This window comes from Salmo salar, chromosome 10 (genome assembly GCF_965601325.2).
Source record: "Salmo salar chromosome 10, fSalSal1, whole genome shotgun sequence".
In the NCBI taxonomy this organism is placed as follows: domain Eukaryota; kingdom Metazoa; phylum Chordata; class Actinopteri; order Salmoniformes; family Salmonidae; genus Salmo; species Salmo salar.
In genome coordinates this window covers 51,284,152-51,572,509 of record NC_138300.1, presented here as the reverse complement: position 1 = coordinate 51,572,509, position 288,358 = coordinate 51,284,152, and the positions used below count along the sequence as shown (strand labels likewise).

Here is a 288,358-nt window from a genome sequence, read left to right as displayed (position 1 = left end):
ATGGACCAGTTCTGTCACTGTGGGGAGAGAGAGAGTGTCATGGACCAGTTCTGTCACTGCCGGGGGAGTGAGAGTGTCATGAACCAGTTCTGTCACTGTGGGGAGAGAGAGAGTGTCATGGACCAGTTCTGTCACTGTGGGGAGAGAGAGTGTCATGGACCAGTTCTGTCACTGTGGGGAGAGAGAGTGTCATGGACCAGTTCTGTCACTGCCGGGGGAGAGAGAGTGTCATGGACCAGTTCTGTCACTGTGGGGAGAGAGAGTGTCATGGACCAGTTCTGTCACTGTGGGGAGAGAGAGTGTCATGGACCAGTTCTGTCACTGTAGGGAGAGAGAGTGTCATGGACCAGTTCTGTCACTGCCAGAGGAGAGAGAGAGTGTCATGGACCAGTTCTGTCACTGTGGGGAGAGAGAGTGTCATGGACCAGTTCTGTCACTGTGGGGGAGAGAGAGTGTCATGGACCAGTTCTGTCACTGCTGTGGGAGAGAGAGTGTCATGGACCAGTTCTGTCACTGTGGGGAGAGAGAGTATCATGGACCAGTTCTGTCACTGTGGGGAGAGAGAGTGTCATGGACCAGTTCTGTCACTGTGGGGAGAGAGAGTGTCATGGACCAGTTCTGTCACTGTGGGGAGAGAGAGTGTCATGGACCAGTTCTGTCACTGTGGGGAGAGAGAGTGTCATGGACCAGTTCTGTCACTGCCGGGGGAGAGAGAGTGTCATGGACCAGTTCTGTCACTGTGGGGAGAGAGAGTGTCATGGACCAGTTCTGTCACTGTGGGGAGAGAGAGTGTCATGGACCAGTTCTGTCACTGTAGGGAGAGAGAGTGTCATGGACCAGTTCTGTCACTGCCAGAGGAGAGAGAGAGTGTCATGGACCAGTTCTGTCACTGTGGGGAGAGAGAGTGTCATGGACCAGTTCTGTCACTGTGGGGGAGAGAGAGTGTCATGGACCAGTTCTGTCACTGCTGTGGGAGAGAGAGTGTCATGGACCAGTTCTGTCACTGTGGGGAGAGAGAGTGTCATGGACCAGTTCTGTCACTGCCGGGGGAGAGAGAGAGAGTCATGGACCAGTTCTGTCACTGCCGGGGGAGAGAGAGTGTCATGGACCAGTTCTGTCACTGTGGGGAGAGAGAGTGTCATGGACCAGTTCTGTCACTGCCAGGGAGAGAGAGTGTCATGGACCAGTTCTGTCACTGTGGGGAGAGAGAGTGTCATGGACCAGTTCTGTCACTGTGGGGAGAGAGAGTGTCATGGACCAGTTCTGTCACTGTGGGGAGAGAGAGTGTCGTAGACCAGTTCTGTCACTGTGGGGAGAGAGAGTGTCATGGACCAGTTCTGTCACTGTGGGGAGAGAGAGTGTCATGGACCAGTTCTGTCACTGTGGGGAGAGAGAGTGTCATGGACCAGTTCTGTCACTGCTGGGGGAGAGAGAGTGTCATGGACCAGTTCTGTCACTGTGGGGAGAGAGAGAGTGTCATGGACCAGTTCTGTCACTGCCGGGGGAGTGAGAGTGTCATGAACCAGTTCTGTCACTGTGGGGAGAGAGAGAGTGTCATGGACCAGTTCTGTCACTATGGGGAGAGAGAGTGTCATGGACCAGTTCTGTCACTGTGGGGAGAGAGAGTGTCATGGACCAGTTCTGTCACTGCCGGGGGAGAGAGAGTGTCATGGACCAGTTCTGTCACTGTGGGGAGAGAGAGTGTCATGGACCAGTTCTGTCACTGTGGGGAGAGAGAGTGTCATGGACCAGTTCTGTCACTGTGGGGAGAGAGAGTGTCATGGACCAGTTCTGTCACTGTGGGGAGAGAGAGAGTGTCATGGACCAGTTCTGTCACTGTGGGGAGAGAGAGAGTGTCATGGACCAGTTCTGTCACTGCCGGGGGAGTGAGAGTGTCATGAACCAGTTCTGTCACTGTGGGGAGAGAGAGAGTGTCATGGACCAGTTCTGTCACTGCCGGGGGAGAGAGAGTGTCATGGACCAGTTCTGTCACTGTGGGGAGAGAGAGTGTGTCATGGACCAGTTCTGTCACTGTGGGGAGAGAGAGAGTGTCATGGACCAGTTCTGTCACTGCCGGGGGAGAGAGAGTGTCATGGACCAGTTCTGTCACTGTGGGGAGAGAGAGAGTGTCATGGACCAGTTCTGTCACTGTGGGGAGAGAGAGAGTGTCATGGACCAGTTCTGTCACTGCCGGGGGAGTGAGAGTGTCATGAACCAGTTCTGTCACTGTGGGGAGAGAGAGAGTGTCATGGACCAGTTCTGTCACTGCCGGGGGAGAGAGAGTGTCATGGACCTGTTCTGTCACTGCCGGGGGAGAGAGAGTGTCATGGACCAGTTCTGTCACTGTGGGGAGAGAGAGAGTCATGGACCAGTTCTGTCACTGTGGGGAGAGAGAGTGTCGTAGAGCAGTTCTGTCACTGTGGGGAGAGAGAGTGTCATGGACCAGTTCTGTCACTGTGGGGAGAGAGAGTGTCATGGACCAGTTCTGTCACTGTGGGGAGAGAGAGTGTCATGGACCAGTTCTGTCACTGTGGGGAGAGAGAGTGTCATGGACCAGTTCTGTCACTGTGGGGAGAGAGAGTGTCATGGACCAGTTCTGTCACTGTGGGGAGAGAGAGTGTCGTAGACCAGTTCTGTCACTGTGGGGAGAGAGAGTGTCATGGACCAGTTCTGTCACTGTGGGGAGAGAGAGTGTCATGGACCAGTTCTGTCACTGCCGGGGGAGAGAGAGTGTCATGGACCAGTTCTGTCACTGTGGGGAGAGAGAGTGTCATGGACCAGTTCTGTCACTGTGGGGAGAGAGAGTGTCATGGACCAGTTCTGTCACTGTGGGGAGAGAGAGAGTGTCATGGACCAGTTCTGTCACTGTGGGGAGAGAGAGAGTGTCATGGACCAGTTCTGTCACTGTGGGGAGAGAGAGAGTGTCATGGACCAGTTCTGTCACTGCCGGGGGAGTGAGAGTGTCATGAACCAGTTCTGTCACTGTGGGGAGAGAGAGAGTGTCATGGACCAGTTCTGTCACTGCTGGGGGAGAGAGAGTGTCATGGACCAGTTCTGTCACTGTGGGGAGAGAGAGTGTCATGGACCAGTTCTGTCACTGCCGGGGGAGAGAGAGTGTCATGGACCAGTTCTGTCACTGTGGGGAGAGAGAGTGTCGTAGAGCAGTTCTGTCACTGTGGGGAGAGAGAGTGTCATGGACCAGTTCTGTCACTGTGGGGAGAGAGAGTGTCATGGACCAGTTCTGTCACTGTGGGGAGAGAGAGTGTCGTAGACCAGTTCTGTCACTGTGGGGAGAGAGAGTGTCATGGACCAGTTCTGTCACTGTGGGGAGAGAGAGTGTCATGGACCAGTTCTGTCACTGCTGGGGGAGAGAGAGTGTCATGGACCAGTTCTGTCACTGTGGGGAGAGAGAGTGTCATGGACCAGTTCTGTCACTGTGGGGAGAGAGAGTGTCATGGACCAGTTCTGTCACTGCTGGGGGAGAGAGAGAGTCATGGACCAGTTCTGTCACTGTTGGGAGAGAGAGTGTCATGGACCTGTTCTGTCAATGTGGGGAGAGAGAGTGTCATGGACCAGTTCTGTCACTGTGGGGAGAGAGAGTGTCATGGACCAGTTCTGTCACTGTGGGGAGAGAGAGTGTCATGGACCAGTTCTGTCACTGCCGGGGGAGAGAGAGTGTCATGGACCAGTTCTGTCACTGTGGGGAGAGAGAGAGTGTCATGGACCAGTTCTGTCACTGCCGGGGGAGTGAGAGTGTCATGAACCAGTTCTGTCACTGTGGGGAGAGAGAGAGTGTCATGGACCAGTTCTGTCACTGCCGGGGGAGAGAGAGTGTCATGGACCAGTTCTGTCACTGTGGGGAGAGAGAGTGTCATGGACCAGTTCTGTCACTGCCGGGGGAGAGAGAGTGTCATGGACCAGTTCTGTCACTGTGGGGAGAGAGAGTGTCATGGACCAGTTCTGTCACTGTGGGGAGAGAGAGTGTCATGGACCAGTTCTGTCACTGTGGGGAGAGAGAGAGTGTCATGGACCAGTTCTGTCACTGTGGGGAGAGAGAGTGTCATGGACCAGTTCTGTCACTGTGGGGAGAGAGAGTGTCATGGACCAGTTCTGTCACTGCCGGGGGAGAGAGAGTGTCATGGACCAGTTCTGTCACTGTGGGGAGAGAGAGTGTCGATGGGCAGTTCTGTCTCTGTGGGGAGAGAGAGTGTCATGGACCAGTTCTGTCACTGTGGGGAGAGAGAGTGTCATGGACCAGTTCTGTCACTGTGGGGAGAGAGAGTGTCGTAGACCAGTTCTGTCACTGTGGGGAGAGAGAGTGTCATGGACCAGTTCTGTCACTGCTGGGGGAGAGAGAGAGTCATGGACCAGTTCTGTCACTGTTGGGAGAGAGAGTGTCATGGACCAGTTCTGTCACTGTGGGGAGAGAGAGTGTCATGGACCAGTTCTGTCACTGCCGGGGGAGAGAGAGTGTCATGGACCAGTTCTGTCACTGTGGGGAGAGAGAGTGTCATGGACCAGTTCTGTCACTGCTGGGGGAGAGAGAGTGTCATGGACTAGTTCTGTCACTGTGGTGAGAGAGAGAGTGTTATGGACCAGTTCTGTCACTGTGGGGAGAGAGAGTGTCATGGACCAGTTCTGTCACTGTGGGGAGAGAGAGTGTCATGGACCAGTTCTGTCACTGTAGGGAGAGAGAGTGTCATGGACCAGTTCTGTCACTGTGGGGAGAGAGAGTGTCATGGACCAGTTCTGTCACTGTGGGGAGAGAGAGTGTCATGGACCAGTTCTGTCACTGTGGGGGAGAGAGAGAGTCATGGACCAGTTCTGTCACTGTTGGGAGAGAGAGTGTCATGGACCAGTTCTGTCACTGCCGGGGGAGAGAGAGAGAGTCATGGACCAGTTCTGTTACTGCCAGGGAGAGAGAGTGTCATGGACCAGTTCTGTCACTGCCGGGGGAGAGAGAGTGTCATGGACCAGTTCTGTCACTGTGGGGAGAGAGAGTGTCATGGACCAGTTCTGTCACTGCCAGGGAGAGAGAGTGTCATGGACCAGTTCTGTCACTGTGGGGAGAGAGAGTGTCATGGACCAATTCTGTCACTGTGGGGAGAGAGAGTGTCATGGACCAGTTCTGTCACTGTGGGGAGAGAGAGAGTGTCGTAGACCAGTTCTGTTACTGTGGGGAGAGAGAGTGTCATGGACCAGTTCTGTCACTGTGGGGAGAGAGAGTGTCATGGACCAGTTCTGTCACTGTGGGGAGAGAGAGTGTCATGGACCAGTTCTGTCACTGCTGGGGGAGAGAGAGTTTCATGGACCAGTTCTGTCACTGTGGGGAGAGAGAGAGTGTCATGGACCAGTTCTGTCACTGCCGGGGGAGTGAGAGTGTCATGAACCAGTTCTGTCACTGTGGTGAGAGAGAGAGTGTCATGGACCAGTTCTGTCACTGTGGGGAGAGAGAGTGTCATGGACCAGTTCTGTCACTGTGGGGAGAGAGAGTGTCATGGACCAGTTCTGTCACTGCTGGGGGAGAGAGAGTGTCATGGACCAGTTCTGTCACTGTGGGGAGAGAGAGTGTCATGGACCAGTTCTGTCACTGTGGGGAGAGAGAGAGTGTCATGGACCAGTTCTGTCACTGTGGGGAGAGAGAGTGTCATGGACCAGTTCTGTCACTGTGGGGAGAGAGAGTGTCATGGACCAGTTCTGTCACTGTGGGGAGAGAGAGAGTGTCATGGACCAGTTCTGTCACTGCTGGGGGAGAGAGAGTGTCATGGACCAGTTCTGTCACTGTGGGGAGAGAGAGAGTGTTATGGACCAGTTCTGTCACTGTGGGGAGAGAGAGTGTCATGGACCAGTTCTGTCACTGTGGGGAGAGAGAGTGTCATGGACCAGTTCTGTCACTGTGGGGAGAGAGAGTGTCGTAGACCAGTTCTGTCACTGTGGGGAGAGAGAGTGTCATGGACCAGTTCTGTCACTGCCGGTGGGAGAGAGAGAGTCATGGACCAGTTCTGTCACTGTTGGGAGAGAGAGTGTCATGGACCAGTTCTGTCACTGTGGGGAGAGAGAGTGTCATGGACCAGTTCTGTCACTGCCGGGGGAGAGAGAGTGTCATGGACCAGTTCTGTCATTGTTGGGAGAGAGAGTGTTATGGACCAGTTCTGTCACTGTGGGGAGAGAGAGTGTCATGGACCAGTTCTGTCACTGTGGGGAGAGAGAGAGTGTTATGGACCAGTTCTGTCACTGTGGGGAGAGAGAGTGTCATGGACCAGTTCTGTCACTGTGGGGAGAGAGAGAGTGTCATGGACCAGTTCTGTCACTGTGGGGAGAGAGAGTGTTATGGACCAGTTCTGTCACTGTGGGGAGAGAGAGTGTCATGGACCAGTTCTGTCACTGTGGGGAGAGAGAGAGTGTCATGGACCAGTTCTGTCAATGTGGGGAGAGAGAGTGTCATGGACCAGTTCTGTCACTGCCGGGGGAGAGAGAGTGTCATGAACCAGTTCTGTCACTGTGGGGAGAGAGAGAGTGTCATGGACCAGTTCTGTCACTGTGGGGAGAGAGAGAGTGTCATGGACCAGTTCTGTCACTGTGGGGAGAGAGAGTGTCATGGACCAGTTATGTCACTGTGGGGAGAGAGAGTGTCATGGACCAGTTCTGTCACTGCCGGGGGAGAGAGAGTGTCATGGACCAGTTCTGTCACTGTGGGGAGATAGAGTGTCATGGACCAGTTCTGTCACTGTGGGGAGAGAGAGTGTCATGGACCAGTTCTGTCACTGCCGGGGGAGAGAGAGTGTCATGGATCAGTTCTGTCACTGTGGGGAGAGAGAGTGTCATGGACCAGTTCTGTCACTGTGGGGAGAGAGAGTGTCATGGACCAGTTCTGTCACTGTGGGGAGAGAGAGAGTGTCGTAGACCAGTTCTGTCACTGTGGGGAGAGAGAGTGTCATGGACCAGTTCTGTCACTGTGGGGAGAGAGAGTGTCATGGACCAGTTCTGTCACTGCCGGGGGAGAGAGAGTGTCATGGACCAGTTCTGTCACTGTGGGGAGAGAGAGAGTGTCATGGACCAGTTCTGTCACTGCCAGGAGAGAGAGAGTCATGAACCAGTTCTGTCACTGTGGGGAGAGAGAGAGTGTCATGGACCAGTTCTGTCACTGTGGGGAGAGAGAGTGTCATGGACCAGTTCTGTCACTGCCGGGGGAGAGAGAGAGTGTCATGGACCAGTTCTGTCACTGTGGGGAGAGAGAGAGTGTCATGGACCAGTTCTGTCACTGTGGGGAGAGAGAGTGTCATGGACCAGTTCTGTCACTGTGGGGAGAGAGAGTGTCATGGACCAGTTCTGTCACTGTGGGGAGAGAGTGTGTCATGGACCAGTTCTGTCACTGTGGGGAGAGAGAGTATCATGGACCAGTTCTGTCACTGTGGGGAGAGAGAGAGTCATGGACCAGTTCTGTCACTGTGGGGAGAGAGAGTGTCATGGACCAGTTCTGTCACTGTGGGGGAGAGAGAGTGTCATGGACCAGTTTTGTCACTGTGGGGAGAGAGAGTGTCATGGACCAGTTCTGTCACTGTGGGGAGAGAGTGTGTCATGGACCAGTTCTGTCACTGTGGGGAGAGAGAGTATCATGGACCAGTTCTGTCACTGTGGGGAGAGAGAGTGTCATGGACCAGTTCTGTCACTGCCGGGGGAGAGAGAGAGTGTCATGGACCAGTTCTGTCACTGTGGGGAGAGAGAGTGTCATGGACCAGTTCTGTCACTGCCAGGGAGAGAGAGAGTGTCATGGACCAGTTCTGTCACTGTGGGGAGAGAGAGAGTGTCATGGACCAGTTCTGTCACTGTGGGGAGAGAGAGAGTGTCATGGACCAGTTCTGTCACTGTGGGGAGAGAGAGAGTGTCATGGACCAGTTCTGTCACTGTGGGGAGAGAGAGTGTCATGGACCAGTTCTGTCACTGTGGGGAGAGAGAGTGTCATGGACCAGTTCTGTCACTGCCGGGGGAGAGAGAGTGTCATGGACCAGTTCTGTCACTGTGGGGAGAGAGAGAGTGTCATGGACCAGTTCTGTCACTGTGGGGAGAGAGAGAGTGTCATGGACCAGTTCTGTCACTGTGGGGAGAGAGAGAGTGTCATGGACCAGTTCTGTCACTGTGGGGAGAGAGAGAGTGTCATGGACCAGTTCTGTCACTGTGGGGAGAGAGAGAGTGTCATGGACCAGTTCTGTCACTGCCAGGGAGAGAGAGAGTGTCATGGACCAGTTCTGTCACTGTGGGGAGAGAGAGTGTCATGGACCAGTTCTGTCACTGTGGGGAGAGAGAGTGTCATGGACCAGTTCTGTCACTGTGGGGAGAGAGAGAGTCATGGACCAGTTCTGTCACTGCCGGGGGAGAGAGAGTGTCATGGACCAGTTCTGTCACTGTGGGGAGAGAGAGTGTCGTAGACCAGTTCTGTCACTGTGGGGAGAGAGAGTGTCATGGACCAGTTCTGTCACTGTGGGGAGAGAGAGTGTCATGGACCAGTTCTGTCACTGTGGGGAGAGAGAGTGTCGTAGACCAGTTCTGTCACTGTGGGGAGAGAGAGTGTCATGGACCAGTTCTGTCACTGTGGGGAGAGAGAGTGTCATGGACCAGTTCTGTCACTGCTGGGGGAGAGAGAGTGTCATGGACCAGTTCTGTCACGGTGGGGAGAGAGAGTGTCATGGACCAGTTCTGTCACTGTGGGGAGAGAGAGAGTCATGGACCAGTTCTGTCACTGTGGGGTTAGAGAGTGTCATGGACCAGTTCTGTCACTGTGGGGAGAGAGAGTGTCGTAGACCAGTTCTGTCACTGTGGGGAGAGAGAGTGTCATGGACCAGTTCTGTCACTGTGGGGTTAGAGAGTGTCATGGACCAGTTCTGTCACTGTGGGGAGAGAGAGTGTCATGGACCAGTTCTGTCACTGCTGGGGGAGAGAGAGTGTCATGGACCAGTTCTGTCACGGTGGGGAGAGAGAGTGTCATGGACCAGTTCTGTCACTGTGGGGAGAGAGAGAGTCATGGACCAGTTCTGTCACTGTGGGGAGAGAGAGTGTCATGGACCAGTTCTGTCACTGCCGGGGGAGAGAGAGAGTGTCATGGACCAGTTCTGTCACTGCTGGGGGAGAGAGAGTGTCATGGACCAGTTCTGTCACTGTGGGGAGAGAGAGTGTCATGGACCAGTTCTGTCACTGTGGGGGAGAGAGAGAGTGTCATGGACCAGTTCTGTCACTGTGGGGAGAGAGTGTGTCATGGACCAGTTCTGTCACTGTGGGGAGAGAGAGTGTCATGGACCAGTTCTGTCACTGCCAGGGAGAGAGAGAGTCATGGACCAGTTCTGTCACTGTGGGGAGAGAGAGTGTCATGGACCAGTTCTGTCACTGTGGGGAGAGAGAGTGTCATGGACCAGTTCTGTCACTGTGGGGAGAGAGAGTGTCATGGACCAGTTCTGTCACTGCCAGGGAGAGAGAGAGTGTCATGGACCAGTTCTGTCACTGTGGGGAGAGAGAGTGTCATGGACCAGTTCTGTCACTGTGGGGAGAGAGAGTGTCATGGACCAGTTCTGTCACTGTGGGGAGAGAGAGTGTCATGGACCAGTTCTGTCACTGCCAGGGAGAGAGAGAGTGTCATGGACCAGTTCTGTCACTGTGGGGAGAGAGAGTGTCATGGACCAGTTCTGTCACTGTGGGGAGAGAGAGTGTCATGGACCAGTTCTGTCACTGTGGGGAGAGAGAGAGTCATGGACCAGTTCTGTCACTGTGGGGAGAGAGAGAGTGTCATGGACCAGTTCTGTCACTGTGGGGAGAGAGAGAGTGTCATGGACCAGTTCTGTCACTGTGGGGAGAGAGAGAGTGTCATGGACCAGTTCTGTCACTGTGGGGAGAGAGAGAGTGTCATGGACCAGTTCTGTCACTGTGGGGAGAGAGAGTGTCATGGACCAGTTCTGTCACTGTGGGGAGAGAGAGTGTCATGGACCAGTTCTGTCACTGTGGGGAGAGAGAGTGTCATGGACCAGTTCTGTCACTGTGGGGAGAGAGAGAGTCATGGACCAGTTCTGTCACTGTGGGGGAGAGAGAGAGTGTCGTAGACCAGTTCTGTCACTGTGGGGAGAGAGAGAGTGTCATGGACCAGTTCTGTCACTGTGGGGAGAGAGAGAGTGTCATGGACCAGTTCTGTCACTGTGGGGAGAGAGAGTGTCATGGACCAGTTCTGTCACTGTGGGGAGAGAGAGTGTCATGGACCAGTTCTGTCACTGTGGGGAGAGAGAGTGTCATGGACCAGTTCTGTCACTGTGGGGAGAGAGAGTGTCGTAGACCAGTTCTGTCACTGTGGGGAGAGAGAGAGTCATGGACCAGTTCTGTCACTGTGGGGAGAGAGAGTGTCATGGACCAGTTCTGTCACTGTGGGGAGAGAGAGTGTCATGGACCAGTTCTGTCACGGTGGGGAGAGAGAGTGTCATGGACCAGTTCTGTCACTGTGGGGAGAGAGAGAGAGTCATGGACCAGTTCTGTCACTGTGGGGAGAGAGAGTGTCATGGACCAGTTCTGTCACTGTGGGGAGAGAGAGTGTCATGGACCAGTTCTGTCACTGTGGGGAGAGAGAGTGTCATGGACCAGTTCTGTCACTGTGGGGAGAGAGAGAGTGTCATGGACCAGTTCTGTCACTGTGGGGAGAGAGAGAGTCATGGACCAGTTCTGTCACTGTTGGGAGAGAGAGTGTCATGGACCAGTTCTGTCACTGTGGGGAGAGAGAGTGTCATGGACCAGTTCTGTCACTGCCGGGGGAGAGAGAGTGTCATGGACCAATTCTGTCACTGTGGGGAGAGAGAGTGTCATGGACCAGTTCTGTCACTGCTGTGGGAGAGAGAGTGTCATGGACCAGTTCTGTCACTGTGGGGAGAGAGAGTGTCATGGACCAGTTCTGTCACTGTGGGGAGAGAGAGAGTGTTATGGACCAGTTCTGTCACTGTGGGGAGAGAGAGTGTCATGGACCAGTTCTGTCACTGTGGGGAGAGAGAGTGTCATGGACCAGTTCTGTCACTGTAGGGAGAGAGAGTGTCATGGACCAGTTCTGTCACTGCCAGAGGAGAGAGAGTGTCATGGACCAGTTCTGTCACTGTGGGGAGAGAGAGTGTCATGGACCAGTTCTGTCACTGTGGGGAGAGAGAGAGTCATGGACCAGTTCTGTCACTGTGGGGAGAGAGAGTGTCATGGACCAGTTCTGTCACTGTGGGGAGAGAGAGTGTCATGGACCAGTTCTGTCACTGTGGGGAGAGAGAGTGTCGTAGACCAGTTCTGTCACTGTGGGGAGAGAGAGTGTCATGGACCAGTTCTGTCACTGCTGGGGGAGAGAGAGAGTCATGGACCAGTTCTGTCACTGTTGGGAGAGAGAGTGTCATGGACCAGTTCTGTCACTGTGGGGAGAGAGAGTGTCATGGACCAGTTCTGTCACTGTGGGGAGAGAGAGTGTCATGGACCAGTTCTGTCACTGCTGGGGGAGAGAGAGTGTCATGGACCAGTTCTGTCACTGTGGGGAGAGAGAGAGTCATGGACCAGTTCTGTCACTGTGGGGAGAGAGAGTGTCATGGACCAGTTCTGTCACTGTGGGGAGAGAGAGTGTCATGGACCAGTTCTGTCACTGTGGGGGGAGAGAGTGTTATGGACCAGTTCTGTCACTGTGGGGAGAGAGAGTGTCATGGACCAGTTCTGTCACTGTGGGGAGAGAGAGTGTCATGGACCAGTTCTGTCACTGTGGGGGAGAGAGAGAGTCATGGACCAGTTCTGTCACTGCTGGGGGAGAGAGAGTGTCATGGACCAGTTCTGTCACTGTGGGGAGAGAGAGAGTGTCATGGACCAGTTCTGTCACTGTGGGGAGAGAGAGAGTGTCATGGACCAGTTCTGTCACTGTGGGGAGAGAGAGAGTGTTATGGACCAGTTCTGTCACTGTGGGGAGAGAGAGTGTCATGGACCAGTTCTGTCACTGTGGGGAGAGAGAGTGTCATGGACCAGTTCTGTCACTGTGGGGGAGAGAGAGAGTCATGGACCAGTTCTGTCACTGCTGGGGGAGAGAGAGTGTCATGGACCAGTTCTGTCACTGTGGGGAGAGAGAGAGTGTCATGGACCAGTTCTGTCACTGTGGGGAGAGAGAGAGTGTCATGGACCAGTTCTGTCACTGTGGGGAGAGAGAGTGTCATGGACCAGTTCTGTCACTGTGGGGAGAGAGAGAGTGTCGTAGACCAGTTCTGTCACTGTGGGGAGAGAGAGTGTCATGGACCAGTTCTGTCACTGTGGGGAGAGAGAGTGTCATGGACCAGTTCTGTCACTGCCGGGGGAGAGAGAGTGTCATGGACCAGTTCTGTCACTGTGGGGAGAGAGAGAGTGTCATGGACCAGTTCTGTCACTGTGGGGAGAGAGAGTGTCATGGACCAGTTCTGTCACTGTGGGGAGAGAGAGTGTCAGGGACCAGTTCTGTCACTGTGGGGAGAGAGAGTGTCATGGACCAGTTCTGTCACTGTGGGGAGAGAGAGAGTGTTATGGACCAGTTCTGTCACTGTGGGGAGAGAGAGTGTCATGGACCAGTTCTGTCACTGTGGGGAGAGAGAGTGTCATGGACCAGTTCTGTCACTGTGGGGAGAGAGAGTGTCATGGACCAGTTCTGTCACTGTGGGGAGAGAGAGAGTGTCATGGACCAGTTCTGTCACTGCTGGGGGAGAGAGAGTGTTATGGACCAGTTCTGTCACTGTGGGGAGAGAGAGTGTCATGGACCAGTTCTGTCACTGTGGGGAGAGAGAGTGTCATGGACCAGTTCTGTCACTGTGGGGAGAGAGAGTGTCATGGACCAGTTCTGTCACTGTGGGGAGAGAGAGTGTCATGGACCAGTTCTGTCACTGTGGGGAGAGAGAGAGTGTCGTAGACCAGTTCTGTCACTGTGGGGAGAGAGAGTGTCATGGACCAGTTCTGTCACTGTGGGGAGAGAGAGTGTCATGGACCAGTTCTGTCACTGTGGGGAGAGAGAGTGTCATGGACCAGTTCTGTCACTGCCGGGGGAGAGAGAGTGTCATGGACCAGTTCTGTCACTGTGGGGAGAGAGAGAGTGTCATGGACCAGTTCTGTCACTGCCGGGGGAGAGAGAGTGTCATGAACCAGTTCTGTCACTGTGGGGAGAGAGAGAGTGTCATGGACCAGTTCTGTCACTATGGGGAGAGAGAGTGTCATGGACCAGTTCTGTCACTGTGGGGAGAGAGAGTGTCATGGACCAGTTCTGTCACTGCCGGGGGAGAGAGAGTGTCATGGACCAGTTCTGTCACTGCCGGGGGAGAGAGAGTGTCATGGACCAGTTCTGTCACTGTGGGGAGAGAGAGAGTCATGGACCAGTTCTGTCACTGTGGGGAGAGAGAGAGTGTCATGGACCAGTTCTGTCACTGTGGGGAGAGAGAGTGTAATGGACCAGTTCTGTCACTGTGGGGAGAGAGAGTGTCATGGACCAGTTCTGTCACTGCCGGGGGAGAGAGAGTGTCATGGACCAGTTCTGTCACTGTGGGGAGAGAGAGTGTCGTAGAGCAGTTCTGTCACTGTGGGGAGAGAGAGTGTCATGGACCAGTTCTGTCACTGTGGGGAGAGAGAGTGTCATGGACCAGTTCTGTCACTGTGGGGAGAGAGAGTGTCGTAGACCAGTTCTGTAACTGTGGGGAGAGAGAGTGTCGTGGACCAGTTCTGTCACTGCTGGGGGAGAGAGAGAGTCATGGACCAGTTCTGTCACTGTTGGGAGAGAGAGTGTCATGGACCAGTTCTGTCACTGTGGGGAGAGAGAGTGTCATGGACCAGTTCTGTCACTGCCGGGGGAGAGAGAGTGTCATGGACCAGTTCTGTCACTGTGGGGAGAGAGAGTGTCATGGACCAGTTCTGTCACTGTGGGGAGAGAGAGTGTCATGGACCAGTTCTGTCACTGTGGGGAGAGAGAGAGTCATGGACCAGTTCTGTCACTGTGGGGAGAGAGAGTGTCATGGACCAGTTCTGTCACTGTGGGGAGAGACAGAGTGTTATGGACCAGTTCTGTCACTGTGGGGAGAGAGAGTGTCATGGACCAGTTCTGTCACTGTGGGGAGAGAGAGTGTCATGGACCAGTTCTGTCACTGTAGGGAGAGAGAGTGTCATGGACCAGTTCTGTCACTGCCAGAGGAGAGAGAGAGTGTCATGGACCAGTTCTGTCACTGTGGGGAGAGAGAGTGTCATGGACCAGTTCTGTCACTGTGGGGGAGAGAGAGAGTCATGGACCAGTTCTGTCGCTGTTGGGAGAGAGAGTGTCATGGACCAGTTCTGTCACTGTGGGGAGAGAGAGTGTCATGGACCAGTTCTGTCACTGCCGGGGGAGAGAGAGAGAGTCATGGACCAGTTCTGTCACTGCCAGGGAGAGAGAGTGTCATGGACCAGTTCTGTCACTGCCGGGGGAGAGAGAGAGTGTCATGGACCAGTTCTGTCACTGTGGGGAGAGAGAGTGTCATGGACCAGTTCTGTCACTGCCGGGGGAGAGAGAGAGTGTCGTAGACCAGTTCTGTCACTGCCGGGGGAGAGAGAGAGTGTCATTGACCAGTTCTGTCACTGTGGGGAGAGAGTGTCATGGACCAGTTCTGTCACTGCCGGGGGAGAGAGAGTGTCATGGACCAGTTCTGTCACTGTGGGGAGAGAGAGTGTCATGGACCAGTTCTGTCACTGCTGGGGGAGAGAGAGTGTCATGGACCAGTTCTGTCACTGTGGGGAGAGACAGAGTGTTATGGACCAGTTCTGTCACTGTGGGGAGAGAGAGTGTCATGGACCAATTCTGTCACTGTGGGGAGAGAGAGTGTCATGGACCAGTTCTGTCACTGTAGGGAGAGAGAGTGTCATGGACCAGTTCTGTCACTGCCAGAGGAGAGAGAGAGTGTCATGGACCAGTTCTGTCACTGTGGGGAGAGAGAGTGTCATGGACCAGTTCTGTCACTGTGGGGGAGAGAGAGAGTCATGGACCAGTTCTGTCGCTGTTGGGAGAGAGAGTGTCATGGACCAGTTCTGTCACTGTGGGGAGAGAGAGTGTCATGGACCAGTTCTGTCACTGCCGGGGGAGAGAGAGAGAGTCATGGACCAGTTCTGTCACTGCCGGGGGAGAGAGAGTGTCATGGACCAGTTCTGTCACTGTGGGGAGAGAGAGTGTCATGGACCAGTTCTGTCACTGCCGGGGGAGAGAGAGTGTCATGGACCAGTTCTGTCACTGTGGGGAGAGAGAGAGTGTCATGGACCAGTTCTGTCACTGTGGGGAGAGAGAGAGTGTCATGGACCAGTTCTGTCACTGCCGGGGGAGAGAGAGTGTCATGAACCAGTTCTGTCACTGTGGGGAGAGAGAGTGTCATGGACCAGTTCTGTCACTGTGGGGAGAGAGAGTGTCGTAGAGCAGTTCTGTCACTGTGGGGAGAGAGAGTGTCATGGACCAGTTCTGTCACTGTGGGGAGAGAGAGTGTCATGGACCAGTTCTGTCACTGTGGGGAGAGAGAGTGTCGTAGACCAGTTCTGTAACTGTGGGGAGAGAGAGTGTCGTGGACCAGTTCTGTAACTGTGGGGAGAGAGAGTGTCATGGACTAGTTCTGTCACTGTGGGGAGAGAGAGAGTGTCATGGACCAGTTCTGTCACTGTGGGGGAGAGAGAGAGTCATGGACCAGTTCTGTCGCTGTTGGGAGAGAGAGTGTCATGGACCAGTTCTGTCACTGCCGGGGGAGAGAGAGTGTCATGGACCAGTTCTGTCACTGTGGGGAGAGAGAGAGTGTCATGGACCAGTTCTGTCACTGCCGGGGGAGAGAGAGTGTCATGGACCAGTTCTGTCACTGTGGGGAGAGAGAGTGTCATGGACCAGTTCTGTCACTGCTGGGGGAGAGAGAGTGTCATGGACCAGTTCTGTCACTGTGGGGAGAGACAGAGTGTTATGGACCAGTTCTGTCACTGTGGGGAGAGAGAGTGTCATGGACCAGTTCTGTCACTGTGGGGAGAGAGAGTGTCATGGACCAGTTCTGTCACTGTGGGGAGAGAGAGTGTCATGGACCAGTTCTGTCACTGCCGGGGGAGAGAGAGTGTCATGGACCAGTTCTGTCACTGTGGGGAGAGAGAGTGTCATGGACCAGTTCTGTCACTGCTGGGGGAGAGAGAGTGTCATGGACCAGTTCTGTCACTGTGGGGAGAGAGAGAGTGTTATGGACCAGTTCTGTCACTGTGGGGAGAGAGAGTGTCATGGACCAGTTCTGTCACTGTGGGGAGAGAGAGTGTCATGGACCAGTTCTGTCACTGTGGGGAGAGAGTGTCATGGACCAGTTCTGTCTCTGTGGGGAGAGAGAGTGTCATGGACCAGTTCTGTCACTGCCAGAGGAGAGAGAGAGTGTCATGGACCAGTTCTGTCACTGTGGGGAGAGAGAGTGTCATGGACCAGTTCTGTCACTGTGGGGGAGAGAGAGTGTCATGGACCAGTTCTGTCACTGCTGTGGGAGAGAGAGTGTCATGGACCAGTTCTGTCACTGCCGGGGGAGAGAGAGAGAGTCATGGACCAGTTCTGTCACTGTTGGGAGAGAGAGTGTCATGGACCAGTTCTGTCACTGTGGGGAGAGAGAGTGTCATGGACCAGTTCTGTCACTGCCGGGGGAGAGAGAGTGTCATGGACCAATTCTGTCACTGTGGGGAGAGAGAGTGTCATGGACCAGTTCTGTCACTGCTGGGGGAGAGAGAGTGTCATGGACCAGTTCTGTCACTGTGTGGAGAGAGAGAGTGTTATGGACCAGTTCTGTCACTGTGGGGAGAGAGAGTGTCATGGACCAGTTCTGTCACTGTGGGGAGAGAGAGTGTCATGGACCAGTTCTGTCACTGTAGGGAGAGAGAGTGTCATGGACCAGTTCTGTCACTGCCAGAGGAGAGAGAGAGTGTCATGGACCAGTTCTGTCACTGTGGGGAGAGAGAGTGTCATGGACCAGTTCTGTCACTGTGGGGAGAGAGAGTGTCATGGACCAGTTCTGTCACTGTGGGGAGAGAGAGTGTCATGGACCAGTTCTGTCACTGCCGGGGGAGAGAGAGAGAGTCATGGACCAGTTCTTTCACTGCCAGGGAGAGAGAGTGTCATGGACCAGTTCTGTCACTGCCGGGGGAGAGAGAGTGTCATGGACCAGTTCTGTCACTGTGGGGAGAGAGAGTGTCATGGACCAGTTCTGTCACTGCCAGGGAGAGAGAGTGTCATGGACCAGTTCTGTCACTGTGGGGAGAGAGAGTGTCATGGACCAGTTCTGTCACTGTGGGGAGAGAGAGTGTCATGGACCAGTTCTGTCACTGTGGGGAGAGAGAGAGTGTCGTAGACCAGTTCTGTCACTGTGGGGAGAGAGAGTGTCATGGACCAGTTCTGTCACTGTGGGGAGAGAGAGTGTCGTAGACCAGTTCTGTCACTGTGGGGAGAGAGAGTGTCATGGACCAGTTCTGTCACTGCTGGGGGAGAGAGAGAGTCATGGACCAGTTCTGTCACTGTTGGGAGAGAGAGTGTCATGGACCAGTTCTGTCACTGTGGGGAGAGAGAGTGTCATGGACCAGTTCTGTCACTGCCGGGGGAGAGAGAGTGTCATAGACCAGTTCTGTCACTGTGGGGAGAGAGAGTGTCATGGACCAGTTCTGTCACTGTGGGGAGAGAGAGTGTCATGGACCAGTTCTGTCACTGTGGGGAGAGAGAGTGTCATGGACCAGTTCTGTCACTGTAGGGAGAGAGAGTGTCATGGACCAGTTCTGTCACTGTAGGGAGAGAGTGTGTCATGGACCAGTTCTGTCACTGTGGGGAGAGAGAGTGTCATGGACCAGTTCTGTCACTGCCAGGGAGAGAGAGAGAGTCATGGACCAGTTCTGTCACTGTGGGGAGAGAGAGTGTCATGGACCAGTTCTGTCACTGTGGGGAGAGAGAGAGTCATGGACCAGTTCTGTCACTGCCGGGGGAGAGAGAGTGTCATGGACCAGTTCTGTCACTGTGGGGAGAGAGAGTGTCGTAGACCAGTTCTGTCACTGTGGGGAGAGAGAGTGTCATGGACCAGTTCTGTCACTGTGGGGAGAGAGAGTGTCATGGACCAGTTCTGTCACTGTGGGGAGAGAGAGTGTCGTAGACCAGTTCTGTCACTGTGGGGAGAGAGAGTGTCATGGACCAGTTCTGTTACTGCTGGGGGAGAGAGAGAGTCATGGACCAGTTCTGTCACTGTTGGGAGAGAGAGTGTCATGGACCAGTTCTGTCACTGTGGGGAGAGAGAGTGTCATGGACCAGTTCTGTCACTGTGGGGAGAGAGAGTGTCATGGACCAGTTCTGTCACTGCTGGGGGAGAGAGAGTGTCATGGACCAGTTCTGTCACTGTGGGGAGAGAGAGAGTGTCATGGACCAGTTCTGTCACTGTGGGGAGAGAGAGTGTCATGGACCAGTTCTGTCACTGTGGGGAGAGAGAGTGTCATGGACCAGTTCTGTCACTGTGGGGAGAGAGAGTGTCATGGACCAGTTCTGTCACTGCTGGGGGAGAGAGAGTGTCATGGACCAGTTCTGTCACTGTGGGGAGAGAGAGAGTGTCATGGACCAGTTCTGTCACTGTGGGGAGAGAGAGTGTCATGGACCAGTTCTGTCACTGTGGGGAGAGAGAGTGTCATGGACCAGTTCTGTCACTGTGGGGAGAGAGAGAGTGTCATGGACCAGTTCTGTCACTGTGGGGAGAGAGAGTGTCATGGACCAGTTCTGTCACTGTGGGGAGAGAGAGTGTCATGGACCAGTTCTGTCACTGTGGGGAGAGAGAGTGTCATGGACCAGTTCTGTCACTGTGGGGAGAGAGAGTGTCATGGACCAGTTCTGTCACTGCCGGGGGAGAGAGAGTGTCATGGACCAGTTCTGTCACTGTGGGAGAGAGAGAGTGTCATGGACCAGTTCTGTCACTGCTGGGGGAGAGAGAGTGTCATGGACCAGTTCTGTCACTGTGGGGAGAGAGAGAGTGTCATGGACCAGTTCTGTCACTGTGGGGAGAGAGAGTGTCATGGACCAGTTCTGTCACTGTGGGGAGAGAGAGTGTCATGGACCAGTTCTGTCACTGCCGGGGGAGAGAGAGTGTCATGGACCAGTTCTGTCACTGCCGGGGGAGAGAGAGAGTGTCATGGACCAGTTCTGTCACTGCTGGGGGAGAGAGAGTGTCATGGACCAGTTCTGTCACTGTGGGGAGAGAGAGTGTCATGGACCAGTTCTGTCACTGTGGGGAGAGAGAGAGTGTCATGGACCAGTTCTGTCACTGTGGGGAGAGAGAGTGTCATGGACCAGTTCTGTCACTGTGGGGAGAGAGAGTGTCATGGACCAGTTCTGTCACTGCCGGGGGAGAGAGAGAGCGTCATGGACCAGTTCTGTCACTGCTGGGGGAGAGAGAGTGTCATGGACCAGTTCTGTCACTGCCGGGGGAGAGAGAGTGTCATGGACCAGTTCTGTCACTGCCGGGGGAGAGAGAGTGTCATGGACCAGTTCTGTCACTGTGGGGAGAGAGAGTGTCGTAGACCAGTTCTGTCACTGTGGGGAGAGAGAGTGTCATGGACCAGTTCTGTCACTGTGGGGAGAGAGAGTGTCATGGACCAGTTCTGTCACTGTGGGGAGAGAGAGTGTCGTAGACCAGTTCTGTCACTGTGGGGAGAGAGAGTGTCATGGACCAGTTCTGTCACTGCTGGGGGAGAGAGAGAGTCATGGACCAGTTCTGTCACTGTTGGGAGAGAGAGTGTCATGGACCAGTTCTGTCACTGTGGGGAGAGAGAGTGTCATGGACCAGTTCTGTCACTGCCGGGGGAGAGAGAGTGTCATGGACCAGTTCTGTCACTGTGGGGAGAGAGAGTGTCATGGACCAGTTCTGTCACTGTGGGGAGAGAGAGTGTCATGGACCAGTTCTGTCACTGTGGGGAGAGAGAGTGTCATGGACCAGTTCTGTCACTGTGGGGAGAGAGAGTGTCATGGACCAGTTCTGTCACTGTGGGGAGAGAGTGTGTCATGGACCAGTTCTGTCACTGTGGGGAGAGAGAGTGTCATGGACCAGTTCTGTCACTGCCAGGGAGAGAGAGAGTGTCATGGACCAGTTCTGTCACTGTGGGGAGAGAGAGTGTCATGGACCAGTTCTGTCACTGTGGGGAGAGAGAGTGTCATGGACCAGTTCTGTCACTGCCGGGGGAGAGAGAGTGTCATGGACCAGTTCTGTCACTGTGGGGAGAGAGAGTGTCGTGGACCAGTTCTGTCACTGTGGGGAGAGAGAGTGTCATGGACCAGTTCTGTCACTGTGGGGAGAGAGAGTGTCATGGACCAGTTCTGTCACTGTGGGGAGAGAGAGTGTCATGGACCAGTTCTGTCACTGTGGGGAGAGAGAGTGTCATGGACCAGTTCTGTCACTGCTGGGGGAGAGAGAGTGTCATGGACCAGTTCTGTCACTGTGGGGAGAGAGAGTGTCATGGACCAGTTCTGTCACTGTGGGGAGAGAGAGTGTCATGGACCAGTTCTGTCACTGTGGGGAGAGAGAGTGTCATGGACCAGTTCTGTCACTGCTGGGGGAGAGAGAGTGTCATGGACCAGTTCTGTCACTGTGGGGAGAGAGAGAGTGTCATGGACCAGTTCTGTCACTGTGGGGAGAGAGAGTGTCATGGACCAGTTCTGTCACTGTGGGGAGAGAGAGTGTCATGGACCAGTTCTGTCACTGTGGGGAGAGAGAGTGTCATGGACCAGTTCTGTCACTGCTGGGGGAGAGAGAGTGTCATGGACCAGTTCTGTCACTGTGGGGAGAGAGAGAGTGTCATGGACCAGTTCTGTCACTGTGGGGAGAGAGAGTGTCATGGACCAGTTCTGTCACTGTGGGGAGAGAGAGTGTCATGGACCAGTTCTGTCACTGTGGGGAGAGAGAGAGTGTCATGGACCAGTTCTGTCACTGTGGGGAGAGAGAGTGTCATGGACCAGTTCTGTCACTGTGGGGAGAGAGAGTGTCATGGACCAGTTCTGTCACTGTGGGGAGAGAGAGTGTCATGGACCAGTTCTGTCACTGTGGGGAGAGAGAGTGTCATGGACCAGTTCTGTCACTGCCGGGGGAGAGAGAGTGTCATGGACCAGTTCTGTCACTGTGGGGAGAGAGAGTGTCATGGACCAGTTCTGTCACTGCTGGGGAGAGAGAGTGTCATGGACCAGTTCTGTCACTGTGGGGAGAGAGAGAGTGTCATGGACCAGTTCTGTCACTGTGGGGAGAGAGAGTGTCATGGACCAGTTCTGTCACTGTGGGGAGAGAGAGTGTCATGGACCAGTTCTGTCACTGCTGGGGAGAGAGAGTGTCATGGACCAGTTCTGTCACTGCTGGGGAGAGAGAGAGTGTCATGGACCAGTTCTGTCACTGCTGGGGAGAGAGAGTGTCATGGACCAGTTCTGTCACTGTGGGGAGAGAGAGTGTCATGGACCAGTTCTGTCACTGTGGGGAGAGAGAGAGTGTCGTAGACCAGTTCTGTCACTGTGGGGAGAGAGAGTGTCATGGACCAGTTCTGTCACTGTGGGGAGAGAGAGTGTCATGGACCAGTTCTGTCACTGCCGGGGGAGAGAGAGAGTGTCATGGACCAGTTCTGTCACTGCTGGGGGAGAGAGAGTGTCATGGACCAGTTCTGTCACTGTGGGGAGAGAGAGTGTCATGGACCAGTTCTGTCACTGTGGGGAGAGAGAGTGTCATGGACCAGTTCTGTCACTGTGGGGGAGAGAGAGTGTCATGGACCAGTTCTGTCACTGTGGGGAGAGAGAGTGTCATGGACCAGTTCTGTCACTGTGGGGAGAGAGAGTGTCATGGACCAGTTCTGTCACTGTGGGGGAGAGAGAGAGTGTCATGGACCAGTTCTGTCACTGTGGGGAGAGAGTGTGTCATGGACCAGTTCTGTCACTGTGGGGAGAGAGAGTGTCATGGACCAGTTCTGTCACTGCCAGGGAGAGAGAGAGTGTCATGGACCAGTTCTGTCACTGTGGGGAGAGAGAGAGTGTCATGGACCAGTTCTGTCACTGTGGGGAGAGAGAGAGTGTCATGGACCAGTTCTGTCACTGTGGGGAGAGAGAGTGTCATGGACCAGTTCTGTCACTGCCAGGGAGAGAGAGAGTGTCATGGACCAGTTCTGTCACTGTGGGGAGAGAGAGTGTCATGGACCAGTTCTGTCACTGTGGGGAGAGAGAGTGTCATGGACCAGTTCTGTCACTGTGGGGAGAGAGAGTGTCATGGACCAGTTCTGTCACTGTGGGGAGAGAGAGTGTCATGGACCAGTTCTGTCACTGTGGGGAGAGAGAGTGTCATGGACCAGTTCTGTCACTGTGGGGAGAGAGAGTGTCATGGACCAGTTCTGTCACTGCTGGGGAGAGAGAGTGTCATGGACCAGTTCTGTCACTGCTGGGGGAGAGAGAGTGTCATGGACCAGTTCTGTCACTGTGGGGAGAGAGAGTGTCATGGACCAGTTCTGTCACTGTGGGGAGAGAGAGTGTCATGGACCAGTTCTGTCACTGCTGGGGGAGAGAGAGTGTCATGGACCAGTTCTGTCACTGTGGGGAGAGAGAGAGTGTCATGGACCAGTTCTGTCACTGTGGGGAGAGAGAGTGTCATGGACCAGTTCTGTCACTGTGGGGAGAGAGAGTGTCATGGACCAGTTCTGTCACTGTGGGGAGAGAGAGAGTGTCATGGACCAGTTCTGTCACTGTGGGGAGAGAGAGTGTCATGGACCAGTTCTGTCACTGTGGGGAGAGAGAGTGTCATGGACCAGTTCTGTCACTGTGGGGAGAGAGAGTGTCATGGACCAGTTCTGTCACTGCTGGGGGAGAGAGAGTGTCATGGACCAGTTCTGTCACTGTGGGGAGAGAGAGTGTCATGGACCAGTTCTGTCACTGTGGGGAGAGAGAGTGTCATGGACCAGTTCTGTCACTGTGGGGAGAGAGAGAGTGTCATGGACCAGTTCTGTCACTGTGGGGAGAGAGAGTGTCATGGACCAGTTCTGTCACTGTGGGGAGAGAGAGTGTCATGGACCAGTTCTGTCACTGCCGGGGAGAGAGAGAGTGTCATGGACCAGTTCTGTCACTGTGGGGAGAGAGAGTGTCATGGACCAGTTCTGTCACTGTGGGGAGAGAGAGAGTGTCATGGACCAGTTCTGTCACTGTGGGGAGAGAGAGTGTCATGGACCAGTTCTGTCACTGTGGGGAGAGAGAGAGTGTCATGGACCAGTTCTGTCACTGCTGGGGGAGAGAGAGTGTCATGGACCAGTTCTGTCACTGTGGGGAGAGAGAGTGTCATGGACCAGTTCTGTCACTGCTGGGGAGAGAGAGTGTCATGGACCAGTTCTGTCACTGTGGGGAGAGAGAGTGTCATGGACCAGTTCTGTCACTGTGGGGAGAGAGAGAGTGTCATGGACCAGTTCTGTCACTGTGGGGAGAGAGAGTGTCATGGACCAGTTCTGTCACTGTGGGGAGAGAGAGTGTCATGGACCAGTTCTGTCACTGTGGGGAGAGAGAGTGTCATGGACCAGTTCTGTCACTGCTGGGGGAGAGAGAGTGTCATGGACCAGTTCTGTCACTGTGGGGAGAGAGAGTGTCATGGACCAGTTCTGTCACTGTGGGGGAGAGAGAGTGTCATGGACCAGTTCTGTCACTGTGGGGAGAGAGAGAGTGTCATGGACCAGTTCTGTCACTGTGGGGAGAGAGAGTGTCATGGACCAGTTCTGTCACTGTGGGGAGAGAGAGTGTCATGGACCAGTTCTGTCACTGTGGGGAGAGAGAGAGTGTCATGGACCAGTTCTGTCACTGTGGGGAGAGAGAGTGTCATGGACCAGTTCTGTCACTGTGGGGGAGAGAGAGTGTCATGGACCAGTTCTGTCACTGTGGGGAGAGAGAGTGTCATGGACCAGTTCTGTCACTGTGGGGAGAGAGAGTGTCATGGACCAGTTCTGTCACTGTGGGGGAGAGAGAGTGTCATGGACCAGTTCTGTCACTGTGGGGAGAGAGAGTGTCATGGACCAGTTCTGTCACTGCCGGGGAGAGAGAGTGTCATGGACCAGTTCTGTCACTGTGGGGAGAGAGAGAGTGTCATGGACCAGTTCTGTCACTGCTGGGGAGAGAGAGTGTCATGGACCAGTTCTGTCACTGTGGGGAGAGAGAGAGTGTCATGGACCAGTTCTGTCACTGTGGGGAGAGAGAGTGTCATGGACCAGTTCTGTCACTGTGGGGAGAGAGAGTGTCATGGACCAGTTCTGTCACTGTGGGGAGAGAGAGTGTCATGGACCAGTTCTGTCACTGTGGGGAGAGAGAGTGTCATGGACCAGTTCTGTCACTGTGGGGAGAGAGAGAGTGTCATGGACCAGTTCTGTCACTGTGGGGAGAGAGAGTGTCATGGACCAGTTCTGTCACTGTGGGGAGAGAGAGTGTCATGGACCAGTTCTGTCACTGCCGGGGAGAGAGAGTGTCATGGACCAGTTCTGTCACTGTGGGGAGAGAGAGTGTCATGGACCAGTTCTGTCACTGTGGGGAGAGAGAGAGTGTCATGGACCAGTTCTGTCACTGTGGGGAGAGAGAGTGTCATGGACCAGTTCTGTCACTGTGGGGAGAGAGAGTGTCATGGACCAGTTCTGTCACTGCCGGGGGAGAGAGAGTGTCATGGACCAGTTCTGTCACTGTGGGGAGAGAGAGTGTCATGGACCAGTTCTGTCACTGTGGGGAGAGAGAGTGTCATGGACCAGTTCTGTCACTGTGGGGAGAGAGAGTGTCATGGACCAGTTCTGTCACTGTGGGGAGAGAGAGTGTCATGGACCAGTTCTGTCACTGTGGGGAGAGAGAGTGTCATGGACCAGTTCTGTCACTGCTGGGGGAGAGAGAGTGTCATGGACCAGTTCTGTCACTGTGGGGAGAGAGAGTGTCATGGACCAGTTCTGTCACTGTGGGGAGAGAGAGTGTCATGGACCAGTTCTGTCACTGCCGGGGGAGAGAGAGTGTCATGGACCAGTTCTGTCACTGTGGGGAGAGAGAGTGTCATGGACCAGTTCTGTCACTGCTGGGGGAGAGAGAGTGTCATGGACCAGTTCTGTCACTGTGGGGAGAGAGAGAGTGTCATGGACCAGTTCTGTCACTGTGGGGAGAGAGAGTGTCATGGACCAGTTCTGTCACTGTGGGGAGAGAGAGTGTCATGGACCAGTTCTGTCACTGTGGGGAGAGAGAGTGTCATGGACCAGTTCTGTCACTGCCGAGGAGAGAGAGAGTGTCATGGACCAGTTCTGTCACTGTGGGGAGAGAGAGTGTCATGGACCAGTTCTGTCACTGTGGGGAGAGAGAGAGTGTCATGGACCAGTTCTGTCACTGTGGGGAGAGAGAGTGTCATGGACCAGTTCTGTCACTGCGGGGAGAGAGAGAGGTCATGGACCAGTTCTGTCACTGCCGGGAGAGAGAGTGTCATGGACCAGTTCTGTCACTGCGGGGGAGAGAGAGTGTCATGGACCAGTTCTGTCACTGTGGGGAGAGAGAGTGTCATGGACCAGTTCTGTCACTGTGGGGAGAGAGAGTGTCATGGACCAGTTCTGTCACTGTGGGGAGAGAGAGTGTCATGGACCAGTTCTGTCACTGTGGGGAGAGAGAGTGTCATGGACCAGTTCTGTCACTGTGGGGAGAGAGAGTGTCATGGACCAGTTCTGTCACTGTGGGGAGAGAGAGTGTCATGGACCAGTTCTGTCACTGCTGGGGAGAGAGAGTGTCATGGACCAGTTCTGTCACTGTGGGGAGAGAGAGTGTCATGGACCAGTTCTGTCACTGTGGGGGAGAGAGAGTGTCATGGACCAGTTCTGTCACTGTGGGGAGAGAGAGTGTCATGGACCAGTTCTGTCACTGTGGGGAGAGAGAGTGTCATGGACCAGTTCTGTCACTGTGGGGAGAGAGAGTGTCATGGACCAGTTCTGTCACTGTGGGGAGAGAGAGTGTCATGGACCAGTTCTGTCACTGTGGGGAGAGAGAGAGTGTCATGGACCAGTTCTGTCACTGTGGGGAGAGAGAGTGTCATGGACCAGTTCTGTCACTGTGGGGAGAGAGAGTGTCATGGACCAGTTCTGTCACTGTGGGGAGAGAGAGTGTCATGGACCAGTTCTGTCACTGTGGGGAGAGAGAGTGTCATGGACCAGTTCTGTCACTGTGGGGAGAGAGAGTGTCATGGACCAGTTCTGTCACTGTGGGGAGAGAGAGAGTGTCATGGACCAGTTCTGTCACTGTGGGGAGAGAGAGTGTCATGGACCAGTTCTGTCACTGTGGGGAGAGAGAGTGTCATGGACCAGTTCTGTCACTGCCGGGGAGAGAGAGAGTGTCATGGACCAGTTCTGTCACTGTGGGGAGAGAGAGTGTCATGGACCAGTTCTGTCACTGCGGGGGAGAGAGAGTGTCATGGACCAGTTCTGTCACTGTGGGGAGAGAGAGTGTCATGGACCAGTTCTGTCACTGTGGGGAGAGAGAGTGTCATGGACCAGTTCTGTCACTGTGGGGAGAGAGAGAGTGTCATGGACCAGTTCTGTCACTGTGGGGAGAGAGAGTGTCATGGACCAGTTCTGTCACTGTGGGGAGAGAGAGTGTCATGGACCAGTTCTGTCACTGCCGGGGAGAGAGAGAGTGTCATGGACCAGTTCTGTCACTGTGGGGAGAGAGAGAGTGTCATGGACCAGTTCTGTCACTGTGGGGAGAGAGAGTGTCATGGACCAGTTCTGTCACTGCCGGGGAGAGAGAGAGTGTCATGGACCAGTTCTGTCACTGTGGGGAGAGAGAGTGTCATGGACCAGTTCTGTCACTGTGGGGAGAGAGAGTGTCATGGACCAGTTCTGTCACTGTCGGGGGAGAGAGAGTGTCATGGACCAGTTCTGTCACTGTGGGGAGAGAGAGTGTCATGGACCAGTTCTGTCACTGTGGGGAGAGAGAGTGTCATGGACCAGTTCTGTCACTGTGGGGAGAGAGAGAGTGTCATGGACCAGTTCTGTCACTGTGGGGAGAGAGAGTGTCATGGACCAGTTCTGTCACTGTGGGGAGAGAGAGTGTCATGGACCAGTTCTGTCACTGTGGGGAGAGAGAGTGTCATGGACCAGTTCTGTCACTGTGGGGAGAGAGAGTGTCATGGACCAGTTCTGTCACTGTGGGGAGAGAGAGTGTCATGGACCAGTTCTGTCACTGTGGGGAGAGAGAGTGTCATGGACCAGTTCTGTCACTGTGGGGAGAGAGAGAGTGTCATGGACCAGTTCTGTCACTGTGGGGAGAGAGAGTGTCATGGACCAGTTCTGTCACTGTGGGGAGAGAGAGTGTCATGGACCAGTTCTGTCACTGCTGCGGGAGAGAGAGAGTGTCATGGACCAGTTCTGTCACTGCTGGGGAGAGAGAGAGTGTCATGGACCAGTTCTGTCACTGTGGGGAGAGAGAGTGTCATGGACCAGTTCTGTCACTGCTGGGGGAGAGAGAGTGTCATGGACCAGTTCTGTCACTGTGGGGAGAGAGAGTGTCATGGACCAGTTCTGTCACTGTGGGGAGAGAGAGTGTCATGGACCAGTTCTGTCACTGTGGGGAGAGAGAGTGTCATGGACCAGTTCTGTCACTGTGGGGAGAGAGAGTGTCATGGACCAGTTCTGTCACTGTGGGGAGAGAGAGTGTCATGGACCAGTTCTGTCACTGTGGGGAGAGAGAGAGTGTCATGGACCAGTTCTGTCACTGTGGGGAGAGAGAGTGTCATGGACCAGTTCTGTCACTGTGGGGAGAGAGAGTGTCATGGACCAGTTCTGTCACTGCCGGGGAGAGAGAGAGTGTCATGGACCAGTTCTGTCACTGTGGGGAGAGAGAGTGTCATGGACCAGTTCTGTCACTGTGGGGAGAGAGAGTGTCATGGACCAGTTCTGTCACTGTGGGGAGAGAGAGTGTCATGGACCAGTTCTGTCACTGTGGGGAGAGAGAGTGTCATGGACCAGTTCTGTCACTGTGGGGAGAGAGAGAGTGTCATGGACCAGTTCTGTCACTGTGGGGAGAGAGAGTGTCATGGACCAGTTCTGTCACTGTGGGGGAGAGAGAGTGTCATGGACCAGTTCTGTCACTGTGGGGAGAGAGAGTGTCATGGACCAGTTCTGTCACTGTGGGGAGAGAGAGTGTCATGGACCAGTTCTGTCACTGCCAGGGAGAGAGAGAGTGTCATGGACCAGTTCTGTCACTGTGGGGAGAGAGAGAGTGTCATGGACCAGTTCTGTCACTGTGGGGAGAGAGAGAGTGTCATGGACCAGTTCTGTCACTGTGGGGAGAGAGAGTGTCATGGACCAGTTCTGTCACTGTGGGGAGAGAGAGTGTCATGGACCAGTTCTGTCACTGTGGGGAGAGAGAGAGTGTCATGGACCAGTTCTGTCACTGTGGGGAGAGAGAGTGTCATGGACCAGTTCTGTCACTGTGGGGAGAGAGAGTGTCATGGACCAGTTCTGTCACTGTGGGGAGAGAGAGAGTGTCGTGGACCAGTTCTGTCACTGTGGGGAGAGAGAGTGTCATGGACCAGTTCTGTCACTGTGGGGAGAGAGAGTGTCATGGACCAGTTCTGTCACTGCCGGGGGAGAGAGAGAGTGTCATGGACCAGTTCTGTCACTGCTGGGGGAGAGAGAGTGTCATGGACCAGTTCTGTCACTGTGGGGAGAGAGAGTGTCATGGACCAGTTCTGTCACTGTGGGGAGAGAGAGAGTGTCATGGACCAGTTCTGTCACTGTGGGGAGAGAGTGTGTCATGGACCAGTTCTGTCACTGTGGGGAGAGAGAGTGTCATGGACCAGTTCTGTCACTGCCAGGGAGAGAGAGAGTGTCATGGACCAGTTCTGTCACTGTGGGGAGAGAGAGAGTGTCATGGACCAGTTCTGTCACTGTGGGGAGAGAGAGAGTGTCATGGACCAGTTCTGTCACTGTGGGGAGAGAGAGTGTCATGGACCAGTTCTGTCACTGCTGGGGGAGAGAGAGTGTCATGGACCAGTTCTGTCACTGTGGGGAGAGAGAGTGTCATGGACCAGTTCTGTCACTGTGGGGAGAGAGAGTGTCATGGACCAGTTCTGTCACTGTGGGGAGAGAGAGAGTGTCGTAGACCAGTTCTGTCACTGTGGGGAGAGAGAGTGTCATGGACCAGTTCTGTCACTGTGGGGAGAGAGAGTGTCATGGACCAGTTCTGTCACTGCCGGGGGAGAGAGAGAGTGTCATGGACCAGTTCTGTCACTGCTGGGGGAGAGAGAGTGTCATGGACCAGTTCTGTCACTGTGGGGAGAGAGAGTGTCATGGACCAGTTCTGTCACTGTGGGGGAGAGAGAGAGTGTCATGGACCAGTTCTGTCACTGTGGGGAGAGAGTGTGTCATGGACCAGTTCTGTCACTGTGGGGAGAGAGAGTGTCATGGACCAGTTCTGTCACTGCCAGGGAGAGAGAGAGTGTCATGGACCAGTTCTGTCACTGTGGGGAGAGAGAGAGTGTCATGGACCAGTTCTGTCACTGTGGGGAGAGAGAGAGTGTCATGGACCAGTTCTGTCACTGTGGGGAGAGAGAGTGTCATGGACCAGTTCTGTCACTGCCAGGGGAAGAGAGAGTGTCATGGACCAGTTCTGTCACTGTGGGGAGAGAGAGAGTCATGGACCAGTTCTGTCACTGTGGGGAGAGAGAGTGTCATGGACCAGTTCTGTCACTGTGGGGAGAGAGAGTGTCATGGACCAGTTCTGTCACTGTGGGGAGAGAGAGAGTCATGGACCAGTTCTGTCACTGCCGGGGGAGAGAGAGTGTCATGGACCAGTTCTGTCACTGTGGGGAGAGAGAGAGTGTCATGGACCAGTTCTGTCACTGTGGGGTTAGAGAGTGTCATGGACCAGTTCTGTCACTGTGGGGAGAGAGAGTGTCATGGACCAGTTCTGTCACTGTGGGGAGAGAGAGTGTCGTGGACCAGTTCTGTCACTGTGGGGAGAGAGAGTGTCATGGACCAGTTCTGTCACTGCTGGGGGAGAGAGAGAGTCATGGACCAGTTCTGTCACTGTGGGGAGAGAGAGTGTCATGGACCAGTTCTGTCACTGTGGGGAGAGAGAGTGTCATGGACCAGTTCTGTCACTGCCGGGGGAGAGAGAGTGTCATGGACCAGTTCTGTCACTGTGGGGAGAGAGAGTGTCATGGACCAGTTCTGTCACTGCTGGGGGAGAGAGAGTGTCATGGACCAGTTCTGTCACTGTGGGGAGAGAGAGTGTCATGGACCAGTTCTGTCACTGTGGGGAGAGAGAGTGTCATGGACCAGTTCTGTCACTGTGGGGAGAGAGAGTGTCATGGACCAGTTCTGTCACTGTGGGGAGAGAGAGTGTCATGGACCAGTTCTGTCACTGCCGGGGAGAGAGAGAGTGTCATGGACCAGTTCTGTCACTGTGGGGAGAGAGAGAGTGTCATGGACCAGTTCTGTCACTGTGGGGAGAGAGAGTGTCATGGACCAGTTCTGTCACTGCCGGGGGAGAGAGAGAGTGTCATGGACCAGTTCTGTCACTGCTGGGGGAGAGAGAGTGTCATGGACCAGTTCTGTCACTGTGGGGAGAGAGAGTGTCATGGACCAGTTCTGTCACTGTGGGGGAGAGAGAGAGTGTCATGGACCAGTTCTGTCACTGTGGGGAGAGAGAGTGTCATGGACCAGTTCTGTCACTGTGGGGAGAGAGAGTGTCATGGACCAGTTCTGTCACTGCTGGGGAGAGAGAGAGTGTCATGGACCAGTTCTGTCACTGTGGGGAGAGAGAGAGTGTCATGGACCAGTTCTGTCACTGTGGGGAGAGAGAGAGTGTCATGGACCAGTTCTGTCACTGTGGGGAGAGAGAGAGTGTCATGGACCAGTTCTGTCACTGTGGGGAGAGAGAGTGTCATGGACCAGTTCTGTCACTGCCAGGGAAAGAGAGAGTGTCATGGACCAGTTCTGTCACTGTGGGGAGAGAGAGAGTCATGGACCAGTTCTGTCACTGTGGGGAGAGAGAGTGTCATGGACCAGTTCTGTCACTGTGGGGAGAGAGAGAGTGTCGTAGACCAGTTCTGTCACTGTGGGGAGAGAGAGTGTCATGGACCAGTTCTGTCACTGTGGGGAGAGAGAGTGTCATGGACCAGTTCTGTCACTGCCGGGGGAGAGAGAGAGTGTCATGGACCAGTTCTGTCACTGCTGGGGGAGAGAGAGTGTCATGGACCAGTTCTGTCACTGTGGGGAGAGAGAGAGTGTCATGGACCAGTTCTGTCACTGTGGGGAGAGAGAGTGTCATGGACCAGTTCTGTCACTGTGGGGAGAGAGAGTGTCATGGACCAGTTCTGTCACTGTGGGGAGAGAGAGTGTCATGGACCAGTTCTGTCACTGTGGGGAGAGAGAGTGTCATGGACCAGTTCTGTCACTGTGGGGAGAGAGAGTGTCATGGACCAGTTCTGTCACTGTGGGGAGAGAGAGTGTCATGGACCAGTTCTGTCACTGTGGGGAGAGAGAGTGTCATGGACCAGTTCTGTCACTGTGGGGAGAGAGAGAGTGTCATGGACCAGTTCTGTCACTGTGGGGAGAGAGAGTGTCATGGACCAGTTCTGTCACTGTGGGGAGAGAGAGTGTCATGGACCAGTTCTGTCACTGTGGGGAGAGAGAGAGTGTCATGGACCAGTTCTGTCACTGTGGGGAGAGAGAGTGTCATGGACCAGTTCTGTCACTGTGGGGAGAGAGAGTGTCATGGACCAGTTCTGTCACTGCCGGGGGAGAGAGAGTGTCATGGACCAGTTCTGTCACTGTGGGGAGAGAGAGTGTCATGGACCAGTTCTGTCACTGTGGGGGAGAGAGAGTGTCATGGACCAGTTCTGTCACTGTGGGGAGAGAGAGTGTCATGGACCAGTTCTGTCACTGTGGGGAGAGAGAGTGTCATGGACCAGTTCTGTCACTGCTGGGGAGAGAGAGAGTGTCATGGACCAGTTCTGTCACTGTGGGGAGAGAGAGTGTCATGGACCAGTTCTGTCACTGTGGGGAGAGAGAGAGTGTCATGGACCAGTTCTGTCACTGTGGGGAGAGAGAGTGTCATGGACCAGTTCTGTCACTGTGGGGAGAGAGAGTGTCATGGACCAGTTCTGTCACTGCTGGGGGAGAGAGAGTGTCATGGACCAGTTCTGTCACTGTGGGGAGAGAGAGTGTCATGGACCAGTTCTGTCACTGTGGGGAGAGAGAGTGTCATGGACCAGTTCTGTCACTGTGGGGAGAGAGAGTGTCATGGACCAGTTCTGTCACTGTGGGGAGAGAGAGTGTCATGGACCAGTTCTGTCACTGTGGGGAGAGAGAGTGTCATGGACCAGTTCTGTCACTGCTGGGGAGAGAGAGTGTCATGGACCAGTTCTGTCACTGTGGGGAGAGAGAGTGTCATGGACCAGTTCTGTCACTGTGGGGAGAGAGAGTGTCATGGACCAGTTCTGTCACTGTGGGGGAGAGAGAGTGTCATGGACCAGTTCTGTCACTGTGGGGAGAGAGAGTGTCATGGACCAGTTCTGTCACTGCTGGGGGAGAGAGAGTGTCATGGACCAGTTCTGTCACTGTGGGGGAGAGAGAGTGTCATGGACCAGTTCTGTCACTGTGGGGAGAGAGAGTGTCATGGACCAGTTCTGTCACTGTGGGGAGAGAGAGTGTCATGGACCAGTTCTGTCACTGCTGGGGGAGAGAGAGTGTCATGGACCAGTTCTGTCACTGTGGGGAGAGAGAGTGTCATGGACCAGTTCTGTCACTGTGGGGAGAGAGAGAGTGTCATGGACCAGTTCTGTCACTGTGGGGAGAGAGAGTGTCATGGACCAGTTCTGTCACTGTGGGGAGAGAGAGTGTCATGGACCAGTTCTGTCACTGCTGGGGAGAGAGAGTGTCATGGACCAGTTCTGTCACTGTGGGGAGAGAGAGTGTCATGGACCAGTTCTGTCACTGTGGGGGAGAGAGAGTGTCATGGACCAGTTCTGTCACTGTGGGGAGAGAGAGTGTCATGGACCAGTTCTGTCACTGTGGGGAGAGAGAGTGTCATGGACCAGTTCTGTCACTGTGGGGAGAGAGAGAGTGTCATGGACCAGTTCTGTCACTGTGGGGAGAGAGAGTGTCATGGACCAGTTCTGTCACTGCTGGGGGAGAGAGAGTGTCATGGACCAGTTCTGTCACTGTGGGGAGAGAGAGTGTCATGGACCAGTTCTGTCACTGTGGGGAGAGAGAGTGTCATGGACCAGTTCTGTCACTGTGGGGAGAGAGAGAGTGTCATGGACCAGTTCTGTCACTGTGGGGAGAGAGAGTGTCATGGACCAGTTCTGTCACTGTGGGGAGAGAGAGTGTCATGGACCAGTTCTGTCACTGTGGGGAGAGAGAGTGTCATGGACCAGTTCTGTCACTGCTGGGGAGAGAGAGTGTCATGGACCAGTTCTGTCACTGTGGGGAGAGAGAGTGTCATGGACCAGTTCTGTCACTGTGGGGAGAGAGAGTGTCATGGACCAGTTCTGTCACTGTGGGGAGAGAGAGTGTCATGGACCAGTTCTGTCACTGTGGGGAGAGAGAGTGTCATGGACCAGTTCTGTCACTGTGGGGAGAGAGAGTGTCATGGACCAGTTCTGTCACTGTGGGGAGAGAGAGTGTCATGGACCAGTTCTGTCACTGTGGGGAGAGAGAGAGTGTCATGGACCAGTTCTGTCACTGTGGGGAGAGAGAGTGTCATGGACCAGTTCTGTCACTGTGGGGAGAGAGAGTGTCATGGACCAGTTCTGTCACTGTGGGGAGAGAGAGTGTCATGGACCAGTTCTGTCACTGTGGGGAGAGAGAGTGTCATGGACCAGTTCTGTCACTGTGGGGAGAGAGAGTGTCATGGACCAGTTCTGTCACTGTGGGGAGAGAGAGAGTGTCATGGACCAGTTCTGTCACTGTGGGGAGAGAGAGTGTCATGGACCAGTTCTGTCACTGTGGGGAGAGAGAGTGTCATGGACCAGTTCTGTCACTGCCGGGGAGAGAGAGAGTGTCATGGACCAGTTCTGTCACTGTGGGGAGAGAGAGTGTCATGGACCAGTTCTGTCACTGTGGGGGAGAGAGAGTGTCATGGACCAGTTCTGTCACTGTGGGGAGAGAGAGTGTCATGGACCAGTTCTGTCACTGTGGGGAGAGAGAGTGTCATGGACCAGTTCTGTCACTGTGGGGAGAGAGAGAGTGTCATGGACCAGTTCTGTCACTGTGGGGAGAGAGAGTGTCATGGACCAGTTCTGTCACTGTGGGGAGAGAGAGTGTCATGGACCAGTTCTGTCACTGCCGGGGAGAGAGAGAGTGTCATGGACCAGTTCTGTCACTGTGGGGAGAGAGAGAGTGTCATGGACCAGTTCTGTCACTGTGGGGAGAGAGAGTGTCATGGACCAGTTCTGTCACTGTGGGGAGAGAGAGAGTCATGGACCAGTACTGTCACTGCCGGGGGAGAGAGAGTGTCATGGACCAGTTCTGTCACTGTGGGGAGAGAGAGTGTCATGGACCAGTTCTGTCACTGTGGGGAGAGAGAGTGTCATGGACCAGTTCTGTCACTGTGGGGAGAGAGAGAGTGTCATGGACCAGTTCTGTCACTGTGGGGAGAGAGAGTGTCATGGACCAGTTCTGTCACTGTGGGGAGAGAGAGTGTCATGGACCAGTTCTGTCACTGTGGGGAGAGAGAGTGTCATGGACCAGTTCTGTCACTGTGGGGAGAGAGAGTGTCATGGACCAGTTCTGTCACTGTGGGGAGAGAGAGTGTCATGGACCAGTTCTGTCACTGCTGGGGAGAGAGAGTGTCATGGACCAGTTCTGTCACTGTGGGGAGAGAGAGTGTCATGGACCAGTTCTGTCACTGTGGGGAGAGAGAGTGTCATGGACCAGTTCTGTCACTGTGGGGAGAGAGAGTGTCATGGACCAGTTCTGTCACTGTGGGGAGAGAGAGTGTCATGGACCAGTTCTGTCACTGTGGGGAGAGAGAGAGTGTCATGGACCAGTTCTGTCACTGTGGGGAGAGAGAGTGTCATGGACCAGTTCTGTCACTGTGGGGAGAGAGAGTGTCATGGACCAGTTCTGTCACTGCCAGGGAGAGAGAGAGTGTCATGGACCAGTTCTGTCACTGTGGGGAGAGAGAGAGTGTCATGGACCAGTTCTGTCACTGTGGGGAGAGAGAGAGTGTCATGGACCAGTTCTGTCACTGTGGGGAGAGAGAGTGTCATGGACCAGTTCTGTCACTGCCGGGGAGAGAGAGTGTCATGGACCAGTTCTGTCACTGTGGGGAGAGAGAGTGTCATGGACCAGTTCTGTCACTGTGGGGAGAGAGAGTGTCATGGACCAGTTCTGTCACTGTGGGGGAGAGAGAGTGTCATGGACCAGTTCTGTCACTGTGGGGAGAGAGAGTGTCATGGACCAGTTCTGTCACTGTGGGGAGAGAGAGTGTCATGGACCAGTTCTGTCACTGTGGGGGAGAGAGAGTGTCATGGACCAGTTCTGTCACTGTGGGGAGAGAGAGTGTCATGGACCAGTTCTGTCACTGTGGGGAGAGAGAGTGTCATGGACCAGTTCTGTCACTGTGGGGAGAGAGAGAGTGTCATGGACCAGTTCTGTCACTGTGGGGAGAGAGAGTGTCATGGACCAGTTCTGTCACTGTGGGGAGAGAGAGTGTCATGGACCAGTTCTGTCACTGCTGGGGGAGAGAGAGTGTCATGGACCAGTTCTGTCACTGTGGGGAGAGAGAGTGTCATGGACCAGTTCTGTCACTGTGGGGAGAGAGAGTGTCATGGACCAGTTCTGTCACTGTGGGGAGAGAGAGTGTCATGGACCAGTTCTGTCACTGTGGGGAGAGAGAGTGTCATGGACCAGTTCTGTCACTGTGGGGAGAGAGAGAGTGTCATGGACCAGTTCTGTCACTGTGGGGAGAGAGAGTGTCATGGACCAGTTCTGTCACTGTGGGGAGAGAGAGTGTCATGGACCAGTTCTGTCACTGTGGGGAGAGAGAGTGTCATGGACCAGTTCTGTCACTGTGGGGAGAGAGAGTGTCATGGACCAGTTCTGTCACTGCGGGGAGAGAGAGTGTCATGGACCAGTTCTGTCACTGTGGGGAGAGAGAGTGTCATGGACCAGTTCTGTCACTGTGGGGAGAGAGAGAGTGTCATGGACCAGTTCTGTCACTGTGGGGAGAGAGAGTGTCATGGACCAGTTCTGTCACTGTGGGGAGAGAGAGTGTCATGGACCAGTTCTGTCACTGTGGGGAGAGAGAGAGTGTCATGGACCAGTTCTGTCACTGTGGGGAGAGAGAGTGTCATGGACCAGTTCTGTCACTGTGGGGAGAGAGAGTGTCATGGACCAGTTCTGTCACTGTGGGGAGAGAGAGAGTGTCATGGACCAGTTCTGTCACTGTGGGGAGAGAGAGTGTCATGGACCAGTTCTGTCACTGTGGGGAGAGAGAGTGTCATGGACCAGTTCTGTCACTGCCGGGGGAGAGAGAGAGTGTCATGGACCAGTTCTGTCACTGCTGGGGAGAGAGAGTGTCATGGACCAGTTCTGTCACTGTGGGGAGAGAGAGTGTCATGGACCAGTTCTGTCACTGTGGGGGAGAGAGAGAGTGTCATGGACCAGTTCTGTCACTGTGGGGAGAGAGTGTGTCATGGACCAGTTCTGTCACTGTGGGGAGAGAGAGTGTCATGGACCAGTTCTGTCACTGCCAGGGAGAGAGAGAGTGTCATGGACCAGTTCTGTCACTGTGGGGAGAGAGAGAGTGTCATGGACCAGTTCTGTCACTGTGGGGAGAGAGAGAGTGTCATGGACCAGTTCTGTCACTGTGGGGAGAGAGAGTGTCATGGACCAGTTCTGTCACTGCCAGGGAAAGAGAGAGTGTCATGGACCAGTTCTGTCACTGTGGGGAGAGAGAGAGTCATGGACCAGTTCTGTCACTGTGGGGAGAGAGAGTGTCATGGACCAGTTCTGTCACTGTGGGGAGAGAGAGAGTGTCATGGACCAGTTCTGTCACTGTGGGGAGAGAGAGTGTCATGGACCAGTTCTGTCACTGTGGGGAGAGAGAGTGTCATGGACCAGTTCTGTCACTGCCGGGGAGAGAGAGAGTGTCATGGACCAGTTCTGTCACTGTGGGGAGAGAGAGTGTCATGGACCAGTTCTGTCACTGTGGGGAGAGAGAGTGTCATGGACCAGTTCTGTCACTGTGGGGGAGAGAGAGTGTCATGGACCAGTTCTGTCACTGTGGGGAGAGAGAGTGTCATGGACCAGTTCTGTCACTGTGGGGAGAGAGAGTGTCATGGACCAGTTCTGTCACTGTGGGGAGAGAGAGAGTGTCATGGACCAGTTCTGTCACTGTGGGGAGAGAGAGTGTCATGGACCAGTTCTGTCACTGCCGGGGGAGAGAGAGTGTCATGGACCAGTTCTGTCACTGTGGGGAGAGAGAGTGTCATGGACCAGTTCTGTCACTGTGGGGAGAGAGAGTGTCATGGACCAGTTCTGTCACTGTGGGGAGAGAGAGTGTCATGGACCAGTTCTGTCACTGTGGGGAGAGAGAGTGTCATGGACCAGTTCTGTCACTGCTGGGGGAGAGAGAGTGTCATGGACCAGTTCTGTCAGGAGAGAGAGGTCATGGACCAGTTCTGTCACTGTGGGGAGAGAGAGTGTCATGGACCAGTTCTGTCACTGTGGGGAGAGAGAGTGTCATGGACCAGTTCTGTCACTGGGGGAGAGAGAGTGTCATGGACCAGTTCTGTCACTGTGGGAGAGAGAGAGTGTCATGGACCAGTTCTGTCACTGTGGGGAGAGAGAGAGTGTCATGGACCAGTTCTGTCACTGTGGGGAGAGAGAGTGTCATGGACCAGTTCTGTCACTGTGGGGAGAGAGAGTGTCATGGACCAGTTCTGTCACTGCTGGGGAGAGAGAGAGTGTCATGGACCAGTTCTGTCACTGTGGGGAGAGAGAGTGTCATGGACCAGTTCTGTCACTGTGGGGAGAGAGAGTGTCATGGACCAGTTCTGTCACTGTGGGGAGAGAGAGAGTGTCATGGACCAGTTCTGTCACTGTGGGGAGAGAGAGTGTCATGGACCAGTTCTGTCACTGTGGGGAGAGAGAGTGTCATGGACCAGTTCTGTCACTGCTGGGGAGAGAGAGAGTGTCATGGACCAGTTCTGTCACTGTGGGGAGAGAGAGTGTCATGGACCAGTTCTGTCACTGTGGGGAGAGAGAGTGTCATGGACCAGTTCTGTCACTGTGGGGAGAGAGAGAGTGTCATGGACCAGTTCTGTCACTGTGGGGAGAGAGAGTGTCATGGACCAGTTCTGTCACTGTGGGGAGAGAGAGTGTCATGGACCAGTTCTGTCACTGCCAGGGAGAGAGAGAGTGTCATGGACCAGTTCTGTCACTGTGGGGAGAGAGAGAGTGTCATGGACCAGTTCTGTCACTGTGGGGAGAGAGAGAGTGTCATGGACCAGTTCTGTCACTGTGGGGAGAGAGAGTGTCATGGACCAGTTCTGTCACTGCCAGGGAGAGAGAGAGTGTCATGGACCAGTTCTGTCACTGTGGGGAGAGAGAGAGTCATGGACCAGTTCTGTCACTGTGGGGAGAGAGAGTGTCATGGACCAGTTCTGTCACTGTGGGGAGAGAGAGAGTGTCGTGGACCAGTTCTGTCACTGTGGGGAGAGAGAGTGTCATGGACCAGTTCTGTCACTGTGGGGAGAGAGAGTGTCATGGACCAGTTCTGTCACTGGGGGGAGAGAGAGTGTCATGGACCAGTTCTGTCACTGTGGGGAGAGAGAGTGTCATGGACCAGTTCTGTCACTGTGGGGAGAGAGAGTGTCATGGACCAGTTCTGTCACTGTGGGGAGAGAGAGAGTGTCATGGACCAGTTCTGTCACTGTGGGGAGAGAGAGTGTCATGGACCAGTTCTGTCATGGACCAGTTCTGTCACTGTGGGGAGAGAGAGTGTCATGGACCAGTTCTGTCACTGCCGGGGAGAGAGAGTGTCATGGACCAGTTCTGTCACTGTGGGGAGAGAGAGTGTCATGGACCAGTTCTGTCACTGTGGGGAGAGAGAGTGTCATGGACCAGTTCTGTCACTGTGGGGAGAGAGAGTGTCATGGACCAGTTCTGTCACTGTGGGGAGAGAGAGTGTCATGGACCAGTTCTGTCACTGCCGGGGGAGAGAGAGTGTCATGGACCAGTTCTGTCACTGTGGGGAGAGAGAGAGTGTCATGGACCAGTTCTGTCACTGTGGGGAGAGAGAGTGTCATGGACCAGTTCTGTCACTGTGGGGAGAGAGAGTGTCATGGACCAGTTCTGTCACTGTGGGGAGAGAGAGTGTCATGGACCAGTTCTGTCACTGTGGGGAGAGAGAGTGTCATGGACCAGTTCTGTCACTGCTGGGGGAGAGAGAGTGTCATGGACCAGTTCTGTCACTGTGGGGAGAGAGAGTGTCATGGACCAGTTCTGTCACTGTGGGGAGAGAGAGTGTCATGGACCAGTTCTGTCACTGCTGGGGGAGAGAGAGTGTCATGGACCAGTTCTGTCACTGTGGGGAGAGAGAGTGTCATGGACCAGTTCTGTCACTGCTGGGGAGAGAGAGTGTCATGGACCAGTTCTGTCACTGTGGGGAGAGAGAGTGTCATGGACCAGTTCTGTCACTGTGGGGAGAGAGAGTGTCATGGACCAGTTCTGTCACTGTGGGGAGAGAGAGTGTCATGGACCAGTTCTGTCACTGCTGGGGAGAGAGAGAGTGTCATGGACCAGTTCTGTCACTGTGGGGAGAGAGAGTGTCATGGACCAGTTCTGTCACTGTGGGGAGAGAGAGTGTCATGGACCAGTTCTGTCACTGGGGGAGAGAGAGTGTCATGGACCAGTTCTGTCACTGTGGGGAGAGAGAGTGTCATGGACCAGTTCTGTCACTGTGGGGAGAGAGAGTGTCATGGACCAGTTCTGTCACTGTGGGGAGAGAGAGAGTGTCATGGACCAGTTCTGTCACTGTGGGGAGAGAGAGTGTCATGGACCAGTTCTGTCACTGTGGGGAGAGAGAGTGTCATGGACCAGTTCTGTCACTGTGGGGAGAGAGAGTGTCATGGACCAGTTCTGTCACTGTGGGGAGAGAGAGTGTCATGGACCAGTTCTGTCACTGTGGGGAGAGAGAGTGTCATGGACCAGTTCTGTCACTGTGGGGAGAGAGAGTGTCATGGACCAGTTCTGTCACTGCCAGGGAGAGAGAGAGTGTCATGGACCAGTTCTGTCACTGTGGGGAGAGAGAGAGTGTCATGGACCAGTTCTGTCACTGTGGGGAGAGAGAGAGTGTCATGGACCAGTTCTGTCACTGTGGGGAGAGAGAGTGTCATGGACCAGTTCTGTCACTGTGGGAGAGAGAGTGTCATGGACCAGTTCTGTCACTGTGGGGAGAGAGAGTGTCATGGACCAGTTCTGTCACTGTGGGGGAGAGAGAGAGTGTCATGGACCAGTTCTGTCACTGTGGGGAGAGAGAGTGTCATGGACCAGTTCTGTCACTGCTGGGGGAGAGAGAGTGTCATGGACCAGTTCTGTCACTGTGGGGAGAGAGAGTGTCATGGACCAGTTCTGTCACTGTGGGGAGAGAGAGTGTCATGGACCAGTTCTGTCACTGTGGGGAGAGAGAGTGTCATGGACCAGTTCTGTCACTGCTGGGGAGAGAGAGTGTCATGGACCAGTTCTGTCACTGTGGGGAGAGAGAGTGTCATGGACCAGTTCTGTCACTGTGGGGAGAGAGAGTGTCATGGACCAGTTCTGTCACTGTGGGGAGAGAGAGTGTCATGGACCAGTTCTGTCACTGTGGGGAGAGAGAGTGTCATGGACCAGTTCTGTCACTGTGGGGAGAGAGAGTGTCATGGACCAGTTCTGTCACTGTGGGGGAGAGAGAGAGTGTCATGGACCAGTTCTGTCACTGTGGGGAGAGAGAGTGTCATGGACCAGTTCTGTCACTGTGGGGAGAGAGAGTGTCATGGACCAGTTCTGTCACTGCTGGGAGAGAGAGAGTGTCATGGACCAGTTCTGTCACTGTGGGAGAGAGAGAGTGTCATGGACCAGTTCTGTCACTGTGGGGAGAGAGAGAGTGTCATGGACCAGTTCTGTCACTGTGGGGAGAGAGAGTGTCATGGACCAGTTCTGTCACTGTGGGGAGAGAGAGTGTCATGGACCAGTTCTGTCACTGTGGGGAGAGAGAGAGTGTCATGGACCAGTTCTGTCACTGTGGGGAGAGAGAGTGTCATGGACCAGTTCTGTCACTGTGGGGAGAGAGAGTGTCATGGACCAGTTCTGTCACTGTGGGGAGAGAGAGAGTGTCGTAGACCAGTTCTGTCACTGTGGGGAGAGAGAGTGTCATGGACCAGTTCTGTCACTGTGGGGAGAGAGAGTGTCATGGACCAGTTCTGTCACTGCCGGGGGAGAGAGAGAGTGTCATGGACCAGTTCTGTCACTGTGGGGGAGAGAGAGTGTCATGGACCAGTTCTGTCACTGTGGGGAGAGAGAGTGTCATGGACCAGTTCTGTCACTGTGGGGGAGAGAGAGTGTCATGGACCAGTTCTGTCACTGTGGGGAGAGAGAGTGTCATGGACCAGTTCTGTCACTGTGGGGAGAGAGAGTGTCATGGACCAGTTCTGTCACTGTGGGAGAGAGAGAGTGTCATGGACCAGTTCTGTCACTGTGGGGAGAGAGAGAGTGTCATGGACCAGTTCTGTCACTGTGGGGAGAGAGAGAGTGTCATGGACCAGTTCTGTCACTGTGGGGAGAGAGAGTGTCATGGACCAGTTCTGTCACTGTGGGGAGAGAGAGTGTCATGGACCAGTTCTGTCACTGTGGGGAGAGAGAGTGTCATGGACCAGTTCTGTCACTGTGGGGAGAGAGAGTGTCATGGACCAGTTCTGTCACTGTGGGGAGAGAGAGAGTGTCATGGACCAGTTCTGTCACTGTGGGGAGAGAGAGTGTCATGGACCAGTTCTGTCACTGTGGGGAGAGAGAGTGTCATGGACCAGTTCTGTCACTGTGGGGAGAGAGAGAGTGTCATGGACCAGTTCTGTCACTGTGGGGAGAGAGAGTGTCATGGACCAGTTCTGTCACTGTGGGGAGAGAGAGTGTCATGGACCAGTTCTGTCACTGTGGGGAGAGAGAGAGTGTCATGGACCAGTTCTGTCACTGTGGGGAGAGAGAGTGTCATGGACCAGTTCTGTCACTGTGGGGAGAGAGAGTGTCATGGACCAGTTCTGTCACTGTGGGGAGAGAGAGAGTGTCATGGACCAGTTCTGTCACTGTGGGGAGAGAGAGTGTCATGGACCAGTTCTGTCACTGCCAGGGAGAGAGAGAGTGTCATGGACCAGTTCTGTCACTGTGGGGAGAGAGAGTGTCATGGACCAGTTCTGTCACTGTGGGGAGAGAGAGTGTCATGGACCAGTTCTGTCACTGTGGGGAGAGAGAGTGTCATGGACCAGTTCTGTCACTGTGGGGAGAGAGAGTGTCATGGACCAGTTCTGTCACTGTGGGGAGAGAGAGTGTCATGGACCAGTTCTGTCACTGTGGGGGAGAGAGAGTGTCATGGACCAGTTCTGTCACTGTGGGGAGAGAGAGTGTCATGGACCAGTTCTGTCACTGTGGGGAGAGAGAGTGTCATGGACCAGTTCTGTCACTGTGGGGAGAGAGAGTGTCATGGACCAGTTCTGTCACTGTGGGGAGAGAGAGTGTCATGGACCAGTTCTGTCACTGCTGGGGAGAGAGAGTGTCATGGACCAGTTCTGTCACTGTGGGGAGAGAGAGTGTCATGGACCAGTTCTGTCACTGTGGGGAGAGAGAGTGTCATGGACCAGTTCTGTCACTGCCGGGGAGAGAGAGTGTCATGGACCAGTTCTGTCACTGTGGGGAGAGAGAGTGTCATGGACCAGTTCTGTCACTGTGGGGAGAGAGAGTGTCATGGACCAGTTCTGTCACTGTGGGGAGAGAGAGAGTGTCATGGACCAGTTCTGTCACTGTGGGGAGAGAGAGTGTCATGGACCAGTTCTGTCACTGTGGGGAGAGAGAGTGTCATGGACCAGTTCTGTCACTGTGGGGAGAGAGAGTGTCATGGACCAGTTCTGTCACTGTGGGGAGAGAGAGAGTGTCATGGACCAGTTCTGTCACTGTGGGGAGAGAGAGTGTCATGGACCAGTTCTGTCACTGTGGGGAGAGAGAGTGTCATGGACCAGTTCTGTCACTGTGGGGAGAGAGAGAGTGTCATGGACCAGTTCTGTCACTGTGGGGAGAGAGAGTGTCATGGACCAGTTCTGTCACTGTGGGGAGAGAGAGTGTCATGGACCAGTTCTGTCACTGCCTGGGAGAGAGAGAGTGTCATGGACCAGTTCTGTCACTGTGGGGAGAGAGAGTGTCATGGACCAGTTCTGTCACTGTGGGGAGAGAGAGTGTCATGGACCAGTTCTGTCACTGTGGGGAGAGAGAGAGTGTCATGGACCAGTTCTGTCACTGTGGGGAGAGAGAGAGTGTCATGGACCAGTTCTGTCACTGTGGGGAGAGAGAGTGTCATGGACCAGTTCTGTCACTGTGGGGAGAGAGAGTGTCATGGACCAGTTCTGTCACTGTGGGGAGAGAGAGTGTCATGGACCAGTTCTGTCACTGTGGGGAGAGAGAGAGTCATGGACCAGTTCTGTCACTGTGGGGAGAGAGAGTGTCATGGACCAGTTCTGTCACTGTGGGGAGAGAGAGAGTGTCATGGACCAGTTCTGTCACTGTGGGGAGAGAGAGTGTCATGGACCAGTTCTGTCACTGTGGGGAGAGAGAGTGTCATGGACCAGTTCTGTCACTGTGGGGAGAGAGAGTGTCATGGACCAGTTCTGTCACTGTGGGGAGAGAGAGTGTCATGGACCAGTTCTGTCACTGTGGGGAGAGAGAGATGTCATGGACCAGTTCTGTCACTGTGGGGAGAGAGAGTGTCATGGACCAGTTCTGTCACTGTGGGGAGAGAGAGAGTGTCATGGACCAGTTCTGTCACTGTGGGGAGAGAGAGTGTCATGGACCAGTTCTGTCACTGTGGGGAGAGAGAGTGTCATGGACCAGTTCTGTCACTGTGGGGAGAGAGAGAGTGTCATGGACCAGTTCTGTCACTGTGGGGAGAGAGAGTGTCATGGACCAGTTCTGTCACTGTGGGGAGAGAGAGTGTCATGGACCAGTTCTGTCACTGTGGGGAGAGAAGAGTGTCATGGACCAGTTCTGTCACTGTGGGGAGAGAGAGTGTCATGGACCAGTTCTGTCACTGTGGGGAGAGAGAGTGTCATGGACCAGTTCTGTCACTGTGGGGAGAGAGAGAGTGTCATGGACCAGTTCTGTCACTGTGGGGAGAGAGAGTGTCATGGACCAGTTCTGTCACTGTCGGGGAGAGAGAGTGTCATGGACCAGTTCTGTCACTGTGGGGAGAGAGAGAGTGTCATGGACCAGTTCTGTCACTGTGGGGAGAGAGAGTGTCATGGACCAGTTCTGTCACTGTGGGGAGAGAGAGTGTCATGGACCAGTTCTGTCACTGCTGGGGAGAGAGAGAGTGTCATGGACCAGTTCTGTCACTGTGGGGAGAGAGAGTGTCATGGACCAGTTCTGTCACTGTGGGGAGAGAGAGTGTCATGGACCAGTTCTGTCACTGTGGGGGAGAGAGAGAGTCATGGACCAGTTCTGTCACTGCTGGGGGAGAGAGAGTGTCATGGACCAGTTCTGTCACTGTGGGGAGAGAGAGTGTCGTAGACCAGTTCTGTCACTGTGGGGAGAGAGAGTGTCATGGACCAGTTCTGTCACTGTGGGGAGAGAGAGTGTCATGGACCAGTTCTGTCACTGTGGGGAGAGAGAGTGTCGTAGACCAGTTCTGTCACTGCCAGGGGAGAGAGAGTGTCATGGACCAGTTCTGTCACTGTGGGGAGAGAGAGTGTCATGGACCAGTTCTGTCACTGCCAGGGAGAGAGAGTGTCGTAGACCAGTTCTGTCACTGCCAGGGAGAGAGAGTGTCATGGACCAGTTCTGTCCCTGCCAGGGAGAGAGAGTGTCATGGACCAGTTCTGTCATTGCCGGGGGAGAGAGAGTGTCATGGACCTGTTCTGTCACTGTGGGGAGAGAGAGTGTCATGGACCAGTTCTGTCACTGTGGGGAGAGAGAGTGTCATGGACCAGTTCTGTCACTGCCGGGGGAGAGAGAGAGTGTCATGGACCAGTTCTGTCACTGCCAGGGAGAGAGAGTGTCATGGACCAGTTCTGTCACTGTGGGAGAGAGAGTGTCATGGACCAGTTCTGTCACTGTGGGGAGAGAGAGTGTCATGGACCAGTTCTGTCACTGCCGGGGAGAGAGAGTGTCATGGACCTGTTCTGTCACTGTGGGGAGAGAGAGTGTCATGGACCAGTTCTGTCACTGCCGGGGAGAGAGAGTGTCATGGACCTGTTCTGTCACTGTGGGGAGAGAGAGTGTCATGGACCAGTTCTGTCACTGCTGGGGGAGAGAGAGTGTTATGGACCAGTTCTGTCACTGTGGGGAGAGAGAGTGTCATGGACCAGTTCTGTCACTGCCGGGGGAGAGAGAGAGAGTCATGGACCAGTTCTGTCACTGCCAGGGAGAGAGAGTGTCATGGACCAGTTCTGTCACTGCCGGGGGAGAGAGAGTGTCATGGACCAGTTCTGTCACTGTGGGGAGAGAGAGTGTCATGGACCAGTTCTGTCACTGCCAGGGAGAGAGAGTGTCGTAGACCAGTTCTGTCACTGCCAGGGAGAGAGAGTGTCATGGACCAGTTCTGTCACTGCCGGGGAGAGAGAGTGTCATGGACCAGTTCTGTCACTGTGGGGGAGAGAGAGTGTCATGGACCAGTTCTGTCACTGTGGGGAGAGAGAGTGTCATGGACCAGTTCTGTCACTGTGGGGAGAGAGAGTGTCATGGACCAGTTCTGTCACTGTGGGGAGAGAGAGTGTCATGGACCAGTTCTGTCACTGTGGGGAGAGAGAGTGTCATGGACCAGTTCTGTCACTGTGGGGAGAGAGAGTGTCATGGACCAGTTCTGTCACTGTGGGGAGAGAGAGTGTCATGGACCAGTTCTGTCACTGTGGGGGAGAGAGAGTGTCATGGACCAGTTCTGTCACTGTGGGGAGAGAGAGTGTCATGGACCAGTTCTGTCACTGTGGGGAGAGAGAGTGTCATGGACCAGTTCTGTCACTGCCAGGGGAGAGAGAGTGTCATGGACTAGTTCTGTCACTGTGGGGAGAGAGAGAGTGTCATGGACCAGTTCTGTCACTGCCGGGGAGAGAGAGTGTCATGGACCAGTTCTGTCATTGCCGGGGAGAGAGAGAGTGTCATGGACCAGTTCTGTCACTGCCAGGGAGAGAGAGTGTCGTAGACCAGTTCTGTCACTGCCAGGGAGAGAGAGTGTCATGGACCAGTTCTGTCCCTGCCAGGGAGAGAGAGTGTCATGGACCAGTTCTGTCACTGCCGGGGAGAGAGAGTGTCATGGGACGAGAGAGTGTCATGGACCGTTCTGTCACTGCCGGGGAGAGAGAGTGTCATGGACCAGTTCTGTCACTGCCGGGGAGAGAGAGTGTCATGGACCAGTTCTGTCACTGCCGGGGAGAGAGAGTGTCATGGACCAGTTCTGTCACTGCCGGGGAGAGAGAGTGTCATGGACCAGTTCTGTCACTGTGGGGAGAGAGAGTGTCATGGACCAGTTCTGTCACTGTGGGGAGAGAGAGTGTCATGGACCAGTTCTGTCACTGCCGGGGAGAGAGAGTGTCATGGACCAGTTCTGTCATTGCCGGGGGAGAGAGAGTGTCATGGACCAGTTCTGTCCCTGCCAGGGAGAGAGAGTGTCATGGACCAGTTCTGTCATTGCCGGGGGAGAGAGAGTGTCATGGACCAGTTCTGTCACTGCCGGGGAGAGAGAGTGTCATTGACCTGTTCTGGCAATGCCAGGGAGAGAGAGTGTCGTAGACCAGTTCTGTCACTGCCAGGGAGAGAGAGTGTTATGGAGTTATGTCTTTCTTCAGCGTATCCATCAACCTGCTATTTTAATTGGCTATGCTTTTATTCAGCTCCTACAGAGAAGAGAAATGAAGAAAGATGGAGGGAGACGGAGAGTGATGGAGGGGGATGGAGGGAGAGGGAGGGTCGGAGACAGAGGGAGAGAGAGGGAGGGGGATGGAGAGGGAGGGTGGGTCGGAGACAGAGGGAGGGGGATGGAGAGGGACGGTGGGTCGGAGACGGAGGGAGAGAGAGGGAGGGGGATGGAGAGGGAGGGTGGGTCGGAGACGGAGGGAGAGAGAGGGAGGGGGATGGAGAGGGAGGGTGGGTGGGTCGGAGACGGAGGGAGAGAGAGGGAGGGGGATGGAGAGGGAGGGTGGGTCGGAGACGGAGGGAGAGAGAGGGAGGGGGATGAGAGGGAGGGTGGGTGGGTCGGAGACGGAGGGAGAGAGAGGGAGGGGGATGGAGAGGGAGGGTGGGTCGGAGACGGAGGGAGAGAGAGGGAGGGGGATGAGAGGGAGGGTGGGTGGGTCGGAGACGGAGGGAGAGAGAGGGAGGGGGATGGAGAGGGAGGGTGGGTCGGAGACGGAGGGAGAGAGAGGGAGGGGGATGGAGAGGGAGGGTGGGTGGGTCGGAGACGGAGGGAGAGAGAGGGAGGGGGATGGAGAGGGAGGGTGGGTCGGAGACAGAGGGATACGACACGCTGCTCATGGTTCCCATCTTCAGCTCTCCAGCTATGTCATCTCACCGTCATTCCAATCTATAATAACCCCACTGTGTGTGTCTCTGCGAGTGTCATTCCTATCTCTGTATCCCAGGCCACATTTCTCCAGGTTTAAGAGGTGTATCTGAGGTATTGTGTGGTGTTGTATGGTGTGATATTGTGTGGTGTGGTACTGTATTGTGAGGTGTGATATTGTGATATATGGTGAGGTATTGTGAGGTGTGGTATTGTGTGGTGTGGTATTGTGAGGTGTGATACTGTATTGTGAGGTGTGGTATTGTATTGTGAGGTGTGGTATTGTGTGGTATTGTATTGTATTGTGAGGTGTGGTATTGTATTGTGAGGTGTGGTATTGTATTGTGAGGTGTGGTATTGTGTGGTGTGGTATTGTATTGTGTGGTATTGTATTGTGAGGTGTGGTATTGTATGGTGAGGTGTGGTATTGTATTTTGAGGTGTGGTATTGTGAGGTGTGGTATTGTATTGTATTGTGAGGTGTGATATTGTGTGGTGTGGTATTGTGAGGTGTGGTATTGTGTAGTGTGGTATTGTATTGTATTGTGTGGTGTGATACTGTATTGTGAGGTGTGGTATTGTGTGGTGTTGTATTGTGAGGTGTGGTATTGTGTAGTGTGGTATTGTGTGGTGTGATACTGTATTGTGAGGTGTGGTATTGTGTGGTCTTGTATTGTGAGGTGTGGTATTGTGTGGTATTGTATTGTGTGGTATTGTATTGTGAGGTGTGGTATTGTGAGGTGTGATACTGTATTGTGAGGTGTGGTATTGTATTGTGAGGTGTGGTATTGTGTGGTGTGGTATTGTATTGTGAGGTGTGGTATTGTATTGTGAGGTGTGGTATTGTGTGGTGTGGTATTGTATTGTGAGGTGTGGTGTGGTATTGTGTGGTATTGTATTGTATTGTGAGGTGTGGTATTGTGAGGTGTGGTATTGTGTGGTGAGGTGTGGTATTGTATTTTGAGGTGTGGTATTGTGAGGTGTGGTATTGTATTGTACTGTGTGGTGTGATACTGTATTGTGAGGTGTGATATTGTGTGGTGTGGTATTGTGAGGTGTGGTATTGTGTAGTGTGGTATTGTATTGTGTGGTGTGATACTGTATTGTGAGGTGTGGTATTGTGTGGTGTTGTATTGTGACGTGTGGTATTGTGTAGTGTGGTATTGTGTGGTGTGATACTGTATTGTGAGGTGTGGTATTGTATGGTCTTGTATTGTGAGGTGTGGTATTGTGTGGTGTGGTATTGTATTGTGTGGTATTGTATTGTGAGGTGTGGTGTGGTATTGTGAGGTGTGATACTGTATTGTGAGGTGTGGTATTGTATTGTGAGGTGTGGTATTGTGTGGTGTGATATTGTATTGTGAGGTGTGGTATTGTATTGTGAGGTGTGGTATTGTATTGTGTGGTATTGTATTGTGAGGTGTGGTGTGGTATTGTGAGGTGTGACACTGTATTGTGAGGCGTGGTATTGTATTGTGAGGTGTGGTATTGTGAGGTGTGGTATTGTATTGTGTGGTGAGGTGTGGTATTGTATTGTGAGGTGTGGTATTGTGAGGTGTGGTATTGTATTGTGAGGTGTGGTATTGTGTGGTGTGATATTGTATTGTGAGGTGTGGTATTGTATTGTGAGGTGTGGTATTGTATTGTGTGGTATTGTATTGTGAGGAGTGGTGTGGTATTGTGAGGTGTGACACTGTATTGTGAGGTGTGGTATTGTGTGGTGTGGTATTGTATTGTGAGGTGTGGTATTGTGTGGTATTGTATTGTATTGTATTGTGAGGTGTGGTATTGTATTGTGAGGTGTGGTATTGTGTGGTATTGTATTGTATTGTGAGGTGTGGTATTGTATTGTGAGGTGTGGTATTGTATTGTGTGGTATTGTGTGGTGTGGTATTGTATTGTGTGGTATTGTATTGTATGGTATTGTATTGTGAGGTGTGGTATTGTGAGGTGTGGTATTGTATTGTGTGGTATTGTTTTGTGAGGTGTGGTATTGTATTGTGAGGTATTGTATTGTATTGTGAGGTGTGGTGTGGTATTGTATTGTGAGGTGTGGTATTGTATTGTGAGGTGTGGTGTGGTATTGTGAGGTGTGGTATTGTATTGTGTGGTATTGTATTGTGAGGTGTTGTATTGTGAGGTGTGGTATTGCATGGTATTGTATTATATGGTGAGGTATGGTGTGGTATTGTGAGGTATTGTGTGGTACTTTGAAGTATTGTATTGTGTAGTGTGGAATTGTGAGGTATTGTATTGTGTGGTGTGGTACTGTGAGGTATTGTGTGGTGTGTTATAGTGTGGTGTGATACTGTGAGGTATTGTGTGGTGTGGTACTGTGAGGTATTGTGTGGTGTGTTATGGTGTGGTGTGGTACTGTGAGGTATTATGTGGTGTGGTGTGGTACTGTGAGGTATTGTGTGAGGTTGTATTCATCCTGCTAGACAAAGCCATGACATGCATTATGTGTGTTGATATGACAACACACAGGGAGTGTGTGTGTGTGCATCTGTCTGTCCGGAGGGCAAGGTTCAGAGCTCTGGGCTGTCCTCATTAGGAGTCTATCAGTCAAACACAAACACAAACACACACACACACACACACACACACACACACACACACACACACACACACACACACACACACACACACACACACACACACACACACACACACACCTGCCAGAGAGCCCAAACCACAGCAGCTAAGACGGACACACGTACACTAGAAGACAGAGTAGCTATTTGACCAAGGCAGCATCCCCACTGACTGTAGGCATGCCTATATCTGGCCTGTGTTAGCAGGTGATATGGTGGTAAGCCACCAGCAGCAGTGGTGCAGTGAATAGGCATCTGCCTCAGTTCTCTTCAGTGGTGCCTGAAGTTGCCCAAAACATCTCAGAGAATGTCAATGGCTAGTTTCAACATGGAGACACACTGCCATCCAGTGGCTAGATATGGTACTGTATTCTCAGCAATGCCTTATAATAAATAGAGCAATGAAACACATTTCATGGACAAAGATTTATTGAATTGAAACCTACCAGTGAAATGAGTGTCATTATTATAACTGATTATAAGAGAGTGAGTTACATAAAGATCTGATGGGATCTTTATTGACATATAGGAGATACCCAACCGGTGGGCATGCAGTCACATTCAGAACCAATCGTAGTCTAGCTTCCTCCATACACTCATTACACTAGGCTACATTAGGAGAAATCTACAGGCCAACTGATTCCACTTTATTAGACATAATTGACAATGGGATGTTTTGTTTTGTTGTAAGACAGTCCTTTGGACATACAGCAATATGAACACATGTCATATGATATACAATACAGTTGACTGCAGAAGTACAAATTGATCATGAATTGCTTTTCAACAAAAATCAGTAATGTTGAGGACCTGAAAAACTCTACATTTTCACGTTACTGAATAGGAGAGGATGTTCTGGTAACTTGGAGGGACTGTTGAGGCTGTGGGGTAAAAACACTGAGGACGCAGGCTTCGCCTCGCTTGAGACATGTGACTAACAAATGGTTCACCGGCTGGCTGACTCTCCAAAGTCTTTTCCATAGCAGAGGAAATATACAAAATGCTAACCCCTTCCCTCCTGAGCTTTACATACAGACTTCTTCAGATAGTCACCAGGTTCCCAAAGGACAGAAGAATAAATTACCACACAAATCATCAAAGTACATATACACAACAGGATCTGTCTTCATACAGTATATACACAATCAATGGAAAATAATAGAAAGCTGTATAGATTCAACAAGTAATGTAACAATATATACAAGCAACGTCTTTTGAAACTTGGTCCAGGATTCAATTCGATTGCGCTTTGTCGGCTATGCGCCATTTAAAGGTAATTTCCGATTGAGCCGAACATATGCAGCATTTACCAAGAATGCAGTCTCAGCGAACGGGCCAACATTGTCTTAAAAGGTGCATAGCGGACAAAGCGAGCTCGGATTGAATCCCAGCCTTTGATTGCTTTTGTGTGTTCTCAGTGGTGTAAAGAACTTAAATAAAAATACTTTAAAGTACTACTTAAATAGTTTTTGGGGGGAGTATCTGTACTTTATTTTTGACAACTTATACTTGTACTTCACTATATTCCTAAAGAAAATGATGTACTTTTTACTCCCTGAAACCCAAGAGTACTTAGCTAGATAGCTTAGCAGGACAGGAAAATGGTCAAATTCGCACACTTATCAAGAGAACATCCCTGGTCATCCCTACTACCTCTGATCTGGAGGACTCACTAAACAGAGAACATCCCTGGTCACCCCTACTTCCTCTGATCTGTAGGACTCACTAAACAGAGAACATCCCTGGTCATCCCTAGTGCCTCTGATCTGGAGGACTCACTAAACAGAGAACATCCCTGGTCATCCCTACTGCCTCTGATCTGGAGGACTCACTAAACAGAGAACATCCCTGGTCATCCCTACTGCCTCTGATCTGGTGGACTCACTAAACAGAGAACATCCCTGGTCATCCCTACTGCCTCTGATCTGGAGGACTCACTAAACAGAGAACATCCCTGGTCATCCCTACTGCCTCTGATCTGGTAGACTCACTAAACAGAGAACATCCCTGGTCATCCCTACTGCTTCTGATCCAGTGGACTCACTAAACAGAGAACATCTCTGGTCATCCCTACTGCCTCTGATCTGGAGGACTCACTAAACAGAGAACATCCCTGGTCATCCCTACTGCCTCTGATCTGGAGGACTTACTAAACAGAGAACATCCCTGGTCATCCCCTCTTTTCAGACCACTGTGTTCTTATATGTTTAAGTAAAGCAGAATACTTCTATATCTAGTGGCAAGACTGGAAGCCTTCTTTGTCTATCTATTCATATCCTCATCTAGTGCAGAGTGGTCCTTTGGATCTCCCATTTCACTACAACATTCAAGTTTTTTGATGACCAAATTAAAGGTGCATTATTTGTATTTGCGGCTGAGGCAAAATTACGGGTTGCAAGCAGTTCAGAAGAAACAATAGAAATCCCAAGTGAAGTGTTCCTTGATAAGATCCAACCTGGACTCAGGGATAAACGTAACATAGTAAATCCCGAATTCTCCAATTAGTACGATTATGTTACGTTTCGTATGGTATGTATTGATTTATGGATGTCCATCATACATTTCGTACAATATGTTACGATTTTGAGAACGCATGATATGTTACGAATTCCAATTAGTTGTGGCTAACGTTAGCTAAGTGGCTAAATGCTAACATTAGCGAGGTTAGTTAGGCTACGGGATAGGAGTTAAGGTTAGGAGTTAGGTTAATGGGTTAGGGGAAGGGTTAGCTAACATGCTAAGCAGTTGCAAAGTAGCTAAAAAAGTAGTAAGTAGTGGCTAAAATTATAAATCTGCCCGTCATGATTCAAACACACAACATTTGGGTTGCTAGACATTGGCGTTATACATCCACCCAGACCAACCACCGTACTTTCGTTTTTGCCTTATGTCTTATGTAACCATACAAAATGTAACACATCATACTCATTTGAGAATTCTGGATTTACCTTTACTATGTTACATCTAGTCTATGAGACCAGGCTTTAAGATCAGGTCAGGAAGGACCTCTGTATCTCAGTTGGTGAAGCATGGTGCTTGCAACACCAGGATAGTGGGTTCGGTTCCTGGGACCACACATACGTAAAACGTGGATAAAAGTCGCTGCTAAATGGCATATAGTATTATATTACCCCAGCGATGATATTGGGATAAAGTCTCCTCTATGAGTCTCTCCATCGTGTTGAGTAGTGGGTTTGGAACTGGGCCCAGGACAGTCAGTGTGGCTGGATCACTCGATAAAGGGCTCAAGGGCCAAGTGTTCGGTTTGAGATTCAGCCTGTGTTGGGACAGTGGTGAGTGCTGCGTGGTGGTTTTAGAACTGGGCCCAGGCCAGTATAGTGTGCCTCAATATCTCTCCATGGAACAGTGTTGGGTCGGTGGTGAGTGGTGGGTTTGGAACTGGGCCCAGGCCAGTGAGTGTGTCTCAGTATGTCTCCATGGAACAGTGTTGGGACAGTGGTGAGTGCTGAGTGGTGGGTTTGGAACTGGGCCATGTTTTATATGAGTCTCTCCACGGGCGGCGGCTGGGCTATGTTCCACATCTCTACGCGGGATCCCTCCTTCTCCTGTCGGCTGGGGCTGTAGTTACCGTGGGTGGCCCTACGATTCAGAGCCACCACCAGGCCCACAGAGGTACTGACCAGGGCCAGTAGCAGCACCACTGACACCAGACTGACCGACAGCAACAGGTCAGCGGTCAGCCCTTCAGAGGTCAACTGGAGGGGGAGAAGGGGTGAGGAAGAGGAGGACAGAAGGGGAGAATGGCGGAGGTCAGGGGTGGAGGAAGAGGAGGAGGGGGAGGACAGGGGTGGAGGTGGGAGGATAGGGGTGGAGGTAGCAGGAAGAGGAGAAGGGGGAGGACAGCGGTGGAGGTGGGAGGAAGAGGAGAAAGGGGGAGGACAGTGTTGGTGGGAGGAAGAGGAGAAAGGGGGAGGACAGGGGTAGAGGTGGGAGGAAGAGGAGGACAGGGGTAGAGGTGGGAGGAAGAGGAGGAGGAGGAAGACAGGGGTAGAGGTGGGAGGAAGAGGAGGACAGGGGTAGAGGTGGGAGGAAGAGGAGGACAGGGGTAGAGGTGGGAGGAAGAGGAGGAGGAGGAAGACAGGGGTAGAGGTGGGAGGAAGAGGAGGACAGGGGTAGAGGTGGGAGGAAGAGGAGGACAGGGGTAGAGGTGGGAGGAATAGGAGGAGGAGGAGGAGGACAGGGGTAGAGGTGGAAGGAAGAGGAGGAGGGGAGACGGGGGTTAGTACAAGTACACTACAAACTGGGAAGCAGGCAACAATACATAGGTGCTAAAGTACATTGGCAGCATCATTAACAAACTGGTCAGACCAGAGGGAAGAAAAACACAAACTCTGTCTTTAATCTCTCTCTCCATTTCACACACACGCACACACACACACACACTCTCTCTTCTGGATATGTTACACAAGGTGCTCCGGTTCCAAGCACTGTGAAGCGTCATGGTGGATCTGTCCCCTAGCCAGGAGGCAGTAGAGTTGGGATCAGACGAGGATCAGGGATAGGACGAGGGTGGACAGGACCAGGCTGCACAGGAGACTGGAGTCTCTGAGGTGTGAACCCCCCCTCTATCTGCCGCCGCTCACGGCTAACACCAGCACCGGTAACAGGATTATCGTCATGCCAACACACTGCTGCCCTGTGTGAGCCACTTGGAGCCCGCTCTATCTGAGGAGAATCACACACACGCAGGGTCGCGTCAATTCAGCTCAGACACCGAGAAACACGTACACCGTGCCAACACAATCCAAACACACATCACAGACAACTGTTGCCAGGGCTGCTCAAACAACACACAATGACCGATTAAGGAAGTAAAATCATCACTGTTTTTGACACAGTGATTCACAGCACATTGGATGTTATATATCTGATGACTTTGACTAAGTTAAGTACTGTGTGTTCCATCTTATTAAGCCACTGCTGTCAGAATGCACTTACATGTGTCATATTGGAGCCAAGCTGAGGTGCTACTGGAAGATTTAACCCGTTAAACCAAGTTAACTGTCACTTCACACAGGAAAAAGAGTGAGCAACATGCCCTTGTGATGTCACAGCAAAACACTCCTTAAAAGAGTCATAGCACCAGGAAACACTGAAATAAAGCTACACGAATGCCTTGTTTAAATGACTATTGATTGTTTGTCTGACAGAAGAGAAGGGTTGACTGTCAGAGTACCCAGAGAACTCCACAGCCACCACGGCTCTTCATCAGTCACAGCCAGACAGGTCCAGAGGACTCTCTAACCAGTCTACACTCTTAGCGGTTTCTATAGCAGAGCAAGGCCACACACACACTGTCTGTCCCTACTACAGCTACACAGTGTACATCTCAGAACCTAGGTGTCTGAGAGGGAGATGTATCCTGTGATGTCTGTGTGTGTGTGTGTTCTGCTGAGTTCTGTGTGTGTGTGTGTGTGTGACTGTATCTCGATGAACGATCGTATCTGCCAGATAAGCTACCCAATGTGCATTTCTGTGAAACAGTCCTAACCTGCTGGAACGCCACCAGATCTATGAAACAGTCCCAACCTGCTGGAACGCCACCAGATCTATGAAACAGTCCCAACCTGCTGGAACGCCACCAGATCTATGAAACAGTCCCAACCTGCTGGAACGCCACCAGATCTATGAAACAGTCCCAACCTGCTGGAACGCCACCAGATCTATGAAACAGTCCCAACCTGCTGGAACGCCACCAGATCTATGAAACAGTCCCAAGCTGCGGGAACGCCACCAGATCTGTGAAATAGTCCCAACCTGCTGGAACGCCACCAGATCTGTGAAACAGTCCCAACCTGCTGGAACGCCACCAGATCTGTGAAATAGTCCCAACCTGCTGGAACGCCACCAGATCTGTGAAACAGTCCCAACCTGCTGGAACGCCACCAGATCTATGAAACAGTCCCAACCTGCTGGAACGCCACCAGATCTATGAAACAGTGCCAACCTGCTGGAACGCCACCAGATCTATGAAACAGTCCCAACCTGCTGGAACGCCACCAGATCTGTGAAACAGTCCCAACCTGCTGGAACGCCACCAGATCTGTGAAATAGTCCCAACCTGCTGGAACGCCACCAGATCTGTGAAATAGTCCCAACCTGCTGGAACGCCACCAGATCTATGAAACAGTGCCAACCTGCTGGAACGCCACCAGATCTATGAAACAGCTAAATGACGTAAATGTAAATGTAAATGTATTGCACACTTCGATATTTCGCTTAACAGTTACGGAGGTTTGTCAAAATGTAATCTGTGTTCAAATTCTTTGCAGGTTTGTGTAATCTGATGGAAATATGTGTCTCTAATATGGTCATACATTTGACAGGAGGACAGGAAGTGCAGCTCAGTTTCCACCTCATTTTGTGGGCAGTGTGCACATAACCTGTCTTCTCTTGAGAACTAGGTCTGCCTGCGGTGGCCTCTTTCAATAGCAAGGCTATGCTCATTGAGTCTATCCTTATTAAAGGCTTTTCTTAGTTTTGGGTCACTCACAGTGGTCAGGTATTCTGCCATTGTGTACTTTCTGTTTAGGGCAAGATAGCATTACAATTTGCTTTGTGTTTTGGTTGATTCTTTCCAATGTGTCAAGTAGTTCTCCTTTAGTTTTCTCATCATTTGGTTGGTTGGTTGGTTGGTTGGTTGGTTGGTTGGTTGGGTCTAATTGTGTTGCTGTCCTGGGGCTCTGTGGGGTCTGTTTGTATTTGTGACCAGAGCCCCAGAACCACTTCTCTTTTCTGGATGTTGATAACCCGTGGGTATAGTCCTAATTCTGCTCTGCATGGATTATTTAAGGGTTTGCATTGCACTCTGATATTTTTGGTCTCAGTTGGGTTTTTGTCCCATTTTGTGAATTATTGGTTGGTGAGGGACCCCAGACCTCACAACCATAGAGGGCAATGGGTTCTCTAACTGATTCAAGTATTTTTTGCCTAATTGGTATGTCAAATTTTATGTTCCTTTAGATGGCATAGAAGGCCCTTCTTGTCTTGTCTCAGCCTTGTGGAAGTTACCTGTGGTGCTGATGTTTAGGCCGAGGTAGGTATAATTCTTTGATGCACTAGGCCAACAGTGTCTAGATAGAATTTATGTTTGTTTTGAATTACTGAGATTCTCTGTCAGGGCCCAGGTCTGGCAGAATCTGTGCAGAATATCTAGGTGCTGCTGTAGTTCCTCCTTGGTTGGTGACAGAAGAACCAGATCATCTGCAAAAAGTAGACATTTTAATTTAGATTATTGTAGGGTGAGGTCGGGTTTTGCAGACTGTTCTAGTGCCCTTGCCAATTAATTTATATAAATGCTGAAGAGGGTTGGGCTCAAGCTGAATCCCTGTCTCCCCCCCCCCCCAGGGAAGAAATCTGTGTATTTATTGACCACACACTTATTATCGTTTGTCAATTAGAGTGTGCAGGGTGTGTACAGTGCCTTAGGAAAGTATTCAGACCCCTTTGACTTTTTCCACATTTTGTTACATTACATTACGGTATTTTCCCCCTCTGTATAATGTGGATGAATGACGATTTGCCTGTTGGTTTTTCCTCCCTGTACTCGCTTTCATTCAGCAAAGAGCGATTCAATGTTTCAGAAACTCTTTTTTATGTCATGATCATCACGTGCCAGACACAGAGCAGCGAATAGCAGGGAAATGTCTTCAACTGAAACAGGTCTTCCTCATTTAACCCAACCCCTCTGAATCAGAGAGGAGTGGGGGGGCTGCCTTAATCAACATCCATGTCTTCGGCACCCAGGGAACAGTGGATTAACTGCCTTGCTCAGGGGCAGAATGATAGATTTTTACCTTGTCAGCTCGGGGATTCAATCCAGCAACCTTTCAGTTACTATCCCAACAGTCTAACCACTAGGCTACCTGCCGTTCACGTTTGTCTGTACCCTAATATTCTGTAGACTTTATAGACTAGGGGCTATCACTCTTTTCCGCTGCGTCCTCCTCCTCTTCCACAACAAGTAGCCTATTTTACCCCTTGATATGCAGTGGCTTATTTTCATAAAGAGAATATAGCATTTTGTCACAACATGATATTGACACATTTGGTTTGATGAAAGGGAACCCATGACAGTCATTTAAGAGAATACAATCTAAATGTGTAAAATTTGCGTCTGTTGTTTAGGAACTAAACTCTTCAAATATCATTTTGGATCCGGTCGGTATTTCACATTTTTTCTACACAGATCCGAGGCCCGTGGCCACTGAGCAGGATCCGACCGGGGATCCGTGGGTTAACTACAAAATGTGGGATCCCGGATCTCGTGCAATAGGATTCCGAAAGATCCGTGAAGACCTCTACTTTGAAATAGGCTTCACAGAACAGTTAGTAACACAGTCAAATTCAAACACTTTCCACTTTTAAAAGTTCCCAATCAGAATTCAACAATAGATGTTAATCAGATAGGATAGGGTGACAGGACAAAATATGATAAAAGGGGAAGAAACACGCTAACACACTAGTCTTTCTCTTCTTTCTCCCATCTTCATCAGACCTTCACCCTCTACAACACCCTCTATTTCTCTCTCATGCTCTCTCTCTCTCTCTGTTCTCTCTCTCTCATTCTCCCTCTCATGCTCTCTCTCTTTCTCATTCTCTCTGAAGAGAGACACATCAGTAAAGCCTCTGAGGAGAAGATTCACTATTTCTCTCTACTTTATCTCTACACCACACACACACACACACACACACACACACACACACACACACACACACACACACACACACACACACACACACACACACACACACGCGCTGGCATATTGACGTGCGCATTCATACACACACGGATAGGAAAGGTTTGTGTGTGTACAGTATGTGTGAGTTTATCAAGAGGTCACTTCTCTCTGTGTATCCTGTTAAGAGAGATTAGGTCACTATGTTTGGATGTCACGCAGCAGTGCCACACAGCTCACCAGATGACTGGTAAACCCGCCCAGCACTGACCAGTGACATAACTGCTTGATGTTGGATAAATGAAGACAGGAAGTGAAAGGAGGACAAACAACAGATTGAGGGTGAAAAGACAGGAAATGTTTATTTGAAAACAGACAGAGAGATGGACATAAAGATGGACAGACAGAGAGACGGACATAGAGACATACTTGTTTAAAGAAGACATGAAAGGACAGAGAGATGGACATAGAGACAGACGGACGGACGGACGGACAGACAGAGAGATGGACATAGAGACAAACAGACAGATCTGACGGATGACAGACAGACAGATCTGACGGATGACAGACAGACAGACAGACAGACAGAGAGAGAGAGAGAGCTGGACATAGAGACAAACAGACAGATCTGACGGATGACAGACAGATCTGACGGATGACAGACATACAGACAGAGAGATGGACATAGAGACAGACAGACAGACAAAGAGACAAACATATTTTTAGGTCTAGACAACAACAGGGAATGTGTGACAGAGTTTAAAATGGTTAAAAATGAATAAACGTTAGGTGTGATTCGTTGCCTTCAAGGGCCTAGGGCCATCTCTCTAGCTACATCTCATACAGTATCAGGACAGTACCATCATCCTCAAGGAATACAAAGTATAAATGAACACGAGGCTGACCAGATATTGTAAATGAGATTAATCTCAGAAAACACTCTATACTTTTCCAAAAGTGCAAAAGTTTTTCAATAAGAAATAACATTCCTTTCGGGAAATTGTGCTTATACACTGACTAGCCTGTGCAATTGCAAAACCAGTGTCTTCTTTTCCATTTGTTCCATTTGTAAAATACCCTTTATTACAGTTTCTGTCTAGCCTAGTCTAATGTAGATTATAAACCGGGTGGTTCGAGCCCTGAATGCTGATAGGCTGAAAGCCGTGGAATATCAGACTGTTTACCATGGGTATGACAAAAAAAACATATTTTTACAGTTTTAATTACGTAGGTAACCAGTTTATAACAGCAATAAGGCACCTCAGGGGTTTGTGGTATATGGTGAATATACCACGGTTAAGGGCTGTATCCAGGCACTCTGCGTTGTGTCGTGCATAAAGAACAGCCCTTATCCGTGGTATATTGGTCATATAACACACCTCCTCGGGCCTTATTGCTTAAATATAATGCTACCTGAGCTGTGTTAGTTTTGCGCCATCGCCCAAAGGATATTCATATTGCCATATCCAACAAAGAGCATATTCAAAAATCACACAACTTTATTCAAAAACATGCTGCCTATAGAAAATGTGTTGTTTTTAAGGCACAATAACAGCTCTGTGCTCTTTTCAGAAAAATAAGATAAATCCATTTAAATGTAGCTCACCTCAACAATATATAACAGAATTAAACCAATAACTAAGTTGTACTTTCACACACATTACCGTTCAAAAGTTTGTGGTCACTTATAAATGTCCTTGTTTTTGAAAGAAAAGCACAATTTTTGGTCCATTAAAAATAACATCAAATTGATCAGAAATACAGTGTAGACATTGTTAATGTTGTAAATGACTGTTGTAGCTGGAAACGGCAGAATTTTTTTATGGAATATCTACATTGTTCGAAATGGCGCCAGAAGAAATGGCAGCAGTTTGAAATGGCAGCAGTTTTACGGCGCCCAACCAATTGTGCTATTATGTGTTTTTCCAAGTTATTTGTAACTTATTTTGTACATAATGTTTCTGCCACCGTATCTTATGGCAAAAAAGAGCTTCTGGACATCAGGACAGCAATCACTCACCTCGGATTAGACAAAGATTTTCTCTTCAACAAGCAGGGCGCACAGGACATACTCCGAACACCTGACAAGGCCAACATCCCAGTTATTGGCAAGAGGAAGAGACACAGGTACAGAGGACACAGAGCGGGGTGCCTCGTAAGGATCCGCCGAAGGCGAGTGGGAAAGCTGCCGTTACTGTAAATATTACTCGCCAACGTGCAATCATTGGACAATAAATTAGACGAGGTACGATCATGAATATCCTACTAACGGGACATCAAAAACTGTAACATCTTATGTTTCACGGAATCGTGGCTGAATGATGACATGGATATTCAGCTAGCGGGATATAAGCTGCACCGGCAAGATAGAACAGCACACAGTAAGACAGTAAGACGAGGGGGGGCGGTCTGTGCATATTTGTAAACAACAGCTGGTGCACGAAATCTAAGGAAATCTCTAGATTTTGCTCGCCTGAAGTAGAGTATCTTATAATAAACTGCAGACCACACTATTTACCAAGAGAGTTTTCATCTATACTTTTCATGGCTGTTTGTATACCACCACAGACGGATGCTGGCACTAAGACCGCACTCAGTCAGCTGTATAAGGAAATAAGCAAACAGGAAACCGCTCACCCAGAGGCGGCACGCCTAGTGGCCAGAGACTTTAATGCAGGGAAATTTAAATCAGCTCTACCTAATTTCTATCAACATGTTAAATGTGCAACCAGAGGGAAAACAATTCTAGATCACCTGTACTCCACACACAGAGACGCGTACAAAGCTCTCCCTCGCCATCCATTTGGTAAATCTGACCACAATTCTATCCTCCTGATTCCTGCTTACAAGCACAAATTAAAGCAGGAAGCACCAGTGACTCGGTCTATAAAAAAGTGGTCAGATGAAGCAGATGCTAAACTACAGGACTGTTTTGCTATCACAGACTGAAACATGTTCCGGGATTCTTCCGATGGCATTGAGGAGTACACCACATCAGTCACTGGCTTTATCAATAAGTGCATCGAGGACGTCGTCCCCACAGTGACTGTATGTGCATACCCCAACCAGAAGCCATGGATTACAGGCAACATTCGCACTGAGCTAAAGGGTAGAGCTGCCGCGTTCAAGGTGTGGGACTCTAACCTGGAAGCTTATAAGAAATCCTGCTATGCCCTCCGATGACCCATCAAACAGGCAAAGCGTCAATACAGGGCTAAGATTGAATTGTACTACACCGGCTTCGATGCTCGTCTTATGTGGCATGGCTTGCAAACTATTACAGACTACAAAGGGAAGCACAGCCGCGAGCTGCCCAGTGGCACGAGCCTAATAGACGAGCTAAATCACTTCTATGCTCGTTTCGAGGCAAGCAACACTGAGGCATGCATGAGAGCACCAGCTGTTCCGGACGACTGTGTGATCATGCTCTCTGTAGGTCAACATTCACAAGGCCAGACGGATTACCAGGACATGTGCTCCGGGCATGTGCTGACCAACTGGCAGGTGTCTTCACTGACATTTTCAACATGTCTCTGATTGAGTCTGTAATACCAACATGTTTCAAGCAAACCACCATAGTCCCTGTGCCCAAGAACACTAAGGCAACCTGCCTAAATGACTACAGACCTATAGCACTCACGTCCATAGCCATGAAGTGCTTTGAAAGGCTGGTAATGGCTCACATCAACACCATTATCCCAGAAACCCTAGACCCACTCCAATTTGCATACCGCCCAAACAGATCCACAGATGATGCAATCTCTATTGCACTCCACACTGCCCTTTCCCACCTGGACAAAAGGAACACCTATGTGAGAATGCTATTCGTTGACTACAGCTCAGCGTTCAACACCATAGTACCCTCAAAGCTCATCACTAAGCTAAGGATCCTGGGACTAAACACCTCCCTCTGCAAATGGATCCTGGACTTCCTGATGGGCCGCCCCCCCAGGTGGTGAGGGTAGGTAGCAACACATCTGCCACACTGATCCTCAACACTGGAGCCCCTCAGGAGTGCGTGCTCAGTCCCCTCCTGTACTCCCTGTTCACCCACGACTGCGTGGCCAGGCACAACTCCAACACCATCATTAAGTTTGCAGACGACACAACAGTGGTAGGCCTGATCACCGAAAACGACAAGACAGCCTTTAGGGAGGAGGTCAGAGACCTGGCTGGGTGGTGCCAGAATAACAACCTTAACATAACCAAGACTAAGGAGATGACTGTGGACTACAGGAAAAGGAGGACCGAGCATGCCCCCATTCTCATCTACGGGGCTGTAGTGGAGCAGGTTGAGAGTTTCGAGTTCCTTGGTGTCCACATCACCAACAAACTAGTATGATCCAAACACACCAAGACAGTCATGAAGAGGGCACGACAAAGCCTATTCCCCCTCAGGAAACTAAAAAGATTTGGCATGGGTCCTGAGATCCTCAAAAGGTTCTACAGCTGCAACATCGAGAGCATCCTGACTGGTTGCATCATTGCCTGTTACGGCAACTGCTCGGCCTCCGACCGCAAGGCACAACAGAGGGTAGTGCGTACGGCCCAGTACATCACTGGGGCTAAGCTGCCTGCCATCCAGGACCTCTACACCAGGCGGTGTCAGAGGAAGGCCCTAAAAATTGTCAAAGACCCCAGCCACCCCAGTCATAGACTGTTCTCTCTACTACCGCATGGCAAGCGGTACTGGAGTGCCAAGCTAAGGACCAAAAGGCTTGTCAACAGTTTTTACCCCCAAGCCATAAGACTCTGGGATGCTGGCCTTCTAGGCAGAGCTGCAAAGAAAAAGCCATATCTCAGACTGGCCGATATAAAGAAAAGATTAAGATGTGCAAAAGAACACAGACACTGGACAGAGAACACAGACACTGGACAGAAGAAGATTCTGGACAGAGTGTTATGGACAGACTAATCTAAGTTTGAGGTGTTCGGATCACAAAGAAGAACATTAGTGAGACTCAGAAAAAATGAAAAGATTCTGGAGGAGTGTTTGACGCCATCTGTCAAGCATGGTGGAGGCAATGTGATGGTCTGGGGGGGCTTTGGTGGTGATTAAGATGGGCAAAAGAACACAGACACTGGACAGAGGAACTCTGCCTAGAAGGCCAGCATCCCGAAGTCACCTCTTCACTGTTGACATTGAGACTGGTGTTTCGCGGGTACTATTTAATGAAGCTGCCAGTTGAGGACTTGTGAGGTGTCTGTTTCTCAAACTAGACACTCTAATGTACTTGTCCTCTTGCTCAGTTGTGCACCGGGGCCTCTCACTCCTCTTTCTATTCTGGTTAGAGCCAGTTTGCGATGTTCTGTGAAGGAAGTAGCACACAGTGTTGAACGAGATCTTCAGTTTCTTGGCAATTTCTCGCATGGAATGGCCTTCATTTCTCAGAACAAGAATAGACTGACGAGTTCCAGAAGAAAGGTCTTTGTTTCTGCCGAAGTTGAGCCTGTAATCGAACCCACAAATGCTGATGCTCCAGATACTCAACTAGTCTAAATAGGCCACTTTGATTGCTTCTTTAATCAGCACAACAGTTTTCAGCTGTGCTAACATAATTGCAAAAGGGTTTTCTAATGATCAATTACTTTTAAAATGATAAACTTGGATTAGCTAACACAACGTGCCATTGCAACACAGGAGTGATGGTTGCTGATAATTGGCCTCTGTACGCCAATGTCGATATTCCATAGAAAATCTGCCGTTTCCAGCTACAATAGTCATTTACAACATTAACAATGTCTACACTGTATTTCTGATCAATTTGATGTTATTTTAATGGACAAAATAAGGTGCTTTTCTTTCAAAAACAAGGACATTTATAAGTGACCACAAACTTTTGAACAGTCAGAGACCTTCAGTCTGGTCCACATCTCCAATTTCTCATTGGCGAAGTTTAGGATCAACCCCTATTGTTTCATTAAAGACTCCTGTCTAAGGCTAAATCAAGTACGTAGTGGTCAGCTGTCACAGCCAGATTTAACCCCTTAACACCCGGTTAAGAGAACCCTCTCTGGGAACCCTGTTGGTACTGTAAAACAGACACAGATATAACAGTACTCACACACTGTTTTTCATTGGACAGGCATTTAACAATGAAACACCCACCACCATAAGTCTCAAGCTTCCACCACAAGCTACACACACACACACACACACACACACACACACACACACACACACACACACACACACACACACACACACACACACACACACACACACACACACACACACACACACACACACACTCTCTCTCAGTCTTCCTGCCCTCCCCAGTCGATCTCAGGGTCGTCATCGAGTCGCAGGATAAGGTAGGAGAGTAGTTGGAAGAGGTTCTGCCAGAGCAGAACGGCCACGTAAAAGTAAATGTCGCTTACGTCGATCTGGCAATTGTCCCCGGCGAAACTCATGTCACACACACAGTGGTACTTGTTGATGAGGTTTCGGCAGTAGCCCCCGTTCAGACAGGGGTTGGACTTGCACTCATCCACCTCCTGCTCACAGCTACACAGTACAGACACAGAGACAGAGGCCGAGAGAGGGTCAGAAAAACAGACAACATCATGTGTTCTATGTGTAATGTATGTGTTCTGTGTGTATGTTTTACAAAGTTCACCTATATTCTGGGTATATTTTCTTACTTTATCTCTCCCCTCCCATCTACCCCTTCCCTCTTTCTCCCTCTGTTTCCTTCTCTTTTCTCTTTCTCCCTCTGTCTTTTACCGCTGCCCTGTGAAGCCAGGTAGGCAGTCACAGGACAGCTCTCTCGTGCAGTTCCCTACCCCTTCCCTCTTTCTCCCTCTGTCTCTTACCGGTGCCCTGTGAAGCCGGGTAGACAGTCACAGGACAGCTCTCTCTCGTGCAGTTCCCTACCCCTTCCCTCTTTCTCCCTCTGTCTCTTACCGGTGCCCTGTGAAGCCGGGTAGACAGTCACAGGACAGCTCTCTCTCGGTGCAGTTCCCTGCGTTGAAGCAGGTGTAGTTTCTGGTTTCATCTCCACAGACAGACACTGGCAGCTTGGGCCGACTGAGCAGAAACACAAACACATACAGGACAACCCATCAGACAGGACAACCCATCAGACAGGCACACTTCTCTAGAGAGAGTGTGTGTGTGTGTGTGTGTGTGTGTGTGTGTGTGTGTGTGTGTGTGTGTGTGTGTGTGTGTGTGTGTGTGTGTGTGTGTGTGTGTGTGTGTGTGTGTGTGTGTGTGTGTGTGTGTGTGTGTGTGTGTGTGTGTGTGTGTGTGTGTGTGTGTGTGTGTGTGTGCGCGCGCGCGGTTGGGAGGCAATGTGACAATGTGGGGCTGGGGTTATTGGGTACTTGTGTAAGGGGGTTTATTTGAGAACTAGGGGGAGTGGGAGGTACTGTCTGTCTCCCCACTGGGAGACTACGGGGTTTAGGTGATAGACCCCCTACTGCTCCTAAACTACAGGACATTTAACCATAACTGTGGGAATTTAACACATCGTGGACTCAGTCCTGCTCTATGGGACTTACAACATCCCATATGTAGGCTGGTTGATATGGCATTTCTTGAAATAGGTAGGGAGGAGTGAGAGGACTAGCAAATAATAAAAATAACTTACACATTCCTGTTGACTACTATGTACCATGGAATTTCCTCAACATGATCACTGGAGGGAGAGAGATAGAGGAGAGAGAGAGAGAGAGAGAGAGAGAGAGAGAGATACACAGAAGAAAAGTTTGATTTAGGATGTAAACTCTTTAATTATAGCTTAGTGAGGGAGGCTGCTTCAAAAACGTCCTTGTGAAGGAGCGATGTGAGATAGAGAGAGTGTTGAGAGTGCGTGTGAGAGAGAGTGTGTGTTTACAAGATAAATGAATGGAGGAATTCCCTCGATGATGCTCCGAAACTAACAAAAGAGGAGAGGCAGTAGCACTGAACCACCAGGGAACTGATTACGCAGTACACTTCAGCGACACACTAGAGCCATAGCCATATGACGTTTAGTACAACAGACTTGCAACAAGTAAAACACGCAGTTCATGCACGGTTTCAGTGCCTTATACACATCTGAATTTAGAAGATCTCCTTTTGCCTTAGTGTGTTGCAAAACTAAAAGGGAGTCCTGCTGGTGTATTGTCCTGTATATCTCTAAAAGGGAGTCCCGCTGGTGTCCTGTCCTGTATATCACTAAAATGGAGTCCCCCTGGTGTCCTGTCCTGTATATCACTAAAAGGGAGTCCCGCTGGTTTCCTGTCCTGTATATCACTAAAAGGGAGTCCCGCTGGTGTCCTGTATATCACTAAAAGGGAGTCCCGCTGGTGTACTGTCCTGTATATCACTAAAAGGGAGTCCCGCTGGTGTCCTGTCCTGTATATCACTAAAAGGGAGTCCCGCTGGTGTCCTGTCCTGTATATCACTAAAAGGGAGTCCCGCTGGTGTCCTGTCCTGTATACCACTAAAAGGGAGTCCCGCTGGTGTCCTGTCCTGTATACCACTAAAAGGGAGTCCCGCTGGTGTCCTGTCCTGTATATCATGTTGGTGAAGTTGCATGGAGATGCGTTGATTAAACTTTTATCTCATTGAAATGTACAAGTTGCAGAATCCGTTTTCAAAACATGAAACATTGTTTCATGATGTTATTGTTTCAACTGCCAGTTATTAAAGTCTATTTGTAGTCTTCATACTTAATATTTTTCAAAATTGTGTTTAAACTCAAAGGGACTTAAAAAAAACTTGACAGACAAAAATAACATAAAAGCAATAGCAATTTGGTGACAATGTTTCAGAATGAGGTGACGGTTTCCTGGTGCGTGTATTCCTTTGTATAAAAATAAATATTACATTTCAATCCATTCCTGACCCCACCCATGTGACTCACTTGCAGTAAGGTCCGGTGTAGTTCTCAGCACACAGACAGGCATACTTGTTCACTCCATGTAGACACGTCCCTCCATGAGCACATAGATGGTTCTCACACACATCCACCTCCTCCTCACAGTTCATACCAGTGTAGCCAAACTCACAGGAACACTTGTATGCCAGCCCCTGAACGCTACAGTTGCCATGGATACAGGGGTTGGAGGCGCAGGTGTCTGTGTTGAGCTCACAACGGCGTCCGGCCCAGCCCTCGTCACAGCTACAGTTGAACAGGTTCCAGAGGTCCTGGCAGCTGCCTCTGTTCACACATGGGCTGGGCTGGCACACCGGGCCTCCACTGCACCCGCCCCTCGGCGGGCTGGGGGATGTCCGCAGGAACTGCTCCTCCTGAGTCCGGGGAAGGTTGACCTCTGAAGGGCTATAGTAAGGCAGGGCGATGCCCCCCACCTCCACGGTGCCCAGGCACCCCACTAGGCTCCAGCCAGCCTCGGGCCCCAGCCCCCCCAGAAGGATGTCCACCTCCTCCCTGAGGAAGTCCAGGTTGCCCCCTTCGCTGCTGGAGGTCCCTGCCTCCTCCGCCTCCTCATCCAGCACCATGGTCCAGCGGGATGCCTCTGCCCAGGGGGTGACCATGAAGAGGTGGACGCTGTGCCACTCGCCGTCGCTGACCCTCCTCCGGCTGCTGAGGGACACTGTGGAGGAGCCCTCCCCCACCCCGCTCTGGAGCTCAAGGAAGAGAAGGCCATCCTGCACAGACACCGTCACAAACTCCGGCCCACTCTCAGCGTGTAAGATGGCGGCGTGGCGTTTACGGGTGCGTATGCTGAGGGAGATGCTGGGCAGGCTGCGTTGGATACGGCCGTTACCGCGATAAGACAGCACACTGCTGTCATCAAGGAAAGTGGCGTTGGAAAAGCCTGTGAAGGAGAAGAAGGGATAACTATGTAAATATGTGAACATTTAAAAAAAGGTTTTAATCCTCAACCATGTCATGGAATACGGACCACGGAATACAAGTAGTAGTGAAGCAATAAATAAAGATATGAACAAGTAAACAGAAAATCAGCCACAGCAGGATGGATATGATGAAGGTACGTGTGCTGGGTATACACAACAACACTGTATAGTGTGCTTGTGAATGACGGTGTTGTTTCTGTCCTTATTCCAGGACAGCTAATCACAGGGGTGACAGGGCAGACGGACAGCCATGTAAATCATCACTAATCCAACCACAGGCTAATCTGGCCTAATCCCATTCCCAGCTCACGGACGGACGGACGGACTGACGGGCGACAGATTTAGAGCAGAATGACTTACATTCGTATCCCTGGCTGAGGATGTGACACTCTGCCCGTGCGGGGCAGGGTGACAGCTCACACCACTTGACCTCCTCACAGCGTCGCCCTGCAGTGTTGGGGGGGCAGGTGCAAGTGAAGTCGTCCCACATGGAGTAGCACATCCCTCCGTTCTGACACGGGTTCCTCTGGAGAGGGAGAACAATACTCTTGATTATTATTTTATTAGAACTAAAGCATAGAGGGACAGGCTATCTTGTATTATTCATAAATGCCCATGTCTGATTGGGTAAGAGAGCATAGTGTCAGCTGTACTAATACAGCTAGTAGTTTACTGGACGCTTAGCATCGACAAGGCATGCATAGAGAAAGCATCTCTGGTGTGCCATTATACACGATTCATACACTGAATTTACGAAACATTCTTCCATGACATAGACTGACCAGGTGAATCCAAGTGAAAGCTATGATCCCTTATTGATGTCACTTGTTAAATCCACTTCAATCAGTGTAAAGAAGCATTTTTAAGCCTTGAGACAATTGAGAAATGGTTTGTGTATGTGCGCCATTCAGAGGATGAATGGGCAACACAAAAAATGTTAGTGCCATTGAACGGGGTATGGTAGTAGGTGCCAGGTACACTGGTTTGTGTCAAGAACCAAGAACTGGAGGTGCAACTCAATATGAGGAAGGTGTTCCTAATGTTTTGTGTACTCAGTGTAGTATCATATGAAGGGATTTGGGATGGAGATAGAGAGGGAGATGGAGGACATTAAGTTAATGGCCTATGTTCTGAAATGAAGTCAAATAATCTAGCCCTGACACTGACCCTAACTCTGAGTCTAATCCTAACTGACTCTAACCCTAGCTCTGACTCTAACTCTGACTCTAACCCTAGCTCTGACTCTAACCCTGAGTTTAACCCTAACTCTAACTGACTCTAACCCAAACGCTCAGTCTAACCCTAACTCTGAGTCTAACTGACTCTAACCCTAACTCTGACACCAATCCTAACTGACTCTAACCCTAACTCTGAGTCTAACTGACTCCAACCCTAACTCTAACCCTAACCCTAACTCTGAGTCTAACTGACTCTAACCCTGACCCTAACCCTAACTCTGACTATAACTCTGACACTAACCCTAACTCTGACTCTAACCCTAACTCTGACTCTAACCCTAACTGACTCTAACCCTAACTGACTCTAACCCCAACTCTGAGTCTAACTGATTCTAACTGACTCTAGCCCTAACTCTGACTCTAACCCTAACTCTGAGTCTAACTGAGTCTAACCCTAACTCTAACACTAACCCTAACTGACTCTAACCCTAACTCTGAGTCTAACCCTAACGCTGAGTCTAACCCTAACGCTGAGTCTAACCCTAACGCTGGGTCTAACGCTAACTCTGACCCTAACTCTGACTCTAACCCTAATTCTGACTCTAACTGAGTCTAACCCTAACTCTGAGTCTAACGCTAACTCTAACCCTAACTCTAACCCTAACTCTGAGTAACTGACTTCAACGCTGACTCTAACCCTGATTCTAACCCTAACTCTGACACTAACCCTAACTGACTCTAACCCTAACTCTGAGTCTAACTGACTCCAACCCTAACTCTGACTCTAACCCTAGCTCTGACACTAACCATAACTGACTCTAACCCTGACTCTAACCCTAACTATAACCCTGACTCTAACCATAACTCTGAGTCTAACTGACTCAAACCATAATTCTGAGTTTAACTGACTCTAACCCTGACTCTAACCCTTACAGACTCTAACCTAACGCTGAGTTTAACCCTAACGTTGAGTCTAACTGACTCTAACCCTAACTGACTATAAGCCTAACCCTGACTCTAACCCTAACTCTGTCTTTCTGAGTCTAACCCTAACTCTGAATCTAACGCTAAATCTGACACTAACCCTAAATGACTCTAACCCTAACTCTGAGTCTAACCCTAACTGAGTCTAACTGACTAACCCTAACTCTGACACTAACCATAACTGACTCTAACCCTAACTCTGAGTCTAACCCTAACTCTGAGTCTAACGCTAACTGTGAGTCTAACTGACTCTAACCCTGACTCTAATCCTAACTCTGACTCTAACCCTAACTCTGACACTAACCCTAACTCTGACACTAACCCTAACTCTGACACTAACCCTAACTCTGAGTCTAACTGACTCTAACCCTAACTCTGACTCTAACCCTAACTCTAACCCTAACTGACTCTAACCATAACTCTGACTCTAACCCTAACTCTGACACTAACCCTAACGGACTCTAACCCTAACTCTGAGGCTTTCAGAGTCTAACCCTAACTCTGACTCTAATGCTAACTCTGAGTCTAACCCTAACTCTGAGCCTAGCTGACTTTAGCCATAACTAAGACTCTAACCCTAACTCTGACTCTAACCCTAACTGAGTCTAACCCTAACTTTGACTCTAACCCTAACTCTGAGTCTAACTCTAACCCTAATTCTGACTCTAAACCTAACTCTGACTCTAAACCTAACTGACTCTAACCTAAACTCTGACTCTAACCCTAACTCTAACCCTAACTCTGACTCTAACCCTAACTGACTCTAACCCTAATTCTGAGTTTAACACTCACTCTGAGTCTAACTGATTCTAACTGACTCTAGCCCTAACTCTGACTCTAACCCTAACTCTGAGTCTAACTGAGTCTAACCCTAACTCTAACTCTGAGTCTAACCCTAATGCTGAGTGTACCGCTAACTCTGAGTCTAATGCTAATTCTGACTCTAACCCTAACTTACCCTAACTTACTCCTTAACTCTGACTCTAACCCTAACTATAACCCTGACTCTAATCATAACTCTGAATCTAACTGACTCGAACCATAATACTGACTCTAACCCTGACTCTAACCATGACTCTAACCCTAACAGACTCTAACCCTAATGCTGAGTTTAACCCTAACTCTGAGTCTAACTGACTCCAACCCTAACACTGACTCTAACCCTAACTGACTCTAACCCTAACTGACTATAACCCTAACTCTGACCTTAACCCTAACTCTGCCTCTAACCCTAACTCTGCCTCTAACCCTAACTCTGACTCTAACCCTAACTCTGACTCTAACCTTAACTCTGACTCTGTCTTTCTGTCTCTGACTCTGACTCTAACCCTAACTATGAGTCTAACCCTAACTCTCAGTCTAACGCTAACTCTGACTCTAACCCAAACTCTGAGTCTAACCCTAACTGAGTCTAACTGACTCTAACCCTAACTCTGACACTAACCATAACTGACTCTAACCATAACTCTGAGTCTAACTGACTCTAACCCTAACTCTAACCCTAACTGACTCTAACCATAACTCTGACTCTAACCCTAACTCTGACTCTAACCCTAACTCTGAGGCTTTCAGAGTCTAACCCTAACTCTGAGTCTAACGCTAACTCTTGACTCTAACCCTAACTGTGACTCTAAACCTAACTGACTCTAACCCTAACTCTAACGCTAACTCTGACTCTAACCCTAACTCTGACTCTAACCCTAACTCTGACTCTAACCCTAACCCTGACTCTAACCCTAACTCTGAGAATAATTGACTCTAACCCTGACTCTAACCCTAACTAACTGATTCTAACCCTAACTCTGAGTCTAACGCTAACTCTGAGTCTAACCCTGATTCTAACCCTAACTCTGACACTAAACCTAACTGACTCCAACCCTAACTGACTCTAACCCTAACTATAACCCTGACTCTAACCATAACTCTGAGTCTAACTGACTCAAACCATAATTCTGAGTTTAACTGACTCTAACCCTGACTCAAACCCTAACTCTAACCCTGACTCTAACCCTAACATACTCCAACCCTAACGCTGAGTTTAACCCTAACTCTGACTCTAACCCTAACTTTTACTCTAACCCTAACTGACTCTAACCCTAATTCTGAGTTTAACACTAACTCTGAGTCTAACTGATTCTAACTGACTCTAGCCCTAACTCTGACTCTAACCCTAACTCTGAGTCTAACTGAGTCTAACCCTAACTCTAACCCTAACTCTGAGTCTAACCCTAATGCTGAGTGTACCGCTAACTCTGAATCTAATGCTAATTCTGACTCTAATCCTAACTCTGACTCTAACCATAACTTACCCTAACTTACTCCTTAACTCTGACTCTAACCCTAACTATAACCCTGACTCTAATCATAACTCTGAATCTAACTGAGTCGAACCATAACCCTAACCCTAACTCTGACTCTAACCCTAACTATAACCCTGACTCTAACCATAACTCTGAGTCTAACTGACTCAAACCATAATTCTGAGTTTAACTGACTCTAACCCTGACTCAAATCCTAACTCTAACATACACTAACCCTAACGCTGAGTTTAACCCTAACTCTGAGTCTAACGCTAACTCCAACCCAAATCTAAACAGTTGTCAGTATTCTTCTAGGTCCTTATTCTCTACCAGTCCTCTTTGTTTCTTTAATCACCCTCTCTACTTGACATTAAGTACATCACATCACTTCTGTTTAACACCCTTACCCTTGAACACCATTTAATTTGATTGTGTGGGATTGGTGACGTTCATCCTTTTCTAAGGCAATGAGGACGAGTGAGATAATGAAGGCTGAGAAGGGATGGGCAGGGGCCAGACTGGGGCCAGACTGGTAGAGCATGGTTGGGATAGGCAAGGGTGGCACAGGGCAGTGTGCAGAGCAGGGAAAGACAGGGCAGGACTGGGTATGGCATGGGAAAAGGACAGGGTACGACATATGGAAAAGACAGGGGACAGAGTAGGACAGATTAAACACAGGGGACAGAGTAGGACAAATGAGGACAGGGTTCAGAGTAGGACAAATGAAGGACAGGGTTCAGAGTTGGACAGTTGATGACAGGGGACAGAGTAGGCCAGCTGATAGACAGGGGACAGAGTAGGACAGGTAAAGACAGGAGACAGAGCAGGACAGAGACAGAGTAGGACAGGTATTAGACTGGGGAAAGAGTAGGACAGGGTACAGAGTAGGACAGGAGATAGACAGCGGACAGAGTAGGATAGGGTACAGAGTAGGACAGGTAAAAGACAAGGGTGAGTAGGACAGGTGTTAGACAGGGGACAGAGTAAGACAGGGGACAGAGTAGGACAGGACACAGACAAGGGATAGAGTAGGACAGGTAATAGACAGGGGACAGAGTAGGACAGGGGGCATAGTAGGACAGGTGAAAATACAAGGGTAGAGTAGAACAGGGTACAGAGTAGGACAGGTATTAGACAGGGGACAGAGTAGGACATGTTATACACTGCGTGCACAATTATTAGGCAAGTGAGTATTCTGATCTTATCATTGTTTCTATTCACATTTTCGAACTCCAAACCATATAAACTTGAATGCTTATTGGATTTAATCATTTTCAGGTGATATGTATTTGTGTAATGAGGGAGTGGCGAAAGTGAATAACACCTTATATCAAGGTGTGCATAATTATTAGGCAGCCTCATTACCTCAGGTAAAATGGGCCAAAAAATAGATTTAACTGACACTGAAAAACAAAAAATTTAAAATGCCTTTCAGACGGATGCGACACTCTTTAAATAGCTAAACTATTGAGGTGTGACCACCGTACATTCAAACGTTTTGTTGCGAATAATCAACTGGGGTGCAAAAAACGCATGGGGAAGAAAAGGCGCAAATTAACTGCAAAAGACTTGAGAAGAATTAAACGTCAAACTACCAGGAACCCATTATCCTCCAGTGCCACCGTATTCCAGAACTGCAACCTACCTGGAGTGTTCAGAAGTACAAGGTGTCAAGTGCTCAGAGACATGGCCAAGGTCAAGAAGACTGAAACAAGACCACCACTGAATAAGATTCACAAGTTGAAGCGTCAAGATTGGCCAAAGAAATACCTGAAGACAGATTTTTCAAAGGTTTTATGGACAGATGAAATGAAAGTGACTCTTGATGGACCAAATGGATGGGCCCGTGGCTGGATCAGTAATGGACACAGGGCACCACTTTGAGTCAGGTGCCAGCAAGGTGAAGGAGGGGTACTGGTATGGGCTGCTATCATTGAGGATGAGGTAGCTGAAACTCAACTCCCAAACCAACTGCCAGTTTCTGGAAGATTCTTTCGTCAAACAGTGGAAGAAGTCCTCAGCATTCTAGAAGGCCATGATCTTTATGCAGGACAATGCTCCATCACATGCATCCAAGTACTCCACTGCTTGGCTAGCCAGCAAGGGCCTCAAAGTTGCCTGAATAATGACCTGGCCCCCTTCCTCACCTGACTTAAATCCTATTGAGAACTTGTGGGCCCTTCTCCAACGTGAGATTTACAGTGATGGAAGACAATACACCTTTTTGAACAGCATTTGGGAGGCTGTGGTTGCTGCTTCAGTGAAAATTGATCGTGAACAGATCAAGAAACTGACAGACTCCATGGGTGGAAGGTTCATGGCAGTTATTGAAAATAAGGGTGGCTATATTGGTCACTGAATATTTTTGAAAGGCCAAAAATGTTATATAATTGTAATTTTGTGTTACTTATCTGTTACACTTACTCTAAAAATTGAGAATAAACAAGTGAGTTGAGAGAAATTATTTTTGTAATTTAGTTGCCTAATAATTCTGCACACTAATAGTTGCCTAATAATTGTGCACACTTATATATTTCCCTGAGAAAGACAAAACTCACTTTTCCTTTGTTAAACATTCAGGTTTGAGGTTCAATAACATTTTGGATTGACTGAGAGCATTGTGTTTGTTCAACAATAAAATTAATCCAGAGGAATACAATTTGCCTAATAATTGTGCACGCAGTGTAGACAGGGAACAGAGTAGGATAGGGGGAAGAGTAGGACAGGTAAAAGACAGGGTACAGAGTAGGACAGGACAAAAGTAGGATTGGTAAAAGAAGACAGGGGACAGAGTAGGACAGAGATCAGAGTAGGACAGGTAAAAGACAGGGAACAGAGTAGGACAGGTAAAAGACAGGGGATATAATAGGACATGTAAAAGACAGGGGGGAGGATAGGACAGGTTACATAGTAGGACAGGTTGGACACAGGGGCCAGAGTAGGACAGGTCCAAGACAGGGACCAGAGTAAGGCCATGTAGGGACAGGAAACAGAGTAGGACAGTTCAAATACAGGGGACAGAGTACAGAGTAGGACAGGTAAGACACAGGGGCCAGAGTAGGACAGGGGAAAGACAGGGACCAGAGTAGGACAGGTAAAACACAGGGGGCAGAGTAGGACAGGTAGGGGACAGGACAAGAGTAGGACAGGTACAAGACAGGGGACAGAGTAGGACAGGGAGGGGCAAGTGTAGAGAGGATTAAGAACTGATCAGTCCACTCACACTACAGGAGTCATCCCCAGTGCAGCCCGCTGTGACGTTAGCCATGAGCTCGACAGGATATGACGTCACTGGGGTGTCCAGCCTGAAGAATTGCAGTCTCTCTCCGTTGATCCTCAGGTCCTGTATACAGCCTTTAAAGTAGCCCCCAAACGCTGCTGATGCCTTCTGCTCCGTCAGACCCCCAACATACACGACATCTCCCAGTTGACTGTCCACCGTCCTGACCTCCACCGAGCCCTGCTTCTGGTTGTCTACATACAGGACCATATGCTCACGGTCAACCACCATGCTCACAAAATGGATGTCTCCGTCGTTGACCGCACTCTCACTGGTCAAGGTTTCAAAGTTATGGAGCTGAACTCTGACCCGTCCCTTGTCCAGCCACAGGCGCAGGTATTGGCTGGTGCTGTTGACGAGCACCAATAAGAGGCCAGCATGGCGCCGTGTGCGCAGGAAGAGGGAGACAGTGATGTCACTTCCTGGGTCGTCTGTGATGGTGAAGACGGCATAGCTCTGAGAGTCCTCATTGCCGAAGCGAGCCGTTACGTACTCTACAGAGAGAGAGACAGGTTAGGGCCATCACGTAGTGTACAGCGAGAGAGACAGGTTAGGGCCATCATGTACTGTACAGAGAGAGAGAGACAGGGCTAGGGCCATCATGTACTGTACAGAGAGAGAGAGAGAGAGACAGGGTTAGGGCCATCAAGTAGTGTACAGAGAGAGAGAGAGACAGGGTTAGGGCCATCAAGTAGTGTACAGCGAGAGAGACAGGTTAGGGCCATCATGTACTGTACAGAGAGAGAGACAGGTTAGGGCCATCATGTACTGTACAGAGAGAGAGAGAGAGACAGGGTTAGGGCCATCACGTAGTGTACAGAGAGAGAGAGAGAGAGAGAGAGAGAGACAGGGTTAGGGCCATCATGTACTGTACAGAGAGAGAGAGAGACAGGGTTAGGGCCATCATGTACTGTACAGAGAGAGAGACAGGTTAGGGCCATCATGTACTCTACAGAGAGACCGACAGGGTTAGGGCCATCACGTAGTGTACAGAGAGAGAGACAGGTTAGGGCCATCATGTACTGTACAGAGAGAGAGACAGGTTAGGGCCATCATGTACTCTACAGAGAGAGAGACAGGGTTAGGGTAATCATGTACTCTACAGAGAGAGAGACAGGTTAGGGCCATCATGTACTGTACAGAGAGAGAGACAGGTTAGGACCATCATGTACTCTACAGAGAGAGAGACAGGGTTTGGGTCATCATGTACTCTACAGAGAGACAGACAGGGTTAGGGCCATCATGTACTCTACAGAGAGAGAGACAGGGTTAGGGTAATCATGTACTCTACAGAGAGAGAGACAGGTTAGGGCCATCATGTACTGTACAGAGAGAGAGACAGGTTAGGACCATCATGTACTGTACAGAGAGAAAGACAGGTTAGGACCATCATGTACTCTACAGAGAGAGAGAGACAGGTTAGGGCCATCATGTACTCTACAGAGAGAGAGAGACAGGTTAGGGCCATCATGTACTCTACAGAGAGAGAGACAGGGTTAGGGTCATCATGTACTCTACAGAGAGAGAGACAGGTTAGGGCCATCATGTACTGTACAGAGAGAGAGACAGGTTAGGACCATCATGTACTGTACAGTGTGAGAGAGACAGGTTAGGATCATCATGTACTGTACAGAGAGAGAGACGGGTTAGGGTCATCATGTACTCTACAGAGAGAGAGACAGGTTAGGGTCATCATGTACTCTACAGAGAGACAGACAGGTTAGGACCATCATGTACTGTACAGAGAGAGAGAGAGACAGGGTTAGGGCCATCATGTACTCTACAGCGAGAGAGACAGGGTTAGGGCCATCACGTACTGTACAGAGAGAGAGACAGATTAGGGCCATCACGTAGTGTACAGAGAGAGAGACAGGGTTAGGGTCATCATGTACTCTACAGCGAGAGAGACAGGGTTAGGGTCATCATGTACTGTACAGAGAGAGAGACAGGGTTAGGGCCATCACGTAGTGTACAGAGAGAGAGACAGGTTAGGGCCATCATGTACTGTACAGAGAGAGAGACAGGTTAGGGCCATCATGTACTGTACAGAGAGAGAGACAGGTTAGGACCATCATGTACTCTACAGAGAGAGAGACAGGGTTAGGGTCATCATGTACTCTACAGAGAGACAGACAGGGTTAGGGCCATCATGTACTCTACAGAGAGAGAGACAGGGTTAGGGTAATCATGTACTCTACAGAGAGAGAGACAGGTTAGGGCCATCATGTACTGTACAGAGAGAGAGACAGGTTAGGACCATCATGTACTGTACAGAGAGAGAGAGACAGGTTAGGATCATCATGTACTGTACAGAGAGAGAGACAGGTTAGGGCCATCATGTACTGTACAGAGATAGAGACGGGTTAGGACCATCATGTACTGTACAGAGAGAGAGAGACAGGTTAGGGCCATCATGTACTCTACAGAGAGAGAAACAGGGTTAGGGTCATCATGTACTCTACAGAGAGAGAGACAGGTTAGGGTCATCATGTACTCTACAGAGAGACAGACAGGGTTAGGGCCATCATGTACTGTACAGAGAGAGAGAGACAGGTTAGGGCCATCATGTACTCTACAGAGAGAGAGACAGGGTTAGGGTCATCATGTACTCTACAGAGAGACAGACAGGGTTAGGGCCATCATGTACTGTACAGAGAGAGAGACAGGTTAGGACCATCATGTACTCTACAGAGAGAGAGACAGGGTTAGGGTCATCATGTACTCTACAGAGAGAGAGACAGGTTAGGGCCATCATGTACTGTACAGAGAGAGAGACAGGTTAGGACCATCATGTACTGTACAGAGAGAGAGACAGGTTAGGACCATCATGTACTGTACAGAGAGATCCAGGGTTAAGATTATGATGATTGTGTTATTATAACAGGGTTCTGATGATTTATGTATTATTTATTGAACCTTTATTTAACAAGGCAAGAACTGAGATGCAGTGCTTTAGACCCCTGCGCCACTTGTGTTACTATAACAGGGTTATGATGATTGTGTTACTATAACAGGGTTATGATGATTGTGTTATTATAACAGGGTTATGATGATTGTGTTATTATAACAGGGTTATAATGATTGTGTTACTATAACAGGGTTATGATGATTGTGTTATTATAACAGGGTTATGATGATTGTGTTATCATAACAGGGTTATAATGATTGTGTTATTATAACAGGGTTATGATGATTGTGTTATTATAACAGGGTTATGATGATTGTGTTATCATAACAGGGTTATGATGATTGTGTTATTATAACAGGGTTAGGATGATTGTGTTATTATAACAGGGTTATGATGATTATGTTACTATAACAGGGTTATGATGATTGTGTTATTATAACAGGGTTATAATGATTGCGTTATTATAACAGAGTTAGGGATATAGTGATTGTGTTATAATGTCTGATCAATCTCAGATAGCAGCTACAGCCTGTAATGTCTGATCAATCTCAGACAGCAACTACAGCCTGTAATGTCTGATCAATCTCAGATAGCAACTACAGCCTGTAATGTCTGATCAATCTCAGACAGCAACTACAGCCTGTAATGTCTGATCAATCTCAGACAGCAACTACAGCCTGTAATGTCTGATCAATCTCAGATAGCAACTACAGCCTGTAATGTCTGATCAATCTCAGATAGCAACTACAGCCTGTAATGTCTGATCAATCTCAGATAGCAGCTACAGCCTGTAATGTCTGATCAATCTCAGATAGCAACTACAGCCTGTAATGTCTGATCAATCTCAGATAGCAACTACAGCCTGTAATGTCTGATCAATCTCAGATAGCAACTACAGCCTGTAATGTCTGATCAATCTCAGATAGCAACTACAGCCTGTAATGTCTCGTCAATCTCAGATAGCAGCTACAGCCTGTAATGTCTGATCAATCTCAGATAGCAACTACAGCCTGTAATGTCTGATCAATCTCAGATAGCAACTACAGCCTGTAATGTCTGATCAATCTCAGATAGCAGCTACAGCCTGTAATGTCTGATCAATCTCAGATAGCAACTACAGCCTGTAATGTCTGATCAATCTCAGATAGCAGCTACAGCCTGTAATGTCTGATCAATCTCAGATAGCAACTACAGCCTGTAATGTCTGATCAATCTCAGATAGCAGCTACAGCCTGTAATGTCTGATCAATCTCAGATAGCAACTACAGCCTGTAATGTCTGATCAATCTCAGATAGCAGCTACAGCCTGTAATGTCTGATCAATCTCAGATAGCAGCTACAGCCTGTAATGTCTGATCAATCTCATATCATACACTACAGCCTGCACTGTCTGCCTTTTCCCATATCATACACTATAGCCTGCACTGTCTGCCTTTTCCCAAATCACAGGCTGTGTTTACACAGGCAGCCCAATTCTGATCTGTTGCCCAATTATTGAAAAAAAGATCAGAATTGGGCTGCCTGTGTAAACGCCGCCAAATACAATCACATGCACAGACACACGTACTTATATGCACACACACACACACTCGTGCATGCAAGCACTCACGCATGGATGCAAACATGCATGTGTGAGAAAAAACACACACAGATTGGCATGTTGGTGATCTGTAGGCATTTGAGAAGAAAGGGTTTGAATTATCCATACACAGTGAGATTTGGTTTGGGCCCCCCAGCTACCCTCAGGGTCAAAACCTTTTAGTGGTCCCCCCTCTTGACAGCGTAAAAAATTCTACACATTTTGCAATGAGTAGAGAAAATATAGCAATTTTAGACAAATGAGTAGACAAAATATAGCAATTTTCTGCAATTCTACACATTTACCATTGGGTGGAGAGAACATTATGCCGTTTTAAAGCTACTTTACTGCAATTCTACACATTTACCATTGGGTGGAGAGAACATTATGCCGTTTTAAAGCTACTTTACTGCAATTCTACACATTTACCATTGGGTGGAGAGAACATTATGCCGTTTTAAAGTTACTTTACTGCAATTCTACACATTTTGCTCTTAGGTGAAGACAAAATTATGCAGTTTCGAAGCTAATTTCATTCAATTCCACATATATGCCATGGGGCAGGGAGAACATTTTGCAGCTTCAAAGATCCTTTCCCACAATTCCACATATATTCTGCCATTCTAAACATTTTGTCATGATTTATACCATGTTGATACGATATCTGGGTGAGAGTGACAAATAAAATGAATGGGTGCCCCCTAAAGGTCAGGGCCCCTGGCTATGTGCCCGGTCAGTAATTCGGCCATGATTACTACAAGTTTTAGATTGCTGGCTAGACTGACTTGCCTAGTAATTTACAGAAAATTATTTTTAGCTGACATGGGCTAATGGAGTGTCTGACATAACAGAAAAACTGCTGATGCACTACCAAATTGCACCTACTATCCTAACGCTCAAAAGTAAATTGAGACCCCAAGTCTTTTTTTTTTGTGAGGGGCCCCTTTTTGGTGGGGGGGCCCTAAGCGACCGCTTATGTAGCTTATTCCCAGGGCATTCGGTGCAGCCAGGCGAGCTACAGTTCAAATCTACATCTAGATGTGTGTATAGCGTTTGTGTTTCTGTGTGTCTTTCCTTAAATACAGTCAGATTATTACTAATCTGCTTTGATGGCAACTGGCTAATAATATCCCTCTCAGAAAAACAAAGGGCTGAAATGACTTGCCTGGGTGTACTGTATACTCTGCACTGGCATTTGTGTGAGTCTAGGATTGCAACTCAATCTGTGTTTTGTATTGTGTAAGTATTGTAAGTCCTTACATGACAATGCATTACGTCATCGTTTCCAACAGATTTCCTCCCTCCTTTAATCCATTTATCCTTTCAGGGAGCTGATCTCTAAATGTGACTTCTGACTGCTCTGCTCTACTCTATTCTACACTCTCTCTGTTATGTAGGCCTACTAAGGATGTTCTGTTCAATACATCTGAGCATGGGTATGAAGCTATGTATGGTTCTGGTAAAGGCAATTGATAAAGGCCATTAATGATGGCCACTGGTGAAGAATCTAGAAAAAAGAAACGCACACCTATAAAGGCGAGGTGCTGGCTAGCGGAGTAGAAAACTAGAAAATAAGGGAAAGCCGCACACTCTAAGAGCTCAGATGCAAAAATGTAATAACCAACGTTTCGACAGCAAAGCTGTCTTCATCAGGGTATCATCACAAACACTGCGAGATGAGTCATTTATATAGTGTCAAGAGACACACAGGTGTTTGTAATCATGGCCAAGTGTGGCCTAATATCATTGGTTAACTCAAATATTAAAAAAAATGGCATACAAAGAACATACAAAAAGACAAACAAATGGATAGCATACGATCATAGCATTTGTAGTCTAAAATGTATCTAACAAACAATTACAATTCTTGTGATTATTGTGATTTTGCCATTGTAATTGTTTGTTAGATACATTTTAGACTACAAATGCTATGATCGTATGCTATCCATTTGTTTGTCATTTTGTATGTTCTTTGTATGCCATTTTTTTAAATATTTGAGTTAACCAATGATATTAGGTCACACTTGGCCATGATTACAAACACCTGTGTGTCAGTTGACACTATATAAATGACTCATCTCGCAGTGTTTGTGATGATACCCTGATGAAGACAGCTTTGCTGTCGAAACGTTGGTTATTTAATTTTTGCATCTGAGCTCTTAGAGTGTGCGGCTTTCCCTTATTTTCTAGGCCACTGGTGAAGGCCATTGATAAAGGCCATTGATGATGTCCACCAGTGAAGGCCACTGGTGAAGGCCATTGATGATGGCCATTGATGAAGGCCACTGGTGAAGGCCATTGATGATGGCCACTGGTGAAGGCCATTGATGATGGCCATTGATGAAGGCCGAAACGTCAAGTTTTTAATAGTTGCTTAAATTATATAATACGTTTTTTGTTTTCACCTCGACTCACGTTGGTTGAGTGCCCTCCACTTCTTCCCATACGTAGCTACAGTTGAAGTCGGAAGTTTACATACACCTCAGCCAAATACATTTCAACTCAGTTTTTCACAATTCCTGACATTTAATCCGAGTAAAACTTCCCTGTCTTAGGTCAGTTAGGATCACCACTTTATTTTAAGAATGTGAAATGTCAGAATAATAGTAGAGAGAATGATTTATTTCAGCTTTTATTTCTTTCATTATATTCCCAGTGGGTCAGAAGTTTACATACACTCAATTAGTATTTGGTAGCATTGCTTTAAATTGTTTAGCTTGGGTCAAACGTTTCGGGTAGCCTTCCACAAGCTTCCCACAATAAAATGGGTGAATTTTGGCCCATTCCTCCTGACAGAGCTGGTGTAACTGAGTCAGGTTTGTAGACCTCCTTGCTCGCACACGCTTTTTCAGTTCTGCCCACACATTTTCTATGGGATTGAGGTCAGGGCTTTGTGACGGCCACTCCAACACATTGACTTTGTTGTCCTTAACCCATTTTGCCACAACGTTGGAAGTATGCTTGGGGTCATTGTCCCTTTGGAAGACCCATTTGCGACCAAGCTTTAACTTTTTGACTGATGTCTTGAGATGTTTCTTCAATATATCCACATAATTTTCCTTCCACATGATGCCATCTATTTTGTGAAGTGCACCAGTCCCTCCTGCAGCAAAGCACCCCCACAACATGATGCTGCCACCCCTGTGCTTCACGGTTGGAATGGTGTTCTTTGGCTTGCAAGCCTCCCCATTTTTCCTCCAAACATAACGATGGTCATTATGGCCGAACAGTTCTATTTTTGTTTCATCAGACCAGAGGACATTTCTTCAAAAAGTACAATCTTTGTCCCCATGTGCAGTTGCAAACCGTAGTCTGGCTTTTTTATGGCGGTTTTGGAGCAGTGTCTTCTTCCTTGTTGAGCGGCCTTTCAGGTTATGTCGATATAGGACTCGTTTTACTGTGGATATAGATATTTTTGTACCTGTTTCCTCCAGCATCTTCACAGGGTCCTTTGCTGTTGTTCTGGGATTGATTTGCACTTTTCACACCAAAGTATGTTCATCTCCAGGAGACAGAACACGTCTCCTTCCTGAGCGGTATGACAGCTACGTGGTCCCATGGTGTTTATACTTGTGTACTATGGTGTCCCATGGTGTTACTACTTGCGTACAAATGAACATGGTACCTTCAGGTGTTTGGAAATTGCTCCCAAGGATGAACCAGACTTTTGGAGTTCTACAATTGTTTTTCTGAGGTCTTGGCTGATTTCTTTTGATTTTCCCATGATGTCAAGCAAAGAGGCACTGAGTTTGAAGGTAGGCCTTGAAATACATCCACAGGTACACCTCCAATTGACTCAAATTATGTCAATTAGCCTATCAGAAGCTTCTAAAGCCATGACATCATTTTCTGGAATTTTTATGAGCTGTTTAAAGGCACAGTCAACTTAGTGTATGTAAACTTCTGACCCACTGGAATTGTGATACAGTGAATTATAACTGAAATAATCTGTCTGTAAACAATTGTTGGAAAAATTACTTGTGTCATGCACAAAGTAGATGTCCTAACCAACATGCCAAAACTATAGTTTGTTAACAATACATTTGTGGAGTGGTTAAAAAACTAGTTTTAATGACTCCAACCAAAGTGTATGTAAACTTCAGACTTCAACTGTTTGTATGTAATGGGCAAAACTAGCCCTTGAAATTAGAGAAGATCTCGGGGGCTCCCATGCCTTTTCCTCACTACCCCTATCCTCCTCCACTCATTCCTCCATTCTTACCCTCAGCACAGTCGTGACCTTCGTATGGCCGGGTGCACCGGCACTGGTAGCTCTGCCACAGGTTGATGCACTGTCCTCTGTTCTCACATGGGCTGTCCTGGCATCGGTCCCTGTGGCTGCAGCCTGCAGTCACGTTCACTGCCGAGTCGCTGAGCCACTCCTCCGGAACCACCAGCTGGGAGTCCACAAACACATCCCGCAGACAGCCAATGAAGGCCGGGACTGGGACCAGGGCGCCGCCTGCCTCCACCACCCCGCCGATGAAAGTGTTTTGGAGGGGAGACTCTGGAAAGTCCGCCCCAGCCAGGGTGCCATCAACCCAGGCTTCGCTCTCACAGTCCTGCTCCTGACAGACCCCACCATCCAGGAGCCTGAGGCTGAGCAGGCCATTCTCCAGCACGGCCTTCACAGAGTGCCACTCCCCATCAGTCACGTTAAGGGGGAGCTCCAGGGTCTGCCTAAGCTGCAGGGCCTCTCCCTCTTCCCCACCCCCAGCCAAGGCCTCCCTCCTCAGGCTGAGTGTCAGCTGGCCCCCCAGTAGCTCCAGACCCAGGACCAGCCCTCCACTGCCCCGCTGGAAGAGCACGGCCCTGGGCAGCACTGTCCGGAAGCTCAGGGTGATGTTGCATGAGGCCTCCGCGGCCACCAGTGGGCTCTGCAACAGCAAATAGCCTTTCTGCTCGAAGGAGAAAGCTGTGGGCGTCTGGCAGAGAGGCCCGGTGAGGCCCGGGGGGCAGAGGCAGGAGTAGCCATGATGGCCATCGCTCAGGAAGGGAGAACACAAGCCCTGGTTCTGACACTCATGGCCCTCACAGCCCACCATAGCCTCGCTACAGTTCTGTCCCCCGTACAGGAACTCATCTTGGTTCTGCAGAGAGCAGTGGCACACATAGCCCCCCACAAGGCTCTCACACTCACCCCCGTTCTCACAAGGGCTGGGGTCGCACGCGTCCACTACCTCCTCACAAAGAGTACCTGGAAGAGAAGGGAGACTGGGTGATGATGTGGGTTGATAATACTACGATCGGTAGAAATTAGTCTGTGGAGGAATGGAAATTAAAGTACGTTATTACTTTTTCTCTAAGAGCTGGTACCAGGCGTGAAATATTCACTCTTTGCATTTCCTGCTATTCTAGTACAGAAAATATACTTCTTCTCCTCATCTTTTGAAGCACTATTTTGAATCATGAATAATATACAGTATATAACTTATTGAGGCACATGACCACATTATATGTTCTTACTGAAGACACATGTAAACCTTCACAATAAACACTATAACTTCTTACCGAAGACACACGTAAATCTTCACCATAAACACGTCTTCCATTGTACTGTATATGATGAGTGATTTTAAGCTTTAGACTAAAGGAAGCTCCCTGCGGTGCCACCCTTCCCATGATGCTGTCTGTGAGCTAAAGCTCGCAAACCTCTACACCATGTCAAGTTCATACTCAAACCTAACTGGACTATCGTGTGCCTGTTGCATAAAGTCTTTGGGCAACCTCTGGTCCACAGACCCAATAGACCCATCCAATCATTTATACAGTAGAAAACCACATAGCAACAAAAGCTACTACACTAAGACATTTTTTCAATCTTTGCAAAAACAAACAGCAAAAGCGGGAATCTTGCTCTAAAACACGATGACGATCAACAATAATCACTTCATACAATTTACTTCAATGAGATTAAGTATAACAAGGTCATTACCAGCATACAGTAGTATATTGTTATTGACAAAAAACAAACGTAAGGCATAACCTATAACCATACCTGCACTTAGCAATAGAATGCTCCAAATCCATACTTCCACTTGCAGCATTGCGCCGGTTTTCGAGTTTCCCACCAATAACTATACACTCATCTAGATGTCAACTACCACTGAGTGTTCAATCCCATTGTGACCATAGGTCATGATAGTAGCCGACAGTCCCTGTCCTCTGGTTTCCAGCCATACACAACTGAACACAGTGCTGAGTCCTTCTGCAGGAAGTAGTCCAGGGAAGCCAGATCCTCAGGATTAACACTAATGCAATTACAGCCTTCTTACAGAGTGAACACTGGTGACTGCTGGGGGAGTCAATTATAGACACAGCCACTAGTCTTACCTGCTGGGCCTTACAGGCAGATCACAGGCCTGCATATGCAGCAGGATGAATAGAATAGAGCGCTAATGGTAGCCTAGTGGTTAGAGTGTTTAGCCAGTAACCAAAAGATTGCTGGATCGAATCCCCGTTCTGCCCCTGAGCAAGGCAGTTAACCCACTGTTCCCCGGGCGCCGAAGACGTGGATGTTGATTATGGCAGCCCCCCACACCTCTCTGATTCAGAGGTGTTGGGTTAAATGTGAAGACACATTTCAGTTGAATGCATTCAGTTGTACAATTGACTAGGTATCCCCCCTTTCCCTAATGGGTGAAAACTGTGAGTAGGCCCAAGCTACAACCATACATATGGTTGTTGCCTGTCATATAGTTATGAAACAGAGTTGATCATTGGTTGTTGGGGGTGACCTAAACAATAGGCTGGACCAGTATCCATACTTATGGCTGTCATATTTTACCATTTAGCGTATGAGCATGTACTCATTTGTTATGGGAGTGCCTAGCCTCATCGAGCAGAAATTTGAACCTTTGATGGGTAATGACAGTGATCAGAAATCATTCATAATGTGTTTCAATGGGACATTACCTGTGGTTCCTGGTTCATAATGTGTTTCAATGGACATTACCTATGGTTCATAATGTGTTTCAATGGGACATTACCTGTGGTTCCTGGTTCATAAAGTGTTTCAATGGGACATTACCTGTGGTTCCTGGTTCATAATGTGTTTCAATGGGACATTACCTGTGGTTGCTGGTTCACAATGTGTTTCAATGGGACATTACCTGTGGTTCCTGGTTCATAATGTGTTTCAATGGGACATTACCTGTGGTTCCTGGTAGGGTTCGACTGATTATTATTTCTCAACGCCAATACCGATTATTGGTGGACCAAAAAAGCCGATACCGATTAATCGGCCGATTTTTAAATACAAAAAATGTATTTGTAATAATGACAATTACAACAATACTGAATGAACACTTATTTTAACTTAATATAATACATAAATAAAATCAATTTAGCCTCAAATAAATAATGAAACATGTTCAATTTGGTTTAAATAATGCAAAAACAAAGTGTTGGAGAAGAAAGTAAAAGTGCAATATGTGCCATGTAAGAAAGCTAACGTTTAAGTTCCTTGCTCAGAACATGAGAACATATGAAAGCTGGTGGTTCCTTTTAACATGAGTCTTCAATATTCCCAGGTAAGAAGTTTTAGGTTGTAGTTATTATAGGACTATTTCTCTTTTGATTTGTATTTGTATTTCATATACCTTTGACTATTGGATGTTCTAATAGGCACTTTAGTATTGCCAGTGTAACAGTATAGCTTCCGTCCCTCTCCTCGCTCCTACCTGGGCTCGAACCAGGAACACATCGACAACAGCCACCCTCGAAGCAGCGTTACCCATGCAGAGCAAGGGGAACAACTACTCCAAGTCTCAGAGCGAGTGACGTTTGAAACGTTATTAGCGCGCACACCGCTAACTAGCTAGCCATTTCACATGGGTTACACCAGCCTAATCTCGGGAGTTGATAGGCTTGAAGTCATAAACAGCGCAATGCTTGAAGCATTGCGAAGAGCTGCTGGCAAAACGCACGAAAGTGCTGTTCGAATGAATGCTTACGAGCCTGCTGGTGCCTACCATCGCTCAGTCAGACTGCTCTATCAAATCATAGACTTAATTATAACATAATAACACACAGAAATACGAGCCTTAGGTCATTAATATGGTCGAATCCGGAAACTATCATTTAGAAAACAAAACGTTTATTCTTTCAGTGAAATACGGAACCGTCCGGTATTTTATCTAACGGGTGGCATCCCTAAGTCTAAATATTGCTGTTACATTGCATAACCTTCAATGTTATGTCATAATTACGTAAAATTCTGGCAAATTAGTTCGCAATGAGCCAGACGGGCCAAACCGTTGCATATACCCTGACTCTGCGTCCAATGAACGCAAGAGCAGTGACACAATTTCGCCTGGTTAATATTGCCTGCTAACCTGGATTTCTTTTAGCTAAATATGCAGGTTTAAAAATACATACTTCTGTGTATTGATTTTAAGAAAGGCATTGATGTTTATGGTTATGTACATTCGTGCAACAATTGTGCTTTTTTCGCAAATGTGCTTTTGTTAAATCATCCCCCATTTGGTGAAGTCGGCTGTCTTTGTTAGGAAGAAATAGTCTTCACATAGTTTGCAACGAGCCAGGCGGCCCAAACTGCTGCATATACCCTGACTCTGTTGCAAGAGAAGTGACACATTTTCCCTAGTTAAAAGAAATTCATGTTAGCAGGCAATATTAACTAAATATGCAGGTTTAAAAATATATACTTGTGTATTGATTTTAAGAAAGGCATTGATGTTTATGGTTAGGTACACATTGGAGCAACGTGTACCTAAGCGATTATATGCAATGCAGGACAGGCTAGATAAACTAGTAATATCATCAACCATGTGTAGTTAACTAGTGATTATGATTGATTGATTGTTTTTTTATAAGGTAAGTTTAATGCTAGCTAGCAACTTACCTTGGCTTCTTACTGCATTTGCGTAACAGGCAGGCTCCTCGTGGAGTGCAATGTAAAGCAGGTGGTTAGAGCATTGGACTAGTTAACCGTAAGGTTGCAAGATTGAATCCCCGAGCTGACAAGGTAAAAATCTGTCGTTCTGCCCTTGAACAAGGCAGTTAACCCACCGTTCCTAGGTCGTCATTGAAAATAAGAATGTGTTCTTAACTGACTTGCCTAGTTAAATAAAGGTGTAAAAAAAAAATATATATAATAATAATAATAAAATATTGGCCAAATTGGTGTCCAAAAATACCGATTTCCAATTGCTATGAAAACTTGAAATCGGCCCTAATTAATTGGCCATTCCGATTAATCGGCCGACCTCTAGTTCCTGGTTCATAATGTGTTTCAATGGGACATTACCTGTGGTTCCTGGTTCATAATGTGTTTCAATGGGACATTACCTGTGGTTCCTGGTTCATAATGTGTTTCAATGGGACATTACCTGTGGTTCCTGGTTCATAATGTGTTTCAATGGGACATTACCTGTGGTTCCTGGTTCATAATGTGTTTCAATGGGACATTACCTGTGGCTCATAATGTGTTTCAATGGGACATTAGCTGGGGTTCCTGGTTCATAATGTGTTTCAATGGGACATTACCTGTGGTTCCTGGTTCATAATGTGTTTCAATGGGACATTACCTGTGGTTCCTGGTTCATAATGTGTTTCAATGGGACATTACCTGTGGTTCCTGGTTCATAATGTGTTTCAATGGGACATTACCTGTGGTTCCTGGTTCATAATGTGTTTCAATGGGACATTACCTGTGGCTCATAATGTGTTTCAATGGGACATTAGCTGGGGTTCCTGGTTCATAATGTGTTTCAATGGGACATTACCTGTGGTTCCTGGTTCATAATGTGTTTCAAATGGGACATTACCTGTGGTTCCTGGTTCATAATGTGTTTCAAATGGGACATTACCTGTGGTTCCTGGTTCAAATGTGTTTCAATGGGACATTATCTGTGATTTCTGGTTCATAATGTGTTTCAATGGGACATTACCTGTGGTTCATAATGTGTTTCAATGGGACATTACCTGTGGTTCCTGGTTCATAATGTGTTTCAATGGGACATTACCTGTGTTTCCTGGTTCATAATGTGTTTCAATGGGACATTACCTGTGGTTCCTGGTTCATAATGTGTTTCAATGGGACATTACCTGTGGTTCCTGGTTCATAATGTGTTTCAATGGGACATTACCTGTGGTTCATAATGTGTTTCAATGGGACATTACCTGTGGTTCATAATGTGTTTCAATGGGACATTACCTGTGGTTCCTGGTTCATAATGTGTTTCAATGGGACATTACCTGTGGTTCCTGGTTCATAATGTGTTTCAAATGGGACATTACCTGTGGTTCCTGGTGGGCAGCTGCATTTGAAGCCTGCAGCTTGCTGTGGGTCGTAGTGGTCTGGAAGCAGAGGCTCTGAACCATACAGGCTCTGCCAGGACAGCTCTATACAGCGTCCCCTGTACAGACAGGGGCTGCTGCTGCACTCACTCACATCCACCTCACACTGACGACCCTTGAACCCTGGGCAGGACATAGACAGAATGTAAGACATACAGGGGGATAGACAACACGCACCCATGCACGCACACACACACACACACACCTCTCTCTATATTTCTCAGGATAACAAAGAACATTCCACACATTTGGGGGAGAGGTGCATTTTAGGCCTGAAACTCAGACACACACTGTTTTAACTTTAGCCGCAGGCAGGCAGGACATTAGCACAAGCTGCTGTGGCTGGAAGCCAGTAACTGATGCAAGCAGTAGAATCAGATTTTTTTTTAAACAGATAAAATACACCTTATGGAAGAGATAAGGATGAGTAGCTGCTGCCTTGGCAGGAACTAATGGGGATCCATAATAAACCCCAGGAAGAGTAGCTGCTGCCTTGGCAGGAACTAATGGGGATCCATAATAAACCCCAGGAAGAGTAGCTGCTGCCTTGGCATGAACTAATGGGGATCCATAATAAACCCCAGGAAGAGTAGCTGCTGCCTTGGCAGGAACTAATGGGGATCCATAATAAATACAAATACAAAATACCTCCTTGGGGCTGCAGGTGCCATTTCAAGAACAGACTTCAGACTTGACTGCTAATGAAGTACCTACAGTTCTTTCTGTCCTGTGACTGTACTGTACCTGGCCAGCAGTCACAGGTGTAGTTCCCCTCGTCCTCCACACAGATGGCGCTGTTGAGGCAGGGCTGGGACGTGCATGGAGGAGCAGCAGTTTCACAGTGTCGCCCAGTGAAAGTGGTCTGAGAGCAGTCACAGCTGTACCTGAAATGATAAGGATTTTCAGTTACGGATCTTGCAGTTTCAGTGCCAATGACTTTTCCAATAAAAAGTGAAGCTTTGCAAGCAAGCATGAAAGGGAAAGGGGGATACCTAGTCAGTTATACAATTGAATGCATTCAACTGAAATGTGTCTTCCTCATTTAACCCAACACCTCTGAATCAGAGAGGTGAGGGGGGCTGCCTTAATCGACATCTACGTCTTCGACGCCCGGGGAACAGTGGGTGAACTGCCTTGCTCATTACGCAGGCGTGTCTTGTTTTACTCAACACAAATGAATACAAATCTCTCTCTCACTCACAAACTACTGACCCATTCAACCTATCAATACACAGGGCCCCGTTTTGGCATAGCTGGTGTTGGCACTCATCAACGTCGATTTCACAGCGGTCGCCCTGGAAACCGGGCATGCAGGTGCATGAGAAGCCGTTGACGTAGTCATGACAACTCCCGCCATTGAGGCAGGGCTGTGATTGACACTCGTTAATCTGGACCTCACAGGTGGCACCTGGAACATCAAACATGGCCGTCAGAGGGTCTGTAACATGGACTGTGGTCTTATAAAACACATTGGCCAAGCCATCTGGACAGGTCTGTTAGAGAAACATGAAGGGGAATGTCAACATGCACCTGTGGGGATCATACTGAGGATGAAATGATTTCATGTTGACTGGCTGACTGATCATCATGTACTGATATTAGAGGCTGTTTCTTTTATAATTTATTTTTTATTTAACCTTTATTTAACTAGGCAAGTCAGTTAAGAACAAATTCTTATTTACAATGACGGCCTACCCTGGCCAAACCCGGACAATGCTGGGCCAATTTGTGCGCCGCCCTATGGGACTCCAGATGTGATACAGCCTGGATTCGAATCAGGGACTGTAGTGACGCCTCTTGCACTGCAGTGCCTTAGACTGCTGCACCACTCGGGAGCCCTTGTGTTGTTGTTTTGTTAATGGTTATTTCTGAGTCCGTTTCCTGATCGAAGCACCGATGATCAAATCAAAGTTTATTTGTCACGTGCGCCGAATACAACAGTGAAATGCTGAATACAGGCACTAACCAATAGTATAAAAAATTGAAAAAATTGAAAAAAGGTGTGTGTGTGTAGGTAAGTAAAGAAATAAAACAACAGTAAAAAGACATTTGAAAATAAGAGTAGCAAGGCTATATACAGACACCGGTTAGTCAGGCTGATTGAGGTAGTATGTACATGTAGGTATGGTTAAAGTGACTATGCATATATCATGAACAGAGAGTAGCAGTAGCGTAAAAAGAGGGGTTGGCGGGTGGTGGGACACAATGCAGATAGCCCGGTTAGCCAATGTGTGGGAGCACTGGTTGGTTGGGCCAATTGAGGTAGTATGTACATGAATGTATAGTTAAAGTGACTATGCATATAAGATAAACAGAGAGTAGCAGGGGGGGGGGGGGGGGGGCACACAATGCAAGTAGTCCGGGTAACCATTTGGTTACCTGTTCAGGAGTCTTACGGCTTGGGGGTAAAAACTGTTGAGAAGCCTTTTTGTTCTAGACTTGGCACTCCGGTACCTCTTGCCATGCGGTAGTAGAGAGAACAGTCTATGACTGGGGTGGCTGGAGTCTTTGACAATTTTCAGGGCCTTCCTCTGACACCGCCTGGTGTAGAGGTCCTGGATGGCAGGCAGCTTAGCCCCAGTGATGTACTGGGTCGTACGCACTACCCTCTGAAGTGCCTTGCGGTCGGAGGCCGAGCAATTGCCGTACCAGGCAGTGATGCAACCGGTCAGGATGCTCTTGGTATTGCAGCTGTAGAACCTTTTGAGGATCTCAGGACCCATGCCAAATCTTTTTAGTTTCCTGAGGGGGAATAGGCTTTGTCGTGCCCTCCTCACGACTGTCTTGGTGTGTTCGGACAATTCTAATTTGTTGTTGATGTGGACACCAAGGAATTTGAAGCTCTCAACCTGATCATGTTCTAACATGTTATTCTGGAGCCCAGACACAGGAGGTTGGTGTCACTTTAATTGGGGAGGACGGACTCGTGGTAATGGCTGGAGCGGACGCGTTGGAATGGTATCAAACACACGGTTTCTATGTGTTTGATGCCATTCCACTCACTCCGTTCCAGACATTATTATTAGCTGGCCTCCACTCAGCAGACTCCACTAATCAATCACACTGTAAACCAGAACACAGAGTGATGGAGAGTTCGGCCTTGGACAGGTGGCAAAATAGTAAACAGAGTAGATTTAACAAGATTCGTCCATCTGAAAGTAGCCTTGTATTTAACCTTATCGTACCTAAAATAGTCTAAAGAACTAGGATTACCCACAGATTATCTTTAATTAGCATTATTCTCTATCTATAACTGTCATAGAGTATGGAAACGATATAGATATTCTGATTTTTTGTGTTTGTTTTTCTTCTTTTAAACACAGTATGAGCTAGAGAGCATAGAAGAAGGTAGGGTTAGATTGAGGACTAGTGTAATGAGCTCAAACAGACACTAGATGACAACATTGTACACTCATTGGGGCCAGTGGTGAGCAATATTCATCCCTTGACTGGGAACACACCTGATTCAACTAATCAAAGATATAATTAAAGCCTAGTTGATTATGCAGTGTGTTACTGCTTGGCTGGAGCAAAAGCCTGCACCCATGTAAGATTGGGCACCCCTTTACCTGAACCATTTGGAGGTGTTCTCCATACTTTTCACCAAACAATGGAGCAGAACCCTTTGCAGCCTAAGTTCAGGTAGTACATCCGTTTCCCTATTGGTGCATTACTGAACAGAGCCCTGGAGGAGCCGTCTCTTCTCTCCTCTTACCTGTGAACCCCGGGCTGCAGAGGCAGGCATACCTGCCCACCCTGTCTACGCAGGTGGCTTGGTTCCTGCAGGGCTGCGACACACACTCGTTCACCTCAATCTGGCAGCGCTCACCCTGGAACCCCGGCACGCAGAAACAAGAGTAACCATCACCACGGCTACGGCAGATGGCCCGGTTGTAGCAGGGGTTGGGGAAACACTGGTCCGTTAACGGGGCCGCCGACCTCGCTTTCAGAGGGGATGCACCTGGGGACAGGAAGTCATGTTTTGATTGATTGTCTGACTGATAGGTTTCTTTTTTTTTTACTATGTTTTTTTCCCTCTCAAACAATAACAACAATACATAAACATGAGACAATAAACAGACGTACACACATTTCAACAAACATCAATGACATCACACCTGCTCAGACCACATGTTCCCACCGCAACCATGCACATTATGACATCACACCTGCTCAGACCCACATGTTCCCACAGCAACCATGCACATCAGTGACATCACACCTGCTCAGACCCACATGTTCCCACCGCAACCATACACATTATGACATCACACCTGCTCAGACCCACATGTTCCCACAGCAACCATACACATTATGACATCACACCTGCTCAGACCCACATGTTCCCACAGCAACCATACACATTATTACATCACACCTGCTCAGACCCACATGTTCCCACAGCAACCATACACATTATTACATCACACCTGCTCAGACCCACATGTTCCCACAGCAACCATACACATCACATATGTTTCACAAGCACACTCCCCCTCATCCTTCATCCTCTGGAACTTTCCAGTGCTTGTAGCACTCTATGCCACAAATTGCACTGTTCTATTTTTCTCTGTAGCCCACACCTTTCCAATATTTAAATAATAATATATTTTTGTTTCATCCACCCATAACTCGTTTTACACTTAAGATATGACTCTGCTGTTTTGCTGTATAATTTTGTCTCTTGTATAATACATTCTATTCATTAGTTTATACTGGATTAAGCATACATTTTTGTTAACTGTAATTTCATGTTATGTTCCAACACTCCCTCCATCTACAGTGAGGGAAAAAAGTATTTGATCCCCTGCTGATTTTGTACGTTTGCTCACTTACAAAGAAATGATCAGTCTATAATTTTAATAGTAGGTTTATTTGAACAGTAAGAGACAGAATAACAACAAAAAAATCCAGAAAAACGCATGTCAAAAATGTTATAAAATGATTTGCATTTTAATGAGGAAAATAAGTATTTGACCCCTCTGCAAAACATGACTTAGTACTTGGTGGCAAAACCCCTGTTGGCAATCACAGAGGTCAGACGTTTCTTGAAGTTGGCCACCAGGTTTGCACACATCTCAGGGGGGATTTTGTCCCACTCCTCTGTGCAGATGTTCTCCAAGTCATTAAGGTTTCGAGGCTGACGTTTGGCAACTCGAACCTTCAGCTCCCTCCACAAATTTTCTATGGGATTAAGGTCTGGAGACTGGCTAGGCCACTCCAGGAACTTAATGTGCTTCTTCTTGAGCCACTCCTTTGTTGCCTTGGCCATGTGTTTTGGGTCATTGTCATGCTGGAATACCCATCCACGACCCATTTTCAATGCCCTGGCTGAAGGAAGGAGGTTCTCACCCAAGATTTGACGGTACATGGCCCCGTCCATCGTCCCTTTGATGCGGTGAAGTTGTCCTGTCCCCTTAGCAGAAAAACACCCCCAAAGCATAATGTTTCCACCTCCATGTTTGACGGTGGAGATGGTGTTCTTGGGGTCATAGGCAGCATTCCTCCTCCCCCAAACACGGCTAGTTGAGTTGATGTCAAAGAGCTCCATTTTGGTCTCATCTGACCACAACACTTTCACCAGTTGTCCTCTGAATCATTCAGATGTTCATTGGCAAACTTCAGACGGGCATGTATATGTATTCTTGAGCAGGGGGACCTTGCGGGCGCTGCAGGATTTCAGTCCTTCACGGCGTAGTGTGTTACCAATTGTTTTCTTGGTGACTATGGTCCCAGCTGCCTTGAGATCATTGACAAGATCCTCCCGTGTAGTTCTGGGCTGATTCCTCACCGTTCTCATGATCATTGCAACTCCACGAGGTGAGATCTTGCATGGAGCCCCAGGCCGAGGGATATTGACAGTTCTTTCCATTTGCGAATAATCGCACCAAATGTTGTCACCTTCTCACCAAGCTGCTTGGCGATGGTCTTGTAGCCCATTCCAGCCTTGTGTAGGTCTACAATCTTGTCCCTGACATCCTTGGAGAGCTCTTTGGTCTTGGCCATGGTGGAGAGTTTGGAATCTGATTGATTGATTGCTTCTGTGGACAGGCGTCTTTTTTACAGGTAACAAGCTGCGGTTAGGAGCACTCCCTTTAAGAGTGTGCTCCTAATTTCAGCTTGTTACCTGTATAAAAGACACCTGGGAGCCAGAAATCTTTCTGATTGAGAGGGGGTCAAATACTTATTTCCCTCATTAAAATGCAAATCAATTTATAACATTTTTGACATGCATTTTTCTGTTTTTTTGTTGTTGTTATTCTGTCTCTCACTGTTCAAATAAACCTACCGTTAAAATTATAGACTGATCCTTTCTTTGTCAGTGGGTAAACGTACAAAATCAGCAGGGGATCAAATACTTTTTTCCTCCACTGTATATCAGTTATGTTTAAGTCTTGACTCGAATAGTTTATATTTTTTTCTAAGACATTGTCAGTTAGATATGCTCTCTGCAAGGTTTTGTATATCTTACCTATCATATGCGTATATTTTTCTGAGTCAAATAGGATTCCCTCAGCATTGCTTACAGCTCAATATTTCGTGATATAAAACTTTTAAGTTGTATATATTGAAAATGTCTACATTGGTCAGTCCAACCCGCTTTTTAATTCTGACATGGAAATATTTGTATTTCCTGTTACCACATCATTTACGGTTTCTATGCCCATGTGGGCCAATTCATCAGTGAATTCTGAAAAGCTATCCAAGGATTGTTCCATTGGGGTGTGTTTTTAGGGAGTGATATTGGTTCTTGTAGAATTTGTGTCATTTTCGTCCATATTGTTAAAGTGTTATTAACTATAGAGTTGTTAATCCTCTTAGCTCTATCCTCTGAAAACAAATATGAGCAAATATTCTGGGGATGAGCATGCACATCTTCAATACGTTCCCATTGTTCCTCTTTAGTGCATTTAACTATATGTCGCAAGTAAAAACCTTGTGTGGCAAGTTGATGCATATCAAATCTGGAAGTTTAAAACTATCCTCAGATTTAGGGAGATGTAAAACTTTTCTATTTACTCTATGAGTTTTATTTGCCCATATGAGGTCTGTTATAGCCGAGTATACTTTTTTAAAGAATGTCTTTGGTGGAGTAGTTAGTACTACCGAAAAAACAACAACTTTGCGAGCCATTCCATTCTGAAGAAGTTTATTCTACCAGTAAGATTTATGGGAAGATTATTGTTATGGGTGTAAGATGGCACAGTGATGCCATCTGTTGGTAAATGTTAATTACTGCAACTCCAGTGTTTTTACCAGTGTGCTTGTGATTCCCGGATGTATTGTAATGTACTGAACAAGACTGGTTACTCGCATCAACGCCTCTGTCTCGTCATTTAACATTCAAACATGGTGTCAGAGTCGGATAACTAACCATGCTTTCCGCAAATTAGAGTCACCTGTTCTGGTTTACCAAAAAAAATCCTTATTTGAGTAAAACTTCGCCGGAATTGGCCTTAGCTAGAGTGAGTTTGCTAGTTAGCTTCAGTGTTGTTAGCACCGGTTAGACATGGCAGCGAACATTCCCCCTCCCACCGTTATGAAGCTCAGCGGAGACTGGAGCACAAACTGGGATACGTTTAGAGGTGAATGGGAGGACTATGCGCTAGCAACGGGACTTCTGGAAAAGGATGATGAGGTAGTGGCTGCCACTTTGAGGACTATAATGGGAACTGAATGCCGACACGTATACAAACACAACCTGAACCTAACAGCAGCTCAGCAAGGTAATGCTACAGCTATTCTTGATGCATTACTTTTAACATTACTTTAAGCCAGCAAAGAACGTTATCTACGAGCGTTATGTTTTCGGTTGTTGCAAACAGGAGGACGGGGAGTCCATTGACAGCTTTGTCACTAGGCTAAGGGAAAAGGCAGCTACATGTGACTATGGTGCTTTAAGAGATTAACTGAACAGAGATAAGATAGTGCTTGGCATAACTGATGAGGGCACCCGCAGACGTTTGCTGAGAGAACCTGACCTGACGCTGGTCTTAGCAGTGGAGACATGCCTTACAGCAGAGCTTACTGATATACGGATAAGGTCCATGGAGCTAGAAAGGCAACATATGGACAATGTCAATGCTACATTCAGGCAGCCAGTAAAGAAATTCCCATTTGCCACAGCTAATGCTAATACTACAGCCAACTCTGCAGTAGACAACCCCAATACATGCCGATATTGTGGCATTTCTCATGGACGAGGAAAAGAACACTGCCCAGTCTATGGAAAAATATGCAAATCCTGTGGTATAGCTAATCACTTCGCAAGGGCCTGCATGAAAAGCAAGAGAAAGGAGGGTAAAGTGCACTCCATTGAAACAAACACAGATGAAGGGAACAACAGCACAGAGGATGTATATGCTAGCGAGTGCATAGGGGCAGTGAGGGCAAAAGGACAAAAGTGGTTTGTCACTCTACTACTTAATAATAAACCACTGCAATGCCAGCTAGATTCAGGGGCCACATGTAACGTTATGAGCCTTAAAGATAAAAGGAGGCTCGCGCCCAGAGACAAACTCACAGAGTTGCACCAAGCTGAAACTGTATTCAGGCCAGTTCATGACCTCTTTAGGCCTGTTTGTGACAGTGTGTTTTACGTGGCCAGAAACACACCCTTGAGTTTGAAATAGTTGAGGCTAGTCAACAGCCATTACTGTCAGGTTCTACATGCGAGTGCCTTGGGCTTATTAACTTCACCATCCCAGCTGATTTTAACATTATAGACAAAGTCCAGGCTGGGCCCCTGAGCAAGGAGACACTCCTAAGCAAGTACCATGATGTCTTCAATGCACCGGTCAAGTCAGTTCCCGGCGAAGTCCACTTTGAGTTGGACGCAGCAATCCAGCCTGTCCAGTGTGCACCCGCAATGTACCAGTGGCCATGAAAGCAGCTACAAAGGCTCAGCTTGACAAATACGAAGCAGATGGCCACATCATATCCGTCACCGAGCCTATAGACTGGATAAGTAATATGGTTATCGTCAAGAAACCAGACAAGCTACGGATATGCATTGATCCTAAACACCTCAACCGAGCTCTGAGACGTTCACATTACATTATGCCCACGTTGGAGGATGTTCTTTACAAGCTCCCAAAGGCCAGAGTCTGCACGCTCGTGGACGCCAGAGATGCCTTCCTGCAGTGCAAGCTCGACGAGCCCAGCAGCTACATGACCACCTTTTGGACACCCTGGGGCAGGAAGAGGTGGTTGAAGCTCCCGTTTGGTGTCTCCGTGGCCCAGAGGTGTATCAGCAGAAACAGCACGAGCTGTTGATGGGACTCAGTGGCGTGGAACCCATAGCAGATGACATCCTCGTAGTGGGCTGTGGGGACAGTGATGAGGAGGCAGAATGTGACCATGATGCCAAGCTGCTTGCCCTGATGGTCAGATGTAGACAGGTCAAGCTAAGGCTAAGCATAAAAAAGCTTCAGTTTAAAGTGCCAGAGGTCCTCTTTCATGGGCACATCTTGTCCTCCACCGGATTGAAGGCGGATCCTGAAAAAGTGAAGGCGGTCTTGGAAATGCCCCACCCATCTGACGTGAAGGGAGTGCAGCGCTTCGTCGGATTCGTCACCTACCTGGCCAAGTTCCTACCGCGGCTCTCTGAAGTGTGTGAGCCACTAAGGAGGCTCATGGACAAGGACACCATCTGGCATTGGCTCCCAAAACATGACGCAGCGGTGAGGGAAATAAAACAACTGGTCACCCAGACACCTGTACTGCGATACTACGGTGTGTCAAAACCTGTCACGATTCAAAGTGACTCAAGCCAGTATGGACTTGGCTGTTGCCTCATGCAGGAGGGCCAGCCTGTGGCATTTGCCTCTAGGGCACTCACCCTAACAGAGCAGAACTATGCCCAGATAGAGAAGGAGTACCTCAGCATTGTGTTTGCATGCCAACGCTTCCACCACTACCTGTACGGGCGCAACAATATTACCACAGAGACAGATCACAAGCCCCTTATTTCTATATTCAGCGAGCCTCTCCTGAATGCCCCGAAACGACTGCAGAGCATGCTACCGGCCCTACAAAACTACAACCTCAAGGTGGTGTATAAGCCAGGGCCAGAGATGTATGTGAGTGACACGCTCAGCAGGGCTACTGCATCAGGCACTCACACACGCTCCATGCAGGAACGACACGCAGTGTCCAGCTTACAAACAGAGCAAGTGGATGTTGAACACATCAACCAGGCTGACTACCTCAATGTTACGGACCAGCGCCTTATACAAATCAGACAGCACACAGACGGGGACGAGCAACTCCAGGCATTGAGGTCTGTGATTCTGATGGGCTGGCCCGACTGCAAGGAAGAAACTGCTTTAGCCGTCAGAGAATATTGGCCAGTCAAAGAGGAGCTCAGTGTTCAAAACGGAGTAATATTCAAGGGTCAGAGAGTCGTTATTCCCCGGTCTCTGCGCCCTGAGATGTTTGCGCGCGTGCACTCAAGTCACATAGGAGGTGAGGCCTGTTACAGACAAGCACGTGACACACTGTATTGGCCAGGAATGCAGAGTGAAATCAAAGACTATGTCAGTAAATGCACAATCTGCAATGAATATGCCATTGAGCAACAGAGAGAGACGATGATGTCCCACAAGCTACCGATGCGCCCCTGGCAGATAGTAAGTCTAGATCTCTTCCAGCACAGTGGCAAAGACTTTCTACTGGTAGTCGATCATTACTCAGACTTCTGGGAGATTGACCTCCTCCCCGACCTCTCAGCAGAGACAACGATCAAATGCCGCAAGGCTCAGTTTGCCCGCTATGGCCAGCCAGATAGGGTAATTTCAGACAATGGACCCCAATTCTCCGGAGTTGAGTTCCGAAAATTTGCTACAGAATGGGAATTCGAGCACGTCACTTCATCACCACGACACCCAAAAAGCTAATTGGAAGGCGGAGTCTGCAGTCAAAATCACAAAGAACCTCAGCAAAAAAGCTCTGCGAGAGGGCAAAGATGCCTGGAAAGCAATCCTGCAGTAGCGCAATACCCCGACAGAAGGCATGGATAGCAGCCCGGCCCAGCGCCTCATGGCACGGCGCTTAAAAGCAGCTCTGCCAGTAGCCAGCACTCTCCTGGAGCCATGTGTGGTGACAGATGTGCTGGTGAAGCTACGTCACAGAAGACAGGTCTCCAAGTTCATTTATGACAAATCAGCAAAGACTTACCTGAGCTCAGGGTGGGTGAAACGGTGCGAATGAAGCCACTACCAGGGGACCGTCCGGGCCTCTGGAGACTCAGATCCTGTGAACAGAAAGTGGCACCACGCTCCTACTTGGTCGAAATGAATGGATCTCTGTACCGTCGTAACAGGGTTGACCTTCGGATTGCTGAGCCAGCACCTACTCAGAACCCTGATGGTCAAAGGGGTCGCATGACAAAAGACGGAACCCCAGCAAGTCACATGGGGCCTGAGGCACTGGGCGAAGAGACAGGGGATCACAGGTAGGCCGCTCCCTCGCCCATCAATACTCCCCCTAGACAGTCAGGTGACATGCCTGTGCGGGAACCCGCAGTCCTCGCAGACAAGCCCCCTGTCTTTTCACGCTGCGGGCGTCTGTCCCAGCCACCAAAAATACTTAATCTGTAGGTTTCCCATTAGGGATTGTTGACAGACAGAGATAAAAGGGAAGAGAGTATCAAAATGTGTTAAGTTGTTACCTGAAAAAAAATAAAAAATACAAAAGGAAAAAAAATTGTTCATGTTGGAAATTATTACTAGGTTTGTTTTGTTAGTGAATTGACAGCTCCTGTCCTATTTTATAAAAGAGAAGATGTTATGGGTGTAAGATGGCACAGTGATGCCATCTGTTGGTAAATGTTAATTACTGCAACTCCAGTGTTTTTACAGGTGTGCTTGAGATTCCCGGATGTATTGTAATGTACTGAACAAGACTGGTTACTCGCATCAACGCCTCTGTCTCGTCATTTAACATTCAAACAATTATTCCCATATTTAGTTAGATCTGCTTTCATGTTGTTGAGTAATGGGATAAAGTTATCTTTATATATTTGTCGTTTGTTGTTAAACATATTAAGTATTTAATATTTTTTGTGGTTCACTTAAAGGATTGCTGTAGATCATGAGTTATTATTTGTATGCTATCAAATCCTCCCACATGTTTCTAATTTGACAAGCTGTTTACAACATCTGATATTTTTTTTATTTGGTTGTCATATTGGCAGGTTTGCTAGCAACAAACTGTTTAGCTAGCTTCTAGCCTAGTGTTTGACGTGCAATTCCATCTCCCTGTAATGAACATTGTCGAGTATCCTGACGAGAAGGCTAACTTTTCTAGCTATGCCAGGCAAAAATCGGGCATCACCAGCTCATTGTTATGGACGTATCCAAATGAATGTCAATAGAAAATAACTAAACAAACGCAAATGCAGCCACTTTGCTGTTATTCTGGCTGCAGAGGTCGTGGCTGTGTTAGCCGTAGCTAGATGGCTAGCTAGCAAACAAGGGACATAAAGAATGAACAAGCATAGCAACGAAACATAAAATACCAACGACTGGGTCGCGACCATAAATATCAAACCAATCGAACGAACGACTGGGTCGCGTCTCTAGCAACAAAAAGTATGAATTATCTTATATAAATTTAAATTTCAACAAAATAATGTTATTTCTACTGGTAAATGTGTGCTTTAGTATTGTTATTATTATTTTTCTTTGGCAATTGTGGTATAAACGACATAAAGGCTTCCATTCTGTACATTACCTTGGAAAAATGAACTCTGCTGAATCGTCCATTATTTCCAAGGTAATGTACAGAATATCGATGTTTATCCCTTACTTAACCTGTAGTTGTTGGCTCTCTTCAAGAGTAAAACATCATATTCCTACTTAAGTTCTGAAATTGTATTTTATTCTTTACCTTGTAAAGATTTTTAGGGCTTTTTGTAAGATAGGGATTTATTTATATTTTTCTTGAATGATTTTTTTTTAACTCAGATTTAATTTTAGCAGAGTATGATATTACCATTCCCCTAATGTAGACCTTAAAAGCATCCCAAATTATGTCGAGGGTCGGCTTTTCTCTGTCCTCTATGTCTGCATTTGTAATGGTAAAGGCCTTTATTTTTTCAGTTAAGTATTTAATACATTTTGGGTCTTGAAGATGCGCTCTGTTCATTCTCCATATTCTGTCATTATGTGTGTTTCTGTTATAGCACATGGGTGGAACATTCCAGACCCGGAGGGCCAAAGGTGTGCAGGCTTTAGTTCCGGACGTGCACTAAAATGTCTGATTCAACTAATAGCAATTGATCTTCAGGGGGAAATTGAAATATGTCACAGCAGACTTATTCTGATATACTGTATATTATTCTCAAGGTGTCTTTCATACATTCTCTGTCTCTTTTACATTGTCGTACAAATGTCAGTACCACTAAAAAATGTACTAGTGAGGATGAACTAAAAGGGATTCATATGTCTACTAATGTATTTTATTCTCTCAGCAGTGTGTTACAATGAGTCAAGTTTTGCATTGTCACACACAGCAACTGTGTCCTATAGCATATGACACAAAAGGCTCTCTCTCCTCCTATGAAAACAGGCCTCCTCGCTCCCCATTCTCATCTCCGGTACAAGGATGTTTTGGAACTTAATAGCCTCACAAAGCATCACAGCTGGCCTCCATGGCAACTAATTCCACGGTTCTGTTTCTGCAGTCTCTCTATCGCCATGACGACAGCAGGCGGACAGAAGTCAGTAATTTATCAATGCATTCATTCCTAGTACGGCCTCGGTGCTGCTGTACATCTATTTAATCGCACAGCACTGCAGAGATTAATGACACAACGCCTGCCAATCACAGCTATGTTGCTGTTCTGTTCATTAGTTTGGCTGTAAACATGTTGCCGCCCATACTAATTAGTGGATTAATCCATTCACGTGTTTGTCCAACACGTCTACCAGGGGAGAGAGGAATTAACCGAATGGCTCCTCCTAATGCCTGGCTTACTGGGATATAGAACGTCCATTCAGATGAACTGGTATCATTTACACTGTAGATCAGATCAAAGATGGCCAATCCTTCTCCTGGAGAGATCATTTTTACGGTACCTCAGGTGTGTTACAGTAGGGATGGAGCAAAAGCCTTCACACCCAGTAGCTCTCCAGGAGGACGTAGAGTATATTCTATAGCACCCATTTCAACCAGTAAACACTCATCTGAGAGAGGTAGGTTAGTACACATACTGGGGATGGAAGATATGACCTCCTACTGTACAGGTAAGATGTGGACTGTACAATAATTTATTCCTGATAATGGATTTCTAATGAGATGGATACAGACAAGTCACACATGGCATACAGTACCAGTCAAAAGTTTGGACACACCTACTCATTGAAGGGTTTTTCTTTATTTTTCAAATGTTCTACATTGTCGAATAATAGTGAAGACATCAAAACTATGAAATAACACATATGGAATCATGTAGTAACGAAAAATGTGTTAAACAAATGAAAATACATTTCATATTTTAGATTCTTCAAAATAGCCACCCTTTGCCTTGATGACAGCTTTGCACTCTCTTGGCATTCTCTCAACCAGCTTGACCTGGAATGCTTTTCCAACAGTCTTGAAGGAGTTCCCACATATGATGAGATCCAGACAAGTCACACATGGCACATAACTTCTCCAACAGTATCACACACTACTTCAATTATCACAAGAATAGAAGTTTAACAAGTAACAGCCAGGTCGACACACAAAGCCATGGGTGAATGGAAACTGCTGTAGATGTGCACGAGAGAGAGAAAGGTTCAGTGTTAATAGGTGGGATGACCTCGGTGTTGTGGATGAGCTGGAGAGGAGTTCCCCTGGGCAGTGAGCTCTGCGGTTATAGGGATTCCAGAGGTACACAGAGAGGGTAGGGTGTGTGTTTGTGTGTGTGCATGTGTGGGTCCTTCACATTTCAGTTGAATGCATTCAGTTGTACAACTGACTAGGTATCCCCATTTTGCTTTCCTGCATGCGTGCGTGTGTGTGTCAGGCATCTAGGTGATAAAGATGGGATCAGGTAGAGGTCATTCTGGGATAAATTATGTTATAAATCCATTATGAGCTTGTTCTTTATTTAACTCCTACAGTCGTGGCCAAAGGTTTTGAGAATGATACAAATATCTTTTCACAAAGTCTGCTGCCTCAGTTTGTATGATGGCAATTTGCATATAATCCAGAATGTTATGAAGAGTGATCAAATGAATTGCAATTAATTGCAAAGGCCCTCTTTGCCATGCAAATTAACTGAATCCCCCAAAAACATTTCCACTGCATTTCAGCCCTGCCACAAAAGGACCAGCTGACATCATGATTCTCTCGTTAACACAGGTGTGAGTGTTGACGAGGACAAGGCTGGAGATCACTCTGTCATGCTGATTGAGTTCGAATAACAGACTGGAAGCTTCAAAAGGAGGGTGGTGCTTGGAATCATTGTTCTTCCTCTGTCAACCATGGTTACCTGCAAGGAAACACGTGCCGTCATCATCGCTTTGTACAAAAAGGGCTTCACAGGCAAGGATATTCCTGCCAGTAAGATTGCACCTAAATCAGCCATTTATCGGATCATCAAGAACTTCAAGGAGAGTGGTTCAATTGTTGTGAAGAAGGCTTCAGGGCGCCCAAGAAAGTCCAGCAAGCGCCAGGACCGTCTCCTAAAGTTGATCAGGGCACCACCAGTACAGAGCTTGTTCAGGAATGGCAGCAGGCAGGTGTGAGTGCATCTGCACGCACAGTGAGGCGAAGACTTTTGGAGGTGTCAAGAAGGGCAGCAAAGAAGCCACTTCTCTCCAAGAAAAACATCAGGGACAGACTGATATTCTGCAAAAGGTACAGGGATTGGACTGCTGAGGACTGGGGTAAAGTCATCTTCTCTGATGAATCCCCTTTCCGATTGTTTGGGGCATCCGGAAAAAAGCTTGTCCGGAGAAGACAAGGTAAGTGCTATCATCAGTCCTGTGTCATGCCAACAGTAAAGCACCCTGAGACCATTCATGTGTGGGGTTGCTTCTCAGCCAAGGGAGTGGGCTCACTCACAATTTTGCCTAAGAACACAGCCATGAATAAAGAATGGCACCAACACATCCTCCGAGAGCAACTTCTCCCAACCATCCGGGAACAGTTTGGTGACGAACAATGCCTTTTTCAGCATGATGGAGCACCTTGCCATAAGGCAAATGTGATAACTAAGTGGCTCAGGGAACAAAACATCGATATTTTGGGTCCATGGCCAGGAAACTCCCCAGACCTTAATCCCATTGAGAACTTGTGGTCAATCCTCAAGAGGTGGGTGGACAAACAAAAACCCACAAATTATGACAAACTCCAAGCATTGATTATGCAAGAATGGGCTGCCATCAGTCAGGATGTGGCCCAGAAGTTAATTGACACCATGGCAGGGCGGATTGCAGAGGTCTTGAAAAAGAAGGGTCAACACTGCAAATATTGACTCTTTGCATCAACTTCATGTAATTGTCAATAAAAGCTTTTGACACTTATGAAATGCTTGTAATTATACTTCAGTATTCCATAGTAACATCTGATAAAAATATATAAAGACACTGAAGCAGCAAACTTTGTGGAAATTAATATTTATGTAATTCTCAAAACTTTTGGCCATGACTGTACATACAGTATAAACAACTCATCCCAAAGCAGAAAGGGGCTACATTGCTGTTATCGGACAAACTGCTAAACTCAAGTAAGCAAACAAACACTCACCAGATCCTACATGTTACCAAATAAACACTCACCAGATCCTACATGTTACCAAACAAACACCAGATCCTACATGTTACCAAACAAACACCAGATCCTACATGTTACCAAACAAACACTCACCAGATCCTACATGTTACCAAACAAACACCAGATCCTACATGTTACCAAACACTCACCAGATCCTACATATTACCAAACAAACACTCACCAGATCCTACATGTTACCAAATAAACACTCACCAGATCCTACATGTTACCAAACAAACACCAGATCCTACATGTTACCAAACAAACACCAGATCCTACATGTTACCAAACAAACACTCACCAGATCCTACATGTTACCAAACAAACACCAGATCCTACATGTTACCAAACACTCACCAGATCCTACATATTACCAAACAAACACTCACCAGATCCTACATGTTACCAAATAAACACTCACCAGATCCTACATGTTACCAAATAAACACCAGATCCTACGTTACCAAATAAACACCAGATCCTACATGTTACCAAACAAACACCAGATCCTACATGTTACCAAACAAACACCAGATCCTACATGTTACCAAACAAACACCAGATCCTACATGTTACCAAACAAACACCAGATCCTACATGTTACCAAACACTCACCAGATCCTACATGTTACCAAATAAACACCAGATCCTACGTTACCAAATAAACACCAGATCCTACATGTTACCAAATAAACACCAGATCCTACGTTACCTACATGTTACCAGATAAACACCAGATCCTACATGTTACCAAACAAACACCAGATCCTACATGTTACCAAACACTCACCAGATCCTACATATTACCAAACAAACACTCACCAGATCCTACATGTTACCAAATAAACACCAGATCCTACATTACCAAATAAACACCAGATCCTACATGTTACCAAACAAACACCAGATCCTACATGTTACCAAATAAACACCAGATCCTACATGTTACCAAACACTCACCAGATCGTACATGTTACCAAACAAACACTCACCAGATCCTACATGTTACCAAATAAACACCAGATCCTACGTTACCAAATAAACACCAGATCCTACATGTTACCAAATAAACACCAGATCCTACATGTTACCAAATAAACACCAGATCCTACATGTTACCAAATAAACACCAGATCCTACGTTACCTACATGTTACCAGATAAACACCAGATCCTACATGGTACCAAAGGAGACAGAACATTCCTAAACATTACACCTGACAGAGATACTGTAACAGAATGAAGATGAATCACTTCCGTCTCCTCATCCCTTAGCTCAGTGGTCACCAACCTTTTTTGAGTCGAGATCACTTTCTCAGTTAAAATGCAAGCTTAGATCTACCATTCAAAAAAGAATAACACATAAGCCTATGCAACATGAACCTATTAAAAACAGTACTGTACTAATGAGGTTTGTTCAGTAGGCTGCAGGCACAAAACATTCTCACAGCATATTGGCTTTGCTTGAATTGCCCTGCCAATGCTTTGTCGTTCTTCTCAGACCATTTAAAATATATATATTTCAACATTTGAGGTAGGCTATATGATCACACTGGTATTAGCTGTTGTATTATTTGTGACACACGCTGAGAGAGTATAAATGTAAATCATTCGCTTTTTTTTATTTTACTGGGCTGATGGAGAATGCCTGCATCTGATGGTCAGTCTCAGCGGAGGGAGAGGGCAGCAGACTGAATGTCCGCCTCTCAACGTCCCTCCGCTCTCCTTTGCCTCCGCTGACACTGACCCAAAAGCGACACCATCTTCCAGCCGATGGCAAAACTCAAGTCGCACCACATTATTTCTGCCTCATGCACAAATTCATGTTGTTACTCCTATGACCGGAGAACGTGAAATATTCCTTGATATTAAAAAAAGATCCATGCGGCTAATAGTAAGAACGCAAACCTATCGATACCCTTTCCTACTCATTTCAGCTGCAGTGCTGGTTGTAGCACCCTCGACAACTACTATGATTATTATTATTTGACCCTGCTGGTCATCTATGAACATTTGAACATCTTGGCCATGTTCTGTTATAATCTCCACCCGTCACAGCCAGAAGAGGACTGGCCACCCCTCATAGCCTGGTTCCTCTCTAGGTTTCTTCCTAGGTTTTGGCCTTTCTAGGGAGTTTTTCCTAGCCACCGTGCTTCTACACCTGCATTGGTTGCTGTTTGGGGTTTTAGGCTGGGTTTCTGTACAGCACTTTGAGATATCAGCTGATGTAAGAAGGGCTATATAAATACATTTGATTTGATTTGTAGCGCAAGTGGAACTAGGGAGAACACACAGTTTATGAATTACAAAAGTGTTGAATAGAAAGTGGATAGTGCTGAGAAAAAACATGAACTGACTCATAAAAACAGCAGATCTTTGCTGTATTCATTGACAGTCTCTCTATTCATGGTTTTCACATTTTTTCACAGTATCAATTTAGCTGTAGCAGTCGTTTACGCCTACTACGTTACTACAGACACGGTAATGTGAGCCATCCGATTGGCCAGAGGTAGGCGTATAGTATACTTGATTTGTTCCCCCCGGGCCCGCCGGGAAGTCAGAGTTTGTACCTTTAGACACGTGAAATGGTTCAAAAAAATGTGTTTTATTTTACCTTTATTTAACTAGGCAAGTCAGTTAAGAACAAATTCTTATTTTCAATGACGGCCTAGGAACAGTGCCTTGTTCAGGGGCAGAACTACAGATTTTTACCTTGTCAGCTTGAGGATTTGATCTTGCAACCTTTCAGTTACAAGTCCAACGCTCTAATCACTAGGCTACCTGCCACCCAAAATGGCGCGGAGGGCAGCTGAATCGGGTGCACTTACTGCCAACAGCACGTGATGAATAAGAAAACTAGCTCTAGGATACGGACCGACAACGGATAATATCAAAGACAAGGATTTCCCCAAACATGGCAACCCAAAGTTACCATAACCCCCCAGCAGAACCAGATCATCAGCAGTGGCAGGCCGTGTAATGGATGGAATGCGTGTAAGAAGGGACCCACAGCATTTAACACACAGAGGGGTGTGAAGTGCACACCTGTTTTCATTTTGGTTCATTCCAGCGGGCCTTTCTCAAAGCTGGATATGACAATAAACGATGAATGGCCTGTCATGTTGTGGGTGTGCACTGCATGACGATCGTTTGAAGATTTGGGATTTACAGAGTTCCATGTTATGCAGGTGACACAACCATAAGGGTATATCACATCAAGTTACACAGGAATGTATTGTGCCAAAAATCTTAGCTTTCCACTCCATTCTAACTACAGATATGTATTGGTAAAGTAGGTGAACAGATCAGTCAAATTCTGACTGGAAAGGTGAGTGACTGTCAAAATGGTCAAATCAGACCAATCAGTGACTGTCAAAATGGTCAAATCAGACCAATCAGTGACTGTCAAAATGGTCAAATCAGACCAATCAATGACTATCATAATGGTCAAATCAGACCAATCAGTGACTGTGAAAATGGTCAAATCAGACCAATCACGGTGGTGGTGCAATCACACTTTCCACGGTGGACAATGGCACAACTTACTCATCCTCTCTCTCCTTAGTATCATTTGTGAAGGTCAATCAATTTCACAGAGAGCCTCCAGATTTTCACTAGAGCAGCTTATGAGTGTCTAGACCTCATCTCAGCATGGCCCCGGTTGTGGGTTGGTGTCCAGGTGGGCTGGGGAAGGTCGGGGGAGAATATCGGGTGTCCAGCCATATGTCCACTATCACGGACTATCAGCTGGAAGTACGTAGATCCAAGGCAGATCAGACAGTGGATCACCCAGTGTGCATTACCAGTGTACACACACACAGACACACACACACACACACACACACACACACACACACACACACACACACACACACACACACACACACACACACACACACACACACACACACACACACACACACACACACACCGCCCCACTGGGCAAAAACTGGTTGAAACCATGTCATTCCAACAACAAAAAATGAATGTGAAATTCAATGTTTTTTTCACCCAACATTTAACCTAAATCCAATGACATTGTGAAATTTGTTTATGATTTTATGTTGAATTCATGTTAGTTGACTACTCAACAAAATGTAAATAAAAACTAGACGTTGAACTGACGTCTGCTCCCATTGGGGGACACACACCGTCAAGGTCGCAAGCTGCCAACTGTGCAGTCACACATCCTGGCCTTGCCAACACCAACAGGTTGTTGACGGAGATGCCTTTTAATCAATCAATTAATCAGGAAATACTTTTTTGAAGACAATAACTGTTGCATGGCATTCATTTAAGAAACCACAGTCCCTTTATAAGACCAAGAGGTCTTCCTGTGAGGCATATCAGTACCTTAAGATTCAACCACAAGCCTGTTGACTAATGGTGCGTTCAAAACGTAGCGCCAGCCAACCAAACATCCCCTCCCACAGCATGTAAGGCCTCTTTCATATGCTAATGGAGGTATAGCTCTTTGTTCAGTGCTATCTCTTGTAGAAAGGCCCTTTCATTTTTGCAGCATATGTGGAGGGGAGATCTGACCGGCCTCTCTTTCACAGACTGACTGATGCGCACACAGGCTGGTGTGTTTGCTTGTTTCAGTGGTGATAACAGAACAAGCATGCACGAGCACACACAGACACACACACACACACAAGCGCTCACATGCACACACAGACTCACACACAGACCCACACACAGACTCAAACACACACACTCTTAGGAGTATTGGAGACATAGAATATGCCCGCCCCCTGTGGGGGCTTACGCTGCACCTCATTGTTGGGTCTGTCTTTGTGTGCTCTTTTAGCTTCAGAGCTCCTTACAGAATGTGCCATGAACACTGGGAGATAGCAGTGATGTCACCCCTCACATTTCCAATTGAAATTCAAGGCATGACAGTTAGAATCACTATATCTAATCAGAAACAACAGTCTACTGATCAGCTACTTAACAAAAGTTGTTGTGACACATGCAGCTCAGGGGTTAGAGAGTAGAGAATGCCCCTGATCAGAGAAAAGGCAGGTATGCCAATACTTTTAAGATCTCCTACACACTTACAGCTGAGGGCAACATTTATGTAAGGTAAATTAAAAAACATAGATATCCTACATGTAAATGGATACTTTTTCATGCCTATATAAGCGGGTTATAGGACTATTATTAACACTTATTAAAAATAAAACAGAAATGGATCACACTGGTTCAATTAGATAGTGTTGGCTACTACTGTGATGGATTCATTTACACTTTCAGACGATCCCTTAATATATTTCAATTAGAGAATGAGGATGATCTGATCAGCATTATTTTCAGAAGAAACGCAGCAGCAGTAATGGTGCGCTATACAAAACATTTTATATAACTTAACCTGTGTAGCACGACAAGTAGTGACAAGGAGTGGAATGATAGCTAAACAGACGGGTACACAAACTAGGGTGACAACACAATGAGGACACCTGCAAAATCAATAAACCCAACCACCAGATGACATTTTATACTTTAGCCTGTCTTCTAAAAAACTGCGAAATGAGAATTTAACAGTTATCAACTGGTATAACCAAACAATACATAATACAAGTACACTTACTCACCATCTATCCCTATAATTAGTGCGCCAGAGATCACCAAGGCGCACGCAAGTGAATGAAACCTAGTAGATCGCAATAAATCCATATTCGTGATAGAAAATCATCCTGCTCGCTCTGTGTGAAGCATGTCGGTAGGCTACTCCTCGCTCTCTCTCTCTCTGATGTGCTGTGCTTGTTGTGAACTCAAGTGCCACTATTCCTGAGCTAGGCTCACCAATCACTTGATGCGCCCTTGTCCCCTGACGCACCAATGGGCTCTCTCTACCGTCAGCTCTTCAGATGATCCTCAATCAAACGTGAACGCTATAAAAAGGCCGCCGGGGAAGCGGATTGCTGGTGTTTGTTCAATATAGCACTGGTAGGCTCAATGAGATGGTCTGTCAGTGTTGAAATACTGTAATATAAATGTAAGTGGATGGGAAGGAGGAAACGGTGCATATTACATACATAATGAGAATGGCTATTTCAGGCTCCAGCACCGCACTGAATAGCCTAATCATGCGGGAAGATGTAGCCGAGGATGCTGTCTTCCGCTGCTGCTCTTTCAGGCTCCAGCACTGTACTGAATAGCCTAGCTTCTCTTATCGAGCCTGAACATTGTAAACCTAATTCGAAAAAAGTTCAGATGTTGCATACAACACACAAAACTCAATCAAACACAAATCAAGTACCAGTCAATGCAATTTCATTTACATGATTTTGTACAACATTTGTTCCACTGGTTAACTTTTGAATTGGACAACAGAAGGCCAAACGTAGCACTCACTATATGGGTCAAATTATTTTCGCCAACAAGCATTGCATCACGTATCAACATTTATTTACTAATTTAGTAGGCTATGTGGAAGACATAGCCCCGCCTGAATGTTGTCTTAAGTGATAAGAATACACTGTCTGAACCGTGAATGCACATCCACTGTAGATTATAACTTCTAGCTAAAAACTGCTACAAAATCTAATATCAACCTCGCCCCTTCCTGAGTTGCATCTGATGACTGTCGTGTGCATCTCGGAGTAGGCGCGGCTTATGGCAGTTTAAACATGTTGAGGATCTCTGATTGGCCATTCATTGTTTACCCCGCAGCGATTGGAACATGAAGCGGCCAACCTACGATATGATTGGCTAACAAACTAAAGAGAAATTCAAACTGAACGTAACTATTAACAGAGAAAGGTGTTTTCAGGCAGTTAACGTTAGCGCGTTGTAGAGAATAGTAAGAAAAATAATTTCTTTAATTAGCGCGATATTTCTTGAGATGATTCGGTGACTAACTTGCGTTGATTTCTACAGAGAAGTTTGGAAATGGCTCAGTTATCAGCGAGGGGAGGTTTCCTGGATTTTAGTCCCATCAAGAAAGAAGATTCATCTGCTGTTTCTTATGGCAATAAAGAAAACAATAGTTCCCATCCAGTTTTGAGTTTAATTCAGTTTTCAAGGGCTCCGTTTGTAACATTTGGAAATGTAAAGTTGGGATCTTCCAAATCATCAGTTCTTTGCATTGAGAATCCTGTTGAAGATGCAAACATAGAGGTGGCAATTGATAAGATTGCATCGACGAAAGGCTTTTCCGTGGATCAAACCCGATTTACAATTCAGGTAAGGGCTAGCTAGCATGTGCTCAAATATAATACTATAACTAGTTAGCTAACTTAACGTTAGATGGCAACGAGTGGGGCTAGTTGGCATGACATTCACCAAGTTAACGTTTTGTTAGCTGTCAGATGTAACGTAAACTAGCTAGCCAGCCAACAGTTGTCACATTTGTTTTCAAGTTCTACTAGCTAGCTAGCCATACATTTTACCCGTAGCTAGCTAACGTTATTTCCCCTGTCGTTTTTTTCCCAGCCTGAGGAACATGTCAATTTGACAATAACTTGGACACCGATAGAGGAAGGTGGTATTCGAGAGCTGATCACTTTCATTGCCAATGGGGTGGTCAAACACCAAGCCATTTTGCTCGGTAGAGCAGACGCACCTAAAAAGAGAAAGGTAACGTACTTAAAAAAAATATATATATATATATATATTATGCGTCGCATACTAACTAATTCACACTAATATCAACATGTAACCTAAGAAATCCAATTTCATTTGAACTATTTAAAAGCATCACAAATGCTCTATAAATAACTACAAATCACTTCATGTTATTTATTCCTTTGTTACAGAAGAGTCTGTGGGACTCAATCAAAAGCAAGAAGGCATTTGATCTATCAGACCCACCAAGGGGGAAGAAACACTCTGTGTCTTCCCTGAAGATGGCAGCCAACAAGACCTTCCATGTGTCCCGGACACCACAGTACAGACGGGAGAAGGTTCGCAGCCCGCTTGCCTCACTTAACAAAAAAGCCTGCACACCTGTCGAAGGGCAGACATTTAAGCAGGATGTGTTGGGACAGTTGAGTTTTGACAATGTCCAAAATAACTCGCCAGTTGTCTTTCTAGTCCCCGCTGCAAAGCTCATCGATTCCTCTGATGCAGCAGCCAGCTACAGTTGCCCAGTAGGCACACCTGAGTGCAGAGACCTCACCAGACTACTGAACACGACTGTGTCCCCTGTAGGCACTCCAGAGAGGTTTCAAAAGCTGATGCCCCGTATTCAGTCTATACAGAGCCCAGCCCCTGTGATTGATGACACTGTTGCGGACATAAGCCATACAGTGTTGGCCGGAACACCAGTGTTGTCTGTGAGAGATGCACTGGTCTTGATTGAGTCAGATCTAACTCATGTGGTTGGTGCAAGCCCTCCAAATGCGTGCTCTAGCTTTGATTTCTCCCACTCCTTGGAGTCAGCAAATGGAGAGAAGAATTGTGGCCCTGTCAAATCTGTGATTGACCTCAAAGCCCTGTCTGAAAGCCCCATCAAGTCAGATCCTGCACAGCCTAGACTAACCTTCTTCATCAAACCAAAACGTGTTACTGACAAGGAGGGTAGAGTAGAGGTTGGAGAAGTTCTTCCTCAATCCAAAAAGGTTACTTTCACCTCCACCACAGTCATCAAAAGCAAACCAGCCCCTGTCCAGGTACGCAGTCCTGGGGTGAGGAGAATCAAAACCTCTAGGCGCCGTCTCCTGGAGAAAACACTGGAGCTGTCTGGAGACAGTGGCCATTCAGAGTCAAGCCCTGGTACTACAGTTACCCCTGGTCTCCCTGTCATAGACTCTGATGCAAACCATGATTCTCCATTAATTATCTCCCCACGGGAGGCCAGGCTGCAGGTGCTGGAGTCAATTTCCTATAGCCCAGTGTTTTTGGATGATATCCCTGCTCCAGTCAACCTCTCCCTCAGCTCTCCTCTGCCTATGAACCCCCCCACTGGTGGCCCCCAGCACCTTGGCCTGGACGATTCCATTCTGGGAGCCACTCAGCTCCACACAGCACCAGTAGTGGAACCTCTACCTGACCGGGCAGGTGTGTTTCCTGTTTACAACCAGAGCCAGTTTGACGTGAGGGTGGTGCGGAGCAAAAAGAGGAAGAGCGATGAGTTTCTGAGGGATGGAGGGGAGAAAGTGGAGGATGCTGTGGAGAAAACGTTCCATGTGAAAAAGAGTAGGGTGTCAACAGTGGTGAAGGCACCCAACAGACCAGCTCAGCAGAAGGGGTTCAGTGCCTCCTCTCACAGGCAGCACACAAAAACATCAGGTGAGTTGGTAAATGTTGATTTTTGACATTTCCACGGTATTCTCTGTAAATTGAATTGATTTTAACCATTGTGCACATTGACTTGTGTGGTGCAGCAAGGCTAGGGGAGGGCGAACTCCAGTTGAGCACTGTTAACAAGGGTGGCAGCATTCTAATGGACTGCTTTGGAGTAGTAGGGCCAAGCTTAGAAAGCATGAGGACTGTTAACGAGGATGGCAGCATTCTAGTGGAGTAGTAGGGCCAAGCTTAGAAAGCATGAGGACTGCTGACTAGGGGAACAAGCTGCAGTTGAGCACAGTTCCCTTAAAGAGGGTGTGGCAGCCCTCCTAATTGACTGCCTGAAGACTTAAAGGTGTGCAGCTGTCACTATGGGGGGAGCATTCTCTAGAGCAGTGGTTCCCAAATTTTTATAGTCTCGTACCCCTTCAAACATTCAACCTCCAGCCGTATCCCCTCTAGCACCAGGGTGTGTTTTGCCATCATTGTAAGCCTGCCACACACACACTATATGATACGTTTATTAAACATAAGAATGAGTGAGTTTGTCACAACCCGGCTTGTGGGAAGTGACAAAGAGCTCTTTATAAGACCAGGTCACTAATAATAATCATCAATAATTTTGCTCTTCGTTTAACCATCTTGCATATAAAACCTTATTTGTTCATCGAAAAGGGTGAGTAACTCACCTCAGGTTAATGAGAAGGGTGTGCTTGAAAGGATGCACATATAACTCTGCAATGTTTTATTGGAGAGAGTCTGTCTTAAATCATTTTCCACACAGTCTGTGCCTGTATTTAGTTTTCGTGCTAGTGAGGGCCGAGAAACTACTCTCACATAGGTACGTGGTTGCAAAGGGCATCAGTGTCTTAACAGCGTGATGTGCCAAGGCAGGATACTCTGAGCGCAGCCCAATCCAGAAATCTGGCAGTGGCTTCTGATTTAAATGACATTTTCACAGAACTGCTTGTTGCCATTTCAATGAGGCTCTCCTGTTCAGATATCGTTAAGTGGACTGGAGGCAGGGCATGAACGGGATAACAAATCCAGTTGTTTGTGTCATCTGTTTTGGGAAAGTACCTGCGTAATTGTACCCAACTTAATGTGATTGGATGTTAATTATTTGTCTTGGCTGCCTCTATTGATGTTATTTTGCTGAACACTAGATTATTAAAATGTGTGTTTAACAGTGAAACGAGGCTACACAGGCGAGAGAAACTCACCCAAATGTGTAGCCCCATTGGAAAATATAATTGTTTACATTTTGAAAAATGTGAATCACATTTCTATTTTGTGTATCTCCGACGGCATTGCGCGTACCCCTGGGGTTGGAATACCTGCTCTAGAGCGCACATCCTGTCAGGTATGGCTAGGACTGATTTTTATGATTTGCAGCGTTTAAGCTTTTGGCTAGTCTTGTTCACTTCATGCTTTAGTTTTCTAAGTTTAAATTCTGGCCCTGTAGAGCTCTGGAAGAGCCAGAATTCTATTTTCCTTTTGTTAATTAAAGCCTCTTTGTTTGCACCACGCTCCTGTCTGAGTCAACCTTTTGTCACTGCCTATGCCTGGCCTCCAAGACAGTGTGAAACCCCGTGCACTGTCACGACATGCCTATTGCTATGAATATTTAACATTCCCTGGTCTATACTTCTTAAATGATGTGATCTGTGTGTATTCTTGTTTTTCAGCTTCTGTGCGTACTAGTTCTGCCTCCTCCATTATGGCTCCAAAGTCTGTTTCCCCTGCCCAAGCCAAGCAGCCAGCTCCAAAACCTGGCCAGCGAGGTACAAAAAGCTTGTCCTACAATGTGGAAAACAAGACAGTACACTGTAGATGTGTTGTATTGGTAAATTAGTAGGCCACTTTCTATGTGGAAGAGTTTTGCATATCTTTGTTTTCTACTCTGATCATAGGTGCACAGTCTTTGAAATCATTTGGTGGCTCATCTGTAAAAACTGCAAAGATTGTAGCTGTGGCCCAGTCAAAGCTCACATTCACCAAGCCTGGTCAAACAGGTAAGCTAGCCCTTTTCATACATACATACATGCATACACTAACTAACTACATGGCCAAAAGTATCCCTTCAAATGAGTGGTTTTGGCTATTTCAGCCACACCTGTTGCTGAAAGGTGTGAAAAAAATCAACCAAACAGCCATGCATTGGCTGTAGAATGGCCTTACTTAGGAGCTCAGTGACTTTCAACATGGCACCGTCATAGGATGCCACCTTTCCAAGTTAGTCAAGGTTCTGCCCTGCTAGAGCTGCCATGGTCAACTGTAAGTGTTATTGTGAAGTGGAAACGTCTAGGAGCAACACCGGCTCAGCCGTGAAGTGGTAGGCCACAAGCTCAAAGAACGGGACCACCGACGCTTACAAACTGACTCTGGAAGGAACGTCAGCACAAGAACTGTTGGTTGAGAGCTTCATGAAATGGGTTTTCATGGCTGAGCAGCCGCACAAGCCTAAAATCACCATGTGCAATGCCAAGCGTCGGTTGGAGTGGTAGAAGGCTAGTCACCGTTGGACTCTGGAGCAGTGGCAACGCGTTTTCTGGAGTGATGAATCACGCTTCACCATCTGGCAGTTTGACGGACGAATCTGGGTTTGGCGGATGCCAGGAGAACGCTACCTGCCCCAATGCTGTTTGGTGGAGGAGGAATAATAGTCTGGGGTTGTTTTTCATGGTTCAGGCCCCTTAGTTCCAGTGAAGGGAAATCTTAACGCTACAGCTTACAATGACATTCTAGACGATTCTGTGCTTCCAACTTTGTGGCAACAGTTTGGGAAAGACCCTTTACTGTTTTTAGTATGACAATTCCCCCGTTCACAAAGCGAGGTCTGCACATAAATGGTTTGTCAAGATCGGTGTGGAAGAACTTGACTGGTCTGCACAGAGCCCTGACCTCAACCCCATCAAACACCTTTGGGATGAATTGGAACGCCAACTGTGAGCCAGGCCTAATCGCCCAACATCCTCTCACAACCTCTCACGCTCTTGTGGCTGAATGGAAGCAAAGTCCCCTCTGGCAATGTTCTTCTAGAAAAGCGGAGGCTGTTCTAACAGCAAAAGGGGGACCAACTCCGTATTAATACCCATGATTTTGGAATAAGATGTTCAACGATCAGGTGTCCACATACTTTTGGCCATGTGGTGTGTGTGTGTGTATAGATAGATATATCTCTTTCTCTTACGGAACATACTTGTCACTTGCAGCCATACCAAGACACCCGATGCCGTTCGCTGCGAAGAACATGTTCTATGATGAGCGCTGGATAGAGAAACAGGAGACTGGGTTTACCTGGTGGATCAACTACGTCCTCACCCCTGATGACTTCAAGGTCAACACGGAGGTCACCAAAGGTAATGTTCACCTGGCTAGAGCAAGACGGTGACGTAGAGTACTGTTAGTTCCGAGACTCTCACCCTGACGTGTTGTCTTGGTGTGCTAGAGCTCTCGTGGAGGGACCACTGTTCTTATTCACTGACTGGACCTGCTATAGACCACATGGGCCATGACGGCTTCCTACTTGGAACCCTGCTACCCATGGGCATTTGTGGCATGATAGTCAACTGATGGCATGATGTTGAATTTTCATATAGTGGTTCTAATCAGTGGATAAGATAACAATTTAGTATTTTTGAAGGTAGGCCTTGAAATACATCCACAGGTACACCTCCAATTGACTCAAATGATGTCAATTATTCTATCAGAAGCTTCTAAAGCCATGACATCATGCACAGTCAACTTAGTGTATGTAAACTTCTGACCCACTGGAATTGTGATACAGTGAAGTAATCTGTCTGTAAACAATTGTTAGAATAATTACTTGTGTCATGCACAAAGTAGATGTCCTAATCGACTTGCCAAAACTATAGTTCAACAAGACATTTTTGGAGTGGTAGAAAAAACAGCTTTAATGACTCCAACCTAAGTGTATGTAAACTTCCGACTTCAACTGGATATAGAATTCCATTGCTTCGTATCTCACCATCTCTCTTGATGTGTAGTGAATGCCGTATCCCTGGCGATGGGCGGTAATGACAAGTTTGCCGTCAACAAGGCTCCCACCAAAGAGGAGATGTCGTTTAGTACTTACACTGCCAGGCGGCGGCTCAACCGGCTGCGTCGCTCCGCCTGCCAGCTTTTCACCTCCGAGCCCATGGTCAAAGCCATCCAGAGGCTGGAGTTGGAGGTGGAGGCTAGAAGGTTACTGGTACGCGGGGATCGGCATCTTTGGAAGGACATCGGTATGTATGCACAGTGGCGTTAGACATATTTAACAGTCTGATTCATATGGATGTGCGTTAAAACTCGAGTTGAATTAAAAGTTATGTCATTTCTAAGTAGTAGTACGCATATTCAAAGGTTCAGGTCCAAAAGCCAATGCAAAGTTGTTTTTTCCTTGTTTTTTTAGGGGAACGCCAAAAGGTTCTCAACTGGCTTCTATCGTACAATCCTCTTTGGTTACGGATTGGACTTGAGGTAGGCAGTCAGATATTGGTTTTATTTGTTTCATGTTTTTTTCCCTATATGTCTATTGTCCATGTTGAAGTCTCATGAAATGCAACCTGTTTTCAGACTATCTACGGGGAGATGATCTCACTGGAGAGCAACAGTGACATCATGGGCTTAGCCTTGTTCATTCTGAAACGTCTGCTGTGGAACCCTGACATCGCTGCGGAGTTCAGACATGCCAAAGTACCCAACCTCTACAAAGATGGTAACTCATTGCTCTCCTATCTTCCATTATGCTCAGCTTTTTTGTTGCTATTTTCAGTGATTTAAAAAAAAATATATATATATATATATTATTTATTTAAATCTATATATATTATTTATTTAAATCTATATATATAATTTATTTAAATCTGTTGAATGGAATATTCTATGAAGTGTATTATATTAGTTGGTCATTGATTGTTATTGGTCTATGTTGTGTAGGCCACGAGAAGGCGCTGTCTCGTTTCACTCTGAAGAAGCTTCTCCTCCTGGTGTGCTTCCTGGATAAAGCCAAAGAGTCCAGGATGATCGAACATGACCCCTGTCTGTTCTGTATGGATGCAGAATTCAAGGTAAGGTGACACCAACTCCCATGGCCACAAATTAAGTAATCTGTCTGACAGACATTAACAGAGTTTGACTCTATTAAATTATTATCATTCCTTTGCAGCCCCCCCCCCCCCCGTAGTACCTCCCATTGATCTCTTGATTGTTTTTTATTCTCCAGACTACCAAGGACCTGCTGCTGGCGTTCTCCAGGGACTTCCTGAGTGGAGAGGGGATCCTCCCTCGTCACCTGGCTTACATGGGCCTACCGGTCTCCCACGTCCAGACGCCTCTGGACGAGTTCAACTTCGCTGTCAAGAATCTGTCCGTTGACCTTAAGTGTGGAATCCGTCTAGTGTAAGACATATTATCACACCTGTCATTTTGGTGTCATTGTTGGGGTGTAAAGAAAGCCTGCACAAAGTGTTGGCTCTCCATGTTAAGGGTTGGTGACTGTATTAGCGTATGTTTTTCTGTCAGGCGTGTGATGGAGCTGTTCATTCAGGACTGGAGCCTGTCCCATAAGCTGAGGATGCCTGCAATCAGTCGTCTGCAGAAGGTCCACAACGTTGACATAGCCCTGCAGGTGCTCCGAGCCAGAGGGGTTGACCTCAAGGATGAGCATGGTAAATTCACCTTTTTCTCTCCAATTCTTTGTCAAATAGAATTTGACAAAAATAATGAATGAGAAACTCTGCTAGTTAGACAGTGAGGTGTCCCAGTGAAGATTAACAGGTGACTGACTCTAAAAAGAAACGTATTGTTTTGAAAATGGCCCGTGGCATCGATATGATTCAAACATTTGTTCTAGTGTCAAAATGTACTACTAAGAGTGAATAGGATAATTTTGGTGAAAGTCAGTCTCGTCTAAAACAGATTTACAAGATAGGAAGAAATGGTATGTCACGGGATGAAGTGTACCGTAACAGTTTTTCTTGGGATAATTTTAATTCTGCCGACAGCACCCAAATAATAATCAATTCAGAGCACAGCTGCATGTGACTAGATCGTAATGGTCAATTTGGATTGACATTAGATACCCCTATAGGGCTAGTTATGGACCCTCATTAAATTAAATAATGTACATGGGACGTTAGCTCCAAATTTCAATGACTTAACTTAAAACCAATTTTAAATTGTAGAAATTCATGTACAAATATTGAAGGCTAAAAGATGTGCAACGTGAAAATATTGTTTCATTTACATTCTGTAATTTATTGACGGTCCCTAACTTCCCCCAGAGATGTGCTGTCCAAAGTTGAACCTACTTTGCGATAGTTGCACATCAGCCAGGTGAAGCTAATTGGCTAAATAATTTGGTTTAACGTTTCCCACCTGCAGACACACGAGACACCCGTATCAAACCACACGCTGAACAAACTTGTTTTAATTTCGTCGTGGCCGCTAGCGTTTCTTAATCAACCAAATCTAAAACTAGGCCAAATCAGGAAGTGCAGGGCCTCCCTAATGCTGCAGTGGTCTAAGGCACTGCATTGCAGTGCTTGAGGCATCACTACAGATCCAGGTTCGATCCCGGACTGTGTCGCAGCTGCCCACGACCAGGAGACCCATGAGGCGCCGCACAATTGGCCCAGCGTCGTCCGGGTTAAGGGACAGTTTGGCCTTCCGAGATGTCCTTGTCCCATTGTGGTCTAGCAACTCCTGTGGCAGGCCGGGCGCATACATGCTGACATGGTCGGCAGTTGTACAGTCTTTCCTCCGACACATTGGTGCGGCTGGCTTCCGGGTTAAGCGAGCAGTGTGTCAAGAAGCAGCGGCTGGGTCGTGTTTCGAAGGACGCATGGCTCTCAAACTTTGCCTCTCCAGAGTCAGTACAGTAGTTGCAGCGATGGGACAAGACTAACTACCAATTTGGATATCACGAAAAAGGGGTGAAAAAAAATCAGGAAGTGCAGTCGCTTTTTAACTAATTGCCATCATGTCTTCCAGATGCTGTCATTGACTCCAGAGATATTGTGGATGGACACAGGGAGAAGACACTGAGCCTGCTGTGGAAGATCATTTTTACCTTCCAGGTACATTTCATAACCTGACAATGACTTTGGATAAGTGTCGCTTCATCCACTCCCATTACAATAACACATTTTATCCCACATTCATCTCTGTTTTTATGAATGACCCCCCCCCCCCCCACCTTCTGTCCAGGTGGAGGTGCTTCTGGACGAGGACCAGCTGAGAGAAGAGATCAGTTTCCTCAAACACACCTGGACCACCAAACAGAGGCTGGCCTCACTGAGGGCCGACAAAGGTGTGCTGCAGAAGACTGCCAAGCCTAGACCCCCGTTCGAGCACAGTAGCTCAAAGATCACTCTACTCATGGAATGGGTCAGTGCTGTCTGCCAGTTCTACCACTTGAAGGTGAGTTTGTTGCTAGATCGAATCCCTGAGCTGACAAGGTAAAAATCTGTTCTGCCCCTGTTCCTAGGCCGTCATTGTAAATAAGAAATTGTTCTTAACCTGTTGAGGACAGACGTTCCGCTAGCGAACAGCCAATGGCATCGCACGGCGCGAAATACAAAACCAACTAAAATACCACAATTCAATTTTCTCAAACAATCAACTATTTTACACCATTTTAAAGATAAGACTCTCGTTAATCTAACCACATTGTCCGATTTCAAAAAGGCTTTACAGCGAAAGCAAAACATTAGATTATGTTAGGAGAGTACATAGACACAAATAATCACACAGCCATTTTCCAAGCAAGCATATATGTCACATAAACCAAAACCACAGCTAAATGCAGCACTAACCTTTGATCTTCATCAGATGACACTCCTAGGACATTATGTTATACAATACATGCATGTTTTGTTCAATCAAGTTCATATTTATATCAAAAACCAGCTTTTTACATTAGCATGTGATGTTCAGAACTAGCATACCCACCGAAAACTTCCAGTGAATTTACTACATTACTCACGATAAACGTTGACAAAATACATAACAATTATTTTAAGAATTATAGATACAGAACTCCTTTATGCAATCGCGGTGTCCGATTTTAAAATGGCTTTTCGGCGAAAGCACATGTTGCAATATTCTGAGTACATAGCTCGGCCATCACGGCTAGCTATTTTGACATCCGCCAACTTCGGGGTCACCTAAACTCAGAATTACTATTAGAAAAATTGGATTACCTTTGCTGTTCTTCGTCAGAATGCACTCCCAGGACTTCTACTTCAACAACAAATGTTTTGGTTCCAAATAATCCATAGTTATATCCAAATACCTCCGTTTTGTTCGTGCGTTCAGGTCACTATCCGAAGGGTAACGCGCGAGCGCATTTCGTGACAAATGTCAAAATATTCCATTACCGTACTTAGAAGCATGTCAAACGCTGTTTAAAATAGATTTTTATGCTATTTTTCTCGTAAAATAGCGATAATATTCCAACCGGGCAACGTTGTATTCGTTCAAAGACTGAAAGAAAAACATGGCGGGTTCTCGTGACCGCGCATCTCCAGTCTCACTGTCCCCAGGCTGACCACTTACAAACTCTGCTCCTATACTTTGCCCAGAGACAGCAGACACCCCATTCCAATTTCAGGTGGCTTTAGAGAGCCAATGGAAGCCTTAACGTGTCACGTTATAGCACAGATGCTGTAATTTTGATAGATGTAACAGAAGGACAACAAATTGTCAGACAGGGCACTTCCTGCATGGAATCTTCTCAGGTTTTGGCCTGCCATATGACACCATTCAAACAGTTTTAGAAACTTTAGAGTGTTTTCTATCCAAATCTACTAATTATATGCATATTCTAGTTTCTGGGCAGGAGTAGTAACCAGATTAAATCGGGTACGTTTTTTTTATCCGGCTGTGAAAATACTGCCCCCTATCCCAAAGAAGTTAACTGACTTGCCTAGTTAAATAAAAATAAAAAATCAGGTAATCTTTTTAAACAACTTAATACTTCACATACATGCATTTTATGGTCAGCCATTTTGAATTGATCTCTTTTTCCAGGCAGAGAACTTCACGGTGTCGTTCTCAGACGGTCGTATCCTCTGCTACCTGATCCACCACTACCACCCCAGCCACCTACCGGCAGACAGCGTCAGCCACAACACCACCCAAACTGTGGAGTGCTCCCAGAGAGGACGAGTTGAACTCAACAGCTCCTCTAGCGACTCGGACATCTCCTTTGACACCTGGCCCACCACACAAAATGGTATTTCTTCCCAAAATGCATCCATTTAGTGAAGCAGTTAAAACGTTTTCATTGCGTAAGTAGAAAATGGGCAGGTTATTTTTATTCTGTTATTGTTAATAGGCCTAGTGTCGCCATCAATGGAGTTCAAAGAGCTTCTGGAGAATGAGAAGAATAACTTCAGGCTGGTCAACACTGCAGTGTCTGACCTGGGAGGGGTTCCTGCCATGATGAACCCTGCTGACATGTCAAACACTATCCCAAATGAGAAGGTGGGAGGTGCTTTATGATCTACCAAGGTTGGACTGTGCATTTATTTTCTCAGGGAAAACTAGGGAACTGTTTCAACTTTGATTCATTTCGATACATTCTTGTAATTGTCAGTGCCTTTTTTTTTTTAATTATTATTATTTATTTTTTTTTACAAAAATGCTGAATCTCAAGTGTTTCCAGATCCATTTGATCTGTGTTTCTCTGTTCCAGGTGGTGACATGTTACCTGTCCTTCCTGTGTGCCCGTCTCCTGGACCTGCGGAATGAGACCCGTGCTGCCAGGGTCATCCAGGAAGCTTGGAGAAAGTACCGGCTGAAGAAGGATCTGAAGCTTTACCAGGTTACATCTAGTCTATATTACCTGTCAAAGTTACTGTTTTTCTGTGATTTTCTGTTTGGTGCAGATGTCATCTCTTGTACATGGAAAAACTTCTCACATCTCATCTATCCCCTCATCTGGTATAGGAAAGGACTGTAGCTGCGGGGAAGATCCAGGTGCTGGTCAGGCAGTTTCTCCAGAGACGCAGAGCTGTCTGTCAGACAGCTGCAGCCATCCGCATCCAGGCTGCATGGAGGGGCTACAAGGCACGGAACGCCCTGACACTGAGGAGAAAGGCTCTACTCTGGGCTCTCCAGGTTGCTGCTGCTACCACCATCCAAGTATGTTTGTTATTATTATAGAATTTCATATATCTGCTGTTGTTCCTACCTACCCACCCACCCATCATGCTCATACTTAGTAACCTACTCACCATTAGTTATAGCTATACTACATGCATGAGGTATAGTATGTAAAGTAATCTCTGCCAGTTTGCATCACTGTGGAAAGATCTTGAACAGTATTGATAACTGGTAACTGGTTTTGAGTTATCTAAGCACATTTCACTTGTCAAACAGGCACAATGGAAGAAGTATGTTACCTTGAAAAACTACCAGCGCTTGAGATTGCACGTTGTTAAAGTTCAAGCTCTCTGGCGGATGAAGATGGCAGTCACTACCTACAGAAGGACACAGTGGGCTGCAACAGTAATTCAGAAGCATGTTAGGGCCTCGACTCTGGCAAGGGAAGAGCGTGAACGTTACTGCTCACTAAGATCGGCAGCTGTCAAAATCCAGAGAAACTATCGGAGACGGAAGACTCGGAGACTGCAGAGGGAGAACCATGCTGCCACAGTGATACAAACTGCATTTAAGAAATGGCACAGTGACAAAATGTCCCGAAGGACCGCAGCTGCCCTGAAGATTCAGTCTTGCTACAGAATGCGCAGGTGCCTAGAACAGTACATGAGCACCCAGCGGAGCGCCATCCTCATTCAGACTTGGTGTAGAGGGCATGCACAGAGACGTAACTTTGAGACATTGAAACTGCAGCATCACTCTGCCACTATCATCCAAAGTGCTTTTAGGGCAAGCACGGTCAGAAAACAGATGGCGACGATGAGACAATCCTCAGTCGTGATTCAGCGTTGGTTCAGGGCCTCTGTACAAAGAGATGCAGGGAGGCAACAGTTCCTGAAAATGAGATGTGCTGCTGTTACCATACAGTCCGCTTATCGTGGACATACGGCTCGGAGACTAATGCAACAACAGAATCAGGCAGCCACAGTCATCCAGACAACTTTCATGAAGTTTGTGGCCAGAAGAAAATTCTTGTCCTTGAAAAAATCTGCGATTGTTGTCCAACAGAGATTTCGAGCCAAGCTAGTAGGGGGGAAATCAAGGAAAGAATATATGGCCCTCCAATATTCTGCATTGAGAATACAATCTATCTGGAGAGGTAGGGCCGAGAGGAAGAGGAAGGAAAAACTGCATAAATGCGCCACACTCATTCAGTCGTCCTACCGTAGACATGTGTTGCAGTCACAGTTCAGGTCGAGAAAGGAGGCTGCTTTGGCCATCCAAAGCCAGTACAGAGCTTATAGGGCAGGGAAAACGATTAGAACTGACTATCTCCTGGTCAAGAAAGCTGCTGTTACTGTACAAGCCAGGTTCCGTGGCATGAGAGTTAGGCAAGAGCAGAGTCAAAAACACCAGGCCGCCACTGTCCTTCAGTCAGTAGTGAGAGTCTTTCTCTGTAGAAGACGATATGTGTTACTGCAACGTGCCGCTATAGTCCTCCAGTGTCGGTACCGGGCTCTTGTAGCAGGCAGAACACAGCGAGCGCAGTACAGCCAGCTGAAATTGGCCACTGTAAAGCTACAGGCTGCTTACCGGGGAGACACAGTCCGAAGAGACCTAAGGACGAAACACCAAGCTGCTATGGTCATCCAAGCTCGGTTAAGAATGCACAAAGTGCGTCAGGCCTATATTGCCACAAAGGTGGCGGCCATCATCGTACAGCAGCATTACAGGGCCAATCGGCTCCGAGATCTACAGATGCAGCAGTACACCTCAGTGAAGTCTGCTGCAGTTGTGATTCAGGCAGTGTATCGCGGTCACAGAGCAAGAATAGAGGTTGCTAGGATGCACCACTCAGCCATGGTCATTCAGAGGAGGTTCCTCACTTTCAGGGACAGGAAACGCTTCCTTGCGGTCAAAACTGCTGTTCTACTATGTCAACAGAGATGCAGGGATGTGGCCATGGTAAGAAAATACCAGAGGGACTATCTGTTGAGGCTTAGGGCAGCCACTGCTCTGCAAGCAGCTTTCAGAGGGATGAAGGTCCGGAAGCAGTTTCAGACTGAATGCAGAGCGGCCGTACTCATTCAATCTCACATCCGGAAACGCCTGCAGAGGGCGCACTATAAGAGGCTTCATTGGGCTGTAAACACAGTGCAGGCTCGTTACAGAGCCAACAAGAAGATGATTGAAGACAGGAAAGCACTGAGTGTAAAGAGGAGTGCTGTTGTCGTGTTACAGTCTGCCTTCCGGGGCATGCTATCCAGACAGCGCATGAGAGAGATGCACAAGGCCGCCAGTGTTCTCCAGAGAAGTTACAGGGCTCACTGCGTACGCCGACTATACCTCTCCTTGAGATCCTCTGTCCTTGCCATTCAACAAAAATATCGTGCCGCTGTTGCAGCGAAACAGCAGTTGCATCACTACCAACGAATGCGCAGTGCTACAATCCTGCTCCAAGCAGCATACAGAGGCCAGAGAGCCAGAAAGGAGACCAGTCTTCAACATCAAGCTGCCACCACGATCCAGGCTGCCTTCAGAAAGCACAGAGAGGAAGTCAAGTTCCAGGCCATGAGGTTTGCTGCCACCATCATCCAGAGATACTTCAGATCTCACATTCAAATGAAACAAGACCGAGACCAGTTCTTGACACTGAAGGATTCAGCCATAGTCCTTCAGGCAGCTTTCAGAGGGCGTTGTGTGCGCCATGACGTTGCTAAGATGAAGAGAGCTGCTTCTGTGATTCAGGCCAGCTTCAGGATGCACAAGGAGCAGGTCAAGTTCCAGGCCATGAGACTGTCTGCTGTCATCATTCAGAGGTTCTACAGATCTCACATTCAAATGAAACAAGACCGAGACAAATTCATAAAGCTCAGAGAGTCTGCCATAGTCCTTCAGGCAGCTTTCAGAGCATATCACATTCAACAAGATGCTAAGATGCACAGAGCTGCTTCTGTGATTCAGGCCAACTTCAGAATGCACAAGGAGCAGGTCAAGTTCCAGGCCATGAGACTATCTGCTGTCATCATTCAGAGGTACTACAGATCTCACATTCACATGAAACGAGACCGAGACAGATTCATTAAGATCAGAGAGTCCGCCATCGTCCTTCAGGAAGCTTTTAGAGAAATGATGGCCCTGAAGCAGTTTCAGACTGAATGCAGAGCGGCCGTACTCATTCAATCTCACGTCCGGAAACGCCTGCAGAGGGCGCACTATAAGAGGCTTCATTGGGCTGTAAACACAGTGCAGGCTCGTTACAGAGCCAACAAGAAGATGATTGAAGACAGGAAAGCACTGAGTGTAAAGAGGAGTGCTGTTGTCGTGTTACAGTCTGCCTTCCGGGGCATGCTATCCAGACAGCGCATGAGAGAGATGCACAAGGCCGCCAGTGTTCTCCAGAGAAGTTACAGGGCTCACTGCGTACGCCGACTATACCTCTCCTTGAGATCCTCTGTCCTTGCCATTCAACAAAAATATCGTGCCGCTGTTGCAGCGAAACAGCAGATGCATCACTACCAACGAATGCGCAGTGCTGCAATCCTGCTCCAAGCAGCATACAGAGGCCAGAGAGCCAGAAAGGAGATCAGTCTTCAACATCAAGCTGCCACCATGATCCAGGCTGGCTTCAGAAAGCACAGAGAGGAAGTCAAGTTCCAGGCCATGAGGTTTGCTGCCACCATCATCCAGAGATACTGCAGATGTTACATTCAAATGAAACAAGACCGAGACAGGTTAAAAAAGTGCAGAGTGTCTGCCATAGTCCTTCAGGCTGCTTTCAGAGGGTATCGTGTTCGACAAGACGTTGCTAAGATGTGCAGAGCTGCTACTGTGATCCAGTCTGCCTTCAGAAGACACCAGGCCAGGACACGGTACAACAAAACACAAGCCTCTGCCGTCACGATCCAAAGATGGTACAGATCATGCAACGTCCTCAGACGACAAAGGGATGATTACTTGGCCCTCCGAGAAGCTGCTGTGAAGCTTCAGTCAGCCATCCGTGGAACGCTGGCAAGAAGGCTGGCCAGACGCAAACGTGCGGCTGTCAAGATCCAGTCCGTGATACGCATGTCCATCCAACGGACAAGGTATCTGACCCTGCGAACCAGCACGGTAAAGCTGCAGTCTCACTGCAGGGCTTGGGTGGCGAGGAGGATATTCCTGAAGCGTCGGACAGCGGCCGCGACTCTCCAAAAGTACTACAGAGGCCGGCAGGCCCAGAGAGAGCAGCGATCCCTGTACCTAAAGACCCTGACCACTGTCAAAACGCTGCAGGCCAGAGTGCGTGGACACATCCAACTCAAGAGGTACCAGAATCTCAAGAGAAGTGCAGTCACAATTCAGGTCTGTACCAAAGTAATATTTCCTATATAGTCTGTTGATGTTAACATTCTTTGGATTTATTAAAAATACCTTAACTATATGCCAAAATTGGACCGTAAATGCAGTTGACAAAAATTACTGTTCCTTTTTCATTCAGGCATTTTACCGTGGAATGGTGGAGAGGCGACGGTTTCAGCATCAAAGGGCATCTGCTGCTATAATACAGGAACGTTTCAGGGCCCATCTCCTCTGCCAAAGAGAGAGGGCAAAGTACCTGGAAATGAAGAAGTCTGCTGTTCTTATTCAAGTTAGTAATCAATCGACGACTACTGCTAATAATATTCCGTACTGAGATGAATCAATGTTATTTTATTGATCATGGTCGAATGTTATCTTGTTGCTTGTTTGGATTGCAGGCAGTGTTCCGTGGTGACCTTGCCAGACAGAGTGCCAAGAATCGCCAGGTGGCTGTCGCCACAGTCCACCGATGTATGCAGACCAGGCATCTACGCAACAGGTAATAATACAACTTATCTTTTTTAGTTACTTGAGCATCAGAAATGGTTTGTCCTCTTAAGTTTCATAGATTGCTTTGATGACTAGGGTCCTGTCGACTTGTTTTGGATGTGCCTTACTTTACTATGGAAAAGTGGGCCTCAGTCAAATGAAGTGCTTTGGTTTTGTTTTCCTCCAGGTTCCTAGTGATCCAGCGTAGTGTAAGGGTCATTCAGTGCAGATGGAGGGAGACCTTGAAAGCCAGGGAAGAGCGTCACAACTTCCTGGTCATGAAAGCCGCCGCTGTTACAATCGAAGCGTCATGGAGAGGCCATGCGACCAGGAATCACCTGCGTAAGGTAAGACTATTTCATCTCATGGATCTAACCAGGTCCATCTTTCTTTTGATGGCCAACTCTGATGATTGAGTCATCCAGACTGAACCTCTATCTCCCCTCCAGGAGCAGAGGGCTGCGGTGCTGGTCCAGTCGTCCTTCCGGGGATGGGTCCAGAAACGGGCGTTCCAGAGACAAAAAGAGGCTGCCCTGGTCCTACAGAGGAGAGTCCGAGCTATGCAGCAGGCTAAAGCAGAGAGGGTCAAATACACACGTTTGAAACAGGCTACCATCACTGTCCAGGCTCACTGCAGAGGCTGGATCGTCAGAAGACAGGTAATAGAACTTACTGTGTAACCTGATCTAGGATCAGTTAAGCCTACGGTAAATCGTTAGTGTTACTATTTAGGATGGGTGAAATCAACTGACCCTGAATCAGTGGTAAATGCTGAGATTATTACAAGAAAGCCAACTGTCGCTTCTCTTCTATAGTGTTCTCAGAGAACACGAGATCGGAACACCATCTTTTGTTTTGTCCTCTGTCTTGTAGTTGAGAGACACGGCCTCTGCGGAGAGGAGGGTGCGTTTCTGCGCGGCTGTGTACCACCACCTCTGTGCTGTGAGGATCCAGAGAGCTCTGAGGTCACACTGGGCTCTGCAGTCTGCCAAGAGACAGATCACCTCTGTCATATTTATACAGGTACAACGTCATCCCTTTTTAACTACTGGAACCCCCCCAAACTGTATGTTGTCATCAATATGAGTTGAGAGTAACAAGACATCGCATCAGTTCTACTACTGGAGGGGGATCATTATGAATGGACAGTTCTGTTGAAGGACAGTAAACATGTCTTTCTGACATTTTGTTCCTGCCAGAGGTGGCTGAGAGCACGGCTCCAGAGGCGGCGATACCTGGAGGACAGGAGGAGGTTGGTCGTGGCCCAGAGGGCAGCCAGGAGTTGGTTAGCCCGCCGCCATCACGCCGCCTCCACCATCCAGCAGGCCGCCAGGACCTTCCTCCTCCGTAGGCGGGAACAGAGGGTTCAGCAGGGAATCATCAAGGCACAGGTACTGTACTGAGCCAGAGTCTCTGTTCAATACATTCAAGAGGGAATTAAGTTCCAGTCAGTACAGCATCCTTGCTTTATGTTGTCATTAGAAAAAAAATGAATGCTTTTTTCATTCTCTCCCTCTACTCCTCTCTCTTCACCACCCCTGGGTCTTATCCCTCTCTCTGTTTAGGCGTTGTGGCGAGGCCACCAGTCCAGAAAGCTCCATGACAATCGTAAAGTGGTGTCCATGAGGCATCGTCTGCGGAAGGTGTCTGAGGAGGTACGAGAGGAGGACCGGCTGTGCAACAAGACGTCCTGGGCCATCGAATACCTCCTCAAATACAAGCAGTTCTCCTATATCCTGGAGGCTCTGAAGAATCTGGGTGAGACCGCGCTCATCCCACTACACTGAAGCAATAATAGTCCTGAAATGACCATTACATGGAAATGTGAAAAATATCTTTACTGATATATGCAGGGTTAGAGCTAGTTGACAGCATGTCAGAGCTTAACGGCTGTTGGTAGAGTAGTACACTGGATGGTACTATTGGGGTATTGACATTTAACCATGTTAGGGAGACTGGTTGACTAACAGGAAGTGTGGGGGGTGGGGGCATTGACATGATGAACCATGTTAGGGAGACTGGTTGACTAACAGGAAGTCTGGGGGGGCGGGGGGGTGTATTGACATGATGAACCATGTTAGGGAGACTGGTTGACTAACAGGAAGTGTGGGGGTGTATTGACATGATGAACCATGTTAGGGGGACTGGTTGGCTAACAGGAGGTGGATGTTTGTTTATGCAGAGACCGCCACTAGGCTGTCCCCAGAGTGCTGTGAGCGTCTGGTGACGAGCGGAGCCACGCTGGTCATCTTCACGCTGATCCGCAGCTGCAACCGTAGCGTCCCCTCTATGGAGGTCATTACCTATGCCATCCAGGTGCTCCTCAACCTCTCCAAGGTGGGTCCTCCCTAACACCCCTTGTTGTGCACAGGCCTATATGGATACTTTTGAGTAGATGTCAATTCTGCCCAGATAAAACTATAATTCTTCCTGTTATTTTTACTTTGTAAAACAAAATGTTTGTTTAATTGTGAATATTCTCGGCCTTCGCTGCAGCCCTCCTGGCTCAATAGACTAACGCTGCGTGTTTCTTTCGCTCTTCATCAGTATGACAAGACAATCGAGGCAGTTTATGCGGTGGAGAACTCTGTGGACACACTGCTGGACCTGCTCCAGATATACAGGGAGAAGGCTGGAGACAAGGTGGCCGACAAAGGAGGCAGCATCTTCACCAAGGCCTGCTTCCTCCTGATCATCCTGCTACAGGACAAGTACAGGGCTCTGGTATGGCACTGCTGCTGCTTCTATTGCTACTGCTGCTTCTATTACTGCTGCTGCTTCTATTGCTGCTGCTGCTTCTATTGCTGCTGCTGCTTCTATTGCTGCTGCTGCTTCTATTGCTGCTGCTGCTTCTATTGCTGCTGCTGCTATATCTTTTGCTGCTGCTGCTATATCTTTGCTGCTGCTGCTATATCTTTTGCTGCTGCTGCTATATCTTTTGCTGCTGCTGCTATATCTTTTGCTGCTGCTGCTATATCTTTTGCTGCTGCTGCTATATCTTTTGCTGCTGCTGCTGCTATATCTTTTGCTGCTGCTGCTGCTATATCTTTTGCTGCTGCTGCTGCTATATCTTTTGCTGCTGCTGCTGCTATATCTTTTGCTGCTGCTGCTGCTATATCTTTTGCTGCTGCTGCTGCTATATCTTTTGCTGCTGCTGCTGCTATATCTTTTGCTGCTGCTGCTGCTATATCTTTTGCTGCTGCTGCTGCTATATCTTTTGCTGCTGCTGCTGCTATATCTTTGCTGCTGCTGCTGCTATATCTTTGCTGCTGCTGCTGCTATATCTTTTGCTGCTGCTGCTATATCTTTTGCTGCTGCTGCTATATCTTCTGCTGCTGCTGCTATTGCTGCTGCTTCTATTGCTGCTGCTGCTTCTATTGCTGCTGCTGCTTCTATTATCGCTGCTGCTATCTGCTTCTATTGCTGCTGCTGCTATCTGCTGCTATTGCTGCTTAAGCTATCTGCTGCTATTGCTGCTGCTGCTGCTGCTGATATCTGCTGCTATTGCTGCCATCTGCTGCTATTGCTGCCATCTGCTGCTATTGCTGCCATCTGCTGCTATTGCTGCCATCTGCTGCTATCTGCTTCTATTGCTGCTGCTTCTGCTATCTCTGCTGCTATTGCTGCTATCTCTGCTTCTATTGCTGCTGCGATGCTATCGCTGCTGCTGCGATGCTATCGCTGCGGTGCTTCTATTGCTGCGGTGCTTTTATTATTACTACTTTCCTAAAGAAAATAATGTACTTTTTACTTCATACATTTTCCCTGACACCCAAAAGTACTCGTTACATTTTGAATGCTTAACAGGACAGGAAAATGGTCTAATTTACAAACTTATCAAGAGAACATCCCTGGTCATCCCTACTGCCTCTGATCTGGTGGACTCACTAAACATGCATGCTCCATTTGTAAATTATGTTGGAGTGTGCCCTTGACTATCCGTAAATTAAAAAAACAAGAATGTTGTGCCGTTTGGATTGCCTAATAGAAATAATTTAAAATTGTTTATACTTTTGATACTCTCTTTTTGCAATTTACTTTTATAGTTTTACTCAAGTAATATTTTATTGGGTGACTTTCACTTGAGTAATTTTCTATTAAGGTGTATTTTTGCTTTTACTCAAGTATGACAAATGGGTTATTTTTCTGCTGCTACTTCAACCTGCGGCGGCTACTGCTGCTACTGCTTCTGTCTGACTGGTTAATGTTGTTCACAACTCAACATGTCTGACTTGGGTTGGTTTCTGTGGTCTTCAGGAAGTGAGGAAGCTTTCCAAGGCAGTTGACCGGCTCCGCAGCATCTACCGCCTCACTGCACGCAAACACAAGATGGATGCAGAGAGAACAGTGGTCAAGCAGAAGATGGGCGCATCCATAAATGGAAGCTTCATGGTCCCGGCAACCCCCCGCAAATCCAAGCCAGTGCCTAAGTGAGTACGCTGGTACCAGTACCATGGAACAAATGGGATAGTCCTAAAAGTGCAAACTGCCCACCCTGCATGTCTATCAAGCTAAATCAAGCGCATCAAGTATCTAGGTAACTGCTTAGGACTTAGAAAAGTTGCCCGAAACAATCTTTGTCAATAATGCTGATCCTACTTGAACCAAGTATGAGTAAGATGTACTCAAACTATTTCTTCAGTAAACCTGTTGTCACAGATTTTAATGCATTATTTTCTTCTCAGATTCTCCCCTGACTGGGTTCTCAGAAAGGACAAACTGCAAGACATCGTTGACCCTCTCCGAGCTGTACAGATGGTGGCTGACGTCTTCTCTATTGTGCTTTAAATATACTTAATGAAATATTTTCTTTAGCTTTTTCCATAGACATTTTTTTGTATAATTGTTTATTAAATGATACGCATATGATAATTGTATTTTTTTTTTATGTACTCTATGCTGATGTCCTTTTTTTTTTTTTTTTTTGCTTGTTAATGTTTTGATTCTATCTAGAAAAAGCTCCATGAGTTGTCTTTGATAACATTTGATTCAATAAGAAGACATGATGCAAGGTGTATACACTGATGGTTGGTGGCCACACGGTGGAAGCATTTAGGCTGTAGGTTAATGGATTGAATAAGGGTGAATTAAAGAACATGTAGACCTATTACTATTATCCCATGTTAATGATCTAAAAACCTCTGTGGGAGAAAAACACTAGAAGTCTCCTGACAATGGGTGAGTAACGTGGCGTTTTAACTGTCTAGATAGGTGTGTGTGTGAAGCATCTGGTTATAGAAAGACGTGATTTAGATCTAATTTGCACATGCCAAACAGAAAATATACCGGAGCGATTCTTGAATCCATTCTGTAAATATTTACTTTGACTGCCTACTGCTGTAAATAAAACATCTGATGTCACCTGAAAGAGCCTTGTGCTGTGACCACTTCCTGCCATGAGATGCTTTATCCCCACTGTTGTTGTTTCTGACCATGTCTAGTATAACACTGTTCCCCTAATAACAGACAAAATAATTGAGTATTCAAAACCAGAGGTACTTTATTGAAGTTCGGACTGACATAACGAACAACTCCTGTGAAATCAATGTTTCTTAGTTTATGCAAGCCCCAGAACAAATAGTTTGAGCAGACTATTGACAGGTTATTCATTGACATGTTTGTCCAACAAGTCTTTGCCCATCTCTTCCCGTAAACTGAAGCAACTATTGGCAATGAGGCAAGTTCATGACCCCATTTATACACTGCTGACGAAAAGCAACGCTACCTGGGCTCAGTCTAAGATGACCAATACACTTAAAAGTGATGTGATCCTTATGTTCGGCATAGAGTTTATTTTGATGTTCCGGAGGATATAGAAATTGGATGTTCTGTGTGTTCATCAGCTGTTCATCCACAGTGCAGGGTTCTGAAACGGGAAGATGGTACAGGAATCAGCTTCAAGGGCCAAAGATGTTTAGTTGTTTTTCATTTTAATGAATGCCCATAGATCCTTGAGGAATGTCACTTGTCAATGCCTCAGGAGCATGGTTCAACAGTTACCTTTAAATTCTAGATGCATTTTAAAATAATAGTGAATCAGTTGATCTTGAATTCTATTCCTGGAAGTCATCCTTTCCGATCGTTAAAGTGAAGTTAGCAAGTGTGTGGTTAGGAATTGGGCGAATGTTATTTTAGTGAGAACTTACTCAGGCAGGTTATCAGTCCTGTCCAGATCCCGTCACGACATGTCTTGTACGCTGACGGGGGATCAAGGATGTGGTATTTCTGGCAGGCATATTCAACTGATTCTCCGTTTCTGAAGCGTTCTCTGGTACCGCCCATCGTGTCTCCGTTCATGAGATGTGGAGGTGGTCCACAGAAATCCTTGGGCTCTAGGAAGACGTGGGTGACGTCAGAGAAATACCAGTGATAAAATGTACCAAGCTGCTTTTTTTTCCCCCAGCAAGAATAGTAGTCCAGAAAACTTTCCTTCCCTTTCAAAAATGCTTTATTTTGCAAAATGTTTTGTGATTTAGATATAATTGTAAATCAACTTTAAACAAAACTTGATTGTCCCATTTCCCAATGTGTCAAATCAATTAAAATACAATTTTACCTTCACAAATTGGAAAGGAGTGACTCCATTGTCCATTGGTTGAGCAGGTGACCTCTGATTCCCCCTTCAGCACGTGTTTAGAGTTGCTGCACTCAAACTGTAGCCTGTGTCCATACTTCATGGTGTTTTGGGGAATTCCTATCACGTTCACATTCTTAATCTTCTCTGCAGCTTCACAAGTCACATCTATTATGGAGGGAATTTTTTTTTTAAATTGCTGAATAGAGCACACACCTGATGTAACGGCTGAAGGTACATATTGTTGTCGATGAAATGTTTACCTTCACAGGTGGGGAAACGGCTGTTCCACATCCCCCCCGCGGCACACACTACCTGTGGGTTTCCCTTCAGTTGGTGTGCTGGGTTGGGGCAGCTGAACCTGAGCTCATGACCGTACTGTATAACACCATCATCATCTGGCAGACCGCTCACAACCACCCGTCCATCTGCAGCCTCGGGGACACAACTCACCACTACGGAGAAAGATCACATTGCAGGGTATTGTACAGTATAACTTCATGAACCCACCGAGTTACAGTGTAATGTGTATTGTATAAAGTAAGGTGTTATGCTTACTATATTTAAGCAATAAGTCCTGAGAAAAATGGCCAATATATATTACCAATATACCACGGCTAAGGGCTGTTCTTAGACACAATGTAACACGGCGTGCCTGGAAACAGCTATTAGCTGTGACATATTGGTCATATACCAAAAACCCCCGAGGTGCATTTTTGCTATTATAAACTTGTTACAACGTTCGAACATTAAGACGTTTTTTGAGGGGGTTATACCCATGGTAAACGGTATGATATACCACGGCTTTAAGCCAATCAGGAGCCAAACTACCCAGTTTTAAATATTGAATGAATCATGTTTACCTTCACAGATGGGCAGGTGGTTGCTCCATCCTGACACCATACAGGTTCTGATGTCCATTTTGCTCACCATCTGATAACTACAAACATTAATAAAGTGATTAGGTGGTATTACGAAGTCTGACTTCATTAGCCGTGTTCTAAACTCAGCCCATACCAGACAGGCTGGATTCAACCCAATACTAGACAGGCTGGATTCAGCTACCTACTAAACAGGCTGGATTCAGCTACCTACTAAACAGGCTGGATTCAGCCCCATACTAGACAGGCTGGATTCAACCCCATACCAGACAGGCTGGATTCAACCCAATACCAGACAGGCTGGATTCAACCCAATACTAGACAGGCTGGATTCAGCTACCTACTAAACAGGCTGGATTCAGCTACCTACTAAACAGGCTGGATTCAGCCCCATACTAGACAGGCTGGATTCAACCCCATACTAGACAGGCTGGATTCAACCCCATACTAGACAGGCTGGATTCAACCCCATACTAGACAGGCTGGATTCAACCCCATACTAGACAGGCTGGATTCAAACCCATACTAGACAGGCTGGATTCAAACCCATACTAGACAGGCTGGATTCAAACCCATACTAGACAGGCTGGATTCAACCCCATACTAGACAGGCGGGATCCAGACCCATACTAGACAGGCGGGATCCAGACCCATACTAGACAGGCTGGATTCAACCCCATACTAGACAGGCTGGATTCAACCCCATACTAGACAGGCTGGATTCAACCCCATACTAGACAGGCTGGATTCAACCCCATACTAGACAGGCTGGATTCAACCCCATACTAGACAGGCTGGATTCAACCCCATACTAGACAGGCTGGATTCAACCCCATACTAGACAGGCTGGATTCAACCCCATACTAGACAGGCTGGATTCAACCCCATACTAGACAGGCTGGATACAACCCCATACTAGACAGGCTGGATTCAACCCCATACTAGACAGGCTGGATTCAGTCCATTCTAGGCAGTGTGGATTCAGTCACATACTAGACGGGCTGGATTCAGCCCCATACTAGACGGGCTGGATTCAGCCCCATACTAGACGGGCTGGATTCAGCCCCATACTAGACGGGCTGGATTCAGCCCCATACTAGACGGGCTGGATTCAGCCCCATACTAGACGGGCTGGATTCAGCCCCATACTAGACGGGCTGGATTCAAATCCATACTAGACGGGCTGGATTCAGTCCATTCTAGGCAGTGTGGATTCAGTCACATACTAGACGGGCTGGATTCAGCCCCATACTAGACGGGCTGGATTCAGCCCCATACTAGACGGGCTGGATTCAGCCCCATACTAGACGGGCTGGATTCAGCCCCATACTAGACGGGCTGGATTCAGCCCCATACTAGACGGGCTGGATTCAGCCCCATACTAGACGGGCTGGATTCAGCCCCATACTAGACGGGCTGGATTCAGCCCCATACTAGACGGGCTGGATTCAGCCCCATACTAGACGGGCTGGATTCAGCCCCATACTAGACGGGCTGGATTCAGCCCCATACTAGACGGGCTGGATTCAGCCCCATACTAGACGGGCTGGATTCAACCCAATACTAGACGGGCTGGATTCAGCTACCTACTAAACAGGCTGGATTCAGCTACCTACTAGACAGGCTGGATTCAGCCCCATACTAGACAGGCTGGATTCAACCCCATACTAGACAGGCTGGATTCAACCCCATACTAGACAGGCTGGATTCAACCCCATACTAGACAGGCTGGATTCAACCCCATACTAGACAGGCTGGATTCAACCCCATACTAGACAGGCTGGATTCAAACCCATACTAGACAGGCTGGATTCAAACCCATACTAGACAGGCTGGATTCAAACCCATACTAGACAGGCTGGATTCAACCCCATACTAGACAGGCGGGATCCAGACCCATACTAGACAGGCGGGATCCAGACCCATACTAGACAGGCTGGATTCAACCCCATACTAGACAGGCTGGATTCAACCCCATACTAGACAGGCTGGATTCAACCCCATACTAGACAGGCTGGATTCAACCCCATACTAGACAGGCTGGATTCAACCCCATACTAGACAGGCTGGATTCAACCCCATACTAGACAGGCTGGATTCAACCCCATACTAGACAGGCTGGATTCAACCCCATACTAGACAGGCTGGATTCAACCCCATACTAGACGGGCTGGATTCAACCCCATACTAGACGGGCTGGATTCAGTCACATACTAGACGGGCTGGATTCAGTCACATACTAGACGGGCTGGATTCAGTCACATACTAGACGGGCTGGATTCAGCCCCATACTAGACGGGCTGGATTCAGCCCCATACTAGACGGGCTGGATTCAGCCCCATACTAGACGGGCTGGATTCAGCCCCATACTAGACGGGCTGGATTCAACCCCATACTAGACGGGCTGGATTCAGTCCATTCTAGGCAGTGTGGATTCAGTCACATACTAGACGGGCTGGATTCAGCCCCATACTAGACGGGCTGGATTCAGCCCCATACTAGACGGGCTGGATTCAGCCCCATACTAGACGGGCTGGATTCAGCCCCATACTAGACGGGCTGGATTCAGCCCCATACTAGACGGGCTGGATTCAGCCCCATACTAGACGGGCTGGATTCAGCCCCATACTAGACGGGCTGGATTCAGCCCCATACTAGACGGGCTGGATTCAGCCCCATACTAGACGGGCTGGATTCAGCCCCATACTAGACGGGCTGGATTCAGCCCAATACTAGACGGGCTGGATTCAGCCCAATACTAGGCGGGCTGGATTCAGACCCATACTATTCAGGCTGGATTCAGCAAATGTAAGACAGCCTGGGTTCAGTTCATATTAGACAGGCTGGATTCAGTTCATATTAGACATGCTGGATTCCGCCCCATACTAGACGGGTTGGATTTCTCTACATACTAGACGGGCTGGATTCAGCCCCATACTAGACGGGCTGGATTCAGCCCCATACTAGACGGGCTGGATTCAGCCCCATACTAGACGGGCTGGATTCAGCCCCATACTAGACGGGCTGGATTCAACCCCATACTAGACGGGCTGGATTCAACCCCATACTAGACGGGCTGGATTCAGTCCATTCTAGGCAGTGTGGATTCAGTCACATACTAGACGGGCTGGATTCAGCCCCATACTAGACGGGCTGGATTCAGCCCCATACTAGACGGGCTGGATTCAGCCCCATACTAGACGGGCTGGATTCAGCCCCATACTAGACGGGCTGGATTCAGCCCCATACTAGACGGGCTGGATTCAGCCCCATACTAGACGGGCTGGATTCAGCCCCATACTAGACGGGCTGGATTCAGCCCCATACTAGACGGGCTGGATTCAGCCCCATACTAGACGGGCTGGATTCAGCCCCATACTAGACGGGCTGGATTCAGCCCCATACTAGACGGGCTGGATTCAGCCCCATACTAGACGGGCTGGATTCAGCCCCATACTAGACGGGCTGGATTCAGCCCCATACTAGACGGGCTGGATTCAGCCCCATACTAGACGGGCTGGATTCAGCCCAATACTAGACGGGCTGGATTCAGCCCAATACTAGGTGGGCTGGATTCAGCCCAATACTAGGCGGGCTGGATTCAGACCCATACTATTCAGGCTGGATTCAGCAAATGTAAGACAGCCTGGGTTCAGTTCATATTAGACAGGCTGGATTCAGTTCATATTAGACATGCTGGATTCCGCCCCATACTAGACGGGTTGGATTTCTCTACATACTAGACAGGCTGGATTCAGCCCCATATTAGGCAGGCTGGATTCAGCCCCATATTAGGCAGGCTGGATTCAGCCCCATATTAGGCAGGCTGGATTCAGCCCCATATTAGGCAGGCTGGATTCAGCCCCATATTAGGCAGGCTGGATTCAGCCCCATACTAGACAGGCTGGATTCAGCCCCATACTAGACAGGCTGGATTCAGCCCCATACTAGGCAGGCTGGAGTCAGCCCCATACTAGGCAGGCTGGAGTCAGCCCCATACTAGGCAGGCTGGAGTCAGCCCCATACCAGACAGGCTGGATTCAGCCCCATACCAGACAGGCTGGATTCAGCCCCATACCAGACAGGCTGGATTCAGCCCCATACCAGACAGGCTGGATTCAGCCCCATACCAGACAGGCTGGATTCAGCCCCATACCAGACAGGCTGGATTCAGCCCCATACCAGACAGGCTGGATTCAGCCCCATACCAGACAGGCTGGATTCAGCCCCATACCAGACAGGCTGGATTCAGCCCCATACCAGACAGGCTGGATTCAGCCCCATACCAGACAGGCTGGATTCAGCCCCATACCAGACAGGCTGGATTCAGCCCCATACCAGACAGGCTGGATTCAGCCCCATACCAGACGGGCTGGATTCAGCCCCATACCAGACGGGCTGGATTCAGCCCCATACCAGACGGGCTGGATTCAGCCCCATACCAGACGGGCTGGATTCAGCCCCATACTAGGCAGGCTGGATTCAGCCCCATGCTAGGCAGGCTGGATTCAGCCCCATGCTAGACGTGCTAGATTTAGACCCATACTAGGCAGGCTGGATTCAGCCCCATTCTAGACAAGCTAGACTCAGCCCATGCTAGGCAGGCTAGATTCAGCTCAATACTAGACTTGCTGGATTCAACACATAATTGGCAGGCTGGATTCTGCTCCATACTAGGCAGGCTAGATTCAGCCCATACTAGGCAGGCTAAATGCAGTCCATTCTAGGCAGTGTGGATTTAGCCCCATACTAGACAGGCTGGATTCGGCCCCATACTAGACAGGCTGGATTCAGTACCATGCTAGGCAGGCTAGATTCAGCTCAATACTAGACTTGCTGGATTCAACACATAATTGGCAGGCTGGATTCTGCTCCATACTAGGCAGGCTAGATTCAGCCCATACTAGGCAGGCTAGATTCAGCTCCATACTAGAAAGGCTAGATTCACCTCCATACTAGACTTGCTGGATTCAAAACATAATTGGCAGGCTGGATTCAGCCCATACTAGGCAGGCTGGATTCAGCCCCATGCTAGACAGGCTGGAATCAGCCCTATACTAGACAGGCTGGATTCAACCCCATACTAGACAGGCTGGATTCAACCCCATACTAGACAGGCTGGATTCAACCCCATACTAGACAGGCTGGATTCAACCCCATACTAGACAGGCTGGATTCAACCCCATACTAGACAGGCTGGATTCAACCCCATACTAGACAGGCTGGATTCAACCCCATACTAGACAGGCTGGATTCAACCCCATACTAGACAGGCTGGATTCAACCCCATACTAGACAGGCTGGATTCAACCCCATACTAGACAGGCTGGATTCAACCCCATACTAGACAGGCTGGATTCAACCCCATACTAGACAGGCTGGATTCAGCTACCTACTAGGCAGGCTAAATTCAGTCCATTCTAGGCAGTGTGGATTCAGTACCATACTAGACGGGCTGTATTCAGCCACATCCTAGACGGGCTGGATTTAGCCCCGTACTAGACGGGCTGGATTTAGCCCCGTACTAGACGGGCTGGATTTAGCCCCGTACTAGACGGGCTGGATTTAGCCCCGTACTAGACGGGCTGGATTTAGCCCCATACTAGACGGGCTGGATTCAGCCCAATACTAGGCGGGCTGGATTCAGCCCAATACTAGACGGGCTGGATTCAGCCCCATACTAGACGGGCTGGATTTAGACCCATACTAGGCAGGCTAGATTCAGCCCATACTAGGCAGGCTGGATTCAGCCCCATGCTAGACGGGCTGGATTTAGACCCATACTAGGCAGGCTGGATTCAGCCCCATACTAGACAAGCTAGATTCAGCCCATACTAGACAGACTAAATTCAGTCCATTCTAGGCAGTGTGGATTCAGCCCCATACTAGACAGGCTGGATTCGGCCCCATACTAGACAGGCTGGATTCAGTACCATGCTAGGCAGGCTAGATTCAGCTCAATACTAGACTTGCTGGATTCAACACATAATTGGCAGGCTGGATTCTGCTCCATACTAGGCAGGCTAGATTCAGCCCATACTAGGCAGGCTAGATTCAGCTCCATACTAGAAAGGCTAGATTCACCTCCATACTAGACTTGCTGGATTCAAAACATAATTGGCAGGCTGGATTCAGCACATACTAGGCAGGCTGGATTCAGCCCCATGCTAGACAGGCTTGATTCAGCCCCATGCTAGACAGGCTGGATTCAGCCCCATGCTAGACAGGCTGGATTCAGCCCCATACTAGACAGGCTGGATTCAGCCCCATACTAGACAGGCTGGATTCAGCCCCATACTAGACAGGCTGGATTCAGCCCCATACTAGACAGGCTGGATTCAGCCCCATACTAGACAGGCTGGATTCAGCCCCATACTAGACAGGCTGGATTCAACCCCATACTAGACAGGCTGGATTCAACCCCATACTAGACAGGCTGGATTCAACCCCATACTAGACAGGCTGGATTCAACCCCATACTAGACAGGCTGGATTCAACCCCATACTAGACAGGCTGGATTCAACCCCATACTAGACAGGCTGGATTCAACCCCATACTAGACAGGCTGGATTCAACCCCATACTAGACAGGCTGGATTCAACCCCATACTAGACAGGCTGGATTCAACCCCATACTAGACAGGCTGGATTCAACCCCATACTAGACAGGCTGGATTCAACCCCATACTAGACAGGCTGGATTCAACCCCATACTAGACAGGCTGGATTCAACCCCATACTAGACAGGCTGGATTCAACCCCATACTAGACAGGCTGGATTCAGCTACCTACTAGGCAGGCTAAATTCAGTCCATTCTAGGCAGTGTGGATTCAGCCCCATACTAGACAGGCTGGATTCAGTACCATACTAGACGGGCTGGATTCAGCCACATCCTAGACAGGCTGGATTCAGCTCCATTCTAGACGGGCTGGATTCAGTCACATACTAGACGGGCTGGATTTAGCCCAATACTAGACGGGCTGGATTTAGCCCCATACAAGACGGGCTGGATTTAGCCCCATACTAGACGGGCTGGATTCAGCCCAATACTAGGCGGGCTGGATTCAGCCCAATACTAGGCGGGCTGGATTAAGCCCAATACTAGGCGGGCTGGATTCAGCCCAATACTAGACGGGCTGGATTCAGACCCATACTATTCAGGCTGGATTCAGCAAATGTAAGACAGCCTGGGTTCAGTTCATATTAGACAGGCTGGATTCAGTTCATATTAGACATGCTGGATTCCGCCCCATACTAGACGGGTTGGATTTCTCTACATACTAGACAGGCTGGATTCAGCCCCCTATAAGGCAGGCTGGATTCAGCCCCATACTAGACAGGCTGGATTTAGACCCATACTAGGCAGGCTGGATTCAGCCCATTCTAGGCAGTGTGGATTCAGCCCCATACCAGACAGGCTGGATTCAGCCCCATACTAGACGGGCTGGATTTAGACCCATACTAGGCAGGCTAGATTCAGCCCATACTAGGCAGGCTAGATTCACCTCCATACTAGACTTGCTGGATTCAAAACATAATTTGCAGGCTGGATTCAGCCCATACTAGGCAGGCTGGATTCAGCCCCATGCTAGACGGGCTGGATTTAGACCCATACTAGGCAGGCTGGATTCAGCCCCATACTAGACAAGCTAGACTCAGCCCATGCTAGGCAGGCTAGATTCAGCTCAATACTAGACTTGCTGGATTCAACACATAATTGGCAGGCTGGATTCTGCTCCATACTAGGCAGGCTAGATTCAGCCCATACTAGGCAGGCTAGATTCAGCTCCATACTAGAAAGGCTAGATTCACCTCCATACTAGACTTGCTGGATTCAAAACATAATTGGCAGGCTGGATTCAGCCCATACTAGGCAGGATGGATTCAGCCCCATGCTAGACAGGCTGGATTCAGCCCCATACTAGACAGGCTGGATTCAACCCATTCTGGGCAGTGTGGATTCAGCCCCATACCAGACAGGCTGGATTCAGCCCCATACTAGACAGGCTGGATTTAGCCCCATACTAGACAGGCTGGATTTAGCCCCATACTAGACAGGCTAGATTCAGCCCCATACTAGACAGGCTGGATTCTCCCCATACTAGACAGGCTGGATTCAGCCCCATACTAGACAGGCTGGATTCAGCCCCATACTAGACAGGCTGGATTCAGCCCCATACTAGACAGGCTGGATTCAGCCCCATACTAGACGGGCTGGATTCAGCACCATACTAGACAGGCTGGATTCAGCTACCTACTAGGCAGGCTAAATTCAGTCCATTCTAGGCAGTGTGGATTCAGCCCCATACTAGACAGGCTGGATTCAGTACCATACTAGACGGGCTGGATTCAGCCACATCCTAGACAGGCTGGATTCAGCTCCATTCTAGACGGGCTGGATTCAGTCACATACTAGACGGGCTGGATTTAGCCCAATACTAGACGGGCTGGATTTAGCCCAATACTAGACGGGCTGGATTTAGCCCCATACAAGACGGGCTGGATTTAGCCCCATACTAGACGGGCTGGATTCAGCCCAATACTAGGCGGGCTGGATTCAGCCCAATACTAGGCGGGCTGGATTAAGCCCAATACTAGGCGGGCTGGATTCAGCCCAATACTAGACAGGCTGGATTCAGACCCATACTATTCAGGCTGGATTCAGCAAATGTAAGACAGCCTGGGTTCAGTTCATATTAGACAGGCTGGATTCAGTTCATATTAGACATGCTGGATTCCGCCCCATACTAGACGGGTTGGATTTCTCTACATACTAGACAGGCTGGATTCAGCCCCCTATAAGGCAGGCTGGATTCAGCCCCATACTAGACAGGCTGGATTTAGACCCATACTAGGCAGGCTGGATTCAGCCCATTCTAGGCAGTGTGGATTCAGCCCCATACCAGACAGGCTGGATTCAGCCCCATACTAGACGGGCTGGATTTAGACCCATACTAGGCAGGCTAGATTCAGCCCATACTAGGCAGGCTAGATTCACCTCCATACTAGACTTGCTGGATTCAAAACATAATTTGCAGGCTGGATTCAGCCCATACTAGGCAGGCTGGATTCAGCCCCATGCTAGACGGGCTGGATTTAGACCCATACTAGGCAGGCTGGATTCAGCCCCATACTAGACAAGCTAGACTCAGCCCATGCTAGGCAGGCTAGATTCAGCTCAATACTAGACTTGCTGGATTCAACACATAATTGGCAGGCTGGATTCTGCTCCATACTAGGCAGGCTAGATTCAGCCCATACTAGGCAGGCTAGATTCAGCTCCATACTAGAAAGGCTAGATTCACCTCCATACTAGACTTGCTGGATTCAAAACATAATTGGCAGGCTGGATTCAGCCCATACTAGGCAGGATGGATTCAGCCCCATGCTAGACAGGCTGGATTCAGCCCCATACTAGACAGGCTGGATTCAACCCATTCTGGGCAGTGTGGATTCAGCCCCATACCAGACAGGCTGGATTCAGCCCCATACTAGACAGGCTGGATTTAGCCCCATACTAGACAGGCTGGATTTAGCCCCATACTAGACAGGCTAGATTCAGCCCCATACTAGACAGGCTGGATTCTCCCCATACTAGACAGGCTGGATTCTCCCCATACTAGACAGGCTGGATTCAGCCCCATACTAGACAGGCTGGATTCAGCCCCATACTAGACAGGCTGGATTCAGCCCCATACTAGACAGGCTGGATTCAGCCCCATACTAGACGGGCTGGATTCAGCACCATACTAGACGGGCTGGATTCAGCACCATACTAGACGGGCTGGATTCAGCACCATACTAGACGGGCTGGATTCAGCACCATACTAGACGGGCTGGATTCAGCACCATACTAGACGGGCTGGATTCAGCACCATACTAGACGGGCTGGATTCAGCACCATACTAGACGGGCTGGATTCAGCACCATACTAGACGGGCTGGATTCAGCACCATACTAGACGGGCTGGATTCAGCACCATACTAGACGGGCTGGATTCAGCACCATACTAGACGGGCTGGATTCAGCACCATACTAGACGGGCTGGATTCAGCCCCATACTAGACGGGCTGGATTCAACCCCATACTAGACAGGCTGGATTCAACCCCATACTAGACAGGCTGGATTCAACCCCATACTAGACAGGCTGGATTCAAACCCATACTAGACAGGCTGGATTCAACCCCATACTAGACAGGCGGGATCCAGACCCATACTAGACAGGCGGGATCCAGACCCATACTAGACAGGCTGGATTCAACCCCATACTAGACAGGCTGGATTCAACCCCATACTAGACGGGCTGGATTCAGCCCCATACTAGACGGGCTGGATTCAGCCCCATACTAGACGGGCTGGATTCAGCCCCATACTAGACAGGCTGGATTCAGCCCCATACTAGACGGGCTGGATTCAGCCCCATACTAGACGGGCTGGATTCAGCCCCATACTAGACGGGCTGGATTCAGCCCCATACTAGACGGGCTGGATTCAGCCCCATACTAGACGGGCTGGATTCAGCCCAATACTAGACGGGCTGGATTCAACCCAATACTAGACGGGCTGGATTCAGCTACCTACTAAACAGGCTGGATTCAGCTACCTACTAAACAGGCTGGATTCAGCCCGATACTAGACAGGCTGGATTCAACCCCATACTAGACAGGCTGGATTCAACCCCATACTAGACAGGCTGGATTCAACCCCATACTAGACAGGCTGGATTCAACCCCATACTAGACAGGCTGGATTCAACCCCATACTAGACGGGCTGGATTCAGCCCCATACTAGACGGGCTGGATTCAGCCCCATACTAGACGGGCTGGATTCAGCCCCATACTAGACGGGCTGGATTCAGCCCAATACTAGACGGGCTGGATTCAACCCAATACTAGACAGGCTGGATTCAGCTACCTACTAAACAGGCTGGATTCAGCTACCTACTAAACAGGCTGGATTCAGCCCCATACTAGACAGGCTGGATTCAACCCCATACTAGACAGGCTGGATTCAACCCCATACTAGACAGGCTGGATTCAACCCCATACTAGACAGGCTGGATTCAACCCCATACTAGACAGGCTGGATTCAACCCCATACTAGACAGGCTGGATTCAAACCCATACTAGACAGGCTGGATTCAAACCCATACTAGACAGGCTGGATTCAACCCCATACTAGACAGGCGGGATCCAGACCCATACTAGACAGGCGGGATCCAGACCCATACTAGACAGGCTGGATTCAACCCCATACTAGACAGGCTGGATTCAACCCCATACTAGACAGGCTGGATTCAACCCCATACTAGACAGGCTGGATTCAACCCCATACTAGACAGGCTGGATTCAACCCCATACTAGACAGGCTGGATTCAACCCCATACTAGACAGGCTGGATTCAGTCCATTCTAGGCAGTGTGGATTCAGTCACATACTAGACGGGCTGGATTCAGCCCCATACTAGACGGGCTGGATTCAGCCCCATACTAGACGGGCTGGATTCAGCCCCATACTAGACGGGCTGGATTCAGCCCCATACTAGACGGGCTGGATTCAGCCCCATACTAGACGGGCTGGATTCGCCCCATACTAGACGGGCTGGATTCAACCCCATACTAGACGGGCTGGATTCAGTCCATTCTAGGCAGTGTGGATTCAGTCACATACTAGACGGGCTGGATTCAGCCCCATACTAGACGGGCTGGATTCAGCCCCATACTAGACGGGCTGGATTCAGCCCCATACTAGACGGGCTGGATTCAGCCCCATACTAGACGGGCTGGATTCAGCCCCATACTAGACGGGCTGGATTCAGCCCCATACTAGACGGGCTGGATTCAGCCCCATACTAGACGGGCTGGATTCAGCCCCATACTAGACGGGCTGGATTCAGCCCCATACTAGACGGGCTGGATTCAGCCCCATACTAGACGGGCTGGATTCAGCCCCATACTAGACGGGCTGGATTCAGCCCCATACTAGACGGGCTGGATTCAGCCCCATACTAGGCGGGCTGGATTCAGCCCCATACTAGGCGGGCTGGATTCAGCCCAATACTAGGCGGGCTGGATTCAGACCCATACTAGACGGGCTGGATTCAGACCCATACTAGACGGGCTGGATTCAGACCCATACTATTCAGGCTGGATTCAGCAAATGTAAGACAACCTGGGTTCAGTTCATATTAGACAGGCTGGATTCAGTTCATATTAGACATGCTGGATTCCGCCCCATACTAGACGGGTTGGATTTCTCTACATACTAGACAGGCTGGATTCAGCCCCATATTAGGCAGGCTGGATTCAGCCCCATATTAGGCAGGCTGGATTCAGCCCCATATTAGGCAGGCTGGATTCAGCCCCATATTAGGCAGGCTGGATTCAGCCCCATATTAGGCAGGCTGGATTCAGCCCCATATTAGGCAGGCTGGATTCAGCCCCATACTAGACAGGCTGGATTCAGCCCAATACTAGACAGGCTGGATTCAGCCCCATACTAGGCAGAATGGAGTCAGCCCCATACTAGGCAGGCTGGAGTCAGCCCCATACTAGGCAGGCTGGAGTCAGCCCCATACCAGACAGTGTGGATTCAGCCCCATACCAGACAGGCTGGATTCAGCCCCATACCAGACAGGCTGGATTCAGCCCCATACCAGACAGGCTGGATTCAGCCCCATACCAGACAGGCTGGATTCAGCCCCATACCAGACAGGCTGGATTCAGCCCCATACCAGACAGGCTGGATTCAGCCCCATACCAGACAGGCTGGATTCAGCCCCATACCAGACAGGCTGGATTCAGCCCCATACCAGACAGGCTGGATTCAGCCCCATACCAGACAGGCTGGATTCAGCCCCATACCAGACAGGCTGGATTCAGCCCCATACCAGACAGGCTGGATTCAGCCCCATACCAGACAGGCTGGATTCAGCCCCATACCAGACAGGCTGGATTCAGCCCCATACCAGACAGGCTGGATTCAGCCCCATACTAGACAGGCTGGATTCAGCCCCATACTAGACGGGCTGGATTTAGACCCATACTAGGCAGGCTGGATTCAGCCCCATGCTAGGCAGGCTGGATTCAGCCCCATGCTAGACGTGCTAGATTTAGACCCATACTAGGCAGGCTGGATTCAGCCCCATTCTAGACAAGCTAGACTCAGCCCATGCTAGGCAGGCTAGATTCAGCTCAATACTAGACTTGCTGGATTCAACACATAATTGGCAGGCTGGATTCTGCTCCATACTAGGCAGGCTAGATTCAGCCCATACTAGGCAGGCTAAATGCAGTCCATTCTAGGCAGTGTGGATTCAGCCCCATACTAGACAGGCTGGATTCGGCCCCATACTAGACAGGCTGGATTCAGTACCATGCTAGGCAGGCTAGATTCAGCTCAATACTAGACTTGCTGGATTCAACACATAATTGGCAGGCTGGATTCTGCTCCATACTAGGCAGGCTAGATTCAGCCCATACTAGGCAGGCTAGATTCAGCTCCATACTAGAAAGGCTAGATTCACCTCCATACTAGACTTGCTGGATTCAAAACATAATTGGCAGGCTGGATTCAGCCCATACTAGGCAGGCTGGATTCAGCCCCATGCTAGACAGGCTGGATTCAGCCCTATACTAGACAGGCTGGATTCAACCCCATACTAGACAGGCTGGATTCAACCCCATACTAGACAGGCTGGATTCAACCCCATACTAGACAGGCTGGATTCAACCCCATACTAGACAGGCTGGATTCAACCCCATACTAGACAGGCTGGATTCAACCCCATACTAGACAGGCTGGATTCAACCCCATACTAGACAGGCTGGATTCAACCCCATACTAGACAGGCTGGATTCAGCTACCTACTAGGCAGGCTAAATTCAGTCCATTCTAGGCAGTGTGGATTCAGTACCATCCTAGACGGGCTGGATTTAGCCCCGTACTAGACGGGCTGGATTTAGCCCCGTACTAGATGGGCTGGATTTAGCCCCGTACTAGACGGGCTGGATTTAGCCCCATACTAGACGGGCTGGATTCAGCCCAATACTAGGCGGGCTGGATTCAGCCCAATACTAGACGGGCTGGATTCAGCCCCATACTAGACGGGCTGGATTTAGACCCATACTAGGCAGGCTAGATTCAGCCCATACTAGGCAGGCTGGATTCAGCCCCATGCTAGACGGGCTGGATTTAGACCCATACTAGGCAGGCTGGATTCAGCCCCATACTAGACAAGCTAGATTCAGCCCATACTAGACAGACTAAATTCAGTCCATTCTAGGCAGTGTGGATTCAGCCCCATACTAGACAGGCTGGATTCGGCCCCATACTAGACAGGCTGGATTCAGTACCATGCTAGGCAGGCTAGATTCAGCTCAATACTAGACTTGCTGGATTCAACACATAATTGGCAGGCTGGATTCTGCTCCATACTAGGCAGGCTAGATTCAGCCCATACTAGGCAGGCTAGATTCAGCTCCATACTAGAAAGGCTAGATTCACCTCCATACTAGACTTGCTGGATTCAAAACATAATTGGCAGGCTGGATTCAGCCCATACTAGGCAGGCTGGATTCAGCCCCATGCTAGACAGGCTTGATTCAGCCCCATGCTAGACAGGCTGGATTCAGCCCCATACTAGACAGGCTGGATTCAGCCCCATACTAGACAGGCTGGATTCAGCCCCATACTAGACAGGCTGGATTCAGCCCCATACTAGACAGGCTGGATTCAGCCCCATACTAGACAGGCTGGATTCAGCCCCATACTAGACAGGCTGGATTCAGCCCCATACTAGACAGGCTGGATTCAGCCCCATACTAGACAGGCTGGATTCAACCCCATACTAGACAGGCTGGATTCAACCCCATACTAGACAGGCTGGATTCAACCCCATACTAGACAGGCTGGATTCAACCCCATACTAGACAGGCTGGATTCAACCCCATACTAGACAGGCTGGATTCAACCCCATACTAGACAGGCTGGATTCAACCCCATACTAGACAGGCTGGATTCAACCCCATACTAGACAGGCTGGATTCAACCCCATACTAGACAGGCTGGATTCAACCCCATACTAGACAGGCTGGATTCAACCCCATACTAGACAGGCTGGATTCAACCCCATACTAGACAGGCTGGATTCAACCCCATACTAGACAGGCTGGATTCAACCCCATACTAGACAGGCTGGATTCAACCCCATACTAGACAGGCTGGATTCAACCCCATACTAGACAGGCTGGATTCAACCCCATACTAGACAGGCTGGATTCAACCCCATACTAGACAGGCTGGATTCAGCTACCTACTAGGCAGGCTAAATTCAGTCCATTCTAGGCAGTGTGGATTCAGCCCCATACTAGACAGGCTGGATTCAGTACCATACTAGACGGGCTGGATTCAGCCACATCCTAGACAGGCTGGATTCAGCTCCATTCTAGACGGGCTGGATTCAGTCACATACTAGACGGGCTGGATTTAGCCCAATACTAGACGGGCTGGATTTAGCCCCATACTAGACGGGCTGGATTTAGCCCCATACTAGACGGGCTGGATTCAGCCCAATACTAGGTGGGCTGGATTCAGCCCAATACTAGGCGGGCTGGATTCAGCCCAATACTAGGCGGGCTGGATTCAGCCCAATACTAGGCGGGCTGGATTCAGCCCAATACTAGGCGGGCTGGATTCAGCCCAATACTAGACAGGCTGGATTCAGACCCATACTATTCAGGCTGGATTCAGCAAATGTAAGACAGCCTGGGTTCAGTTCATATTAGACAGGCTGGATTCAGTTCATATTAGACATGCTGGATTCCGCCCCATACTAGACGGGTTGGATTTCTCTACATACTAGACAGGCTGGATTCAGCCCCCTATAAGGCAGGCTGGATTCAGCCCCATACTAGACAGGCTGGATTCAGCCCCATACTAGACAGGCTGGATTTAGACCCATACTAGGCAGGCTGGATTCAGCCCATTCTAGGCAGTGTGGATTCAGCCCCATACCAGACAGGCTGGATTCAGCCCCATACTAGACGGGCTGGATTTAGACCCATACTAGGCAGGCTAGATTCAGCCCATACTAGGCAGGCTAGATTCACCTCCATACTAGACTTGCTGGATTCAAAACATAATTTGCAGGCTGGATTCAGCCCATACTAGGCAGGCTGGATTCAGCCCCATGCTAGACGGGCTGGATTTAGACCCATACTAGGCAGGCTGGATTCAGCCCCATACTAGACAAGCTAGACTCAGCCCATGCTAGGCAGGCTAGATTCAGCTCAATACTAGACTTGCTGGATTCAACACATAATTGGCAGGCTGGATTCTGCTCCATACTAGGCAGGCTAGATTCAGCCCATACTAGGCAGGCTAGATTCAGCTCCATACTAGAAAGGCTAGATTCACCTCCATACTAGACTTGCTGGATTCAAAACATAATTGGCAGGCTGGATTCAGCCCATACTAGGCAGGATGGATTCAGCCCCATGCTAGACAGGCTGGATTCAGCCCCATACTAGACAGGCTGGATTCAACCCATTCTGGGCAGTGTGGATTCAGCCCCATACCAGACAGGCTGGATTCAGCCCCATACTAGACAGGCTGGATTTAGCCCCATACGAGACAGGCTGGATTTAGCCCCATACTAGACAGGCTAGATTCAGCCCCATACTAGACAGGCTGGATTCAGCCCCATACTAGACAGGCTGGATTCAGCCCCATACTAGACAGGCTGGATTCAGCCCCATACTAGACGGGCTGGATTCAGCCCCATACTAGACGGGCTGGATTCAGCACCATACTAGACGGGCTGGATTCAGCACCATACTAGACGGGCTGGATTCAGCACCATACTAGACGGGCTGGATTCAGCACCATACTAGACGGGCTGGATTCAGCACCATACTAGACGGGCTGGATTCAGCACCATACTAGACGGGCTGGATTCAGCACCATACTAGACGGGCTGGATTCAGCACCATACTAGACGGGCTGGATTCAGCCCCATTCTAGACGGGCTGGATTCAGCCCCATTCTAGACGGGCTGGATTCAGCCCCATTCTAGATGGGCTGGATTCAGCCCCATACGAGACGGGTTGGATTCATCCCCGTACTAGACGGGCTGGAATCAGCCCCGTACTAGACAGGCTGGATTCAGCCCATTGTCATGATGTTGGCCTGTGGGTAAGGTTTATGACCCCCACCATAAATACCTTTCTCCCTTCCCCTCTCTTTCTGACCCTACTGAAGGACTTGAATAGCCTGTGTTAAATATAGAGAGTCTGGGAACATCAAACAAATGGGGAAAGGTACCACATATTTTGGTAATAAAACCAGTTGGAAATATGCTTGGGAACGTAATGAGTATGGATGTCAGTTCGGTTGTCATCTGAGACATTATGACTGATGACAGGACGACATAAACTGTACCTGAGAAAGTATACACCCTCTAGTTATCAGAGTAACATGGAATTGTTATGCAATTGAAATGTTTGATATTGAAATTGGTTGTTAGGAGATTAAATGTAATTTTAGCTTCCAAATGAGAGAATTGGGTTTTCATAAGGAAAGTGCCCTGCTTGATCAGTGGCCCACCCCTGTGAAGAGACAGGGGTTATAAACGATGAAACACATCCTTCCCCCTCTCCACTATATAAGCCTTTGACGAAAAGATAACCACATGTTCCAGTACGTGAGGTCTGCAGCCTCTACGTTAGAAGGACACACGTCAAGTATAGAACTAAGCCAACCTCGGCGTGAGCTTTGGTGGCAAATGGTATGAACTTTGAGCTTATTCACTACAGAAGTGATACTTCCTAGCCGTTGAGTTAGCAGCGGCCGCTGTAGACGGGGGCTAGGAAAGGACGGACGACGGATCCAGTCTAACAGACGGACAAAGATACCACCACGTATCCAATTTACCACCAGAGACATTCTTCCGAGGACAGGAAGATCTGTTGGCCAACCCGGACAGCATCTACGACCAATCTACCGAAGCGCAGCTCAGAGTAAATATTTATTGCATTTTCCTTTTCCAAATGGGCGGTAATTTAGAATGCATAAGATAATGTATTTACGATAGCATAGCTGCTGTTTCTTTGTTCCTAAATCTTCCCGCTCTTTCATTCAAGCCCAACCCCCTTTCCTTTGTGTAACCAGCCATCATGTATGACATCATTTGTATTCGGTGTATTTGTAATTCTGTGTGATTAGTTTAGGTATTTAGTAAATAAATAATTAAACCCAATTTTGTATTGCTGATTCAACTTGTTAGCCAGGGTTCGTGAAGATAGCCAAGAATTTACAACTTTCATTATGAGACTGAAAATAAGATAAGGGTTAATATTGACTGCTATCGATGTAAAGTATTACTAAGTATTTTAAGAGTTTATTTGGAAGATAACAGCTCTATAAACGTTCTTCCGTGGTGCCCTGACTTTCTAGTTAATTACATTTACATGATTAGCTTAATCAGGTAATATTAATTAGAGAAAGAATTTTATAGGTTAGCATGTCATATCACTTAATCCGGCATAGCCAAAGACATGACACCATACTAGGCAGGCTGGATTCAGCCCATACTTGCAGTCTCTACTCAGCCCCATACTTGACAGGCTGGATTCAGCCCATACTAGGCAGTCTCTATTCAGCCCCATACTAGGCAGGCTGGATTTAGCCCCATACTAGACACGCTGGATTTAGCCCCATACTAGGCAGGCTGGTTTCAGCCCATACTAGACAGGATGGATTCAGCCCCATACTAGACAGGCTGGATTCAGCCCATACTAGACAGGCTGGATTCAGCCCATACTAGACAGGCTGGGTTACAGCCCCATACTAGGCAGGCTGGATTCAGCCCATAAAAGTCAGGCTGGATTCAGCCCCATACTAGACAGGCTGGATTCAGCCCCATACTAGACAGGCTGGATTCAGCCCCATACTAGACAGGCTGGATTCAGCCCCATACTAGACAGGCTGGATTCAGCCCCATACTAGTCGTTTTGGATTCAGCCCCATACTAGACGTTTTGGATTCAGCCCCATACTAGACTGGCTGGATTCAGCCCCATACTAGACTGGCTGGATTCAGCCCCATACTAGACAGGCTGGATTCAGCCCCATACTAGACTGGCTGGATTCAGCCCCATACTAGACTGGCTGGATTCAGCCCCATACTAGACTGGCTGGATTCAGCCCCATACTAGACTGGCTGGATTCAGCCCCATACTAGACAGGCTGGATTCAGCCCCATACTAGACAGGCTGGATTCAGCCCCACACTAGGCAGGCTGGATTGGAAGGACAGAGGGCTATTGGCATGGGAGCTATTAACAAAAACATTTATCTTAAATAATAATGAAATGCAATCTTTAAAAAAAATAAACTTGCCCATCATTGCAAGTGTATTTGATAGTGGCCCCAAAGACAAAGTCATCCCCAGCGTGGATGCTGTAGTGGCCATTGGCAGTTTCATCAGGGAGCTCACATGGTTTAGCTAGATGTCAGGAAACAGCAGGAAAACAAGATCATGATACAGTATTTTAGAAAATGATGTGTCAACAGATATTTTAGAGTGTTTAACTAAGCTATTATGGGGTTATGCTAATCATAACTGCTACTATAGCTATTTTGTTGATGTAAAATGTACTTACTACCACTGATAATGTGGTTGTCTCACTTAGCTATCTTAAAGGGATAGGGATTTTGGCAGTGAGGCCCATTATCTACTTCCCCTCATTGACAAAATCCCAAACTATCCCTTTAAGATAAATGCACGAACAATAAGTCGCTCTGGGTACGAACATCTGCTAAATGACTAAAATTTAATATGTATAATGACAATTTTGAATCTATAACATTTAAATAAATACTCACGATTGCATTTCCCCTGACGGAGCACCACCCACTTATTCTTCTTACACTGATAACTTATTCTGCCTGCTGGCACAAAGCCAAAGTTGCAGGAAAAGAGGACAATGTCGTCCTCTTTGTACTCTTCTTTGACGCTTTCCTCAGTGACCCTGGCATTGGGCACAATTGGAAGAGGTCCCCTGCACACTGACAGAGAAGCAGAGGAAAAACCTTTAGACAAATAGAGAGCTTGGGACTACAAGGTTCTATGTTGTTATTGACACAGCCTTGTTCTGTTCAATGTTCTCTACCTATATACTCTAAATACCCTAATTCATGCTGTTAAGTAAAAAAAAAATACAAGATCAAATTTGCTGACACCATTCAAACCAATGAGGGTTTGGAGTTTTAAAGCCAATTATCTCAGAATCTTCTTTTAGCCGATAGAACCTTCTAGTCCCAAGCATGGATCATCCCACAGCTCGATTACAGTAGTTTAGCACAAATATGTTTCAGTTCTGTGACATTTTCGGATCTGTATCAATACAACATTAAATCATGATGAATATTATTAGAAATTATGAGATTCATCTGCAGTGGAATAAGTTAGAGAGGAATTGGGGTTACATGAGTTGGAGACTAGGATTAAAACCTTTTAAAGGCACATTCTGCAAAATTAGCCATGGGAAGTAGCAGCACCCCCTGAAAAATGTAAAAACATGCAGTATATTTTTTTCTACACAAAAGTAGTGTGTGATCCTGGCCATTGCCACCTGTATTAGCAGACTGACAAAGCCCCCCCCCCCGGACAAGAAAATTCCCCCTGAATAACAAATCACGCTTATGTCTGCAAGATTTTCTGCTGGTTAATTGTTATTTCACTTACTTATATATTGACAATGAGCTAAATTATTAGCTATAATAAGAAATATGAGTACATCAATTACGTTTACTCACTTTGTCTAGTCAGAGTCTTACAGAGCAATTGGTGGATACTAACACAATGTGGGAACTAGAAGCATGTGAGAAAGTGAAGGAAAACACATCCTTACCAGTCTGAGCTGATGAAGCATCCACATTCAGCCATACCACCAGACACAGCAGAGTCAGAGATGATTTCATGTTGATCAAATGGTAGATGCAGTAAAAATGGAAGGAATAGAACATAAATAAACAGTGTCTATCCCAAAGTTAATGTTTGTCTACAGAGTTCCAGCCCCCAGGGAGCACTGAAGAGAACCACTGTCCAGGGGGACTGACCCAAAATACTAGAATTCAATCAAACCTACATTGCGGGGAGGGGAAACACTGAGGAAAATGCTCAATGTAGGAACTGCATTGGTTCAGTCTATTAATTAATTGAGCAAATCAAAACAAATTTAAAAGTGCAAATCATTTGGTCAGCCATATAGAGACATATCTAATCTGAAGTGCATAGGTTTAGAGATAGAAAGACATTTAGACAGGTAGCAAATACTTTGAATGTTGATTGTAATGATGATAAGCTCCATTTGTAAGGTCATTGATGAATCACCAAATATGCTGAACAAATCTGTACTGACATAAACCTGTCTGTTTACTGTCTATTGACATAGCTAATGTTTGTTCCAGCAAGACAACCTTTTCCCGTCAAGCCGTATTTTCCAGGGGCAAAATGGGAGGGCCAAAATCGATTTAAAGTTAATGTTTTATTGACTTCTACACCTTGAGAGCATGCCAGGGTTTACCCCACATTAACCTACCAACTCAACAAAACACACAATGTTACATTTAACTTTTTCTTGCATATGAGAATTGAAGGTCAATGTTCCTGCCTCAATGTGTAGAATGCAAAGAACACATCTATGACACTCAGCAACGATGATGCAGTTGAAATACTTGGCAAGGAACACAAGGACATTTTACTAGATATTGTCTGGCTGCTTTGATATTGTAAAAAAAATACGTTATGTATCTTTATAGTGAACTTTGATCATGTCAATCCCAGCACCACTAACTTCCCACTGGGCACACACTGGTTGAATCAACGTTGTTTCCATGTCATTGAAATTAAATTGAACCAACGTGGAATAGATGTTGATTTGGCGTCTGTGTCCAGTGGGATGAGAAGGCTTGATGGTGTGTGGGATAATATTCCAGGGAACAATTAAAATAATAAATATTAGATTAGAGTAGATTTGTTTAGATTAGAGTAGACTAGATTCGTTTAGATTAGAGTACATTGTATAAGAGTAGATTAGAGTAGACTAGATTCGATTAGAATAGATTTTATTAAATTAAATTAGAATCAGAGGCACTTTAATGTTGGACAATCATGAAGCTGAAAATAATTTAAGAAAACTATTGACAGGGGTTATTCATTGACATGTTTGTCCAACAAGCCAGTGGCCATCTCTTCCCGTGAGCTGAAGCCACTATTGGCAATGAGGCAAGTTCATGACCCCATGTATACACTGCTGACGAAAATCAACACTTCCTGGGCTAAGTCTACTATGAGCAGCACACTTAAAAGTGATATAGTCCACATGTGTGACATAGTGTTTAGTTTGATCTTTCTGAGGATGCATGAATTGGATTTTCTGTGTGTTCATTAGCTGTTCATCCACAGTGCAGGTTTCTGAAACGAGAAGATGGTACAGGAATCAGTGTGTGAAAATGTCCTGAAGATCAGGTGGCATTACAGTTGGGCCCCGTTCCAATTTGCTCCCTCACTCCAATCCCTAGGCCCTTATTATCTCCCCTGGCTAGTCAGAGATCACAGAGGGGCTTTGAAAGGGAATTGATCCCAACAATCCACCATGATCTGTGAATGGGAGTGAGCATGGGCATAGCATAGGGATGTGAGCGAGTGATTGGATATGAATCAGGCAAATGTTGTTTCAGAGATATAATTAACTCAGGCATGCCATCTCTCCAATCCAGATCCCACTAGGACACGTCTTGTAGGATGAAAGGCTATTAAGGGTGTAGTAAGACTGGCATTCATAATGAACTGATTCTCTGTTTCTGTAACATTCTCTGGTACGGCCCATCGTGTCGCCGTTCATGAGATGTGGAGGTGGTCCACAGAAATCCTTGGGCTCTAGGAAGACATGAGTGAGGTCATAAAAGTACTAGTGATTTAATGTACCCAGCTGCTTTTTTCCCAGCAAGAATAGCAGTCCAGGAAACTTTCCTAGTTTCCAAAATGCTTTATTTTGCTTAATTTTGTGTGTGAGTTGGAAATAATTGTAAATCTACTTTAAACAATAAATAACTTGGTTGTGTTGCATTATTTTCCCAATGTGTTAGATCAATACAAATACTATTTACCACAACAAATTGGAAAGGAGTGACTCCACTGTCCATTGGTTGAGCAGAAGACCTCTGGTTCCCCTTCAGAACGTGTTTAGGGTCGCTGCACTCAAACTGTAGCCTGTGTCCATACTTCATGGTGTTGTTTTGGAGAACTCCTAACACATTCACATTATTAATCCTCTCTGCAGCTTCACAAGACTCTGTGAAGAGAGAAAAGACTCTGGGGGAAAAAGAGAGAAAAATCACTAAATTGCGGAATAGATCAAATCAAATGTAATTTGTCACATGCGCCGAATACCACAGCTGTAGACCTTACTGTGAAATACTTACTTACAAGCCCCTTAACCAACAATGCAGTTCAAGAAATAGAGTTAAGAAAATGTTTACTAAATAAACAAAATAAATAGTAACACAATAAAATAATACCGAGGCTACAGTAGCAAGTCAATGTGCGGTGGTACAGGTTAGTCGAGGTCATTAGTACATGTAGGCAGGGGTAAAGTGACTGCAAAGATAATAACAGCAAGTAGCAGCAGTGTAAAGACAAAGGGGTAGGGGGATGGGGGGCTGTCAATGTAAATAGTCCTGGTGGCCATTTTATTAATTGTACAGCAGGCTTAGGGGTAGAAGCTGTTAAGGAGCCTTTTGGACCTAGACTTGGCGATCCAGTACTGCTTGCCGGCTTGAGAGGACAGTATATGACTTGGGTGACTGGAGTCTTTGACAATTTTTTGGGCCTTCCTCTGACACCGCCTAGTATATATGTCCTGGATGGCAGGAAGTTTGGCCCCATTGATGTCCTGGGCCGTACGCACTACCCTATGTAGTGCCTTATGGTCAGATGCCGAGCAGCTGCCATACCAGGCGGTGATGCATCCGGTCAGGATGCTCTCAATGGTGCAGCTGTAGAACATTTGCACACCTGAAGTAATGTGTTGTTGTCCGTAAAGTGATTTGCTTTGTTTTTGCTGACCTTAAATGTTTACCTTCACAGATGGGGAAACGGCTGTTCCACATCCCCCCCGCGGCACACACTACCTGTGGGTTTCCCTTCAGTTGGTGTGCTGGGTTGGGGCAGCTGAACCTGAGCTCATGACCGTACTGTATAACACCATCATCATCTGGCAGACCGCTCACAACCACCCGTCCATCTGCAGCCTCGGGGACACAACTCACCACTACGGAGAAAGATCACATTGCAGGGTGTTGTATAGCCTATAACTTCATGAACCGTTGTTAATGTTTTGATTCTATCTAGAAAAAGCTCCATGAGTTGTCTTTGATAACATTTGATTCAATAAGAAGACATGATGCAAGGTGTATACACTGATGGTTGGTGGCCACACGGTGGAAGCATTTAGGCTGTAGGTTAATGGATTGAATAAGGGTGAATTAAAGAACATGTAGACCTATTACTATTATCCCATGTTAATGATCTAAAAACCTCTGTGGGAGAAAAACACTAGAAGTCTCCTGACAATGGGTGAGTAACGTGGCGTTTTAACTGTCTAGATAGGTGTGTGTGTGAAGCATCTGGTTATAGAAAGACGTGATTTAGATCTAATTTGCACATGCCAAACAGAAAATATACCGGAGCGATTCTTGAATCCATTCTGTAAATATTTACTTTGACTGCCTACTGCTGTAAATAAAACATCTGATGTCACCTGAAAGAGCCTTGTGCTGTGACCACTTCCTGCCATGAGATGCTTTATCCCCACCGTTGTTGTTTCTGACCATGTCTAGTATAATACTGTTCCCCTAATAACAGACAAAATAATTGAGTATTCAAAACCAGAGGTACTTTATTGAAGTTCGGACTGACATGAAAAACAACTCCTGTGATATCAATGTTCCTTAGTTTATGCAAGCCCCAGAAAAAATAGTTTGAGCAAACTATTGACGGGGGTTATATCCATTGACATGTTTGTCCAACAAGCCAGAGCCCATCTCTTCATGTAAGCTGAAGCTTTACGACCCCCTTCAGAACGTGTCTGGGTTGCTGCACTCAAACTGTAGCCTGTGTCTATACTTCATGGTGCTGTTGTTTTGGAGAACTCCTATCACATTCACATTATTAATCCTCTCTGCAGTTTCACAAGTCACGTCTAAAATCACTAAATTGCTGAATAGAACATTTGCACACCTGATGTAACGTCTAAAGGTACATATTGTTGGCGATAAAGTGATTTGCTTAGTTTTGGCTAAAGTGAAATGTTTACCTTCACAGGGGGGAAATGGCTGTTCCACCATCAAACGTTTACCAACTGCGTCTCAAAAAGATAGTGCACGTCAGGTAAAAAACCAAGCCATGAGATCGAAGGAATTGGTTGTAGAACTCATTCCTTTAACAGTTCTCATTCCTCTAACAGTAACTGGAGGTAGAGATGTAACCAGCCATTGTTGAGAACAGTTCTCATTCCTCTAACAGTAACTGGAGGTAGAGATGTAACCAGCCATTGTTGAGAACAGTTCTCATTCCTCTAACAGTAACTGGAGGTAGAGATGTAACCAGCCATTGTTGAGAACAGTTCTCATTCCTCTAACAGTAACTGGAGGTAGAGATGTAACCAGCCATTGTTGAGAACAGTTCTCATTCCTCTAACAGTAACTGGAGGTAGAGATGTAACCAGTCATTGTTGAGAACAGTTCTCATTTCTCTAACAGTAACTGGAGGTAGAGATGTAACCAGTCATTGTTGAGAACAGTTCTCATTCCTCTAACAGTAACTGGAGGTAGAGATGTAACCAGTCATTGTTGAGAACAGTTCTCATTTCTCTAGCAGAAACTGGATGTAGAGCTGTGAATATTACAGGAAGCTGCATTAACCTCTGTCATTAAGAGTGGTGCACACGACCTTGTTGATGGTTGGAATGGCTTGTCTCATTATTGAACGTCAATTTGCCAGATGTTTTTGATATCCTGTACTGACATCCTGATCAATTACACATTATAGCAACCTGCTTAATACTATTTTTTACAAAAATATATTTTTCTTTCTTCAAACATGCATAAAACATTGTGTAAAAGTATCATAAAGTCCAAAGTGTTTAAATACCCGTTCTATATCAGCACAACACAGATACAGTAGATAAATCTGTGATTTTTACTCAAATATTAAGATAATAAAGTAGTAGTCAGAAATTAAGTAAAGATGTAAAACATAATAGAATCAAGAACATCTTATTTAAGAAATGTTAGATTGACTTTAAAATATTAAATCATCATAACTTGCAAAAACTCAACTTCAGAGTAGCAGAACACAAATAATAAAGTTACATTTACTCATTAACCTAATATTTGTAAACAATACTCAAAAACATTAAGTGATAAGAGATCTTATTGACATCTGAGTTAGTACAACTTTTATGATTTGAGTTCTACTGACCGTTGGAGATGTTTGAGTAGCCACTACTCAATTTCTTTAATGAGTTAGGCAATTCGTTTTTACAGTGTGCGGTAACATACACTACTGTTCAAATGTTTGGGGTCACTTAGAAATGTCCATGTTCTTGAAAGAAAATGTTTGGTCCATTAAAATAACATCAAATTGATCAGAAATACAGTGTAGACATTGTTAATGTTGTAAATGACTATTGTAGCTGGAAACGGCAGAATTTGTTTTATGGAATATCTACATAGGCGTACAGAGGCCCATTATCAGCAAACATCACTCCTGTGTTCCAATGGCACGTTGTTTTAGCTTATCCAAGTTTATCATTTTAAAAGGCTAATTGATCATTAGAAAACCCTTTTGCAAATATGTTAGGGGGTCTTATAACCCCTCCCCTTCTATTAATATAACATACGCATAATCAATTATTCTAATACATCAAACATTTGTACGGCCCAAATCATGACCGCTAGGTGAATCCTGACACTATATTATACTATACTATAATATACTATACTTGCTCTTCCACTAGTGATGAAATATTGTTCAACTACATAATAAAGACATCCTGTATCTACAATATTCTCTGCACCCTGTATATTTAGAGCTAGCCTCATCTACCAGTGAGGTTAAAGCATGTGGCTGAGGATAGTTTAGAGCTAGCCTCATCTACCAATGAGGTTAAAGCATGTGGCTGAGGATAGTTTAGAGCTAGCCTCATCTGCCAGTGAGGTTAAAGCATGTGGCTGAGGATAGTTTAGAGCTAGCCTCATCTACCAGTGAGGTTAAAGCATGTGGCTGAGGATAGTTTAGAGCTAGCCTCATCTACCAGTGAGGTTAAAGCATGTGGCTGAGGATAGTTTAGAGCTAGCCACATCTACCAGTGAGGTTAAAGCATGTGGTTGAGGATAGTTTAGAGCTAGAAAGACATTGGGGGCTACAGTTAGTTTGAATGCTGATAGGCTCCATTAAAACATTTATATGGTCATTATTGAAACAAAACATGTTGAACAACAAATACTGTACTTCCATAAGCCTTATATACATTTGGTTAACTGTCTATTGACATGGCCTTCAGTATGTTTGTTCCAGCAAGCCAATATCACAATTTCCCATGAAGGCATGTTTTCCAGAAGCAACACGGGAGGGCCAAAATCAATTGCTACACCTTGGGAGCATGCCAAGGTTTGCTGAAAATTAGCCTACCATCTCAACAAAACATTCATAACATTACATTCAAAGTTTTCTTGCGTATAAGAATTGAAGAACAATATTCCTGACTTAATGTTCAGGACTCACTCAGTGACTGTGATGTAGTAGGAACACTACGGGAACATTTTAATAGATATTGTCTGGCTGCTTCAATATCGTAACAAAATACTTGATGATAATATTCCCAGATGAACTAAAGAGTAGATGAGTAAATTAGAACCAGAGACACTTTATTTAATGTTGGACAATCATGAAACACCAATCTGAAAATAATTGGAGCAAACTATTGACAGGGGTTATTCATTTACATGTTCGTCCAACAAGACAGTTGCTATCACGTCCAGTAAGCTGAGATCACCAGAGGCAAGAAGTAAAGCAAATCTCCATTACTCATAGGAGGGGGATCAGGACAGCTTGCTAGATTAAACAGGGAATAGATAGAAATCATGATACAGTACCAGGATAATACAATACCATGAAAATACATTACAATGATACATTACAGGATAATACAATCCCATGGTAATACAGTAGGATAATCATGATAGTGCCATGTTAATACAGTACCATGTTGCAATACCATGATAATACAATACCATGAAAATACAGTAGCATAATCATGATAGTGCCATGTTAATACAGCACCATGATAAGAGGACCGTGAAAATACAGTACCATGATAATACATTGTCAAGATTATACAGTACCATGATAATACAGGACCATGATAATACAATACCATGATAATACAATACTATGATAATACAGCACCATAATACACTATCATGAAAATACAATACTATGATAATACAGTACCATGATAATAGAATACCATTATAATACAGTACCATGATAATACAGTACCATGATACACTATCATGATAATACAATACCATGATAATACATTGTCAAGATTATACAGTACCATGAAAAAATACAGTACCATGATAATACAGTACCATAGACTTAAGACTTACCTTTACACTCAATTGGCATGTGCCATTCTCCATTCTTGCAAGTTGCTTTTCCTCCAGGGCCTTTGTATGGGCTGATGCACTTATAGTCTATTTGGTTCCCATTCTCGTATCTCTCTAGCCCTTGCTCAGGAATCTCCATTCTCCTCCCTGTGCCCTCAGTCTTACCACAGTACTCTGCAGGTGAAGCAGAGCATGTTTGAATTATCAAATTACAATCAGAGACACAAAAGTGGCAGAGAATGACTGTATGGATAGAACCATAGTCAAGGGCCAATGTACACCATATTCAGTGAATGTAACTGGGGCAATTTGTGATATATACTGTAAATATGCACTGAAACTCATCCATGATCATATCTAGGAAAACTACACTATATTGCATTATAGCAAAAAACAACAGCAACTATCTCAAAGTGGACACATTGGAGACATATTGAGAAACTATAAATCAGAGATGGAATTTTCTGTAAAACCAAGCAATGCCTAAACAAGTATCCCTGATTGTATGAGAGGAGAATAATGGTGTTATGTGATACAGAATTTTTCATCTCAATGAACATTTAAATATCATTTTTTTCCTGTTTGAATAGGTGATGTTCATAGCAGAGTAACTCTAAACTGAATTACTGCATCAGTTTCAAACAGTTATCAATACTTACGTTTGCATGTTGGTGGTGAAGTTGTCCAACTCCCATTTTCGCAAGTAAGTTTTTTTAAGTCCCTCTATTTCAAAAGGACTTGCGACATTCATAATTCACTTCAAATCCCTCTATATATTTATTTTGATAGGGGATTTTAACAATTGCATTTTCAACTTTAGGTGGAGGATCACATGGAACGCCTTGCGCTTCAAGAGAAGAAAATATTGATGAAAGATTGTGTAGAAAACATACACACAGTACATACACAGAACTACTACCTATGTAATTACATAATATCATATGGGCTTCTGGGGCCTTTTCTCCAAACTATTCAAACATATAGTAAACATACATTGAAGGATGACTGGCCACTGCATACAATTAAAATCAAGTGATTTTTTCAAATGCACTAAACTATTAACAACTACTCACGTTTACAAGCTGGTAACGGTGTTTGCCATTCTCCATCCTTACATTTTATAGTCATCTTTTCAGATGTGTATCCATCTTTGCAATCAATTGTAACAGTTTGTTTATTGTTATAGACTTCACTGTGAGGTACCTTTTTTGTGTTGGGAATGACAGGGATTCTGCCACATTGTGATTGATCTAGAGAGAAAGAATATTGAGATTGAGTTTCAGACCAATCTAGCGAAGGAAATGCATTTTACTGTTCTTGATCTACTTTGTAAAGAGGTAATATCTAGAGGATCTGTTTTCTTACCAATACACTCTAATATTCCAGACCATGTTCCCTCAGTACATGTGGCTTCACCCCACCAACCCCCGGTAGAGGGTTTGAACCCTACATTGCAGGAATAGTATATCTTCCTTTTCCTGGGATCAACATTCCTCTCATTTGACTGAACTATGAATCCATTCATCACAGGTGGGTTGATACATGCTCCCTCTATTTCTGGGGGAAACAAGGACATGAAACATTATAGAACACAATGTGACACATTCATGGTTTTAAATCCGGTTCTACAGCTGTAACGCTGAGTTCCTCCCAATTGACCCCGCTGCCAGCGGTAGGGAGAACTCACAAGAGGGTCACGTGGTTCACCACATGTTATCACTACAATGATAGAGATGTTTAGTGTTAGCATGAATCTTACCAGTACAGTAACACACAGTGACACACCTGTCTATACCTCCTTATACCGTCAATATGATGCATACCCCCTTTATTTGTGGGGGAAACAATGGCATGAAACATTACAGAACGCATTTTGACACATCGTTCAGTTAACAGCGCACTTAGAGGACCTGTTCTATAAAGCATTACCATATCATGACATTTTGGCCAAGCTGTCAGTTTGGTAAAAGCACTGAACAGAGCAATATCTGGAAAACCAAATCAGAGCAAAGTGAGTGAACGTTCATGCCATTACCAATTCCACACCAAATCATCAAATAGGGAATAAAACAATAGGCTAAAATCTGATGCTTGATCTTTCCAGTAGCCTTAAACCCTCTGGATCAGTGTCTTCACTCACATCCTCAGAGTTTTAGATGATTGAAATTGAAATGTCATCCTACCTTTACAGCCATGTGTCTGGGTCCAGCCATTTGTTGTACAGGTAGCAGTAGGTCTGGCAGTACTGTGCAATAGTTCATAATTCATCTTACACTCATAAGTGAGCGGATCATTGATTTTGTATCTCGTTTTAGGGTCTTTAATCACAGCATTTAGGATATCTGGCTTGTCACATGTTATCTCTGAAAGACAAACAATGTAATTCTGATGCAGTCCAAACTAACATCGGAGCACAAGGTAATCAAACCACAGTGATATTCAAAGATGGCTTCCTTTAATAAACTGCACCTTCACAGAGTGGGTCTGGAGTCCAGGAGCCATCACTTGTGCATGTGGCAACACCCCGGGCATTTGTGGTTTTAAATCCGGTTCTACAGCTGTAATGCTGAGTTCCTCCCAATTGACCCCGCTGCCAGCGGTAGGGAGAACTCACAAGAGGGTCACGTGGATCACCACATGTTGTCACTACAATGATAGAGATGTTTAGTGTCAGCATGAATCAAACCTGTACAGTAATATATAGCGATTCACCTGTGTATATCCCAATACACTCTCAATATATCATACTACAATATACTCTCCAGTATGAACATACGTTCACAATCTGTAGAAGATGACCACTCTCCGTCCTCTTTGCATGTTATTATATCTTCAGTCCGACGTGAGAAAAAGTTCCAGAATCCTGAGGTACAGGTCACCGTCAGCCTTTCATCAGGCAAGAACAGATTTCTGCCAGCAGGTGTGTAACTGGTTCCTCTTGTTGGTGGTAATGATAAATTACATTTCACTTCTGCATTTTGGACACAAAAAATAATAGAAACACATTATGTTAGTAGTGTGCCTCAAGATAAAGAGATGAGTTACCCTGCTGACTTCAAATGTCAATATATAGTTGAGTATGAATGAGGCTGTTTGAGAAGGTTTGAATCCTAAGCAACCTGCCTACACATAGTCTGAAGTACATTACCAACAAAGCTACTGTAATAGGTCAAAGCTGTGTGCTGGAAAACCTTGGTAGATTATGGGTGGAATAAGCATTGTTGTGCTCATGTGAATTTAATTTATTTTTCGACTTCAGACAAATGCCTATTCTCACTTAAAACACATTTTTTTGTTTTTAATAAAAAAGAAAGGTAGGAGAATTATCTATATCAAAAGGCAAGTATTTAATTACGTTGCGAAATGAATGGATTAACATACAAGGCGTAAATCTTAAGTTAGAAGGCAATATTGACATTACAAGGCATTATTCTAGGCATGATCAGAGAGACCATGGCTTGTGCCATGACAACTGGATCATGAGAGAGAGAGAAAGAAACACCCTCGCTCTTTCTATCTCACCAGCACAGGTCAGTAGCAAAAAAAAAAAGGGACAATGAATCTAAGACCCTTCATAACATCTGAATTATTTGAGTTGTTGACCAATAGTATTACTGCTTCTCAGAAGTGAGACAGATAGGGGTTTGAGATATCAACACAGAGAATGCTGAATTCCTTATTAGACAATAAATCCTTTTGCATAGAGTATTGATGAAAGACTTCGGGGGCTGGGTTGCCCTACACCTCTCAGTACCCATCATCCCTTCAGACAGTGTGATCCTTTTGATATCCCTGAAGCAAGAAGCAATTGACAATGTGTTCTGTTTACCAGACTATGTGAGCCTTTGCCAAAGGCCTCCTCCTTGGCCCAACAATCAAACAGGTAAAGCGTCAGTACAGGACTGAGATTCAACCCTACTACACCGGCTCTGACGCTCGTCGGCTATAGCAGGGCTTGCAAACTATCACAGATTACAAAGAGAAACCCAGCCTTGAGCTGCCCAGTGACGTAAGCCTACCAGATGAGTTAAATGCCTTCTGTGTTCAATTTGAGGCAAGCAACACTGAACAATGCATGAGAGCACCAGCTGTTCTGGACGACTGTGTGATCGCGCTCCCTCCATTGCCAATGTGACTAAGACCTTTAACCTCTCTAGGCTAGATGGGACACTAATGTCCCACCTGACCAACATCCAGTGAACGTGCAGGGCGCCAAATTCAAATGAAATTACTAAATATTAAACTTTCATGAAATCACACATGCAATACTTCAAATTAAAGCTACACTTGTTGTTAATCCAGCCAACGTGTCAGATTTCAAAAAGGCTTTACGGCGAAAGCAAACCATCTGAGGACAGCACCCCACATATAAACACATGACAATCCTATTTCAACCCGCCAGGCGTGACACAAAACTCAGAAATAACGATATAATTCATGCCTTACCTTTGAAGATCTTCTGTTGGCACTCCTAAATGTCCCATAAACATCACAAACGGTCCTTTTATCCTTATATCCCCAAAATGTCCATTTATTTAGCGTGTTTGTTTCAGAAAAAGACCGGTTCCAACTCCCTCAACATGACTACAAAATATCTAATAAGTTACCTGTAAACTTGTTCCAAACATTTCAAACAACTTTTCTAATCCAACTTTAGGTATTTTAAAACGTAAATAATCGCTAAAATTTAAGACGGACTATACCGTGTTCAATAGTGGATAAAATGAAAGTGGAGTGAGTTTCAGGTCATGCGCCCCAAACGAAACAGTCCACCTGGCTCGAGCCTCAGAAAGGAAAGGGTGACTTCTTCATTACTCAAAGGAAAAACATCAACCAATTTCTAAAGACTGTTGACATCTGGTGGAAGCCGTGGGAACTGCAAGCATATTTCTATTAAAACGGGCTTGCAATAGAAACCTAATGGAAAACAGATTGACCTCAAAACATTTTTTCCCTGGATGGATTGTGCTCTGGGATTCGCCTGCCAAATCAGTTCTGTTATACTCACAGACATCATTCAAACAGTTTTAGAAACTTCAGAGTGTTTTCTATCATAATCTAATAATAATATGCATATCCTAGATTCTGGGCCTGAGTAGCAGGCAGTTTACTTTGGGCATGCTTTTCATCCGGACGTAAAAATACCGCCCCCTAGCCCAGAGAGGTTAAACAGGTTAACATTCAGACGGATTACCAGGACGCATACTCAGAGCAAGAGCTGACCAGCTGGCAAGTGTCTTCACTGACATTTTCAAGCTCTCCCTGACCCAGTTTGTAATACACTATATATACAAAAGTATGTTGACACCGCTTCAAATTAGTGAATTCGGCTATTTCAGCAACACCTGTTGCTGATAGGTGTATAAAATTGACCACATAGCCATGCAATCTCCATAGGGAAAAACATTGGCAGTAGAATGGCCTTACTGAAGAGCTCAGTGACTTTTAACGTGGCACCATCATAGGATACCACCTTTCCAACTAGTCAGTTTGTCAAATTTCTTCCCTGCTAGAGCTGCCCCGGTCAATTGTAAGTGCTCTTATTGAGAAGTGGAAATGTCTAGGAGCAACAACGGGTCAGCCACAAAGTGGTAGGCCACACAAGCTCACAGAGCGGGACTGCTGAGTGCTGAAGCGCTAGGTTGCAACACTCAGTACCGAGTTCCAAACTGCCTATGGATGCAACATCAGCACAAGAACTGTTCGACGGGAGCTTCATGAAATGGGTTTCCTTGGCCGAGCAGCCGCACACAAGCCTAAGATCACCATATACAATGCCAAGCGTTGGCTGGAGTGGTGTAAAGCTCACCACCATTGGTCTCTTGAGCATTGGGAATGCGTTCTCTAGAGTCATGAATCACGTTTGACCATCTGGTAGTCTGACGGACGAAGCTAGGTTTGGCGGATGCCAGGAAAACTCTACCTGCCCCAATGCATAGTGGCAACTTTAAAGTTTGGTGGAGGAAGAATAATGGTCTGGGGCTGTTTTTCATGGTTTGGGCTAGGCCCCATTATTCCAGTGAAGGGAAATCTTAACGCTACAGCATACAATTACATTCTAGACAATTCTGTGCTTCCAACTGTGTGGCAACAGTTTGGGGAAGGCCCTTTCCTGTTTCAGCATGATAGCAATTCAATGGCTCAGACACAAGACGTATGTGGCTGGGTCTACAGACAGTCACGGACTACAAAAAGAAAACCAGCCACTTCACGGACACCCACGTCTTGCTTCCAGACAAACTAAACACCTTCTTTGTCCGCTTTGAGGATAATACAGTGCCACCGATGCGGCCTACTCCCAAGGACTGTGTGTTCTCCTTCTCCATGGCCGACGTGAGTAAGATATTTATATGTGTTAACTCTCGCAAGGCTGCCAGCCCAGACAGCATTCCTAGCCGCGTCCTCAGAGCATGCATAGTCCAGCTGGCTGATGTGTTTACGGACATATTCAATCTCTCCCTATCCCAGTCTGCTGTCCCAACATGCTTCAAGACGGCCACTATTGATCCTGTACCCAAGAAGGCAAAGGTAACTGAACTAAATGACTATCTCCCTGTAGAACCTACTTCTGTCAACATGAAGTGCTTTGAGAGACTAGTCAAGGATCATATCACCTCCACCTTACCTGTCACCTTACTGCCCCAATATGTCCACAGAAGATGCAATCGCCATCACACTGCACACTGCCCTATCCCATTTGAACAAGAGGAATGCCTATGTAAGAATGCTGTTCATTGACTACAGCTCAGCATTCAACACCATAGTACCCTCCAAGCTCATCATTAGGCTTGAGGCCCTGGGTCTCAACCCGCTCTGTGCGATTGGGTCCTGGACTTCCTGATGGTTCGCCCCAGGTGGTGAAGGTAGAAAACAACATCTACACTTCGCTGATCCTCACCACTGGAGCCCCACAAGGGTGCATACTCAGCCCCCTCCTGTACTCCCTGTTCACCCATGACTGTGTGGCCATGCACGCCTCCAACTTGATCATCAAGTTTGCAGACAACATAACAGTAGTAAGCTTGATCACCAACAATGACGAGACAGCCTATAGGGATGAGGTGAAGGCACTGGGAGTGTGGTGTCAGGAAAACCACCTTTCACTCAATGTCAACAAAACAAAGGAGATGATCGTGGACTTCAGGAAACAGCAGAGGGAGCACCCCCCTTTCCACATCGACGGGACAGTAGTGTAGAAGATGGAAAGTTTTAAGTTCCTCGGCGTACACATCAGACAAACTGAAATGGTCCACCCACACAGACAGTGTGGTGAAGAAGACCCAACAGCGCCTCGTCAACCTCAGGAGGCAGAAGAAATTTGGCTTGTCACCTAAAACCCTCACAAAGTGTTACAGATGCACAATTGAGAGCATTCTGTTGGGCTGTATCAGCGCCTGGTACGGCAGCTGCGCCACCCACAACAACAGGGCTCTCCAGAGGGTGGGGCGGTCTGCACAACACATCACCGGGGGCAAGCTACCTGCTTTTCAAGACACCTACAGCACCCGAGTCACAGGAAGTTCAAAAGATCATCAAGAACAACAACCACCCGAGCCACTGCCTGTTCACCCCGATACCATCCAGAAGGCGCGCATCAAAGCTGGGGCCGAGAGACTGAAAAATAGCTTATATATCAAGGCCATCAGACTGTTATACAGCCATCACTAACACAGAGAGGCTGCTGCCTAGGTACAGAATTGAAATCATTTGCCACTCTAACAAATGGATCACTAGTCACTTTATTAATGCCACTTTAATAATGATGTTTACATATCTTGTGTTACTCATCCCATATGTTTATACTGTATTTTATACCATCTATTGCATCTTGCCTACGCCGCTCGTTCATTGCTCATCCATATATTTATATGTACATATTCTTATTCCATCCCTTTACTTAGATTTGTGTGTACTATGTAGTTGTTGTGGAAGTGGTAGATTACTTCTTAGATATTGGTGCACTGTCGGAACTAGAAAAACAAGCCTTTCGCTACACTTGCAATAATATCTGCTAACCATGTGTATGTGACCAATAAAATTTGATTTGATTTGAAAAACACAGTGCACAAAGTGAGGTCCATAAAGAAAGGGTTTATCGAGATCGGTATGGAAGAACTTGACTGGCCTGCACAGAGCCCTGACCTCAACCCCATCGAACACCTTTGGGATGAATTGGAATGTTATCAACAGACCTAATCGCCCAACATCAGTGCCTGACCTCACTAATGCTCTTGTGGCTGAATGGAAGCAAGACCTTGCAGCAATTTTCTAACATCTAGTGGAAAACCTTCCCAGGAGAGTGGAGGTTGTTATAGCAGCAAAGAGGGGACCAACACCATATTAATATAAGGGCACCGAGTTCCGATATTTATTATAACCCAAGGGGTAGGCAAAAGGCAGATTGGGTACAGGCGAGAGTTCATAAACCAGGTCAGAGTACAAACAGTACAGGGCGTTAGACAGTCTCGAGGTCAGGACAGGCAGGGGTTCAGTAACCAGGTCCGTCTCCAAACAGTACAAGACGTTAGGCAGACTCGAGGTCAGGGCAGGAAGAATGGTCAAGCAGGCGGGTTCGGTGTCAGTACAGGCAATGGTCAAAACCAGGAGGACTAGGAAAAAACAGAGACTGGGGAAAAATAGGGGCTAGGAGATAAACGCTGGTTGACTTGGCAAACAAGACGAACTGGCACAGAGAAACAGAAAACACAGGTATAAATACACCGGGGATAATGTGTGACACCTGGAGGGGGTGGAGACAAGCACAAGGACAGGTGAAACAGATCAGGGCGTGACAATTAATGATTTTGGAATGAGATGTTTGACGAGCAGTTGTCCATATACTTCTGGTTTCAAGCAGACCACCATAGTCTCTGTGCCCAAGAAAGCCAAGGTAACCTGCCTAAATGACTACCGCCTCGTAGCACTCACATCTGTAGCCATGAAATACTTTGAAAGGCTGATCATGGCTCACATGAACACCATCGTCTCAGAAACCCTGGACCCACTCCAATTCAAATACCACCCCAACAGATGACTGCCCTTTCTCACCTGGACAAAAGGAACACCTATGTGAGAATGCTGTTCAACACCGTAGTGCCCTCCAAGCTCATCACTAAGCTAAGGACCCTGGGACTGAACACCTCCCTCTGCAACTGGATCCTGGACTTCCGGAGAGGGGCCGCCCCCAGGTTGTAAGGGTAGGCAATAACACATCCGCCACACTGACCCTCAACACGGGGGCCCCTCAGGGGTGCGTGCTTAGTCCCCTCATGTACTCCCTATTCACCCAAGACTGTGTGGCCACGCATAACTCCAACACCATCATTAAGTATGCCGACGACACATGGTGGTAGGCCTGATCACCGACGATGATGAGACAGCCTATAGGAAGGAGGTCAGCAATCTGGCAGTGTGGTGCCAGGACAACGCCCTCTACGTCAATGTGAGCAAGACAAACAAGCTTATTGTGAACAACAGGAAAAGGAGTGCCGAGCACGTCCCATTCACATCGATGGGACTGGAGTGGAGGTCGAGAGATTCAAGTTCATTGGCGTCCACACCACGAAGAACCTATCATGGTTCAAACACAAAAAAAATTGTGAATAGGGCTCTGGAGGCTGAAAAGATTTGGCATGGGACCTCAGATCCTCAAAAACGTTAAACAGCAGCTCCATCGAGAGCATCCTGCCTGGTTTCATCACCACTTGGTATGGCAACTACTAGGCATCCGACTGCAAGGCGCTACAGAGGGTAGTACGTATGGCCTCGTACATCACTGGAGCTTAGCTCCCTGACATCCAGGATCTCTATACCAGGCGGTGTCAGAGGAAGGCCCTAAAAATTGTCAATGACTCCCACCACCCAAGTCATAGACTGTTTTCTCTGCTACCGCACAGCAAGCGGTACTGGAGCGACAAGTCTAGGACCAAAAGGTTCCTTTAACAGCTTCTACCCCCAAGCCATAAGACTACTGAACAGTAAAGGAAATGGCTACAAAGACTATTTGCATTGACCTCTTAATTTATTATTATTTAAACTTATTTTTTGCACTGACTCTCTTGCACAGGCTCGATGTAAACTCACTGGAATATAACCACACACTCACACATAGTACAATGACACTCCAACACACACACGGACACACACATATGCATATTTTCATCAGACACACACACACACACACACACACACACACACACACACACACACACACACACACACACACACACACACACATTCCTTCACACTGTTCACGTACGCTGCTGCTACTCTGTTTATTATCATAGTCACTTTGCCCCTACCTACAGTACATGTAAATATTACCTTCATTACCTCACCTACCCCGTACCCCTACACATTGACTCGGTATCGGCACCCCTTGTTTATAGCCTCTTTATTGTTATTTTATTGTGTACCTATTTTTCCTTTAGTTTATTTAGCACATAACTCTGCATTGTTGGTTAAGGGCTTGTAAGTAAGCATTTCACGGTAAGGTCTAAGCCTGTTGTATTCCCCGCATGTGATAAATAAAATTTGATTTGATTTTGTTGTGCAGCATTTGATAAAAGTAGCAAAGCAAACACATCAGTTATGTTTACCCACTTTGTATAGTCTAGTCAGAGTCTTACAGAGCAATTGGTGGATACTAACACAATGTGGAACTACAAGCATGTGAGAAAGTGAAGGACAACACATCCTTACCAGTCTGAGCTGATGAAGCATCCACATTCAGCCATACCACCAGACACAGCAGAGTCAGAGATGATTTCATGTTGATCAAATGGTAGATGCAGTACAAATGGAAGAAATAGAACATAAATAAACAGTATCTATCCCTAAGTTAATGTTTGTCTACAGAGTTCCAGCCCCCAGGGAGCACTGAAGAGGACCTCTGTCAAGGGGGACTGACCCAAAATGCTGGAATATTAAAAAATATTGATTTCAATCTATTGCGGTAGAATTACAGGAAATATCACAGAGTTCTTGTGAAAAGGCTCAATGTAAAAAGGCTTTGGGTGGGGGGAAGTGCCCTCCCACACATGGACATGCAGTAATTGGACTGCTGTGTTATCACTCCTTGCAATGGGCTAATTATTCTTTCCAAGACATTTTGTGTTGCTATAGCCTTTGCTTTGTATTATAAAAGGTTTCATTTTTGGTTGAATATAACCTCATTTCTTTTGCCACGTATATATGTGCGCCACATTGAAAATATAATGCTATAAATCCCTAGAAAAATAAAGATATTGCTCAGCAGCAGAAGGACCTCAGATGGCGTCTACCAGGATAACTAGCTACTTCAGTATTTCAGCACAGCTGAAGAGAAAACAACCTACAGTTACAGGCCCAGGCCACTAGAGGGACTGATCACACCTTAAAGGGAGATTTCACCCTGGCTCTGCTACTGCATATTGTCAGAACTATATAGTCTGAAAGATACTCTGGTCTTCAGGCTACTTCCAACCACCTGTAACCCCAAGCTCGTTCTATATGACCACCTGTAACCCCAAGCTCGTACTATATGACCACCTGTAATCCCAAGCTCGTTCTATATGACCACTTGTAACTCCAAGCTTGTTCGATATGACCATCTGTAACCCCAAGCTTGTTCAATATGACCACCTGTAACCCCAAACTTGTTCTATATGACCACCTGTAACCCCAAGCTCGTTCTATATGACCACCTGTAACTCCAAGCTTGTTCGATATGACCACCTGTAACCCCAAGCTCATTCTATATGACCACCTGTAACCCCAAGCTTGTTCGATTCGACCACCTGTAACCCCAAGCTCGTACTATATGAGCACTTGTAACCCCAAGCTCGTTCGATATGACCACCTGTAACCCCAAGCACATTCGATTTGACCACCTGTAACCCCAAGCTTGTTCGATATATTAACAAACACCAAAATTATCCAAACCACAAGCTGGAAAGAGCTTGTGGTTACAGGTGGTTGGATGTAGCCTGAGGACTTCAGAGTACCTTCCAGACCATGTCATCAATTTAGTCTCACCACTTTCTCTTTTACCTTTTCTCTTTGTAAAACTCAGGTAATCTGGAGTCCTTCCACAGTGCCCTGCTGAAAAATACCCTAATAAGTCAGCATTTTGGGTTCACAAGCATGAGGGAAGGGGCACACCTTGCGGTTACAACAGTAATTACACAACCACCTAATTCTTCTCTCTGGAGATTCTCAAAACACAATATATGTCTACAAAAATCCATGCCAAGAGCTTCTATTAACAATAATGATCTGTCAAAGTCAATGGGCATGGCGAGGTTTACAGATAAGTCTTTGAAATGAGGAAGGGGTTTTAGGTTGTGCTTAGAGACAGTAAATGTGTTATTGTGTATGAGAACGATTGAATGGTGCCATACACAACAATTCATACTGTGTAAGAACTGCCCTCCTGAGACTTTTCACAGCCCCCAGCCCATTCACTTAGTTGACTGATCTTTCCTCTCAAAAGAAGCTCCCAGTGTCCCTCATTGTCCCTAAAAAATACACTAGTGTGTCTCTGAACACTTATGTCCCAATCCGTTGACACCTTTACCATTAATGGCATGTTCCCCTACATCCCTTCCATACATTTTTTAAAATGGTAACACCACAACCATGTCTTTTCAAGAGTACAATTCTTCTGCAAGAGGCCCAAACAGTTGGTGCTTAAGGTCTATGAGCCTGACACCACTTCTGTCGTGACTGAGCCTGGATAATATGACCTGATGACTCCTCCAGTCTCCCAACAGAACTCTGGTAACACTGAAACAAGGAAGAACAAGAAGAAGTGGAAGAAGGACAGGAAGAGGCCCCAGCCACAAGCAGCTAGAGAGCAGCAAGGCCCAGTCAAAGGCCGGGAGGAAGTGGTGGGTGTGGCTAGACTGTATGCAGATGTTCCTCTGCCAGAGGCTCATCTTATACGGCAACACCACCGTTGAACTCAAGCCCTGGATTAAAGCTACTGGAGCTGCCTGATGGCATGTGGGCCATGAAGCAGATGTCACCATAGACTGTCATCACATACTGTCTGAAGGAACCAATGTGTTACCTAATATTGTTTTGACATGTGTAAAATATACAATGTAACTTCATTTGTAACTTTATGTAACTTTATTTAGACATGTGTAAAGGATACAATGTGTTACTCAGCAAACTGGATGTAGTCTATCACAATGCCATCTGTTTTGTCACCAAAGCCCCGTATACTACCCACCACTGCGACCTGTATGCTCTCGTTGGCTGGCCCTCACTACGTACTCATCGCCAAACGCACTGGCTCCAGGTCATCTATAAGTCTTTGGTAGGTAAAGCCCCGCCTTATCTCAGCTCACTGGTCACCATAGCAACACCCACCGCTGCACTCCAGCAGGTATATTTCACTGGACATCCCCAAAGCCAACACTTACTTAGGCCGCCTTTCGTTCCCGTTGTCTGCTGCCAATGATTGGAACAAATTGCAAAAATCACTGGAGCTGGATTCTTATATCTCCCTCTCTAACTTTAAGCATCAGCTGTCAGAGCAGCTTACCAATCACTGTACCTATATACAGCAAATCTGTAAATAGCACACCCAACTACCTCATCCCCATATTGTTATTTATCCTCTTGCTCTATTGCACCCCAGTGTCTCTATTTGCACATAATCATCTGCACATCTGTCATTCCAGTGTTAATGCGAAATTGTAATTATTTAGCCTCTATGGCCTATTTATTGCTTTACCGCCATACCCCTTCTTCATTTGCACACACTGTACAAAGATTCTTCTATTGTGTAATTGACTGTACATTTGTTTATGTGTAACTCCGTGTTGTTGTTGTTTTTGTCGCACTGCTTTATCTTGGCCAGGTGGCAGTTGTAAATGAGAACTTGTTCTCAACTGTCCTACCTGGTTAGATAAAGGTGAAATAAATAAAAAAAATTATAAAAATAATTGAAAATTGTAGTATGTTGAACTATACTGTATATACTATACTATTGTCTTTCCAATGTGCTTCTGCTTAATGATGACTGAACCTAATATACAGGCAAAGAAGGATTTGGCTTGCTGGCCTAACAGCAGCCAAGAGAATGGTTGCCTAACAAAGGCAAGCCCCACACACTCTACCACATCAGCAATTTCCTCATTCAAAGACATAGCTCAACTTGAACTGTCGATCTGTCAACTGCAGGATGCAAAATCAGACAATATTGACATTTGGAATACAACTCTTGACAGCTTAAAATCACTACTTTGACACTGTATGTACTCCAGTAAGGTCCTGTGGAGGGGAGTAGGTGGGAGGATGCATGCGTATTTGTGGAATGTCTGTTGGTTTGTGTCTTTTTGTCCTGTCAAACCCCCTCAAAAAGGATAAATAAAAAATAAAAATAAAATATATATATACTAATCTATACTATACTATACTATACTATACTATACTATACTATACTATACTATACTTGTTCTTCCACTAATGTTGCAATTATTGTTTTAGCTACATCATATACTTACATATCAACAATATTCTAATATGCATACTGTAGGGTTAGCGCTAGCCTCATCTACCAGTGAGGTTAAAGCATGTGGCTGATGATAGTTTAGCGCTAGCCTCATCTACCAGTGAGTTTAAAGCATGTGGCTGAGGATAGTTTAGAGCTAGCCTCATCTACCAGTGAGGTTAAAGCATGTGGCTGATGATAGTTTAGAGCTAGCCTCATCTACCAGTGAGTTTAAAGCATGTGGCTGAGGATAGTTTAGAGCTAGCCTCATCTACCAGTGAGGTTAAAGCATGTGGCTGAGGATAGTTTAGAGATAGCCTCATCTACCAGTGAGGTTAAAGCATGTGGCTGAGGATAATTTAGAGCTAGCCTCATCTGCCAGTGAGTTTAAAGCATGTGGCTGAGGATAGTTTAGAGCTAGCCTCATCTACCAGTGAGTTTAAAGCATGTGGCTGAGGATAATTTAGAGCTAGCCTCATCTGCCAGTGAGTTTAAAGCATGTGGCTGAGGATAGTTTAGAGCTAGCCTCATCTGCCAGTGAGTTTAAAGCATGTGGCTGAGGATAGTTTAGAGCTAGTCTCATCTGCCAGTGAGTTTAAAGCATTTGGCTGAGGATAGTTTAGAGCTAGCCTCATCTACCAGTGAGTTTAAAGCATGTGGCTGAGGTTAGTTTAGAGCTAGCCTCATCTACCAGTGAGGTTAAAGCATGTGGCTGAGGATAATTTAGAGCTAGCCTCATCTACCAGTGAGGTTAAAGCATGTGGCTGAGGATAGTTTAGAGCTAGCCTCATCTACCAGTGAGGTTAAAGCATGTGGCTGAGGATAGTTTAGAGCTAGCCTCATCTACCAGTGAGGTTAAAGCATGTGGCTGAGGATAGTTTAGAGCTAGCCTCATCTACCAGTGAGGTTAAAGCATGTGGCTGAGGATAGTTTAGAGCTAGCCTCATCTACCAGTGAGGTTAAAGCATGTGGCTGAGGATAGTTTAGAGCTAGAAAGACAGTTAGTTTGAATGCTGATAGGCTCCATTAAAACATTTATATGGTCATTGAATCACAGAAGATGTTGAACAACAAATACTGTACTTACACAACCCTTACATAAGTCTGGTTAACTGTCTATTGACATGGCCTTCAGAATGTTTGTTCCAGTAATGCAAGATAACTGTTTCCCATAAAGCCATGTTTTCCAGGGGCAAAATGGGAAGGCCAAAATCAATTTCTACACCTCAGGAGCATGCCAGGGTTTAGCCCATATTACCTTACCAACTAAACAAAACATTAAACGTTTTCTTGCATATGAGAATTGAAAGTCAGTATTCCTGCCTTAATGTTCAAGATTCACTCAGTGACGATGATGTAGTTGAAATACATGGCAAAGAACACCACAGGAATAATTTTAATAGATATTGTCTGGCTGCTTCAATATTGTAAACAATACCTGATGATAATATTCCCAGATAACAATGAACTAAAGAGTAGATGAGTAAATATGAACCAGAGGCACTTTATTTAATGTTGGACAATCATGAAACCATGAATCTGTAAATAATTGGAGCAAACTATTGACAGGGGTTATTCATTGACATGTTCGTCCAACAAGACAGGAGTCATCACTTTCCGTAAGCTGAGATCATAATGGGCAAAGAGGCAAAGTCATGACCCCATGTATGCACTGCTGATGAAAACCAACACTACCTGGCTAAGTCTACCATGAGCAGCACACTTAACAGTGATATGATCCCCATGTGGTAAATGTAGGGTCTTTTTATTTTCTGTCCAATATGCTCATTGGATGTTCTGTGTGTTCATCAGCTGTTCATCCCAAACTGGATAAGGTTACAAGGGCCTCGGGTTCTGTGATGTCCTGACCAGTGAAAAGGGTCATTTGCCAAAGTAAAAAGGTCAGGGCATGGCAGGGGGGGTTTGTTTTGTGTGTTTTGGGGTTTTTTGGTTCTAGGGGATTTTGTTTCTAGTTTTCTATTTCTATGTTTCATTTTCCATGTTTGACCTATCTTCCCGGGCGTACAGGAGAGAGCCGTGGAGCAAACCGGAACCAAGAAAGGAGTCAAGCGCTGAGTTCGACGTGAGAATCCGGGAAATGGTGCTGGCGGAAAGGGCACTGCGGAGCGGGCGTGCAGAGGGGCGAGAAATGCATTACGGGGTAATGCGCACTATCTCGCCCATCCGCACGCACAGTCCGGTGCGGTCGGTACGGGCTCCGCAGGAAGGAGTGTGCCTGCTCAGCGCATCTGGCCGCCAGTGCGTCTCCTCGGCCCAGTTTATCCGGCGCCTGCTCTACGCATGGCAGCCCACATTCCCCAGCACAGCCCAGTTCGCACTGTGCCAGCGCTCCGCCCGTGCCGGGCTACAGTGACCATCCAGCCAGGACGGAGTGTGCCAGCCCTGAGCTCCAGACCTCCGGTGCGCCTCTGCGCACCCAGTCTCCTGTGCGTCTCACCAGTCTGGTGAGACCGGTTCCAGCTCCCCGTAGGAAGCCTCCAGTGATGATCAATGGTCCGAAGCCTCCAGCGATAATACATGGCATGAAGCCTCCAGTGATGATCCATGGCCCGGAGCCTGTAGGGTTAATCCACGGCATGAAACCTCCAGTGATGATCCATGGCCCGGAGCCTGTAGGGTTAATCCGTGGCATGAAGCCTCCAGTGATGATCCATGGCCCGGAGCCTGTAGGGTTAATCCATGGCATGAAACCTCCAGTGATGATCGATGGCCCGGAGCCTGTAGGGATGATCCATGGCACGAAGCCTCCAGTGATAACCCATGGCCCGGAGCCTGTAGGGTTAATCCATGGCATGAAGCCTCCAGTGATAACCCATGGCCCGGAGCCCCCAGTGATGATCCATGGCACAAAGCCTCCAGTGATGATCCATGAGGCGGAACCAGTAGTGATGAACCATGGCACGAAAGCTTCGGCGACGCCCCTCAGCCCGGAGCCTCCAGCGACGCCTCTCAGCCCGGGGCCTCCAGCGACGCCTCTCAGCCCGGGCCCTCCAGCGACGGTCTGCAGCCCAGAGCCTTCAGCGGTGGTCTGCAGCCAAGAGCCTTCTGCGTTGGTCGGCAGCGCAGAACGGGGCCTATGCCCGGAGCCAGAGCCACCTCCGTAGCTAGAGGATTGGCGGAAGGGCTAGGGTGTAGCAGGAACCGTCGTAGACGGTGGCCACCCTCCCGTCCCTCCCTTTAGGTTTGAGGTTGTTTTTGTGGAGTTTTTGTTTGAGGTGCAGTCGGGGTCTGCACCTTCGGGGGGGTACTGTCACATGCTGACCAGTGAAAAGGGTCATTTGCCATAGTAGAATGGTCAGGTCGTGGCAGGGGGGGTTTGTTTTGTGTGTTTTGTTTTTTTTGGGTTCTAGGGGATTTTGGTTCTAGTTTTCAATTTCTATGTTTCATTAACCATGTATGGCCGAGTATGGTTTTGTCGTGTCTTTGGGTACCATTAAACTGAAGACATGTTTATCAATTAGCTCCCTGTAATTATTATCACGCGATTAAACTGATTAATCGTTTAATTGTAATTAACTAGGAGATCGGGGCACCAAGGAGAATATTCAGATTACAAAGCTATAATTTTCCTAATATAACTTTCCTGTACTATAATATTATATTCTATTATAGTATAGGCCGATTATCTTCTGGTTTAAATGGTGTATTTTACCTCGAGTCCAGTCTCATTCCAAACGTCGTAAATTGTTGTATCTGCACGAACCCAGTCTTTACTAAAATCATCCATACATCAATTGTCTTAAAATCATTTATTTACTACACTAAGTAATTAACAGAAAACATACAAACAGTAATTATCGTCACAAAGGATTGGTATAGTAATGTGCGCTAATGGCTAACAGGCATGGCTGGTCTGTTAGACAATGGGTCATAAACGGTCAGCTGAGAATGCACACCTACAGAGTTCATTAATATTAACAATTGACAATTGAAGGCTCACTCATTCGGGAACAATTGCAATCAATATATATTTACGCTCAGTGTGTCGTTCTGATTCTTGTTGGAGAGTTCGGTTCTGTTGGGGAGTTTTCTCCGCGTTCTCTCTCTCTCTCTCTCTCTCTCTCTCTCTCTCTCTCTCTCTCTCTCTCTCTCGGTTAGAATGGATCTTTCAGAGCGACATTCATTAATGTCGTCATAGAATGGATGTTTCTTTGGTCTTCGCGTTCGATGATATAATTTACTTAGCTGCAGACTAATAATTAATATCAAAGACTTGTTCTTATTCTGTCGGTATCAATAGTCTAAAAGTTAACCACGTGGTATGGTTCACTTTCAGTAGAGGAATTGGATGGTAAAACCTATTGGCCATGGAGTGGAGGCCTGGTCTAAAGAAATGTAAATCAGGGAGGGTTTTATAGTGACCCTTGAACAGGCTTGTCAAATGACACCTGGTCCTGTATGGGTCCCTGGGGGCGTGCCTATGACTGAGTTAGACTTGGTTACAGAAATACAATTCTATCACATTACATCAGTACATCGCATCTCAATGTATTACAAAAGCTTTATCCTTATTAATACATTCTATACACCCATTATGATGCAAGTCTCAAGCTGAGGCTATTATATAAACAGTTTTATGGTAATATGGCTATATTGTCTCTTCTGAGTATCACAAAATTGTACCAAGCGGATCAGTTCGTAGCTGGATTCTTCACCAATCTTCCAAACCTTCTCCAGAACACACATGTCGCTCGGTTCTCCAATTCTAGGAGTTGGAAGAATTTCCTTTGTCTCTCTATGAAACATGTGGTAGGAGATTCTCCTCTTAGGGTTTTTACAACCCTTTCACACAGGGCCTGGGTTGGGGGGAAGGTAGGTTGGGTGGTGGTGCAAAAGGGAGGGGGTCAACTGTCCTCCCTGTACCAAAAGAGGCCAACGTCATGACAGTTTCCAATCAGAGGCAGGTGTTTTTCGTTGTCTCTGATTGGAAGCCATACTTAGGCAGCCTGTTTTACTTTGGGTTTTGTGGGTGGTTGTTTTCCGTATAGTCGTTGTACCTTACGGAACTGTTGTTTGTCGTTAGTTTATTTTTGTTTATGTGTTCTCTCAAAAATTAAAGAAGATGAGCACTATACACGCTGCGCCTTGGTCTAATCCTTCCGACGCCTGTGACAGGTTCTGAAATGTGAAGATGGTACAGGAATCAGTGTGTGAATATGTCCTGAAGATCAGGTGGCATTGCAGTTGGGCCCCATTCCAATTTGCTCCCTCACTCCAATCCCTAGGCCCTTATTATCTCCCCTGGCTAGTCAGAGATCACAGGGGGGCTTTGAAAGGGAATTGATCCCAACAATCCACCATGATCTGTGAATGGGAGTGAGCATGGGTATAGCGTAGGGATGTGAGCGAGTGATTGGATATGAATCAGGCAAACGTTGTTTCAGAGATATAATTAACTCAGGTATGCCATCTCTCCAATCCAGATCCCACTAGGACACGTCTTGTAGGATGAAAGGCTATTAAGGGTGTAGTAAGACTGGCATTCATAATGAACTGATTCTCTGTTTCTGTAACATTCTCTGGTACGGCCCATTGTGTCTCCGTTAATGAGATGTGGAGGTGGTCCACAGAAATCCTTGGGCTCTAGGAAGACATGGGTGAGGTCATAGAAGTACTAGTGATGAAATGTACCAAGCTGCTTTCATTCCCAGCAAGAATAGCAAACTGTCCAGAAAACTTTCCTACCCTTTCCAAAATGCTTTATTTTGCTTAATTTTGTGTGTGAGTTGGAAATAATTGTAAATCTACTTTAAACAATAAATAACTTGTTTGTGTTGCATTATTTTCCCAATGTTTTAAATGAATACAAATACAATTTACCGTCACAAATTGGAAAGGAGTGACTCCACTGTCCATTGGTTGAGCAGACAACCTCTGGTTCCCCATTCAGAACGTGTCTGGGTTGCTGCACTCAAACTGTAGCCTGTGTCCATACTTCATGGAGCTGTTGTTTTGGAGAACTCCTAACACATTCACATTATTAATCATCAGAGTTGTGGACTTAAGTCACATGACTTGGACTCGAGTTTAACTTGAGTCACATATTTGATGAATTGAGACTCCACTTAAAGGAAAATAAAATAACTTGAGACTTGATTTGGACTTGGAGCCTGAAGACTCATGTTTGACTTGAAATTATCTTGTCAGGTTTTATAATATTTTGTCACTTACTTTGTGTCACAGAGTCTACGTGGGTTACTCTACTACACGCAGCCAGAGACAGTAGCCTTAGCATCGTCCTTGCAAAAACAACCTGCAACAGATTAGCTAGTGAAACGCACACTCGGCACTCTGATTGGACAAGCAAACTGTCAATCAACATATGTGGGGTGAGCTAGCGAACAGATCGCTGATATGCTGTACAGATATTGGATCAGGTGCAGCGCAAACGTCAAATTGCAGGGACAGAGGATTGCCATAATAAATGAATATGCAGCTCCAAAATTGGTTTGGTGATCAAGAATATTAACTGTTACATTGCAAGCTCACCAGCAATGGGGACTTGATTACCAGCATAGGCCTACTGGTCTTTTGGTATGTAACAATTGCTTCAAATGCTAATTTACTTATGAAGCTTGAGTTTGGAATTTGTTGTGTAAAGGAATTATGACTGTGGCGAGGCTTTTCACATCCGCTCTCAAAACTCCCGCCAGTGGAGAGTGTTTTTTTTCTCTTGTTGAAATGTTTACTGTTGCTTTCACATGTTTAAATGTGCGGCTAGATGTTCTTCACCATTCGGCCATCAGATTTGCCACCAATGCTCCTTATAGGACACATCACTGCACTCTATAATCCTCTGTAAACTGGTCATATCTGTATACCCGTCGCAAGACCCACTGGTTGATGCTTATTTATAATACCCTCTTAGGCCTCACTCCACCCTATCTGAGATATCTACTGCAGCCCTCATCCTCCACATACAACACCCTTTCTGCCAGTCACATTCTGTTAAAGGTCCCGAAAGCACACACATCCCTGGGTCGCTCGTCTTCTCAGTTCGCTGCAGCTAGCGACTGGAACGAGCTGCATCAAACAATCAAACTGGACAGTTTTATCTCAATCTCTTAATTCAAAGACTCAATCACGGACACTATTACTGACAGTTGTGGCTGCTTTGCGTGATGTATTGGGGTCTTTACCTTCTTGCCCTTTGTGTTGTTGTCTGTGCCCATAAATACTTGTACCATGTTTTGTGCTGCTACCATGTTGTGTTGCTGCCATGCTGTGTTGTCATGTGTTGCTGCCTTAATGTGTTGTTGTCTTAGGTCTCTCTTTATGTAGTGTTGTGTTGTTTCTCTTGTCGTGATGTGTGTTTTGTCCTATATTTATATTATCATTTCTTTATCCCCCGTCCCCTCAGGAGGCCTTTTGCTTTTTGGTAGTCCATCATTGTTAATAATAATTTGTTCTTAAAAAAACAAAAAAAACAATGCATAGGCCCTATGTGGTAAATCTCTAATCCATCTAATACTACAATAATTGCTAGCGTTTCATCATTCCATTCCCCTACCGTTTATTGCAGCTCGTAGATATTTCTGTTCCATGTTTGATAGGCCTATGTAGACAGTTGTTTCATGTTTGATAGGCCTATGTAGACAGTTCTGTTCCATGTTTGATAGGCCTATGTAGACAGTTCTGTTCCATGTTTGATAGGCCTACGTAGACAGTTGTTTCATGTTTGATAGGCCTATGTAGACAGTTCTGAAACATGTTTGATAGGCCTATGTTGACAGTTCTGAAACATGTTTGATAGGTCTATGTAGACAGTTCTTTTCCATGTTTGATAGGCCTATGTAGACAGTTCTGTTTCATGTTGGATAGGCCTATGTAGACAGTTCTGAAACATGTTTGATAGGCCTATGTAGACAGTTCTGTTCCATGTTTGATAGGCCTATGTAGACCGTTATGAATCATGTTTGATAGGCCTATGTAGACAGTTCTGAAAAATGTTTGATAGGCCTATGTAGACAGTTCTGAAAAATGTTTGATAGGCCTATGTAGACAGTTCTGTTACATGTTTGATAGGCCTATGTAGACAGTTCTGAACCATGTTTGATAGGCCTATGTAGACAGTTCTGAAACATGTTTGATAGGCCTATGTAGACAGTTCTGTTTCATGTTTGATTGGCCTATGTAGACAGATCTGTTTCATGTTGGATAGGCCTATGTAGACAGATCTGTTTCATGTTGGATAGGCCTATGTAGACAGATCTGTTTCATGTTGGATAGGCCTATGTAGACAGTTCTGAAACATGTTGGATAGGCCTATGTAGACAGTTCTGAAACATGTTGGATAGGCCTATGTAGACAGTTCTGAAACATGTTGGATAGGCCTATGTAGACAGTTCTGAAACATGTTTGATAGGCCTATGTAGACAGTTCTGAAACATGTTTGATAGGCCTATGTAGACAGTTCTGAAACATTTTTGATAGGCCTATGTAGACAGTTCTGAAACATGTTTGATAGGCCTATGTAGTCAGTTCTGAAACATGTTTGATAGGCCTATGTAGACCGTTCTGAAACATGTTTGATAGGCCTATGTAGACCGTTATGAAACATGTTTGATAGGCCTATGTAGACAGTTCTGTTCCATGTTTGATAGGCCTATGTAGACAGATCTGTTCCATGTTTGATAGGCCTATGTAGACAGTTCTGTTCCATGTTTGATAGGCCTATGTAGAACGTTATGAATCATGTTTGATAGGCCTATGTAGACAGTTCTGAAACATGTTTGATAGGCCTATGTAGACAGTTCTGAAACATGTTTGATATGCCTATGTAGACAGTTCTGAAACATGTTTGATAGGCCTATGTAGACAGTTCTGAAACATGTTTGATAGGCCTATGTAGACAGTTCTGAAACGTTTGATAGGCCTATGTAGACAGTTCTGAAACATTTTTGATAGGCCTATGTAGACAGTTCTGAAACATGTTTGATAGGCCTATGTAGTCAGTTCTGAAACATGTTTGATAGGCCTGTATAGACCGTTATGAATCATGTTTGATAGGCCTATGTAGACAGATCTGTTCCATGTTTGATAGGCCAATGTATACAGTTCTGTTTCATGTTGGATAGGCCTATGTAGACAGTTCTGAAACATGTTGGATAGGCCTATGTAGACAGTTCTGAAACATGTTGGATAGGCCTATGTAGACAGTTCTGAAACATGTTGGATAGGCCTATGTAGACAGTTCTGAAACATGTTGGATAGGCCTATGTAGACAGTTCTGAAACGTTTGATAGGCCTATGTAGACAGTTCTGAAACATTTTTGATAGGCCTATGTAGACAGTTCTGAAACATGTTTGATAGGCCTATGTAGTCAGTTCTGAAACATGTTTGATAGGCCTATGTAGACCGTTATGAAACATGTTTGATATGCCTATGTAGACAGTTCTTTTCCATGTTTGATAGGCCTATGTAGACAGTTCTGTTCCATGTTTGATAGGCCTATGTAGACAGATCTGTTCCATGTTTGATAGGCCTATGTAGACAGTTCTGTTCCATGTTTGATAGGCCTATGTAGACAGTTCTGTTCCATGTTTGATAGGCCTATGTAGAACGTTATGAATCATGTTTGATAGGCCTATGTAGACAGTTCTGAAACATGTTTGATAGGCCTATGTAGACAGTTCTGTTTCATGTTTGATTGGCCTATGTAGACAGATCTGTTTCATGTTCTTTTCCATGTTTGATAGGCCTATGTAGACAGATCTGTTCCATGTTTGATAGGCCTATGTAGACAGTTCTGAAACATGTTTGATAGGCCTACGTAGACAGTTCTGTTTCATGTTTGATAGGGCTATGTAGACCGTTATGAATCATGTTTGATAGGCCTATGTTGACCATTATGAAACATGTTTGATAGGTCTATGTAGACAGTTCTTTTCCATGTTTGATAGGCATATGTAGACAGTTCTGTTTCATGTTTGATAGGCCTATGTAGACAGATCTGTTCCATGTTTGATAGGCCTATGTAGACAGTTCTGTTTCATGTATGATTGGCCTATGTAGACAGTTCTGTTTCATGTTTGATAGGCCTATGTAGACAGTTCTGTTTCATGTTTGATAGGACTATGTAGACCGTTATGAATCATGTTTGATAGGCCTATATAGACAGTTCTGAGTCATGTTTGATAGGCCTATGTAGACAGTTCTGAAACATGTTTGATAGGCCTATGGAGACCGTTATGAATCATGTTTGATAGGCCTATGTAGACAGTTCTGAAACATGTTTGATAGGCCTATGTAGACAGTTCTGAAACATGTTTGATAGGCCTATGTAGACAGTTCTGAAACATGTTTGATAGGCCTATGTAGACAGTTCTGTTTCATGTTTGATAGGCCTGTATAGACCGTTATGAATCATGTTTGATAGGCCTATGTAGACAGTTCTGTTTCATGTTTGATAGGGCTATGTAGACAGTTCTGAGTCATGTTTGATAGGACTATGTAGACCGTTATGAATCATGTTTGATAGGCCTATATAGACAGTTCTGAGTCATGTTTGATAGGCCTATGTAGACAGTTCTGTTTCATGTTTGATAGGGCTATTTAGACAGTTCTGAGTCATGTTTGATAGGACTATGTAGACCGTTATGAATCATGTTTGATAGGCCTATATAGACCGTTATGAATCATGTTTGATAGGCCTATGTAGACAGATCTGTTCCATGTTTGATAGGCCTATGTAGACAGTTCTGTTCCATGTTTGATAGGCCTATGAAGACAGTTCTGTTCCATGTTTGATAGGCCTATGTAGACAGTTCTGTTTCATGTTTGATAGGCCTATGGAGACCGTTATGAATCATGTTTGATAGGCCTATGTAGACAGTTCTGAAACATGTTTGATAGGCATATGTAGTCAGTTCTGTTCCATGTTTGATAGGCCTATGTAGACAGTTCTGTTCCATGTTTGATAGGCCTATGTAGACAGTTCTGTTTCATGTTTGATAGGCCTATGTAGACAGTTCTGAAACATGTTTGATAGGCCTATGTAGACAGTTCTGTTCCATGTTTGATAGGCCTATGTAGACCGTTATGAATCATGTTTGATAGGCCTATGTAGACAGTTCTGAAACATGTTTGATAGGCCTATGTAGACAGTTCTGTTCCATGTTTGATTGGCCTATGTAGACACTTCTGTTCCATGTTTGATTGGCCTATGTAGACACTTCTGTTCCATGTTTGATAGGCCTATGTAGACACTTCTGTTCCATGTTTGATAGGCCTATGTAGACACTTCTGTTCCATGTTTGATAGGCCTATGTAGACAGTTCAGAAACATGTTTGATAGGCCTATGTAGACAGTTCTGAATCATGTTTGATAGGCTTATGTAGCCAGTTCTGAAACATGTTTGATAGGCCTATGTAGACAGTTCTGAAACATGTTTGATAGGCCTATGTAGAAAGTTCTGTTTAATGTTTGATAGGCCTATGTAGACCGTTATGAATCATGTTTGATAGGCCTATGTAGACAGGCCTATCAAACATGTTTCAGAACTGTCTACATAGGCCTATCAAACATGTTTCAGAACTATGTAGACAGTTCTGTTCCATGTTTGATAGGACTATGTAGACCGTTATGAATCATGTTTGATAGGCCTATATAGACCGTTATGAATCATGTTTGATAGGCCTATGTAGACAGTTCTTTTCCATGTTTGATAGGCCTATGTAGACAGTTCTGTTCCATGTTTGATAGGCCTATGGAGACCGTTATGAATCATGTTTGATAGGCCTATGTAGACAGTTCTGAAACATGTTTGATAGGCCTATGTAGACAGTTCTGAAACATGTTTGATTGGCCTATGTAGACAGATCTGTTCCATGTTTGATAGGCCTATGTAGACAGTTCTGTTTCATGTTTGATAGGCCTATGGAGACCGTTATGAATCATGTTTGATAGGCCTATGGAGACCGTTATGAATCATGTTTGATAGGCCTATGTAGACAGTTCTGAAACATGTTTGATAGGCCTGTGTAGACAGTTCTGTTTCATGTTTGATAGGCCTGTGTAGACAGTTCTGTTTCATGTTTGATAGGCCTATGTAGACAGTTCTGAAACATGTTTGATAGGCCTATGTAGACAGATCTGTTCCATGTTTGATAGGCCTATGTAGACAGTTCTGTTCCATGTTTGATAGGCCTATGTAGACAGTTCTGTTTCATGTATGATTGGCCTATGTAGACAGTTCTGTTTCATGTTTGATAGGCCTATGTAGACAGTTCTGTTTCATGTTTGATAGGACTATGTAGACCGTTATGAATCATGTTTGATAGGCCTATGTAAACAGTTCTGAAACATGTTTGATAGGCCTATGTAGACAGTTCTGTTCCATGTTTTATAAATGCCTATGTAGACAGTTCTGTTTCATGTTTGATAGGCCTATGTAGACCGTTATGAATCATGTTTGATAGGCCTATGTAGACAGTTCTGAAACATGTTTGATAGGCCTATGTAGACAGTTCTGAAACATGTTTGATAGGTCTATGTAGACAGTTCTGAAACATGTTTGATAGGCCTATGTAGACAGTTCTGTTCCATGTTTGATAGGCCTATGTAGACAGTTCTGTTTCATGTTTGATAGGCCTATGTAGACAGTTCTGAAACATGTTTGATGTGCCTATGTAGACAGTTCTGAAACATGTTTGATGTGCCTATGTAGACAGTTCTGAAACATGTTTGATGTGCCTATGTAGACAGTTCTGAAACATGTTTGATAGGCCTATGTAGACAGATCTGTTCCATGTTTGATAGGCCTATGTAGACAGTTCTGTTCCATGTTTGATAGGCCTATGTAGACAGTTCTGTTCCATGTTTGATAGGCCTATGTAGACAGTTCTGTTCCATGTTTGATAGGCCTATGTAGACAGTTCTGAATCATGTTTGATAGGCCTATGTTGACAGATCTGTTACATGTTTGATAGGTCTATGTAGACAGTTCTGTTCCATGTTTGATAGGCCTATGTAGACAGTTCTGTTTCATGTTTGATAGGCCTATTTAGACAATTCTGTTTCATGTTTGATAGGCCTATTTAGACAGTTCTGTTCCATGTTTGATAGGCCTATGTAGACAGTTCTGTTTCATGTTTGATATGCCTATTTAGACAGTTCTGAATCATGTTTGATAGGTCTATGTAGAATGTTCTGTTCCATGTCTGAATGTCCTATGTAGACATTTCTTTTCCATGTTTGATAGGCCTATTTAGACAGTTCTGTTACATGTTTGATAGGCCTATGTAGACAGGTCTGTTTCATGTTTGATAGGCCTACGTAGACAGTTCTGTTCCATGTTTGATAGGCCTATGTAGACAGTTCTGAAACATGTTTGATAGGCCTATGTAGACAGTTCTGAATCATGTTTGATAGGCTTATGTAGACAGTTCTGTTCCATGTTTGATAGGCATATGTAGACAGTTCTGTTCCATGTTTGATAGGCCTATGTAGACAGATCTGAAACATGTTTGATAGGCCTATGTAGACAGTTCTGTTTCATGTTTGATAGGCCTATGTAGACCGTTATGAATCATGTTTGATAGGCCTATGTAGACAGTTCTGAAACATGTTTGATAGGCCTATGTAGACAGTTCTGATACATGTTTGATAGGCCTACGTAGACAGTTCTGTTCCATGTTTGATAGGCCTATGTAGACAGTTCTGTTTCATGTTTGATAGGCCTATGTAGACTGTTCTGTTTCATGTTTGATAGGCCTATGTAGACAGTTCTGTTTCATGTTTGATAGGCCTATGTAGACAGTCCTGAAACATGTTTGATAGGCCTATGTAGACAGTTCTGAAACATGTTTGATAGGACTATGTAGACCGTTATGAATCATGTTTGATAGGCCTATGTAGACAGTTCTGTTCCATGTTTGATAGGCCTATGTAGACAGTTCTGAAACATGTTTGATAGGCCTATGTAGACAGTTCAGAAACATGTTTGATAGGCCTATGTAGACAGTTCTGTTCCATGTTTGATAGGCCTACGTAGACAGTTCTGTTCCATGTTTGATAGGCCTATGTTGACAGTTCTGTTCCATGTTTGATAGGCCTATGTAGACAGTTCTGTTTCATGTTTGATAGGCCTATGTAGACAGTTCTGTTCCATGTTTGATAGGCCTATGTAGACAGTTCTGTTCCATGTTTGATAGGCCTATGTAGACAGATCTGTTTAATGTTTGATAGGACTATGTAGACCGTTATGAATCATGTTTGATAGGCCTATGTAGACAGTTCTGTTTCATGTTTGATAGGCCTATGTAGACAGATCTGTTCCATGTTTGATAGGCCTATGTAGACAGTTCTGTTCCATGTTTGATAGGCCTATGTAGACAGTTCTGTTTCATGTTTGATAGGCCTATTTAGACAGTTCTGAATCATGTTTGATAGGTCTATGTAGAATGTTCTGTTCCATGTCTGAATGTCCTATGTAGACATTTCTTTTCCATGTTTGATAGGCCTATGTAGACAGTTCTGTTTCATGTTTGATAGGCCTATGTAGACAGTTCTGTTTCATGTTTGATAGGCCTATGTAGACAGTTCTGTTTCATGTTTGATAGGCCTATGTAGACAGTTCTGTTTCATGTTTGATAGGCCTATGTAGACAGTTCTGTTTCATGTTTGATAGGACTATGTAGACCGTTATGAATCATGTTTGATAGGCCTATGTAGACAGTTCTGAATCATGTTTGATAGGCCTATGTAGACAGTTCTGAATCATGTTTGATAGGCCTATGTAGACAGTTCTGTTCCATGTTTGATAGGCCTATGTAGACAGTTCTGAAACATGTTTGATAGGCCTATGTAGACCGTTATGAATCATGTTTGATAGGCCTATGTAGACAGTTCTGTTACATGTTTGATAGGCCTATGTAGACAGTTCTGTTCCATGTTTGATAGGCCTATGTAGACAGTTCTGTTTCATGTTTGATAGGCCTATGTAGACAGTTCTGATTCATGTTTGATAGGCCTATGTTAGACAGTTCTGTTCCATGTTTGATAGGCCTATGTAGACAGTTCTGTTTCATGTTTGATAGGCCTATTTAGACAGTTCTGAATCATGTTTGATAGGTCTATGTAGAATGTTCTGTTCCATGTCTGAATGTCCTATGTAGACATTTCTTTTCCATGTTTGATAGGCCTATTTAGACAGTTCTGTTACATGTTTGATAGGCCTATGTAGACAGTTCTGTTTCATGTTTGATAGGCCTATGTAGACAGGTCTGTTCCATGTTTGATAGGCCTACGTAGACAGTTCTGTTCCATGTTTGATAGGCCTATGTAGACAGTTCTGAAACATGTTTGATAGGCCTATGTAGACAGTTCTGTTCCATGTTTGATAGGCCTATGTAGACAGTTCTGTTCCATGTTTGATAGGCCTATGTAGACAGTTCTGTTCCATGTTTGATAGGCCTATGTAGACAGTTCTGTTTCATGTTTGATAGGCCTATGTAGACAGTTCTGAAACATGTTTGATAGGCCTACGTAGACAGTTCTGTTCCATGTTTGATAGGCCTATGTAGACAGTCCTAAAACATGTTTGATAGGCCTATGTAGACAGTTCTGAAACATGTTTGATAGGACTATGTAGACCGTTATGAATCATGTTTGATAGGCCTATGTAGACAGTTCTGTTTCATGTTTGATAGGCCTATGTAGACCGTTATGAATCATGTTTGATAGGCCTATGTAGACAGTTCTGAAACATGTTTGATAGGCCTATGTAGACAGTTCTGTTCCATGTTTGATAGCCCTACGTAGACAGTTCTGTTTCATGTTTGATAGGCCTATGTAGACTGTTCTGTTTCATGTTTGATAGGCCTATGTAGACAGTTCTGTTTCATGTTTGATAGGCCTATGTAGACAGATCTGTTCCATGTTTGATTGGCCTATGTAGACAGTCCTAAAACATGTTTGATAGGCCTATGTAGACAGTTCAGAAACATGTTTGATAGGCCTATGTAGACAGTTCAGAAACATGTTTGATAGGCTCTATGTAGACAGTTCTGTTCCATGTTTGATAGGCCTACGTAGACAGTTCTGTTCCATGTTTGATAGGCCTATGTAGACAGTTCTGTTCCATGTTTGATAGGCCTATGTAGACAGTTCTGTTTCATGTTTGATAGGCCTATGTAGACAGTTCTGTTTCATGTTTGATAGGACTATGTAGACCGTTATGAATCATGTTTGATAGGCCTATGTAGACAGTTCTGTTTCATGTTTGATAGGCCTATGTAGACAGATCTGTTCCATGTTTGATAGGCCTATGTAGACAGTTCTGTTCCATGTTTGATAGGCCTTTGTAGACAGTTCTGTTCCATGTTTGATAGGCCTATGTAGACAGTTCTGTTCCATGTTTGATAGGCCTATGTAGACAGTTCTGTTCCATGTTTGATAGGCCTATGTAGACAGTTCTGTTTCATGTTTGATAGGTCTATGTAGACCGTTATGAATCATGTTTGATAGGCCTATGTTGACAGATCTGTTACATGTTTGATAGGTCTATGTAGACAGTTCTGTTCCATGTTTGATAGGCCTATGTAGACAGTTCTGTTTCATGTTTGATAGGCCTATGTAGACAGTTCTGTTTCATGTTTGATAGGCCTATGTAGACAGTTCTGTTCCATGTTTGATAGGCCTATGTAGACAGATCTGAAACATGTTTGATAGGCCTATGTAGACAGTTCTGTTTCATGTTTGATAGACCTATGTAGACTGTTCTGTTTCATGTTTGATAGGCCTATGTAGACTGTTCTGTTTCATGTTTGATAGGCCTATGTAGACAGGTCTGTTTCATGTTTGATAGGCCTATGTAGACAGATCTGTTCCATGTTTGATTGGCCTATGTAGACAGTCCTAAAACATGTTTGATAGGCCTATGTAGACAGTTCTGAAACATGTTTGATAGGACTATGTAGACCGTTATGAATCATGTTTGATAGGCCTATGTAGACAGTTCTGTTCCATGTTTGATAGGCCTACGTAGACAGTTCTGTTCCATGTTTGATAGGCCTATGTAGACAGTTCTGTTCCATGTTTGATAGGCCTATGTAGACAGTTCTGTTCCATGTTTGATAGGCCTATGTAGACAGTTCTGTTTCATGTTTGATAGGCCTATGTAGACAGTTCTGTTTCATGTTTGATAGGCCTATTTAGACAGTTCTGAATCATGTTTGATAGGTCTATGTAGAATGTTCTGTTCCATGTCTGAATGTCCTATGTAGACATTTCTTTTCCATGTTTGATAGGTCTATTTAGACAGTTCTGTTACATGTTTGATAGGCCTATGTAGACAGTTCTGTTTCATGTTTGATAGGCCTATGTAGACAGGTCTGTTCCATGTTTGATAGGCCTATGTAGACAGTTCTGAAACATGTTTGATAGGCCTATGTAGACAGTTCTGTTTCATGTTTGATAGGACTATGTAGACCGTTATGAATCATGTTTGATAGGCCTATGTAGACAGTTCTGAAACATGTTTGATAGGCCTATGTAGACAGTTCTGAAACATGTTTGATAGGCCTATGTAGACAGTTCTGTTCCATGTTTGATAGGCCTATGTAGACAGTTCTGTTTCATGTTTGATAGGTCTATGTAGACCGTTATGAATCATGTTTGATAGGCCTATGTTGACAGATCTGTTACATGTTTGATAGGTCTATGTAGACAGTTCTGTTCCATGTTTGATAGGCCTATGTAGACAGTTCTGTTTCATGTTTGATAGGCCTATTTAGACAATTCTGTTTCATGTTTGATAGTCCTATTTAGACAGTTCTGTTCCATGTTTGATAGGCCTATGTAGACAGTTCTGTTTCATGTTTGATAGGCCTATTTAGACAGTTCTGAATCATGTTTGATAGGTCTATGTAGAATGTTCTGTTCCATGTCTGAATGTCCTATGTAGACATTTCTTTTCCATGTTTGATAGGCCTATTTAGACAGTTCTGTTACATGTTTGATAGGCCTATGTAGACAGTTCTGTTTCATGTTTGATAGGCCTATGTAGACAGTTCTGTTTCATGTTTGATAGGCCTATGTAGACAGTTCTGAAACATGTTTGATAGGCCTACGTAGACAGTTCTGTTCCATGTTTGATAGGCCTATGTAGACAGGCCTATCAAACATGAAACAGAACTATGTCGACAGATCTGTTCTATGTTTGATAGGCCTATGTAGACAGTTCTGAAACATGTTTGATAGGCCTATGTAGACAGCTCTGAAACATGTTTGATAGGACTATGTAGACCGTTATGAATCATGTTTGATAGGCCTATGTAGACAGTTCTGTTCCATGTTTGATAGGCCTATGTAGACAGTTCAGAAACATGTTTGATAGGCCTATGTAGACAGTTCAGAAACATGTTTGATAGGCTTATGTAGACAGTTCTGTTCCATGTTTGATAGGCCTACGTAGACAGTTCTGTTCCATGTTTGATTGGCCTATGTAGACAGTCCTAAAACATGTTTGATAGGCCTATGTAGACAGTTCTGAAACATGTTTGATAGGACTATGTAGACCGTTATGAATCATGTTTGATAGGCCTATGTAGACAGTTCTGTTCCATGTTTGATAGGCCTATGTAGACAGTTCAGAAACATGTTTGATAGGCCTATGTAGACAGTTCAGAAACATGTTTGATAGGCTTATGTAGACAGTTCTGTTCCATGTTTGATAGGCCTACGTAGACAGTTCTGTTCCATGTTTGATAGGCCTATGTAGACAGTTCTGTTCCATGTTTGATAGGCCTATGTAGACAGTTCTGTTTCATGTTTGATAGGCCTATGTAGACAGTTCTGTTCCATGTTTGATAGGCCTATGTAGACAGTTCTGTTTCATGTTTGATAGGCCTATGTAGACAGATCTGTTCCATGTTTGATAGGCCTATGTAGACAGTTCTGTTCCATGTTTGATAGGCCTATGTAGACAGTTCTGTTCCATGTTTGATAGGCCTATGTAGACAGATCTGTTCCATGTTTGATAGGCCTATGTAGACAGATCTGTTCCATGTTTGATAGGCCTATGTAGACAGTTCTGTTTCATGTTTGATAGGTCTATGTAGACCGTTATGAATCATGTTTGATAGGCCTATGTTGACAGATCTGTTACATGTTTGATAGGTCTATGTAGACAGTTCTGTTCCATGTTTGATAGGCCTATGTAGACAGTTCTGTTTCATGTTTGATAGGCCTATTTAGACAGTTCTGTTTCATGTTTGATAGTCATATTTAGACAGTTCTGTTCCATGTTTGATAGGCCTATGTAGACAGTTCTGTTTCATGTTTGATAGGCCTATTTAGACAGTTCTGAATCATGTTTGATAGGTCTATGTAGAATGTTCTGTTCCATGTCTGAATGTCCTATGTAGACATTTCTTTTCCATGTTTGATAGGCCTATTTAGACAGTTCTGTTTCATGTTTGATAGGCCTATGTAGACAGGTCTGTTTCATGTTTGATAGGCCTACGTAGACAGTTCTGTTCCATGTTTGATAGGCCTATGTAGACAGATCTGAAACATGTTTGATAGGCCTATGTAGACAGTTCTGTTTCATGTTTGATAGACCTATGTAGACTGTTCTGTTTCATGTTTGATAGGCCTATGTAGACAGATCTGTTCCATGTTTGATTGGCCTATGTAGACAGTCCTAAAACATGTTTGATAGGCCTATGTAGACAGTTCTGAAACATGTTTGATAGGACTATGTAGACCGTTATGAATCATGTTTGATAGGCCTATGTAGACAGTTCTGTTCCATGTTTGATAGGCCTACGTAGACAGTTCTGTTCCATGTTTGATAGGCCTATGTAGACAGTTCTGTTCCATGTTTGATAGGCCTATGTAGACAGTTCTGTTCCATGTTTGATAGGCCTATGTAGACAGTTCTGTTTCATGTTTGATAGGCCTATGTAGACAGATCTGTTCCATGTTTGATAGGCCTATGTAGACAGATCTGAAACATGTTTGATAGGCCTATGTAGACCGTTATGAATCATGTTTGATAGGCCTATGTTGACAGTTCTGAATCATGTTTGATAGGCCTATGTAGACAGATCTGAATCATGTTTGATAGGCCTATGTAGACAGTTCTGTTTCATGTTTGATAGGCCTATGTAGACAGTTCTGTTTCATGTTTGATAGGCCTATGTAGACAGTTCTGTTTCATGTTTGATAGGCCTATGTAGACAGTTCTGTTTCATGTTTGATAGGCCTATGTAGACAGTTCTGTTTCATGTTTGATAGGCCTATGTAGACAGTTCTGTTTCATGTTTGATAGGCCTATGTAGACAGTTCTGTTTCATGTTTGATAGGCCTATGTAGACAGTTCTGTTTCATGTTTGATAGGCCTATGTAGACAGTTCTGTTCCATGTTTGATAGGCCTATGTAGACAGTTCTGTTTCATGTTTGATAGGACAATGTAGACCGTTATGAATCATGTTTGATAGGCCTATGTAGACAGTTCTGAAACATGTTTGATAGGCCTATGTAGACAGTTCTGTTCCATGTTTGATAGGCCTATGTAGACAGTTCTGTTTCATGTTTGATAGGACTATGTAGACCGTTATGAATCATGTTTGATAGGCCTATGTAGACAGTTATGAATCATGTTTGATAGTCCTATTTAGACAGTTCTGTTCCATGTTTGATAGTCCTATTTAGACAGTTCTGTTCCATGTTTGATAGGCCTATGTAGACAGTTCTGTTTCATGTTTGATAGGCCTATTTAGACAGTTCTGAATCATGTTTGATAGGTCTATGTAGAATGTTCTGTTCCATGTCTGAATGTCCTATGTAGACATTTCTTTTCCATGTTTGATAGGCCTATTTAGACAGTTCTGAAACATGTTTGATAGGACTATGTAGACCGTTATGAATCATGTTTGATAGGCCTATGTTGACAGTTCTGAATCATGTTTGATAGGCCTATTTAGACAGTTCTGAAACATGTTTGATAGGCCTATGTAGACAGTTCTGAAACATGTTTGATAGGCCTATGTAGACAGTTCTGAAACATGTTTGATAGGACTATGTAGACCGTTATGAATCATGTTTGATAGGCCTATGTTGACAGTTCTGAATCATGTTTGATAGGCCTATGTAGACAGATCTGAATCATGTTTGATAGGCCTATGTAGACAGTTCTGAAACATGTTTGATAGGCCTATGTAGACAGTTCTGTTTCATGTTTGATAGGACTATGTAGACCGTTATGAATCATGTTTGATAGGCCTATGTAGACAGTTCTGAAACATGTTTGATAGGCCTATGTAGACAATTCTGTTTCATGTTTGATAGGCCTATTTAGACAATTCTGTTTCATGTTTGATAGTCCTATTTAGACAGTTCTGTTCCATGTTTGATAGGCCTATGTAGACAATTCTGTTTCATGTTTGATAGTCCTATTTAGACAGTTCTGAATCATGTTTGATAGGTCTATGTAGAATGTTCTGTTCCATGTCTGAATGTCCTATGTAGACATTTCTTTTCCATGTTTGATAGGCCTATTTAGACAGTTCTGTTTCATGTTTGATAGGCCTATGTAGACAGGTCTGTTTCATGTTTGATAGGCCTATGTAGACAGTTCTGAAACATGTTTGATAGGCCTACGTAGACAGTTCTGTTCCATGTTTGATAGGCCTATGTAGACAGGCCTATCAAACATGAAACAGAACTATGTCGACAGATCTGTTCCATGTTTCATAGGCCTATGTAGACAGTCCTAAAACATGTTTGATAGGCCTATGTAGACAGTTCTGAAACATGTTTGATAGGACTATGTAGACCGTTATGAATCATGTTTGATAGGCCTATGTAGACAGTTCTGTTTCATGTTTGATAGGCCTACGTAGACAGTTCAGAAACATGTTTGATAGGCCTATGTAGACAGTTCTGAAACATGTTTGATAGGCTTATGTAGACAGTTCTGTTCCATGTTTGATAGGCCTATGTAGACAGTTCTGTTCCATGTTTGATAGGCCTATGTAGACAGATCTGTTCCATGTTTGATAGGCCTATGTAGACAGATCTGAAACATGTTTGATAGGCCTATGTAGACAGTTCTGAAACATGTTTGATAGGCCTATGTAGACAGTTCTGAAACATGTTTGATAGGCCTACGTAGACAGTTCTGTTCCATGTTTGATAGGCCTATGTAAACAGTTCTCTTTCATGTTTGATAGGCCTATGTAGACAGTTCTGTTCCATGTTTGATAGGCCTATGTAGACAGTTCTGTTCCATGTTTGATAGGCCTATGTAGACAGTTCTGTTCCATGTTTGATAGGCCTATGTAGACAGTTCTGAAACATGTTTGATAGGACTATGTAGACCGTTATGAATCATGTTTGATAGGACTATGTTGACAGTTCTGAAACATGTTTGATAGGCCTACGTAGACAGTTCTGTTCCATGTTTGATAGGCCTTTGTAGACAGTTGTCTTCCATGTTTGATAGGCCTATGTAGACAGTTCTGTTCCATGTTTGATAGGCCTGTCTACATAGGCCTATGTAGACAGTTCTGTTCCATGTTTGATAGGCCTATGTAGACAGTTCTGAAACATGTTTGATAGGCCTATGTAGACAGTTCTGTTTCATGTTTGATAGGCCTATGTAGACCGTTATGAATCATGTTTGATAGGCCTATGTAGACAGTTCTGAAACATGTTTGATAGGCCTATGTAGACAGTTCTGAAACATGTTTGATAGGCCTACGTAGACAGTTCTGTTCCATGTTTGATAGGCCTATGTAGACAGTTCTGTTTCATGTTTGATAGGCCTATGTAGACTGTTCTGTTTCATGTTTGATAGGCCTATGTAGACAGTTCTGTTTCATGTTTGATAGGCCTATGTAGACAGTCCTAAAACATGTTTGATAGGCCTATGTAGACAGTTCTGAAACATGTTTGATAGGACTATGTAGACCGTTATGAATCATGTTTGATAGGCCTATGTAGACAGTTCTGTTCCATGTTTGATAGGCCTATGTAGACAGTTCAGAAACATGTTTGATAGGCCTATGTAGACAGTTCAGAAACATGTTTGATAGGCTTATGTAGACAGTTCTGTTCCATGTTTGATAGGCCTACGTAGACAGTTCTGTTCCATGTTTGATAGGCCTATGTTGACAGTTCTGTTCCATGTTTGATAGGCCTATGTAGACAGTTCTGTTTCATGTTTGATAGGCCTATGTAGACAGTTCTGTTCCATGTTTGATAGGCCTATGTAGACAGTTCTGTTTCATGTTTGATAGGCCTATGTAGACAGATCTGTTTAATGTTTGATAGGACTATGTAGACCGTTATGAATCATGTTTGATAGGACTATGTAGACAGTTCTGTTTCATGTTTGATAGGCCTATGTAGACAGATCTGTTCCATGTTTGATAGGCCTATGTAGACAGTTCTGTTTCATGTTTGATAGGCCTATGTAGACAGGTCTGTTCCATGTTTGATAGGCCTATGTAGACAGTTCTGAAACATGTTTGATAGGCCTATGTAGACAGTTCTGAAACATGTTTGATAGGACTATGTAGACCGTTATGAATCATGTTTGATAGGCCTATGTTGACAGTTCTGAATCATGTTTGATAGGCCTATGTAGACAGATCTGAATCATGTTTGATAGGCCTATGTAGACTGTTCTGTTTAATGTTTGATAGGCCTATGTAGACTGTTCTGTTTCATGTTTGATAGGCCTATGTAGACAGTTCTGTTTCATGTTTGATAGGCCTATGTAGACAGTTCTGAAACATGTTTGATAGGCCTATGTAGACAGTTCTGAAACATGTTTGATAGGCCTATGTAGACAGTTCTGTTTCATGTTTGATAGGACTATGTAGACCGTTATGAATCATGTTTGATAGGCCTATGTAGACAGTTCTGAAACATGTTTGATAGGCCTATGTAGACAGTTCTGTTTCATGTTTGATAGGCCTATTTAGACAATTCTGTTTCATGTTTGATAGTCCTATTTAGACAGTTCTGTTCCATGTTTGATAGGCCTATGTAGACAGTTCTGTTTCATGTTTGATAGGCCTATTTAGACAGTTCTGAATCATGTTTGATAGGTCTATGTAGAATGTTCTGTTCCATGTCTGAATGTCCTATGTAGACATTTCTTTTCCATGTTTTATAGGCCTATTTAGACAGTTCTGTTTCATGTTTGATAGGCCTATGTAGACAGTTCTGAAACATGTTTGATAGGCCTACGTAGACAGTTCTGTTCCATGTTTGATAGGCCTGTCTACATAGGCCTATCAAACATGAAACAGAACTATGTCGACAGATCTGTTCCATGTTTGATAGGCCTATGTAGACAGTCCTAAAACATGTTTGATAGGCCTATGTAGACAGTTCTGAAACATGTTTGATAGGACTATGTAGACCGTTATGAATCATGTTTGATAGGCCTATGTAGACAGTTCTGTTCCATGTTTGATAGGCCTATGTAGACAGTTCAGAAACATGTTTGATAGGCCTATGTAGACAGTTCAGAAACATGTTTGATAGGCTTATGTAGACAGTTCTGTTCCATGTTTGATAGGCCTACGTAGACAGTTCTGTTCCATGTTTGATAGGCCTATGTAGACAGTTCTGTTTCATGTTTGATAGGCCTATGTAGACAGTTCTGTTCCATGTTTGATAGGCCTATGTAGACAGTTCTGTTCCATGTTTGATAGGCCTATGTAGACAGTTCTGTTTCATGTTTGATAGGCCTATGTAGACAGATCTGTTTAATGTTTGATAGGACTATGTAGACCGTTATGAATCATGTTTGATAGGCCTATGTAGACAGTTCTGTTTCATGTTTGATAGGCCAATGTAGACCGTTATGAATCATGTTTGATAGGCCTATGTAGACAGTTCTGTTCCATGTTTGATAGGCCTATGTAGACAGTTCTGTTCCATGTTTGATAGGCCTATATAGACAGTTCAGAAACATGTTTGATAGGCCTATGTAGACAGTTCTGAAACATGTTTGATAGGCTTATGTAGACAGTTCTGTTCCATGTTTGATAGGCCTACGTAGACAGTTCTGTTCCATGTTTGATAGGCCTACGTAGACAGTTCTGTTCCATGTTTGATAGGCCTACGTAGACAGTTCAGAAACATGTTTGATAGGCCTATGTAGACAGTTCTGAAACATGTTTGATAGGCTTATGTAGACAGTTCTGTTCCATGTTTGATAGGCCTACGTAGACAGTTCTGTTCCATGTTTGATAGGCCTATGTAGACAGTTCTGTTCCATGTTTGATAGGCCTATGTAGACAGATCTGTTCCATGTTTGATAGGCCTATGTAGACAGATCTGAAACATGTTTGATAGGCCTATGTAGACAGTTCTGAAACATGTTTGATAGGCCTATGTAGACAGTTCTGTTCCATGTTTGATAGGCCTATATAGACAGTTCAGAAACATGTTTGATAGGCCTATGTAGACAGTTCTGAAACATGTTTGATAGGCTTATGTAGACAGTTCTGTTCCATGTTTGATAGGCCTACGTAGACAGTTCTGTTCCATGTTTGATAGGCCTACGTAGACAGTTCTGTTCCATGTTTGATAGGCCTACGTAGACAGTTCAGAAACATGTTTGATAGGCCTATGTAGACAGTTCTGAAACATGTTTGATAGGCTTATGTAGACAGTTCTGTTCCATGTTTGATAGGCCTACGTAGACAGTTCTGTTCCATGTTTGATAGGCCTATGTAGACAGTTCTGTTCCATGTTTGATAGGCCTATGTAGACAGATCTGTTCCATGTTTGATAGGCCTATGTAGACAGATCTGAAACATGTTTGATAGGCCTATGTAGACAGTTCTGAAACATGTTTGATAGGCCTATGTAGACAGTTCTGAAACATGTTTGATAGGCCTACGTAGACAGTTCTGAAACATGTTTGATAGGCCTATGTAGACAGTTCTGTTCCATGTTTGATAGGCCTTTGTAGACAGTTGTCTTCCATGTTTGATAGGCCTATGTAGACAGTTCTGTTCCATGTTTGATAGGCCTGTCTACATAGGCCTATGTAGACAGTTCTGTTCCATGTTTGATAGGCCTATGTAGACAGTTCTGAAACATGTTTGATAGGCCTATGTAGACCGTTATGAATCATGTTTGATAGGCCTATGTAGACAGTTCTGAAACATGTTTGATAGGCCTATGTAGACAGTTCTGAAACATGTTTGATAGGCCTACGTAGACAGTTCTGTTCCATGTTTGATAGGCCTATGTAGAAAGTTCTGTTTCATGTTTGATAGGCCTATGTAGACTGTTCTGTTTCATGTTTGATAGGCCTATGTAGACAGTTCTGTTTCATGTTTGATAGGCCTATGTAGACAGTCCTAAAACATGTTTGATAGGCCTATGTAGACAGTTCTGAAACATGTTTGATAGGACTATGTAGACCGTTATGAATCATGTTTGATAGGCCTATGTAGACAGTTCTGTTCCATGTTTGATAGGCCTATGTAGACAGTTCAGAAACATGTTTGATAGGCCTATGTAGACAGTTCAGAAACATGTTTGATAGGCTTATGTAGACAGTTCTGTTCCATGTTTGATAGGCCTACGTAGACAGTTCTGTTCCATGTTTGATAGGCCTATGTAGACAGATCTGTTCCATGTTTGATAGGCCTATGTAGACAGTTCTGTTTCATGTTTGATAGGCCTATTTAGACAGTTCTGAATCATGTTTGATAGGTCTATGTAGAATGTTCTGTTCCATGTCTGAATGTCCTATGTAGACATTTCTTTTCCATGTTTGATAGGCCTATTTAGACAGTTCTGTTACATGTTTGATAGGCCTATGTAGACAGTTCTGTTTCATGTTTGATAGGCCTATGTAGACAGGTCTGTTCCATGTTTGATAGGCCTATGTAGACAGTTCTGAAACATGTTTGATAGGCCTACGTAGACAGTTCTGTTCCATGTTTGATAGGCCTATGTAGACAGTTCTGTTCCATGTTTGATAGGCCTATGTAGACAGATCTGTTCCATGTTTGATAGGCCTATGTAGACAGTTCTGAAACATGTTTGATAGGCCTATGTAGACAGTTCTGAAACATGTTTGATAGGCCTATGTAGACAGTTCTGAAACATGTTTGATAGGCCTACGTAGACAGTTCTGAAACATGTTTGATAGGCCTATGTAGACAGTTCTGTTCCATGTTTGATAGGCCTATGTAGACAGTTCTGTTCCATGTTTGATAGGCCTATGTAGACAGTTCTGTTTCATGTTTGATATGCCTATGTAGACAGTTCTGTTCCATGTTTGATAGGCCTATGTAGACAGTTCTGTTCCATGTTTGATAGGCCTATGTAGACAGTTCTGTTCCATGTTTGATAGGACTATGTTGACCGTTATGAATCATGTTTGATAGGACTATGTTGACAGTTCTGAAACATGTTTGATAGGCCTACGTAGACAGTTCTGTTCCATGTTTGATAGGCCTTTGTAGACAGTTGTCTTCCATGTTTGATAGGCCTATGTAGACAGTTCTGTTCCATGTTTGATAGGCCTGTCTACATAGGCCTATGTAGACAGTTCTGTTCCATGTTTGATAGGCCTATGTAGACAGTTCTGAAACATGTTTGATAGGACTATGTAGACAGTTCTGTTCCATGTTTGATAGGCCTATGTAGACAGATCTGTTCCATGTTTGATAGGCCTATGTAGACAGTTCTGTTTCATGTTTGATAGGCCTATGTAGACCGTTATGAATCATGTTTGATAGGCCTATGTAGACAGTTCTGAAACATGTTTGATAGGCCTATGTAGACAGTTCTGTTCCATGTTTGATAGGCCTACGTAGACAGTTCTGTTCCATGTTTGATAGGCCTATGTAGACAGTTCTGTTTCATGTTTGATAGGCCTATGTAGACAGTTCTGTTCCATGTTTGATAGGCCTATGTAGACAGTTCTGTTTCATGTTTGATAGGCCTATGTAGACAGTTCTGTTCCATGTTTGATAGGCCTATGTAGACAGTTCTGTTTCATGTTTGATAGGCCTATGTAGACAGATCTGTTTAATGTTTGATAGGACTATGTAGACCGTTATGAATCATGTTTGATAGGCCTATGTAGACAGTTCTGTTTCATGTTTGATAGGCCTATGTAGACAGATCTGTTCCATGTTTGATAGGCCTATGTAGACAGTTCTGTTTCATGTTTGATAGGCCTATTTAGACAGTTCTGAATCATGTTTGATAGGTCTATGTAGAATGTTCTGTTCCATGTCTGAATGTCCTATGTAGACATTTCTTTTCCATGTTTGATAGGCCTATTTAGACAGTTCTGTTACATGTTTGATAGGCCTATGTAGACAGTTCTGTTACATGTTTGATAGGCCTATGTAGACAGTTCTGTTTCATGTTTGATAGGCCTATGTAGACAGGTCTGTTCCATGTTTGATAGGCCTATGTAGACAGTTCTGAAACATGTTTGATAGGCCTATGTAGACAGTTCTGAAACATGTTTGATAGGACTATGTAGACCGTTATGAATCATGTTTGATAGGCCTATGTTGACAGTTCTGAATCATGTTTGATAGGCCTATGTAGACAGATCTGAATCATGTTTGATAGGCCTATGTAGACAGTTCTGAAACATGTTTGATAGGCCTATGTAGACAGTTCTGAAACATGTTTGATAGGACTATGTAGACCGTTATGAATCATGTTTGATAGGCCTATGTAGACAGTTCTGAAACATGTTTGATAGGCCTATGTAGACAGTTCTGTTTCATGTTTGATAGGCCTATTTAGACAATTCTGTTTCATGTTTGATAGGCCTATTTAGACAGTTCTGTTCCATGTTTGATAGGCCTATGTAGACAGGCCTATCAAACATGAAACAGAACTATGTCGACAGATCTGTTCCATGTTTGATAGGCCTATGTAGACAGTCCTAAAACATGTTTGATAGGCCTATGTAGACAGTTCTGAAACATGTTTGATAGGACTATGTAGACCGTTATGAATCATGTTTGATAGGCCTATGTAGACAGTTCTGTTCCATGTTTGATAGGCCTATGTAGACAGTTCAGAAACATGTTTGATAGGCCTATGTAGACAGTTCAGAAACATGTTTGATAGGCTTATGTAGACAGTTCTGTTCCATGTTTGATAGGCCTACGTAGACAGTTCTGTTCCATGTTTGATAGGCCTATGTAGACAGTTCTGTTTCATGTTTGATAGGCCTATGTAGACAGTTCTGTTTCATGTTTGATAGGCCTATGTAGACAGATCTGTTTAATGTTTGATAGGACTATGTAGACCGTTATGAATCATGTTTGATAGGCCTATGTAGACAGTTCTGTTCCATGTTTGATAGGCCTATGTAGACAGTTCTGTTCCATGTTTGATAGGCCTATATAGACAGTTCAGAAATATGTTTGATAGGCCTATGTAGACAGTTCTGAAACATGTTTGATAGGCTTATGTAGACAGTTCTGTTCCATGTTTGATAGGCCTACGTAGACAGTTCTGTTCCATGTTTGATAGGCCTACGTAGACAGTTCTGTTCCATGTTTGATAGGCCTACGTAGACAGTTCAGAAACATGTTTGATAGGCCTATGTAGACAGTTCTGAAACATGTTTGATAGGCTTATGTAGACAGTTCTGTTCCATGTTTGATAGGCCTACGTAGACAGTTCTGTTCCATGTTTGATAGGCCTATGTAGACAGTTCTGTTCCATGTTTGATAGGCCTATGTAGACAGATCTGTTCCATGTTTGATAGGCCTATGTAGACAGATCTGAAACATGTTTGATAGGCCTATGTAGACAGTTCTGAAACATGTTTGATAGGCCTATGTAGACAGTTCTGAAACATGTTTGATAGGCCTACGTAGACAGTTCTGAAACATGTTTGATAGGCCTATGTAGACAGTTCTGTTCCATGTTTGATAGGCCTATGTAGACAGTTCTGTTTCATGTTTGATAGGCCTATGTAGACAGTTCTGTTCCATGTTTGATAGGCCTATGTAGACAGTTCTGTTCCATGTTTGATAGGCCTATGTAGACAGTTCTGTTCCATGTTTGATAGGCCTATGTAGACAGTTCTGAAACATGTTTGATAGGACTATGTAGACCGTTATGAATCATGTTTGATAGGACTATGTTGACAGTTCTGAAACATGTTTGATAGGCCTACGTAGACAGTTCTGTTCCATGTTTGATAGGCCTTTGTAGACAGTTGTCTTCCATGTTTGATAGGCCTATGTAGACAGTTCTGTTCCATGTTTGATAGGCCTGTCTACATAGGCCTATGTAGACAGTTCTGTTCCATGTTTGATAGGCCTATGTAGACAGTTCTGAATCATGTTTGATAGGCTTATGTAGACAGTTATGTTCCATGTTTGATAGGCATATGTAGACAGTTCTGTTCCATGTTTGATAGGCCTATGTAGACAGATCTGTTCCATGTTTGATAGGCCTATGTAGACAGTTCTGTTTCATGTTTGATAGGCCTATGTAGACAGTTATGAATCATGTTTGATAGGCCTATGTAGACAGTTCTGAAACATGTTTGATAGGCCTATGTAGACAGTTCTGAAACATGTTTGATAGGCCTACGTAGACAGTTCTGTTCCATGTTTGATAGGCCTATGTAGACAGTTCTGTTTCATGTTTGATAGGCCTATGTAGACTGTTCTGTTTCATGTTTGATAGGCCTATGTAGACAGTTCTGTTTCATGTTTGATAGGCCTATGTAGACAGTCCTAAAACATGTTTGATAGGCCTATGTAGACAGTTCTGAAACATGTTTGATAGGACTATGTAGACCGTTATGAATCATGTTTGATAGGCCTATGTAGACAGTTCTGTTCCATGTTTGATAGGCCTATGTAGACAGTTCTGTTCCATGTTTGATAGGCCTATGTAGACAGTTCAGAAACATGTTTGATAGGCCTATGTAGACAGTTCAGAAACATGTTTGATAGGCTTATGTAGACAGTTCTGTTCCATGTTTGATAGGCCTACGTAGACAGTTCTGTTCCATGTTTGATAGGCCTATGTTGACAGTTCTGTTCCATGTTTGATAGGCCTATGTAGACAGTTCTGTTTCATGTTTGATAGGCCTATGTAGACAGTTCTGTTCCATGTTTGATAGGCCTATGTAGACAGTTCTGTTTCATGTTTGATAGGCCTATGTAGACAGATCTGTTTAATGTTTGATAGGACTATGTAGACCGTTATGAATCATGTTTGATAGGCCTATGTAGACAGTTCTGTTTCATGTTTGATAGGCCTATGTAGACAGATCTGTTCCATGTTTGATAGGCCTATGTAGACAGTTCTGTTTCATGTTTGATAGGCCTATTTAGACAGTTCTGAATCATGTTTGATAGGTCTATGTAGAATGTTCTGTTCCATGTCTGAATGTCCTATGTAGACATTTCTTTTCCATGTTTGATAGGCCTATTTAGACAGTTCTGTTACATGTTTGATAGGCCTATGTAGACAGTTCTGTTTCATGTTTGATAGGCCTATGTAGACAGGTCTGTTCCATGTTTGATAGGCCTATGTAGACAGTTCTGAAACATGTTTGATAGGCCTACGTAGACAGTTCTGTTCCATGTTTGATAGGCCTATGTAGACAGTTCTGTTCCATGTTTGATAGGCCTATGTAGACAGATCTGTTCCATGTTTGATAGGCCTATGTAGACAGATCTGAAACATGTTTGATAGGCCTATGTAGACAGTTCTGAAACATGTTTGATAGGCCTATGTAGACAGTTCTGAAACATGTTTGATAGGCCTACGTAGACAGTTCTGTTCCATGTTTGATAGGCCTATGTAGACAGTTCTGTTCCATGTTTGATAGGCCTATGTAGACAGTTCTGTTCCATGTTTGATAGGCCTATGTAGACAGTTCTGTTTCATGTTTGATAGGCCTATGTAGACAGTTCTGTTCCATGTTTGATAGGCCTATGTAGACAGTTCTGAAACATGTTTGATAGGACTATGTTGACAGTTGTCTTCCATGTTTGATAGGCCTATGTAGACAGTTCTGTTCCATGTTTGATAGGCCTGTCTACATAGGCCTATGTAGACAGTTCTGTTCCATGTTTGATAGGCCTATGTAGACAGTTCTGAAACATGTTTGATAGGCCTATGTAGACAGTTCTGAATCATGTTTGATAGGCTTATGTAGACAGTTCTGTTCCATGTTTGATAGGCATATGTAGACAGTTCTGTTCCATGTTTGATAGGCCTATGTAGACAGATCTGTTCCATGTTTGATAGGCCTATGTAGACAGTTCTGTTTCATGTTTGATAGGCCTATGTAGACCGTTATGAATCATGTTTGATAGGCCTATGTAGACAGTTCTGAAACATGTTTGATAGGCCTATGTAGACAGTTCTGAAACATGTTTGATAGGCCTACGTAGACAGTTCTGTTCCATGTTTGATAGGCCTATGTAGACAGTTCTGTTTCATGTTTGATAGGCCTATGTAGACTGTTCTGTTTCATGTTTGATAGGCCTATGTAGACAGTTCTGTTTCATGTTTGATAGGCCTATGTAGACAGTCCTAAAACATGTTTGATAGGCCTATGTAGACAGTTCTGAAACATGTTTGATAGGACTATGTAGACCGTTATGAATCATGTTTGATAGGCCTATGTAGACAGTTCTGTTCCATGTTTGATAGGCCTATGTAGACAGTTCAGAAACATGTTTGATAGGCCTATGTAGACAGTTCAGAAACATGTTTGATAGGCTTATGTAGACAGTTCTGTTCCATGTTTGATAGGCCTACGTAGACAGTTCTGTTCCATGTTTGATAGGCCTATGTTGACAGTTCTGTTCCATGTTTGATAGGCCTATGTAGACAGTTCTGTTTCATGTTTGATAGGCCTATGTAGACAGTTCTGTTCCATGTTTGATAGGCCTATGTAGACAGTTCTGTTTCATGTTTGATAGGCCTATGTAGACAGATCTGTTTAATGTTTGATAGGACTATGTAGACCGTTATGAATCATGTTTGATAGGCCTATGTAGACAGTTCTGTTTCATGTTTGATAGGCCTATGTAGACAGATCTGTTCCATGTTTGATAGGCCTATGTAGACAGTTCTGTTTCATGTTTGATAGGCCTATTTAGACAGTTCTGAATCATGTTTGATAGGTCTATGTAGACCGTTATGAATCATGTTTGATAGGCCTATGTTGACAGTTCTGAATCATGTTTGATAGGCCTATGTAGACAGATCTGAATCATGTTTGATAGGCCTATGTAGACTGTTCTGTTTCATGTTTGATAGGCCTATGTAGACAGTTCTGTTTCATGTTTGATAGGCCTATGTAGACAGTTCTGTTTCATGTTTGATAGGCCTATGTAGACAGGTCTGTTCCATGTTTGATAGGCCTATGTAGACTGTTCTGTTTAATGTTTGATAGGCCTATGTAGACTGTTCTGTTTCATGTTTGATAGGCCTATGTAGACAGTTCTGTTCCATGTTTGATAGGCCTATGTAGACAGATCTGTTCCATGTTTGATAGGCCTATGTAGACAGATCTGAAACATGTTTGATAGGCCTATGTAGACAGTTCTGAAACATGTTTGATAGGCCTATGTAGACAGTTCTGAAACATGTTTGATAGGCCTACGTAGACAGTTCTGAAACATGTTTGATAGGCCTATGTAGACAGTTCTGTTCCATGTTTGATAGGCCTATGTAGACAGTTCTGTTTCATGTTTGATAGGCCTATGTAGACAGTTCTGTTCCATGTTTGATAGGCCTATGTAGACAGTTCTGTTCCATGTTTGATAGGCCTATGTAGACAGTTCTGTTCCATGTTTGATAGGCCTATGTAGACAGTTCTGAAACATGTTTGATAGGACTATGTAGACCGTTATGAATCATGTTTGATAGGACTATGTTGACAGTTCTGAAACATGTTTGATAGGCCTACGTAGACAGTTCTGTTCCATGTTTGATAGGCCTTTGTAGACAGTTGTCTTCCATGTTTGATAGGCCTATGTAGACAGTTCTGTTCCATGTTTGATAGGCCTATGTAGACAGTTCTGTTCCATGTTTGATAGGCCTATGTAGACAGTTCTGAATCATGTTTGATAGGCTTATGTAGACAGTTCTGTTCCATGTTTGATAGGCATATGTAGACAGTTCTGTTCCATGTTTGATAGGCCTATGTAGACAGATCTGTTCCATGTTTGATAGGCCTATGTAGACAGTTCTGTTTCATGTTTGATAGGCCTATGTAGACAGTTATGAATCATGTTTGATAGGCCTATGTAGACAGTTCTGAAACATGTTTGATAGGCCTATGTAGACAGTTCTGAAACATGTTTGATAGGCCTACGTAGACAGTTCTGTTCCATGTTTGATAGGCCTATGTAGACAGTTCTGTTTCATGTTTGATAGGCCTATGTAGACTGTTCTGTTTCATGTTTGATAGGCCTATGTAGACAGTTCTGTTTCATGTTTGATAGGCCTATGTAGACAGTCCTAAAACATGTTTGATAGGCCTATGTAGACAGTTCTGAAACATGTTTGATAGGACTATGTAGACCGTTATGAATCATGTTTGATAGGCCTATGTAGACAGTTCTGTTCCATGTTTGATAGGCCTATGTAGACAGTTCTGTTCCATGTTTGATAGGCCTATGTAGACAGTTCAGAAACATGTTTGATAGGCCTATGTAGACAGTTCAGAAACATGTTTGATAGGCTTATGTAGACAGTTCTGTTCCATGTTTGATAGGCCTACGTAGACAGTTCTGTTCCATGTTTGATAGGCCTATGTTGACAGTTCTGTTCCATGTTTGATAGGCCTATGTAGACAGTTCTGTTTCATGTTTGATAGGCCTATGTAGACAGTTCTGTTCCATGTTTGATAGGCCTATGTAGACAGTTCTGTTTCATGTTTGATAGGCCTATGTAGACAGATCTGTTTAATGTTTGATAGGACTATGTAGACCGTTATGAATCATGTTTGATAGGCCTATGTAGACAGTTCTGTTTCATGTTTGATAGGCCTATGTAGACAGATCTGTTCCATGTTTGATAGGCCTATGTAGACAGTTCTGTTTCATGTTTGATAGGCCTATTTAGACAGTTCTGAATCATGTTTGATAGGTCTATGTAGAATGTTCTGTTCCATGTCTGAATGTCCTATGTAGACATTTCTTTTCCATGTTTGATAGGCCTATTTAGACAGTTCTGTTACATGTTTGATAGGCCTATGTAGACAGTTCTGTTTCATGTTTGATAGGCCTATGTAGACAGGTCTGTTCCATGTTTGATAGGCCTATGTAGACAGTTCTGAAACATGTTTGATAGGCCTACGTAGACAGTTCTGTTCCATGTTTGATAGGCCTATGTAGACAGTTCTGTTCCATGTTTGATAGGCCTATGTAGACAGATCTGTTCCATGTTTGATAGGCCTATGTAGACAGATCTGAAACATGTTTGATAGGCCTATGTAGACAGTTCTGAAACATGTTTGATAGGCCTATGTAGACAGTTCTGAAACATGTTTGATAGGCCTACGTAGACAGTTCTGAAACATGTTTGATAGGCCTATGTAGACAGTTCTGTTCCATGTTTGATAGGCCTATGTAGACAGTTCTGTTTCATGTTTGATAGGCCTATGTAGACAGTTCTGTTCCATGTTTGATAGGCCTATGTAGACAGTTCTGTTCCATGTTTGATAGGCCTATGTAGACAGTTCTGAAACATGTTTGATAGGACTATGTTGACAGTTGTCTTCCATGTTTGATAGGCCTATGTAGACAGTTCTGTTCCATGTTTGATAGGCCTGTCTACATAGGCCTATGTAGACAGTTCTGTTCCATGTTTGATAGGCCTATGTAGACAGTTCTGAAACATGTTTGATAGGCCTATGTAGACAGTTCTGAATCATGTTTGATAGGCTTATGTAGACAGTTCTGTTCCATGTTTGATAGGCATATGTAGACAGTTCTGTTCCATGTTTGATAGGCCTATGTAGACAGATCTGTTCCATGTTTGATAGGCCTATGTAGACAGTTCTGTTTCATGTTTGATAGGCCTATGTAGACCGTTATGAATCATGTTTGATAGGCCTATGTAGACAGTTCTGAAACATGTTTGATAGGCCTATGTAGACAGTTCTGAAACATGTTTGATAGGCCTACGTAGACAGTTCTGTTCCATGTTTGATAGGCCTATGTAGACAGTTCTGTTTCATGTTTGATAGGCCTATGTAGACTGTTCTGTTTCATGTTTGATAGGCCTATGTAGACAGTTCTGTTTCATGTTTGATAGGCCTATGTAGACAGTCCTAAAACATGTTTGATAGGCCTATGTAGACAGTTCTGAAACATGTTTGATAGGACTATGTAGACCGTTATGAATCATGTTTGATAGGCCTATGTAGACAGTTCTGTTCCATGTTTGATAGGCCTATGTAGACAGTTCAGAAACATGTTTGATAGGCCTATGTAGACAGTTCAGAAACATGTTTGATAGGCTTATGTAGACAGTTCTGTTCCATGTTTGATAGGCCTACGTAGACAGTTCTGTTCCATGTTTGATAGGCCTATGTTGACAGTTCTGTTCCATGTTTGATAGGCCTATGTAGACAGTTCTGTTTCATGTTTGATAGGCCTATGTAGACAGTTCTGTTCCATGTTTGATAGGCCTATGTAGACAGTTCTGTTTCATGTTTGATAGGCCTATGTAGACAGATCTGTTTAATGTTTGATAGGACTATGTAGACCGTTATGAATCATGTTTGATAGGTCTATGTAGACCGTTATGAATCATGTTTGATAGGCCTATGTTGACAGTTCTGAATCATGTTTGATAGGCCTATGTAGACAGATCTGAATCATGTTTGATAGGCCTATGTAGACTGTTCTGTTTCATGTTTGATAGGCCTATGTAGACAGTTCTGTTTCATGTTTGATAGGCCTATGTAGACAGTTCTGTTTCATGTTTGATAGGCCTATGTAGACAGGTCTGTTCCATGTTTGATAGGCCTATGTAGACTGTTCTGTTTAATGTTTGATAGGCCTATGTAGACTGTTCTGTTTCATGTTTGATAGGCCTATGTAGACTGTTCTGTTTCATGTTTGATAGGCCTATGTAGACAGTTCTGAAACATGTTTGATAGGCCTATGTAGACAGTTCTGAAACATGTTTGATAGGCCTATGTAGACAGTTCTGTTTCATGTTTGATAGGCCTATGTAGACAGTTCTGAATCATGTTTGATAGGCCTATGTAGACAGTTCTGAAACATGTTTGATAGGCCTATGTAGACAGTTCTGTTTCATGTTTGATAGGCCTATTTAGACAGTTCTGTTTCATGTTTGATAGGCCTATGTAGACAGTTCTGTTTCATGTTTGATAGGCCTATGTAGACAGTTCTGAAACATGTTTGATAGGCCTACGTAGACAGTTCTGTTCCATGTTTGATAGGCCTATGTAGACAGGCCTATCAAACATGAAACAGAACTATGTCGACAGATCTGTTCCATGTTTGATAGGCCTATGTAGACAGTTCTGAAACATGTTTGATAGGCCTATGTAGACAGTTCTGAAACATGTTTGATAGGCCTATGTAGACAGTTCTGAAACATGTTTGATAGGCCTATGTAGACAGTTCTGTTCCATATTTGATAGGTCTATGTAGACAGTTCTGAAACATTTTTGATAGGCCTATGTAGACAGTTCTGTTCCATGTTTGATTGGCCTATGTAGACAGTTCTGAAACATGTTTAAATGGCCTATTTGGACAGTTCTGTTCCATGTTTGATAGGCCTATGTGGACAGTTCTGTTCCATATTTGATAGGTCTATGTGGACAGTTCTGAAACATGTTTAAATGGCCTATTTGGACAGTTCTGTTCCATGTTTGATAGGCCTATGTAGACAGTTCTGTTTCATGTTTGATAGGCCTATGTAGACAGTTCTGAAACATGTTTGACAGGCCTATGTAGACAGTTCTGAAACATGTTTGATAGGCCTATGTAGACAGTTCTGAAACATGTTTGATAGGACTATGTAGACCGTTATGAATCATGTTTGATAGGCCTATGTAGACAGTTCAGAAACATGTTTGATAGGCCTATTTGGACAGTTCTGTTCCATGTTTGATAGGCCTATGTAGACAGTTCTGTTTCATGTTTGATAGGCCTATGTAGACAGTTCTGTTTCATGTTTGATAGGCCTATGTAGACAGTTATGAATCATGTTTGATAGGTCTATGTAGACAGATCTGTTCCATGTTTGATAGGCCTATGTAGACAGTTCTGTTCCATGTTTTATATGCCTATGTAGACAGTTCTGTTCCATGTTTGATAGGCCTATGTAGACAGTTCTGTTTCATGTTTGATAGGCCTATGTAGACGGATCTGTTCCATGTTTGATAGGCCTATGTAGACAGATCTGAAACATGTTTGATAGGCCTATGTAGACAGTTCTGTTTCATGTTTGATAGGCCTATGTAGACAGTTCTGAAACATGTTTGATAGGCCTATGTAGACAGTTCTGTTTCATGTTTGATAGGCCTATGTAGACGGATCTGTTCCATGTTTGATAGGCCTATGTAGACAGATCTGAAACATGTTTGATAGGCCTATGTAGACAGTTCTGTTTCATGTTTGATAGGCCTATGTAGACAGTTCTGAAACATGTTTAATAGGCCTATTTGGACAGTTCTGTTCCATGTTTGATAGGCCTATGTAGACAGTTCTGTTTCATGTTTGATAGGCCTATGTAGACAGTTATGAATCATGTTTGATAGGTCTATGTAGACAGATCTGTTCCATGTTTGATAGGCCTATGTAGACAGTTCTGTTCCATGTTTTATATGCCTATGTAGACAGTTCTGTTCCATGTTTGATAGACCTATGTAGACAGTTCTGAATCATGTTTGATAGGCCTATCTAGACAGTTCTGTTCCATGTTTGATAGGCCTATTTAGACAGTTCTGAAACATGCTTGATACATATTGCCTCAATTACCTTGACTAACTCGTACCCGCGCACATTGACTCGGTACCGGTACCCCCTGTATATAGCCTCCACATTGACTCGGTACCGGTGCCCCCTGTATATAGCCTCCACATTGACTCGGTACCGGTACCCCCTGTATATAGCCTCCACGTTGACTCGGTACCGGTACCCCCTGTATATAGCCTCCACATTGACTCGGTACCGGTACCCCCTGTATATAGCCTTGTTATTGTTATTTTATTGGTGCTCTTTTTTATTTTATTTTAATTTAGTTTGTTTAGTAAATATTTTCTTAACTCTTATTTTTCTTCAAACTGTATTGTTGGTTAAGGGCTTGTAAGTATGCATTTCATGGTAAGGTCTACACCTGTAGTATTTGGCTCATGTAACAAACAACATTTGATTTGACACAGAAAATATCGTACAGTTATTGTTAAAATGCTCAATGTAGGAAATGTGTAAGTTCAGTGTATTTTTAATTGTGCAAAACAACACATTTTTATTTTTATGATTTTAATTTGAAGTATGTTGAAATATATCCACGATACTTGGTCTACTATACTATATTATAATATACTATATTATACTATACTATACTTGGTCTTCCATTATTTTTGCAAATATTGTTTTATCTACAATATCGAGGCATACTGTATCTACGATTTTTTGATGTGCACTGTAGGTTTAGCGATAGAAAGACATTGAGGGCTACAGTTATCAAATAGTTTAATGCTGATAGGCCCCATTGAAACATTTGTACCAGAATTATTGAATCACAAAAGATTCAAATACTGTACTTACATAAGCCTTACATAAATCTGGTTAACTGTCTATGGTTATGGCTTTGTTTGTTGCAGTAAGCCAATATCACTGTTTCCAATAAAGCCATGTTTTCCAGGGGCAACAGGGGAGGGCCAAAACAAATTGCTACACCTTGGGAGCATGCCAGGGTTTGTCCAATATTAGCCTATCAACTAAACAAAACATTCATAACATTACATTAAACGTTATCTTGCATATAATAATTGGAGGTCAATATTCCTGCCTTAATGTTCAGGAATAAATGGCAAGGAACACCTCAGGGACATTTTAATAGATATTGTCTGGCTGCTTCAATATTGTAAAAAATACTTGATGATAAAATTCCCAGATGAACTAAAGAGTAACTTAGTAAATGAGAACCAGAGAGACTTTATTTAATGTTGTACAATCAATTATGCATGGATACGTTTGTCCAACAAGACAGTTGCCATCACGTCCAGTAAGCTGAGATCAGCAGAGGCAAGAAGTAAAGCAAATACATAAAAAAACATGACCAACTGAGGCATTACTTATGCTGTCCTGAGACACGAGAGAAGATCTACTGTTCACCTGAGAAAGTAGCTATAGGTGGATGATAAGAGACAAAACTGATTTACAAGAACGATCAATGACAACAGTGATACTGATCTGAGAAATAGCTTCAGTCAGCTTTAATGTGTATTTGTTAGGATAACATTGGTAAATCATCTTATTCTGTTGTACTATAGCCTTGTAAAGACTCATGGAGACAACGTGTCATCTCTTTTCCACAACTTTATTGTCTTCCTTGATGAGGTCAATCACAATCATAACATCAGTTGTTCATTCATATTAAACCTTCAGATAATGAATCACACAGCTGGAAGATACAGGAGGATATTTACACATTATACAGCGTGTTGGTCTAATCCTGAATAATGATTGGTTAAAACTGCATTCCAGTCAGTGTCTATTCCACAAGCTACCACCTGGCTAAATCTATGATGTTAAAATGCCTAATTCTTGTTCTATCTGACTGCGCAATCCACTGTCTCATCAGCCCAGCCAGGCAATTTATAAACTTGATAGGATGTTCACACAATCACATCTCTTTGTACTAATATAACAAATGTACCATTTTAGTCTAGCTTTAGATAGCTGTACTGTTATTATAGTGAAGCTGAGACTGATATGATTTGGAAGATACTGTTATTTTGTTACAACGGTGATACAATGTCAAATGTTGAAAAAGACACTACATGTATTCCATTACTGGATGGCTCACATTTTTTCTAAACCTAAATTAAACAAGCGACAAAGAAACCACAAAATCAAATAGATCTTCTCCTTGCATATAAAGGCGGCTTTGTAAGGATTCTTGCATTTGACGGAGGGAACATCATGACTCTGTAGGATATCTGTAGGAATTAAATCACATGGCAGGATACTATAGATCAGTCTGTGGAGTAATACTGCTGATCACTACTACTACAGATCAGAGTCTGTGGAGTAATACTGCTGATCACTACTACTACAGATCAGAGTCTGTGGAGTAATACTGCTGATCACTAATACTATAGATCAGAGTCTGTGGATTAATACTGCTGATCACTACTACTATGGATCAGAGTCTGTGCAGTAATACTGCTGATCACTACTACTATGGATCAGAGTCTGTGGATTAATACTGCTGATCACTACTACTATAGATCAGAGTCTGTGGAGTAATACTGCTGATCACTCCTACTATAGAGGAGAGTAGACAGTGTTTAACCATGTGACCTTTCACTGTGTGTTAATGATTAGAGAAATTACTCCTGCTTGATGTGATACTCCAACATGTTTCTGTTATGCTTCACTGATAAGCCATCACATACTGTTCATAATATTGATTATAATACTGATTATAGTACTGTTAATAACACTGTTTATACTACTGTTTATTATACTTTTTGTAAGTGTTAATTATACTGTTCATAACTGTTTCTAATACTGTTTATCACACTGTTTATAATACTATTTACAATACTGTTTATTGTACTGTTTATTGTACTGTTTATTGTACTGTTTGTAATACTGTTTGTAATACTGTTTGTAATACTGTTTGTAATACTGTTTGTAATACTGTTTGTATTGCTGTTTGTATTGCTGTTTACAGTACTGTTTTTAATACTGTTTGCACTACTGTTTACAGTACTGTTTAAAACACTGTTTATAGTGTTGTTTAAAGTGTTGTTTATAATACTGTTTATAGTACTGTTTATACAACTGTTTATCACACTGTTTATAATACCGTTTATAACACTATTCATCACACTATTCATAGTACTGTTTATCATACTGTTTATAATACTATTTATCAGACTGTTTATCATACTGTTTATCATACTATTTATCATACTGTTTATAACACTATTTATCACACTGTTTATCACACTGTTTGTAATACTGTTTGTAATACTGTTTATATTGCTGTTTATATTACTGTTTATATTACTGTTTACAATACTGTTTATAATACTGTTTATCACACTGTTTATCACACTGTTTATCACACTGTTTATCACACTGTTTATCACACTGTTTATAGTACTGTTTATAGTGTTTATAGTGTTGTTTATAATACTGTTTATCACACTGTTCATCGTACTGTTTATAGTACTGTTTATAGTGCTGTTTATAATGCTGTTTACAGTACTGTTTATAATACTGTGTATAATACTGTTTATCACACTGTTTATCACACTGTTTATCACACTGTTTATAGTGTTGTTTATAGTGTTGTTTATAGTGTTGTTTATAATACTGTTTATAGAACTGTTCATCGTACTGTTTATAGAACTGTTTATCACGCTGTTTATAGTACTGTTTATAGTGCTGTTTATAGTACTGTTTATAGTACTGTTTACAATACTGTTTATAATAATTGACTTCTGGAACTTGCTCTGCCTTCACTCTGTCTACAGGTTTGTGTGATTATAAGACATGCCATTCTCCTTGTTAATTTTACTCACCCATTATGTTCATCATCTACCTATGAATAAAGATGGCTACCTAAAAAGCAAAGAACAAATGATTTTGTTTATACAGTCAGAAGGTTACACATTGTGGCCTCATTGAATATTATCAAACAGGTTGATTGATTTTCATAAAAGGTTTCAATAAAAATGAGAAAATACTATCCATTTCTATTGTATTAATCTACAGTCGATAGCTCGCAGGGCATTCTGGACTTATGTATTCCATATATTAGATGATGTTAACCTGCTAATGTTGAGAGAATGACTATCTTACACTGATGGGTGTTCCTTTACATGACATGAACTTACATATAGGTTTGTGGTCTTCATACTGCATCTCTCCATCATCACACTTCACCTCAATTTCTACTATATTCCATGGATATCTGTATTTATGGTAATATCCCTCTTTGCACTGAAGAGTCTTTCTTTTACCGTGCACAATATTATCTTTATTGAGTAAATTCTTTAGATGGTACTCTGCATCAAAAGTGGAAATCTCACAAGGTCCTGATGGAAATGAAACCCAGTAATTATTTTATTCCCTTAGTGTACAGTACATATTCATACATTTATATACTCACATACACTTGACATGTAGATATGACACCATTTTCAGACCAGTTGAAAATAATGTACTTACGTAAACACTTTGGAGGGCTCGGCCATATTCCATTCTGACATCTGATGCTGCCTGTATAGATTAAATTGGGAATAGATAGAAATCATAATACAGTACCATGAAAATACATTACAATGATACAGTACCAGGATAATACAATACCATGAAAATACATTACAATGAAACAGAACAGGATAGTACAATACCATGGTAATACAGTAGGATAATCATGATTGGATAATACAGTACCATGATACAGCACCATAATACACTATCATGATAATGCAATACCATGATAATACATTGTCAAGATTATACAGTACCATGAAAATACAGTAACATGATAATACAGCACCATGGTAATACAGTACCATAGACTTAAGACTTACATTTACACTCAACTGGCATGTGCCATTCTCCATTCTTGCAAGTTGCTTTTCCTCCAGGGCCTTTGTATGGGCTAATGCATGTATAATTTATTTGGTTCCCACTTTTTCTCTGTGAACTTTTAAAATGTGCTACTTTTTACTTTTACTTGAGTAGTATTTTACACCACTACTTTTACTTCTACTTGATTACAATTTCATTAAAGTAACAGTACTTCTGCTTGAGTAGGATTTTACAGTACTCTTTCCACCCCTGCTGTACAGTAATACACAGTGACACACCTGTCTATAACTCCTTATACCCTCAATATGATGCATACTCCCTTTATTTGTGGGGGAAACAATGGCATGAAACATTACAGAACGCATTGTGACACATCGTTCAGTTAACAGCGCACTTAGAGGACCTGTTCTATAAAGCATTACCATATCATTACATTTTGGCCAAGCTGTCAGTTTGGTAAAAGCATTGAACAGAGCAATATCTGGAAAAACAAATCGGAGCAAAGTGAGTGAACGTTCATGCCATTACCAATTCCACACCAAATCATCAAATAGGGAATAAAACAATAGGATCAAATCTGATGCTTGATCTTTCCAGTAGCCTTAAACCCTCTGGATCAGTGTCTTCCCTCACATTCTCAGAGTTTTAGATGAATGAGTATAAATGTCATCCTAACTTTACAGCCAAGTGTCTGGGTGTCACGTCCTGACCATAGAAAGCTGTTGTTTTCTATGGTAGAGAAGGTCAGGGCGTGACAGGTTTTTTTTTGTAGGTTAGATTTTCTATGTTGGGTTGTTCTTGTTTTGTATTTCTATGTTGGGCTTTGTTTGGGATGATCTCCAATTACAGGCAGCTGGTCATCGTTGTCTCTAATTGGAGGTCATATTTAAGTTGGTGTTTGTCCCACCTGAGTTTGTGGGAGATTAATTTTGAGTAGTGTATGTTTCACCTCTGCGTCACGGTTTTTTGTCATTCAGTTTATTTATGTATTGCATAGTTTCACAGTATTAAAAAAAATGTGGAACGACACACTTTGCTCCGCTCATTCCTACGATAGCCGTGACACTGGGTCCAGTGATTTTTCGTACAGGTAGCAGTAGGTCTGGTAGTACTGTCCAATAGTTCATAATTCATCTTACACTCATAAGTGAGCGGATCATTGATTTTGTATCTTGTTTTAGGGTCTTTAATCACAGCATTTAGGATATCTGGCTTGTCACATGTTATCTCTGAAAGACAAACAATGTAATTCTGATGCAGTCCAAACTAACATCGGAGCACAAGGTAATCAAACCACAGTGATATTCAAAGATGGCTTCCTTTAATAAACTGCACCTTCACAGAGTGGGTCTGGAGTCCAGGAGCCATCACTTGTGCATGTGGCAACACCCTGGGCATTTGTGGTTTTAAATCCGGTTCTACAGTTGTAACGCTGAGTTCCTCTCAATTGACCCCGCTGCCAGCGGTTGGGAGAACTCACAAGAGGGTCACGTGGATCACCACAGGTTATCACTACAATGATAGAGATGTTTAGTGTTAGCATGAATCATACCAGTACAGTAATGGGGTGGCACATAGCCTAGTGGTTAGAGCGTTGGACTTGTAACTGGAAGGTTGCAAGGTCAAATCCCCAAGCTGACAAGGTAAAAATCTGTCGTTCTGCCCAGAACAAGGCAGGTAACCCACTGTTCCTAGGCCATCATTGAAAATAAGAAGTTGTTCTTAACTGACTTGCCTAGTTAAATAAAAAAATAAAATAATATGTAATACACTGAATATATCATACTACAATGTACTCTCCAGTATGAACATACGTTCACAATCTGTAGAAGATGACCACTTTCCATCCTCTTTGCATTGTATTGTATTTTCAGTCTGATGTGAGAAAAAGATCCAGAATCCTGAGGTACAGGTCACCGTCACCCTTTCATCAGGTGAGAACAGATTTCTGCCAGCAGGTGTATAACTGGTTCCTCTTGTTGGTGGCAATGATAATTTACATTTAGCAAATGCTGTTTAGAGACAAAACAATTACAGAAAAACATTATATTAGTATCTTGCTTGAAGTCAAAGAGATCAGTTACCCTGCTGTCTTAAAGGGGCAATCTGCAATAATCAACAATAAGAAAGCGGTCACCCTGCCACTGAGTAATGGGGCTGGGGTATGGGGCTGGAGAAATGTAACCACTCTCAAATTCATAGACAGAGCTATGTGTGCAAGGAATGAGGCTAGACAATTGCATTGTTTACCAACTATACTCAGCAAAAAAAGAAACGTCCCTTTTTCATGACCCTGTCTTTCAAAGATAATTTGTAAAAATCCAAATAACTTCACAGATCTTCATTGTAAAGGGTTTAAACACTGTTTCCCATGCTTGTTCAATGAACCAAAAACAATTAATGAACATGCACCTGTGGAACGTTCGTTAAGACACTTACAGCTTACAGACGGTAGGCAATTAAGGTCACAGTTATGAAAACTCAGGACACTAAAGAGGCCTTTCTACTTACTCTGAAAAACACCACAAGAAAGATGCCCAGGGTCCCTGCTCATCTGCATGAACGTGCCTTAGGCATGCTGCAAAGAGCCGTGAGGACTGCAGATGTGGCCAGGGCAATAAATTGCAATGTCCGTACTGTGAGACGCCTAAGACGGCGCTACAGGGAGACAGGATGGACAGCTGATCATCCTTGCAGTGGCAGACCACGTGTAACCACACCTGCACAGGATCGGTACATCCGAACATCACACCTGCGGGACAGGTACAGGATGGCAACAACAACCGCCCAAGTTACTCCAGGAACGCACAATCCCTCCATCAGTGCTCAGACTGTCTGCAATAGCCTGAGAGAGGCTGGACTGAGGGCTTGTAGGCCTGTTGTAAGGCAGGTCCTCACCAGACATCACCGGCAACAACATCGCCCTTGGACACAAACCCACCGTCGCTGGACCAGACAGGACTGGCAAAAAGTTGCGGTTTTGTCTCAGCAAGGGTGATGGTCGGATTCGTGTTTGTCGTCGAAGGAATGAGCGTTACACCGAGGCCTGTACTCTGGAGCAGGATTGATTTGGAGGTGGAGGGTCCATCATGGTCTTTGGCGGTGTGTCACAGCATCATCGAACTGAGCTTGTTGTCATTGCAGGCAATCTCAATGCTGTGCGTTACAGGGAAGACATCCTCCTCCCTCATGTGGTACCCTTCCTGCAGGCTCATCCTGACATGACCCTCCAGCATGACAATGCCACCAGCCATACTGCTCGTTCTGAGCGTGATTTCCTGCAAGACAGAAATGTCAGTGTTCTGCCATGGCCAGCGAAGAGTCCGGATCTCAATCCCATTGAGCATGTCTGGGACCTGTTGGATCGGAGGGTGAGGGCTAGGGCCATTCCCCCCAGAAATGTCCGGGAACTAGAAGGTGCCTTGGTGGAAGAGTGGGGTAACATCTCACAGCAAGAACTGGCAAATCTGGCGCTGTCCATGAGGAGGAGATGCACTGCAGTACTTAATGCAGTGAGAGCTGGTGAATTTGAGAGCTGGTGAATTTGAGAGCTGGTGGCCAAACCAGATACTGACTGTTACTTTTGATTTTGACCCTCCCCTTTGTTCAGGGACACATTATTCCATTTCTGTTAGTCACATGTCTGTTGAACTTGTTCAGTTTATGTCTCAGTTGTTGAATCCTGTTATGTTCATACAAATATTGACACATGTTATGCTTGCTGAAAATAAACACAGTTGACAGTGAGAGGACATTTCGTTTTTTGCTGAGTTTATGTATAACAACAAAAAAACATGGGTTATGATGGGGTACAACAGTTGAGCTAAGTTCATGAAGCATTTACAAGTAATATTTTAGAAGAATCAATGAGTATACATAATTCATTTAAAAGTCCAAATATAGATGTAGAAATTGCAGATGGCCCCTTTAAAATGTCAAGTTATAGTTTAAATAAATAAAATCCCCACATCAACACAGGTGACCTCTGGTTTATCTGCTGTCCTGTCTCCTGCTGTTTGGCAGGGTTACAGAGGTACAGGCCATTCCCTGATCAAAGGGGCAAGGAGTGCCTCTCAGTCCCCATCATGCGTTCAGATACTGTGCCCCTTTTCATGTTCCTGAACAAACATGCATCAACCTCTTGTCCATTGACAATGAGTTCTGTTTACCAGGATGTGTGATCCTTTGCCCATGGTCTCTGCCACAATCAACTGTGGGTATCCTCAGACCAGTCTTGAAAATGCAGATGACAATGCATTCTAGTGATGTTGATCAGCTTGTTAGACAGTATTTAAAGTTACTATGAAGAGGACATGTTTTCTTACCAATGCATTTTGGAAATGGATAGTTTATCTCTCCATCATTACACTCCACTTCAATGTCTGTTATATTGCTTTCAGATGCATGTTTATGGTAATATCCATGTTTGCAATGAATAGTCTTTTTTTCACCGTGTTCCATGTACATTATTAGGGGTAAATCCTGTAGATGGTACTCTGCATCAAAAGTGTGAATCTCACAAGGCCCTGGTGGAAATGAAATAGTAACATTAAAGCAGCAATACTTGAGCCATGCGTTTCATATATATGATATGTTCATACTGGATGAAAGTCAGGTTCTTACGTAGGCACTTTGGTGAGGTCTCCCATTCTCCATTCAGACATCTGATGCTGCCTGTGAAACTCAGTGTATAATCCAAGTTACATTGGTAGGAAACCTCTGTAACAACGCCTTCACCATCTCTCGCTTTGACAGTGTGATCTCCATTATCAATAGGAGGGGCTGGGGGACAGGTCACTAGATCAAACAGGAAATATATATCAATCATACATTTCAATTGATCTGCAACATTTTATGTCCTACATTAGGAATTAGAGAAAACCAAGGATATGTTGTGGTTAACATGGTCTTGGCCTTCTATTCCAGAATACGTGCAGATCCCCTTTAAATAGCTCCCAAAGTTAGGCAAAGTTGATATTTATCCCTCTCAGCAAAAAGTTTTTTCAAAGGTCAACTGCCCTTTAGAACCAACTTCTCTTTTAAAAGGCCTATATAGCATCAATATGAGTAAGAAACATTAATTATAGTGTCAAAATTGACTACAAAGTGTATATGCTATCATTTTGGTAATGAAGTCAGTCTCGTCCAAAACGTGTTTGGTACGTGGCTGCATCAGGATTCTCTTGAAGGTTTGGTTTGGATTACAATTAATGGCACGTTCATAACAAATGGGAACTTGGACCTCGTATGTCTCAGACTTCCGACTTCAGTGCGATCAAAACAACTGGGAACTCGCCCACTGCACTTGAACTGCTTCGCCAGACAAGATGTGTGGTTAGTATTTGCCCTTGCTCGGGAAATAGCTACTCTAGTGATGGGCTTCCATAAAGTTGTTCAGTAATCTTGTGCAGATGGCCAGGATATGGATTAATGTTACACCTGACTAGTTTCTACTTGCGCTGTCAACCGTCAAGAGACTGGTGTGTTGTTGGTAAGTAAAGTAGCTAGCTAAGTTTTGATTATAGCTTGCTAACTAGCTACGTTAGCTAGGTAGCTACATGCCATCAGTTGATAGGCTATGCCGCTATGATACATGGCTGCGATATAACTAGTTAAATGCATAGTCTCTCCCTAACGTGTGATGTGAGGAATATTTGCATAGTTAACATTGCACCTGAAGACAGGGTTGATCCCTGCTAGCTAACGTTAGCTAGGTAGCTCATAATCTAACAAACCTGATGACATGTATGATACATGTTGCCAGCTTGCTTTCAACAATGTTTCAACTCGAGCAGGCTAGCTGCTGTCCTTGATGGTTGTGATTGAATGGTAAAGACACACCCAACAAACATCCACATCAAACCACAACTCCAAGACAACTCTCGTTTGACTAAAATTCCTAATGAGCTTTGATGAAAAACGAGGCCAAATCAGTGCAGTCGCCCTTTAAAACTGTAATGAGGGTGTGTGTTTCTGAAAGTCAATCAACTATTCTGGAGAACCAGAAGGTAAACGAGAAGGAGGAGTCTACCGTGTCCGGAAGCAAATTCACCATTAATATTCTATATTCAGGATTCAGCCAAACATCGTTTTAAGGTTTGTTTTACTATTGACAGTTACAGCTGATTTCGGGATTGTACATCGATTTGCTGTCCTTAAATATACGTAATCAGAATTATTTGTTTCAGTCACTGAATTGTTTAATCAAACTTTTTGCTCCCGGCTCCTGATATCAGGGCATAAAAACGTTGATCTGTCTCCTGAATTAGCATAGCATGCATTTCCGCAATGCGCACCAGGTCTGAGCTCGTTTACCCAGGTTTTCCCTTGCTAAACTAGCTGGCTAGTTGAACTATGTTAGTTTCGTCCTCATTGCCAAACTTCATAAATACTGCACCGTTAACTCCGTTGCTAGTTTTACAACTCATGTAACTAAGAAATTCACTGGAAAGAAACTTTAAAGTTATGTATTGTTTTATTGAATAGTCATGACTGATTCAAGATATATGTCGTAATAATACGACGGTGAAGCAGATCATGGCTACTTAACACAGATCCAAGTTCAGTTTTGAGATGCACTGGCGTCATTGGCGTAGGGTTAGCTGGACGTTTCTTACTGGTCTTGAAACTGTGATAACGGGCAGTCTTTCCCCGCTTGGCTCAATGGTATATGTTTTGATTTTGCTAACACAGCCCACTTAACTTTTTTCAACTTTTTTTCAACTGACTACCGTATTTGTTGATTTAAATCAGACTTTATTAATAGAATGAGTAATCCAGGAAGTTCACGAGTTAATTGACATGAGAAAATTGGAGAAAAAAGCAACTGTACAGATCGCAATGACACCAATAATTGGCTAAATTACATCTGGACACTACGGGTTCGTGGAACTCCTCCTCCTCCTCACCACTCTATCAAAGAGTGTATAATACACTGCTCCATACACTCCCCTCCAGGCTCCTCCTTTTCCTCCACATCTTTTAGGTAAAAATTGTTCAAAGGGGGCTATTGTGTGAAAATGTGATAAAGCATTGCAAAAGGTACAGTGCTATGGTAATACAGTAGCACTGACATAGGACTTACTGCAGGGGTGGGCAAACTTTTTGGCTCAAGGGCCACATCGGGATTTTGAAATTCAACGGAGGGACGCATTTTTGGGGGGACCAATTGTTTAAAATCAATTTGCAGGGGCCTCCCAAGTGCTGCAGCGGTCTAAGGCACTGCATCGCAATGCTTGAGGCATCACTACAGACCCGGGTTCGATCCCAGGCTGTGTCACAACTGGCAGTGACTGGGAGGCCCATCAGCCAGCGCACAATTGGCCCAGCATCGTCCAGGATAGGAGAGGGTTTGGCATGCCGAGATGATCTTGTACCATCGTGCTCTAGCGACTCTTGTGGTGGGCCAGGCGCGTGCATGCTGACACAGTGTGGCCAGGTGTACGCTGTTTCTTCCCACTCATTGGTGCAGCTGGCTTCCGGGTTAAGCGGGCATTGTGTCAAGAAGCAGTGCCGCTTGGCTGGGTTGTGTTTCGGAGGACGCGCGGCTCTCGACCTTTGCCTCTCCGGAGTCCGTATTGGACTTGCAGCGATGGGACAAGGCTATAACTACCAATTGGATACCATGAAATTGGGGAGAAAAAAGGTATAATATATATTTTTATTAAATTACTTTGCGAATGTCTCGCGTGCCGGATTGAAGTGATTGAAGTGCTTAACATCCTTATCATTTATCGCCCTCCAGGTTCCCTTGGAGAGTTCATCAATGAGCTTGACGCCTTGATAAGTTCCTTTCCTGAGGATGGCTCACCTCTCACAGTTCTGGGTGACTTTAACCTCCCCACGTCTACCTTTGACTCATTCCTCTCTGCCTCCTTCTTTCCACTCCTCTCCTCTTTTGACCTCACCCTCTCACCTTCCCCCCCTACTCACAAGGCAGGCAGTACGCTTGACCTCATCTTTACTAGATGCTGTTCTTCCACTAATCTCATTGCAACTCCCCTCCAAATCTCCGACCACTACCTTGTATCCTTTTCCCTCTTGCTCTCATCCAACACTTCTCACTCTGCCCCTACACGGATGGTATTGCGCCGTCCCAACCTTCGCTCTCTCTCTCCCGCTACTCTCTCCTCTTCCATCCTATCATCTCTTCCCTCTGCTCAAACCTTCTCCAACCTATCTCCTGATTCTGCCTCCTCAACCCTCCTCTCCTCCCTTTCTGCATCCTTTGATTTTCTCTGTCCCCTATCCTCCAGGCCGGCTCGGTCCTCCCCTCCTGCTCCGTGGCTCGACGACTCACTACGAGCTCACAGAACAGGGCTCCGGGCAGCCGAGCGGAAATGGAGGAAAACTCGCCTCCCTGCGGACCTGGCATCCTTTCACTCCCTCCTCTCTACATTCTCCTCTTCTGTCTCTGCTGCTAAAGCCACTTTCTACCACTCTAAATTCCAAGCATCTGCCTCTAACCCTAGGAAGCTCTTTGCTACCTCTCCCCCTCCCCCTCCCCCCCCCCCCCTCCTCCCTCTCTGCGGATGACTTCGTCAACCATTTTGAAAGAAGGTTGACGATATCCGATCCTCGTTTGCTAAGTCAAACGACACCACTGGTCCTGCTCACACTGCCCTACCCTGTGCTTTGACCTCTTTCTCCCCTCTCTCTCCAGATAAAATCTTGCGTCTTGTGACGGCCGGCCGCCCAACAACCTGCCCACTTGATCCTATCCCCTCCTCTCTTCTCCAGACCATTTCCGGAGACCTTCTCCCCTTCCTCACCTCGCTCATCAACTCATCCTTGACCGCTGGCTACGTCCCTTCCGTCTTCAAGAGAGCGAGAGTTGCACCCCTTCTGAAAAAACCTACACTCGATCCCTCCGATGTCAACAACTACAGACCAGTATCCCTTCTTTCTTTTCTCTCCAACTCTTGAACGTGCCGTCCTTGGCCAGCTCTCCTGTTATCTCTCTCAGAATGACCTTCTTGATCCTAATCAGTCAGGTTTCAAGACTGGGCATTCAACTGAGACTGCTCTTCTCTGTGTCACGGAGGCTCTCCGCACTGCTAAAGCTAACTCTCTCTCCTCTGCTCTCATCCTTCTAGACCTATCTGCTGCCTTTGATACTGTGAACCATCAGATCCTCCTCTCCACCCTCTCCGAGTTGGGCATCTCCGGCGCGGCCCACGCTTGGATTGCGTCCTACCTGACAGGTCGCTCCTACCAGGTGGCGTGGCGAGAATCTGTCTCCGCACCATGCGCTCTCACCACTGGTGTCCCCCAGGGCTCTGTTCTAGGCCCTCTCCTATTCTCGCTATACACCAAGTCACTTGGCTCTGTCATATCCTCACATGGTCTCTCCTATCATTGCTATGCAGACGACACACAATTAATCTTCTCCTTTCCCCCTTCTGATAACCAGGCGGCGAATCGCATCTTTGCATGTCTGTCAGACATATCAGTGTGGATGACGGATCACCACCTCAAGCTGAACCTCGGCAAGACGGAGCTGCTCTTCCTCCCGGGGAATGACTGCCCGTTCCATGATCTCGCCATCACGGTTGACAACTCCCTTGTGTCCTCCTCCCAGAGTGCTAAGAACCTTGGCGTGATCCTGGACAACACCCTGTTGTTCTCCACTAATATCAAGGCGGTGACCCGATCCTGTAGGTTCATGCTCTACAACATTCGCAGAGTACGACCCTGCCTCACACAGGAAGCGGCGCAGGTCCTAATCCAGGCACTTGTCATCTCCCGTCTGGATTACTGCAACTCGCTGTTGGCTGGGCTCCCTGCCTGTGCCATTAAACCCCTACAACTCATCCAGAACGCCGCAGCCCGTCTGGTATTCAACCTTTCCAAGTTCTCTCACGTCACCCCGCTCCTCCGCTCTCTCCACTGGCTTCCAGTTGAAGCTCGCATCCGCTACAAGACCATGGTGATTGCCTACGGAGCTGTGAAGGGAACGGCACCTCCATACCTTCAGGCTCTGATCAGGCCCTACACCCAAACAAGGGCACTACGTTCATCCACCTCTGGCCTGCTGGCCCCCCTACCTCTGAGGAAGCACAGTTCCCGCTCAGCCCAGTCAAAACTGTTCGCTGCTCTGGCACCCCAATGGTGGAACAAGCTCCCTCACGACGCCAGGACAGCGGAGTCAATCACCACCTTCCGGAGACACCTGAAACCCCACCTCTTTAAGGAATACCTAGGATAGGATAAAGTAATCCTTCTACCCCCCCCCCCCCCCCCCCCCCATAAAAGATCTAGATGCACTATTGTAAAGTGGTTGTTCCACTGGATATCGTAAGGTGGATGCACCAATTTGTAAGTCGCTCTGGATAAGAGCGTCTGCTAAATGACTTAAATGTAAATGTAAATGCCCGGCGGCCGGATGCGGCCCGCGGGCTGTACTTTGCCCCCCCCTTGACTAACCGGTACTTTATTTTATGGGACTGAAACATAATCGGGGCGGCAGACAGCCAGTAACCGAGAGGTTGCTGGATTGAATCCCAGAGATGACAAGTAAAAAATCTGTCATTCTGCCCCTGAACAAGGCAGTTAACCCACTGTTCCCCGGTAGGCTGTCATTGTAAATAAGAATTTGTTCTTAATTGACTTGCCTGGTTAAATGTTAAAATGTGAAGAAAAAAAATGTGGTAACTAGCTGGTACCAAGGTAACGGTACCCAGTGGTACGGGTTCAAATTAACCAAAGAATCAATAAATAACAGGTTATAATTGTCTAATTACCATATGTCCATGTATATGCATGTTGCTTTCTGTACTGTAAAATACAGTCCTACAGACTTACCTTGGCACTCGATTGTCTTACTCCACTCTCCGTTCTTGCAAGTTGCTTTTCCTCTAGCGCCTGTGTTTGGGCCGCTAAGGCATCCATAATCTATTTGGTCCCCATTTTCATATGTCTCTCGGTCAGGAATCAGCAGCATTCTGGTGTCTGCACCCTCAGGTTTACTACAGTAATCTGCAAGCGAAGCACAGACATGGAGGAATACCCTCCTCCATACTCTTTTGGCTCCTCCATTTCCACCACATCTTTTAAAACAGTGTAATGTGTTACTCTGTGTGGAAATATCAATCCAATTGCATTGTTCGACGTTAAAGCTTGTACGGGACAAGTGAAAAAAAAAATTGTTGGGCAAGCACAATATAAATTTAAGTTGTCCGAATGGACAAGTAAAAAAACAACAAACAAAACAAAACAATTAGTCAGATCAGAATTGGATCAAAGTGCCCTCAGGATGTGATGTGTTGCGCACCGTTCTCACAATCTCTGCAGATCACATTGGAATATAATGATTGTATTGCATTGAGAGCCAATCACATTTTTCTACAGTGCATTCGGAAAGTATTCAGACCCCTTGACTTTTTCCACATTTTGTTAAGTTTCAGCCTTATTCTAAAATGTATTCAATTGTTTTCCCCCCTCATCAATATACACACAATACCCCATAATTACAAAGCAAAAACTGGTTTTAATAAATTGTAGCAAATTTATAATAAAAACCCCCTGAAGTATCCACATACATTACATAATCATTAAGTCCCTTTACTCAGTACTTTGTTGAAGCACCTTTGGCAGCGATTACAGCATCGAGTCTTCTTGGGTATGACGCTACAAGCTTGGCACACCTGTATTTGGGGAGTTTCTCCCATTCTTCTCGTCGCTGCACAGCTATTTTCAGGTCTCTCCATCTTTACCTCGATCCTGACTAGTTTCCCATTCCCTGCCGCTGAAAAACATCCCCACAGCATGATGCTGCCATCCCATTCTTCACCGTAGGGATGGTGCCAGGTTTCCTCCAGACGTGACGCTTGGTATTCAGTCCAAATAGTTCAATCTTGGTTTCATCAGACCAGAGAATCTTGTTTCTCATAGTCTGAAAGTCCTTTAGGTGCCTTTTGGCAATCTCCAAGTGGGCTGTCATGTGCCTTTTTACTGAGGAGTGACTTCCGTCTGGCCACTCTACCATAAAGGCCTGATTGGTGGAGTGCTGCAGAGATCGTTGTCCTTCTGGAAGGTTCTCCCATCTCCACAGAGGAACTTTGGAGCTCTGTCAGAGTGACCATCGGTTCTTGGTCACCTCCCTGACCAAGGCCCTTCTCCCCCTATTGCTCAGTTTGGCCAGGCGGCCAGCTCTAAGAAGAGTCTTGGTTTTTCCAAACTTCTCCCACCTCATAATGTGGAGGCTACTGTATTCTTGGGGTGCTTCAATGCTGCAGACATTTTTTGATACCCTTCCCCAGATCTGTGCCTCGACACAATCCTGTCTCAGATCTCTACGGACAATTCCTGCGACCTCATGTCTTGGTTTTTGCTCTGACATGAACTGTCAACAATGAGACCTTTATATAGAAAGGTGTGTGCCTTTCCAAATCCTGTACAATCAATTTAATTTACTACAGGTGGACTCCAATCAAGTTGTAGAAACATCTCAAGGATGATCAATGGAAACAGGATTTTGAGTCTCATAGCAAAGTGTCAGAATACTTATTATAAATAAGGTATTGATGTTTTTTATTTTAAGTAAATGTGCACACATTTCTAAACTCTTTTCGCTTTGTCATTGTGCTGTATTGTGTGTAGATTTATTTATTTAATCCATTTTAAAATAAGGCTGTAATGTAACAATGTGGAAAAATTCAACGGGTATGCATACTTTCCGAATGCACTGTAGTGTACTTAGTGAGTTATTTGCTTAGTTTCAGCAATTATTTTGTCGGCTAACAGGTTTCATACGGACATGAAACATCAAGGGGGCTGTTTCTCCAGGAGAGAGAGCAACATTCAAAATGTAATTGAGGGAAAAACTGTTTTTAAAACAACTGTTTTTAAAGAGAGTGGAGTTCCAGCTTTCTGTGAGTTTAACACAAATTTGCAACACTAAATAAAAAGGAAATGCTACCACTTTACAAACAAATAATGTAATTGAGATGATGTACTAGTGGAACATTTACATTACATTTACATTTAAGTTATTTAGCAGACGCTCTTATCCAGAGCGACTTACAAATTGGACCGGCGGAGCGCGCTGTTTGTAGTGAATATATATACTCTATATAGGTCTACCAATGGACATTTTTTGTTGGACATTACATTCACTGTTTTATCAATTACATTGCTATCTAGCAACATTATCTTATTTAGGGTTAGCAATCTAGCTAATGTGTTTTGATTTCCCACTTCCTCATCAGGTGGTGAATTACGTAACATATAATCTAGGCCAATATGAACAAAAAAGATGATTCCTGAAGAGCAACAAATAAATCTAATCATTCTGGATCATACTTTGACATGAGGAACACCAAAATATCCATCATGCATTCCCTGTACATGTTAGAAATAGCTAACATAGCTAGGCTGTCTAGAGCCCTAATGGAAAGTAGGCCTAACTGTGCATAAGCTAACTCTGTCCATATTACCCAGCTCTAGACAGATGGTATTCTACATTTTTGTCTCATTCTCTGTATGGTAATAATAATGATACTAATGAATTTCATTTTGTAAAGTGTCTTCTTGCATCATACAACACAATTTGGACTTGAGCTTTCACTCAAGTCAAAATATGTCCTACTTTTCCAAAGGACAAGTGGGTAAAAAAGTTAATGTCAAGCCCTGAATTGTAGTTAATGCAATAAGCATTTCAACGTTTTTGGTAAAAAGCTGAGGGATGGTGCTGGAGAAATTTTACCACTCTCAAATTCATAGACATAGCTATGGATGCATGGACAGACCATCCATGATATCAACATTATACTTTGAACCATGTTTTGAGGCTATATAGTGTTCGTTTACATTTACTTTGTTTACAAACAAAGGAGTAAAACAATCTTATACTTTGGGTTATGATGAGGTGCGACAGTTGAACTAAGCTCATGAGTCATTTATAAGTTATGTTCTTCAAGAATCATTTGGTACATGTCATTAATTTAGAAGTCCAACAATATGTGTAGTAACTGCAGGTTGCCCCTTTAAACTTACCTTTGCCCTTGATGGTCTTATCCCACTCTCCGTTCTTACAAATTGCAAGACATCCGTACTCTACTTGGTCCCCATTTTCATAACGCTCTCGATCAGGAATCAGCTGCATTCTCCTCCCTGCACCCTCAGGCTTACCACAGTACTCTGCAGATGAAGCACAGCATGTTTGAACTCTCAAAGTGCAACCAACTACAGTGATCGAGAAGGTCACGCTTTAAATTACATTCAGCTTATAAAGACTTCATAAAGCCTTCATAATGCTTTCATCAGCACTACATAAATGTGTTACAAATTATCTATAACAGTATGTCATGCTTTATAAAGGGTTCATAAATGGGACATAACTGTGTGACATAATCACCAATGTCAAATGTGACATAAGCCACTATGTGAAATATGATAAAAACATGCGCTTTATAAAGGGTGACATGTTATGCTGCAGGATGACACATGCTCTAAAGTGAACACAAGTTAGTCACATTACCTAAACATGTACCTAGACACTTCCGCCCAAAATGCTGAGAAGGTCTGGTGGACCAACGCATCACACTTGACTTCTTTAGCCAATACAGAGTGCCGGGAGAATCTCCCAGCGCATTACTCATTGGCTTAATCTACCAACCAATCATCTCCACAACAACTTCCCCCATGTGTCTTGTGCATCAGTCTTATCGGTCAGACCTCTTTGCAGTAAAGAGATTGTGTTTGTAACTCTTATCGGGATAGTTTTCCCCACAATCGACCAAAGATTATAAGTGTGTAGTCTTTATTATTCTGGTTGAAGCCATTAGCTAGCTATGTCCTTTGCTAATTAGCTAGCTGGAAATGAGGGCTTGTTGTTTTCTCACTCTCTTGAGGCTAGGGGAATGGTTTCCACTAGATCACAAAGTCAAAATTGTCTATATCGTAGAAATACATGAGAACAAAAGTTTGCTTTTTGGTCTTAATTCAAGGTTAGGGTGAGGCATAAGGTTAGCAGTGTGGTAAAGGTTAGGATTAGGTTTAAACTGAAACTTGAAGGGAAATTGTGGAAATGGGCGGAGTTTATGACTTTGTGGCCTTGTTAACTTGTGACGACAAGGGGAAAGGTTTTTTCTGTCAAAGGACATGATAACAAATACTTTATTCAGTAATGTCACTGTCATAGAAATCATTGGCCACTCCTACTAAGGCCAACTTTGAATGGTTGATATCCCAGGCTTATATGTGCGCAATAGCCTGCGCAATAGCCTGGGGACGAGCCCCCAACATAAGGACATTGAAAGTGGCTTTCGTCTAGAATCAAGTTACATGTTCCTCAGTACACAAACATGCACACAACAACGTAATGAGCCATACTGTGCAGTGCTGGGCCCAGTTAGGTCTTTGATCATTTCACCCACTCCCCTGCTGAAAGATCAGCCACAAAATGTTGGCACCGTTGTAACAAGTTGTAAACAAGCCCTGTCTCCCGCATGGGAGAGATGACGATTAAGAATACACTCACACACCCAAAACCCAAGCTTTGCAGGTCCATCAACCCATCTAAATATGTCTCACACCCTACAGCAGAGCTATTCAACTATATTCTTACAGGGGCCAGATGTAAAAAAGGTTAATTTAAAAAAAGCAAGGTGCCTAAACGGCTACCCTGGGGAATTCCTGATTCTGACTGGATTATATTTGAGAGGCTTCTGTTAAAGAACACCCTCTGTGTTCTGTTAGACAAGTAACTCTTTATCCACATTATAGCAAGGGATGTAAAGCCATAACACATACGTTTTTCCAGCTGCAAACTATGATCAATAATGTCAAAAGCTGCACTGAAGTCTAACAAGACAGCCCCCACAATAATTTTATTATCAATTTCTCTCAGCCAATCATCAGTCATTTGTGTAAGTGATGTGCTTGTTGAGTGTCCTTCCCTATAAGCATGCTGAAAATCTGTTTTCAATTTGTTTTACTGTAAAATAGCATTGTATCTGGTCAAACACCATTTTTCCAGATGTTTTCTAAGTGTTGGTAACGGGCTGATTGGTCAGATGCGGCAAATAGGAGTGTCAATATCGTCTGCTATTATCCTCAGTAATTTTCCATCCAGATTGTCAGACCAAGGTGGCGTCATTGTTAATAGACGACAATCATTTTTTCACCTCTTCCACACTGACTTTACGGAATTCAAAAGTACAGTTCTTGTCTTTCGTAATTTGGTCCGATGTACTTAAATGTGTAGTGTCAGCGTTTGAGGCTGGCATGTCATCCCTAAGTTTGCTTATCTTGCCAATGAAAAAGTCATTAAAGTAGTTTTCAATATCAGTGGGCTTTGATGAATGAGTCATCTCATTCAATGAATGAAGGACCAGAGTTGGCTTTTTTTCCCAAAATGTAATTTTAGTTGCCCCAAAACTTTTTACTATCATTCTTTATATAATTTATCTTTGATTCATAGTGTAGTTTATTTTTATTTAATTTAGTCACATGATTTCTTAATTTGCAGTACGTTTGCCAATCAGTTGGCCTGCCAGACTTATTTGCCATACCTTTTGCCTCATCCCTCTCAACCATACACATTTTAAATTCCTCATCAATTCAAGGGGATTTAACAGTTTTTTTTTCAGTCATTTTCTTAATGGGTGCGTGCTTATTAGTAACTGGAATAAGTAGTTTCATAAATGCGTCAAGTGCAGCGTCTGGTTGCACCTCATTACACATCACAGACCAGCAAATATTCTTTACATCATCATATGAATCACTACAAAACTTGTTGTATGACCTTTTATACACTATATTAGGCCCAGCGTTTGGAACTTTGGTTTTCCTAGATATGACTATCATATTGTGACCACTGCATCCTATGGATTTGTATACTGCTTTCAAGCAAATATCTTCAGCGTTAGTAAAGATGTGATCAATACATGTTGATGATTTAATTCCTGTACTGTTTGTAACTACCCTGGTAGGTTGACTGACAACCTGATCCAGGTTGCAGGCACTGGTTACAGTTTGAAGCTTTTTCCTGAGTGGGCAGCTTGATGATGGCCAGTCAATATTTAAATCACCCAGAAAATATACTTCTCTAATGATATCAAATACATTATCACCTTCGCTCGCTTGAAACCGCTAGAAACCACTAGAAACAGCTAGAATCCACTAAAAACCACTAGAAACAGCTAGAAACCACTAGAAACAGCTAGAAACCACAAACAGATTGAAACCACTAGAAACAGCTTGAAGCGGCTTGAAACCACTAGAATCCGCTAGAAACCGCTAGAAACCACTAGAAACCACTAGAAACCACTAGAAACAGCTAAAAACCACTAGAAACAGCTAAAAACCACTAGAAACAGCTAAAAACAGCTAAAAACCAATTGAAACCGCTTGAAACCACTAGAAACCACTAGAAACCACTAGAAACAGCTAGAAACCACTGAAAACCGAAAGAAACCGCTGGGAACCACACAAAAGGCCACACTTGCCATTTTGGCACTGAGTCGGATTTTGGAGGGGATTTTTTTTGCAGAGCTTTTATTAACCTGTTGGGGGTAGGGGGCAGTATTGACACGGCCAGATAAAAAACATACCCGATTTAATCTGGTTACTACTCCTGCCCAGTAACTAGAATATGCATATAATTATTGGCTTTGGATAGAAAACACCCTAAAGTTTCTAAAACTGTTTGAATGGTGTCTGTGAGTATAACAGAACTCATATGGCAGGCAAAAACCTGAGAGGATTCTGAACAGGAAGTGGCCTGTCTGACAAGTTGTTGTTCATCTTGGCTCTTTTTATTGAAGACTGAGGATCTTTGCTGTAACGTGACACTTCCTACGGCTCCCATAGGCTCTCAGAGCCCGGGAAAAAGCTGAATGATATCGAGGAAGCCCCAGGCTGAAACACATTATCGCTTTTGGCAAGTGGCTGATCAGAGGACAATGGGCTTAGGCGCGAGCCCGAGTCGACGCCATGCTTTATTTTCTTTCGTCTGTTTACCTAAATGCAGATTCCCGGTCGGAATATTATCACTTTTTTACGAGAAAAATGGCATAAAAATTAATTTTAAACAGCGGTTGACATGCTTCGAAGTACGGTAATGGAATATTTAGAATTTTTTTGTCACGAATTGCGCCATGCTCGTGACCCTTATTTACACTTCAGATAGTGTCTTGAACGCATGAACAAAACGCCGCTGTTTGGATATAACGATGGATTATTTTGGACCAAACCAACATTTGTTATTGAAGTAGAGGTCCTGGGAGTGCATTCTGACGAAGAACACCAAAGGTAATAACATTTTTCTTATAGTAAATCTGACTTTGGTGAGTGCTAAACTTGCTGGGTGTCTAAATAGCTAGCCCTGTGATGCCGGGCTATCTACTTACAATATTGCAAAATGTGCTTTCACCGAAAAGCTATTTTAAAATCGGACATAACGAGTGCATAGAGGAGTTCTGTATCTATAATTCTTAATATAATTGTTATGCTTTTTGTGAACGTTTATCGTGAGTAATTTAGTAAATTTTTTGTAAATTCACCGGAAGTTTGCGGGGGGTATGCTAGTTCTGAACGTCACATGCTAATGTAAAAAGCTGGTTTTTGATATAAATATGAACTTGATTGAACAAAACATGCATGTATTGTATAACATAATGTCCTAGAAGTGTCATCTGATGAAGATCATCAAAGGTTAGTGCTGCATTTAGCTGTCTTCTGGGTTTTTGTGACATTATATGCTAGCTTGAAAAATGGGTGTCTGATTATTTCTGGCTTGGTACTCTGCTGACATAATCTAATGTTTTGCTTTCGTTGTAAAGCCTTTTTGAAATCGGACAGTGTGGTTAGATTAACGAGAGTCTTGTCTTTAACCTGTTGGGTCTAGGGGGCAGCATTTGCACGTCTGGATAAAAAAAATGTACCCGATTTAATCTGGTTACTAATCCTACCCAGTAACTAGAATATGCATATACTTATTATATATGGATAGAAAACACTCTAAAGTTTCCAAAACTGTTTGAATGGTGTCTGTGAGTATAACAGAACTCATTTGGCAGGCAAAACCCTGAGACATTTTCTGACAGGAAGTGGATACCTGATGTGTTGTATTGAGTTTAAACCTATCCCATTGAAAAACACAGGGGTTTAGGAATATTTTGGCACTTCCTATTGCTTCCACTAGATGTCACCAGCCTTTACAAAGTGTTTTGAGTCTTCTGGAGGGAGATCTGACCGAACAAGAGCCATGGAACGGTGATGTCCCATTAGACACCTGGCGCGCTACTTCATGTTGGGTACCCTCGTTCCAATACGTTATAAAAGGCTATGCATTCGTCCACCTTGAATATTATTCATGTTCTGGTTAAAAAAGGCCCTAATGATTTATGCTATACAACGTTTGACATGTTTGAACGAACGGAAATATATTTTTTCCCCTCGTTCATGACGAGAAGTCCGGCTGGCTTACATCATGTGCTAACGAGACGGAGATTTTTGGACATAAATGATGAGCTTTTTTGAACAAAACTACATTCGTTATGGACCTGTGATACCTGGAAGTGACATCTGATGAAGAGAATCAAAGGTAATGGATTATTTACATAGTATTTTCGATTTTAGATCTCCCCAACATGACGTCTAGTCTGTATCGCAACGCGTATTTTTCTGGGCACAGTGCTCAGATTATTGCAAAGTGTGATTTCCCAGTAAGGTTATTTTTAAATCTGGCAAGTTGATTGCGTTCAAAAGATGTAAATCTATAATTCTTTAAATGACAATATAATATTTTACCAATGTTTTCTAATTTTAATTATTTAATTTGTGACGCTGACTTGACTGCCGGTTATTGGAGGGAAACGATTTCCTCAACATCAATGCCATAGTAAAACGCTGTTTTTGTATATAAATATGAACTTGATAGAACTAAAAATGCATGCATTGTCTAACATAATGTCCTAGGAGTGTCATCTGATGGAGATTGTAAAAGGTTAGTGTATCATTTTAGCTGGTTTTATGGTTTTGGTGACCCTGTCTTTGACTTGACAAAACATTACACACAACTCTTGTAAATGTACTGTCCTAACATACTCTAAATTTATGCTTTCGCCGTAAAACCTTTTTGAAATCGTAAAACGTGGTTAGATTAAGGAGATGTTTATCTTTCAAATGGTGTAACATAGTTGTATTTTTGAAAAATTTGAATTTTGACATTTATTTGGATTCAAATTTGCCGCTCTTGAAATGCACCTGCTGTTGATGGAGTGCACCACGGGTGGCACGCTAGCGTCCCACCTAGCCCCAAGAGGTTAAAATGGTGTAAAATAGTCATATGTTTGAGAAATTGAAGTAATAGCATTTCTAAGGTATTTGAATAATGCGCCACGGGATTCCACTGGCTGTTACGTAGGTGGGAAGAAATCGTCCCACTGGCCCTAGAGAAGTTAATTGGCCAACTGGCAAATGTCTTCACTGACATTTTCAACCTCTACCTGACCGAGTCTGTAATACCTACATGTTTCAAACAGACCCCCATAGTCCCTGTGCCCAAGGAAGCGAAGGTAACCTGCCTGAATGATTACCGCCCCGTAGCACTCACGTCGGTAGCCATGAAGTGCTTTGAAATGCTGGTCATGGATCACATCAACAGCATCCTCCCGGATACCCTAGACCCACTCCGATTCGCATACCACCCCAACAGATCCACAGATGACGCAATCTCAATATCACTCCACACTGCCCTTTCAAACCTGGACAAAAGGAACACCTATTTGAGAATGCTGTTCATTAACTTCTCTAGGGTAGGGGGCAGTATTTTGACGTCCGGATGAAAAGTGTGCCCGTAGTAAACTGCCTGCTACCCAGACCCAGAATGTAGGATATGCATATTATTAGTAGATTTGGATAGAAAACACTCTAAAACTGTTTGAATGATATCTGTGAGTATAACAGAACTCATATGGCAGGCAAAAACCTGAGAAAAATCCAACCAGGAAGTGGGAAATCTGAGGCTTGTAGTTTTTCAAGTGATTGCCTATCTAACACACAGTGACTTAGGGTTCATTTTGCACTTCCTAAGGCTTCCACTGGATATCAATAGTCTTTAGAAAGTTGTTTGATGCTTCTATGGTGAACAGAGAGCGAACAAAGGAAGTTGGAAGTTGTTGACTCAGGAAAGGACATGAGTTCATTGGTGCGCATTCACGTGAGAGATAGCTGTGTTCCATTACATTTTTCAAGACATTGGAATCGTCCAGTTGGAATATTATTGAAGTTTTATGTTAAAAAGGCCCTAAAGATTGATGCTATACATCGTTTGACATGTTTCTACGAACGTAAATATAACTTTTTTTTACTTTTCGTTGTGAAATTTTCGGCGCGCTTCCCACATTTGGAGTATCTTACTGAACACGCTAACAACAAGGAGGTATTTGGACATAAATTATGAACTTTATCGAACAAAACAACATTTATTGTGGACCTGGGATTCCTGGAAGTGCCTTCTGATGAAGATTATTAAAGGTAAGTGAATATTTATAATGCTATTTATGCGTTTAGATGACTCCAAGATGGCCGGTGTCTATAATTGCCTGCTGTTTTTTTCTGAGCACAGTACTCAGATTATTGCAAAGTGTGCTCTCCCAATAAAGTTATTTTGAAATCTGTCAACGCGATTGCATTCAGGAGATGTTAATCTATAATTCTTTGAATAACAGTTTAAATTTTTATCAAGGTTTATGAATAGTATTTTTTAATTTGTTGTGCTGATCCACCGGCAGTATTGAAGGCAAAATATTTTCTGAACATCATGCGCCACTGTAAAATGCTGTTTTTGGATATAAATATGAACTTGATAGAAAAGAAAATGCATGTATTGTCTAACATATTGTCCTAGGAGTGTCATCTGATGAAGATTGTCAAAGGTTAGTGCATAATTTTAGCTGGTTTTCTGCTTTTGGGGACGCCTGTTCTTGCATTGAAAATGGCTGTGTATAATGTTTTCTCTATGTACTGTCCTAACATAATCTAACCTAATGCTTTCGCCATGAAGCTTTTTTGAAATCGGACAACGTGGTTGGATTAAGGAGATGTTTATCTATAAAATGGTGGAAAATAGTTGTATGTTTGAGAAATTTGAATTATTACATTTTGTTTATTTGGCGCTCTGATATTTCACTGGCTGTTGATAGTGTGTACCGCGGGTGGGACGGTGGCGTCCCACGTAACCCATAGAAGTTAAATAGGGTACGTTTTTCATCCGGCTGTGAAAATACTGCCCCCTAGCCCAGACAGGTTAAATCTTGTTATGTTCATACAAATATTTACACATGTTAAGTTTGCTGAAAATAAACGCAGTTGACATTGAGAGGACGTTTCTTTTTTTGCTGAGTTTATATTCTTGAAGTCAAAAACATAAAAAGTGAATATGGAACTGATGGCAGAAATTGTTGTCACCTTCCCAGCGTATCAGAAGAGTAATGTGTTGTTTCCCTATGATGATGTACAATAGTAGCTAAATGTAGCAAAGCAAACATTTGCTCACTTTGTGTAGTCTAGTCAGAGTCTTACAGAGCAATTGGTGGATACTAACCCAAAGTGGGAACTTCAAGCATGTGAGAAAGTGAAGGAAAAAACATCCTTACCAGTCTGAGCTGATGAAGCATCCACATTCACCCATACCACCAGACACAGCAGAGTCAGAGATGATTTCATGTTGATCAAATGGTAGATGCAGTAAAAATGGAAGGAGTAGAACATAAATAGTGTCTATCCCAAAGTTAATGTTTGTCTACAGAGTTCCAGCCCCCAGGGCGCACTGAAGAGGACCTCTGTCAAGTTCATGACCCCGTTTATACACTGCTGGCAAAAAGCAACCGCTACCTGGGCTCAGTCTAAGATGACCAGTACACTTAAAAGTGATGTGATCCTTATGTTCGGCATAGAGTTTATTTTGATGTTCCGGAGGATATTTAAATTGGATGTTCTGTGTGTTCATCAGCTGTTCATCCACAGTGCAGGGTTCTGAAACGAGAAGATGGTACAGGAATCAGCGTGTGAATGTGTCCTTCAAGGGCCAAAGATGTTTAGTTGTTTTTCATTTTAATGAATGATATCACTATGCCCATAGATCCTTGAGGAATGTCACTTGTCAATGCCTCAGGAGCATGGTTCAACAGTTACCTTTCAACTCTAGATGCATTTTAAAATAATTAATCAATTGAACTTGAATTCCATTCCATTCCGATCGTTAAAGTGGAGTTAGCAAGCGAGTCTTTGGGCCAATGTTATTTTAGACGGCTACTTACTCATGCAGGTTATCGATCCTATCCACATCCCGTCACGACACGTCTTGTACGCTGAAGGGGGATCAAGGATGTGGTATTTCTGGCAGGCATATTCAACTGATTCTCCATTTCTGTAACGTTCTCTGTTATGGCCCATTGTGTCTCCGTTCATGAGATGTGGAGGTGGTCCACAGAAATCCTTGGGCTCTAGGAAGACATGGGTGAGGTTATAAAAGTACCTTTACTAAACCTGTATTCAGGGAAGATCCTGGCCATTGCTGCCTGTATTAGCTGACCGATACAGACGTTTGTATCTTCATACCATTGTGGTCACTAGAAGCATGTGAGAAAGTGAAGGAAAACACATCCTTACTAGTCTGAGCTGATGAAGCATCCACATTCAGCCATACCACCAGACACAGCAGAGTCAGAGATGATTTCATGTTGATCAAATGGTAGATGCAGTACAAATGGAAGAAATAGAACATAAATAAACAGTATCTATCCCTAAGTTAATGTTTGTCTACAGAGTTCCAGCCCCCAGGGAGCACTGAAGAGGACCTCTGTCAATGGGGACTGACCCAAAATACTGGAATATTCAAAAATATTGATTTCAATCTATTGCAGTAGAATCACAGGAACTATCACAGTGTTCTTGTGAAAATGCTCAATATAAAAAGGCTTTGGGTGGGGGAAGTGCCCTCCCACACATGGACATGCAGTAATTGGATTGCTGTGTCATCACTCCTTGCAATTGGCATATTATTCTTTCCAAGACATTTTGTGTTGCTATAGCCTTTGCTTTGTATTATAAAAGGTTTCATTTTTGGTTGAATATAACCTCATTTATTTTGCCACGTATATATGTGCGCCACATGAAAAATATAATGCTATAAATCCCTAGAAAAATAAAGATATTGCTCAGCAGCAGAAGGACCTGTGTCTACCAGGATATCTAACTACTACAGTATTTCAGCACAGCTGTGGAAAACAACCTACAGTTACAGGCCCAGGCCACTAGAGGGCCTGATCACACCTTAAAGGTAAATTTCACCCTGGCTCTGCCACAACATATTGTCAGAACTATATGACCTGAAAGATACTCTGGTCTTCAGGCTACATCCAACCACCTGTAACCCCAAGCTCGTTCGATATGACCACCTGTAACCCCAAGCTCGTTCGATATGACCACCTGTAACCCCAAGCTCGTACTATATGACCACCTGTAACCCCAAGCTCGTACTATATGACCACCTGTAACCCCAAGCTCGTTCTATATGACCACCTGTAACCCCAAGCTCGTTCTATATGACCACCTGTAACCCCAAGCTCGTTCGATATGACCACCTGTAACCCCAAGCTCGTTCGATATGACCACCTGTAACCCCAAGCTCGTACTATATGACCACCTGTAACCCCAAGCTCGTTCTATATGACCACCTGTAACCCCAAGCTCGTTCTATATGACCACCTGTAACCCCAAGCTCGTTCTATATGACCACCTGTAACCCCAAGCTCGTTCTATATGACCACCTGTAACCCCAAGCTCGTTCTATATGACCACCTGTAACCCCAAGCTCGTTCTATATGACCACCTGTAACCCCAAGCTCGTTCTATATGACCACCTGTAACCCCAAGCTCGTTCTATATATTAACAAACATCAAAATTATCCAAACTTCCAGACCACGTCTTCAACCCCTTTCTCTTTTTACCTTTTCTCTTTGTAAAACTCAGGTAATCTGGAGTCCTTCCACAGTGCCCTACTGAAAAATACCCTCACTTGTCACCATAGCAACACCCACGCGCTCCAGCAGGTATATTTCACTGGTCATCTCCCTCTCTAACTTTAAGCATCAGCTGTCAGAGAAGCTTACAGATCACTGTACCTATATACAGCAAATCTGTAAATAGCACACCCAACTACCTCATCCCCATATTGTTATTTATCCTCTTGCTCTATTGCACCCCAATATCTCTACTTGCACATCATCATCATCTGCACATCTGTCACTCCAGTGTTAATGCGAAATTGTAATTATTTAGCCTCTATGGACTATTTATTGCCTTACCTCCCTACTCTTCTACATTTGCACACACTGTACATAGATTGTTCTATTGTGTAATTGACTGTACATTTGTTTATGTGTAACTCTGTGTTGTTTTTGTCGCACTGCTTTGCTTTATCTTGGCCAGGTGGCAGTTGTAAATGAGAACTTGTTCTCAACTGGCCCACCTGGTTAAATAAAGGTGAAATAATAAATAAAAAGAATATTAAAATAATTAAAAATTGTAGTATGTTGAACTATACTGTATATACTATACTATTGTCTTTCCAATGTGCTTCTGCTTAATGATGACTGAACCTAATATACAGGCAAAGAAGGATTTGGCTTGCTGGCCTAACAGCAGCCAAGAGAATGGTTGCCTTACAATGGCAAGCCCCACACACTCTACCACGTCAGCAATTTCCTCATTCAAAGACATAGCTTTTGCATCATGTAGTCGATCTCTCAACTACATGATGCAAAATCAGACAATATTGACATTTGGAATACAACTCTTGACAGCTTAAAATCACTACTTTGACACTGTATGTACTCAAGTAAGGTCCTGTGGAGGGGAGTAGGTGGGAGGATGCATGCGTATTTGTGGAATGTCTGTTGGTTTGTGTCTTTTTGTCCTGTCAAACCTCCCCCAAAAAGGAACAAAACAAATACAAATTTAAAATAAATATATATGCTATAATATACTTTACTTGTTCTTCCACTAGTGTTGCAATTATTGTTTTAGCTACATCATATACATACATATCAACAATATTCTAATATGCATACTGTAGGTTTAGAGCTAGCCTCATCTACCAGTGAGGTTAACCTGTTATGGATAGGGGGCAGTATTTTCATGGCCGGAAAAAAACGTACCCGATTTAATCTGTTTATTACTCCTGCCCAGAAACTAGAATATGCATTTAATGTTTGATTTGGATAGAAAACACCGTAAAGTTTCTAAAACTGTTTGAATGGTGTCTGTGAGTATAACTTAACTCATATGGCAGGCCAAAACCTGAGAAGATTCCAAACAGGAAGTGCCCTCTCTGACCATTTCTTGGCCTTCTTTAGCCTCTTTATTGAAAACAGAGGATCTCTGCTGTAACGTGACACTTTCTAAGGCTCCCATAGGCTCTCAGGTGCCAGAACGGGGAATGATGACTCTGCAGTCCCCGGCTGAAAAACAGTAGGGCATTTGGATAGTGGTCGATCTGAGAACAATGAAACGGGTGCGCGCGTGCACATGAAGAGTCCATTTTACATTTTCAGTCTTTGAACGAAAACGACGTCTCCCGGTCGGAATATTATCGCTATTTTACGAGAAAAATCGCATAAAAATTGATTTTAAACAGCGTTTGACATACTTCGAAGTACGGTAATGGAATATTTTGAAATTTTATGTCACGATATGCGCCGGCGCGTCACCCTTCGTTACCCTTCGGATAGTGTCTTGAATGCACGAACAAAACGCCGCTATTTGGATATAACTATGGATTATTTGGAACCAAACCAACATTTCTTGTAGAAGTCCTGGGAGTGCATTCTGACGAAGAACAGCAAAGGTAATCCAATTTTTCTTATAGTACATCTGAGTTTGGTGAGTACCAAACTTGGTGGGTGTCAAAATAGCTAGCCTGTGATGGCCGGGCTATCTACTCAGAATATTGCAAAATGTGCTTTCACCGAAAAGCTATTTTAAAATCGGACACCGCGATTGCATAAAGGAGTTCTGTATCTATAATTCTTAAAATAATTGTTATGTTTTTTGTGAACGTTTATCGTGAGTCATTTAGTAAATTCACCGGAAGTTTTCGGTGGGAATGTTAGTTCTGAACGTCACATGCTAATGTAAAAAGCTGGTTTTTGATATAAATATGAACTTGATTGAACAAAACATGCATGTATTGTATAACATAATGTCCTAGGAGTGTCATCTGATGAAGATCATCAAAGGTTAGTGCTGCATTTAGCTGTGGTTTTGGTTTTTGTGACATTATGCTAGCTTGAAAAATGGGTGTCTGATAATTTCTGGCTGGGTACTCTCCTGACATAATCTAATGTTTTGTTTTCGTTGTAAAGCCTTTTTGAAATCGGACAGTGTGGTTAGATAAAGGAGAGTCTTGTCTTTTAAAATTGTGTAAAATAGTCATATATTTGAAAAATTGAAGTTTTCGGATTTTCGAGGAGTTTGTAATTCGCGCCACACCCTATCATTGGATATTGGAGCGGTGTTCCGCTAGCGGAACATCTAGATGTAAGAGGTTATTAAAGCATGTGGCTGAGGATAGTTTAGAGCTAGCCTCATCTACCAGTGAGGTTAAAACATGTGGCTGAGGATAGTTTAGAGCTAGCCTCATGTACCAGTGAGGTTAAAACATGTGGCTGAGGATGGTTTAGAGCTAGCCTCATCTACCAGTGAGGTTAAAGCATGTGGCTGAGGATGGTTTAGAGCTAGCCTCATCTACCAGTGAGGTTAAAGCATGTGGCTGAGGATAGTTTAGAGCTAGAAAGACAGTTAGTTTGAATGCTGATAGGCTCCATTAAAACATTTATATGGTCATTATTGAATCACAAAAGATGTTGAACAACAAATACTGTACTTACACAACCCTTACATAAGTCTGGTTAACTGTCTATTGACATGGCCTTCAGAATGTTTGTTCCAGTAAGGCAAGATAACTGTTTCCCATAAAGCCATGTTTTCCAGGGGCAAAATGGGAAGGCCAAAATCAATTTCTACACCTCAGGAGCATGCCAGGGTTTAGCCCATATTACCTTACCAACTAAACAAAACATTAAACGTTTTCTTGCATATGAGAATTGAAAGTCAATATTCCTGCCTTAATGTTCAAGATTCACTCAGTGACGATGATGTAGTTGAAATACATGGCAAAGAACACCACAGGAATAATTTTAATAGATATTGTCTGGCTGCTTCAATATTGTAAACAATACCTGATGATAATATTCCCAGATAACAATGAACTAAAGAGTAGATGAGTATATATGAACCAGAGGCACTTTATTTAATGTTGGACAATCATGAAACCGTGAATCTGCAAATAATTGGAGCAAACAATTGACAGGGGTTATTCATTTACATGTTCGTCCAACAAGACAGGAGTCATCACTTTCCGTAAGCTGAGATCAATATGGCCATGACCCCATGTATACACTGCTGATGAAAACCAACACTACCTGGGCTAAGTCTACCATGACCAGCACACTTAACAGTGATATGATCCCGATGTGGTAAATGGAGGGTCTTTTTATTTTCCGTCCAATATGCTCATTGCATGTTCTGTGTGTTCATCAGCTGTTCATCCCAAACTGGATAAGGTTTCAAGGGCCTCGGGTTCTGTCACGTCCTGACCAGTGAAAAGGTTCATTTGCCATAGTAGAATGGTCAGGGGGGGGGGGGGGGTTGTTTTGTGTTTTTTTGGTTCTAGGGGATTTTGGTTCTAGTTTTCTATTACTATGTTTCATTTTCCATGTTTGGCCGAGTATGGTTTCCAATCAGAGGCAGGTGTTTTTCGTTGTCTCTTATTGGAAGCCATACTTAGGCAGCCTGTTTTCCTTTGGGTTTTGCGGGTGGTTGTTTTCCGTATAGTCGTTGTACCTTACGGAACTGTTGTTTGTCGTTAGTTTATTTTCATTTAAAACCTCTTGCATCTAGACGTTCCGCTAGCGGAACCCCGTTCCACCAGCGGAACCCCTAGCCAACAGCCAATGGTGTCGCATGGCGCGAAATTAAAAAACCTCAAATCTATAATTTCAATTTCTCAAACATTTGACTATTTTACACCATTTGAAAGACAAGACTCGTTAATCTAACCACATTGTCCGATTTCAAAAAGGCTTTACAGCGAAAGCAAAACATTAGATTATGTAAGGAGAGTACCCAGCCAGAAATAATCACACAGCCATTTACAAAGCAAGCATATATGTCACAAAAACCAAAACCACAGCGAAATGCAGCACTAACCTTTGATGATCTTCATCAGATGACACTCCTAGGACATTATGTTATACAATACATGCATGTTTTGTTCAATCAAGTTCATATTTATATAAAAAAAACAGCTTTTTACATTAGCATGTGATGTTCAGAACTAGCATACACACCGAAAACTTCCGGTGAATTTACTAAATTACTCAGCATAAACGTTGACAAAATACACAACAATTATTTTAAGAATTATAGATACAGAACTCCTTTATGCAATCGCGGTGTCAGATTTTAAAATATATTTTCGGCAAAAGCACATTTTGCAATATTCTGAGTACATAGCTCGGCCATCAAGGCTAGCTATTCAGACACTCGCCAACGTCGAGGCTCAGTAAACTCAGAATTACTATTAGAAAAATTTGATTACCTTTGCTGTTCTTCGTCAGAATGCACTCCCAGGACTTCTACTTCAACAACAAATGTTGTTTTGGTTCCAAATAATCCATAGATATGTCCAAATAGCTCCGTTTTGTTCCTGCGTTTAGGTCACTATCCAAAGGGCGACGCGCGGGCGCATTTCGTGACAAAAAAGTTCAAAATGTTCCTTTACCGTACTTAGAAGCATGTCAAACGCTGTTTAAAATCAGGCCCTTATTATCTCCCCTGGCTAGTCAGAGATCACAGGAGGGCTTTGAAAGGGAATTGATCCCAACAATCCACCATGATCTGTGAATGGGAGTGAGCATGGGCATAGCATAGGGATGTGAGCGAGTGATTGGATATGAATCAGGCAAATGTTGTTTCAGAGATATAATTAACTCAGGTATGCCATCTCTCCAATCCAGATCCCACTAGGACACGTCTTGTAGGATGAAAGGCTATTAAGGGTGTAGTAAGACTGGCATTCATAATGAACTGATTCTCTGTTTCTGTAACATTCTCTGGTACGGCCCATCGTGTCTCCGTTAATGAGATGTGGAGGTGGTCCATAGAAATCCTTGGGCTCTAGGAAGACATGAGTGAGGTCATAGATGTACTGGTGATGAAATGTACCCAGCTGCTTTCATTCCCAGCAAGAATAGCAAACTGTCCAGAAAACTTTCCTACCCTTTCCAAAATGCTTTATTTTGCTTAATTTTGTGTGTGAGTTGGAAATAATTGTAAATCTACTTTAAACAATAAATAACTTGGTTGTGTTGCATTATTTTCCCAATGTGTTAGATCAATACAATTTACCATAACAAATTGGAAAGGTGTGACTCCACTGTCCATTGGTTGAGCAGACAACCTCTGGTTCCCCATTCAGAACGTGTCTGGGTTGCTGCACTCAAACTGTAGCCTGTGTCCATACTTCATGGTGCTGTTGTTTTGGAGAACTCCTAACACATTCACATTATTAATCATCAGAGTTGTGGAATTAAGTCACATGACTTGGACTCGAGTTTAACTTGAGTCACACATTTGATGACTTGATACCCCACTTAAAGGAAAATAAAATTACTTGAGACTTGATTTGGACTTGGAGCCTCAAGACTCGTGTTTGACTTGAAATTATCTGGTCAGGTTTTATAATATTTTGTCACTTACTTTGTGTCACAGAGTCTACGTGGGTTACTCTACTACACGCAGCCAGAGACAGTAGCCTTAGCATCGTCCTTGCAAAATAACCTGCAACAGATTAGCTAGTGAAACGCACACTCGGCAATCTGATTGGATAAGCAAACTGTCAATCAACATATGTGGGGTGATTTAGCGAACAGATCGCTGATATGCTGTACAGATATTGGATCAGGTGCAGTGCAAACGTCAAATTGCAGGGAGAGAGGATTGCCATAACTGAATATGCAGCTCCAAAAATGGTTTGGTGATCAAGAATATTAACTGTTACATTGCAAGCTCACCAGCAATGGGGACTTGATTACTAGCATAGGCCTACTGGTCTTTTGGTATGTAACAATTGCTTGAAATGCTAATTTTACCTGTGAAGCTTGCATTTTTAATTTGTTGTGAAAATGAATTATTACTGTTGCGAGGCTCTTCACATCCGCTCTCAAAACTCCCGCCAGTGGAGTGTGTTTTTTTTCTCTTGTTGAAATGTTTACTGTTGCGTTCACATGTTTAAATGAGCGGCTAGATGTTCTTTACCATTTGGCCATAAGATTAGCCACCAATGCTCCTTATAGGACACATCACTGCACTCTATACTCCTCTGTTAACTGGTCATCTCTGTATACCCGTCGCAAGACCCACTGGTTGATGCTGTTGTCAAATTCAACATGAGTATGACATCACGGCATTTACAGTATACTTAATTTTTTCACATACTCAAACGGCCTACTATTTAGGAGGCAAGTATGAATATTCGGACACCGCCACTCTGTATCCCAAAGTTAATGTTTGTCTACTGAGTTCCAGCCACGAGGGAGCACTGAAGAGAACCAAAATACTGGAATACTACAATATATAGAAATAACTGCTCGGCCTCCAACCACAAAGCGCTACAGAGGGTTGTGCGTACGGCCCAGTACATCTAAGCTTCCTGCCATCCAGGAACTCTATACCAGGCGGTGTCAGAGGAAGGCCCTAAAAATTGCCATGGACTCCAGCCATCCTAGTCACTGAATGTTTTCTCTACTACCGTACACCACTGGGTACCTGGAGAGCGAAGTCTTGGTCCAAAAGGCTTCTTAACAACTTCTACCCCCAAACCGTAAGACTGCTGAACAGCTAATCAACCCCTATTATTAGCATTGACCCTTCCTTTCTACGCTGTTTATAACTATTTATAACTAACTATTTATAACTCACTGTTTATTATCTATTTAGAGTCACTTTACCCCTACCTACATGTACATATTGCCTGAATAACCTTGACTAACATGTACCCGCGCACATTGACTCGGTACCGGTACCCCCTGTATATAGCCTCCACATTGACCCCGGTACCGGTACCCCCTGTATATAGCCTCCACATTGACCCGGTACCCCCTGTATATAGCCTCCACATTGACCCGGTACCCCCTGTATATAGCCTCCACATTGACCCCGGTACCGGTACCCCCTGTATATAGCCTCCACATTGACCCCGGTACCCCCTGTATATAGCCTCTACATTGACTCGGTACCGGTACCCCCTGTATATAGCCTCCACATTGACTCGGTACCGGTACCCCCTGTATATAGCCTCCACATTGACTCGGTACCGGTACCCCCTGTATATAGCCTCCACATTGACTCGGTACCGGTACCCCCTGTATATAGCCTCCACATTGACTCGGTACCGGTACCCCCTGTATATATCCTCCACATTGACTCGGTACCGGTACCCCCTGTATATAGCCTCCACCTTGACCCCGGTACCGGTACCCCCTGTATATAGCCTCCACATTGACCCCGGTACCCCCTGTATATAGCCTCCACATTGACTCGGTACCGGTACCACCTGTATATAGCCTCCACATTGACTCGGTACCGGTACACCCTGTATATAGCCTCCACATTGACCCCGGTACCCCCTGTATATAGCCTCCACATTGACCCCGGTACCCCCTGTATATAGCCTCCACATTGACTCGGTACCGGTACCACCTGTATATAGCCTCCACATTGACTCGGTAACGGTACACCCTGTATATAGCCTCCACATTGACCCCGGTACGGGTACCCCATGTATATAGCCTCCACATTGACCCCGGTACCCCCTGTATATAGCCTCCACATTGACCCCGGTACCCCCTGTATATAGCCTCCACATTGACTCGGTACCGGTACCCCCTGTATATAGCCTCCACATTGACTCGGTACCGGTACCCCCTGTATATAGCCTCCACATTGACTCGGTACCGGTACCCCCTGTATATAGCCTGGTTATTGTTATTTTATTGGTGCTCTTTTTTATTTTATTTTAATTTCGTTTTTTTAGTAAATATTTTCTTAACTCTTATTTTTCTTCAAACTGTATTGTTGGTTAAGGGCTTGTAAGTAAGCATTTCATTTTCATGTAGTATTTGGCGCATGTAACAAACAACATTTGATTTGACACAGAAAATATCGTACAGTTGTTGTTAAAATGCTCAATGTAGGAAATGTGTTGGTTCAGTGTATTTTTAATTGTGCAAAACAACTCATTTTTATGATTTTAATTTGAAGTATGTTGAAATATATCCACGATACTTGGCCTATTATATTATATTATACTGTATTTTACTATACTATACTTGGTCTTCCATTAGTGTTGCAAATATTGTTTTTTCGACATAATATTGAGGCATAATGTATCTACAATATTTTGATGTGCACACTGTAGGTTTAGCGATAGAAAGACATTGAGGGCTACAGTGTCACGACTTTCGCCGAAGTCGGCTCCTCTCCTTGTTCGGGCGGCGTTCGGCGGTCGACATCACCGGCTTTCTAGCCATCGCCGCTCCATTTTTCATGTATCCATTTGTTTTGTCTTGTTCCCTGCACACCTGGTTTTCATTCCCCAATCAATCTACATGTATTGGTTCCTCTGTTCCCCATCATGTCTTTGTGTAAGATTGTTGTGTTACATGTGTATTGTTGACGCGCCAGACTGGCTTGTTTTTTTTCTGTTATTTTGTCACGAAGATGTTTATTGTTAAACAAAATTCTTGTGACTGTTTTGCGCATTTTGCACTTTTGCCTAAATAAAGTGTGCGCCTGTTCACACATCTCTGCTCTCCTGCACCTGACTTCGCTACCAGTACGCACACATTCTGACATACAGTTATCAAATGGTTTAATGCTGATAGGCTCCATTGAAACATTTGTACCATCATTATTGAATCATAAAAGATGTTTAACAACAAATATTGTACTTACATAAGCCTTACATAAATCTGGTCAACTGTCTATGGTTATGGCTTTGTTTGTTGCAGTAAGCCAATATCACTGTTTCCCATAAAGCCATGTTTTCCAGGGGCAACAGGGGGGGGGGGGGCAAAACAAAATGCTACACCTTGGGAGCATGCCAGGGTTTCTCCAATATTAGCCTATCAACTAAACAAAACATTCATAACATGACCATAGAAAGCTTTTATTTTCTATGGTAGAGTAGGTCAGGGCGTGACAGGGGCTTTTGTTTAGTTTACATTTTCTATGTTGTGTGGTTCTAGTTTCTGTTTTTCTATGGTTTTTTTTTCTTGGGATGACATCCAATTAGAGGCAGCTGGTCATCGTTGTCTCTAATTGGGGATCATATTTAAGTAGTTGTTTTTCCCACCTGGGTTTGTGGGAGATTATTTTGAGTTAGTGTATGTTGCACCTCTTCGTCACGATTTGTTTTGTTTATTAGTTTATTTATATGCCTTGCATAGTTTCACAGTGATAATAAAATGTGGAACGATACACACACTGCGCCTTGGTCTCCTTCGTACAACGAACGTGACAAATGTTTTCTTGCATATAATAATTGAAGGTCAAAATTCCTGCCTTAATGTTCAGGAATACATGGCAAGGAACACCTCAGGGACATTTTAATAGATATTGTCTGGCTGCTTCAATATCCTAGAAAATACTTGATGATAAAATTCCCAGATGAACGAAATAGTAAATGAGAACCAGATATACTTTATTTAATGTTGTACAATCAATTATGCATGGATACGTTTGTCCAACAAGACAGTTGCCATCACGTCCAGTAAGCTGAGATCACCAGAGGCAAGAAGAAAAGCAAATGCATAAAAAAAACATGACCAACTGAGGCATTACTTATGCTGTCCTGAGACACTAGAGAAGATCTACTGTTCACCTGAGAAAGCAGCTATAGGTGGATGATGAGACAAAACTGATTTACAAGAACGATCAATGACAACAGTGATACTGATCTGAGAAATGGTTTCAGTCAGCTTTAATGTGTATTTGTTAGGATAACATTGGTAAATCATCTTATTCTGTTGTACTATAGCCTTGTAAAGTCTCATGGAGACAACGTGTCATCTCTTTTCCACAACTTTATTGTCTTCCTTGATGAGGTCAATCACAATCATAACATCAGTTGTTCATTTATATTAAACCTTCAGATAATGAATCACACAGCTGGAAGATACAGGAGGATATTTCCACATTATACAGCGTGTTGGTCTAATCCTGAATAATGATTGGTTAAAACCACATTCCAGTCAGTGTCTATTCCACAAGCTACCACCAGCTAAATCTATGATGTTAAAATGCCCATTTACTGTTCTATCTGACTGCGCAAGCCACTGTCTTATCAGCCCAGCCAGGCAATTTATAAACTTGATGTGATTGTGTGAACATCCTATCTCTTTGTACTAATATAACAAATGTACCATTTTAGTCTAGCTTTAGATAGCTGTACTGTTATTATAGTGAAGCTGAGACTGATATGATTTGGAAGATACTGTTATTTTGTTACAACGGTGATACAATGTCAAATGTTGAAAAAGACACTACATGTATTCCATTACTGGATGGCTCACATTTTTTCTAAACCTAAATTAAACAAGCGACAAAGAAACCACAAAATCAAATAGATCTTCTCCTTGCATATAAAGGCGGCTTTGTAAGGATTCTTGCATTTGACGGAGGGAACATCATGACTCTGTAGGATATCTGTAGGAATTAAATCACATGGCAGGATACTATAGATCAGTCTGTGGAGTAATACTGCTGATCACTACTACTATAGATCAGAGTCTGTGGAGTAATACTGCTGATCACTACCACTATAGATCAGAGTCTGTGGAGTAATACTTCTGATCACTACTACTATAGAAGAGAGTAGACAGTGTTTAACCATGTGACCTTTCACTGTGTGTTAATGATTAGAGAAATTACTCCTGCTTGATGTGATGTTATGCTCCAACATGTTTCTGTTACGCTTCACTGATAAGCCATCACATACTGTTCATAATATTGATTATAATACTGTTGATAACACTGTTGATAACACTGTTGATCACACTGTTTATAATACTGTTCATTGTACTGTTTATAATACTGTTTATAATACTGTTAATAGTGCTGTTAATAGTACTGTTTATAGTACTGTGTATAATACTGTGTATAATACTTGACTTCAGGAACTTGCTCTGCCTTCACTATGTCGACAGGTTTGTGTGATTATAAGACATGCCATTCTTCTTGTTAATTTAACTTACCCATTATGTTCATCATCTACCTATGAATAAAGATGGCTACCTAAAAAGCAAAGAACAAATTATTTTGTTTTTACAGTCAGAAGGTTACACATAGTGGCCTCATTGAATATTATCAAACAGGTGGATTGATTTTCATAAAAAAAGGTTTAAATAAAAATGAGAATACTATCCATTTCTATTGTATTAATCTACAGTCGATAGCTCGCAGGGCATTCTGGACTTATGTATTCCATATATTAGATGATGTTAACCTGTTAATGTTGAGAGAATGTGTCACGTCCTGACCCGTAATAGGGGTTAGTTGTTATTGTAGTTTGGTCAGGACGTGGCAGAGGGTATTTGTTTTATGTGGTTCGGGGTGGTGGTTTGTATAGTAGGGTATTTGATTTATGTATTCCGGGGTTTTTTGAGCACTGTTCTATGTTAGTGTATTTCCATATTCTGTCTAGTCTTTTGTATTTCTATGTTTAGTTAATTGGGTTTGGACTCTCAATTGGAGGCAGGTGTTTTCTAGTTGCCTCTGATTGAGAGTCCTATATATAGGTATGTGTTTGTTTAGTACTTTGTGGGAGATAGTTTCTTGTTTTGCTGTTTGTACCTGACAAGACTGTCTAGTTCTTTTGTGTTTGTTGTATACGTGTTTATTTTGGTTTTTCCTTCTTTGTCCTTAATAAAGAAGATGAGTGTACATATACCCGCTGTGTTTTGGTCTCATCCCTACGACAACCGAGACAGAATCTCCCACCAACCAAGGACCAAGCAGCGGTGGAAGGAGCAACGGGTGGACTGTCGGGAGCAGCACATGGGGTGGAGAAAACAGCGCGCTCGGGAGGTAATGGCATCCTGGTCGCTGGAGGTATTAGAGGCAAGGATTGACTGGACGTGGGAACAACTACTGGACCATTGTGACAGCCTGCCTGGGAAGCAGGTAAAGGTGGAGAGGCCGCCCCAATAATTGTTTTGGGGGGGGGGGGCACACGGGGTGTTTGGCTGGGCAAGGATTAAGCCCCAAGCCAAGTCCCCATGCTTTTGTTGAGCAACCTTTGACTGGACAGGTCCCGTGCTTCGGGTTATTGTGTACTGTGGAGAGGCCAAGTGTTTTTAGGCCGGTGTGCGCAGTGCCAGTTCCCCGCATTTGCCAGGGGGAATTGGGTACCCAGCCAGTATGGGCGGTGCCAGTCCTGCGCTCGAGACCGCCAGTGAGCCTCTACGGTTCACTGGCATCAGCCCAGTCCAGTACGTCCTGTTCCCGCTCCTCGCACTAGCCTTGAAGTGCGTGCCGCCAGTCTGATACCTCCAGTACCAGCCCCATGCACTAGGCTTCCAGTACATCAGCCCAGTCCAGTAAGTCTTGTTCCCGCTCCTCGCACTAGCCTTGAAGTGCGTGTCTCCAGTCTGATACCTCCAGTACCAGCACCACGCATCAGGCTTCCAGTCCAACTCGGCCGGCTCCTGCTCCGCGCACTAGCCCTGAGGTGCGTGTCCCCAGTCTGGTACCTCCACTACCAGCCCCACGCATCAGGCTTCCAGTGCGTCAGCCCAGTCCCGAGCTTCCGGCAACAGTGCCTCGTCCAGAGTGTCCGGAGACGGTGCCTCGTCCAGAGTGTCCGGGAGACGGTGCCTCGTCCAGAGTGTCCGGGAGACGGTGCCTCGTCCAGAGTGTCCGGGAGACGGTGCCTCGTCCAGAGTGTCCGGGAGACGGTGCCTCGTCCAGAGTGGCCGGGAGACGGTGCCTCGTCCAGAGTGGCCGGGAGACGGTGCCTCGTCCAGAGTGGCCGGGAGACGGTGCCTCGTCCAGAGTGGCCGGGAGACGGTGCCTCGTCCAGAGTGGCCGGGAGACGGTGCCTCGTCCAGAGTGTCCGGGAGACGGTGCCTCGTCCAGAGTGTCCGGGAGACGGTGCCTCGTCCAGAGTGTCCGGGAGACGGTGCCTCGTCCAGAGTGTCCGGGAGACGGTGCCTCGTCCAGAGTGTCCGGGAGACGGTGCCTCGTCCAGAGTGTCCGGGAGACGGTGCCTCGTCCAGAGTGTCCGGGAGACGGTGCCTCGTCCAGAGTGTCCGGGAGACGGTGCCTCGTCCAGAGTGTCCGGGAGACGGTGCCTCGTCCAGAGTGTCCGGGAGACGGTGCCTCGTCCAGAGTGTCCGGGAGACGGTGCCTCGTCCAGAGTGTCCGGGAGACGGTGCCTCGTCCAGAGTGTCCGGGAGACGGTGCCTCGTCCAGAGTGTCCGGGAGACGGTGCCTCGTCCAGAGTGTCCGGGAGACGGTGCCTCGTCCAGAGTGTCCGGGAGACGGTGCCTCGTCCAGAGTGTCCGGGAGACGGTGCCTCGTCCAGAGTGTCCGGGAGACGGTGCCTCGTCCAGAGTGTCCGGGAGACGGTGCCTCGTCCAGAGTGTCCGGGAGACGGTGCCTCGTCCAGAGTGTCCGGGAGACGGTGCCTCGTCCAGAGTGTCCGGGAGACGGTGCCTCGTCCAGAGTGTCCGGGAGACGGTGCCTCGTCCAGAGTGTCCGGGAGACTGAATGGAGCTTCCAAGAGAGACGGCCCACAGTCCTGATCATTCAGTGGGGGTGGTTGGGTCAGGTAGGGGATTAAGGCCTGAGCCTAAGCCACCTCCACTATAGGAGGTTTGGGGAGGGGGGGTGTAGCACAGGAGCCGTCGTTGACGGCAGCCACACTCCCTTCCCTCCCTTTAGTTAGGGGTTTATTTTTTTAGGTGCATACGGGGTACTGTCACGTCCTGACCAGTAATAGGGGTTAGTTGTTATTGTAGTTTGGTCAGGACGTGGCAGAGGGTATTTGTTTTATGTGGTTCGGGGTGGTGGTTTGTATAGTAGGGTATTTGATTTATGTATTCCGTTTTTTTTGGGGCACTGTTCTATGTTAGTGTATTTCTATGTTCTGTCTAGTCTTTTGTATTTCTATGTTTAGTTAATTGGGGTTGGACTCTCAATTGGAGGCAGGTGTTTTCTAGTTGCCTCTGATTGAGAGTCCTATATATAGGTATGTGTTTGTTTAGTACTTTGTGGGAGATAGTTTCTTGTTTTGCTGTTTGTACCTGACAAGACTGTCTAGTTCTTTTGTGTTTGTTGTATACGTGTTTATTTTGGTTTTTCCTTCTTTGTCCTTAATAAAGAAGATGAGTGTACATATACCCGCTGTGTTTTGGTCTCATCCCTACGACAACCGAGACAGAATCTCCCACCAACCAAGGACCAAGCAGCGGTGGAAGGAGCAACGGGTGGACTGTCGGGAGCAGCACATGGGGTGGAGAAAACAGCGCGCTCGGGAGGTAATGGCATCCTGGTCGCTGGAGGTATTAGAGGCAAGGATTGACTGGACGTGGGAACAACTACTGGACCATTGTGACAGCCTGCCTGGGAAGCAGGTAAAGGTGGAGAGGCCGCCCCAATAATTGTTTTGGGGGGGGGGGGGCACACGGGGTGTTTGGCTGGGCAAGGATTAAGCCCCAAGCCAAGTCCCCATGCTTTTGTTGAGCAACCTTTGACTGGACAGGTCCCGTGCTTCGGGTTATTGTGTACTGTGGAGAGGCCAAGTGTTTTTAGGCCGGTGTGCGCAGTGCCAGTTCCCCGCATTTGCCAGGGGGAATTGGGTACCCAGCCAGTATGGGCGGTGCCAGTCCTGCGCTCGAGACCGCCAGTGAGCCTCTACGGTTCAGTGCATCAGCCCAGTCCAGTACGTCCTGTTCCCGCTCCTCGCACTAGCCTTGAAGTGCGTGCCGCCAGTCTGATACCTCCAGTACCAGCCCCATGCACTAGGCTTCCAGTACATCAGCCCAGTCCAGTAAGTCTTGTTCCCGCTCCTCGCACTAGCCTTGAAGTGCGTGTCTCCAGTCTGATACCTCCAGTACCAGCACCACGCATCAGGCTTCCAGTCCAACTCGGCCGGCTCCTGCTCCGCGCACTAGCCCTGAGGTGCGTGTCCCCAGTCTGGTACCTCCACTACCAGCCCCACGCATCAGGCTTCCAGTGCGTCAGCCCAGTCCCGAGCTTCCGGCAACAGAATGGAGCTTCCAAGAGAGACTGCCCACAGTCCTGATCATTCAGTGGGGGTGGTTGGGTCAGGTAGGGGATTAAGGCCTGAGCCTAAGCCACCTCCACTATAGGAGGTTTGGGGAGGGGGGGTGTAGCACAGGAGCCGTCGTTGACGGCAGCCACACTCCCTTCCCTCCCTTTAGTTAGGGGTTTATTTTTTTAGGTGCATACGGGGTACTGTCACGTCCTGACCAGTAATAGGGGTTAGTTGTTATTGTAGTTTGGTCAGGACGTGGCAGAGGGTATTTGTTTTATGTGGTTCGGGGTGGTGGTTTGTATAGTAGGGTATTTGATTTATGTATTCCGTTTTTTTTGGGGCACTGTTCTATGTTAGTGTATTTCTATGTTCTGTCTAGTCTTTTGTATTTCTATGTTTAGTTAATTGGGGTTGGACTCTCAATTGGAGGCAGGTGTTTTCTAGTTGCCTCTGATTGAGAGTCCTATATATAGGTATGTGTTTGTTTAGTTTTGGTCTCATCCCTACGACAACCGTGACAGAATGACTATCTTACACTGATGGGTGTTCCTTTACATGACATGAACTTACATATAGGTTTGTGGTCTTCATACTGCATCTCTCCATCATCACACTTCACCTCAATTTCTACTATATTCCATACAAAAAGTCTGTATATATGGTAATATCCCTCTTTGCACTGAAGAGTCTTTTTTTCATTGTGCGTAGTATAATCTTTCTTGGATAAATTCTGTAGATTGTACTCTGCATCAAAAGTGGAAATCTCACAAGGCCCTGATGGAAATGAAACCCAGTAATTATTTTATTCCCTTAGTGTACAGTACATATTCATACATTTATATACTCACATACACTTGACATGTAGATATGACACCATTTTCAGACCAGTTGAAAATAATGTACTTACGTAAACACTTTGGAGGGCTCGGCCATTTTCCATTCTGACATCTGATGCTGCCTGTGAAACTCAGTGTATACTGTCTGCTGCATTGGTAGTACAGCTCTGTAATAACACCTTTATCATCTCTCTTTTCCTTGATGAAATCTCCATTTTCAATGCTAGGGGGATCAGGACAGCTTGCTAGATTAAACAGGGAATAGATAGAAATCATAATATAATACCATGAAAATACATTACAATGATACAGTACCAGGATAATACAATACCATGAAAATACAGTACCATGATAATACATTGTCAAGATTTTACAGTACCATGATAATACAGGACCATGATAATACAATACCATGATAATACAATACTATGATAATACAGTACCATGATACAGCACCATAATACACTATCACGATAATACAATAACAATTTGTGATATATACTGTAAATATGCACTGAAATTCATCCATGATCATATCTAGGAAAACTACACTATATTGCATTATAGCAAAAAACAACAGCAACTACCTCAAAGTGGACACATTGGAGACATATTGAGAAACTATAAATCAGAGATGGAATTTTCTGTAAAACCAAGCAATGCCTAAACAAGTGTCCCTGATTGTATGAGAGGAGAATAATGGTGTTATGTGATACAGAATTTTTCATCTCATTGAATATTTAAATAAATAAAAAATTCCTGTTTGAATAGGTGCTGTTCATAGTAGAGTAACTCTATACTGAATTACTGCATCAGTTTCAAACAGTTATCAATACTTACGTTTGCATGTTGGTGGTGGAGTTGTCCAATTCCCATTTTCACAAGTAAGTTTTTTAAGTCCCTCTATTTCAAAGGACTTGCGACATTCATAATTCACTTCAAATCCCTCTATATATTTATTTTGATATGGGATTTCAACAATTGCATTTTCAACTTTAGGTGGAGGATCACATATAATGCCTTGCGCTTCAAGAGAAGAAAATATTGATGAAATATTATTGTGTAGAAAACATACACACAGTACATACACAGAACTACTACCTATGTAATTACATAATATCAAATGGGCTTCTGGGGCCTTTTCTCCAAACTATTCAAACATATAGTAAATATACAGCAAGGATGACTGGCCACTGCAGACAATTAAAATCAAGTGAAAAAATCTAGAGAGACAGAGCATTGGGATTGAGTTTCAGACAAATCTAGCCAAGTCAGAGGGAAATGCATTCCACTGTTCTTGATCTACTTTGTAAAGAGGTAATATCTAGAGGATCTGTTTTCTTACCAATACACTCTAATATTCCAGACCATGTTCCCTCAGTACATGTGGCTTCACCCCACCAACCCCCGGTAGAGGGTTTGAACCCTACATTGCAGGAATAGTATATCTTCCTTTTCCTGGGATCAACATTCCTCTCATTTGACTGAACTATGAATCCATTCATCACAGGTGGGTTGATACATGCTCCCTCTATTTCTGGGGGAAACAAGGACATGAAACATTATAGAACACAATGTGACACATTCATGGTTTTAAATCCAGTTCTACAGCTGTAACGCTGAGTTCCTGCAAATTGACCCTGCTGCCAGCGGTAGGGAGAACTCACAAGAGGGTCACGTGGATCACCACATGTTATCACTACAATGACAGAGATGTTTAGTGTTAGCATGAATCATACCGTAACTGTCTAGGTATCCCCCTTTCCTTTTTCTCTTGACCTGTACAATAATACACAGTGATTCAACTATGTATACTGTAAACCAATACACTCTCAATATATCATACTACAATATACTCTCCAGTATGAACATACGTTCACAATCTGTAGAAGATGACCACATTCCGTCCTCTTGGCATGTTATCAACACTCAGTTCCAAACTGCCTCTGGAAGCAATGTCAGCACAATAACTTTTCGTCCGGAGCTTCATGAAATGGGTTTCCTTGACCGAGCAGCCTAAGATCACCATGTACCGCCATTGGACTCTGGAGCAGTGGAAATGCGTTCTCTGGAGTCATGAATCACGTTTCACCATCTGGTAGTCTGAAGGACGTATCTAGGTTTGGCGGATTCCAGGATAACACAACCTGCCCCAATACATAGCGGCAACTTTAAAGTTTGGTGGAGGAACAATAATGGTTTGGGGCTGTTTTTCATGGTTTGGGCTAGGTCCCTTTTGTTCCAGTGAAGGGAAAAATTAATGCTACAGCATACAATTACATTCTAGACGATTCTGTGCTTCCAAATTTGTGGCAACAGTTTGGGGTAGGCCCATTCCTGTTTCAGCATGATAGCGAAATGTCGGTATAAGGACAGAGTGGAGTCGCAAATCAATGGCTCAGACATGAGACATATGTGGCTGGGTCTACAGACAATCACGGACTACAAAAAGAAAACCAGCCACTTCACGGACACCAACGTCTTGCTTCCAGACAAACTAAACTCCTTCTTTGTTCGCTTGAGGGTAATACAGTGCCACCGACGCGGCCTACTCCCAAGGACTGTGTGTTCTTCTTCTCCATGGCCGACGTGAGTAAGACATTTTAAATGAGTTATCCCTTGCAAGGCTGCTGGCTCAGACGGTATCCCTAGCAGCGTCCTCAGAGCATGCACAGACCAACTGGCTGATGTGTTTACAGACATATTCAATCTCTCCCTATCTCAGTCTGCTGTTCCAACATGCTTCAAGAAGGCCACTATTGATCCTTTACCCAAGAAGGCAAAGGTAACTGAGCTAAATGACTATCGCCCCGTAGCATTTACTCATGTCAACATGAAGTGCTTTGAGAGACTAGTCAAGGATCATATCACCTCCACCTTACCTGTCACCTTACTGCCCCAATAGGTCCACAGAAGATGCAATCGCCATCACACTGCACACTGCCCTATCCCATCTGAACAAGAGGAATGCCTATGTAAGAATGCTGTTCATTGGCTACAGCTCAGCATTCAACACCATAGTACCCTCCAAGCTCATCATTAGGCTTGAGGCCCTGGGTCTCAACCTGCCCTGTGCAACTGGGTCCTGGACTACCTGATGGTTCGCCCCCAGGTGATGAAGGTAGGAAACAACATCTACACTTCGCTGATCCACTGGAGCCCCATAAGGGTGTGTGCTCAGCCCCATCCTGTACTCCCTGTTCACCCGTGACTGTGTGACCATGCACGCCTCCAACTTGATCATCATGTTTGCAGACAACATAACAGTAGTAAGCTTGATCACCAACAACGACGAGACAGCCTATAGGGAGGAGGTGTGGGCACTGGGAGTATGGTGTCAGGAAAACAACCTTTCACTCAAAGTCAACAAAACAAAGGAGATGATTGTGGACTTCAGGAAACAGCAGAGGGAGCATCCCCCCTGTCCACATCGAAGGGACAGCAGTGGAGAAGATGGAAAGTTTTAAGTTCCTCGGTGTACACATCACAGACAAACTGAAATGGTCCACCCACACAGAGAGTGTGGGGAAGAAGGCCCAGCAGCGCCTCTTCAACCTCAGGATGCTGAAGAAATTTGGCTTGTCACATAAAACCCTCACAAACTGTTACAGATGCACAATTGAGAGCATCCTTTTGGGCTGTATCACCGCATGGTACAGCAACTGTACCTCCCTCAAAAGCAGGGCTCTCCTGAGGGTGGTGCAGTCTGCACAACACATCACCGGGGACAAGCTACATGCCCTCCAAGACACCTACACCACCCGATGTCACAGGAAGGCCAAAAAGAACATCAAGGATAACATCCACCCGAGCCACTGCCTGTTCACCCCATTTACCATCCAGAAGGTGTGCATCAAAGCTAGGGCCGAGTGACTGAAAAATAGCTTATATCTCAAGGCCATCAGACTGTTATAAAGCCATCACTAACACAGAGAGGCTGCTGCCTGCATACAGACTTGAAATCATTTGCCACTCTAACAAGTGGATCACTAGTCACTTTATTAATGGCGCTTTAATAATGATGTTACATATCTTGCATTACTCATCCCGTCTGTATATACTGTTTTTATACCATCTATTGCATCTTGCTCGTTCATTGCTCATCCATATATTTATATGTACATATTCTTATTCCATCCCTTCACTGAAATTTGTGTGTATTAGGTATTTGTTGTGGAATTGTTCGATTACTTCTTAGATTTTGTTGCGCTGTCAGAACTAGAAACACAAGCATTTCACTACACTTGCAATAACATCTGCTAACCATGTTTATGCGACCAATAAAATGTGATTTGATTTGAAAAACACTGTGCACAAAGATAGGTCCATAAAGAATGGGTTTACCGAGATCGATATGGAAGAACTTGACTGGCCTGCACAGAGCCCTGACCTCAACCCCATCAAACCCCTTTGGGATGAATTGGAATGCCAAATGCGAACCAGGCCTAATCGCCCAACATCAGTGCCTGACCTCACTAATGCTCTTGTGGCTGAATGGAAGCAAGACCCTGTAGCTTTTTTCCAACATCTAGTGGAAAAACCTTCCCAGAAGAGTGGAGGCTGTTATAGCAGCAAAGGGGGGACCAACACCATATTAATATAAGGGCACAAGGCGAGACCCATATGCAGACACAGGAGGCAGATGGTTGAGCTCCGATATTTATTATAACCCAAGGGGTAGGCAACAGGCAGATCGGGTACAGGCGAGAGTTCATAAACCAGGTCAGAGTTCAAACAGTACAGGGTGTTAGACAGTCTCGAGATCAGGACAGGCAGGGGTACAGTAACCAGGTCTGACTCCAAACAGTACAAGGCGTTAGGCAGGCTCGAGGTCAGGGCAGGAAGAATGGTCAAGCAGGCGGGTTCGGTGTCAGTACAGGCAAGGGTCAAAACCAGGAGGACTAGGAAAAAACAGAGACTGGGGAAAAATAGGGGCTAGGAGATAAACGCTGGTTGATTTGGCAAACAAGACGAACTGGCACAGAGGAACAGAAAACACAGGTATAAATACACCGGGGATAATGAGTGACACCTGGAGGGGGTGGAGACAAGCACAAGGACAGGTGAAACAGATCAGGGCGTGACAATTAATGATTTTGGAGTGAGATGTTTGACGAGCAGTTGTCCATATACTTCTGGTTTCAAGCAGACCACCATAGTCTCTGTGCCCAACAAAGCCAAGGTAACCTGCCTAAATGACTACCGCATCGTAGCACTCACATCTGTAGCCATGAAATACTTTGAAAGGCTGATCATGGCTCACATGAACACCATCATCTCAGTAACCCTGGTCCCACTCCAATTCAAATACCACCCCAACAGATCAACAGATGACTGCCCTTTCCCACCTGGACAAAAGGAACACCTATGTGAGAATGCTGTTCATTGACTACAGCTCAGCGTTCAACACCATAGTGCCCTCCAAGCTCATCACTAAGCTAATGACCTTTGGACTGAATACCTCCCTCTGCAACTGGATCCTGGACTTCCGGAGAGGGGCCGCCCCCAGGTTGTAAGGGTAGGCAATAACACATCCGCCACACTGACCCTCAACACGGGGGCCCCTCAGGGGTGCGTGCTTAGTCCCCTCGTATTCCCTATTCACCCAAGACTGTGTGGCCACGCATAACTCCAACACCATCATTAAGTATGCCGACGACACATGGTGGTAGGCCTGATCACCGACGATGATGAGACGGCCTATAGGAAGGAGGTCAGCAATCTGGCAGTGTGGTGCCAGGACAACGCCCTCTACGTCAATGTGAGCAAGACAAACAAGCTTATTGTGAACAACAGGAGAAGGAGTGCCGAGCACGTCCCATTCACATCGATGGGACTGGAGTGGAGGTCAAGAGCTTCAAGTTCATTGGCGTCCACACCACTAAGAACCTATCATGGTCCAAACACAAAAAAAGTTGTGAGTAGGGCTCTGGAGGCTGAAAAGATTTGGCATGGGACCTCAGATCCTCAAAAACGTTAAACAGCAGCTCCATCGAGAGCATCCTGCCTGGTTTCATCACCACTTGGTATGGCAACTACTAGGCATCCGACCGCAAGGTGCTACAGAGGGTCGTACGTATGGCCTCGTACATCCCTGGAGCTTAGCTCCCTGACATCCAGGACCTCTATACCAGACGGTGTCAGAGGAAGGCCCTAAAAATTGTCAATGACTCCTGCCACCCAAGTCATAGACTGTTCTCTCTGCTACCGCACGGCAAGTGGTACTGGAGCGACATGTCTAGGACCAAAAGGCTCCTTTAACAGCTTCTACCCCCAAGCCATAAGACCACTGAACAGTTAATGAAATGGCTACAAAGACTATTTGCATTTACCCCCTTATTTTATTATTATTTAAACTGATTTATTTGCACTGACTCTCTTGCACAGGCTCGATGTAAACTCACTGGAATATAGCCACACACTCACACATATTACAATGACATTCCAACACACACACACACGGACACACACATATGCATATTTTCATCACACACACACATTCCTTCACACTGTTCATGTACGCTGCTGCTACTCTGTTTATTATCATAGTCACTTGACCCCTACCTTCAGTACATGTAAATATTACCTTCATTACCTCACCTACCCCGTACCCCTACACATTGACTCGGTATCGGCACCCCTTGTTTGTAGCCTCTTTATTGTTATTTTATTGTGTACTTATTTTTCCTTTAGTTTATTTAGCACATAACTCTGCATTGTTGGTTAAGGGCTCGTAAGTAAGCATTTCACGGTAAGGTCTAAGCCTGTTGTATTCGCCGCATGTGATAAATACAATTTGATTTGATTTTGTTGTGCAGCATTTGATAAAAGTAGCAAAGCAAACACATCAGTTATGGTAACCCACTTTGTATAGTCTAGTCAGAGTCTTACAGAGCAATTAGTGGATACTAACACAATGTGGGAACTAGAAGCATGTGAGAAAGTGAAGGAAAACACATCCTTACCAGTCTGAGCTGATGAAGCATCCACATTCAGCCATACCACCAGACACAGCAGAGTCAGAGATGATTTCATGTTGATCAAATGGTAGATGCAGTAAAAATGGAAGGAGTAGAACATAAATAGTGTCTATCCCAAAGTTAATGTTTGTCTACAGAGTTCCAGCGCTCAGGGAGCACTGAAGAGTGGGGGATTGATCCAAAATACTTGTATAATTAAAAATATTGATTTCAATCTATTGCAGTAGAATTACAGGCAATATCACAGAGTTCTTGTGAAAAGGCTCAATATAAAATAATTTGTTAATTCTGTTGCTATAGCCTTTGCTTTGTATTATAAAAGATTTCATTTTTGGTTGAATATAACCTCGTTTATTTTGCCACGTATATATGTGCGCCACATGAAAAATATAATGCTATAAATCCCTAGAAAAATAAAGATATTGCTCAGCAGCCGAAGGACCTCAGTGTCTGCCAGGATAGCTAACTACTACAGTATTTCAGCACAGCTGTGGAAAACAACCTACAGTTACAGGCCCAGGCAACTAGAGGGACTGGTCACACCTTAAAGGGAAATTTCACCCTGGCTCTGCCACAGCATATTGTCAGAACTACATGACCTGAAAGATACTCTGGTCTTCAGGCTACATCTAACCACCTGTAACCCCATGCTCGTTCTATATGACCACCTGTAACCCCAAGCTCGTACTATATGACCACCTGTAACCCCAAGCTTGTTCTATATTACCACCTGTAACCCCAAGCTTGTTCTGTATGACCACCTGTAACCCCAAGCTCGTTCTGTATGACCACCTGTAACCCCAAGCTTGTTCTGTATGACCACCTGTAACCCCAAGCTCGTTCTATATGACCACCTGTAACCCCAAGCTCGTTCGATACGACCACCTGTAACCCCAAGCTCGTTCGATATATTAACAAACATCAAAATGATCCAAACCACAAGCTGGAACGAGGTGGTTGGATGTAGCCTGAGGACCACGGAGTATCTTTCAGACCATGTCATCAATTTAGTCTCACCCCTTTCTCTTTTTACCTTTTCTCTTTGTAAAACTCAGGTAATCTGGAGTCCTTCTACATTGCCCCGCTGAAAAATACCCAAAATCGTCAGCATTTTGGGTTCACAAGCATGAGGGAAGGGGCACACCTTGCGGTTACAACAGTAATTACACAACCACCTTATTCTTCTCTCTGGAGATTCTCAAAACACAATACAAAGACATGTCTACAAAAATCCATGCCAAGAGCTTCTATTTATTTATTTAGTTATTTTATTTCACCTTTATATAACCAGGTAGGCAAGTTGAGAACAAGTTCTCATTTACAATTTCGACCTGGCCAAGATAAAGCAAAGCAGTTCGACAACATACAACAACACAGAGTTACACATGGAGTAAAACAAACATACAGTCAATAATACAGTAGAAAAATAAGTCTGTATACAATGTGAGCAAATGAGGTGAGATAAGGGAGGTAAAGGCAAAAAGGCCATGGTGGCAAAGTAAATAGCAAGTAAAACACTGGAATGGTAGATTTGTAGTAGAAGAAAGTGCAAAGTAGAAATAGAAATAATGGGGTGCAAAGGAGCAAAATAAATAAATAAATAAATACAGTAGGGGAAGAGGTAGTTGTTTGGGCTAAATTATAGATGGGCTATGTACAGGTGCAGTGATCTGTGAGCTGCTCTGACAGCTGGTGCTTAAAGCTAGTGAGGGAGATAAGTGTTTCCAGTTTCAGAGATTTCTGTAGTTCGTTCCAGTCATTGGCAGCAGAGAACTGGAAGGAGAGTTTACAGTCTAACCAGACACCTAGGTATTTGTAGTTGTCCATTATTGACAATAATGATCTGTCAAAGTCAATGGGCATGGCGAGGTTTACAGATAAGTCTTTGAAATGAGGAAGTGGTTTTAGGTTGTGCTTAGAGACAGTAAATGTGTTATTGTGTATGAGAATGATTGAAAGGTGCCATACACAACAATTCATACTGTGTAAGAACTGCCCTCCTGAGACTTTTCACAGCCCCCAGCCCATTCACTTAGTTGACTGATCTTTCTTCTCAAAAGAAGCTCCCAGTGTCCCTCATTGTCCCTAAAAAATACACTAGTGTGTCTCTGAACACTTATGTCCCAATCCGTTGACACCTTTACCATTAATGGCGTGTTGCCCTACATCCCTTCCATACATTTTTTAAAATGGTAACACCACAACCATGTCTTTTCAAGAGTACAATTCTTCTGCAAGAGGCCCAAACAGTTGGTGCTTAAGGTCTATGAGCCTGACACCACTTCTGTCGTGACTGAGCCTGGATAATATGACCTGATGACTCCTCCAGTCTCCCAACAGAACTCTGGTAACACTGAAACAAGGAAGAACAAGAAGAAGTGGAAGAAGGACAGGAAGAGGCCCCAGCCACAAGCAGCTAGAGAGCAGCAAGGCCCAGTCAAAGGCCGGGAGGAAGTGGTGGGTGTGGCTAGACTGTATGCAGATGTTCCTCTGCCAGAGGCTCATTCTATACGGCAACACCACCGTTGAACTCAAGCCCTGGATTAAAGCTACTGGAGCTGCCTGATGGCATGTGGGCCATGAAGCAGATGTCACCATGGACTGTCATCACATACTGTCTGAAGGAACCAATGTGTTACCTAATATTGTTTTGACATGTGTAAAGGATACAATGTAACTTTATTTGTAACTTTATGTAACTTTATTTAGACATGTGTAAAGGATACAATGTGTTACTCAGCAAACTGGATGTAGTCTATCACAATGCCATCTGTTTTGTCACCAAAGCCCCGTATACTACCCACCACTGCGACCTGTATGCTCTCGTTGGCTGGCCCTCACTACGTACTCATCGCCAAACGCACTGGCTCCAGGTCATCTATAAGTCTTTGGTAGGTAAAGCCCCGCCTTATCTCAGCTCACTGGTCACCATAGCAACACCCACCGCTGCACTCCAGCAGGTATATTTCACTGGACATCCCCAAAGCCAACACTTACTTAGGCCGCCTTTCCTTCCCGTTCTCTGCTGCCAATGATTGGAACAAATTGCAAAAATCACTGGAGCTGGATTCTTATATCTCCCTCTCTAACTTTAAGCATCAGCTGTCAGAGCAGCTTACCAATCACTGTACCTATATACAGCAAATCTGTAAATGGCACACCCAACTACCTCATCCCCATATTGTTATTTATCCTCTTGCTCTATTGCACCCCAGTGTCTCTATTTGCACATAATCATCTGCACATCTGTCATTCCAGTGTTAATGCTAAATTGTAATTATTTAGCCTCTATGACCTATTTATTGCCTTACCGCCCTACTCTTCTACATTTGCACACACTGTACAAAGATTCTTCTATTGTGTAATTGACTGTACATTTGTTTATGTGTAACTCCGTGTTGTTGTTGTTTTTGTCGCACTGCTTTATCTTGGCCAGGTGGCAGTTGTAAATGAGAACTTGTTCTCAACTGTCCTACCTGGTTAGATAAAGGTGAAATAAATAAAAAAAATTATCAAAATAATAAAAAATTGTAGTATGTTGAACTATACTGTATATACTATACTATTGTCTTTCCAATGTGCTTCTGCTTAATGATGACTGAACCCAATATACAGGCAAAGAAGGATTTGGCTTGCTGGCCTAACAGCAGCCAAGAGAATGGTTGCCTTACAATGCCAAGCCCCACACACTCTACCACGTCAGCAATTTCCTCATTCAAAGACATAGCTCAACTTGAACTGTCGATCTGTCAACTGCAGGATGCAAAATCAGACAATATTGACATTTGGAATACAACTCTTGACAGCTTAAAATCACTACTTTGACACTGTATGTACTCCAGTAAGGTCCTGTGGAGGGGAGTAGGTGGGAGGATGCATGCGTATTTGTGGAATGTCTGTTGGTTTGTGTCTTTTTGTCCTGTCAAACCCCCTCAAAAAGGATAAATAAAAAATAAAAATTAAATATATACTATACTATACTTGTTCTTCCACTAGTGTTGCACTTATTGTTTTAGCTACATCATATACTTACATATCAACAATATTCTAATATGCATACTGTAGGGTTAGCGCTAGCCTCATCTACAAGTGAGGTTAAAGCATGTGGCTGATGATAGTTTAGCGCTAGCCTCATCTACCAGTGAGTTTAAAGCATGTGGCTGAGGATAGTTTAGAGCTAGCCTCATCTACCAGTGAGGTTAAAGCATGTGGCTGAGGATAGTTTAGAGCTAGAAAGACAGTTAGTTTGAATGCTGATAGGCTCCATTAAAACATTTATATGGTCATTGAATCACAGAAGATGTTGAACAACAAATACTGTACTTACACAACCCTTACATAAGTCTGGTTAACTGTCTATTGACATGGCCTTCAGAATGTTTGTTCCAGTAAGGCAAGATAACTGTTTCCCATAAAGCCATGTTTTCCAGTGCCAAATGGGAAGGCCAAAATCAATTTCTACACCTCAGGAGCATGCCAGGGTTTAGCCCATATTACCTTACCAACTAAACAAAACATTAAACGTTTTCTTGCATATGAGAATTGAAAGTCAGTATTCCTGCCTTAATGTTCAAGATTCACTCAGTGATGATGATGTAGTTGAAATACATGGCAAAGAACACCACAGGAATAATTTTAATAGATATTGTCTGGCTGCTTCAATATTGTAAACAATACCTGATGATAATATTCCCAGATAACAATGAACTAAAGAGTAGATGAGTAAATATGAACCAGAGGCACTTTATTTAATGTTGGACAATCATGAAACCATGAATCTGTAAATAATTGGAGCAAACTATTGACAGGGGTTATTCATTGACATGTTCGTCCAACAAGACAGGAGTCATCACTTTCCGTAAGCTGAGATCAATATGGGCAAAGAGGCAAAGTCATGACCCCATGTATGCACTGCTGATGAAAACCAACACTACCTGGCTAAGTCTACCATGAGCAGCACACTTAACAGTGATATGATCCCCATGTGGTAAATGTAGGGTCTTTTTATTTTCTGTCCAATATGCTCATTGGATGTTCTGTGTGTTCATCAGCTGTTCATCCCAAACTGGATAAGGTTACAAGGGCCTCGGGTTCTGTGACGTCCTGACCAGTGAAAAGTGTAATTTGCCAAAGTAGAAAGGTCAGGGCATGACAGGGGGGGTTTGTTTTGTGTGTTTTGTTTTTTTTTGGTTCTAGGGGATTTTGTTTCTAGTTTTCTATTTCTATGTTTAATTTTCCATGTTTGACCTATCTTCCCGGGCGTACAGGAGAGAGCCGTGGAGCAAACCGGAACCAAGAAAGGAGTCAAGCGTTGAGTTCGACGTGAGAATCCGGGAAATGGTGCTGGCGGAAAGGGCACTGCGGAGCAGGCGTGCAGAGGGGCGAGAAATGCATTACGGGGTAATGCGCACTATCTCGCCCATCCGCACGCACAGTCCGGTGCGGTCGGTACGGGCTCCGCAGTGTTGCCGTGCTAGAGTTGGCACTCAGCCAGGAAGGAGTTTGCCTGCTCAGCGCATCTGGCCGCCAGTGCGTCTCCTCGGCCCAGTTTATCCGGCGCCTGCTCACGCATGGCGCCCCTCCCCAGCACAGCCCAGTTCGCACTGTGCCAGCGCTCCGCCCGTGCCGGGCTACAGTGACCATCCAGCCAGGACGGAGTGTGCCAGCCCTGAGCTCCAGACCTCCGGTGCGCCTCCACGGCTCAGTGTGCCCTGTGCCTTCTCTGCACACCCAGTCTCCTGTGCGTCTCACCAGTCTGGTGAGACCGGTTCCAGCTCCCCGTAGGAAGCCTCCAGTGATGATCAATGGTCCGGAGCCTCCAGCGATAATCCATGGCATGAAGCCTCCAGTGATGATCCATGGCCCGGAGCCTGTAGGGTTAATCCATGGCATGAAGCCTCCAGTGATAACCCATGGCCCGGAGCCCCCAGTGATGATCCATGGCACAAAGCCTCCAGTGATAATCCATGGCGCGGAACCAGTAGTGATGATCCATGGCACGAAAGCTTCGGCGACGCCCCTCAGCCCAGAGCCTCCAGCGACGCTCCTCAGCCCTGAGCCTCCAGCGACGCTCCTCAGCCCGGAGTCTCCAGCGACGCTCCTCAGCCCGGGGCCTCCAGCGACGCCTCTCAGCCCGGGGCCTCCAGCGACGCCTCTCAGCCCGGGGCCTCCAGCGACGCCTCTCAGCCCGGGGCCTCCAGCGACGCCTCTCAGCCCGGGGCCTCCAGCGACGCCTCTCAGCCCGGGGCCTCCAGCGACGCCTCTCAGCCCAGAGCCTTCTGCGTTGGTCGGCAGCGCAGAACGGGGCCTATGCCCGGAGCCAGAGCCACCTCCGTAGCTAGAGGATTGGCGGAAGGGCTAGGGTGTAGCAGGAACCGTCGTAGATGGTGGCCACCCTCCCGTCCCTTCCTTTAGGTTTGAGGTTGTTTTTGTGGAGTTTTTGTTTGAGGTGCAGTCGGAGTCTGCACCTTCGGGGGGGTACTGTCACATCCTGACCAGTGAAAAGGGTCATTTGCCATAGTAGAATGGTCAGGTCGTTTCAGGGGGGGTTTGTTTTGTGTGTTTTGTATTTTTTTGGTTCTAGGGGATTTTGGTTCTAGTTTTCAATTTCTATGTTTCATTAACCATGTATGGCCGAGTATGGTTTCCAATCAGAGGCAGGTGTTTTTCGTTGTCTCTGATTGGAAGCCATACTTAGGCAGCCTGTTTTACTTTGGGTTTTGTGGGTGGTTATTTTCTGTATAGTCGTTGTACCTTACGGAACTGTTGTTTGTCGTTAGTTTATTTTTGTTTAAGTGTTCTCTCAAAAATTAAAGAAGATGAGCACTATACACGCTGCGCCTTGGTCTAATCCTTCCGACGCCTGTGACAGGTTCTGAAATGTGAAGATGGTACAGGAATCAGTGTGTGAATATGTCCTGAAGATCAGGTGGCATTGCAGTTGGGGGCCCCGTTCCAATTTGCTCCCTCACTCCAATCCCTAGGCCCTTATTATCTCCCCTGGCTAGTCAGCAATCACAGGGGGGCTTTGAAAGGGAATTGATCCCAACAATCCACCATGATCTGTGAATGGGAGTGAGCATGGGTATAGCGTAGGGATGAGAGCGAGTGATTGGATATGAATCAGGCAAACGTTGTTTAAGAGATATAATTAACTCAGGCATGTCATCTCTCCAATCCAGATCCCACTAGGACACGTCTTGTATGATGAAAGGCTATTAAGGGTGTAGTAAGACTGGCATTCATAATGAACTGATTCTCTGTTTCTATAACGTTCTCTGGTACGGCCCATTGTGTCTCTGTTAATGAGATGTGGAGGTGGTCCACAGAAATCCTTGGGCTCTAGGAAGAAATGGGTGAGGTCATAGAAGTACTAGTTGTCACGTCCTGACCAGCAGAGGGCGTAATTGTGTTAGTCTTGGTCAGGATGTGGCAGGTGGTTTGTGTTTGTTAAATGTTTGTGTTGTTGATTGGGACTTCCAATTGAAGGCAGGTGTGTTGAGTTGCCTTTGATTGGAAGTCCTATATAGGTGTGTGTGTTTTTCTTTGGGGTTGTGGGTGGTTGTTTTGCACTGCGTTTGTTAGCCTGCAAACTGTTGCTGCTGTCTTGTTTATTGTTTCCTGTGGATGCTTTACTCCTTTTTTGGGTAATTAAATATGAGTATTCACATACCTGCTGCGCCTTGGTTCATTTCTGAAGACAGCCGTTACACTAGTGATGAAATGTACCAAGCTGCTTTCATTCCCAGCAAGAATAGCAAACTGTCCAGAAAACTTTCCTACCCTTTCCAAAATGCTTTATTTTGCTTAATTTTGTGTGTGAGTTGGAAATAATTGTAAATCTACTTTAAACAATAAATAACTTGTTTGTGTTGCATTATTTTCCTAATGTCTTAAATGAATACAAATACAATTTACCGTCACAAATTGGAAAGGAGTGACTCCACTGTCCATTGGTTGAGCAGACAACCTCTGGTTCCCCATTCAGAACGTGTCTGGGTTGCTGCACTCAAACTGTAGCCTGTGTCCGTACTTCATGGTGCTGTTGTTTTGGAGAACTCCTAACACATTCACATTATTAATCATCAGAGTTGTGGACATAAGTCACATGACTTGGACTCGAGTTTAACTTGAGTCACATATTTGATGAATTGAGACTTCACTTAAAGGAAAATAAAATAACTTGAGACTTTATTTGGACTTGGAGCCTCAAGACTCGTGTTTGACTTGAAATTATCTGGTCAGGTTTTATAATATTTTGTCACTTACTTTGTGTCACAGAGTCTACGTGGGTTACTCTACTACACGCAGCCAGAGACAGTAGCCTTAACATCGTCCTTGCAAAAATAACCTGCAACAGATTAGCTAGTGAAACGCACACTCGGCACTCTGATTGGACAAGCAAACTGTCAATCAACATATGTGGGGTGAGCTAGCGAACAGATCGCTGATATGCTGTACAGATATTGGATCAGGTGCAGTGCAAACGTCAAATTGCAGGGAGAGAGGATTGCCATAATAAATGAATATGCAGCTCCAAAAATGGTTTGGTGATCAAGAATATTAACTGTTACATTGCAAGCTCACCAGCAATGGGGACTTGATTACTAGCATAGGCCTACTTGTCTTTTGGTATGTAACAATTGCTTGAAATGCTAATTTACTTATGAAGCTTGCATTTGGAATTTGTTGTGTAAAGGAATTATTACTGTGACGAGGCTCTTCACATCCGCTCTCAAAACTCCCGCCAGTGGAGAGTGTTTTTTTTTCTCTTGTTGAAATGTTTACTGTTGCTTTCACATGTTTAAATGTGCGGCTAGATGTTCTTTACCATTCGGCCATCAGATTTGCCACCAATGCTCCTTATAGGACACATCACTGCACTCTATAATCCTCTGTAAACTGGTCATATCTGTATACCCGTCGCAAGACCCACTGGTTGATGCTTACTTATAAAACCCTCTTAGGCCTCACTCCACCCTATCTGAGATATCTACTGCAGCCCTCATCCTCCACATACAACACCCTTTCTGCCAGTCACATTCTGTTAAAGGTCCCGAAAGCACACACATCCCTGGGTCGCTTGTCTTCTCAGTTCGCTGCAGCTAGCGACTGGAACGAGCTGCAACAAACAATCAAACTGGACAGTTTTATCTCAATCTCTTTATTCAAAGACTCAATCACGGACACTATTACTGACAGTTGTGGCTGCTTTGCGTGATGTGTTGGGGTCTTTACCTTCTTGCCCTTTATGTTGTTGTCTGTGCCCATAAATGCTTGTACCATGTTTTGTGCTGCTACCATGTTGTGTTGCTGCCATGCTGTGTTGTCATGTGTTGCTGCCTTGCTGTGTTGTCTTAGGTCTCTCTTTATGTAGTGTTGTGTTGTCTGTCTTGTCGTGATGTGTGTTTTGTCCTATATTTATATTATCATTTTTTTATCCCCCGTCCCCGCAGGAGGCCTTTTGCTTTTTGGTAGTCCATCATTGTAAATAATAATTTGTTCTTAAAAAAAAAGAAAAACAATGCATAGGCCCTATGTGGTAAATCTCTAATCCATCTAATACTACAATAATTGCTAGCGTTTCATCATTCCATTCCCCTACCGTTTATTGCAGCTCGTAGATATTTTTGTTCCATGTTTGATAGGCCTATGTAGACAGTCCTGTTTCGTGTTTGATAGGTCTATGTAGACAGTTCTGAATCATGTTTGATAGGTCTATGTAGACAGTTCTGAATCATGTTTGATAGGCCTATATAGACAGTTCTGAATCATGTTTGATAGGCCTATGTAGACAGTTCTGTTCCATGTTTGATAGGTCTATGTAGACATTTCTGTTTCATGTTTGATAGGCCTATGTAGACAGTTCTGAAACATGTTTGATAGGCCTATGTAGACAGTTCTGAATCATGTTTGATAGGCCTATGTAGACAGTTCTGTTCCATGTTTGATAGGCCTATGTAGACAGTTCTGTTCCTTGTTTGATAGGCCTATGTAGACAGTTCTGTTCCTTGTTTGATAGGCCTATGTAGACAGTTCTGAATCCATGTTTGATAGGCCTATGTAGACAGTTCTGATTCCATGTTTGATAGGCCTATGGAGACAGTTCTGTATCCATGTTTGATAGGCCTATGTAGACAGTTCTGTATCCATGTCTGATAGGCCTATGGAGACAGATCTGAATCCATGTTTGATAGGCCTATGTAGACAGTTCTGTTCCATGTTTGATAGGCCTATGTAGACAGATCTGTTCCATGTTTGATAGGCCTATGTAGACAGTTCTGAATCCATGTTTGATAGGCCTATGTAGACAGTTCTGTTCCATGTTTGATAGGCCTATGTAGACAGTTCTGTTCCATGTCTGAATGGCCTATGTAGTCAGTTCTGTTCCATGTTTGATAGGCCTATGTAGACAGTTCTGTTCAATGTTTGATAGGCCTATGTAGACAGTTCTGTTTCATGTTTGATAGGCCTATGTAGACCGTTATGAATCATGTTTGATAGGCCTATGTAGACAGTTCTGTTTCATGTTTGATAGGCTTATGTAGACAGTTCTGAATCATGTTTGATAGGCCTATGTAGACAGTTCTGTTTCATGTTTGATAGGCTTATGTAGACAGTTCTGAATCATGTTTGATAGGCCTATGTAGACAACAACGTCGTCCTTGGGCACAAACCCACCATAGCTGGACCAGGCAGGACTGGCAAAAAGTGCTCTTCACTGTCGCGGTTTTGTCTCACCAGGGGTGATGGTCGGATTCGCATTTCTCGTCGAAGGAATGAGCGTTACACTGAGGCCTGTATTCTGGAGCGGAATCGATTTGGAGGTGGAGGGTCCGTCATGGTCTGGGGCGGTGTGTACCAGCATCATCGGACTGAGCTTGTTGTCATTGCAGGCAATCTCAACGCTGTGCGTTACAGGGAAGACATCCTCCTCCCTCATGTGATACCCTTCCTGCAGGCTCATCCTGACATGACCCTCCAGCATGACAATGCCATCAGCCATACTGCTCGTTCTGTGCGTGATTTCCTGCAAGACAGGAATGTCAGTGTTCTGCCACGGCCAGCAAAGAGCACGGATCTCAATCCCATTGAGCACGTCTGGGACCTGTTGGATCGGAGGGTGAGGGCTAGGGCCATTCCCCCCAGAAATGTCCGGGAATTTGCATGTTCCTTGGTGGAAGAGTGGGGTAACATCTCACAGCAAGAACTGGCAAATCTGGTGCAGTCCATAAGGAGGAGATGCACTGCAGTACTTAATGCAGCTGGTGGCCACACCAGATAGTGACTGTTACTTTTGATTTTGACTCTCCCCCCCCCCCCCCTTTGTTCAGGGACACATTATTCAATTTCTGTTAGTCACATGTCTGCGGAACTTGTTCAGTTTATGTCTCAGCTGTTAACTTCTATGGGCTACCTGCGGGACACAGCCAGTGAAATATCAGGGCGGCAAATTCAAAAACAACAAAATGTCATAATTCAACTTTCTCAAACATACAACTATTTTACACCATTTTAAAGATACACTGCTCCTTGATGTAACCACATTGTCCAATTTCAAAAAGGCTTTACAGCGAACGCAGAGCATTAGATTATGTGAGGAGAGTACATAGACAAAAATAATCACACAGACATTTTCCAAGCAAGGACATGTGTCAATTAAACCCCAAACACAGCTAAATGAAGCACTAACCTTTGATGATCTTCATCAGATGACACTCCTAGGACATTATGTTACACAATACATGTATGTCTTGTTCGATAAAGTTCATATTTATATCCAAAAACAGCATTTTACATTGGCGCGTGATGTTCATAATATATATATTCCCACCAAAAATTCTGGTGAATGTGCACATCAATTTACAAAAATACTCATCATAAACGTTGACAAAATATATAACAATTATTTAACCTGTGTGGGCTAGGGGCCAGTATTTTCACGGCCGGATAAAAAACGTACCCGATTTAAACTGGTTACTACTCTTTCCCAGAAATGAGAATATGCATATTATTAGTAGATTTTGATAGAAAACACTCTGAAGTTTCTAAAACTGTTTGAATGGTGTCTGTGAGTATAACATAACTCATATGGCTTGCAAAAACCTGAGAAGATTCCAAGCAGGAAGTGGCCTGTCTGCGAATTTGTACTTCTTTCTAGTCCCTTTCGAAACTATATGCATATTCTGGTTTCTGGGCCAGAGTAGTAACCTGTTTAACCTGTTGGGGCTAGGGGGCAGTATTGTCACTTTCCGATGAAATACGTGCCCAGATTAAACTGCCTCCTACTCAAACTCAGAAGCTAGGATATGCATATTATTAGTAGATTTGGATAGAAAACACTCTAAAGTTTCCAAAACTGTTTGAATGATGTCTGTGAGTATAACAGAACTCATATGGCAGGCAAAAACCTGAGAAGATTCCAAGCAGGAAATGAAAATCTGGTTCCTGTAGTTTTCTCAAGTCCTTGCCTTTCTGACACACACTGAGTTAGGACTTAAATAGCACTTCCTAATTCTTCCACTAGACGTCAACACTCTTAGAAAGTTGTTTGAGCCTTTTGCAGTAAACACAGACCGAAGGAGAACGCTGGTAAGCAGGTGCCCTGAAAATCCATTGAGTTTTTAGGGCGCGTTCATGTGAGAAGTCCCCTGTGTTCCAAAACTTTTTTTCAAGACATAGCATGGGTCCGGTTGGAATATTACTGAAGTTTCACGTTCTCAAGGCCCTAAAGATTGATGCTATACAACGTTTGACATGTTTGAACGAATGTAAAAATAACTTTTTCTTGACTTTCGTCGTCACATTTCCCTCGCGCGCCCTACATTTTGAGTAGCTTACTGAACGCGCAAACAACATGGAGTTATTTGGACATAAATTATGAACTTTATCGAACAAAACAACATTTATTGTGGACCTGGGATTCCTGGAAGTGCCTTCTGATGAAGATTATTAAAGGTAAGTGAATATTTATAATGCTATTTATGCGTTTAGATGACTCCAAGATGGCCGGTGTCTATAATTGCCGGCTGTTTTTTTCTGAGCACAGTACTCAGATTATTGCAAAGTGTGCTCTCCCAATAAAGTTATTTTGAAATCTGTCAACGCGATTGCATTCAGGAGATGTTAATCTATAATTCTTTGAATAACAGTTTACATTTTTATCAAGGTTTATGAATAGAATTTTTTAATTTGTTGTGCTGATCCACCGGCAGTATTGAAGGCAAAATATTTTCTGAACATCACGCGCCACTGTAAAATGCTGTTTTTGGATATAAATATGAACTTGA

At 45.2% G+C, this 288,358-nt stretch overlaps 6 protein-coding genes across 7 annotated transcripts; 1 reads left to right on the top strand and 5 right to left on the bottom strand.

Moving 5' to 3' along the window:
• Nucleotides 1-50,777: 50,777 nt before the first annotated feature.
• Nucleotides 50,778-114,150, bottom strand: crb1 (crumbs cell polarity complex component 1). Its single transcript, XM_014123546.3, has 13 exons — nt 113,786-114,150; nt 95,141-95,386; nt 92,638-92,833; nt 92,170-92,309; nt 91,366-91,548; nt 85,325-86,299; nt 76,559-77,109; nt 69,234-69,399; nt 67,918-68,833; nt 66,658-66,705; nt 65,973-66,095; nt 65,447-65,573; nt 50,778-54,082 (listed from the first exon to the last, which is right to left on the bottom strand). The coding sequence occupies exons 1-13, from the start codon at nt 113,865-113,867 to the stop codon at nt 53,864-53,866; spliced, it is 3,972 nt and encodes a 1,323-aa protein (XP_013979021.1). The 5' UTR covers nt 113,868-114,150; the 3' UTR covers nt 50,778-53,863.
• Nucleotides 114,151-114,932: 782 nt separating this feature from the next.
• Nucleotides 114,933-137,733, top strand: aspm (assembly factor for spindle microtubules). Its single transcript, XM_014123543.3, has 30 exons — nt 114,933-115,379; nt 115,629-115,772; nt 115,952-117,425; nt 119,111-119,206; nt 119,336-119,437; nt 120,638-120,784; nt 121,433-121,672; nt 121,840-121,907; nt 122,004-122,145; nt 122,367-122,497; nt 122,653-122,828; nt 122,952-123,097; nt 124,422-124,507; nt 124,638-124,850; nt 126,462-126,666; nt 126,769-126,917; nt 127,129-127,257; nt 127,383-127,577; nt 127,815-131,879; nt 132,016-132,165; nt 132,275-132,375; nt 132,553-132,712; nt 132,815-133,024; nt 133,239-133,388; nt 133,565-133,756; nt 133,931-134,123; nt 134,548-134,702; nt 134,913-135,089; nt 136,623-136,795; nt 137,051-137,733. The coding sequence occupies exons 1-30, from the start codon at nt 115,086-115,088 to the stop codon at nt 137,151-137,153; spliced, it is 9,966 nt and encodes a 3,321-aa protein (XP_013979018.2). The 5' UTR covers nt 114,933-115,085; the 3' UTR covers nt 137,154-137,733.
• Nucleotides 137,734-137,840: 107 nt separating this feature from the next.
• cfhl5 (complement factor H like 5) lies at nt 137,841-160,918 on the bottom strand. Its single transcript, XM_045687889.2, has 8 exons — nt 160,733-160,918; nt 159,705-159,887; nt 159,219-159,324; nt 139,803-139,879; nt 139,203-139,394; nt 138,922-139,107; nt 138,512-138,697; nt 137,841-138,231 (listed from the first exon to the last, which is right to left on the bottom strand). The coding sequence occupies exons 1-8, from the start codon at nt 160,845-160,847 to the stop codon at nt 138,029-138,031; spliced, it is 1,248 nt and encodes a 415-aa protein (XP_045543845.2). The 5' UTR covers nt 160,848-160,918; the 3' UTR covers nt 137,841-138,028.
• Nucleotides 160,919-167,902: 6,984 nt separating this feature from the next.
• LOC106560549 (coagulation factor XIII B chain) lies at nt 167,903-179,355 on the bottom strand. Its single transcript, XM_014123544.3, is given in 10 exon segments — nt 167,903-168,000; nt 168,561-168,734; nt 169,220-169,274; nt 169,277-169,407; nt 169,634-169,810; nt 169,926-170,117; nt 170,744-170,923; nt 171,030-171,206; nt 171,337-171,531; nt 179,262-179,355. Coding segments are annotated over 10 exon segments (1,434 nt in total). The 5' UTR covers nt 179,332-179,355; the 3' UTR covers nt 167,903-167,917.
• Nucleotides 179,356-223,204: 43,849 nt separating this feature from the next.
• On the bottom strand, nt 223,205-249,580 carry LOC106560552 (zona pellucida sperm-binding protein 3 receptor). 2 transcript variants are annotated; one of them, XM_014123547.3, is made up of 11 exons: nt 249,446-249,580; nt 240,837-240,980; nt 237,645-237,818; nt 231,465-231,638; nt 231,167-231,367; nt 228,656-228,853; nt 228,177-228,353; nt 226,473-226,523; nt 226,139-226,339; nt 225,824-225,863; nt 223,205-224,227 (listed from the first exon to the last, which is right to left on the bottom strand). In XM_014123547.3, the coding sequence occupies exons 1-10, from the start codon at nt 249,558-249,560 to the stop codon at nt 225,844-225,846; spliced, it is 1,455 nt and encodes a 484-aa protein (XP_013979022.3). In that variant the 5' UTR covers nt 249,561-249,580; the 3' UTR covers nt 223,205-224,227; nt 225,824-225,843. The 2 variants fall into 2 exon arrangements, with proteins under 2 accessions (XP_013979022.3, XP_082813187.1); XM_082957061.1 differs by lacking the exons at nt 223,205-224,227; nt 225,824-225,863; nt 226,139-226,339; nt 226,473-226,523 and adding an exon at nt 227,146-228,070.
• Nucleotides 249,581-262,040: 12,460 nt separating this feature from the next.
• Nucleotides 262,041-275,210, bottom strand: LOC106590829 (complement factor H-related protein 1). The gene is made up of 7 exons (XM_045687891.2): nt 275,055-275,210; nt 269,435-269,626; nt 268,930-269,115; nt 268,161-268,334; nt 267,824-268,027; nt 263,229-263,268; nt 262,041-262,680 (listed from the first exon to the last, which is right to left on the bottom strand). Exons 1-6 carry the CDS (start codon nt 275,167-275,169, stop codon nt 263,249-263,251), a joined length of 891 nt encoding a protein of 296 aa, XP_045543847.1. The 5' UTR covers nt 275,170-275,210; the 3' UTR covers nt 262,041-262,680; nt 263,229-263,248.
• Nucleotides 275,211-288,358: the final 13,148 nt, after the last annotated feature.

Bases quoted from the DNA above. Each gene is read 5' to 3' on its own strand.
- crb1 (XM_014123546.3), bottom strand. From the start codon at position 113,867: ATGGATTTATTGCGATCTACTAGGTTTCATTCACTTGCGTGCGCCTTG. The intron at 91,549-92,169 runs GTACAGTACAGT...TGTCCTGCCCAG, and splicing joins CACCTGTGACTGCTGGCCAG to GGTTCAAGGGTCGTCAGTGT. The intron at 77,110-85,324 runs GTAAGAATGGAG...CTCTCTCTGTAG, and splicing joins AGGTCACGACTGTGCTGAGG to AGTACGTAACGGCTCGCTTC.
- aspm (XM_014123543.3), top strand. From the start codon at position 115,086: ATGGCTCAGTTATCAGCGAGGGGAGGTTTCCTGGATTTTAGTCCCATC. The intron at 120,785-121,432 runs GTAATGTTCACC...CTTGATGTGTAG, and splicing joins CAACACGGAGGTCACCAAAG to TGAATGCCGTATCCCTGGCG. The intron at 127,578-127,814 runs GTATGTTTGTTA...CTTGTCAAACAG, and splicing joins CTGCTGCTACCACCATCCAA to GCACAATGGAAGAAGTATGT.
- cfhl5 (XM_045687889.2), bottom strand. From the start codon at position 160,847: ATGTTCTATTCCTTCCATTTTTACTGCATCTACCATTTGATCAACATG. The intron at 159,325-159,704 runs GTGAGTATTTAT...CCTGACATCTAG, and splicing joins CCGTCAGGGGAAATGCAATC to CTAAACCATGTGAGCTCCCT. The intron at 138,232-138,511 runs GTAAGTTCTCAC...TTCCCGTTTCAG, and splicing joins AGGACTGATAACCTGCCTGA to AACCCTGCACTGTGGATGAA.
- LOC106560552 (XM_014123547.3), bottom strand. From the start codon at position 249,560: ATGTTCTACTCCTTCCATTTTTACTGCATCTACCATTTGATCAACATG. The intron at 231,639-237,644 runs GTAAGTCTGTAG...TGTTTGATCTAG, and splicing joins TAAGACAATCGAGTGCCAAG to TGACCTGTCCCCCAGCCCCT. The intron at 231,368-231,464 runs GTAAGAACCTGA...CATTTCCACCAG, and splicing joins GACCTCACCAAAGTGCCTAC to GGCCTTGTGAGATTCACACT.
- LOC106590829 (XM_045687891.2), bottom strand. From the start codon at position 275,169: ATGTTCTACTCCTTCCATTTTTACTGCATCTACCATTTGATCAACATG. The intron at 269,627-275,054 runs GTAAGGATGTGT...TGTTTCCCCCAG, and splicing joins TGCTTCATCAGCTCAGACTG to AAATAGAGGGAGCATGTATC. The intron at 269,116-269,434 runs GTAAGAAAACAG...CTTCTCTTGAAG, and splicing joins TGGAATATTAGAGTGTATTG to CGCAAGGCATTATATGTGAT.